Source organism: Lepus europaeus, chromosome X, assembly GCF_033115175.1.
Source record: "Lepus europaeus isolate LE1 chromosome X, mLepTim1.pri, whole genome shotgun sequence".
NCBI lineage: Eukaryota > Metazoa > Chordata > Mammalia > Lagomorpha > Leporidae > Lepus > Lepus europaeus.
In genome coordinates this window covers 131,955,546-132,243,903 of record NC_084850.1, presented here as the reverse complement: position 1 = coordinate 132,243,903, position 288,358 = coordinate 131,955,546, and the positions used below count along the sequence as shown (strand labels likewise).

Below are 288,358 nucleotides of genomic sequence, written 5' to 3'. Positions count from 1 at the left end.
GGGGCAGGTTCAAATCTTCCCAAGAAGAGAGAGGAGGAATGGAAGAAAAGTCTGGAAGGATGAGCAGGGCAGGTGGTGGTGTCCAGGCTGGAACCATGGAATTGAGTGGCTTAGAGAAGAGACTCTAAGACATTTATAGAGACATGGTGTGTTGTAGAAAATACTCAAGGCCCTGGTACAGACTACAGATTTTCCATGCAATGGGAGACAGCAGAAGTGACAATAATTGCCCAAAATATGGGTGATGAGGGCCTAGATAAAGGATGGCAACAGAAAGTATTCTGAAATAAGGTGTTAAAAGTTATTGATTTTTTAATGTAACCGAGGAACAATTCATAAATGTCTCCCACTCTGAAATGATTCTCACCCTCCTTCAAATGTCATTTGCAACTTCCAAGGCTCAGATCAATTTCCATTCCCTCCATGATGCCTTCTCAAAGCTTTTGGCCACAGAGGCACTTCCTCTCTCTCAACTACAGTTCTAATTTGTATTGTCGATCTGCTTTCTTTGGGTTCTCCATCTCCTGTCATCCATTCAATACATTATGGTAGTAATCCTTAACCATCGTTTTTAATCACATCATATCTCAAAAAATTTGACTGACTTCTCTCTGCCAACAGGATTTTAAAAATTAAAGGAAATTAGGCATTTATGATCATAAAATATATTCTGCAGATATTGGCTCAGTACATCTCCTATATAAGCATTTTCCCAGAGCTTGAGTGAATGTGGCAATCCGTCATATCTCATTCCTTTTTATACTATTTTACAGCTTACGATTCTGGTATGTTCACCTATATACATAGCAATCCATTACAGCCATCAAAAATCCAAAGTCATCAGGGACAAAACTCAAGGTTATGTATTACTGTTTTTAAAGCCTAGTATAGGTTAACAAGCAAAGTCATGGCCAGTATCATCCAGGGAAGTACATAACATTATTCAAATGATTCTAAATCCCCTTTGAAAGGAATCATTCTGTAATCCCCATTGTCGGACTATTGTGACTCCCATTTGCATATGCCCAAACTTGACCTAATCTAGTCACACCTCCTCACCACACAGATTCCTGAAAATTTATCCTCAAATTGAAGCTGGAACCAAAATTGCAAGTAATGAAAGCAATGCTTTTGATCCTGCTGGCACATCAGACTCCTAGTGCCCCCTCCAAGCCAGATAACTGAAGAATACAAGAATCCAAGCACTGCCCCCAGAGACCCATCCCAGGAGAAGCAACACAGCTGCAAAAGGAAGGCCCTCAGGCCACACACACTGCTTCACTAAAGCACTAGCCACTTGTCAACAGTGAGACCAACACTCAGAATCTTTCTGATAGCAAGAGAATCACATGGTAACAAGGGAAATTGGTTACAACACTATCTTGCTTCTACAGAAAAATCTATGTGATCTATAATTCTGCAGGAAAGCCCTGTTGTCCTCTGACCTAGTTTAAACCATTATTAAATTACTTCTCAATTGATGTTGGAAACATAAAAGACTTCATTGAAAGTCCACATCTTAATACTGATGCTTACACCTTCCACCCCTGACTTTCAGGCCGAGCTCGCAGCCCGCATTTCCAGGGAGATTCTGGTGAAAGATCAATGAACTAACACCATCCTAAACAGTGAAATTAAACTTTTTGTCATGTTTGCTTTAGCTTGATACTATGGGTGACATTAGGAAGGAGACAAAAGATGATTCCATTCTGGAAATTAAAAAACAATTGCAGGGACTGGGGTTGTGGTGCAGCAGGTTAAGCCACTTCTCCAGAAGAGTGTTGGTTTGAGTCCTGGCTGTTCTGCTTCCAATCCAGCTCCCTGTTAATGCAATTGGGAAAGCAGTGCATGATGGCCCAAGTCCTTGGGCCCCTGCCACCCATGTGGGAGACAAAGATGGAGTTCCTGCCTTCTGGCTTCAGCCTGGCCCAGCCCCTGCTATTGCACCCATCTGTGTATTGAACCAGAAGATGGACAATCTCTATCTCCGTGTATGTGTGTGTGTGTGTGTGTCCCTCCCTATGACTCTACTCTGCCTTTCAAATAAACAAATAAATCTTTTTTTAAAATTATAATTTTCATATAACAGCATATCTTAATCCTATTGTGGTAACTTTCTCTTTTTACAACATTGAGATTTTTACATAATCTAGCTATTTCTAAAACTTGAAACCAATTGTTGACAAAGTCAACAAAGCGTTTACATTCCCTTGGGATATAAATCTTCAAAGTGACAAATACTACACAATTATCAATTCCTCTATAACATAAAACAAAAAATAACTGGGTGATAAAAGTAAGCTTTTTGGGCTCTCTGTGCCTGAGAGAAGAAAAACAGAACTGAACTCCAGGTCCCAAGACCCTCAATCTGTCCTGTTTCCCCAATGACCCAAACTACCTCCCACAAACTCATTGTGCCAGCCAGAAAAGCCTACCTTTCCTGCTGTCCCCAGTTATCATGCCCTCAAATTTAACTCCTTCTCCTGCCCTGTGTGGTATAATGCCTCTAGTTTTTCTCTTAGATCAGTTTGGACATCTGAAAGAAGAGTATGGCACACTTCATGGGGTCATTTTGTCACCACAAAATAGGACGCCTCATTCCAGTACCATGTATCAACCAGCCAGATGTCTTGGAAACCCTAAGACTCCAAGCACACATCATTCAAATTCCTATGACCCCAAACACTAGGCCGTCAACTGCATTGTATGAAATGTGCAGGAGGCACTATACATGAAACACATCCCAGGAACCCAAAGCAGAAGGCAAGCCCTTCCTCTGTTTCTTCTGGCCTTGTCATACAAGAGATGGACACTGTGTCCACAGTGTGATTCATACTCTGTGATTCTCTGGCCTACAACCTCAGCATGAGCAGATCAAACTGTAATCTTCTGACATAGGTTTATTGGATGCCATTATGCACAGCCCACTGTGGAGGAGTGGGACCCTCAAAGAAGTCTAGGTAATGGGGTGGGAGAGGGAATAGGAGGTGGGACAGGAGTGGAGGTGGGAGGGCAGGTATGGGGGAAGAACCGCTATATTCCTAAAGCAGTACCTATGAAATTTGTATTCATTAAATAAAAGCTTTCTTGAAAAAAAGTCTAGGTAATATCTATTTCATTCATCAAAGCCCAACTCTGTCATCTTCCCACATAGTCCTAATTTGTCCACCAAGACAGGTATGAAAGGCCTTAGCAAATGGCTGGCAGAAATTCAAATGAACCTCATCTATAATTTTACGCCAGTAGAGACCCTTGGTTACCTTATCCAAAGGGAAAAAGAAAAGGAGGAGGAGAAAGATGAGGAGGAAGCTGGGGGGAGGGAGAAATGACAGATGGGAAGGTCCAAATACTTAAAAACAACAAACTGATTCCTAGGTTTCTCTAAACATAAAGGCCATGGATTCCCTCCAAACTACAGACCGATGAATTTGACATTGATTCTAAGCCAGAGGTCAGCAAACTTTTCCTCTAAAGTGTCAGATAGTAAGTGTTTGAGGATTTTCAGGGAAAAGAAATGAGGTTAACTTGGCACTACTTCATGACTTCATGCAGTGATTCAAAACCTTGGCTTCACATTAGAATCACTTAGGGATCCTCTAAAAAAAGATGGACTTCAGGGGTCTCAAGCCAGAGATTCTGATTTCACTGGTCTGACACCAGAATTTTTCAAGGCTCCCTCAAATAATTCTAATGTATAACCAGGGCTGAGAGCCACTGCATTCATGCAAACTCCAGGCAATCAACACATCTCTTTCTTAAATTTCAATTCCTATTCTTCACGTACAATAATTCACCTTTTTTAAGTTTGTTATTATTTTCTTTTTATTTGAAAGGCAGAAAGTCAGAGACAGAGAAAGATCTTCCCCCAAATACCCACAACAACTCAGGCTTGGCCAGGGCAAAACCAGGAGCCAGGAACTCAATTCAGGTCACCCACATGGGTGGTAGGGACCCAAGTACTTGAGCCAACACCTGCTGCCTCCCAGGGCACACATTAGCAGGGAGCTGGAAGTAGAGGCAGAGTCAGAACTTGAACCCAGGCACTTTAATCTGGGATGTGGGCATCCCAAGAGACAGCTTAACTGTCGTTCCAAATGTGTGCCTCCAACACATCTCTTTTTTTCTTTTTTTTTTTTTATTAAACTTTTATTTAATGAATATAAATTTCCAAAGTATAGCTTGTGGGTTACAATGGCTTCCCCCCTCCCATAACTTCCCTCCCGCCCGCAACCCTCCCCTTTCCCGCTCCCTCTCCCCTTCCAATCATGTAAAGATTCATTTTCAATTCTCTTTATATACAGAAGATCAGTTTAGTATATATTAGGTAAAGATTTCAACATTTTGCCCACATAGCAGCGTAAAGTGAATAAACTACCATTGGATTACTAATTATAGCATTAAATAGCAATGTACAGCACATTAAAGACAGAGATCCTACATAATTTTTTTTCGAATTGATTAATTTTCTATGCCATTTCCATTTTAACACCCGGTTGTTTTCTTTTTTTTCATTTCCAATTATCTTTATATACAGAAGATCGATTCAGTATATAATTAGTAAAGACCTCATCAGTTTGTACCCACACAGAAACACAAAGTGTAAAAATACTGTTTCAGTACTAGTTATAGCATCACTGCACATTAGACAACACATTAAGGACAGATCCCACATGAGATGTAAGTACACAGTGACTCCTGTTGCTGACTTAACAATTTGACACTCCTGTTCATGGCGTCAGTAATCTCCCTAGGCTCTAGTCATGAGTTGCCAGGGCTATGGAAGCCTTTAGGGTTCGCTGACTTTGATCTTATTCCGATAGGGTCATAGTCAAAGTGGAGGTTCCCTCCTCCCTTCGGAGAAGGGTACCTCCTTCTTTGATGGCCCCGTTCTTTCCACTGGGATCTCACTCACAGAGATCTTTCATTTAGGTCTTTTTTTTTTTTCCGTGATATCTTGGCTTTCCATGCCTGCTATACTCTTATGGGTTCTTCCGCCAGATCCGAATGCCTTGAGGGCTGATTCTGAGGCCAGAGTCCAACACATCTCTTTTTAAGAGCTCACATTCTTTTGTCTTTTGAGCCAACTCCATAATATTGCACCTGTTTTTGAAATGTTTTATTGGCACACAGTCATGTGCACTCATGTGCAGATGGTCTATGGCTGCTTTTGCTTCAACAGCAGTGTGGAATAGTTGTGAGGGAGACCATGTGGCCCATGAAGCCTCAAACAGTTACTCCCTTGCACTTGAAGGAAAAAAAGTTTGTTGACCTTTGGCTGAGACTCAATATTGAATTCACCAGTCAGAAGTCTGGGGAATTCAAGACCTTTCCCTTGAAAAATCAAGGCACCATTGTTTGTTTATGTGCTTGGGATTTTTTTTTTAATATTTGGACCTTTCCACCTGTCATTCTCCTGGACCCTTGTCTCGTCCCCAGGATCACTTAAGAAAATGTGGCAAAATGTTTGCAATATCACCTATGACAATACTAAAGAGGAGAAGTAACAGATTGCATTCTGATGTATTAATGTATGTAGCAGAATGGCTTTGAAGGTTGCCTATAACAGCACTTAATGATTGTCTTGTACCCAAGATTACTGCATAGAATGAGTGTGCATTTTGTGTTTATACATTTCCTACATGAGCATTCCACAGAGTGTGTGCAGCCAAGCTTCACACTCTCTGAATCTGCAAGCTATCAAAACCTGAGAGAATAATATGTAATATGTAATATTCGACATGGAGGGTCTACTATCGAATATACCCTAAGTGGCATATAATAGGCAATAGATGCCTATGAGGCAGATGTCACTGATGCTGCATTGTCTCTTGGACAATTTTGGATTCCACATTGCAAGTGTTTTAAAGTTTATGATCAATGATGCGTGGTTAATGAGCCCGAAAATAAACCTGTGTTTCACTGAACCTTTAGGCAGGAAGAATATATGGGAAAATTCCTGTGAGGATATCTAACGCGCCCTCCCCCCGCCTCTCCCTAGATTGATCTTAGAAATCCAGGTAATGCAATATGGGCTCATTCAGCACGATCTGCTGGTAGAATAAAAGGTTCACATGGACCACACATGGCTCGAGTATTTATAATTGTGTCTAACTCACATGAATGCACCTCCTTCCCAGGCGAGTTAGAACTCGTGCTATCTTTCTCTATCTCCTGCACAATGAATGTGGGCTTTCATAGAGACTCATTTTTGATGGGATATTGATAAGCCCTAGAAATTTCTGTAGCTATAGAAACTGCATCAGAGCATGGACTTCCTTCAGTCACAGGCTTGATCCAGTTCTAAGAGCTTGCAAGTTCAGAGGGCACAGCGCCGAGCTAGACTGCTGGCAGCCCTCACATATTAAGTGTGTAATCATGCCTCCCACATGAAAATCACTCTCATTTCAGTCAATAACCCTTCAAGGAAAATGGAATCATTAACTGGAATAGTAAAGTCTGGGAAAGCATTTAATGCATTTGCTGTATGAAATGCTTTCACCACTAGAAAGCCCTTTGATTGAGGGGAAGAAAATTGCTGAGAATTTACGAAGGCTAAACGATCCTCACAGCCACTCCTAAACCTTTTACTAGCTTGATTTGAATCACAAGTGATGAATAACTGTACTGGATACCTTAACATAACATATGCAGGAGTTATTAATATATTCTTAGACAAGAAGAGATAGGAACCCATTTTGATCACCTTAAAGTCGCAAATATTCAAAATACCCAACAGCACCTGTGGCTGGCCTTGTAGTGGCCAGAAAGTGTCTCTCAAGTCCCACCTCAGCTGCACTGCCATCACACTGCTCACTGGCATCTGGCCCTGTCTGCTGGTCCCTCAAGTTGAGACAGACAACACCAATGTTGATTTCTAGAAATCCACTTCAAAAGATTGCAAAAGGGCTACTGAAGTACTTTCAATGCTTTTTGTGATCAAATTCTTAGCAAACGCAATCGACCCATGGGGGAGGGGGAGTCTCTAGTATTTTTCTCTCAGCCAGAATATGTAACTAACCAGAAGACCCTATTTCCATGTATAGCAAAAGAACACTAGTACATCAAGAAACAATTGTTTCTGATTTCACCCCTGAGCAGGGAAGATTATACACTGTTCATTTCCCCCATCCGAATGCGTCTTATTCCAGCTAAGAATGGTAGGAGAATATTTGACTCTAGCCCATCAACCGCATCTCAGGTTTAAATGGTACACAGAGCTAGAAGCAAGTGTTCAGTACAATAGTTGGGATGCTCACATCCAATATCAGAGTGCCTGGATTCAAATCCCAGCTCTGCTTCCTACTCCAGCATACCTGTTACTGCATATCCTGGAAAATAGCAGGTGATGGCTCAAGTACTTGCCACCCACATGGGAGACCCAGATTGAGTTCCTGGCCTCAACCTGGCCCAGCCTTGGCTGTTGTGAACATCTGCGGGGTGAACTAGTAGATAGAAGATCTTTGCCTTCTCTCTGTATTTCTTTGTCTTTCAAATAAAAATATAAATAAATAATTTTTTAAATGGTGGAGGTGGAATTTTATCCCAGCCTGAGTGCCTCCAAAGTCCATGATATCTGTACTTTGTGATAATATTTATGATTGCTTTAAATGTAGCAAACCATGGGACTGGCGTTATGGTGTAGCAGGTAAAGCCACTGTCTGCTATGCCAGAATTCCGTATGGGTACCAGTTTGTGTCCCAGCTGCTCCACTTTTGATCCAGTTCCCTGCTAATGTGCCTGGGAAAGCAGAAGAGGATAGTCCAAGTGTCTCGGTTCCTGCACCCACATGGAAGACCTGGAAGAAGTTCCTGGCTTTGGCCTGGCCCAGCCCTGGCCGTTTGGGGAGTAAACTAGCAGATGGAAGATTTCTCTCTCTCTCTCTCTTTCTCTCTCTCTCTCTCTCTCTCTCTCTGCTTCTCCTCCCCACCCCAACCCCACCCCCGCGTAACTCTGCCTTTTTTTTTTTTTGACAGGCAGAGTTAGGCAGTGAGAGAGAGAGAGACAGAGAGAAAGCTCTTCCTTTCCGTTGGTTCACCCCGCAATGGCCGCTATGGCCAGCGCGCTGCGCCGATCTGAAGCCAGGTGCTTCTCCTGGTCTCCCATGCAGGTGCAGGGCCCAAGGACTTGGGCCATCCTCCACTGCCTTCCCGGGCCACAGCAGGGAGCTGGATTGAAAGAGGAGCAAGTGGGACAGAATCTGGTGCCCCAACCGGGACTAGAACCCGAGGTGCCGGCACTGCAGGCGGAGGATTAGCCAAGTGAGCCGTGGCACCAGCCTGTAACTCTGCCTTTAATAAATAAATAAATTTACCAAGACTGCTTTCTAATTAAAATAAGACTGGGATAAACTTTAACTTTAATTTATTTATTAAGAGGCTGAGAGACAGAGAGCAGACAGAGAGAGAAGGCTCCTATGCATTAGTTCACTTCCCAAATGCCCGTGGTAGCATAGCCAGGTCTAGGCCAGGCTGATATTAGGAACAGCAAACCAAATGCAGGTCTACGACATGGGTGGCAGTGATCTAAGTCTGCACCATCACCTGCTGCCTCCCAGGGTGCATATTAGCAGGAAGTTAGAATCAGGAGTGGAGCCAGGACTTGAACCCAGCTACTCAAATAGGGAACATGGGTGCCCTGACTAGCATCTCAAGTACTAGACCAAATACTGGCTGCTGGGATAACTTTTTTTAAGATTTGTTTACTTATTTGAAATCCAGAGTTACAGAAATAAGAGGGGAGAGAGAGAGAGAGAGAGAGAGAATGAATCAATCTTCCATCCACTGGTTCACTCCCCAAATGGCCACAACAGGTAAGGGCTGTGCCAGGCCGAAGCCAGGAGCCAGAAACTTCATCCAGGTCCCACGTGGGTGGCAGGAACCCCAATACTTGGGCCATCTTCTGCTGCCTTCCCCAGGCACATTAGCAGGGAGCTGGTTTGGAAGTGGAGCAGCTGGGACTCAAACTGGTGCTCATATAGGATGCCGCCATCACAGGTAGAGGCTTAACCCACTGTGCCACAAAGCCAGCTTGGGATAAATCTTTTAATAAGACAATTAACTAATATTCTCTGTCAGACAAATCCAAAGTTGAACATAGATACCATACGACCCAGAAATTCCACCCCAGGTGGAATGAAAACATATGTCCACACAATAACTTGCACGTGGTTGTTCATATGAGTATTATTCAGTCACCAAAAAGTGGAAACAACCCAAATATCCATCAACTGATGAATGGCTACATAAAATGTGGTATTTCCTACAATGGAGTATTATTCAGTCATAAACAAAAATGAAATTCTAATCTATCTGGCAACACAGATGAACCTTAAAAATATTATGCTAAGTAATACCAAAAATATGTATGACTACATTTATATGAGCTTGGACAAATCTATTGAGATAAAAAGTGAACTTGTGGATGCCAGAAACTGGGCACGGAGGACAGGATGGGGAGTGACTGGGTACAGGAGTCCTTCTTTGAGGTGATAACATCTTGATGGCATCTGGTGGTAGTCACACAGCTCTGTGAGTACACTGCAAACCACTGAATTGTAAACCTCGTATGGGTAAATTTGGTGGTATGTGAATTATATCTCAAATTTATAAAGAAAGAGAAAAGAAAGGGAAGCAGAGAAGTCCTGGGGCTAAGGAGAAACATGTAAGGAAGAAACAGATTTGAACAGGGTGGAGGAAGAAGGTTCTCCAAGGCTGGGATTCAGCCCTCACGGGAGAGGCTATGGCTGCAGCCCAGCTGATGGCAGAGAACCCTGATGGGCTGTCCTGGGGTTGCCCTGGGCCAGAGTTTGGGTCTGCATACTGAGGGCCATGGCTGAGAGCTGTGGGCCAGCACTGTCAAGCTGAAATCCTTCCAGCCTGCCAGGTCAGGATGGGGGTGGGAGTCGGGGTGCTGCGGGCCAAGGGTGGTAGGAGGGAAACTACCCAATGGGGTGCTGATGAAAAAAAGTTTCCCTTGGGGGTGTTGCTGAATCTGCTGGAAGCTGGAAAGGTCACTGGCTGGACTCTCCAGAAAGTCACAAGGGTGCCACATGCAGGCAGTGCTGCCAGACCCATGGGGAGGCCAGTCCGGGCACGCATGGGAGGAGCTGGCCTTGAGCTCACTGCAGCTAGGGCACCTGCCCATGAGAGCGGCCCTGAACCTGGCTGAGGGACTCCACTGGGCATCCCACAGCACAGCCCAGTGCCACGGGAGCTAAAGGTGCAGCACTGAGAAGAGAAACCCCTTCATTCGCCAAGCCTCCGCGGCAGCCCCTGCCAATGAAGCTTCCTGTGGGGCCAGGGGCAAGAGGGAGATGTTCCTGCACACAATCGGGCTCCAGAGCATAGATCTGGCACTAAAAGGAAGAGCTTGATGATGAGCACAGACACTAATGGCTGTTCCTTAAATAGAGAAGGGCTTTGTGTTCGGATAATCTGAACCACACACCACCCTCATAATACACATTATTAGCAGTGCTAAGACGTCCTGCGGGAATGAACCTTAATGAACTCTGCTCAGTGTAGCATTCCCAAAACTCCTTTGGTCACCACAGAGCACTGTTCCTCCTGGAAATGAAGCTCACAGGCTGGGAAAGGAGACTGGCACATAGAGCAGGAGAGCAGGGTGGCCACAGACAGCTCATGGGCCTTCACTGAGCCACATGGAGCCCATCTGGAACAGAATGCACAGCAATAGAGTCAGCTGGCTGGGCTCCCTCATGGCATTCCATCATTTTATTTACTGCACACAAACCATAAGCTGTACAGACACTGTGGAAATATAGTTTGTTTAGGTAGCTAAAAATATTGTCCAAATGGCATGTGGCCATTGCTGCATTTCCCAACTCCTCCTGCACGCCCAAGTCCTGCTCTAAATTACCCCGTGATGGCACAATAGAATGGCGATGGGATTTACAAATTGGGACTGATGCTATGAGGATCAGAGGCCCTGGAATGCCATACCCCGCCTGGCCACTCACTTCATTTTCCCTTTTGTGGTTCCTAGGGGAATCTGAAGCACAAAAAAAATAAAATAAAATAACAGAAAAGATTCAAAAGAGCACTTTACTATCTACCCACCAGAATGGGCAAAATGCAGCTAAGAAAAGGGTGAGCACAGGTATATGGGCTACGTGGGGAGAAGGCCCATGTATCATTCAGTCTTGAATTCAAAACCCAACTCACCCCAGGCCTCAGCAGCTAGGCTCCAGATCCAACTGCTCAATATGAGAAAACACAGCTACAACATTACTCACTGCACATGGGCTTTTAGTAACAAAACCATGGGAACATAACTGTCCATCTGAAGGCCACAGGCTGAGTAAGCCATGGCACAACGTGCAAAGGAAAACTATGCAGCCGCAATAAAGAGAATGGGGAAGCTCTCCACTGACTGCTACAGAGAGAATTGCAGGAAATACCGTTAGGTGAAGAAAACAAAGTGAGCAGCAGTATATATCGCCTGGTCTTTCTGTGTAAGAAGGGGGAAAATAAGGAAACGAATTCATAGTAGCTTGCACTTGGAAAGAGAAACAAAAAACTGATTAAAAAGGGGGGGATGTTTACCATAGAAAGCAATAAGGTACCAGGAAGATGAGATAAAGTTAGTCTTCTGGCTCCTGGCTTGGGGCTGGCCCAGCCCTGGCCACTGTGGCCATTGGAGAGTGAACCAGTGGATGGAAGACCGATGTCTATCTGTCTGTCTCTCTGCCTCTCTCCAACTCTGCCTTTCAAAGAAATAAATCTTATTTTTAAAAAAAAAGTCCACAAATCCTTTGCTGTGTCTCACTGCAAGAGGCAGAGCACAACTCTTCTCTTCAGTGTGGGCTGGGCTTGCTGACTTGCCTTTAACAAAGAGAATATGGCAGAAGTGACTGTGTGTGGCTTTAGAGATTAGGACATAGCAAGGCACCAGGACTTGCATCTTGGTCACTCTACCTCTAGCCCTCTCTTGGGTCATTTTCTCTGGAAGAAGCCAGTTTCCAAGTCATCAGCTTCCCGATGGAGAGACCACGCAGTAAGGCACTGAGGGAGACCTCTGGCCAATAGCCGTGCGAGCACGCTGACTTAGAAGGAAATCCGCCAGCCCAGCAGAGCCTTCAAATGACCGGAGCTCTCACCCACAGGTGGCTGCAACCTCATGAGAGACTCTGAACCAGAATCACCAGATTCCTGGCCCTCAGAAACAAAATAATAAATTGATTCATAAGCCACTATATTTGGGCATGTGTTAAAGAGGTACTTCCGAGTAAATTATTCTGAACTGGAATTACACCCTGTTTCTCCATCAATGAAAAATACTGTCTGGGGAAACCATGAGTAAGATCTCCAAGTCACATCATATCACAACTACATTCCTTGCACCTATTCCCTTGTTCACTCATTCATTCAGCAAACATTATCAGGCACTTAGTCAGTGCCAGGCAATGGGATACAACAGCAAACATGACAGATCAAAATCTTTGATCTCATGGTTATATAGGCAACAAGTATATTAATTTTTGATCCAGGCCCTTGTCTTCTGCAGAAATACTAACCAGAGACAGGTGTTGTATTTATCTGGCAGTGAGAGAATAAACATACATTCACAAGTGAGTATTGAGTGTGGGTTGCCCCACGCAGAGAAATACCCACTACAAGTAGCCCAAAGAATCGCCCATAATCTAGAGAGAAAGAAAAAACTGAAAATGGTACCTCTAATTGGGAAGCGCTATCCAGGAGCAGGTTAACCAAAAAGCGGTACGGCCCGGCCCGGTACATCGGAGTGTGTGCTGCGGTGGGAACGAGGAAACAGGAGCAGCACTTCCGAGCAGGGGAGAGAGTTCTCCCCACTTCCACCTCTTTTTATAAGGAAGGGGGTGGTACTCCAATTGGATATGCAAGTAAGGTGGGAGCTTAGCATGCGCCCTGGTGCCAAAAGCTACAGGAGCATCCTGGCAAAGTGGGCGTATCAAACCAACAGTTAAAGAGACAGCATGATTTTGCAGCCACACAAGCATGCCAGCTCTCTTAAAAATTTTTTTAAGGTTTTATTCCGGAACCGACACTGCCATGGTTCAGTAGGTTAATCCTCTGCCTGGGGCACCAGCATCCCATATGGGTGCCAGCTCTAGTCCCGGCTGCTCCTCTTCCAATCCAGCTCTCTGCTATGGCCTGGGAAAGCAGTAGAAGATGACCCAAGTCCTTGGGCCCCTGCCCCCGTGTGGAAGACCCAGAAGAAGCTCCTGGCTGCTGGCTTCGGATCAGTGCAGCTCTGGCCATTGTGGCCACTTAGGGAGTGAACCTACAGAAGGAAGATCTTTTTCTTCCGTCTGCTGGTTCACTCCCCAGATGGCCACAACAGTCAGAGCTGAGCTGATCTGAAGCCAGAAGCTAGGAACTTCTTCTGGGTCCCCCACATGGTGGTCTCCCATGCAGTACAGAGGCCCAAGCACTTGGGTGATCTTCCACTGCTTTCCCAGGCCATAGCAGAGAGCTGGACTGGAAGTGGAGCAGCCGAGACTTGAACTGGCGCCCATATGGGAGTCCAGCACTGCAGGCAAAGGCTTAGCACAGGGCCGGCCCTATCTCTTAAACTTTAACTAGTTGTACCATATCAATGGGATTTAACACATGAGTAAAAAAGACAAAGAAAAATACGAAGTCTGCTAGATAGTAAGAAGGGCTAAGGAGGTCAAACAGCACAGAGATTCAGATCAATCAAACTTATTCTGGCTCTCCAAATCATGGAGGGCGGCTTCCCTCCTTATGGCGACTGAGAGCCAGGCCCCTTCCATCCTCTGGTTGCACCTTCCCAGAGCCCCGGAGTCCTCTGAAGATGGTCAGTGGACAAGGAACACGAGGGAGGAGAAGGCACACCTGCTTCTCAGTCACCTACAACCAAGAATGCTACACAGCCCCTCCACTCACAAGCCATGGCAACAAAATGTTATGTGACACCCTTCCGCCACCACCACGTAAAGAAATCCAGGAATAGTAACCCCGACAATAGCTCTGTGCTAGAAAGAGGGGGAGACTCTTGGGTAAGCAGCATTTTTTCTGTATTTTAGTCACATTGCATTATTCCAGCTCTGCCTGTTCTCCCTGCTGGGCCAGACTTAAGCCCATGCCTAGCCATGCCAGGAAGAACAAATGTCTCCCACCCTGATATCTAAAATCCCATCACAAAAATTTCAATCATCTTTCTGAGTCATTTCCTGTTTTTTTATTTAGCACCTCAGCCAAAAATGCAGTCACCTATAGGGACAACATATGGAATTCTCAATCCTTCCAGAAGCTTATCAGATTTTCTGTCTCATTCCCTGAAATAAGAAATCCCAGCTTACCTGGTAACTCAAAGAGAGGCTAGAAGGGAGGCAGAGTGGACCCAGAATGCTTTGCTCAGGGGGCATGGCTGGGTGTCTCCATCACACACTTTACATTTCTCCAAGCACCACCATTAACTGCTTCTCCACAGCCACTCTCCCAAGTCAAGGGAACACTCTGCAAAGGCATATTAGCTGCACACAGCCCTTCTCCCGGAGAAAGAACGGCCGCAGTTAATTGAACAAGCAGCTAAATGTCAGGAGCAATCACGCAGATGAGAGCAGCTCACCAGAGCAAGTCTGGAAAGAGGAGTCTATTTAAAAGCTAAATGGGGTTCGAAAGGCAGACCCTGAAAAGAGAGATTTCCGGGCTGATTTTATTTTAATGCAAAGATCCACTCCTGCCCCTCACTGGCTATGATTATTTTATACAAATTGCATTACATCAATCCCTTGGGGAATACAGGTGTAAGCTACATTTCCACTTCCCAGGACTGAAAATGACTTCAGAGCAGCTGAATTGGAATTTTGAAAGTTTTCTTTAAACATTCATCTGTTCTGGAGGCAACAGATGTAAATGCAGAAACACACTGCCTTGGTTGACAGTTTCAGAATCTAACATCAACCTATAACCTCATCTGCTAAAGAAATTTGTCGAAAACAGTTGAACTTCCTCCTTGGAAAGAGAAATCATCAGCATATTTCTAAAAAGTGAACTAATTTGTAAAACCACAAGAAAAAAAAAAAACACTGGGTTTTGTTTTTGTTTTTGTTTTTTACCAGAAATCACATCTGTTTCAGTTCTGTCTTGTAAAGTGAATGAGTAAAATGTCACCACACAGTCACTTTAATCTAGCAGAACATTAAAATCCATGCTCGTTTCATATTTTACATTTATTTATTTTTTTATTTGAAAGGAGGAGAGAGAGAAATTGATTCTCCTGAAGCTGGCTCACTCCCCAAATGCCCGAAACAGCCCAGGATGCACCAGGCCAAAGGCAAGAGCCTGGAACTCCATCCAGGTTTCCCTGGTGGGTAGCATCGACCCAAATACATCATCTGCTGCCTCCAAGCTGAGAATTAGCAGGAAGCTGGATTGGAAGTGGAGGTGGGACACAACCCTAGGCACTGTTAAAAGATGCAGGTGTCCCAGGTAGAACCACAACGCCCTCCCCACATGCTGGTCTCCATGCCTCTGTCTATGATATTAAAATCAGAAACTGTGGGGCCAGTGCTGTGGCATAGCAGGTAAAGCTGCCGCCTATAGCGCTGGAATTCCACATCGGCGCTGGTTCAAGTCCCGGCTGCTTCACTTCCAATCCAGTGCTCTGCTGTGGCCTGGGAAAGCAGTAGAAGGTGGCACAAGTCCTTAGGCCCCTGAACCCATGTGGGAAATTCAGAATGAAGAAGCTCCTGGCTTCTGGCTTTGGATCAGCTCAGCTCCGGCCATTGCGGCCAATTGGGGAGTGAACCAGCAGATAGAAGACCTCTGTCTCTCTCTGCCTCTCTGTAACTCTGCCTTTCAACTAAATAAATAAATCTTTATAAATAAATAAACTGGATACTACAAACACAATATTATCATCCTAATGATTCTCTTTAAATCCTCTTGGAGATTCCTCATTGGAAACCAGCTTGCACCTTGGTCAGAACTATGCTTACCATTGAGAAAGTCTATAGGCAAGTGCCCTGCCATGCCTCTTGCAGTTTCTGGTAGCTACTGGAGTTTCTTGGCTTGTGACTGCATCACTTCAACTTCTGCCCTATTCTTCACATGGCTGTCCTCACCCTGCTGTCTTCTATCTGCACATGGCCTTTCCTCTTCTTATGAGGAATCCAGTGGTATTGGATTAGGGGCCACTGTAATGACCTCATTTTAACCAGATCACATCTACAAGAGCCCGATTTCCAGAACAGCTCCCAGCAACCCGGGGTTAGCACTTCAGTCTATCTTTCAAGGTGACTCAATGCAACTCAGAGTAGAAGTGTCAGCCCCGAAGGGAACGCGAGGCACAGAAGAGTTTGCTCGGGCTTGTTGAAAGCTACAGCTCAGGAAAACACAAAAGCCAAGCTGTCCCGAGCTTGTACTCCAGGGTCTTGAAGATTACAGATAGGTTTGAAAGGCAAAGACTGAGAGGAATCTCATCAGTTGCTGGCCAAGAATTCAGACTAGTGTAGACAGGGTAGCATGCTATCTTGTAAGTAAGGGACTGCATCCCTAAGGAATGCGAGGAAAGCCATCCTCAGGAAGGGAGGGGGAAAGAAACAAGAACAAAGAAATCCCTGGGAAAGGAAGAGGCTAAGGGGCAAGATAACCCTGATGGCATCCAGAGAGTAGGGATATTCCTCTGATGTGAAAAACCTTCGCTCTAAGCATGTAAATAACAAGATGTAATGAATTTGGGGCCTGGCAGGGCCTGAACATCTGCAGGGAAAGGAATAGACATCTGATGTGTAGACGGCTGCACTTGGATGCTATATGCTCTGGTCTAGAGTTTTGGGGGTTGCCTCAGTCTGTTTTTTTTTTCTTTTTTCATTTTAATGATTTTATATAAGGTAATCCAAAGAAAGTGTTCAAGACATTACTGTGAAGAACGTAAGGCCAGCAAGGCTACAATGACTTTATAAAAGTAATATTTGCAGTGCCTGGAGCAAGAATAGAAATAGAGAGCCACATAGCTTAAACCTAACACAATATAGAACTTACAAACCAAGCTACGCCAGCAGCCTGGCACCCGTTCCCACCTAGCATGGGGATTGCACTTACCTTGCATAGGCCCATCCAGGGTTAAGCCCTACCGATTTAGGAGTCTAAGTGATAAGAGGGGTCTCATGGGCCAGGCATGGTGGAAGCCGACCCGAGTCTTGGATGCCTGGGCAGTATCATGATGACTGGATCTGCCTCAAACCCACCAGATCAAACTCCCAACGAGCCAGCGAGGGCACTTCACAGTCAAGATTTCTGGGCAAGTTTAAATATTTCCGAATACTTCACTACACAAGCAGAGTGCCAGGAGAGAATGCAGGTATCTGGGGAACCCCGCTTGCCTGATCAGCTACGCTGGAGGTCTTGGCACAGCTAACTCTCTATGAAAGCAGCCACTCGGCCAGGGCTTCCTGGGGCAGAGGTCCTGCTTCCTCCAGCGCCCACAGATTCACAGGTTCTCAGCCTAGTATCTCAGACCAGGGGCCCCTTTCTGGCTGGGAGGCGGGGGATGTGGTGTCTGGGTCAACCAATGCATATGTCTCTCATAATTCTCAGGAACTTAATCATCACTATACTTTCAAAAGCCTTTTAAAAACTTTAAAAACATATCAACCTTTTAAGACCTTCCAGATCGTGGGAGTTCAAAAACATTCCAAAAGTCATTGTCTTTCCTGGTTCAGTCCTTTGTGTGCAGTCCTTTAAGTTGCAGAGCCCAGGCCATGGGCACCTGTGTCCTGGTCTGAGGGCGGCCCTGATGCCTAGCTGTGATGCATCTGTTCAAAAGAAGAACCCTCTTTCCTTTGTAAGTCCCCCAGGGATTGAGAATTCCTTCAGTGCTCCAAGTTTGGATGAAAATTAACCCACAGGCATCTCACCACTAGGGGGCAGAGGGGCTACTGAAGCAAGTCGTCTTCCCGTCAACTAAAATTGCTGGAGGCAAAGCCACCTACAGGGAAGACACCTGTTCTCCCTTGATTCCTGGACAAGACAACCTAGGCTAAAACACTTTACCGGAGGCAAGAAAGTCCAGGCAGACCAAAAAATCTGTAAGAAGTACTGAATTTCCAACCTAAGAAACAATTCCAGGCTTTAAGTGAAAAGACCAGGTTGAGCTCTTTTCTTATGTCTCCCCTTGCTTAGCCATGTGAAGTTGGGCAAGCCATTTCAACTGAGCCTCAACATCCTCATCTGCAAAATGGTAATAAATCATAACATCTGCCAGCATACTCCGTACAGCATTGCTCTCAGGATCAGACGTGTGATGAGGAGCTGACGCTGCGGCTTACTGGGTAAAGCCAGCATCCCACATGGGCACCAGTTTGAATCCTGGCTGTTCCACTTCCCATCCTACGGCCTATGAAAGCAGTACATGATGGCCCAAGTCCTTGGGCCCCTGTACCCACGTGGGAAGACCCTGAGGAAGCTCTTGGCTCCTGATTGGCACAGCTCCAGCCGTTGCAGCCAACTAGGGAGTAAACCAGTGGATGGAAGACCTCTCTCTCTGCCTCTCCTTCTCTCTGTGTGTATAACTCTGACTTTCAAATAAATAAAGAAATCTTTTAAAAAAATAAAAATAAAATAAACTGGGACTGGCGCTGTGGCTTAGTAAGCTAAGCCTCAGCCTGCAGCACTGGCATCCTATATGGGAGCTGATTTGGGTCCCGGCTGCTCCACTTCCAATCCAGCTCCCTCTAATGGCCTTGGAAAGCAGTGGAAGATGGCCCAAGTGCTTGGGCCCCTGCACCCAAGTGGGAGACCTGGAAGGAGCTCTTGGCTTCGGATTGGCCTATTTCCAGTAGTTGCAGTCATTTGGGGAATGAACCAGCGAGGGAAAATCTCTCTCTCTCTCCCTCTCTCAGCACCCCTCAAATAAATAAATAAATCTTTACTAAAAAAACAATAAACTGGCCAGCACCGCAGCTCACTAGGCTAATCTTCCACCTTGCGGCGCCGGCACACTGGGTTCTAGTCCCGGTCGGGGTGCCAGATTCTGTCCCGGTTGCCCCTCTTCCAGGCCAGCTCTCTGCTGTGGCCCAGGAGTGCAGTGGAGGTGGCCCAAATGCTTGGGCCCTGCACCCCATGGGAGACCAGGAGAAGCACCTGGCTCCTGGCTTCAGATCAGCGCAGTGTGCCGGCCACAGCGCGCCAGCCGTAGCGGCCATTGGAGAGTGAACCAACAGAAAAGGAAGACCTTTCTCTCTGTCTCTCTCACTGTCCACTCTGCCTGTCACAAAAAAACAAAAAACAAAAAAACAATAAACTGTAAAAAAATAATGTGTAAGTGTACTACTAACATGTTACAACAAATGTGTTTATCAGACAGTATACGTTTCTGATAGGAGGTAACAAGCCCAAAAGATGTCTTGGCCAGGAAAGGATGGGGACTTCTGGGAAAAGAAAAGAGTCAGGGAGAAGAAAGCAGATGGGGGACTGATTCAAAGACAGATCAAAGAAAAACTGAAAAACTGAAAGTTCCCCCAAGATCATTTCTACCAACCTTGTTCTTCATGATATCCATATGTATGAGGGAACATCAAAAGTTCATAGAAAATGGAATTAAAAATAATGTGCATGTCCCATGAACTTTGGCAAGACACCTTCCAAGACCCACACAGAGGTAAGCAGCCAGCCCTCCATATCCAACGTCTCAACCAACCTTGAATGGAAAATGTAGTTAGGCCAACCATGGTCGTGTCTGTGCAGAATACTACAGTCATTACTCCCTAAGTAATATAGTACAATAGCTATATACAGTGTATTAAATATTCTGAGTAATCGTGAGATGATATAAATTATACAGGAGGATGTTTGTAGATCCCATGAAAATGCCATGCCATGTTATAAGTGGAACTTGAGAATCTGCAGATTTGAGTTTTCATGGGGGAGGGGGTGTAATGGACAATTGTATACACACACACACACACGTATGCATATCTTAGCATTCTAGGAGATATTAAGGGAGAAATATGATGTTCATAGTTGACCACTAAACAGTGGGCACCACAATGTGGCAATATAAATGGGCTTTTCAGGAAGCCTAATCACAAAGAAATTGAGACACCTCTTGAAATGTATCAAAAAGTCTCTTCAGCTCTAATAAACTTAGTAACAAGAAGAGTCCAAAAAGTTCTCCAGCTTTGTTGGTGAAAATCAACCTGTCTGTAAGTACTATAGGCCCCATCCTTTTCTCTCCTCTCAAATTCCTCCCAGAACATAGGAAACTAATCTGTATCTGATTATTTTTCTTAAAAAAAGGAAGAAAGAAAGAAATGTCCGAGAATCCGCACATCATTCTTTTCAAGTTTATTGGCCTTTAAAGTAGAACATAGAGACCAGCGCCACGGCTCACTAGGCTAATCCTCAGCCTGCGGCGCCGGCACCCCAGGTTCTAGTCCCAGTTGCTCCTCTTTCAGTCCAGCTCTCTGCTGTGGCTGGGGAAGGCAGTGGAGGATGGCCCAGATCCTTGGGCCCTGCACCCGCATGGGAGACCAGGAGGAAGCACCTGGCTCCTGGCTTCGGATCAGCTCAGCGCGCTGGCCATAACAACCATTTGGGGGGTGAACCAATGGAAGGAAGACCTTTCTCTCTGTCTCTCTCTCTCACTAACTCTGCCTGTCAAAAATAAAATAAAGTAGAACATAGAAAGACGGGCAATGCTTAACCCAAAGCAAGAAAAATCTCGTATAATAATTGCCTGGTAGACATCAGCATAGAAGGGATGCCATGCCTAAATTAGGGATTCTCTGAGTCCTTTACAGAGTACTTCCTCTTAGAGATGGAAAATAGGGAGAGTTATGTCATTTGACATTGGTGTATATCAGCTACAAACAAAGCTCCTGCTCTCCTAAAAGAGAGGAATGTGTATCACTTACTGTGCCCTCAGCCGTGCGATTGGAGTCTACAGGAGACTTACTGCATCAATGCTCCTCTTGTCCACATGTCCACAACTTTTACCACGTGATCTTGCAATTCAGCCCACTGAAGGAACAGAGTCTATTTTCTCATCCCTTCAGTCTGAGCTCACTCATGTGCTTTGGCCAATAGACAAGGCCAAGGCCACAGAAGGCCTTGCATGTTCCCACTTGCTCTCTTGTATACCTCTGAAATTGCCATGAGAACACACCCAGGCCAGCCTAGATCAGCCAACAGCAGCTGACCCCCATACAGCAGAGCAAGACCCAGGACACTTGCAGACGTAGGAGCAGGCCCAGCTGAGAACAGCAGAGCTGCCTCAGTAAGGACCAGATGTGTGCGCAATAGATCCCGCTGTGGAAGACTAAGCTTTGTGGTCAGCTGTCACATGGCCTTATTGCAGGAGTTGATACCTGATAGGCACAGAGACCCAGCTTTTTGACTCCACTCTTATGAATATTCAGAAAGGTAAAGACAATCTCATTGTACCTGACCACTGAAGAGTTCTTCATGGGACAACCAACAGTTTCGCTCCTGGGAGCATCTTCCCTTTGTCCTTGAAGGGTAACTCTGAAGTTTACCCATCTTGGCATCTTTCATTGGTAGACCAGCTCTGACCACACCAACCACAGAGACACTAGAAGAATGAGGAAAGTCCCTGTTTAAGATACTTAGTGGTGGCAGAGATGGTTCAACTTATGTAAAACTTTATGAGCCAGCACTGTGGCACAGTGAATTAAAGCCCTGGCCTGCAGTGCCAGCAGCCCACATAGGCACTATTTCAAGTTCCAGCTGCTCCAATTCAGATCCAGCTCTCTGCTATGGCCTGGAAAAGCAGTAGAAGATGGCCCAAGTCCTTGGGCCCCTGCACCCACGTGGGAGACCCAGAAGAAGCTCCTGGCTTCAGATAAGCTCAGCTCTGGCCATTGTGGTCAGTTGGGGAATGAACCAGCAGATGGAAGATTCATTATCTCTTTCTCTGGCTCTACCTCTAACTCTGTCTTTCAAATAAATAAAATATTTTTTAAAAAATACAAAAGCATTATAATATGTATAGAAACGTTCCTCAAAAGTTTCATATGTAGGCTCCAAAAGGGTTTTTTCCCTAGGATGCTAGGTGGAATTACAGGTTAATATTCTTTTCTTATCCATAATATCTCATTTTCTGGAAATCAGCAAGAATTTGTCTTTTGAATTTAAAAATAGAGAAACATAAACCATGAAAGGAACAATACAACTTCAAAAGAACAAATACTGAAATTTTCAGAGGTTGAACAGGTTATTATCATTTGTAGTTTAAGACAAGTATGCAGGATCATTAGATGAAAATTAATTAGCTGACATTTGAAAAGCAGAAATCAAGGGAAAATTTTGAAAAACATACAAATTGTTTGGAGACATTTAAATAGTTGCCAGGCTTATGCAAATTAGCAATGCTTACAAAACAAAGTGGGGGGCTGGCATTGTAGCAGGTTAAGCCACTGACTGCAACACCTGTATCCCATATGAGTGCCAATCATATCCCAGCTGCTCCACTTCGAATCCAGCTCCCTGCTAATGCGCCTGGGAAAGCAGCAGAAGATGGCCCAAGTGCTTGGGCCCCTACACCTACATGGGAGACCCGGAAGAAGCTCCTGGCTTCTGGCTTCAGCCTGGTCCGGCCCTGCCCATTGAAGCCACCTGGGGAAATAACCAGTGGATGGAAGATCTCTGTCTCTCCCTCTTCTTTGTAACTCTTTCAAATAAATAAATCAATCTTGGGGGGAAAAAGAAGCAAGCATTTGGTGCAGTTAGGAAGTCATTTGGGAGCCCATGTCCCATATCAAAGCACCTGGTTCAAGCCCTAGATCACCCTCTTCCTATCCAGCTTCCTGCTAATATGCACCATGGTTGGCAGCAGGTGATGGCTCAAGTACTTGGGTCCCTGCCACCTACATCAGAGACCCGGATTGGGTTCTGAGCTCCTGGCTTCAGCCTGGCCCAGCTCTGGCTGCTGTGGGTCTTTGGTGAGTGAACCAGCAGATGGAAGCTCCCTCTGTTTCTCAGTCTTTGAAAAAAAAATGAAAATAAATTAATGTTTAAAAATTGAAACTGGCCGGTGCCATGGCTCACTAGGCTAATCCTCCGCCTTGCGGCGCCAGCATACCGGGTTCTAGTCCCGGTCGGGGTGCCGGATTCTGTCCCAGTTGCCCCTCTTCAGGCCAGCTCTCTGCTGTGGCCAGGGAGTGCAGTGGAGGATGGCCCAAGTGCTTGGGCCCTGCACCCCATGGGAGACCAGGAGAAGCACTTGGCTCCTGCCTTCAGATCAGCGTGGTGCACCGGCCGCAGCGGCCATTGGAGGGTGAACCAACGGCAAAAGGAAGACCTTTCTCTCTCTCTCTCCCTGTCCACTCTGCCTGTCAAAAAAAAAAAATTGAAACTGAATCTTGTCAGTTCAAGCAAACAGTATAAAAAAAAGGGGGAGGAGCGGGGGGAGGGGGATTAAGTGTAAACATTTTGCTAGAAATTGTTGCCTGAAGCAAGGATCAGCAAACTTTCTGTAAAGGGCCTGATATTTAAGGCTTTTCAGGCCAGACAGTGTCTGTTGCAACTATTCCCTTCTGTCATTGTAGCATAAAAGTGGCCAAATGTAAATGAATGGACATGTATGTGTTCTAATAAAAGTTTATCTACAAAAGCAAGTGGCGAGCCAGATTTGGCCCACAGCAATAATTTACCCACCACTGGCATAGACAAATTGCTATAATAGCAATAATAGTTAATGATGGTATTGACAATAACTTACTTATATCATTGTGATGTAGCATTCTCTCCACCAGCAGACCCTATCCACCTTTGCTTACTGTCAAAATTCTTTTCCCTCTTTGTGTCTCAGCCTCCCTCTTCAAGAAGCCCAAGACTGCTTAAGTTAAAAGGGTGTTCTAGGGTTGGCTCTGTGGCTCACTAGGCTAATCCTCCGCCTGTGGTGCCAGCACCCCGGGTTCTAGTCCCGATTGGGGCGCCAGGTACTAGTCCTGGTTGCTCCTCTTCCAGTCCAGCTCTCTGCTGTGGCCCGGGAGGGCAGCAGAGGATGGCCCAGGTGCTTGGGTCCCTGTACCCACATGGGAGACCGGGAGAAAGCACCTGGCTCCTAGCTTCGGATCGGCGCAGCACGCCGGCCGTAGCAGCCATTTGGGGGGTGAACCAACGGAAGGAAGACCTTTCTTTCTGTCTCTCTCTGTCTATAACTCTACCTGTCAAAAAAAAAAAAAAACACATCATAGAAACAAATTCTTAAAGTTATTGGATAACAGAGAAGCAAAAAAATCAATACAAATAGGTATAATCAAGAAGAAGGAGATTTGGGAGGAATGAGAGGAGCCAAGGATATTCAAGGTTTAATAAATAGGATGAGGAAGGAAAAGGATGAGTTTGAGAACAGAAGCTGCAGGCTTACTTTTATTGTTTATTTATTTGGTTTCATTTTATCAAAGACTCCATTTCTTTCAGGTTGTAGTTTCATCATGTATGGTTCTCTTAGGTGGATAAATTAGAAGACAGGAAAAGAACACCCAAATATGGCTCAGATAAACAAATTCATTATGGTGGGCTAGAGAATGATTCTACTTCGTTGAAGCTTGCTATACCATTCATCTTTTCTCAATGATCATATACTATTTTATAATTATATATACTATTTATATGGAAAGAAATTGCATTTATCTCATGGGTTTCAAATTGAAATGATGGTAGACAAGGAGATATACCCAACCACCCCAGTACGATCCTTTGATGTTTCAAATACTAGAACAAGGCCGGCGCCATGGCTTAACAGGCTAATCCTCCTCCTTGCAGCGCCGGTACACTGGGTTCTAGTCCCAGTTGGGGCGCCGGATTCTATCCCGGTTGCCCCCCTTCCAGGCCAGCTCTCTGCTGTGGCCCGGGAAGGCAGTGGAGGATGGCCCAAGTCCTTGGGCCCTGCACCCACATGGGAGACTGGGAGAAGCGCCTGGCTTTGGATCAGCGAGATGCGCCGGCCACAGCGGCCATTGGAGGGTGAACCAACGGCAAAAGGAAGACCTTTCTCTCTGTCTCTCTCTCTCTCACTATCCACTCTGCCTGTCAAAAAAAAGAAATTCAAATACTAGAACAAGAGTCAAGGACGCTTTATATCATTTATTCCAGAGCCACAGACTGTTGGACTGATAAACTATGGAATATGCTTTCACCTATTTTCTGTTAATTTTGTCTTGCAATTGTGAGAAGAGTTAAGTATTGCTCAAGGTACTAAGTGGCCAACTTGGATGGATTTTACTTTTGAAAAAACAGCTTGCTGAAGGAAGCTTCGTGGTTAATGGTTTTGATAAGAATAGCTGTTCAGCTGCCCAGGTGGTTTATTTGGTCATGCAGCTTCTCCTGGTCATGTAGCTGATGGGAATTTTAAACACAACTTTCATCTTTGACCTTTGCCTTCATGATTTAGCTCACAGAGCACACTGTTGCCCTGTTTTCCAATTAAGTTGACCAAGCAACTCTTTAAAAATAATTGGATCCTATACTTTCACTTTGCCCACCCTACCTCTAGCGTAATTAGGCATGTCTTATCCTTATTTGCTTTTGATATTTACTAATTACTATTAACCATTGCCCTTTGTCTACTTTATTCTCTCATTTCAGACTCTTTCCACATACTCAGCTGTTTTTTGTCCTTCCCACACCTTCTGATTTAGTCCAGTAGTTTCAAGTTGATGTCTTGTAATAAGCCTGGCACAGTTTCAAAATGCTGGAACATTCAGTAGATTTATAATGAGATGGCTGTGTAAATGTGATAACTCTTTATCAATCAATAAAGTTAGTAATTTTTGTTGATCAACCACTGTACATATGGATGTATAAAGCTCTGAGAGTTTCCTAAGCAGATGTGGACTTAAAGAAGTCCCAAGTTGCTTGTTCATATTCATGGAGTCAGACACTGAGAACAAAGCTATAGAAAAGAGCATTCAAATACATATGAGTAAGGATGTTCACCACAGTGTTCCGGATGCTAATGAAACCATTAGAAACAATCAAAAGATCCACTGGGGGGATGATGGGGGGAAATTATAGTATATTTAAACTGAAATATCATGCAACTATGTGAATACTTGTTATGACATCATTTGAGCAAAGATTCAGTAAGAATAGCCTCTTAACTTTACTTGCTCTGTTATATATGTGCTCCTACTCACTTTCCTGTCTCTGAGTCCTTGAGGGCTCTGTTATTTGGATGAGATACCTTCTCTCCCCTCCCAGTTCCCAATCAATTGTCATCATTTTCAAGTTTAAAAAACTATTCTCTTAATGATTTTCAAGTGTATCTCATCTCATTGAATCACTTGTTGGTTGTGGTGGCCATTTGGTCAATTTGCACATTTCCTTCATAAACAAACTTCAAAACATTGTGGTAGGATAGGAGCAAGGAGATTTCAGAAGCTCTCTGGGGAAAGAGCTGTTTGTACTGCTAGGAACACATTGATGTCATTAGACTAGCTCAACTATAGGAAGTTGTCAAGTGGTTTCCATATAAATGATCTGATTGTTTCTGTATGTTGACAACCTCATCTCCCCACTGCCGACCCGCTTAACTCAAATTTCAGAAACAAGGCTCAGGGAACATGGGATCCATCATTTCTGGAAGGCTCCATAAAATAAGAAAGACCTAAGTGAGGCCTTGAAGCTGTAGTAGACAGGCAGATGAAGAAGAGCACAGCACACAGCACTAAGTAGTGGGGCTGAGCAGGAATATGAAGTGACCGGAGATCTGAAAGACTTGGGCCTAGCCATAGTAACAGGTTCAACTGGGAGGCAAGTAGGAGGTATAGTCTAGGGGGGCCACACTGATATTGTACTTGAATGCTTAATGCAAGAGTTTAAATATTATTCCAGGGGCCGGTGCTGTGGCATAGTGGGTAAAGCCACTGCCTGCAGGGCTGGAATCCCATACATGTGCCAGTTTGAGTCCCGGCTGCTTCACTTCCAATCCAGCTCTCTGCTGTGGCCTGGGAAAGCAGTGGAAGATGGCCCAAGTCCTTGGGCCCCTGCACCCACATGGGACACCCAGAAGAAGCTCCTGTCTCCTGGCTTTGGATCAGCACAGCTCTGGCCATTGTGGCCATCTGGGGAGTGAACCAGAGAATGGAGGACCTCTCTCTCTCTCTCTGACACTCTCTGCTTCTTTGTAACTCTGCCTTTCAAATAAATAAATCTTTAAAAAAATTATTCCATAGTTGATGCTGATGAACAATGGGCATCATCCTTTATTAGTCAGTTTTCTTTACCACAATGAAACACCTGAGAAGGTTTATTTAGCTCAAAGTTTAAGAGGTTCAAATCCACGATGGGGCAGCCCCATTGGTTTGGCCTGTGAAGGTAGCAGATGGCAATGGCAGAGCACATGTGGGGGAGAATCACACGGTCAGCCAGGAAGCAGAGGGGTGCTGCGTCCACAGTCAGGCTTTATAAATCACCCTTTCACAAGAATTACTGTCTGGGGCCAATGCCGTGGTGCAGTACATTAAGCTGCCACCTGCAGCACCAACATCCCATATGGGCACAGGTTCAACTCTTGGCTGCTCCACTTCTGATCCAGCTCCTTGCTAATATGTCTGGGAAAGCCCAGAAGATGGCCCAAGTGTTTGTGTCCTTGCCACCCATGTGGGAGACTTGGAAGAAGCTCCTGGCTTCAGCCTGGCCCATTCCCAACCATTGGGACCATTTGGGGAGTGGACCAGCAAGTGGAACATCTCTCTCTCGGCCTCCCTCTCCCCCAGCTCTGCCTTTCAAATAAAAAATTACTAGATCTTAGCCAAAAGGCCGAGAAGCGATTCAAATAAAAAATTACTTTCTGAGGGCATGCCCCCGTGACCTCAGCACTTCTCACTAGGGTCTACATCTTGTACACCATAATTAGATTAGGTTTCCACTCTCTTAGCACCATCAGCTTATAACTCTGGGATTTAAAGATCTGCATGGATTTGGGAGCCAAATGACGTTCACACCACAGCACCTGCTCAGTCGTGTATGAAGGGAGAGGGGAAGAACAGAATGCCAGATTGCACCTGGAACTCTTCCAAACTACACATGCCCTCCCCTCTTGCAGCTGAGAACCACCGCTGTAAGAAAACAGCACTCAGGCTCAACGTCAAAGGTAGAGAAAAGCTCTTGACTGGAATTTAACAGCAGCAGAGTGAGAACTATGGGAAGAAACCAACTCTCTCCCTTCAGCTTGGTATTTGCCTTTCTGGTCTCTCATTTTGATGGCCTCTGTGCTCTCGCCCCAGAACATCCTTTCCCTCACACTCCACCTGAAGAAAAACTCAAACTTTGTTTGTGTTTCCATGATCGAGTCAAGGCAGACTGACACTTTTCAAAATTACAGCATGAACTACCAAGAGAAGTAGAACAAAAGGCTAAAAATAGCACAGAAAGAATTCATTTTTCCCAAGTAACGACTTGAGGCCCAAAATTCTTTAAGATAGATAATGGCTATGGAAGCCGGAGCCTGAGAGTGTTCTGTTAAAGAACCACCATCCAGGGCCAGCGCTGTGGCGCAGCAGGTTAACGCCCTGGCCTGAGGCGCTGGCATCCCATATGGGCGACGGTTCTAGTCCCGGCTGCTCCTCTTCCGATCCAGCTCTCTGCTATGGCCTCGGAGAGCAGTGGAAGATGGCCCAACTACTTGGGTCCCTGCACCCATGTGGGAGACCTGGAAGAAGCTCCTGGCTCCTGGCTTTGGATCGGCACAGCTCCGGCCGTTGCAGCCATCTGGGGAGTGAACCAGCAGATGGAGGACCTCTCTCTCTGTCTCTACCTCTCTATGTAACACTGTCTTTCAAATAAAGTAAATCTTTAAAAAAATTTTTTAAAAAAGGACCACCATCCAAACAGGAGCCCCAATCCCTACATAAACTTACGTGGTGACAGCACACACAACTCTACTAAAATTCTTTTCTTCTCCAATTTTCAGATATCCCAAATTCCCAGGAAATTTTCCCTATCCTACCTAAGAAGTTATTCTCTCATTCCTGCTGTACAACCCCACCCCTTGATCCCTTGATTATTTCTGCCTTAATTTTCAGTTTTCATGTTTGAACAGTTGTTTTATTACTTGAGTGTTGTATATTGCTCTCAGACATGCATTCCAGATGGTTTCAATTTTAAGCATTATACCTCATCATTCCTATTAAAATAGTTATTAGAGCTTATTTGGGGTTCTGAAAGTCTGACCGACCACTTTATCTATATTATTCCCTTAATACAGTTAGTGCCTGAGTTCCTTTGACTCTGAAGATACATTGGTTTTTATTACCGGCCCAAGTTTTGAACGCTCACTTTCAACATGTCCTGGGTCTATATTTGCTGTGATAATTTCCTCTTGAATGTGTTCTGCAAGTTTATTCAAGCTTTTCAAATGTAAATTCACTGACGGGAGAGCAATGTGTATTCAGACAATAGCATTCATCAGATGTCACTGCTAAACTGGAAGGCTTCTCCAGGGTTTCAGCTCTAAGCCTTCTCTCTTTCTTACTCTATAGAATCTCTGTGTCAATGGTTTCAATTAGCATCTAGACAATGATGACTCCCAAATCAATACTTCCCATTTGGATCCCCCTCCTCCAGTGTGAGATTCAAAGACATACCAATTGCCTACTAGGTATCTCCAATTAGAGGCTCTACAGGCTTCACAAACTCAATATCCCCAAAATGGAATTCATCGTCCTCCAAAACTTGCTCATTTTCCCTTAATCTTTGGTTTAAAGATTGGTAGCAGCATCCACCGAAGAATCTGACATGTCATCTCCCCACCAGATCAAAAGCCCTAGGGCCCATTCAAGTCCTAGCACAGGACATAACATAGTAGTCCTCACAAAGTGCTTTTTTGATTAGCAATGGGATTAATATCGAGGTCTGGTTATCCTAATAAGAAATATAAGCTCCTGTCTAGCAATGTGCCAATACTTTCAGTACCACCTGGTCTTGTCCAAGGCAAAACTTCATGAGAAACCTTGTCATCACCCACAAGAGGAGAAAGCACCACCACAGACCACCAGAGCTTGTGAAGATCTTGGCCTAAACCTGCCTATCAAAAACAGGCTTCCTTACCACAACCAATGCCCATTTGAACAGGTTGCAGGATGGACCAGTTGCCTCAGCTCCTAAGCCCATGCTGGACCTGAGCCAGGACCTGAACTGAGCATCTTACCTTTCTGATTTCAAGAATGAGATCTCTTCTTGATCATTCAAGCTGCCATGTCCACAAGGTATTCTTATATTTCATAGCTGCACATGTCAAATGGCTCTACTGGGAAATAAGATTTTATTTTATTTTATTACCAGTTACAAAATTCTAACCAAGTTCAAATAGTTAGTGCCGACTCAGTGGAAATCAGTGGTTTCTTTAAGACCTTGTATTACAGATATTAATTCCTCTAAGTTATTGGGCCACATACGCAAACTCAAGTCCTGCCTAGTTCATTGTGCCCCATTTCTTCTCTAGATAGCTCTAGACCTGCTTCAAAGCCAGACTAGTCTGTGTCATGGGTATTTTGATTTTGTCCTGGAAGGCTGTCTTTCATTCTCTTGGTAGAATCATGACTGACAGTTTTGTGAACAATATGTTTAAGACTTAGGTCTTCAGTACTGCATTTGTATCTTGAATTAATTTATAGCATCATTAAAAATAAACTATTTGATCTGGTAACTTCATGAAAGATACCCTCTGGGTTTATAATTGTAGACTCTTAAAAGTAACTATAAATTCTACTTTTTTCAACCAAATACATTTGCTTTTCTGGAGTTTGGGGTGATTATAACAGTTCATTCAAAATACTTTATTAAAATAGTACTTCTCAATTTCATAACAACTGAATAAAAGAGCAATTTAATCTCCCTGAAAACATTTTTGGCATTAAAATTCATTATATCTATTTACATGATGAGGAAAGCTCAATGAAACTACCAATCTATTTAACATCTTGTGCTTGATGAAGCACATTAGAACAAGAATACACAGTCAAGAGAGGTCCCTTCATTACCAGGCTGTGTTATACTGCTTCTCTAACACATTCTTACCACCCTCTTCCTATCCTTTGCCTTCTTATACACATGACTATACTATTACAAGTTCAATTGACAGGGCAGGGGAGAGGAGGAAGAGATTTAACACATTAGTGAAATGCGTTTATAAACAAATCCATGCCAATGTACTATCAGCAAAGTCTTAACAGATCTACTTTATTTATAAGGTAAAATAGACATATTAACAGTTTATGAGAGGATGAATAAAGCTCAAGTACCTGAAAAAAATTCAGTTTAGCAAATCCTTTTATTAAAGTCTAAAAGTGGGGCCGGCGCTGTGGGGTAGTGGGTGAAGCTGCCACCTGCAGTGCAGGCATCCCATATGGGCGCCAGTTCCGGTCCCGGCTGCTCCACTTCTGATCCAGCTCTCTGCTAGGGCCTGGGAAAGCAGTGGAAGACGGCCCAAGTTCATGGGCCCCTCCACCCACGTAGGAGACCTGGAGGAAGCTCCTGGCTTTGGATAGGCACAGTTCCGGCCATTGTGGCCAACTGGGGAGTGAACAAGTGGATGGAAGATCCCTCTTTCTCTCTCTGCCTCTCCATCTCTCTCTGTATAACTCTGACTTTCAAATAAATAAATCTTTTAAAAAGAAAAGTCTAAAAGTAATCTTTAGATCTGTAGAGTCAATACAATCCTTATCAAAATTCCAGCTGCCAGTTTTTTTTTTCCCAGAAATTGCAAAGCTGATCCTAAAACTCATATGGAAACACAAGAGACTCATACTATTCAAAACAATGTGGAAAAGAACAAGGGTGGAGAGAACTCACAGTTTCCAATTTCAAAACTTACTACAAAGTTACAGTAATCGAGGGGGGTACAGGGATAAGGATAGATCTATAGATCAAAGGAACAAAACTGAGAGTCCTGAAATAAACCCTTACATTTATGATCAATTGATTTGTGACAAGAGTGCAAAGAAAATTCAAAGGGGAAACTGTTGAAATCGTTACATAATATATACTAAACTGATCTTCCTTATATAAAGAGAATTGAAAATGAATCATGATGTGATTGGAAGCGGAGAGGGAACAGGAAAGGGGAGGGTTGCGGGTGGGAGGGAAGTTTTGGGAGGGGGAAGCCATTGTAACCCATAAGCAGTACTTTGGAAATTTATATTCATTAAATAAAAGTTTAATTAAAAAAAAAGAAAATTCAAAGGGGAAAGTAGTCTTTCCAAAAAATGGTACCAAGACAACTGCAACAAGCAAAAATAAATAAATAATAATAATAAAGATGGACCTCTACCTCACACTACACAGAAAAACTAACTTGTTTCAGAAAAACCTAGTACATTAGAACAGGCCACCAAAGGCAGAATGGACCAAGAGACAAAAGAGGCAGCTAAATCCAGGATTACGCAGGAGACACAAGAATATCTTCGACATGCACAAGAAAAAAGGATTCTCATACCATGAGGCAAGAGAGGAGTTTTATATGCTAAACTACACAAACATTGCCCACAACCAACCAGAATGTACCTGGACTTTCAGACATTCCAGGTACCAGATAGAGACATTACAAGCATTGGGTAAGAGCATCAGATTATCTTAATGACTTCACTTTTCCCATATGGTTTGGGATGACTTCTAAGGTCACCTAGAGAACAAGATGGCAGTTATGACTGTTAGGTAGGAAGACAGAAATTGAGCCTATGTGTGTGTGAGAAAGACCTGAAGACCAGCACCCACTGTGGAAGCTCCAGAAGCCCAGCATCTTGCACTTCAAAGTCCTGCCCAGACCCTGATGGCCTCCCAGGTGGTCCCAGCCCTTCCCCCAAGGAAAGCTCCCAGGACAATTCTCTCTCTTCAGGACCAAATGGGCTACCTAACAACATGGGGCACTAAAACCTTCTCAGATGCCCTAAGGAAAGCCCCCCTACTCTGCTAGGACTCTCCATCCTTAGTCCTGGAGGAGCGGGGGAGGTGGGTAAACAGACTCCCTTAAAAGCCTAGGGAGTCCAAACAGACTGCATGCTCAGCCCTCTGTCTCTCTGCTGAGCCTGGCCTGCCCAGGTGTATTCCCTCCACTCAACCATGTAACCTCGTTCTCCCCCAGTCCGAGCAACTGGGTGCTCTCTCTCTCTGTCCCTTCTGTCCTGATGGACACCCTGTCCCCAATAAAGCCTTATCACTCCACTCTCTGTGTCCTGCCTGAATTTTCTTGCGTGAAGACAAGAACCCCACAGCTTCCATGGCCTTCCCTCTGGTAACATGACCAAGATGGCTGCAGTCATGTCAAGCTGGGTCTCTGCAATTCAATATGGATCATAGACCTAAATATAAGAGTTGAAATTATAAAACATTTTGAGTTAGACAATAATTTCTCGATAACATCAAAAATACAAGTAGCAAAAAAAACAGATAAATTGGACTTTATCAAGTTTAGAAACTTTTGTGCTTCACAAAGGGCTACAACAAGAAAATGAAAAGACATTGAAAAATGGGAGAAAATTTTTAGAAATTTGAATGGATCCAGCATATTTTTAAAAAGCCCTTATAATTCAATAATAAAAAGACTAATAACTCAATTTCAAAAGAGGCAAGAGATCTGAATAGATACTTCTCCAAAAAAGATACACAAAAAGCCAATAAGCACATGGAAGGGAATTCAACATCATTAGTCATCAGGGAAAAGCAAGACAAAACCACAATGAGATAGCACTTCATAGCCACCAGGATGGCTATAATCAAAAAGACAATAACAAGTGTTGGTGAAGAATTAGAAAAATTGGAACCCTTATACACTGCTGTTGGGAATATAAAATGTTGCAGCTGCTTTGGGAAACAGTTTGGCAGTTCTCCAAAATGTTAAATATAGTGTTACTATATGACCTAGCAATTCTATTCCTAGGTATATACCCAAGAGAAGTGAAAACATAGGTCTATACAAAAACTTCTATACAAATGTTCATAACAGAGCCTGGCACTGTGGCATGGTGGTTAAAGCTGCCACCTGCAGTGCCAGCATCCCATATGGGTGCTGGTTCGTGTCCTGGCTGCTCCACTTCTGATCCAGCTCTCTGCTATGGCCTGGGAAAGCAGAAGATGTCCCAAGTCCTTGAGCCTCTATACCCACATAGGAGACCCAGATGATGCTCCCAGCTCCTGGCTTTGTATCAGCTCAGCTCTGGCTGTTGCAGCCAATTGGGAAGTAAACCTCTCCCTCTCTCTCTTTGCCTCTCCTCTCTCTAACTCTGACTTTCAAATAAATAAATAAATCTTTAAAAAATGTTCATAACAACACTATTCCTAATGGTCAAAAAGAGGAAACAAATGTCCAGCAACTGATGACTGGTTAAATAAAAAGTGGTGTATTCAGATAGTAGAATATTATTCGTCAATAAAATGTAATGAAGTAATGATAGAGGAATCTTGAAAGCATTGTGCTAAGTGTGAAGTGAAAGAACCCGATCAAAAAACACCACATACTATATGATTCCATTTATATGAAATATTTAGAATAGACAAATCCATGGAGTGTAGATTAGTGATTTCTTATGGCTGGCAGATGAGGTAGATGGAGAATGAGAGTGATTGCTAATGGGTATCAAGTTTATTTTAAAAGGAATGAAAGCATTCTCAAACTAGATTGTGATTATGGTTGTATAATCTATGAAAATATTAAAAAACCTAATATATATTTTATTTTTAATCTTTGCCATTTAAACTTTATTTACTTATTTATTCGAATTGAAAGGCAGAGAGAAAGACAGAATCAGATTTTTCCATCTGCTGGCTCTCTCCTTCAAATGCCTGTAATTCCAGGGCTGGGCCAGGCTGAAGCAGGAGCCCAGAACTCAGTCTATATTTCTCATATGGATGGTAATGACCCAACTACTCGAGCCATCATCTACTGCCTCCAAGGTACCCATTAACAAGAAGCTGGAATCAGAAGTTGAGCCAGAACTCAAACCTAGGCACTCCATCATGGGATGCAGAGGTCTCAAGTGGTGTCTCTTAAACACTGTGCCGAATCTCCACTCCTAACTACACATGTTCAATGAATCTCACGGTATACGAATTGTAGCTCAATACAGCTGTTAAAAAATAAAAACAATCTTCCTCTCACTTCATGTCAAAATTCATTGTGAAATCTCAATTAGGGAGCCTGAATTAAGATTTTCTGAACTTCCTGTTTTTCCCTCAATAGTTTTGATCTGTGGCTGAACATTTTGTAACTGAAGTGCCTACTGACTTGATCCTATTCCTCTCCCAAGGGCAAATTTCAGCAAATTTTGCTTCAATTGTTCTTTTACCAGTAAAGATCAGTACTCTTGTACTTCAAAATGCATTCCCAAATGACTCTTCACTTATCTCCTGGGTAGCAAGCAATGTTGCCACAAGAAACCATTTTTCTTCCGATTCAAAGTCTTGGCTAATCTACAATCTGCATTCTGCTTCCTAATAGACTATGCAGAAAACATTTCTTTTCTTTTGTCGGAAAAACTTGTAAAAGACTTTGAAATGGACCCCAGAGAAGTATTTATCTGATTCTATAGCGGCTTGTGACTTTCAGTGCCTGAAAGTTATTTTACAACTCCGGAAATTGTAGGAAAAAACTTACATGATGATTCATGTTCATGGAAATGCAAATGAACTGTGTTGGTGGAGTGGGATGGATTATACTTTGTGGCTATTGACCAGTTTTGCATCTAGTTCTAAAATCACAGAAGCATTTCTGATGTGTTCTTTGAATTATCCTTTGAACTGGTTGTAACCTCTTCCTGGTTCTCTCGGTAATTAATGAGATAAATAAGATATATACTGTCCCTGGCTTACAGTAGTTAGTGATTTTTTAACTTCATGATGGTATGAAAATCACACACATTCAGTAGAAATCACACTTTGAATTTTCAATCTTGATCTTTTCTGAGCTAGTAATATGTGGTCTTATCCATCTCTGCTGGGGAGTGGTACCTCCATGAGCTACACAATCATGAGGAGAAAGAACCAGTATTGTACAGGGTACTGTATTCAATAAATCACATGAGATGGCCAACATTTTGTCACACAACAAGCTTTGCGTTGGATGACTTTCCCAACTGCAGTCTTCTGAGCACATGTACAATAGACTAGGTTGAGCTGTGACATTCTGCAGGTTACATGTAGTAAATGCAATTCCAACTAACCCCATCACAGGTCAAGGAGCATCTGTGTTCTATGTGATTTTTCTCATATTTATATAAAAGTCCTGATTGTAATGGTTTTTCGAATAGCTCTCTTAGTTCAGGTTGCTATAACAAAAACACCATAGACCAGGTGGTTTAAATAACAGACATTCATTTCTAGAAGCTGAGAAATTCAAGATCAAAGTGCAGGCAAATATGTTGTCTGGTGAGAGCTCTCCTGGTTTGCAAATAGACATTGTTCTCCCTGTATCTTCCTGTTGTGAGAGGCAAGAGGCAGAGCAAGCTCTCCAGCCACTTCTTACACAGGCACTCCTGCTGGTGAGCTCCCATCCCTAATGATCTCCATCACACTGGGATTTGAGGTTCTAATATATGGATGTGAGTAGGAGGGGTACATGAACCCTCAGTAAATAACAGGATCCTCTAACACTTCTACTTTACATAGTATAGGGAGATTTCGTTTCTCCCCAAAATTAGTCCCGACAGAAGTGACAGATAATAAACAGTAAGTAAACTAACGAATGGCCCCTAGTTGAGTACCAATGTAGTTTTATTGTGTTGTGTAGCACAGTACCTACCATAAGGCTGGTGCTTGATCAATTCTGGACTGTTAAACAGTCTTTTTCTGATATGCTGCATGCAAGGCAGTCTTACTTCTGGTCAGAGGAGCTCCCTTGCATGGTTCACATGTTTTAAATTGGCTCTCTGTGGAGTTGGCACTGTACTATGCCCAGGTCTTCACTTGCTGCAGATCCGGCCTGTAGTTGTGTGATTTGAGGAATGGCAGCCAACTTCCTTACCCCAACTTGTTCCAAGTTAAGCCTCCTTGCCATCCACAGGCTTGCTGCCACCCCTGACCTTCCCACCAAGATAACCATCATTTGGATTAAGACGTCATTTTCGAAGTAAAAATGAACCCAAACCAGGGGCAAGTGATGTCAAGACAAATCTGTCATTGAAGAATACATCTGCCAGCCCATCGGGGATGAGAGGAGGCAGTCTTTCCTGCCTAAGGACTTCATTATGCCTTCTCAAGTTCATTTCCCATCTCGATGGCTGCTCTTCCTGAAGCTAACAGAATTGCTGTTAAGAGAATAGTGATTCACACTTTCATTATCCTAGGTAGGTCAAAGGGGGAAGAGAGGGCAAAGGAGGCAAATGCACAGTATCATGAGGGGTTAGCACCGTTAGGAGAGGACCAGCCTCACAATTAAAGAAGGGCAGTTAAAGAAAAACCTACCTGCCTCATCACCAAGCGGAGGATATAGTCTGAGACACAAGCTTGTCCTTCTGTGAAAAGTGTGGATTCATTCATCCAATAAATATGCATCAAGCACCTGCTGTGGGTCTGGCATTGTACTAGACTGCATAGCGCATGGCTGAGTTGCCCTGCCTAGATCCCTGCGGCCCTCCCAGAAGCCCACCTACACAGAATTCCTTTACAGGCTGTTAACTATAATCAGGGTATGGTCAAGAAATCAAAGTTAAAGTTTATTCAGCTAGTCATACTGAAGATTTAAACCCCAAAACAACCAGTCAGTTGCTTGAGTTGACTGTTCCACAAGCCTGAGTTTGGTCACAGGTTTTATACTTTCCTTACAGGGTAAGTACATGCATACAGGTTTCAACCAATATGGATTTATGTGTGGTTATCAATCATATTGAAAAATCAAAGAGGGGCCGGCACTGTGGCGCAGCAGGTTAATGCCCTTGCCTGAAGTGCTGGCATCCTATATGGGTGCCAGTTCGAGACCTGGATGCTCCATTTCTGATTCAGCTCTCTGCTATGGCCTGGGATAGCAGAAGATGGCCCAAGTCCTTGGGCCCCTGCACCCACATGGGAGACACAGAAGAACCTCCTGGCTCCTGGCTTCAGATTGGCGCAGCTCCAGCCATTGTGGCCCAATTGGAGAGTGAACCATCAGATGGAAGAACTCTCTCTCTCTCTCTCTCTCTCTCTCTCGCTCTCTCTCTCTCTCTGTGTCTCTGCCTCTCCTATCTCTCCAACTCTGACTTTCAAATAAATAAATAAATCTTTAAAAAAAATATAATCAAAGAGTACCCAGTAATAGAATTACATTCCCACACTGGATGTTATTTCTTTTCAGGGAAATGTAAACAACAGGGTCATTTATCATTCTTTCTACAGTGGTCCTAAGATGGAAAGCTCACTCCTCCTTAAGTTACAGCAGATGTTTCCTAGGTGACAGCTGAGGCTCCTTGAAAGGTCCTGTCACCTGGGAATCAGCTGCAGGGTGTCTTCACGGCACAGACAGCATCCTGGCTGACTTGGTGCTCCGCAGGATTGAAGGTCACAAGGCTAATGGACTCCCCCTGCAAGTGTTCGCTGGCCACTAAAGGAGTGTATTCCCACAGCCTGGGACAGGCTGCAAGTGAGGAGATAATGATTCCAACGCCTACCCCTTAAAGGGGGTGTTCCACAGTCTGAGAGGGTCCCCGAGGGATCAAGGCCTTGTTACCCACAGTGGGAGCCTACTCATTCATGCATCTTTTTTTTTATTTGACAGGTAGAGTTATAGACAGTGAGAGACAGAAAGGTTGTCCTTCCAGTGGTTCACTCCCCAAATGGCCGCTACGGCCAGCGCTGCGCTGATCCGAAGCCAAGAGCAGAGAGCTGGACTGGAAGAGGAGCAACCGGGACTAGAACCCAGTGCCCATATGGGATGCCGGCACCGCAGGTGGAGGATTAACCAATTGAGCCACGGCACCGGCCCCCCTCATTCATGCATTCTTGATTGACTTTCTACTTTCCCTGCCTCTCCCCCTGCAACCACCTCCTAATTACACTGCCTGCACCCAAATCCTTTCCTTAGAGTCTGTTTGGGAGACATCCAAGCCAAGAGAAACAAGGGCCATGTGGATGTGTGTTGAGCTGATGCGCACTCCACTGCTCTGTAGACACAGCGGCCAGTACTGCCCTTCTGGAGCCCTGTAAGCTAACCAGCTCAGACCAGGGGCGTGTCCGGCTGTGGCTGACAATGGCACCATGTAGAACCCCACAGCTTCCTCTCTACATTAACATGGTGCTATGGTTTCAACAAGATTTGGCTCCTAAACTCGATACACGGTTCAAGGGTCCTTCCTTCATAGCTAGTAACTCCCTTTGGTATTCCTCAACCCTTCCACAGGGCTTAAATCACCTCAAAAACTTCAGGAGGGAGGTCTGCGAAAGGAAGGGAGGGACAAGGTTGCGGGGTGGGGGGGTGTGTCCTGATCATGTCCCCTGCTTCCCTCAGAGTGAAAGTAATTTTAATTACATATTTTATATCATTTCAAAATGTAATCGACATTCAAAATATTAATGAGATATTTTCTTTAATTTTTACTATCCTTGAAATCCAGTGTATATTGGGCACTTGTAGCACATTTCTATCTAACCTAGTCACATGGCAAGTGCTCCATAGCCACATGCAGTTCAGGGCTACAGTATTATATGGGGCAGGACTGAGGGAAGGTGACCTTGAAAGGAAACAGCCCCTTGAATAACAACCTCTCATTCACGGTTTCATTTAGCAGCTGGACTAGTGCTGTAGAAACCATAGACTAAGGCCAGCAGGCGTGAGCTGTAATAAGAAATGAGCCGGAAGCCAGCCCTCTTCTTAGAGATAATTGTGTGTGTAGCCAGCCCTACCGTCTGGGCCACATTTGCTGTGTCAAAACCCAATTTGGATTCTTACTTTCCACCACGTCAGGAACAAGTTGTACTTCCTGATCTCTTTATTTTCCCCTATTATTCCTTCTATAAAATTTCTTTTCAAAACAAGAAAAAAAATTCTGGCTCATTCTGCTTGCAGTTCTGTACTGTGAGCAATAAAGTCCTCTGTCTCGGGTCCAGGGGTCTTATGTCTTCCGCTAGTGTCCATGAAACCACGGCCAGCTAAGTTGGTGGCCTGCAGATAGGGCCGAATCTCAGACCCTTCACAATTCCTGTTGTCGTCATCCCATCCTTCAATGACTGACCAAGGTCTAACTCCAAGACAACTTCATTAACCTCTCAAAATTCATAATGCTTCTAATTTCTACTTAGCCTTTAGGATTTATCATATTGAACATTTTGTTAGAATTTTATAGTTGTCTATGTTTTAATGACTCCAACCCCCGCATTGCTGCATGCAGAATATTCATTAAAATGATTGCTGATTGACTCACTGATGTTTGCCCCATACACCTGGAACATCAGAGAACATTCACACCACAGGAAGACAGGGTCCTAGCTGCCTTCCTTCCCAGATTCAGATGCAGATGATGGTGGTGCATGCCCTGCCTGCTTCCCCATGCACCGTCCCCTTCCTCCGCCAGCCCCACAGTCCTTTAGCAGCCCTGTGTCCCATGGTCACTTCCTACCCTTTCACCTTCATAGCACCAGTGCCTACCCTATTGGAAAGTGAATTCTCTAACATATTCAAGTTAACAGGTTTTCTGTTCTTTTCCTCATAGGAAAAATAATCATGGCATGAGTTCACCAACAGATACTGGCTATTTACCACCCTATTCACCCTATTGCAAGGAACGACACCAGAAAATCCCAATTATTTTAACCAACCACTACATAACATTTGAATAGACAACCAAAATAATCTTTTATTCCCTCAATAAGAGTTACTATTTCTTATCTCTTTCTTTTTCCCTTCCTTTATTCTTCTTTCTTGTTTATTTTGTGCTTTCAAGTCTATAATACTAAACACATTTTCCCCAGCTTTTCTAGCTGGGGTGCATAAGAAGCAGCTCATATTAATTTAGGATCTCAAAACACCACAGGTTATCACAGATGTGTCTGTCACCTGACCAGAGGTTAATCTAGCTAGGAGAATTAAAGGTTTTATTCAGGTACAGAGATACTAGATGAGGATAAGGTAAGTTGAACTAAACCTTCTCACCCTCCTTCCCTTCCTCCATAATCAGAATTGTAAGCAGGAAGAACACTGAATTTTAGAGAATGGCAGCTTCGCTGTGGTGCCATTGTCCATCACGTGGGGAAGATGCATACTGAAACTCAAGATGCATAAGCAATGGATGCAGTATTCTCATAACAAGGAATAGCTCCAAAGCCATTCTGTTAGTACTGTGCAATTTTCAAGAAGTCTTTGGAAGGTAATTAATCCCCTAGAAGCTGAGTAATGCTCTATTGTGTGGAATCTAATCAGAAAATCTTCTGCAGCCCATCATCTTTTCCCTGCCTCATTTACAGGATCAGAGCTTCCTAGACTATAGCACCAGCTCAAGCAGAAGGCTAAGCTATTCATATCCAGCAGTCTACAGGGGAGTTTACACTGAACAGTCACAAAAAGATTTTATTATGCTATAGGGAAAATTTAGCAGTCCCTCAGAGGTACTGGAATGGGACACTCAATGGGAGAAGATCTTAGAGAGGACTGAGGGAGAAGTGGAAGAGTTAGAAAACAAAGGAACATCCACGTGAGATGCACATCGATAGCTTAGACGGTGGATATTTTGGATATTTGCCAAGTGGCCAAACCAGGTTCACAGTGCTTGATTTTAATCGCTTCCCTTCTCGTATCATCCCCAACTTGCCACAGTCCGGTGCTGCATTTCCTAAATAGCTCACATCTTTATCAGGATGTGAAGAGTGTTTGCATTGTGGAAGACAGAAAGGGCAGGACACAGAACGGCCAATGACCTCACTCCAAGGCCATTTAAGGATCATTGGCCCATCATCATAGTAAAGAGTCTCAACCATCCAACTTATTTGAACATAAAACTGTCTTCACCACATTTCCCTCATCAAGAGGGTAGCTAGAGATCTGTCTGCTCTTTAGAAAAGCAAGTAGCAAGAGAATTAAGATATCATGCCCAACCCAGCACCAGCCAGGTAAGAGTATGTCCAGATCCACATGATTCCACATTCCTGATGGTAGGTATGTCTCTAAGGTAAAGTAGGAAGCATCAGACTTGCTTAGCTTGGTGTCATTTGTGGTGGGTATTTGTTGATTTTTGCTACACAGCTTCCAAATGCTCTTCCTTTTGTGGGAAGCCTCCTGCCCTCCCAGCATGAAAAACCTACAGAAGTAGCATGCTACTAACAGTTGAGGACATGGTTCCTCAGGAGTCCACAGGAGCATCAACAGTTGAGAGGTAGGGCAGCAGTAGTACACTACAAACTGTATCATGCCTTTCCATTCATAGCTTCCCTTGGTTCCCACTTGGTTCTTCTGATCCTGGTTTCTCAGCCTGCCCATCCTTTCTGTGAGAGCTGCCTAAGAACTTCTACTGAGTTCCTTTTCTACTCAGGTGAGTCAGCACAGAATTATTTTGTTGCCTACAACCAAGGTACTTCAGTGACATACAGTTTAACTTTCCAGTCAGATGACTGATGATGGCTATTTGGATTTAAAACTCACTAAGCAATTTTCTGATTATTACTTGTCTTCTCATATGTTAACTAGAAAATCTGGGCTTTTGAGTAACTGTTTCTCATAGAAAATTAGTTATCCTAAATAAATCTTAAGTGAGGGGCAGCACTGTGGCACAACGGGTTAAAGCCCCAGCCTGTAGCACCGGCATCCCATATGGGCACCAGTTCGAATCTCAGCTGCTCCACTTTCAATCCAGCTCCCTACTAATGTGCCTGAGAAAGCAGCAGAGGATGACCCAGATCCTTGGGCCTCTGCACCCATGTGGGAAACCCAGAAGAAGCTCCTGGCTCCTGGCTTCAAATTGGCTCAGCTCTGGCCATTGCAGCCATTTGGGAGTGAACCAGTGGATGGAAGACTCTCTCTCTCTCTCTCTCTCTCTCTCTCTCTCTTTCTCCTTCTCTCTCTGTATAACTTTTTCAAATAAATAAATCACTAAAAAAGAAAGAAAATTAGTTATGCTTTAGATATTCAATTTTAGGTGATGAATAGGGACAATGTGAATCGCCTCCAGAAATAAAGATCTGCTATCTATTGACAAAACTGGACTTCATATACAACCCTACCAATACCCAGAACATAGGTTGTGTCAAATTCACTGCACTAGGGAATCCTACAAAGACCTTGCCTGAATAACGGACAGGTCCTGCCCAGGTGAGCCCTCCTGCAGAGTTAGAACTCTGACACCAGCCTTCAACATGTGCAGTCGCTTAACCCTATGGCTTTCTTTAGAGTTATTGGAGGCTGAATCAAACTACTTACAGTCTTCTAAGTCTGAAATAAGCAATGGACTGAGCAGGTTCAAATGAAGCTCTTAAGAAGTTTGTGGCTTGCCAGCAAGGCAAGCTATGAATCTTGAAATAAATTCATGCATATGCATCACATTTACATAGTTCCCCATCTATCATCCATAAGCATCTCTTACCAAAGCCATATGGGAAGAAAACACGATCAAAAAGCAATCTGCGTCTCCTTACTGACTATACTTCATTGATTTCTGACTTGATTCTCTCTAAATTGTGTCATTGAATATGTGCTCACTGGTTTCATTTCTTTAAACATGAGTAATGATGATAATTATAACACCTTATATTTATGGAGTTGCTTATAAGCATAACTATAGTTTTCAGAGTATTTCTCACTGAACATCTCATTCAACCCTCAACTATCTCTAGAACTTTAAGCCTTTTATATTCATGAAGGAACACCATAGTTAGCTCTAGGTCACGCAGCTACTATGTAGCTAAATATGGACTTGAATCTGGATCTTACAAAATCCAATAACCTAACGCAATGGAGGTTACTGCCATGATGGGGCAAGTTCATGACAATTCTAAATTGCATAAGCATTACTTTGCATCATTGTGACACAGTGGGTTAAGCACCTGCAGTGCCAACATCCCATATGAATGCGGGTTTGAATCCCAGCTGCTCCATTTCCCATCTAGCTCCCTGCTAATGTAGCTGGGAAAGCAGCAGAAGATGGCTCAAGTGCTTAGACCCATGTGGGAGACCTAGAAGCTCTTGACTCCTGGCTTCAGATCAGCATGGGTCCAGTTGTTGCAGCCATTTAGGGAATGAACCAGCAGATGGAAGACCTCTCTGTTTCTCTTCCTCTCTCTCTGTAACTCTACCTTTCAAATAAATAATTTAAAAAAATTAGAAGTACTTAAGTAAAGGTATCTAGATAAATCAGTATTGCCCTCTTGTAAAACCAAATAAATCATCATGGGGTGTTTGGTACAGTGATTAAGTTTGCTACTGGGGATGCCCACATGCCACACTGGAGTGCCTAGTTTAAGTCCCAACCACTCCAATTCCGATCCAGCTTCCTGTGCATGGGCACCCTGGGAGGCAATAGATGGCTCAAGTACTTAGAGATCCCCGACAGCCATGTGGGAGACCTGGATTGAGTTCTAGGGTCTTAGCTTTGGCCTGGTCCAGCCATGACTGTTGTGGGCATTTGAGGAGTGCCTTTCAAAATAAGTATTTTTATTTTTTTATTTATTTATTTTTTTACTTTTTGACAGGCAGAGTGGCTAGTGAGAGAGAGAGGCAGAGAGAAAGGTCTTCCTTTTGCCGTTGGTTCACCCTCCAATGACCGCCGCAGCTGGTGTGCTGCGGCCGGCGCACGGCGCTGTTCCGAAGGCAGGAGCCAGTTGCTTATCCTGGTCTCCCATGGGGTGCAGGACCCAACCACTTGGGCCGTCCTCCACTGCACTCCTGGGCCACAGCAGAGAGCTGGCCTGGAAGAGTGGCAACTGGGACAGAATCCGGCGCCCCAACCGGGACTAGAACCCGGTGTGCCGGCGCCACTAGGCAGAGGATTAGCCTGTTGAGCCACGGCGCTGGCCTAAATAAGTATTTTTAATTAAAAAAAAAATCAATCTCATGCTAGGCAAACCTTAAATTACCAAAATAAACAAACTTGGAATTCCAACAACACAGTTAAGAAGTCAATTCTTAGTTTGCTATTTTACATTTTGCTGATTCTACATAATTATTCATTATTGGTAAGGAATCAGTACATAGTATCATGTACAGTAGTTTACAGTTTGCACAGTGCTTTCACACTTTTTTTTGTTGCTGCTGTTGACAGGCAGAGTGGACAGTAAGAGAGAGAGAGAGAAAGGTCTTCCTTTTCTGTTGGTTCACCCCCCAGTGGCCGCTACGGCTGGCGCACTGCAACCGGCGCACCACGCTGATCCGAAGCCAGGAGCCAGGTGCTTCTCCTGGTCTCCCATGCGGGTGCAGGGCCCAAGCACTTGGGCCATCCTGCACTGCACTCCCAAATTCTTACAGCCACCCCAAGTGGTGGTCTAGCATGCAAGTTTTCAATGTCCATTTTGCAGCTGAGTAAACTAGGGATCACGGCGATGAGAGATCTTTCTCAAAAGGACTCATCCCAGAACTGCCAGAGCCCAGACTGTACACTAGGCCAGCATAAAAGACAACGGACTCCTCCACAGAAACCCCTGGGTACATTCTTTCTTCCCTAAGCAGACAGAAGGTGGTACCTTCACCACCTTGGTGTACCATATCCATTTTCTTCTCTGCATCTCCTTTTCTCCACAGTTGCTTCCTCCAAAGGATTAGTGCAAACCTGTTCTTGATGGACTCTTCTTCCTGCTCATGTGAGGGGACAGTCATGAGGACGCCATTCTTAAAGGTAAGTAAAGGGATTTTGCAATCATGTACAAGAAAGCTTATCTAGGAAGGTGTCATTATAATAATTACAGGGTATTCAGAAGTCAACAACAGCAGCTCTCCTGCCTCCTCCCTCTCCCCCTCCCTCCAGCATAAATAATTCAGAGCAAAAAGCAGTAATCCCTGGAATCAAAGCCAACATAGACACCACAGGACATAAAAGTCAGGAATACAAATGACTACAGTCTCTTGAGGCACATAAATGACCCCGAGGTTGGCCCAACCTCAAAGCAGAGCCAGGGATGCGGCTTCTTGAAACTCAGCTCCCAACTCCTACTCTAATTATTTGTGAGAGAAGCCAAGTGATGAAAGGCAGCAAAAGAAATGCAATGTGCTGAGCTAGCAATGAAGTATATTTTGCATTGTTCCACTAAATACCAAAAACAAACATGGGATCAATTTAACTCAGCAAATGTTAGACAAATAATGAAAAACAGCCTTCATCTACATATCTCAGATTTTGGGGGAGAGGTCCCAGGAAGATAAAGTTCCCAAGTTTTTGATGACTTTTGCAAGGGAGAAACAAATATAGCAAGAGAAAGAGAACGAGTCTTTCTCAAACACAGGTTGTAACATATGCTTTTCCATGCATTAATTCATCCTCACCACATACAGTACTAAAAAGATATTATTCTTACCTTGAGATTAGAAAAAATGAGGGGCAGAAAAGGAAGTAATTTTTTACAAATCCTTGATGCCAAAGTCAAGGCAAAATGATGAATGCAGTGACGTGGAAAGACAGAGGAAGGGTAACACAGAATGCAAGCTGGAGCAAAGGAGGCATTAGCAGTTCCCAAGCGTCCATTAACAGGCAAATCCATTACATGACCAAGAGAGCGTTAGAGAAGAACGACGCTGCAGGAAGGCCCTCCATGTCACTGCGCGCCGTTCGTGCGCACACACTTAGCCTTTTCCGTACACACCAGCCTGGTTGCCAACTGTCAGCACCTGCAATCTCTCTTGGGCCTCCTGTCCGCTGGAGCAGCCCCCTGTGCTGCAAGGTGTTGGGAGATGAACATCCTCCTGGGACTAGCCCTCAGTGACTGACTTGGGGCTACGTGGCCCAGCTCCCTTGCCTCTCAGATAGGATGACACCAAGCTGTGTGTTCTATTTTGTTTCTCAGGGTTTCCCCTGCTATTGCACCCTGGTTGCAGGAACTGCCTTTTTATCCTGTCTCACCTTCCCCACTCTGCTCCCAGAGTTTCTTGGGACAATTTTGTCAGTTAGGAAGTTAGAAAGTAGCCTATGTGTGGAGAGGGGCCAGAGGAAAACAAAGCATCTGCAGAAGCTCACCTTGCAAGTAGCCCAGGATTTTACACTTCAAAGTCCTGCCCGCACCCCGATAGCTTTCCCGGGGTCTCAGCCTTCGTCTCAAGGAAAGCTCCCCAGGAAAATCCTCTCCTCAGCACCAGAGGGATTTCCTGGCCGGTAACATTGAGCAATAAAACCTCACATCCCTCCTCCAGGGCCGGCGTCCTAGGGGAAGCGCCTCTGCCGGCACCAGGTGGGCTCCCCAGTCTGATAGCACCGAGTAGTGAAACTTGGGGAGGAGTTTCACCCAATTCACACTCAGCAAGCCCTTTGTCCTGGAGAAGAGCAAGGGGGAAGGAGAAACAGCTTGCCTCCCCAAGTCTGAGTGACTGGGCACTCTAATTCTATCTGGAGAGGTACCCACCCGTTCTGACAGATAACCTACTCCATTAAGCCTTGCTACCTTGCTTACCGCTGTTCTGTCTCATGTCTGAATTCTTTCTTACAGACAAGAACCTTATGCCACCCCTTGCTGCTACCAATTTCACCAATGAACTATTTGCATAGAATCTTGTCACAAGGTCTTCTTGGATGGAGTGGACTCACCATAAGAAAACAACCTCTGCTATAAATTTAGAACAGTGGCAAATCTGTGTTGCAGTCATGTAACTCCAATGAACTCATCCAATAGAAGTTATGTAAAACCTGGGCTAGACTGCTTTTCTGGCTCCCATCTTCGGCCCTGGCCCAGTCCTGATGGTTGAAGCATTTGGGGAGTGAACCAGAGGATGGTTCACTCAGCAAGCCTCAAAATTCAAAGCCAAAGAGATTTTGGACACTGAAGTCAACTGGATATAGTGATGGATTGGTTTGATAATTCCCATCACAAAATCAACTCCCAAATGAGTGGTCATCGACTTAGTGATTTTCATTCTGTCCTGTCTGAAACCCTGTAACCTTTTCTAAAGAACATGGTGTACCTTCACTGTGCCCTGAAACTTTTGCAAAAGCTTTTGGCACACAGTCAAAGTTCTGACCTGATTAGACCTGCATAGCTAACGGGCAAAATCGGAGAGCCCAGAGTTTTGAAGAGTTGCAAATAGAGCATAGTGGAGATGTTAAGTACACATCAAGAAGTAACAACCTGAACTCAGAAGCACATGAAACGAGAAAGATGTTCAAATGCCATGTTCTGATTCAAATCCCATTCTGCCAGGGATGGCAACCTGTTTTCTTCCAAGAGTTATCTGGATATTTATAACATCATTCGCGAGCCATACAAAATGATCGACTTAAAAATCAGCCTTGGGCCAGCGCTGTGGCGTAGTGGGTAAAGCCACTGCCTGCAGTGCCGGCATCCCATATGAGCGCCGGTTCAAGACCCAGCTGGTCCACTTCCAATCTACTTCTCTCTCTCTCTCTCTCTCTCTCTCTCTCTCTCTCTGCCTCTCCTTCTCTTGCTCTCTCTCTCTCTGCCTCTCCTTCTCTTGCTCTCTCTCTCTCTCGCTCTCTCTGCCTCTCCTTCTCTCTCTAAGTGTAACTGTGACTTTAATTTATTTTATTTAATATAAAATAAATTTTTTTTAAAAAATCAGCCTGCTATAGATTTATCGAATTTTGAGTCCCTTGATGTGGTTGCCTTGGCAGGGCCAGACCAAATGATTCCACTGGCCTTATATGGTCTGTGGGCCAGACATTCCCGCCCCTGATACACACACATCTATGTGCACTCATACAGGAACACACAGAATCCCCACCCATTTGAATAGGCATATAAAACTTGGCTTAATCTAGGAAAGGAATAATGGCAATTATGGAACTTGACTCTGCACCAAATGGATCAATCCCATGCCCACTGCCTACTACTTTTGTATTGAAAAAATTACTCAACCTCCACGTGCCTCATTATCCCATATGGAAAAGGAAGATCATGATACTTAAAGTTTTAATGAATGAACCACTGTTAAAGCACTAAAGACAGCGACTAGCACAGAGTACACACTTTGTATAATGGCATGGATTTTCCTATCTTCTGCCTCATTTTAGTCACCTCTGCATTTTGTCTTATCTTTTCTACTACATTGTAGACACCAGAGGACAGGGATTCCCTTTGTTGTTGTTAAAGATTTATTTTATTTATTTGAAAGAGTTACAGAGAGAGGTAGAAAAAGAGAAAGAGAGAGGTCTTCCATCCTCTGGTTCACTCCCCAGATGGCCACAATGGCTGGAGCTACGCCCATCCAAAGTCGGGAGTCAGAAGCTGCTGCTGGTCTCCCACATGGGTGCAGGGGCCCAAGGACTTGGGCCATCTTCTACTGCTTTCCCAGGCCAGAGCAGAGAGCTGGATGGGAAGAGGAGCAGCCAGAACTCGAACCGGCACCCATATGGGATACTGGTGCTGCAAGCCAGGGCTTTAACCTGCTGCGCCACAGCGCCGGCCCTAGGGATTCCCTATTCATACAATGTCTCTCCTGGACTGGCTTGTAATTACAAGATGCATCAAAATAACAAGCTGAAGATTTTGATATGATTTGGTGTCCTCCAAAACTGGGGCTTCGTCTAGCCCCATGGGAAATATTTTTATCATGACATGAAGCCACAGCAGTGAAATTAATTCAGTAAAACAAAGATAGCAAATTGTATACAACCAAGATAAAGGTTTTATGACACCAAGCATAAGGATCCCCCTAAAAATCTCAACAATGATTGATGAGGTCCTGTTTCATTATATTTATGCCAATAGAAATTTAGAATTACAAAATTAGGGGCCAGAGCTGTGGCATAGCATGTTAAGCCGCCGCCTTGAGCACCGGCATCCCACATGGGCACCAGTTCAATTCCTGGTTGCTCTACTTCCTATCCAGCTCCCTGGTATGGCCTGGGAAAGTATCAAAGGTTGGCCCAAGTGCTTTGGGCCCCTGTACCCACATGGGAGACCCAGAAGAAGCTCCTGGCTTGTGGCTTTGGTCTGGCCCACCTCAGGGCACTGTGGTCATTTGGGGAGTGAACCAGCAGATAAAAGTTTCTTTTTGTAACTCTGCCTTTCCAATAAAATAAACCTTCAAAAAAAATAAACTACAGTGAACTAAGAGAAAATAAAATAATAGTCATTAAAACATAAGTGGTTTTTTTTTAACCCACTGGTTCACTCCACAATTGGCCACAATGGCTGGAGCTGTGCTGATCTGAAGCCAGGAGCCAGGAGCTTCTTCCAGGTCTCCCATGTAGCTGCAGGGGCCAAAGGACTTGGGTCATCTTCTACAGCTTTCCCAGGCCACAGAAGAGAGCTGGATCAGAAGTGGAACAGCCGGGCCTCGAACCAGTGCCCATATGGGATGCCAGCACTTCAGGCCAGAGCGTTAACTCACTGCGCCACAGTGCTGACCCCAATAAGTGGGGTTTTTAAAAAAATTTATTTGTTTGAAAGAGTTACAGAAAGAGGAAGAGACAGAGACAGAGACTCTATCCATTAGTTCACACCCCAAGTGGCTGCAATGGCCAGGGCTGCACCAGGCTGAAACCAGGAACTGGGAGCTTCATCGGGTCTCCCATGTGGTTGGCAGGGGTCCAAGCACTTGAGCCATCCTCTGATGCTTTTCCCAAGCCATTTGCAGAGAGCTGGATTAGAAGTGGAGCAGCTGGGACATGAGCTGTCACCCATGTGGAATGCTGGCTTTGCACAATGCTAGCCCTAGCAGGTGTTTTTTTTTTCTTCATTTATATGAAAGGTAGAGAGAGGCAGTCAGACCTGCCCTGGAGTCGAAGGATGCCCAGGTCAGAGCCACAGATCTTCTTGGCTCTAAGCTGAAAAGCCTTTCACTCAGCCCAACTTCCAAAGTGACCACTGCAGCTGAGGGTATGGTCAAGTAGGGTCAGCAACATTGCAGGCAAAACTGTAAATTTCTTGTTAGAGATGCCCCCTGCCTTTACCTGGCCAGCTCTCCTCCCAGGCCAGCCAAGTAATGAAAGTCAACAGAGTGCCTTCCCCTAGGAGGTTCACACCTCCCTCAGGATATACCCCATGTGAAGAGATAGATAGGTCTGGGCCTCTGAATTTACAAGGCCTAAAGCCCACCAGATTATTATCAAGCCCCTTCTATCAGGTTCTATTTGCCTCTCAATCAGAAAAATTACTTGTAGCTTAGACAGCACCTTTCTTAGCTCCTCTAATAATGACTCTGTCCTTTGTTCTAGGCCCTGTCTAGTGCACTTGGGCCTCATTCTTTGGAATCATAACCTCTACTCTACCACCAATGGCTCTACTCCCAACCTGTGTGTACTGATGGTCCTCTTCCCCACTTAATGCTGTATAATTGTTCAGACCTGGTAAATGCCACTCTTAGGATCATTGGTTACTATCCTCACTCTGTCTTTTATGACCTTGTCTAAATATGATCAGAGTCGGCAAACTTGGAAGGCTTCCATAGCCTTGGCAACTCATGACGACAGCCTAGGATGGTTACTGGCGCCATAAACTAGAGTGTCAATTTGTTGGGTCAACAACAGGAGCCAATGTGCACTTGCTCCTCATGTGGGATCTCTGTCCTTAATGTGCTGTACATTGTGATTTAATGCTATAACTAGTACTCAAACAGTATGTTTCACTTTGTGTTTCTATGTGGGTGCAAACTGTTGAAATCTTTATACTAAATTGATCTTCTGTATATAAAGAGAATTGAAAATGAATCTTGATGCAAATGGAAGGGGAGAGGGAGCGGGAGAGGGGAGGGTTGCGGGTGGGAGGGAAGTTATGGGAGGGGGAAGCCATTGTAATCCATAAGCTGTACACTGGAAATTTATATTCATTAAATAAAAGTTAAAAAAAAATTAAAAAAAAAGAGAGAGGCAGTCAGAGATCTCCTATCCCCTGGTTCTCTCCAAATGCCTGCAACAGTCATGGCTGAGCTAGGCTGAAGCAAGGAGCCCAAAACTGAATGTGGGTCTCCCAAATAAGTGGCAGGGACCCAGGCCCTTAAGCCAGCATCTAGCTGCCTCCCCAGGGTACACAGTAGCAGGAAGCTGGAATTGGGAGACAGCCAAGCACTCCAATATGAGATGTAGGTGTTCCAAGTGGAATCTTTGTTTTTTTCTTAAAGGCAGACTTACACAGAGAGAGGAAGAGATGGCGAAAGAGAAATATCTTCTGTCTGTTGATCATTTCCCAAATGGCTGTGATGACCAGCACTGGGCCATTTTTTAAAATATTTTTTAAATACTTATTTATTTGTGAGGGAGAGTTAAAGAAAGGAAATGGTGACTCAGTCTTCCATCAAGGAAAAGTCTAGGACCGGATGGCTTTACTACTGAATTCTACAAAACAAAGAGGAAGTAATTCCAATAATTTTCAAACTATTCCAAAGTATTGAACAGGATGGAACCCCGCCAAACTTTTTATGAAGCCAGCATCTCTTTGGTACCACAAGCAAAGACACAACACAAAAAGGAAACTATAGACCTATATCCTTAATGAACATAGATGCAAAGACTTTCAACCAAATACTAGCAAATCTAATCCAAATCCAAAAGATCATAAATCACAATCAAGTGGGATTTATCCCAGAAATACAAGGGTGGTTTAACAGTCTCAAATCAATAAAAAGGCATAAATCACATCAATAGAATTAGGAACAAAAACTATATGGTCATTTCAATAGATGCAGAGAAAGATTCAGCACTCCTTCATGATAAAAACCCTCCACAAATTAGGTATAGGAAGCATATTCCTCAAAATCCTAGAGGCTATATATGACAAACCAACAGCCAGTATCATATTGAATGGGGAAAAGCTGAAAGCATTTTCCCTCAGATCTGGAACAAGACAAAGATGTCCACTTTTGCCACTCTTATTCCATATAGTACTAGAAGTTTTAGCAAGAGCAATTAAGGAGGAGAAAGAAGTAAACAACGTCAAAATTAGATAAGAGGACATCAAATTATCCATGTTTGAAGATAATATGATGTACATGAAAAAACCTAAACATTCCACAAAGCTGTTAAAATTGATAAACCAATTCAGTAAAGTTGCAGGTTACAAAATAAACATTAAAAAGTAGCTCTTTTATATGCTAATGATGAACTCATTTGAAAGAGAAATCAAGAAAGAAATCCCATTCACAATAGCTGGAAAAAGAAAAAAGCAAATGTTTAGGAATAAATTTGACCAAAGAAGTGAAAGATCTCTACAATGAAAATTACCAAACATTGTTGAAAGAAATCAAGGGGCTGGTGCTGTGGCATAGTGGGTAAAGCTGCAGCCTGCAGTGCTGGCATCCCATATGGGTGCTGGTTTGAGTCCCAGCTGCTTCACTTCCGATCCAGGTCTCTGCTATGGCCTGGAAGGCAGTGGAGGATGGCCCAAGTCCTTGGGCCCCTGAACCCATGTAGGAGACCAGCAGAAGCTCCTGGCTCCTGGCTCCAGATCGGCACAGCTCCGGTCATTGTGGCCAATTGGGGAGTGAACCAGCAGATGGAAGACCTCTCTCTCTGCCTCTCCTTCTCTCTGTGTAATTGACTTTCAAGTGAAATAAATAAACCTTAAAAAAGTAATCATCAAGAACACATACACACACACAAAAAGGAAAGATATTCCTTGCTCATAGATTGAAAGAATCAATATTAATGAAATGTCTATACTACCTAAAGCAATCTACAGATTCAATACAATCCCTATCAAAATACCAATGGCATTCTTTACAGAATTAGAAAAACAATCCTAAAATTCAAATGGAATTAAAAAAGACCCAGAATAGCCAAAGAGATACTGAACAAGAAAAATCATGCTGGAGGCATCACAATACCTGACCCCAAAGCATACAACAAAGCTATAGTAATTAAAAAAGCTTAGAATTGTCATAAAAACTTGATACATAAATCAATGGAATAGAATAGAGATCCCAGAAATTAATCCATGGAAATACAGCTATTTTTTTTACAAAAGTACTCAGACCTTGGGGCCGGCGCCATGGCTCACTTGGTTAATCCTCCGCCTGTGGCGCCAGCATCCCATATGGGCCCAGTTCTAGTCCTGGTTGCTCCTCTTCCAGTCCAGCTCTCTGCTGTGGCCTGGGAGGGCAGGGGAGGATGGCCCAAGTGCTTGGGTCCTGCACCTGCCTGGGAGACCAGGAGAAGCACATGGTTCCTGGCTTCAGATCGGCACAGTTCTGGCCTTAGCAGCCATTTGGGGAATGAACCAATGGAGGGAGGGCCTTTCTCTCTGTCTCTCTCTCTCTCTCACTGTCTAACTCTGCCTGTCAAAAAAAAGTACTCAGACCATGCAGTGGAGTAAGTGATGGTACAAGAACATAAGCCTCAGCCATTCTCCCTCATTGCCCAAAAAAGATAAACATTGGAATGTATTCCTTGCCCTTGAATCTCAACTGGGTCCCACACCCTATTGCCTTCATACCCCACCCCCCACAGCCACCTGAAAGACCAGTTCCAGGAATTCCCCTCTGCCTGCTGCCCTCTACCCCACCCCCATCCCCAGCCCACCTAAAATATAAAAAGGCCCGGCCACTAGGGATCAGGTTCTTCTGCCACGTGCTCCATCAATGTGCACACTACGGCCTAATTTTCTCTGAATCAGTTCAGTCTGGCTATAAATTCGTACACTGCCACCTCTCTGTTCTGCACCTCTTTTCCTAACATTTTGGTGCCCCATGTGAGGAGGCACCAATCTGCAACTCTTCCTAACAGTAACCATAATCTCTTTGACAAATGGTACTGGCAAAACTGGATATATATAAGTAGAAGAATGAAATTAGATCCATACCTCTTACCATATACAAAAAGCAATCAAGATGGATCAAAGACCTAAATTTAATACCTGAGACTATGAGGTTGCTGGAAGAAAATGTAGGGGGAACACTCCAAAACATTGGCATAGGAGACAATTTTCTTGGACAAGACCCCCAAAGCACAGGCAACAAAAACAAAAGTAAACAAATGGCACTATAAGAACCTCAGAAGATTATGCACAGCAAAGGAAACAATTGATAGAATGAAAAGACATCCAACAGAATGGGAAAAAGTATTTGCAAGCTACTTGACAAAGAATTAATACACTGAATATATCAGCAACTTTACAAACTCAACAACTGGGGCTGGCGCTGTGGAGTGGCAGGTGAAGCTGTTAGGTAGGAAGTCAGAAATGAGCTTATGTGTGTCTGACAAGGAATTGACATCTAGTCCAGCATCCACATCTCAGTCATCCCAATAACCTTCCAGGTGCAGCCCAGTATCTGCACTTCAAACATTCTGCCCCTTCTACCCGATAACCATCTTTCCTCTAACTGGGAGGGGAGTGGGGGACACCAGCCAGGCTTCCCCTGTCCCGCTGGGGGGGGGGGATGGGATGGGGTGGGGGGTGGCGGGGGACTCAAAAAGGAATTTTTTGTATTTATACCTAACAAGTCCTTTGTTTGGGGGAAGGGGAAGGAGAGGAGGGAAGGCAGGCAGGACCCATCCCCTTAAAAACCCCAGCCTAAATGTAAACTGCACTCTCTCCCAGGTCCCTTCTGGAGAGGTACCCATCTGTTCTTACGGATGTCCCTACCCTAATAAACCTTGCTATTTTGCTTTCCACTATTCTGTCTCACGCCTGAATTCTTTCTTGCGCGAAGACAAGAACCCTTGCTTCTCCAGCAACAAAGCTGCTGCCTGCAGTGCCGGCATCCCATGTAGGCACTGGTTCAGGTCCTGGCTGTTCTACTTCCAATCCAGCTCTCTGCTATGGCCTGGGAAGGCTGTAGAGGATGGCCCAAGTCCTTGGGCACAGACACCCATGTAGGAGACCTGGAGGAAGCTCCTAGCTCTTGGCTTCAGATCAGCACAGCTCCAGTGGATGAGGCCAGTTGGGCAGTGAACCATCAGATGGAAGATCGATCGATCTCTCTCTCTCTGTGCCTCTCCTCTCTCTGTAACTCTGACTTTCAAATAAATAAATCTTTAAAAAAAACTCAACCAAAAAATATCCAATCAATAAATAGCCTCAATAGACAAATGACCTCAATAGACAGTTCTCAAAAGAAAAAATACAAATGGCCAACAAATATATGAAAAAATGCACATCATCACTAGCCATCAGGGAAATGAAAATCAAAACCACAATGAAATACCACCTCACCCCTGTCAAAACGGCTAAAATCGAAAAGCCACAAGAGGAGCAAATGCTGGGGAGAGTGTGGAGAAAGGGGAACACTTATACACTGTTGGTGGGAATGCAAATTAGTGCAACTACTGTGGAAAACAGTGTGGAGATTTCTTTAAAAACTAGAAATAGACCTGCCATATGATCCAGCAATCCCACAACTGGGTATATACCCAAAGGACATGAACATATATCAGAAAGATACCTGCACCATCATGTTCATGGCAGCACTGGTCACAATCGCCAAGATTTGCAACCAACAGAGTGTCCATCATCAGATGAATGGATAAAGAAAATGTGGCATGTATGTACAATGGAATATTATTTGTCTATAAAAAAGAACAAAATTCTACCATTTGCAGTAAAATGAATGCAACTGGAGGACATCATGTTGAGTGAAATAAGCCAGACCAAGAAAGACAAATATCTCATGCTCTCCCTCTTGTGCCTCTTGTGAGAGCTAAAATTAAAAAAAAAAAAGTCTGTCTGTATCAGTATTGCTGTAAATATAGTTTTGTGAAAGTTCCTTTTTTTATTAAACTTTTATTTAATGAATATAAATTTCCAAAGTACAGCTTATGGATTACAATGGCTTCCCCCCTCCCATAACTTCCCTCCCACCCGCAACCCTCCCCTTTCCCACTCCCTCTCCCCTTCCATTCACATCAAGATTCATTTTCAATTCTCTTTATATACAGAAGATCAGTTTAGTATATATTAGGTAAAGATTTCAACAGTTTGCCCCCACATAGCAACACAAAGTGAAAAAATACTGTTGCAGTACTAGTTATAGCATTAAATCACAGTGTACAGCACATTAAAGACAGATATCCTGCATGATATTTTTTTAAAAATTAATTTTCTATGCCATTTCCGATTTAACACCAGGTTTTTTTTTTCATTTCCAATTATCTTTATATACAGAAGATCAATTCAGTATATACTAAGTAAAGATTTCATCAGTTTGCACCCACACAGAAACACAAAGTGTAAAAATACTGTTTCAGTACTAGTTATAGTATCCCTTCACATTAGACAACACATTAAAGACAGATCCCACATGAGATGTAAGTGCACAGTGAGTCCTGTTGTTGACTTAACAATTTGACACTCTTGTTTATGGCGTCAGTAATCTCCCTAGGCTCTAGTCATGAGTTGCCAAGGCTATGGAAGCCTTTAGAGTTTGCCGACTTTGATCTTATTCCAATAGGGTCATAGTCAAAGTGGAAGTTCTCTCCTCCCTTCAGAGAAAGGTGCCTCCTTCTTTGATGGCCCTGTTCTTTCCACTGGGATCTCACTCACAGAGATCTTTCATTTAGGTCTTCTTTTTTTTCTCTTCCATGGTGTCTTGGCTTTCCATGCCTACAATACTCTCATGGGCTCTTCAGCCAGATCCGAATGCCTTAAGGGCTGATTCTCACACAAGACTACTGTCTGCTAATAATAACTGATAGAATAAAAAAGGGAGAGAACAATCCAACATGGGAAGCGGGATACACAGCAGACTCATAGAATGGCAGATGTCCTAAACAACACTCTGGCCTCAGAATCAGCCCTTAAGGCATTCGGAAAGTTCCTTTTATATCTTTATCAAATCAATGGTTAAGAATGCTATACTACTACAGTTTTAATGATCTGTTATGACTTTAAAATTTATATGGGGAAAATGGTCATTTTTCTATTCAATTATTATGGATAGCCATTTCTAAATAAATTTCCAGTAAACTAGGGTCTTTTTGCTTTCTACTTGTTGAACTTCTTATTCAGTGAAGTATTAAGCCTTTTTACTGTATTATAAATTTAAAATATGTTGTCTCAAAAGCCAAAAAAGACAGGAAGAGAGAAGAAAGAAGGGTGAGATGGAGAAAGGGAGCAGGAAGGAGGGAGGAAGGAGGGAATATCATTATGTCCTTAGAGTTGTGTCTACAAACCATATTGAATCTGTTAAAAACTAGTTAAAATTTTTAAAAGGGCTTAAAAATGTTTTAAAAATAAGAAGTTGTGACTTGGGGCCAGCATCATGGTGCAGCAGGTTCAGTATTTGCTCCTGGCTTTGGCCTGCCCCAGCCCTGGCTGTGCAGCAATTTGGGTAGCAAACCAGTGAATGGAAGATCTCTGTCTCTCCCTCTTTCTCTGTCACGCTGCCTTTCCAATGAATAAATAAATCTTTAATACATTAAAAAAAAGAAATGATGACTCATCTGACTACACACAGGATTCATGAGCAAGAGGTAGAGAAACTGCAATTATAGCCACGTGGTGGGGGATCTGGGGAGTCTGAGACCTCCTGTATAGGTAAAACAGAGCCAGTGACAATAGACCTGAAAAGCCTGGTTTCTGGGAAGCATAAGATACTATGGTAGTTTTAAACATATGTCCACAAATCCACTGGTACATGTTTTGCACACAAGAGGAAGATAAAGGATTTTTGCTGCCTAGAGGATGGACAGTGGTGGTTTTAAATCTATGCTCATATGCTCACTTCGACATGCACATACAAAAACCAGAAGGACACAGAGAAGATGAGTGTGGCCCTTGTATAAAGATGACACAAATTCATACAGCATTCTACATATATTTTTAAGTTGCATTTATTTATTTGAAAGTCAGAGTTAGAGAGAGAGAGAGAAAGAGAGAGAGAGATCTTCCTTCTACTAGTTCACTCTCCAGATGGCCAGAATAGCCAGTGCTGGGCCAGGCTGAAGCTAGGAGCCAGGAGTTTCTTCCAGGCCTTCCACGTGGGTGCAGGGGCCCAAATACTTGGGCCACCTTCTGCTGCTTTTTCCTATGCCATTAGCAGGGAGCAGCTGGGATTTGAACCTGTGCCCATCAGGCATGCTGGCATCACAGGCAGCAGCTTTACCCACTACTCCACAATGCTGGGCCCCAGCATTATATAGTTAAAAAAAAAATTCACAAATCCTTCCATACTCTCTCCTTAAGAGAAGGAACTTGAGGCCAGCATTGTTGCACAACAGATTGAGGGATCACTTGGGACACCAGCATCCCATACCCAAGTGCCATTCAAGTCCTGGCTACTCTGTGCTTCCCATCCAGCTTCCTGCTAATGCACACCCTGGGAGGCAACAGATGATGGCTCAAGTACTTGGGTCCCTGCCACCCATGTGGGAGACCCAGATGGGGTTCCTGACTAGTGGCTTCAGCCAGGCCTACCTTGGCTGTTGCGGGTTCTTGGTGCATGACCAGCAGATAGAAACACATACACACACACACACACTCTCTCTCTCTCTCTCTATCTGCCCTTCAAATAAATAAATCTTTTAAAAAGAGATTGAACTCTCATTTAAAAAAATATTTATTTATTTTAAAGGCAGAGATAGAGAGAGAAGGAGAGAGAGAGAAAGAGATCTTTCATCCACTGGTTCACTCCTCAAATGGCTGCAACAGCCAAAGCTGGGCCAGGCTGAAGCAGGACTCAAACCAGCACCCATATGTGATGCCGGGGCTGCAGGTGGAGGCTTAACCCACTGAGTCACAGCACCAGCCCCTGGAATATCACTTTCAATATTAGGTTATAAAAAAGACTGCAACTTCATCCAGGAGGCATTCCCGCTCCCCCTCCCCCTCCCCCTCTGTTGGGTGGCTCTAGAAGAAGTCCGCTTCCACGTGCTAAGGCAGCCCCATGCAGAGGCTCATGTGATGAGAAACTGAAGCCTGCTGAAAATCATGAGTGAGTTTGGAAGCAGATCTCTCCCCAGCCAAGCTCAGATGTCTGCAGCCCTGGATAATCCCTTCACTGAGACCCCATGAGAGAACCTGATGCAGGACCACCCAGTTAAGCTGACTCCAGGCTTCTGGCCTATGCAAACTCAATTTGTCATGTTAAGCTGTTAAATTTGGGGATAATTTGTTATGCAGCAATAGCTAATACAAACGGCTTGAAGAGAAGAAAGACTGGAGAAGGCATGAGATAAATTAAGGCAATTGGCATTAGGCAAGGTAAGAGACAATGAAAATGTAAATCAGAACAGTAACAAGGAGTAGGGGAGAGCTCTATGCCCAAGGCTTGATAGGAATTTAATTCACAGGATGTGATTAAGTTGGGAGTAATACTGAGAGAGTGAGAGATGTTATAATGCACTTTTCATGTTCAGTTGAGATGACCAAAGCAGGTAATGGCATCAGGCAACACAGAATCTAAAGAGGAAGCACCTGAAGAGCATAATGGTGGTTGATCGTGTGTTATTTCTGTTTTGGTTTTAAGTATATTGACTGCAATACACTAGCTGACATCCATACAGAGATATCCAAAAAGCTATTGCAAATCATATCAGGCATACTGAGGGCACATTTGATTAAGAATTGAGATTGAGATTCAGTCATTAACAGAACTGGAATACAAAGCTCCACGATTTGAATAGTGAGACTGTTAAAGTAACGTCTAGAGTTTCACATCTTTGATTTCCTGAAGGTAATGGAAATAAATGTTCAGCGTGTCCAGAGGAAGGGGATTTGGACAGCAAAAATTGAAACGGGTAGAATGGAAGTAAAGAAGAGGATCTTTTCTCACTGACATTAATTAGGGCTGGAGAAATGCTTCCTATTTTACAACAACAGTGCTTTCTTTTTAAAATTTGTATGTGATACAGAGGATGAAGAAAATTAAAAAAAGGAATGCTGTGAGACATTTAGTCTCACTATAGCAAGATAATGATATAAAGAAACAATTTAACAATAATGTAATCAATAAGCCTGAACTCTGAGTGTCAATAAATATACATGACCTTCCCATAACACCTTGTATCATGAATGTCTTCCTATGGAAATTTGTCTTACTTGCACAAAAGTATGCATTTGTATGTGAAATAGGATACATCTAGACGGCCAATTTATTCACTTAAATAAACTAAAAACCTGCAGTGCTTTAAGCCAGTATCTGGAAACACAGCAAAGATTCGAAGTTAATATAGAGAACTCCAAGGAAAGAATTTAAAAACCTCAGGGAAAATCATGCTGCCAAAACCAGAGCGATAATGAGCTGAAGTCTCAAATTTTGTTCTTCTGTTAGTCAATGCATTTGGGCAGAATTATTGCTTAGAATAAATTTGTTTCAGTGCTTCTAATAGCCAAATGTGTTTCTTTTTCTGCCTCTGCTTTTGCAAAATCCCAAGACCTTCAAGAGCCCTTCTTCAGGTCAAATAACCCTACCAGTTCACCCGCTCTCCACAATGACCTTTACCTGTCTGTTTGCGCTGCAGTCCGAAGTCCCTCCATCTTGGAAATCTGGTGCATCAGAGCGTTCCTGCTTCGACAGCTGAGCGTCCCTCCCATAAGTGCCAAACTCTGGGAGCTACATAATTATCCCCCATGTTGAAAGCTGCTATTTATTGGACACTGAATAAGAAACAGGTGTATATCTCCGCTAACGAACTTAACTGCAAGAAGAGCCATAGTTAAGTTCGTTGTTCTCTAGTCAACCTAAATTGAACTCCAAACCCTAGTACCTCTTGATTGGCAGGGTATCCAATTTTAACTAATTGTGCTCTCTTGTCCTTCCTCCCCACCAGCTGTAAAATATCCCAACACCAAGCCAGTCATCAATCATTGGTCTATAGTGTTTATAGCTGTGAAGTCCAGTAACCCATGTATTAAAATTACTTCCTGCCTCCTTGGATGCATACATTCATCGGGAAGCAAAACATATGCAATAGAAAACTTTCTTCACCCCCAGGAAACTGTCTCAATAACAATGCCAGGATCTTATTCTAACCTATATGTTAGCTCTCAGACTTTTGCCTTCTCAGGATCCATACTCTCAGAAAAATATCCAGGTTCCTAGGCCTTTGTTGCTGTGTGTAGGAATGTAGGAATATAGACAACAGTAGGCTAGGACCATATGATAGGACCTGAAGTAAGACTGAAGATAAAGGACAGAGTCAATGAACGAGCTAGGCCTTATACAAGGACCCAGCAGTTCAGAGTCAAGGTGTATGCAGGGGTCCATGAGCTAGATGTTCAATCCCAGGTAGGTGCCAGAAGATTGAAAAGAGTCCATTGGGTTGAAGCAGTTAAAGAGGTTATTGGTCACTTGGATGAAAGCCATTTCAGAGTGACAGGAAGGGAGATGTGACTCGAGTGGGCTTAAGAATCTGTAAGAAGTGGGAAATAGATCCAGCACGTTTAGTTTGTTCTATTGGAAATGTGATTGCTAGAGATGATTTAGGGATCTGCCAAGGTTTGTGCTAGTTTTTGTCAGTTTTTTTTTTAATTCATAGGCTTTTATTGGGGTTCCTCTCCCGGGCGAGGTTCCCCGGTCCCAAGAAAGCAACAGAGCGAGGGCCAGGGAAGTCGCACGTCAGAGATTGGGAGGGCTCCTTTTATAGATTCAGGGCGTGGGGGTTAAAGGTTGAGGCGGGTCTGATCCTCATTGGTTGACCTTTAGGCACCCGCAGGGACCTTGACAAGGACTTTCTTCCCCCCAAGTACAGGTAGGGACTTCTCCATTCCCGGAAGTGTAGGCCTTCCCTCCTTGCGGATCCCAAATTTTGATGATAGGAAAGGGGGCGACAATGAGTCTCCCTGGCTACTTCCTGCTGACTGGGGACGTCGTCTACAGGGCCCGCTGGGGGTATCTTGGGGTTCTGCAGGGACAGGCATGTATGGATGGAGAAGCATCTGGTTGACTGCCTGGTTGCTGAAGGCCTTGGTTCCTTCCATTATCACCTGCTATAAACACTTAAACAGACACTGTAGTATACAAGTCAGGGTGAGAATAGCAACCAATGATTCTAAGAGTGGCATTAACCAGGTAATGAAAGGATTTCATAGAGGAGAGGAAATGAGGGGGGTCTCTGGACCCTTGTGAGGATTGATGGACGTGGTTTAAATCTTATCCCAGCCAAGACCAGGAGAAAGGCCACTCAACTTTTGCAGGTATCAGGGTTTGTCTGTAGAGAAATTTTGAATAATCATACAAACTAAGTGGAGGAGAGGACCATCAGTACACACAGGTTGGGAGTAGAGCCGTTGATGTTAGATTAGAGGGTATGATTACAAAGGAATGAGACCCAAGTGGGCTAGACAGGGTCTAGAACAAAGGACAGAGTCATTACTAGAGGACCCAAGAAAGGTGCTGTCTCAGCCACAACTAAGTTTGCTGGTTGAGAGGCAAACAGAACCTGACAGGAGGGGCTTGATAATAATCTGGTGGGCTTTAGGCCTTGTAAGTTAAGAGGCCCAGACTTATCTATTTCTTCACATAGGGTACATCCTAAGGGAGGTGTGAACCTTCTTGGGGAAGGCACCCTGTTGACTTCCACTACCTAGCTGGTCTGGGAGGAGAGCTGGCCAGTTGAAGGCAGGTGGGATCTCTAACAGGAAATTTACAGTTCTGCCTACAGTGTTGCTGACCCTACTTGGCCATATCCTCTCAGCCACTTCTATTGTATTCAGTACTTTGGGATGGTGCTGTAAACAGATGAAGCCAATAATGTATTACAGGTACCAACTGAGAGAAAGTAAGGTTAGCTGAGGTTACTAAGAGCAGAAAGTAATTTGAATCAATTGGTAAATTAAAAAAAAAAAACAGTTAAAGAGTTTAAAAAGCTAGTATTGAAACTGCTATATTTGTTATCTAATGATTTAAACTGTTTTCTAAGTTTTCATTTGGTATTGCTATTGTCAGTAAGTGATCTGGGATTGGCACCCCCATTTCTCTATTCTAAGTCCAACTTGTTCTCTCATTTCTCTATTCTCTTCGAGGTAGGAAACTAATTCTATTCTGAAGGACTCTCCAAGGTGCACAATTTGATTTTTAGATTAGAGATGGGACTTGAGCACCCCCTTGACTTGCATCCTCTGGTCTGCTTTAACAAAAACCGGGAGGAAAAGAAAGCTAGGCATCAGAAGCAATGGGTGGCAGGCCTATTAATGGCTGCTCTGTACAGTGATCTGCCACCAGGGAGACCCAACTGGCCAGTCCACTGCAGTGGCTTTCAATGTGGTAAGCCTGGGCTTCAGCAGAAGTCAGCTTGTGAAGAGCCCTGGTGGCTCTGCCAGCCTAGAGTTGAATCACTGGAAATGGACCTGCCCTGGAGTCGAAAGACTTCAGGTCAGAGCCACGGATCTTATTGGTTCTAAGCTGAAAAGCCCTTCACTCAGCCCAGCTTCCAAGGTGACCACTGCTGGTTCTTTTTTTTTTTTTTAACACAACAGCAACCTGAATATCTTTAAAGGCTACAGTGAAGAAGCCAGGTTGAACACATAAGAAAAAAAATCAGAGGAAGCCATTTCTTTATTCTAGTGGAAATAGAAGAAGAGGGACTTACAAGCACAGAGCAAAGTGCTGGTTTTTACAAAAAGAAGGGAAAGGGTATCCCCTATGACTACAGTTAAGGCAACAAGGATGGGGTGACTTAGCTAATTTTGAGTTCACAAAGTCGGAAAGTTGTAGAAGTTCAAACCTCAAAGTCTCATTCTTTGTGCAGTACAAGACAAGATCATGTGCCAAGAGACGGGGTGGACAGTGGGTTTGAGGTCAGAGGCCAAGATTTTAGATCCATTTACTTTTTTTTGTGTTTGCACATAAATATATAGTGACCTCGCTAAACCTAATCATTAATTCTAATAGTTTGAGAATTCTTCTGAATTTTCTAGATACACAATCATGGAACCAAAAAGTAGTGATGCTTTTATTTCTGCCTTTGTGAAGATTATACCTCATTTCTTTTGCTTGCCTTACAGCATTAGCTACGGCTGGGCTGGGGATTCCTACGTCACATGGAAGCTATAAATTGCAGCATCTTGCGTGATGCTGGTTTAGCATTGCGGTATCTCACAGGAGACTTGTATTTCCTCATCCCAAACCACAACTGAGACAAGATGGCTTCTTTCCTAGACATATGGCAGAGTTTCCTAGGCACCCTTACAAAGAGCAGCCTTTCCTAGGTGGCAGCTGTAGCCCGGGATCCCAATTCCAGCTCCTCACCTCCTTTGGAGCCAAGGACAGACACCTGTCTTGGGTGGTTGGTCCTCCCCTCCCCAAGTCCTCCCATGGCCCTTGCTTAGGCTTGTCGGTATTCCTTGTGACGACAACTAGGACTTAATAACCTGGATCTATTTCTACTTTGCGGCCATGAAGCTCTAGCCTATATATCTTGATATTGACAGCCAGTCCTTTGGGCCACTGGGACATCAGCTTGGGTGCTCTGCTTTCCCCCAGTTTTGAAGAATACATGTTTGGGTGCATTAACTGAGTGTCTTGAGCTTGGCAAGATTTTCCATTGCTGTTTTAGCTTTTGTGTTATAGATTACTGTTTAGCTCCATAAACATCAGTTTAAGATGGGGAGAGTTGCCTGCTGAGCTCTGTAGTGGATGGTAAAACATTTGCAACCACAGGATTTGGAGCCCATACATTCCAGTAATGGACACTTAAATTCCTGTCCTTGGACTTTTACCATTCCCTACTACCATCCTGGTCTCTGCAGAGACTGAAAGGAAATTGGCATTTGAAAAGGCTGGCATGTTTGAGATGTGCTGATCTCCCCCACCAACACTGAAGGGCACCTATATGGTGATTTCCTGCACCAAATATTTTGCAGACTTTTAACTTAGGACTCTTACTCTATCTGAATCCAAAAAATCCAGGTGCACAAAGTGCGAAAGGACACTTTGATTTGAAACACAAAGATCACAAACATCCACAGTTTGGGTTTTTGGTGTCAGCTGGTTTCAGAAGTCAAGGTTTGTGGCTCTCAATCTGGTGCACCTTTGAGTGTCCCACCTTTTTGTACGAATCTTGCAACTGAGTTGAACTGTTTTGTCTTGCCAACGTAAACAGGGCTCAGTTGGCAGAAATGTCAAGAGCCAGCAATTCCATACTAAAGAATAAGACTTGGAGATATCAAATCCAAATATATTCTACCGAATAATCTATAAATTAGCTAATTTCACTATGTACAATAAGAAGCACTACTTTTCATTGGCTATCTAAAACTAGGAAATCTTTTGCAGCAGTACATTTTGTTTGGAGCAAAGTATCTTTTACTGAGCACTCTCAAAATCATGATCTCATGTTCCAAAGTGTTAGGTCTGAAAACATAATCAGTTGAAAGGAATGTATCCCTTTACATAAATTAATTTTGCAAACAATTTTTCATGAACACTTTCCTTGAAGGATAACACTAAATGAGTCACACTTAGGTTGAAAACTACAATTTATCTTAGTTAGTGGGCATTTTCGTTCTCTAGAAGGGATTTTTAATCTTCTGTGGAAGCAAAAAGGCTTGGAAGTAAAGCAATATGTCAAATTGTCCATAAAAAAAAAAAACAAAAAAACAAGAAACCAACTCAAACTAATTCAAGGAAAGCAAGACTATGAGAAGCACTGGAGAAAACCGTCATCTATAGGAAATCTTTTGGGGCTCTCCCTCTGTGATTAATCCCCTTGCTGTTTTCCTTTTTTTTTTAAGATTTACTTATTTGGGACCGGCACTGTGGAGTAGCAACTGAAGCCACTGCCTGCAGTGCTGGCCTCCCATATGGGCACCAGTTCAAGTCCCAGCTGTTCCACTTCTGATCCAGCTCTCTGCTATGGCCTGGGAAGGAAGTGGAAGATGACCCAGGTCCTTGGACCCTGCACTCACGTGGGAGACCCAGAGGAAGCTCCTGGCTCCTGGCTTTGGATCCACCCAGCTCTGGCTGTTGCAGCCATTTGGGGAGTAAGCCAGCAGATAGAAGACCTCTCTCTCTGTCTCTTTCTCTCTCTGCCTCTGCCTCTCTGTAACTCTGCCTTTCAAACAGATAAATATATCTTATTTATATTTATTTATTTATTTATTTATTTATTTGAAAGTCAGGGTTAGAGAGAAGGAAAGACAGAGAGAAAGAGATCTTCCATCTGCTGGATCACTCCCCAGATTGGCCACAATAGCCAGGGTTGGGCTAGACTGAAGCCAGGAGCTTCATCTGGGTATCCCATTTGAGAAGAAGAGGCCCAAACACTTGGGCCATCTTCTGCTGCTTTTCCCAGGCCATTAGCAAGGGCTTGGATCAGAAGTGGAACAGCCAGGACACAAAATAGTGCCCATATGGGATGCCAGCATTGCATGTGGCAGCTTTCCCCACTACCCACAAGGCCTGCCCCATCCCCTTGCTATCTACCAATGTCTTTGCTCATTGCTGTGATTGATAGCTCTCTACAAAATCAGGAGTCCCAACAAACAATGAATTTTACCAGCAAGATCTCAAAACCAGGTTGTTAAATGCAGAAATTGCCATGCCAATTGACAAATAGGTGCTAGTCTCAGCTCTTTGAGTGCTCCCTACCACACTAGCCTGACTGTCTCAGTTTGGAGAGCCCCAAATGAGTGCTATCTGGGTACTGGATGCCCATTGGACTTCCAGCTAGTCCACATAACTCCCAAGTACCAGTCCCCATCTTTATGTACCGACTTCAGCCAGAGAAAGCTCAGTTGCCAGTCGGCTTCAGTGGGCAACGATGAACAAATGAACAAATGCCCAGTACCTATCTGGTTTCCAAGGCTGCAGCCAATCACGGCAGGATCACACTCGCTTGGAGTTGTCCCTGTATTAGCACCAGTGAGAATTGTTTCCTCCACAGAATACCAAAAAGATTTCAGTAGGTCTCCCCCTCTCCCCGATCCAGTTTCAATTTCCATAGTTTCAGTTATCAGGGGGTCAACCACAGTCTAAAATATTAAATGAAAATTCCAGAAATAAGCAATTTGTAAGTGTTCAATTGTGTGCCATTTTGAGCGGCATGATGAAATCTCACAGCATTCCACTCCATGCCACCTGGGATGTGACTCATCCCTGTGTCCAGAAAGTCCATCTTGTATACGCCAGCCACCCATTAGTCACTTAAAAGCCATCTCAATCATCAGATCAGCTGTCATGGTGTTGAAATGCTTGTGTAAGAAGGTCCATAGGAGCCTGACACCATGTTCTGATGCCTATGCGAGCCATCTCACTACCGCTCATCACACAGGCATAAGTCCCATCTCTCACCATCACAAGAACAGGGAGTACAGTACAAGAGACCACATTCGCATCACTTTCATTATAGTATGTTATTGTAATTATTCTATTTTATTGTTATTCATTTCTTATTGTACCTAATTTATAAATTAAACTTTAGCCTAGGTATGTGTAGGAAAAAAACACCTGATTTGAACTATCCACGGCTTCAGGCTGACTGTGGGTCTTTTTTTTAAAAAAAAGATTTATTTATTTATTTGAAAGTCAGAATTACACACAGAGAGAGGAGAGGCAGAGAGAGAGAGAGAGAGAGGTCTTCCATCTGATGGTTCACTCCCCAATTCACCGCAATGGCCGGAGCTGCACCGATGCGAAGCCAGGAGCCAGGAGCTTCTTCCGGGTCTCCCATGTGGGTGCAGGGGCCCAAGCACTTGGGCCATCTTCTACTGCTTTCCCAGGCCACAGCAGAGAGCTGGATCAGAAGAGGAGCAGCCGGGACTAGAACCAGCACCCATATGGTATGCTGATGCTTCAGGCCAGGGAGTTAACCTGCTGTGCCACAGCAGCAGCCCCTGACCAGTGGGGTGGGATTGGGGGGGGGGGGTCTTGAAGCATATTCCTCACAGATAAGGGAACACTGCTCTGTGAGGTAGTTTGCATACGACCCCTAACTGAAAACACACTCACTATTTTATTTTCTCTATCATGTTTCCTTTCTCTAAATACAACATTGTGTTGTCTGTTGTCTTTAAGAGAAAATGCAGCTGGCGCCGCAGCTCACTAGGCAGCCTGTGGCGCCAGCACCCCAGGTTCTAGTCCCGGTTGGGGTGCCGGATTCTGTCCCGGTTGCTCCTCTTCCAGTCCAGCTCTCTGCTGTGGCCCGGGAAGGCAGTGGAGGATGGTCCAAGTGCTTGGGTCCTGCACCCCATGGGAGACCAGGAGGAAGCACCTGGCTCCTGGCTTCGGATCGGCGCAGCGCGCCTGCTGTAGCCGCCATTGGAGGGTGAACCAATGGAAGGAAGACCTTTCTCTCTGTCTCTTTCACTAACTGTCAAAAAAGAAAGAAAGAAAATGCACCCTCATTCGCTCAGCTCAACGTGAAAAGTTCACATGAAGTCTCTAAAATGGTTGATTCCACAGAAGAATCTGAAGTCACTTCCAATGCCCCTGCAGTTTTCCCCTACAGTTGCATTTCAAATAAGAACTTGGCAAGTGCCTCCCTAGCTAAAAAGAGAGAGAGAGAGAGACATACACACACAAAAAGACACATAAACAATTGGTTCTTGAGTTTTTTTTTTTAATTTTATTGGCTATAATTCTGTGAAGAAAAAGTCCATTTAGTTAAACATATTGATAGAAGAAACTGGAATGACATAATGTTTAAGCAAGACTAAACTAGTTTTATTAGAGATAATTTGCTACACAGATTTAAGTGTGTGATTACAACAAAAGAAGCCAAAATACAGTGAAATACTTGTCCGGCCGAGAGAAAATTATGATCAATTCAGAATTTTTTCTTTATTCCTTTTTTAATTTGAGAGGCAGAGAGACAGACAAACCTAGAAAAAACTCCCACCTGCCAGCTCACTCCCAAATACCTACAAAGCAGGGGATGGGCCAGTCTGGAACGCAATCTGAGTCTCCCATGTGGGCAACAGGGAGTACATGGGTGCTTGGCCTAGTGATTAAGATGCTGATTGGGGTGCCCACACCCCATATTGTAGTGCTTGGTTTCAACTTCCAGCTCTGTCCCCCATTCCAGCTTCCTGCTAATGCAGACCCTTGGAAGACAGCAGTGACAACTCAAGTAGTTGAGTCCCTGCCACGAGTGTGGGAAACCTTGATTGAGTTCCCAACTCCCAACTTTGGCCAGTGACCACTGGGAGCATTAAGGAGTGAACCATGGAGGGGAGTCCTCGTTCTCTCTCTTTCTCTCTTTCTATCCCATCTCAAATTTTTCTTTTAAAAAAAGGAGCTTTGTGAAACTCAAATATTAGCATAATCATGTTTTTAAACAATATAAACTTTATTACTGAGTAGTTTTTTATTTAATACAACCCCCAAATTATTATTTCTCCTAGAGAATAATTTTGTAATGGCTTCAATTTATTCTTCATCTGCATTTAATAGGCAAATAGCTTTTCAAAAATAGAGTTCTTTTTTTAAAAAAAATATTTATTAGAAAGTCAGAGCTACAGAGAGAGAGGGAGAGACAGAGAGAAAGAGATCTTCCATCTACTGGTTCACTTCCCAAATGGTCCCAACAACTGTGGCTGGGCCAGGCTGAAACCAGGAACCAAGAATTCCATATGGGTCTTTCATGTGGGTGGCAGGGGCCCAAGCACTTAGGCCATCTTTTGTTGCATTCCCAGGCACATTAGTAGGGAACTGGGTGAGACGTGGAGCAGCTGGGTCTCAAACTGGCACTCTGATATAGGATCCAGCATCACAGGTGGTGGCTTAACCTACTATACCACAAGGCTGGCCCAGAAATGAAGTTCTTTATTGCAATCATTGCCCAGACATTCACTAGGACCATGGCATCACATTCACATGTGTGGTATAGGGATTAAGAGCGCTAAATAGCCTCTGAGCCCATGAATGCAGGTAGGCAGTAACGCTGTAAGTAGAAATAGTGATGAGCAGAACAAACAAAAACCTCATAGACACTGAGCTACAAACTATTTTGCTGCAGTGCTCTTTTTCCCACCCATTGTGCTGCATGTAAAAATGTACAGAATTTGGGGACCATTTTCACTGTCTGCATAGGATTTGACATTTCATGGTTTTCCAGCCTCTCTACTCAGACAGCAGTGACGAACTCAAATGATGTCAAACACTTGGGATTCCTTTTCTTCTCTAGAAATATCAACAGTACATTTAATAGCTACTATTGAGCAAATATTAGGTGACAGTATTCTGTGTATAATGCTAAAGACTTGCTACTTAATTTAATGTTCACACAACCCTGTTCTCAGATTTACACAGTAAGCAAAGGGATCAGGAAGGTTAACTTCTCCAATCACTACCCACATTTAGGTTTTCCAAATCTTAACTATTCTGCTATGCTGGCTTGCACCCTGTTGCTATTCAGACACCTGATGCCAATACCATAAGGAACAGATGCTCTGGACAAAGGTTGAAATTAACCTTGATTAGAGTACCAGAAAAAAAAGACTCATTCTTGCTCTTAGAATGAAAATTTCCTTGCAAAAAAGAAGTTCTCATTCACTTGACAAATATTCATTGAATACCTATTATTTGCCAGACTTTCTTCTGATTATTAAATTTAAATTGAAATGAATGCTATTCACTGGATAACTTACATGAAGGAAGGTGAACAGGAGGGAAAATGTAATTTGGAATATTCTCCTTAAGTATAGCAGGGAACTCAGCTTGAACCTAAATTTTGTTCACCACAGAAATCAGGTATATTTAGGAGCTTGGGGGATGAAGTAAGAGTCTTTGAGGATTAATGGAAATGCGCCTTTAAGGAAGATCATCCTAAGGAAAGAGAGTCATAGAGAATAATGGAGGGCAAGATCAGAGCAGGAGGGAGAACTTCTGATCATATGGATTTATGATGCAGTCCCAGAACCAAGCGGCTGAAGCACAACAGCCAGGTGTCAATAGTGATGGTTGCATTCCCAGGCGACAGGACCCCCTGCTCATGACTCTTGCAGCAAAGGGACCAGTGTCCTCTGCATGGGACCTGGGCAGCTTCAAGACAAACACAATTTTGGAAACCACCAACAGTGAACCAGCTGCCACCTTCAGCTTTTGCAATATGAAGAGACATTCGCATGGAGGTCTGCAACAGGAGAGGAGATAAACATGGGTGCCACAGGAGGCCAAGGGAGCTAGTTCATGGAGCCTTCACAAGACGCTTCCTTGAGATTCCCAAGACCATGTGGAAGGAGCCAGAGACTAAGGTTCCAACAAAGTGCTGGATATGGAGGCTGAGCCTGGGAAATTGAGTGTGGACTCATTTTCTACCAATTCATATTAAGTAGATTTGTCATTTTTCAGTATGATTAGATTAATGAAGTCTCACTTTATGTGCAAAATGTGAAATAATTCATAAGTTTGCAAATTTCAGAATCTCATAATTGCAAACCCCATGATCAAGTGAATTTCACGTTGAGTTTATCCACTTGCCATACGGCACAGCTATGTTAGCTATGAAACAGAAATAATGCTCCTATTAGAATATTTACCCGAATTATGTGGGTTGTGAATTACACAAGGTTCACGAGCTGTGTTGCTATTGTTTTCACCTATTCAAACTCCAGGATGCGTGGCTGGGTTGCTTGGCTTATAGAAAATGTAAAACCAAAGAGGTTGATGAGTCAGATATAGCCATCCTAATAAATGGAAAAAAGTGCCTTTTCCTTTCATTCCAATAAATTAATACCTCATTTCTTACAACATGGCATTTTCTCAGAAGACTCCTGAAATAAATTAAGTAGGAGTTGAATTTTCAAACTAGCTCCTACAGAGATTTATCACCTAAGTAGCCATTATACTGGTGTGGCTGTAATATATTTTTATTTTTCAATTCATCAGTGATTACACCAATCTATTTTTCATCTCTCTGTGGGCTTAACTCTGCCCACTAAGAAGTCTCCCCTGGCTGTGAGCAGTTTCATGAGTCTTTTGTAAAGTCTTCTGAAAGAAAGACTGTATGCAATAATGGATTTGAGGTTTTAATTTTTACGGCAAAGGTAAATGTACTCATTGAGATAAGCAGACTCTTACAGAAAATTGTGTATTTAAGAAAAAAAAGGCTTTACCATTATTTTAATAACACAGAGTATGAAGAGTTAGACCTACCCTGTCCAACATGGTAGCCACTAGCCAAATGGGACTACTGGCACTTGAAATGAGGCTAATCTGAGTTGAAATGTGCTTTAAATGTAAAACATACCCTGGCTTTCAGAGATTTAGGATGAAAGCTGTAAAATATCTCATCAATAATATGGTGATTAAATATTGAATGATAGTTTGGGTACATTGGATTAAATAAAATATATTAGTAAAGTTGACCCCACCTATTTCTTTGTACTTTTTTAATGCGACTAATAGGAAATTTAAACCCATACATGTGAGGGTGGACATTTGGTCTAGTGGTTAAGACGTCAGTTGGGATGCACCTTGTTCCACACTGAAACCAAACCCCCATGCCTACTGGTGTGATGTAGACTTTATCCGGCCCTGGTCTCTCTCCCTTTGTGTGAAGTCCCTTTGTCATTGCTGTGGTGATTAGAAGTGAACCCCTGCTAGAGATGAACTCACTATTAATTTATGTAAAGGGCATGCCAAGGCTAGGCAATTTGTCACTTTTCCACCTGTGGAAGACCAGATATCTCCAGAACCTTTCAGGATATTCTCAGGTATTATACACACAAGTGGGTCTGAAAAATGTTCCTGGAGGAATGGGCACTTGGTGTAGGGATGCCAATTGGAACGGCTGCATTGCTTGTCAAATACCTGAGTTCCAGTTCTGGCTCCACTGCCAATTCTAGCTTCCTGCTAATGCTCAGTCTGGGAAGGTACCAGGTGATGAGTCAGTCCTTGGGACCCTGACCCCCACATGGGAGACCCAGATGGAGTTCTGGGCTCCTGGCTTCAGCCCTGGTTGTTGCTGGCATTTGGGGGTGAACCAGTAGACGAAAGGCAGCATTACAGAGAGGAGCAGACAGAGAGAGAGCCACCCATGAACACAGTAGGGGACATTCTTTATTCCTTTGGCTCAGACGGTTTAGCTGAGCCTAGTATGAATGCACACATCTGGAACCCCCATCTGCTTCACACCATTGTCCCGGATCTATCTGTTTTACTGCCCGAGGGGTGTTTCTTGAAGGCTACTCCGTGGATGTGCTTAGGAATGTTGATGGTCTATTCTCAGGTCACCACTTCACGAACAGCAGGACAGCCCTTCTTCTCGACACCCATCTTTGCAGGAGCCACCTTGCAGGAGTCCAGTGGGAAAAGCTTTACATTTTCTATAACACATTTTTTTTAGACAGGCAGAGTGGACAGTGAGAGAGAGAGAGAGACAGACTGAAAGGTCTTCCTTTGCCGTTGGTTCACCCTCCAATGGCCGCCGCGGCTAGCGCGCGGCGGCCAGCGCACCGCGCTGATCCGATGGCAGGAGCCAGGTGCTTCTCCTGGTCTTCCATGGGGTGCAGGGCCCAAGTACTTGGGCCATCCTCCTCTGCACTCCCTGGCCACAGCAGAGAGCTGGCCTGGAAGAGGGGCAACCGGAACAGAATCCGGCGCCCCGACCGGGACTAGAACCCGGTGTGCCGGCGCCACAAGGCGGAGGATTAGCCTGTTGAGCCACGGCACCGGCCTCTATAACACATTTTAATGTAAACACTCTTTCATTAATTTAAACACGTTCTCAGGGAAATTGCCTTTTCCAGGTCTAGAGTAGGAAAAGAACAAGATATTGTGGTGAGCTGGAAAGCAAGGAAGGCATCCAAGATTAATAGGTGAGATTCACAAAACAAAGAAGCCAGTTCCCGCCGTCCCAAGTCACAACATTTGAAAATTAAGAATAATGGAGTTCCAGTTCCACAGAAGATACAGTGAGGACACTCATTCCACTCTCCCTCTCCCTCTGGTTATAAGAGAAAAACTCAACAAGATGCACAAAGCAACCACCAGAAGACTCAGAAAGGTGGAGTTATTCATTTTCTTTTGCTGCTATAACAAATTATCACAATTTTAGTTCTTTAAAACAGCACTAAGGAGGGCCGGCACTGTGGTTTGGCAGGTAAAGCCACCGCCTGCAGTGCCAGCATCCCTTATGGGTGCTGGTTTGAGTCCCGGCTGCTCCACTTCGAATCCAGCTCTCTGATATGGCCTGGGAAAGCAGAAGAAGATGGCCCGAGTCCTTGGGCCCCTGTACCCACATGGGAGACCCGGAAGAAGCTCCTGGCTCCTGGCTTCAGATCAGTGCAGCTCCGGCTGTTGCAGCCATTTGAGGAGTGAACCAGCGGATGGAAGATCTCTCTCTCGACCTCTCTCTGCCGATGCCCCTGTAACTCTGCCTTTCAAATAAATACATTTTAGGCCAGAAGCCTAAAATAGGTCACCTTCCTTCCAGAGGCTATAGAGGAGAATCCATTTCCTACCCTTTGCAGCTTCTAGAGGCTGCCTTGGCTCACGGCTCCTTCCTCGCATCACTACGACTTCTACATCTATCATCGCATCTTCTCTTGCCCTGCTCCTCCCGCCTCTATCTTACATGCACCCTTGTGAGTACAATAGGGCTACTCGGATAATCCAAGATAATGTCCCCATCTCAAGATATTTTATTTTAATTTTTGAAGATTTATTTATTTGAGAGGCAGAGTTACAGACATAGAGAGGGAGAAACAGAGAGAAAGGTCTTCCATGTGCTGGTTCACTCTCCAAATGTCTGCAACGGGCAGAGATGCGCCGACACAAAGCCAGGAGCCAGGAGCTTCCTCCAGGTCTCCCACACAAGTGCAGGGGCCCAAGGACTTAGGCCATCTTCTACTGCTTTCCCAGGTCATAGCAGAGAGCTGGATTGGAAGAGGAACAGCCAGGACTTGAACCATCACCCATATGGGATGCCGGCACCACAAGTAGAGACTTAACCTACTACACCCCAGCACCAGCGCTGGCCCCAGCAAGATCTTTAATGTAGTCAGGTTTGCCCAGCCCCTTTGGCCATGGAAGCTTCTGTATTCACATATTCCAGGGATTGGGACAAGACATCTTTGGGGAGGTGTACAGTTCTGCCTACCCCAGTAGATAAAGAGCAGGCAAAGGTGATTAGGAAGCCAAGTATTGAGGGATGACTTAGAAGTGAGTTCCCTAGGCTTTTTCCTTTCCTTCCTTTTCTCCTTTTGTATATTTCAGCTCACGCTCCAGGGTAAGCACAACACAGAACTGAGAAAATCCGGCACTCTCCAACCATTGAGCTACGATGAAGGGGCCTACAGAATGCAGCATTTGGAACTTTCCCTACCCTATACTAGGAGAGGACCTGCAAGGAAGCAACAAAGAGAAAACTCTAAATTTCTGAATAGACATGCTTTTTCAGGATTATAGAACCAAATCAAGGGGCCAGCGTTGTCCCACAGAGAGGTAAGCCATCATTTGCAGATAATAGCATCCCATATCAGACTGACTATTTGAGTCCCAGCGGTTCTGCTTCCAATCCAGCTTACTGCTAAAATACCTGGGAAAACAGAGGAAGACAGCCCAAGTACTTGGGCTCCTGCCACACATATGGGAGATTAGGATGGATTTCCTGGGTCCCGGCTGTGGTCTGGCCCAGACCTGACTTTTGTAGCCATCTGGGGATGAACCAGTGAATGGAAGATCTCTCTCTGTCTGTCAATCTGCCTTTCAAATAAATGAACAAAATATTTTTTTAAAAAATCAAGTAAAAGTAATACTAAAAAAAAGCATCATTGACTCCTCAAATTCTAAGAAGGCTCTTGGAAAATTAAAAACAAGAAAAAAACGGAAAGACTCTTCAGTCTGAAATAAGGATCAATCATGGAAAATGTAGAAGAAAAGACTATGACTCATGAATTTCAGAGACAGGAAGAAATGATCACTTGGTAATTATATAGAGGATAGAGTTAAGCAGTTGCTGGATCAGATGCTGAAAACAGAACCCCATGTCAGCGAAAGCCTTTTGCCTATTTCCTTAGAAATTTTCAAGAAAAATATTCAAGTACCCAACTACTGCACAGTTTCGGGTTCCTTTCATCCAATCCTAAATCAAGCCAGAGAAAATTCCAAAAACCATTTAAGCCCATGATCTATTATAAGAAGGAGCAACACTTAACTAAATCAAAAGAAATGTTGAAAGCCATTTTGGAGACACTCCTAACACTTCCTTGGTTCCCTTTTCTTATGTTCAGCCCATCTCAGAGATGTTAGCTATGGCTCCTTGGCTGCTGGGAGGCCAGAGCAAAGAGGGCACAGACCCAGCCAATGCCATGGACTTAACAAGTCCTAAATTCTCCCTTTGATTTCTGCTTTTTCCCAGAGTTGCACTCATGAGCTCCAGCTGTGAGGTTCACCTGTTCCATCTCTGGTCTGTTGCACCCTAGATGCAAAACTTAGTGCATTCACTTCTTACAAGAAATCCACTCACTCTAAGTATTTATTTGCAAGGCAAAGTTAGAGAGAGAGGGAAAAGGAGAGGGAGAGAGGGAGAGAGAGAGAGAGAGAGAGAGAGAGAGAGAGAGAGAGAGAGAGAGAGAGGTGTCTTTCATCTGCTGTTCTCTCCCCAAATGGCTGCAATGGCTGAGGCTGGACCAGGCCAAAGCCAGGAGCCAGAAGCTTCTTCTGGGTCTCCCACGTGGGTGATGGGCCATCTTCCACTGCTTTTCCCAGGCACAGTAGCAGGGAACTGGATAGGAAGTGGAGCAGCCAGGACACGAACCAATGCCCCTATGGGATGCTGGTATCACAAGTGGTAGTTTTACCCACTATGCTACAACACGGGCCCCTAAAGTGCTTTTTAATCTACTTAACATTCAGAGACACGGTGACATAGAGAGATGAAGAGACAGAGAGACAGAGAGAGAGAGAGATCTTCCATCCACTGGTTCAATGCCCAAATGCCTGCAATAGCCAGGGCTGGGCCAGGCCAAAGCTAGTGGCCAAGAATTCCACCCAGGTCTTCCACATGGGTGACAAGGGCCCAAGCACTTGAGCCATCATCCACTGCTCCCAGGATGTTCATTAGCAGGAAACTGGACCAGAAGCAGAATAGCCAAGTCTTGAACCAGGCATCCCAATTTGGGATGTGGGTGTCCCAAACTAGGGCTTAACCTGCTGCGCCACAATGCCTGCCCCTTTTGTGAGATTTAATATAGTGTCTTCAAGGTTTAAGAACTTAGAAGAGGTTACGCATGAGATGTAAGGGCCTCTCCCATCTCTCTCTCTCCCCTTTGCACCTGTGTCTGATTTGCTCCTCTTCAATGTGTCTGGATGATCTCCATACACCCCAACTCTATATTTTAATTTATTCATGCAATGTGTCTCTCTCCCTCTCCCCTCTCTTCTTCATGCACAGTAACCCACAGCATCCCACTATCACAGCAGGCAAGACTTCCAAACAACTCTAGTGTCTCTGCAAAGAGGGATTATGATGCATAAAGCTGTCTGTATCTCAGTCCATCTATCGAAGCAGGCCTATTTCTGAACTTAGAGTCAAGATCCCCTAGCATTGTTCTCACAATTCTTTTGTAAAGCTCTTGAGAAAGAGTAAGTTATGTAAAGCCACCACGTGGTTCTAACATGTTGAGGTCCAGTTTCTACCACTGATATGTTGATGTCTTCTTCTGTTTGCTCTTACTTTTACTGCCTGTGTGTCAAGTGGGATTCCTCAAGAAGCAGGCAATGAGACAGGAATCTTCACAAGAGCAGCTAATCTGGGAGGCGATACCAGGAAGCTCTGGAAAGCGAGTGGCAACATGAAACAGAAAGGAGAAGGTTGCCAGTGTACAGCACATTCATGAGCAAGTCAGCATCATAGGCAAGTGGGGTTTAATCCTGTTGGCTGTCTCCAGGAGACAGTGTTGAACAGGCCTCTTGAGGGCTGAGGAAGCTGAAATATTGATCCACTAATGTTTCATTACATGAGGCTAGCTTCCAGGGCTCTTCAGTCCCTGCTGCATCTGCCTTGCCTTCCACAGGGCTGAAACACAAGTGTGCCTCTGTAGCCACAGAAAGCATTCAGCGTCGGCAGCACATCCGGCTAGAAGACAGCAACTTGGTGAGTCCTGGAAGGAGAGCGTCTCAGGTGCTGCACTAGCTTCATCTGCTATGAAGAGCCACTTAGACCTGCGCAGTCTACACTACTCCCCTGTACTAGTCCCTGGTGGAGTTGTTCCTATACGGTATCCAACTGGCATGGCACAACTCATTTGCACTCCAATCATCCAACCTGGTTGCTTTGGTTTCTGCTCTGGAAAGTCTCAGAAAGATCCTTCCAACAGGGAGAACATAAGCAGAGAAGGCAAAGAATAAACACACGAGTGAAATGCAAGTGATATATATCACTGTTTGCTGATTTGGTGGATGACATTTAATTTCCAAACTTCTTCCCACCATTCTGACTTTATCGCTTTCAGTTTGGCCCTACAAGCAAATTTCCATTAATCAGCAGAGTAAAGGAAAAATCTATTAGCAGGAAAGGAAATGTCTGCAAAAGTGATGCTGTATTCATATACCTTGGCTTCGGGTAAAGTAAGAATTTCCAGTAATGTAGTACAGGATTTTTTTTTTTTTTTGTCATAAAGTCTGGATCTTGGAACATGATTTACTCTCATTTGAATTCATATGAATTTTAGATGGTGAAATGATGGTTTCCTCCAAGTACAGTTAAGTAATTGTGTAAGTGTATTTTTTTTAACAGGAGCCTGAAGTGGTGATATTTGTCTCTTTCATGCTGCCATCTCCCTTTCTTTTCACAAACCCTTCAGCATTCCTACCCAGTGTCCTGATATTTCCCTAGAAAGCAGTGGTGTATACTGCAATGGGGGATGCCTGTGGTCCACCCAGGTCTTGCTGTCACGTTCCTAATTCATATTTCCTTTTTTGTCTCATTATCAAAGCGCCTATTCCAGCTACATCTCATGTATGTAATAGAGTCATTTATATTAAGGCAGAAATTGGTAGAAAGACCTTAACACTTTATAGCTTCCCAAGATGCTCTGCATTTTTAAAACAATACGTTATTCATGATGGAATCCTAGGTGATACGTTGAAAGGGCCGCATCTCTCTCATCCCTACACGTGGATGATCACCTGTCCATCTTGTGATTTCTGTCCTAGACGGGTCCCAATAAAGATGTCATGAGACAACTGAATGTTCTATGTGAATAGGGGCTGGGTTAGAATGCAAATACACTTCTCTGCAGAATGTCCCTTTCTGTATTCCTATGGAGTTCGATTTGTTTATCACATAGAGATCTCAGAGAAAAAAAAAACCACACAGAGACAGAATTTTGAAAAGTAATTGCATCATTACTAGTGTGCATGGAGAAATGTCTAATAGAAAACAAGTTTGGGGAGCAAAATTCAACTTCAGAAAAGTAATCTCCCAAAGACTATCCAATCCCTCATAAGCTCACTAAGGCATAGAGCATTGGCTGTTCTGTAACATCCATTCTTTCTCTCTTTTAACCCCTGATCTTCATCAGGGCACATGGCTACCAGCTAAAGACTACATTCCCCAGCCTCCTGTTCAATGAGGTTGGTCATGTGACTGAGTTCCAGCCAATGGGCTGGCAATGTGAAAGCAAGTAACAATGTAACCTGAAGACTTTTCTTAAAAGCAAGAGCTCCCATTTTCCCCTTTTCTCCACTCCACCCCCCTCAGGCTATGCTTGGCATGTTGATGTGATGGTTCTAGCTTCACTGGGATCTCTAGGATGGCACAAGGGAGAACTGGAAGTAGTTTGGGTCCCTGAGGACTCCATGGAGGAGAATCATCACAAAGCCCTGGACATCCCCTCTCCCACGCCCATCAGGCTTCACAGTGAGAAGCACACAGCTTCTATTGTGATTTCTGCTACAGCCAAAGTAATCCTGACACTCCAGCTGTGAGAACCTTGGGCCTGAACCCCCAGGCTTCATGAAACTGGGTGCAGGTAGACAATGTAAAGGCTGGGGGAATGTTTATTGCTCTGCAAAGCCCTGTACCTGGGGACAATCGAAACTGCTAAGACACTGCACTGTAAGAACCTTTCTGGACGTCCCCCACCCACCTTATCCATGTGGCACTCTGTACCTCCCCCAGCGAGCAGCTTAAGATGGGACTGCCTGCTGCTCAAATGCAGTGAAGCCTGTTTTCAAACCCCCTGCTCTCTGTAAGGACAGGCTCAACCTCCACCCCCTGTTCGTTAACCCCTAAAATAAAGTCTTCTCTAACTAGTCACCTCCTCTTTCTTTGAACCCTAACATCTTAAAACCTAACACCAGCCATTCTCTTTCTGCTCAGGTTGCAGAGCTGATTCCCTTACATGTGTCATTATCTCAGTGTTATCCAGCTGGCGCGTTACCATTCTTCTCTCTTGTTGTTTTATTAGCATTGTTGATGCCTAGCTAACTACATCATCAGAACAAGTGACAGGAATGTAGCCAACATAATAACTTAATTAAAAATAATAATAAAGAGTACTCATAATTACAAGTTTAATCTTGGCCCTCTCTGCACACTATTAAAAAGAACTCGTTTGAAAGCTGTGCAAAATGAGAAGCCTACAAAGCACTAGCAATCTCTGTAATCCCCTGTACCCTTGTAAAGAACAAGTGAATGAGCAATTGGAGGAACCCCAAAAGGTTTAAAGACCTTTCTATTCTAATATACATTATAATTTTCAGGCTGAAAAACGATCCTAAAGTTTTTTCTTCATGAAGCAACTAACATGGTCACATAGAAATGAAGACCCCCCAAATGACTATCTTTGATTGTTGAAATCACCTTACAACAACGGCAGTCAGGCATAGCTCCACATGCTATGACTTCAAATAATAATAAGTGAATAAGTGTGAAGGAATGACATTCTTCATTTAGGGAGATACTATTTCTGTATGAAAAGCCAATTTAGAAAAAAAATAGGCCCACAAATTTAACTAGCAGGACACTCACTGGTTGCTAACTAACAAGATAAGACCAAAGAGGTGTCTACCACTTTCTGTTGATACATCATTGTAAAATCTCTTGCCAAATCTTCCTGTGATTTTCTTTTACACATTACTAAAACAAAACAAAACAAAACAAAAAAAAAAACAAACCTTGATCCTCTCAGAACTCTTGGTAATTTCTCCAAAACAATGACGAGGGAGCTTTAAAAAAAAAAATCCATGCTGCCAGCATTGTGGTGCAGCAGGTCAAGTTGCCACTTGTTTCTTGCTAATGCACCCAGGAAGGCAGTGGAAGATGGCTCAAGTCCTTGGGCCCCTGCCACCCATGTGGGAGATCCAGATGGAGTTCCTGGTTCCTGGCTGCAGCCTGGCTCAGCCCTGGCCATTTAGGGAGTGAACCAATGGATAGAAAATCTCTCTCTCTCTCCCACTCTCTCTCTCTGTAACTCTTTTATTTATTTTAAAAATTTACTCATTTATTTGAGAGATAGAATTACAGACAGAGGGACAGACAGAGAGAAAGGTCTTCCATCCACTGGTTCAATCCCTAAATGGCCACAATAGCTGGAACTGGGCTGATCAGAAGCCAGAAGCCAGGAACTACTTCCGGGTCTCCCACATGGGTGCAGGGGCCCAAACACTTGGGTCATCCTCTGCCACTTTCCCAGACCATAGCAGAGAGCTGGATTGGAAGTGCAGCAGCTGGGACACAAACCAGTGCCAATATGGGATGCTGGCTCTGCAGGTGGAGGCTTAGCCCACTATGCCACAGTGCCAGCCCCATAAATATTTTTTTTTTAAGGAAAAAAGGAGCCGGTGCTGTGGCGTAGCAGGTAAAGCCTTCACCTGAAGTGCCAGCACCCTATATGGTTACTGGTTCAGGTCCCGGCTGTTCCACTTCCACTCCAGCTGTCTGCTATGGCCTGGGAAAGCAGTAGAAGATGACCCAAGTCCTTGGACCCCTGCACCCACGTGGAAGACCTGGAAGACATTCCTGGCTCCTTGCTTCATATTGGCGCAGCTCCAGCCATTGCAGCCAATTGGGGAGTGAACCAGCGGATGGAAGACCTCTCTCTCTCTGCCTCTGTCTCTGCCTCTCTGTAACTCTGCCTTTCAAATAAAGAAAGCTTTAATACACACACACACACACACACAACATTAATCATGTCATCCCTTCCCCCTGGACAAACCACATTGAGATTTTCCCCTAACATCCTCATGCCTGCTCCATATTAAATAAAATTACCAAGAAAAATGTTTTCCCAAAATAGCTTCCTTTTACAGATTTAGTTTCTGGTTTGGCTGCAGTCTTCTCTAAATGATTGGATTTGTCCTTGGCAGGAGAGAGGAGAAGTTCAAACAAAGTAAAGGAGCAGCTGACTCTTGGCCCTGACCGGAGCTGAAGAGAACTTAGGCAATCCTTGCTCCTCCCCTCCCACACCCCCCAACCTCAGCCGTCTCCAAGCATCCTCTGCCTCAGGCAAGGATGCCAGCCTGCTGGGGTTTCCAGAATCAGTTTTGCAGGGAAATGCAAGTAATAAATAGGAGCTGCACCTGTGGTCCTACCCTGCCAGGCCAGACTCCCACCAAAACATGAAGGAAAACGAATTCTAAGGTGGAGAACATCTTTCATCTTTCCCACTCCCTGGGAGTATCACTATTTCAAAGTAGTCGCTGAGTAACAAGGTGGTGCTTGTAAGGGAGGGGTGGGTATCAGAAGTCCATGCAGCTTCATTGCTGATTGTTGAGTAATCCTAGATGCATTTCTAATCCTGATTCACTCAAAATATGAAGATAATCCGATCCAAATCCCAGACCTGCTCCCCCATTTCTTTGATGAAATAAAATGCTGGAAAAGAGCCTCCATGTAAGAGACGATGGCACATAACCAACTCAAAAGTTGCACGTCAGTGTCTGTTAAGTCATATAAATGTGATTCACCTCATTTTAGTACTTTTCCTTCTCTTGAGTCTAATCTTGAATCAGACGTTTTCAGTAATCACAGGGCAAAATTTCCATATTCAAAATGATACCCTTGAAACATTGGAAATGTTCAGAATATTAAGTCATTAATTACATATGCACTATTTGCTTGATAAATTGCAAAATGTAAAAAGAATATTACTTTCAGATATCCCCATAAAAAACACAAAACCCTGAACATAATTGTAGTCAAGTTTTGATCATCTATATTCATGGAACAGCAAAGGTAACCCGATAATGAAGAGTTGGAAATTTCTGGAAAGGAAGAAAATGTCAATTCTTGGGGTATGTTGTGTCCTAGTGGGTTAGGCCACCGCTTGATATGTCGACATCCAATATCAGAGCACTACTTCAGGTCCTTGTTCCTCTGTTTCTGATTCAGATTCTTGCTAATGTGCCTGGGAGGCAGCAGGTGACAACTTGAGTGCTTGAGTACCTGTCACTCATGTAGGAGACCTGAATGGAGTTCTTGGCTCCTGGCTTCAGCCTGGCCCAGCCCTGGATATTTGGGGAGTGAATCCGTGGATAGAAGATCTGCAACCCCCCAACTGTCTCCCCATCTCTCTGTAACTCTGCCTTTCAAATAATAAATAAATCTTTAAAAAATTTAAATTCCTAATATGTAATAAATTATGTGGGCTTATTGGTAAAGAAATTTTTCAAACAAAATGCAGTCAGGCCCACCAAATGATTCAGAAGGCCTTCAATGTGTTTCCTCTGTGTGTGTGTGTGTGTGTGTGTCTCCCCCTCCCACTCTCCTTCCTTCCTTCCTTCCCTGCTGTCTCCCTCCCTGCCTGACCCTCCAGTCTGAACTTTAAAGCGAAACCAAGGGGCCAGAGGTAACCTCAAATGCTACACCTTGATAGCACTCACAGCCCGTGGTATCTGACCAGGGTTCTCTGAACTGTGGTTCAGCCTCATCATCTCCTCTAGGACACAGCTGGCCACAGACAGGCAGTCCGACAGAGCATTTAAAATTCAAACTGTGAAATTCGGAATAATAAAGCCATCTGGTCCATATTATGTTGTCCAACAATTATAAGTAATGTGAGCTATAAATACAACAAGCAAAAGGAAGCAAACAAGAGACCATTAATCAATACAGACAATTTGCACGAGATATGATGACTCAAGTATATTTACACAAACACAGAAATTCCTTTTTCAGGAAAATCTTTACACACGGTGGACTGAAACAGGCCCACATCAAGATAAACGACCTGCCAGTGCCCTTCCGTCCTATAACTTCCCTGAAGTCAGAAAAATCGGCATGAGAATTTCACACAAAGACCTTTGATGTTGAGTTTTAACAAAGGAGAATTAGGGGCAAGCTCTGTCTCAGAGGGTGAGGCTGCTGCTTGAGACACCCGCATCTCAGGAGAGAGAGCTGGTTCAAGTCCCAGCTACTCTGCCTCTGAGCCAGCTCCCCGCCAGTGCACCTGGGAAGGCAGCAGATGAGGGGGCAAATATTGGGGTCCCTGTACCCACATGGGAGACCCAGATGGAGTTCCTGGCTCCTGGCTTTGGCCTGGCTGAGCCCCAACTGTTGTAGTCACAAAGGGAATGAATCAGTATCAGTGGGTAGAAGATTTTTAGTTCTCTCTTTCTGTCACTCTGCCTTCAAATAAACAATTTTTTTTAAAATGCACAAAGTCAAATTCTCATATGAGAGGAAACAGGACCAGGTGTGGTTTGGAATCTTGAGTAACTTCACAAGGGTTGCATCGCAAGGACACTCAGTGGAAAGGACCCTAAGAAATGAGTAAAATCTGCCATCAGACCCATGCATAGGACATATAGGTGTTAAAGGAAAAATAAACAGGCAAAATGGTTTGGTTGTGAATTGGTATATTCTGATTATCCATCCCAGTCACTTCGTGCTTGATGTATCTAAAATGGAACAAATACTCCCCCTTGCTAATCCGCACCTTCTCTTGTACCCTAGGCTTCTAACATGAGCAACTCGATGGATAATGATGTAAGCTGCTGAGAGAGGAAACCCATTTAAACCACATGGTTGATTTCTGGGAACAGGAGTGAAGTAGAATGGATTATTGGGACTTAATCCTTTCTACTTCTCCTCCTTTACTAGAGTTTACTGTGGACAGAGAATAAATCCCAACCCTCACTTATTTGGGACTTGGCCTTGTGATTGGCTTTTGCAAATAGAATTAAAGTAGAGGCTTTAATTGTGCTCACAAAGTTTGGCTCGGCCTGTTTTTTGAACTTCTCCCTTTGGCCACAAGAACATGCTGTGCACAGCCACTAGTGATACACAGAGCAGAAAAGAAACAAAATTAATAAGTGAATATCACAGTCTATCTAAAGTAATTCAATGTACACACACGTGTGTATGCCTTTATCCTCATGCACACATTTTTAAAATGCTATCACCTAACATAACGCAGCCATCTCACACACACAGCCAAAACTGGAGAGCACCCACAATCACAACCAGTCCCTCAACCAGCACCCATGTCAACCATCTCTTGGTGATGTTCGTGACTCGGGCAGGAAGAGATGTGCCATCTCATGATCTTGCCATTTGTGAACTGAAAGTCACCCAATATACCCAGTGGGGCAGGGGCTGGGGGAACTAGGGCAAAAATGTTCAAAAAAGGAATAAAGGAAATGATGGGGATGATCAGAACATCTTACACAGAGCTCCTAATCCTTGGAATTTTCTGGGTAAATGGTAAGGTCTTTAGTTCTAGTGAGGAGACTCTCGGTAGGTTCCTGGATAGCTTCAGGGTGGGACTTGGTCACTAGGAAGACCAAGTTGTGATTAGAACCTTGGAATTTCTAGCCCCACACGCCCATCCTCTGGAGAGGAGAGAGGAGTTGGAGATGAGTTAATAATCAACCCCATCTACTTGATGAAGCCTCCATAAAAATTCTGAACTACAAAGTTCAGAGAGCCTCTGAGCTGGCAAACACATCCATGGGAGAGGGTGCCACATCCTAGGTCCATGGGAGCGAAAGGTGCTGAACTCAGAATTCTCTGGACCTTGCCCTGTGTACTTCCTCATCTGGCTGTTCATTTGTATCCTTTATAACAAACTGATCAATACAAGTAAAGCAGAAAAAATACACATGGACAAAGTCAAACACGAATATGATCCTCCTGGACAGTCTACTTGTTGACTCACTTCCCTGGCCACGGAGAAAGGTCCTTCATCAACCTCAGTTATGCCCACTGGGTTTCCTTCACCCAGTGTCCTCCAAGGCCCTACCTCGCCTCGCCTGAGAGAGGCAGTCAGGCACACTGCCCAGCTGGCACCATGTCCCAAGGGAGCACGACTGACAGCTCCTTGACACGTCACATCAGTAGCCAGGGCATATACTTTCTTTTTTTAAGCTTTATTTATTTATCTGAAAGGCAGAGTGACAGAGAAAGAGGGAGGGAAGGAGGAAGGAAGAGACAGACAGTGAGAGGGAGAGAGAGAAAAGGGAGGAGGAGGAGGAACAGGAGAAGGAGGAGAGGAGAGAGACCTTCTACACACTGGCTTATTCCCCAAATGCCCACAACAGCAAGAGCAGGGCAGAGCCAAAGCCAGAAGCCAGTAACTCTATCCAGATCTCCCACATGAGTGGCAGGAACCCAAGCACCTGGGCTATCATCTACTGCCTCTCAGACACACAAGCAGAAAGCTGAATCAGATAATAGGATCTGGGACTCAAATCAGGCACTCTGATATGAGATGTGGGTGTCCTAAGTGTTAGCCCAACCTGCTGTGCCACAACTCCCACCCCGCACACTTTCTTAACAAACTCATATATGTCAGTCTCATTGCCTACATTCACATGGACCATTTTGAACCAAAACTTGGCATGCTCTCTTCTCTTTTATAAAGATTTATTTACTTGAAAAGCAGAGTTACAAAGAGAGGAGGAGATACAGAGAGAGAGTGAGCGAGCGAGTGAGAAGAGATCTTTTATGCACTGCTTCACTCCCCCAAATGGTCGCAAAGACCAGGGCTGGGCCAGGCTGAAGCCAGGAGCCAGGAGCTTCATTTGGGTCTCCTATATGGGTACAGGGGCCCAAGCACTTGGGCCATATTCCATGGCTTTCCCAGGCCATAGCAGGGAGCTGGATCAGAAATGGAGCAGTCAGGACTTGAACCAGTGCCCACATGGGATGCCGGCACTGCAGGCAGAGGCTTACCCTACTATGCCACAATGCTAGGCCCTGGCTCCCTCTCTTGAGACACCTCAAGAAAGGCAGGAAAAAGTAGCCCAGCCTAGCCTAGGAAGCACCCTGACATTTTACAGCCTTGTACACAGTCCCAGAAGGAAACGAACCACAAGCTGGCCAATAGTTTTGCTGCCCTTTGTTACAGCAAAATGAGGGGCCCTGCCATGCGCTACAACTCCATCAGTTCCACATTTGGGGATCTGTTTGTGAAACCTCTCATCTAGGTACAAATGTGAGACTTAACTTGGGTTCTAATTACAAGCAAAGAGAAAACAAGGCTAGCAATAAGCAGAAAGTGAGGGCAAAGGCCACGGAGAGATTCCCTGGAAGGACACTGAAGAGGAGCAAACAACGGAACTGTAGGAGGTGCAAATCAGGGCCTCAGCAAGCAGAGCCGAGGGCCTTTGGGCCAGGGCCGCAGGATCAGTAAGGTCACAGGGAGTGCCCGGCCGGACCCTGTCTCCTGCAGCTCCAATCTCACACTGCAGCGGCAGTAGTGAACGCAAGGAGTCAGACGAGTACGATGTGAGCAAGCACGCTCACCTCCTGAAACAGAAGCAAGAACCAGACCCTGTTCATCCTTTATTTTTCAGACTGATTTTTAATAGATTAAAAGAGACTTAAGGAACTGGCATTTGGCATAGTGGTTAAGATGCCATTCAGGATGCGTGCATCCCATATAAGGAGAATTTGGGTTCCACTTCTGACTCTGCTCCTAATTCCAGCTTCCTGCTAATGAGTACCCTTTGAGGCAGTCACCTTGTGACCCAAGCAGCTGGGTCCCTGCCACCAGTGTGTGGGACCTGGATTGAGTTTCTGGCTCCAGGCTTCAACCTGGGCTGGCCTAGCCAGAACTATCCCAGGCATTTGAAAAGTGAAACAGTGTGAATGGAAACTAACTCTCTCTCTCTCTCTCTCTCTCTCTCTCTCTCTCTCTCTTTCTCTCTCTCTTCTCTCCCTCATCCCTGTGTCCTATCTATTAACAAATATTTTGGATACTGAAAAAAAAAGATTCAAGAGACAGATCAACCAAATGCAAGGCATGAACCTTGAATGAATCCTGATTCAAAAAGCCAATTGTAAAAATAGTATGACACATGGAAATATGAATACTGACTGCATATTTGATTATTTTAAGGAATTTTAAACACATACACTAATGATATGGTGGTTATGGTTTGGTTTGGTTTGATTTTTAAGCATAGAACATATCACAGAATCCCTGCTCATCTTCTCTGTGTCATTCCAATTTTAGCAAACCCTGGTCCTTAAGGTTACTCTTACTGACACGTATTAAACATACAGATAAAAATGGTGTCTAGGATTTGCTTCATATAATACAAGGAATGGTATAAGTGCTGAGAGTATAGATCACTTCTCAGAGTGGAAAGACAGTGGTGGTGGAATCTCCTGGGAACATGTGAGAAATGTAAATTCTTAGATCCCAACTGAGACCGACAGAATCAGAGACTGGCAGTGAGGGGTGGGGGCACCTGCAGCCCATCCTTTAACAAAACCTCCAGGGATTCTGAAGCACATGGAAGTTTGAGAAGCACTGGGATGTAAAACAAAAGTGGACATGAGTTGTGCGTTCATTGCACTATTTTCTGTGTGTGTAATACCAGAAGGTCTGTTGCTTTTAAAGAGAGGTTTTAAGGCTTTTACATTTACATTTCTACTATTTTTTGTCACTTCAGATTCTTTTCTTTATTGCAAAAATACAGGTTAACTGTAGAAAATTTCAGTGCAAGCACAAAATAAAAAAATTACTCAATCTTACCATGCAAATATAAGCACTAACCTTTTCCATTAGTCCTGTTTTACATGCATATGTATATGTATGTCTATGAGTTAATATTGTGCATGCTGTGAGTTAAACTTGTTTTTTTAATATTATAAATATTTTTGACAATTTACAGATTTCCTTTTTCTGTTTTCATTTTTGCCAAGTTGATCATCTAAAAAAGCAATATCTGGTTGTTGTACATATTTACATTTATAGCCTCAGGATCTAGCAATTATAAATGTTTAATAAATGTTAGAATTCCTAGTTCAATTCTGCTCTATCAAAATAATGTATGATTAAGAAACTGGTGTTATTACTTATTTGATTATACATTCTCATTCCACACATGAATAGTAGTTCAAGGAAATTTTAATTTTCTTGGGTGACTTCTCTTTACTGGTGTTACTTCATAAAAAAGGAGTTATGAAGTTAGTCACTTAACTCTTCTAAGATTGCTTCAGTAACTTTTTATTTAAAGTGAGTCGGTATAGGTTTCAGAGTACTTATTGTGCACTGGGAGGATACACCTCAAACTTTTGTGAATCATTTTACTAAAACAAGGATACCCAAGTCCTATCCTAAAAGTTCCAATTCAGTAAGTCTGAGAATTTGCATTTCTAGTAACTCCCAGGTGTGATACACTGCTGGTCCTTGAGTAAAACCATACTCAAGTACTGGAGAAGGATGTCTGAAGAAGACAACTCCTATGTGTATCTCTTAGGCAAATACTTGAGTATCTCCTGGATGGTTCACTGTGCTAAGGCTGGAAAGTCCCTTTAGGAATTGTATGCTGTCCAGGAGGAGGTAGATTCGCTTTCACGCAATATTTATGGAGCATCTACTATGTGTCGAGCCTACTTCTTGGCAACGGGGACATGATTTACAAACAGTATGAACTGCTTTGATGAGATTGTACAATGAATGAAAGAGCAAAGGAAGGGGCCCCTAACTCAGCCTAGACTGAATTTGGGGACTGTCAGGGAAATGTAGAGGAAGAACACAAAGCTTGAGTTTGTATGCAACTTTTTGTGATTATTTTTTGTGACAATTGTTTGTGATGATGGTACTTATATCCTTCTCAATAAGCTCTCCACCCTGTTCCCTCTTAAATAGCTTGATTCCAATTATGCAAGCCCAGCATAAAATGAAGAACCAAAACACAATAATTTCGATCGTGCAGATGGTTCTCTTTCTGGCAACAGGAGTTGAAAATCTGAAAGCCCTCCACCAAATACCGTGAAGTGCTTAGTGAAGTATAACAAACATCCTTTTACATGCATTTCTTGGCTTGCAAGAAAATAAATCTCCAGGGCCCCAAACAGTGTGAACTAAAAAGTCGCACAGTAAGCACGCACTGACACTGTGGCCTCCCTGGTGAGCAGTGGGAGGTGAGAGCAGATGCCTGTGTCTGTAGACCCATATCCAGTCTTCCTAGAAATAGGAAACCAGTGCTGGAGTTGTAACCAACACGAGCCCTTCCCCAACACACACACACACACACACACAAGCAGTGGTGACCTTCACTGAAGGAAAAAAAACTGGAAGAGCCCACTTAGATATATCAAAGATGGAAACAGATCTTTTGCTATTTTTCCATTAAATATAAAGTTTAATTTCCTTCTCCTGGAATCTGGCATGTCTTTAGTGACTGGCTTCATCAACAGAATGTAGTGAGGTAACATCCTGGAACTATGGAGACTGGCTCCTGTCTTGCATCAGGGCTCCCTCGCTGGCACAGCAGGTAAAATGACTGCCTATATTGCCAGCATCCCATATGGGCACCAGTTCAGTTCCCAGCTGCTTCATTTTCCATCCAGCTCCTGCTAATGTGCCTAGGAAAGCAGCAGAAGATGGCCCAAGTGCTTGGGCCCCGGCACCCATGTGGAACACCTAGAAGAAGCTCTTGGCTTCGGCCTGGCCCAGCCCCAGCTGATGCAGCCATCTGGGGAGTGAACCAGCAGATGGAAGATCTCTCTCTTTGTCTCTGCCTCTCTTTCCAGTGCCTGGATTCTCTCTCGGTGCCTGGCTGCTATGTCGTGAGAAGCCTTGGACTGAGCACATAGGAGAGTGAGCCATGAATGGAGACACATGGTGAGCTAAGCTCTCTGAAGGACAGGCATTTTCTGAAGCCAAATAAACGAAGTCAAATGTTTTACGGAGGGGCAAGCACTATGGCGCAGCAGGTTAACGCCCTGGCCTGAAGTGCCAGCATCCCGTATGGGCACCGGTTCAGGACCCGGCTGCCCCTCTTCCAAACCAGCTCTCTGCTATGGCCTGGGATAGCAGTGGAAGATGGCCCAAGTCCTTGGGCCCCTGCACCCACGTGGGAGATCCAGAGGAGGCTCCTGGCTTCAGATCGGCACAGCTCCGGCCGTTGTGGCCAACTGGGGAGTGAACCAGCAGATGGAAGACCTCTCTCTCTGCCTCTCCTCTGTGTGTAATTCTGTCTTTCAAATAAATAAATAAATCTTTAAAAAATTGTTTTATGGACTCATTCTGGAAGAGTCTGAAAAAATAAAAGAATTTAGAAAAACAATCCAGTCATATCCCTTACCCCTCAAAGATAAACCACTGTTAATATTCCCCATATTTTCTCAGTGAAATGCTTATTGACATTATTTCATATAGCTATTTGATATATACTTGATATACATAAATGATTTATACTTCTACCTTTTCTATAGCTACATTTCATAAAAGGGATTTATATATTTACCACTGCGGTCTTGAGTTCTATCATAAAATAGGATTTCTTAAGGTTAAACAAGCTATGGCAAAGGGGCTTAAAAAGTTTTCAGTGGCCAGGTTTTCTCCCTTGCAGTATCAGTTCACTTCCAGGTGTGTCTGTGGGGGGAAAAAAATCTGTCTCACTGAAAAAAAAAAGATATCTCCAGTTATGTCATAAGTATATGCCACCATCTTACCTACTATTTTGTTTGCCCATCAAATGATTTGTAGTGAAAGATAACCTCAGGTGCAGATAATAAATAACTTGCCTTGATGAGGTTGCCAATTTGTAGGCATGCCACATTTGCTCACAGCTGTGGAATCCCACCAGCAGCAGTTTTGCCTACACAATAAACTTTATTCCCAGGGTTTAAAGCCCAAGTAGTTTAACCCCTGAAGTGCTCCCATGGCTGCCTTGCTGAGCTTCTGTGAGTAGCATTAAGAGTGAAGCTGCAACTGACGAAGCAAAGAAAACAAGGCAGAACAAGACAAAGATACCTTAAGAGTTTGCCTGACTTGTGCTGTGCTTCAGTGTGGTGTTCCAGGTTACACGCTGTTCTTTGAGCTCCTTCTAGAACCAGAATTGATTTTAAGCTGGCCTGTTTCTTTAAGATTTGGTAGCTGCCAGGAGCAAATACTTGTAATTGCCATTACAAAACTGGCTGATCCACATTGTATGGCTTCAAATTAAACAAAGACATAATGCACTTGGAAAAATACTACCACACCCCAGTTGGGAAGATGATGTGATATTGGAGACTGCTGCCTTCCATCTAATTTCATTTAGCATTTCTCTGGAGCAGCCACCTGGGCCAGGCAGTTCACCCTTGTCCAGGCCAGGGTACCCTGTCTAAGGATTCAGCCCCCACCTCTCTTAAATAAGAAGGTATAGGGGGACTGGTGCTGTGGCAGAGTGGGTAAAGCTGCCGCCTGCAGTGCTGGCATCCCACATGGGTGCTGTTTTGAGTCCGGCTGCTCCACTTCTGATCCAGCTCTCTGCTATGGCCTGGGAAAGCAGTAGAAGATGGCCCAAGTGCTTGGCCCCCTGCACCCACATGGGGGCCCCAAAAGAAGCTCCTGGCTCCTGGCTTCAGATTGGCCCAGCTCCAGCCTTTGTGGCCATCTGGGGAGTAAACCAGTGGATGGAAGACCTCTCTCTCTCTCTCTTTGCCTCTGCCTCTCTGTAACTCTGCCTTTCAAATAAATAAATCTTAAAAAAAGAAAGTATAGAGGCCGGCACTGTGGCATAGCGGGTTAAGCCACCACCTGCAATGCCGGCATCCCATATGGGCTGCTCCACTTCTGATCCAGCTGTCCTGCTCCCTGATAATGAGCCTAGGAAAGCAGCAGAAGATGGCCCAAGTGCTGGGCCCCTGCACCCATGTGGGAGACCTGGAAGAAGCTCCCGCCTCCTGGTTTCAGATCGGCTCAGATCAGCCCAGCTCCAGCCGTTGCGGCCGTTTGGAGAGTGAACCAGCAGATGGAAGACCTCTCTCGCTGTCTGTCTGTAACTCTGCCTCTAAAATAAATACACTGATCTCTCTTTAAAAAAATTCAACATATGAATTAGAGCAACACAAACATTCAGTCCATAGCAGACACCAAGCTTCCTCCTTCTATAGGACCAGCCTTAAAGGAGAACATTCTCATTTCCTGAGATCAACAGACCCAGGACTGTGTACTAAATGTAAAACAAACTTCCAGTGAACACTAACTGTCACTTCTGAACTAAGCCATGCATCATTTACACAGAAACTTGAAGGACTTTCTGTTCCACGATCGTGGTTTGCCTTAACTGACATTTAAAAACAACCTGGTTTGTATCATTAATATTAGAGACTCCCCACCTGCTACAGGCATCCTAGGTTGCCATTATTCTGTTTCAGATTAGAAAAGAATTATACTACTCCACAATTATTTACTATCAAGCCAGAAATAGACAAGAATCAGGAGCACCATGGACGGTGTTCTAGGGCAATTTACAAGTTCAATAACTTCCCAGCTGCACAGCATGCCTGAATTTCCTACCATTCATTCAACAGCTGAAAGTCCCACTATTGTTATCATAGAATCCTTGCATATAACATGCCACAGTCCCACAAATCGGCCCACCTACATCGGGTTAGGGCAAAGCATTCTTGTGCCTGTCCATGGGTGTGAGAGAAGCACAGTTTCTCTGAGTAACACAGAAAACCTGACAACCACATGATCCCTTCCACAGTAAGATGCCATGCCTTTGTTCTATCCCTCTGTGGATGCACTCTGGAAGATTCTTGCCGTTACTCATGTGGGAATAGCTCCCTATTCACTCCTAACGTAAGACTGCATTCTTTGAACACAGGACTCTAAGTCATCTTTATTTTGTTTTCCCTCCACACAGTACTTTGATTGATTTTTGCCTAAATCTTGCACACACGGCCAAGGGGAGGAGTGCTGGCCGTGGCACAAGCCCATTTCCCAGATGTAAATGCTCCCACCACAGCCAGCTGGCCACAGAGGGTGCTGAGCTGCACAGACCAAGTGTGAAAGCACCCCAGAACCAGAACAAGTGCAAAATGCAGAACGTGCTCAGGACCTGGAGGGTCTGGGTAGCCAGGACCTTCTGGTATGTAATGATTCGCGATGCTGCCATGGGAGCTATGGCCATTGGACACCCGTTGCCCTGGCACCTGTGCACCTCCTCCTAAGTCATCTTTATATCCTACTGTCTAGTACCCTACTGGCAAAGTTGACTCAAAAAAAAAGTTTGTTGATAAATTGAATTAGCATGTCTCAACATTTCTTTATTAAAAAGTTCCATTTTATTTAGTTCTAATGATTAGAAGGACCAAATTTGCTGAACAGTAGTAGTTTCTATGTGAAACTTCCCAGGGAGTCTGGCTGTTTTCTACACTGCTCGAATCAGGAATAAAATATACAAGAAAACACTCGCAGTTAGTGTACTTCTGCCTTGTGTTATTCTCCTTTGAATGCATACAGTAGGTATCACTTGCAAATGTTCTTAAGAGAGCTCTAAGAGAAACTGCCAAGCAACTATTCCATGCAATGGTTCTGAGTAGAGATCAGTAGATACCAGAACAAACCCAGCTAGCCTCTGTCTTTTCCCCTTTTCCCCTTTCAAAAATGGTATTCGGCATCTAGAAAGTTCTCGAAAAACAGAGGCAGTGGAGGACCAGGAAACCCGGGTGAGCCATTGAAAGAAACAAGCAAAATGAACAATTACCAAACCCACTACCAGGCCTCATGTGTGGCTATACTGTACTGGTTTAAACCCAAACACGAAAGTATGTACAACCAAAAGTGAGATGCTTTCAGGTTTTATTACATACCGTTGTGCTCTGTGAATTATCTCCTGGGATTCTGGATGCACAAGTGGTGAGTCTGCCGACAAAGACTCACTCCCTGACCTAACTATAGTCAGGCTTCTCTGAGCCAGCTGCTTGGCTCAGCCGAACCTTGGGCTTCCCTCTCTGTCCTTACAGAATCCACTTTGAGCAAGAATGCTCCTAAGTCAGTTTAACGAAAGTCCCACATTCTTGCTATATGACTACCCCCAATACCTTATCACCCTGACCTGCCTTCAGCGAGAATTCTGCTGAGGTGGTCTAGTGAGAATCCCCTTTACTCCTGATGTTACTTCCCCTAAACAAACTCCTTGGGACAACACTCGCCATCAAGGATTTATCTACTGGAGAAACAAATGACTTCTTGAGGCCAGCAATTAGAACCTTTTTGGGAGAGCTGTATTACCCACTCAATAATTCAGTAAATTCTTTTTGATAGAGGACAGGAAAGGTCACCTTGGGCTGAGAAAGAGTGGCTGGGTCCTCCCTTTACATTATAGGGGTTCCGTCTCAATACCGATCATATACTGAAATTATACTTTATATATACTGTATTGAAATCAGTCTCACCTATTCCTTTTTATGTCTTAGTATGACTATTAGAAAATGTCAAGTAATATATGTGGTTCACAGCATCTTTTTTGGAAAGCACAGGTCTAGGGAGCAGCAGGGGTAGAGAAGGGAAGAGGAAGAGGATCCTGGACCGCCTCTGACAGCCGGGATGGGAACCTGGGTTTGTCACCATCAAAGCGTCTCTGCCTGTCGACGCGGAAATCAACAGTCTTCGCAGTGAGTCACAACTTTCAGGCTGCTCCAAATCTGAGCAGCATTATTTGAGGATGTGAGCACACTGTTCCCCAGGAGAATCCGTCTGGGATGCCAGCCAACGACTGCTCTCGCCAGCATTTATACTACAAAGGTGCATCTACTCAACTCCTATGCAGCTGTCAGGATTCAGGTCAAGCACTGGGCCTTTCCCGGGAAGATCACGTCCACTAGGGTGTCCATATTCTCTGCCTTATCAACTTAGGGTGGAGCCCATTAGTGCATGCACAACACTTGTGGCAGGCCAAACCACTCACCGGCCTTTCCTTGTACAGCTTTTCTCACTATCTCCCATAACTATTCTTTTGCCACTAAATAGAAAAATAGGCTCTCTTCTGAAATAAGAATATTTCTTAAACAATATAGGAAAAAAATCATCTTTTCATGTTGTGTCTCTGAAGAGCCCAGGACAATATGATAAAGTGATCTCCAGGGAAAGGAACAAGACAGCTGAGGGCAGAGATCAAAGAGATTTTTTTTATAACCTTTCAGTTTGGAACCTTTTGTCATGCATTCTTTTCAAATCCATTTTAAGAGACTATCTTCAGGGCTGGCACTGTGGCATAGTGGGTTAAGCCGCTGTCTGCAGTGCTGGCATCCCATGTGGGTGATGGTGTGAGTCTCCATTTCTGATCCAGCTCCCTGCTAATGCACCTGGGAAAGCAGCAGAGGATGGCCCAAATGCCTGGGCCCCTGCTGCTACGCGGGAGACCTGGAGGAAGCTCCTGGCTTCTGGCTTCCATCTGACCCAGCCTTGGTCATTGCAGCCATTTGCCATTTGGGGAGTGAATCAGTGGATGAAAGATCGCTCTCCTCTCTCTGTCTCTCCCTCACTCACGTAACTCTTTCAAATAAATAAATAAATCTTGAGAGAGAGAGAGAGAGAGAGACTATCTTTACTATACAGAAAAAACAATGAGCTTTAACTTGTGGCCAGATTGGTGTGTTTGGGGTTGGGCTACTTTAGATAATGCCCCCTTTGAACATTAAAAAAATGTATAACCATGTTCTTTACCTTTTCATTCTTAAACAGGTTAAAAGAAACCTCCTTTCAAACCAAATTAAGAGTTATGCTTTAGGAAGGTTGGTGTTGCAGCAGGATTTATGTCCCCAAGGCACATGCAGATGTTTAAACTCCAGTAGCTCAATGTTAATGGTTGATGGATTAAGGGTGGAGTCTTAAAGTAATCAGGACATCAGAAGAGTGGGCCTGGTGGGAGGTGTTTAGGTCATGGGGAGGGGGTGCCTTCAGTGGGTGGTTTTCAATGAGAGGTTTATTTTGAGTTCGAGTTTGGCCTAGGTTCTCTCTTTCCTCTTCCTGACTCCCCATGCGATCATTCCTCTGTACTCACCATGACCAGCTTCCACCAGACACCATGTGACGGGGCCTCCCAATCCTGAACTAGAACTTCCAAACGTAAGCTGAAATAAAGCTTTTCTTTCAAGAAGCTCCACTAGAGTATTATAGTTAAGGTAACGAGAAGCAGACTAACACAGTTGGAAAAAAAGAAAGTGGGCCAGAAGGAAAAAAAAAAGTTCATAGGATAAAACTATGGAGTTTGTGATACTCAGAAAATCAAATTTTTTAAAAACTATGAAAAAAATTTTATCCTATCAGAAATCATCTTGTGTGAATCAATGAAGACAACAAAAAGCCAGAATCTGGGTTGAAAATAACTTGAATTGTCCTATGTCTCGAGACATTAAAACAATACTTATGCAAATAAACTCAAAAATTGCTACTCCAGAAATGTAGATAACCTAAATTAACTAAATACTGATTTCTTACCATTAAATTCTCTACAGAGGTAACCATTATGTCTCATCATCTTGGCCTGATGCACGCAATGAGGTTTCTCTAGCTAAGAGAATCCCCTGGAGACTCAGTCTGAAAAAGTTTAGTTTCGTGGCTCCAACCTCTAATTTGTGACTTTTATTTTAACTCTACAGAATGATCCCAGCATATTAACTGAAAGTATAGTCTCCCCCAGAGAAAATAAATCAAAGCAATACATCTCTTTTTAAAGCAATTTCTTGTTCAAGAAAGATGGAAAGCTTAAAATTTAATATTCAGGCTCAAAAATGAACTCTATAGTCAAATGGTATCAACCCGATTATCCAGCTTTCCACTGTTCCACTTCTCAGAGGGAACAGGTAATACTAAAGAAGCCACAGGGATGGAAAGGAGGCCCCACTCAGATGAAACTGAATGGCACCCAGACAGTCTTGTTGGAAAATGCCTACTATGAAAACACTATGCTTAGATTTCTGAAGTAGGTGCACCCAAATAAACTTTTCAATTTTCCATGACCTTTTAGAATTATCCTTGCATATTTTCCCCAGCATCTTTTAGATATTCATGGACATGGATCTTAAAAAACCAAAAGGTGCTTATGATGGGATTGAGAACACGCTACCCCAAGATACGGTGCCTTTAGTCATCAGCTTTTCATTTCTTTAACCAAAACCCCGAGAGAAGTCCACTTAGGAAGGAAGGAAGTTTATTTTGGCTTATAGTTCAGGGGATCACAGCTCAAAACTGGGTAGCCCCATTGGTTCAGGCATCTGACAAAGCTGGAGGATAGCAGAGCGAGAAGCACACGGTGAACCAGGAAGTACAGAGCCACAGGAATCACACTGCTTATATAACCATCCTTTCAAGAGTACCATCTCAGGGTGGCACTGCAGCACAGCAGGTTAGGCAGCTGCTTGGGGTACCTACATCCCATATCGGAGTGCTGCTTCAGGTCTCAGCTACTCCACGCTTCAGACCCAGCTTCCTCACATGCCTCCTTGCTCTTGTCCTTGACCTTTGACACTCTCAGAGCCTCTGTAACTGGCTAAATGCCCCAAGCACCTCAAGTCTTTACTGTGACTCATTTCTATTTTGAGAACCTAAAAGCCCCTGGTATCCTCCAAAGTTGTCTTTCAGTCACATTCCAGGGAGAGATGCGATCCCCAGGCACCCTGGACTCAGCCAGACCCTCCTGCAAGAGCAAGGCCAGGCAGCTGGGTCAGAAAGTACCCAGAGGTCACCCTTTGCTGCTTATTTTAATTTTTTAAAACTTATTTCCCCCCAAAGAAACCTTTCATTTAAGGAATACAGACTTCATGCATTTCATAAGTACAAATTTACAAATATAGTAATGCTTCCCACCATACCCACTCTCCCATCCCTCCTCCTCTTTCCTCTCCCATGCCCAGTCCCATTCTCCAAGATTCATTTTTGATTGACTTTATGCACAGAAGACCAAATCTATACTAAGAAATGAGTTCAACAATTTGCACAAAAAAAAAAAAAAAACCAAAAACCAAAAAACAAAACAAACTGTTCCTCAACAGTCAAGAGTTGTTCAAAGTCATTGCATCTTGAAGTTAATTTCACTTTTTTTAAGAAACTTAATTAACTTTTAAAAAGCACCCAAGAATGATACATCTTTTGCAAGCACTTAGAGGTAATTAAAATACAGCTTTTTGAGGACAGAGGCCCGGCATGGGAAGTTAGTGTACAGTGACTCCTATTGTTAACAAATTGACACTCTTATTTATGGCATCAGTAACCACCCGAGGCTCTTGTCATGAGTTGCCAAGGCTATAGAAGCCTCATGAGTCCACAAATTCCAACCTTATTTAACAAGGCCACAACCAAAGTAAAAGTTCTCTCCTCCCTTCAGAGAAAGGTACCTCCTTCTTTGATGGCCCCTTCTTTCCACCAGGGTCTCACTCACAGAGATCCTTCATGTAGGACATTTTTTGCCACAGTGTCTTGGATTTCCATGCCTGAAATGCTCTCATGGGCTTTTCAGACAGACCAGAATGCCTTAAAGGCTGATTCTGAGGTCACAGTCCTTTGCTTCATTTTAATGTTAAGCTCTCTGCCTCTGGAAAAGCTTAAGCCTCATTTCCATGACATGCAACTTAAAATTGGTACATGTTTCTGTCTGCCTGGACTTGGACTTATACCTGCCCCCACATGCAATGACAAGAATGTCCCCTCTTATGTATTAATTTTCCCCTAAAATAAAAGATACCTATTTCCCCTGCTTGGGGAGCCACAACTTTGGAAATGATTTCCCATGGTCTCCTTATTTACTGCAAATACATTCCTTTGCGTGACAACTCCTTCTGGTGTGTTTCTTACAACGTGCCAGGAAGTGGACCCTAAATTTTGGGTGGGTAACAATATCACAATTATAATTAAGTCCTTCTTTCCCTATAGATTTGTTTAAAACCTACCTTCCTCCAAAACAGTGAGTGGCAAGAAGGTAGCTTGCTCCTCCCTCCCCGGAGTACCCCTATTCCTGACACTATGCCCAGCTCATGCTGGGGGGGGGTCCCAAGATCCCTCTGCTGAATTAATGATTTATAGTAACTGTCTAGATGCTCACATCCCATGGTTGCTCCTGAATTCTAAGCAGCCAGGCTGCTACCACCTTGCTGGATTCCAAGTTCAAGGGGAGTTTCCAAAACAGAAAAACCTCAGGTAGCAACAACAAAGAGTCTGGTTTATTGTTTCTTAAGTACTCTTTGTTCTGGTCCTAGTTATGTGCATGTTAGCCAGCAGAAACAGCACTCTGTTAAAAGTGAGCTTAGAAATCTGTTATCATTAAAACTGAAAACTTCCATTTAAGCCAGACTACCCGCTTTGTGATGTTAAAGTATCCCCCTCTGTGCATCCAGCCCTCTCTCTAAGAGACCTACTCCAGCTTTTAACCTACCTTGTGAGCTTTTCATTTGGAGCCTCTTGTGATCTTCAAGCTATAATTTTCACAAGTGGATCCCTGAAGCTCTTTTAATATTTTTGTTTACCAGAATTACTCATTTCATTTCTGCACGTGTTGGGTAGATGAAATTTCTGTAATACCAGTGTTACAGCATCAGAAAAAAAAAAGCTGAAAGGCCAAAACAACTACCAAAAAAAGAGAGAGAGAGAGAGAGAGAGAGAAACTGAGCAGTTAAAATATGTAAATCAGCACTAGAAAGCTTAAATGTTAGCAACAACTCAATCATCTCAAGCATACTTAACAGGGAAAATTAGCAATCCTACCAGGAGAGGATGTTGTATAATGGGGGCCAGGGCTGGGGCAGTGAGGGAGGTGCAGAGCTGGAGACAATCTTTATTTTCAAACTTAATATCTAGTTCATTGTGAATTTTTTCACTAACTTGGATGTTTTAAAATATCATAATAAAGGGTAGGCATTGTGGCTCAGAGGGTTAAGGGTGTATGGTGGAATTCCGGCTCCTCCACTTTTGATCCAGCTTCCTGCTAATGTGCTTGGCAAAGCAATGGAAGATGGCCCAAGTGCTTGTACTCCTGTTATCCATGTGGCACACCTGGATGCAGTTACAGGCTCCTGGCTTGGCCTGGGCATTTGGAGAGTACCAGAGTAGGTAGATTCATTCATTCATTCATTCATTCATTCTCTCCCCTCCCCGCCCCCATCAGGCAGTCTGCCTTTCAAATACATACATCTCTTTTTTAACTGCATTAAATGACTGTGAACCCTCTCTTGAAAGCTAAGCAGAATTACCATATGACACAACATTCTACTCTGAAGTATATATAATCCCAAAGGAATGAAAAACAGATACATATATTTGCATGTGAATGTTCACAGCAGCTCTCTCTATTCCTAATAGGTGGAAACAACCCAAATGTCCATCAACAGATGAACAGATCAGCAAAGTGTGGTAGATACATACAATGGAATTTTATTCAGTCATAAAAAGGAATGAAGTTCTGATACATGCTACAACAAGGATGAACCTTGACAACATTACGCCACATGAAAGAAACCAGAAAACAAAAGGGCACACATATTGTATGATTCCATGTATATGAAATATTCAGAATAGGAAAATTCATAGAAATGGAAAGGAGATTGGTGGTTACCAAAGGATAAAGGAACGGGGAATAACAACTAATAGGTACAGGGCTTTATTTCGCAGCGCTGAGAATGTCTGGGAACTAGGTAACGGTGGTGCTTGTACAGCATCATTGAATGCCACTGAACTTTAAAATGGTTAGAAGATGTTACGTGAATTTCACCTCCAAAGAAAAACAGATATATTATTGATCCTGATTCCTGAGTTTTTTTTAAAACCTCCTTAAATTGTATGCCTGAGGTGAAGGCCCTTATTTACTACCCCACATTCTTGGACCTGCTAAGTTTTCTGTTTAACAAGAAATAAACAGGGTGAGAAACTGGAAAAACCATGGGCCACACACAAATCTGTGGTTGAATTCCAGGTAACAGAAAGACTCGTTTTTGACTCAAAATTTGTCCCAGCCACGTACTCTGCCACTCGCCCCATTCAGTGTGGCAAAGGCCCAGTTACCGGGACCCCTGCTCATCATCTCGACATCATGACAGCCTGCACAAAATACAAACACACTTTCTCCCCCGTGAGGTTGTTGGGGAAAATTTAATTGGTTGCAGAAATTTGTGACGACCAAAGACTGCCTCTGGAGGGAAAAGAAAAGTACCCCTTTGGCTCTGGCTCCTGGACGTATGTGTTATTAGATTCCCTTCGAGACTCTACATCCCAAGGCTGGTGCAGATCACACGGAGTCTGTAACAGTGTCATGATTTCTTCACATAGTTCTTTCGTCTTGACTGCAGTTACTTCAGCAGCTTTAAAAAAACACACATACAGACACACAGACACATACAACAGAATGGAAGTATTAGCAGAGTCAGCAACAATAATGCCAGTCTTCAGATTATCTCCTGCTCCTGAAGGTCTCCATGTTTGAGGCAAACCTACATGGATACAGCGTGGCTTCCCCCTAATGAACAGGAATATGCTCCCTCTTAGTGAAACATGAAGAGCGCTCACACTGGACCCATGAACTCTGCACACAGCTCCCAGAAGCTGCTGTCCGTGCTCAAGTGCAGCGGATCCAATTGAAGGCATGCCGTAAGCTCTAGGCTGATCCTTGACAGCACCTGCCACTGAATAGGACTTGAACAAGTTACTCAGGCTGCTGTTCTCCCTCATAATGCACAACAGAGCCACGGGGAAAATAAGCTGCTCTTGAACACCAAGTTGGCTCTTGCACCTCTCTACAAAGAAACAAAATATTACTTTATTTTATACAAATCCAAGCAAACTTGCTTTTCTGTGAGTGACCAAGAGGTGAAGATCTTCCATCTCCTGGTTCACTCCCCAAATGGCCACAACAGCCAGGGTTTGGCCAGGCTGAAGCCAAGAACTTGGAACGCCATCCTGGTCTCCCATGTGGGTGGCAGGGAGACTTGGGTCTTGGGTCTTCATCTATTGTTTTCCCAGGCATACTAGCAGGAAGCCAGATAGGAAGCAGAGCAACTGGGCCTGAAACTAGCACTCTGGTACATAATGCCAGCATTGCAAGTAGCAGCTTAAATTGCTGTACCACAACACCAGTCCTAGCAAGTACTTTTCCTTAATAAAGTATTATTGGAACTTAGCCAAGCCTGTTCATGTGCATATGACTTGTGATTGCTTTCCCACTACAGTGGCAGGGTTGAGTAGCTGTGACAGAGGACATGGCCCCAAGAATAAAATATCTATTATTCGGCCTTACAGAAAAAGTTTGCCAACCTCTGGCCTAGACTATTACAACCCTGATCACTAAAGCCTTCAGGTATATATATTTACAGGCGTACTTTTAGATTCATCCCCGGCCTCAGGTGCGTTCCCACTTTCCCCAAACAAGAACTCTCGACAGTGCCATGATTGTCAAGTTGGTCATCCTAACGGTGCCAGTCCAATGGGAGTATCCAGAGGGAGCAGGGTCCTGCAAGACAAGTCCTGGAATGCTTTCTCCCACACGGAGACCGCTTGCCTGTCTATAAGACAAAGCATACTCAAAGAGCTCACCTTACCTGCTCAGGGAGCCGCCATTCTTCTGAGTCACACACCCATTTCAGCTCATTTCCAAGTCTGCTGTCCTCGGCTCTGAAAAGCTGTCATCGCTGGCATCACTGTATCTGTCACTAGATCAGAAGAAGATTTGATTTAGGAAGACATAAGTCTACTTGCGGTCCCAAACACTTTCTATCTTAGTCCCCACTCAGAGAAAATACTGAGGCATATTCTAGTATCACAGTCACTAGAAAGAGGTCTGTCCAACCACAAACAATAACGTCCTTCTTTGGTCAGAAAAATGGGTCACTTGCTCTCAGGGTAAACTGAAGTTACTCATTGAGAAATGTTCAAAATGCATCTCAATGTGAACAAAGATTTGTATCTTCCAAAGACCACTGATGGTTTCTAAACTTAAAAGCAGCAGCAGCCTTGAATTCATAGTGCTCTTCTGCTTTGCTTATTGCTTGCTTTCTACTAGAGATACTATATTAATAAACTGATTTAAAATGAATATTGAGGTAACAACTTATTTCTCTTCTATGAATCTGCTCTTGTCCTACTAGGGCCAATATCTCACTGCATCTGGATTTGAACATTACTGAGTCCTATACCTTACTGGTCTCAATTTGTTCTCAAGTGCAGTAACATCACAGAAAATATTCCCGGGATGCTCAGTCTTCATTTCTCACCCTTCGGATGACTACTGCTTCCTTTGGCAATGACAAGGTTCGGGACATACTACCCCAAGCGAGGGCACCTTGAGAGGGTCACTCTTTTAAGCTGAAGAAACTGGAGAGGCTATTCAGGAAGGTCCCTCTCACTTTCCCGTGCGCTTCTTCCACAAAGCAGAGCCTTAGAACCTCTGGTGAGAGGCGCCCTCCCTCTACCTGGAGGAAGAAGCATCCTTGTTTCCACAGAAATAGGGACACGGAGAAGTTCCCCAAGTTTATTACCATGAGATCACGCTCCTTCTGCCCTATCACCTATCTCCATGACTGCACACTCCTCATCAGAGTGCATACTGTCCTCTCGTTAGTCTTTCGTTGCAGGGGCCTCAGCCTGGAACCTTAACACAGATGAGGAAAAGACATTATTCCTCCCCCCGGCAACACGGAAGGCCTCAGGACAGTGAAGACAGCCGCATACCCGATTCCCCAGTCAAATGCTATTCTTGTCTTCTAGCTACACTTTGGGTTTTGACTTTAAGGACCGCAGCAGCTCCCCAGATACTCAGCTCTGTCTGCCTCTGTGTTTGAGGATCATGGCAGCTCCTCATTATGGCCAGCAAGTTCTACAGGAAGCTGGAACTGGGTGCTCCTGAGGACTAAGACATGCCTGTTGGCTCAAGACCCGGGAAGCACGCAGTGGTACACACAGGAAATGATAATGTACTCTCTAAACTCACCTTGAAATTCTATCCCCTTCAGATCATATTTTCACTAAGATTTCTATGTCAGCAACATGAAAGCTTTCCATTCCAATCAGCATTTTCATAGGCCCAAGGTTTGAGAAATAACTTGTGAGATTACGCAATTTTTAAATTAGAAATATGTGCACTGCAGCGTAGTAGGCTAAGCCTCCACCTGCAGTGCCAGCATCCCATATGGGCGCCAGTTCGTGTCCCTGCTGCTCCACTTCCAATCCAGCTCTCTGCTATGGCCTGGGAAAGCAGAAGAAGATGGCCCAAGTGCTTGGGCCCCTGCATCCTTGTGGGAGACCTGGAAAAAGCTCCTGGCTTCAGATCGGCACAGCTCTGCTTGCTGCAGCCATTTGGGGAATGAACCAGCAGATGGAAGACTTTCTCTCTCTCTCTCTCTCTCTCTCTCTCTCTCTCTCTCTCTGCCTCTGTGTAACTTTTCTTTTCAAACAAATAAAATAAATCTTGAAAGAAAGAAAGGAAGGGAGGAAGGAAGGAAAGGAGGGAGGGAAAGAGAGAGAGAAAGAGATAAATAAATAAATAAATGGGATGCTCTGATTACCTTGAGTTACACGTAGTGCTTAAAATAGGGGAGCCGGCGCTGTGGCACAGGTTAAATAAAGCCCTGGTCTGCAGCACCGGCATCCTATATGGGTACTGGTTCGAGTCCTGGCTGCTCCACTTCTTTTTGTTTGTTTTTAAAGATTTATTTATTTACTTGAAAGTCAGAGTTACACAGAGAGAGAGGAGAGTCAGAGAGAGAGAGAGGTCGCCCATCCACTGGTTCACTCCCCAGATGGCTGCAATGGCTGGAGCTGTGCCAATCTGAAGCCAGGAGCCAGGAGCTTCTTCCGGGTCTCCCACGTGGGTGCAGGGGCCCAAGGGCTTGGGCCATCTTCTACTGTTTCCCCAGGCCATAGCAGAGAGCTGGACCAGAAGTGGAGCAGCCAGGACTCGAACCAGCACCCATATGGGATGCCAGCACTGCAGGTGGTGGCTTTACCCACTACGCCACAGCGCCGGCCCCAGCTCCACTTCTGATCCAACTCTCTGCTGTGGCCTGGGAAAACAGTAGAAGATGGCCTAAGCCCTTGGGCCCCTGCACCCACGTGGGAGACCCGGAAGGAAGCTCCTGGCTTCTGTCTGTTGCAGTCATCTGAGGAATGAAGCAGTGGAGGGAAGACCTCTCTCTCTCTCTCTCTCTCTCTCTCTCTCTCTCTCTGCCTCTCCTCTCTCTGTGTAACTCTGACTTTCAAAGAAATAAATCTTTAAAAAAAGACAAAATAAAATAGGGCCAATTATTGACATACATGTCACCATGCTAGATTCTCTTAGAACTAGGCCTTCTAGCGAGTAGGCATTTAGCCTAATGGTTAAGAGGCCAGCATAAGAATTCGCAGTACCTGGGTTTGATTCCCATCCCCAGCTCCTGACTCCAGCTTCCTGCCAATACACTCCCTGGGAGGCAGCAGGGTTCCTGTCAACCACGTGAGAAACCTGGATTGCATTCCTAGCTCCCAGTTTTGGCCTCTACCCAGCCCCAGATGTTAATTAGATGCATTTGGGGGAATAAACCAGAGAATGGGAACACTTGCTCACTCACTCTAATATTTTTTTGTAAATAATAATAAATGCATCTCCATGTGGTAATTCTGTAATTGAGTGTTCAGTCTAAGCCATGGTTTCGTTTGATGTTGCTCTTGCTCAGTTCCAAATAAATCAGCACATTCATCATCTCCACTTGAAATCTACTTATCTGTGGAGACAACGCTGCCGGGAAGTGTTTCAGGCCTGACCCATCCCTAGCCTTGGCCAAGCTTTCAATGAATTGTAGCAATAAAAATCTGAATTCCTTAGCAGGTGAAATTCCACCTTTTTTAAGGGAATAAAGAACACTTGGAAAAACACAATGCTGACAGGCTAGAAAACAAAGGTTTCACTTTACACATACTGAGTGTGAATGAAAAACATCAAGACAATCTGGCTTTTTGTTCATGTGCTCACTCTCCTCCCTGACTTGTGGACAAAACAGCAGAGGTAGATGGTGGGCAGTAGAGTACGGAGAGGAGATACAAGAAAATTAAGAATTGGCAAAAGCAGTGTGCATTTAGCCCAGAGGTTAAGACACCACTTACAGGGCCAGCACCGTGGTGTAGCAGGTAAAGCTGCTGCCTGCAGTGCCGGCATCCTATATGGACGCCGGTTTGAGTCCCGGCTGCTCCACTTCCAGTCCAGCTGCCTGCTATGGCCTGGGAAAGCAGTAGAGGATGGCCAAATCTGTGGGCCCCTGCACCTGCGTGGGAGACCCGGAAGAAGTTCCAGGCTCCTGGCTTTGGTTCGGCCCAGCGCCAGCCGAACTGCAGCCATCTGGGGAGTGAACCAGTGGATAGAAGACCTCTCTCTCTCTCTCTCTCTCTTTGCCTCTGCCTCTCTGTAACTCTGCCTTTCAAATAAATAAATAAATAAATAAATAAATAAATAAAATCTTTAAAACACCACCAGCACCATTTATGACACCTGCTTCCCACATCAGCATGCCCGAGTTCGAGTCTCGGCTTCATTTTAATTTCACCTTCCTGCTACTGGACACCTTGAGAGGCAGATCCCTGCCGCCCATGTGGGGGACTCAGATTGAGTTTTGGGCTCCTGGCTTTGGCCTGGCCCAGGCTTGACTGTTGTGGACATCTGAGTAGTAAGCCAGCAGATGGAAGCTCTCTCTCTCTCTGTCTGCCTTTCAAATAAATGAAAACCAACATTTTAAAAATAGAATTGGCTGAAAAGACAAGGTATGTTAGAAATATAACTGGTCCTCGAGAAGTTCATGGAAATAGCATATTATGAAAAAACTATGCAAGGATTTTAAATTGTTCGGTACAAAAATAAATTTATCTTTTAACTCCATTTTCCATGAACTTTTTGAAGTATGCGTATATACATAGAACAACATATCCTGAAAATTCATCAAGTACAAAAAAGTTCCTATTTAGATTTTAGTTCAGGAAGATCACTTCTGTAACTTAGAAAGAACCAAAGAGTGTTATTAAAAAATAAATAAAAACGGCCGGCGCCGTGGCTCACTAGGCTAATCCTCCGCCTTGCGGCGCCGGCACACCGGGTTCTAGTCCCGGTCGGGGCACCGGTCCTGTCCCGGTTGCCCCTCTTCCAGGCCAGCTCTCTGCTGTGGCCAGGGAGTGCAGTGGAGGATGGCCCAAGTGTTTGGGCTCTGCACCCCATGGGAGACCAGGAGAAGCACCTGGCTCCTGCCATCGGAACAGCGCGGTGCGCCGGCCGCAGCGCGCTACCGCGGCGGCCATTAGAGGGTGAACCAACGGCAAAGGAAGACCTTTCTCTCTGTCTCTCTCTCTCACTGTCCACTCTGCCTGTCAAAAAAATAAATAAATAAATAAATAAATAAATAAAAACTGCCCTCAAAATGGATATATCCTTATCTATGGGCTCTGACTACTCAAATGTAGACTCTGGTTGGGGTCTGTGCAACAACATTTCATGTCAGAGAATTAGTACGGCTGGAAGCTGCACTCAGGAAATGGAGGTCAAGGGCATTAGGTGACTCATATGGCTCATCTGCTGAAGATGCGGCAGAGTTCCCATGGTACTGAGCAGGTCACAAGTCCAGGAAGAGTAAGGTAGCTCACATCTTCCCCTACACACTCTGGCTTATACTACGTATTAGCCATGTACCTTTGGACAGGTCACCTGACTCCTGAAAGTCTAGAAAAACTTAGCAATAACAACTACAAACTCACCAAAAATGCTACTAAGGACAAAAGAGGATGCATGAACTCACTCTGAAAACTATCTAAAAATATAAGCTGTTGCTATTTATGATGTTATGTTTATTCAGAACTTAGCATCTGCTCCCAAAAGTCACGGAAATATAAAGAATCAATGAAAACTGCTAAGTGCATGCTTTTCAGAATAATTTCTTGCATCACGTGGAATTCCCTATCCATATTGGCAAGGGGACCTGGGTAAGTCTGCTTCTAACCTAGTGCTGCTCATTTCCTATCTGGAGGTTATCTGCCCCAAACTCTGCCAACACATCAAAATGGCAGGGCTGAGCCTAAAAAAATGAGGCTCAGCTTGTTATTCAGCTCCAAGGTTAATGGCCATGTTCACTAATTTTATTTCATATGTGTTCAGAGACCCACGGTAGGACAAGAAAATAAACCAGGGCACTCAAGAACAGAATTATCAAAATAGGCATTACTGCTACACTTGCTGATTTTAGGGCATTTGTTTGCCAGCAAAAAAACAAATGCAAGAAATGAAATGTGGGTCATCAAGTGAATGCAGAATAACAATGGCTCCTGTGCCACACATGACTTAGGGATTCATTTTTGTTTCACACAGAACAAACTAAAAACAAGTCATGAGAGGTAGACATTTGGCTTAGTGGTTAGGATGCCTGCATCCCACACTGGAGTGCCTGGGTTCTAGTCGTAGCTCCAATTCCTGGCCCCAGCTTCCTGGTAACGCAGACTCTGGGAGACAGCAGAGGCGACTGCCACCCACTTGGGAGACCAAGACTGAGTTCTTGGCTCCCAGCTCTGGCAGCATCCCAGCCCGGGTTTTGTGGGCATTTGGGGAGTGAATCAGTAAACTGGAGATTTCTTCTCTTTCTCTGCCTCTTAAAAAAATATTTTTATTTTTAATAATAAAAAGTCATAAGCTAGAATTATCTGGGTATATTTTCACTTAATTAGGAGACATTGCAGCTCCGTCTTAAGACAAACCTGTCTTTTTGAATAATCCTCTCTGTATATTCACATAGCATCCACAAGTCTATCACTGGGGAGAATGATCACATATTAGGGTCTTGGGTGTTAAATTTTATGAAGCGTCACAAAATACAGACACATTCATAAATTCTTATGTGTGTTGTGACATTTGAGGAAGAAGTTTTAAAGCTGCAGTGTCCAATATGGTAGCCACAAGCCACAATGGCTGTCTACATTTAAAACAATTAAAATCAAACAGAATGTAAAATTCCTTTCCTCACTTTTGTGGTCACATCTCAAATGCTCGAGAGCCATATGTGGCAAAGGGCTGCCACATTTTATAGTGCAGATTATGGAACATATCTATCATTGCAGAACATTCTATTTGACACTGCAGATTTTAAAACAAATGAAAAAATAAAAAAAAACTATAACACCATGCAGAAGTCTTCATGGTTATTTCCTTAAAAAGTTTTTTTGAAAGGTATGGCTATCCATAGTTAATCAAATAAAAACAAGTTATCTCTCTGGCACGCTTGTGGCCCCTAAAGAGCTGAAACTCTCTTTTTAAAAAAATACTTCATGGTACCATTCTTACAAGACAAAATCAAAAATCACTAGCAACAACACGTGGGAATTGCTATCCTTAAAACACTGACTTAGGTTACAAAATTTGAACACAATACTACATAAGTGATTCTTGACAAACAAAAGACTTGTCATAGTCAAGTTTGTTTGCCAAACACTCCTACTGCTTAATAAATTCCCCAAATAAGAAAACCTATTTCCCAAGGCACTATGGAAAGGGTAGAGCAATACCTTGCATATCCCACCTTTTATGCTATCCCCAGGCAGCTGTTAAATAATTTCTTCTCCATTAACAGAAAGAGGTGGTTGGAATCTTAAAAACTGTAATGGCACAGTTAGGATTCCCAGCATGCATGAATTCCTACAATACTTTACATCAAAACTCATTTCTTGTGAAAAAACATGTCTTAAAAACAGGTTGCCATGCATACAGTTTTCCCCCTGGAAGCCATAAAACATAAGAGCAATGGAATAAAAACTAAGTAAGCTCTGAATGAGTTTTGCATTTCATAGTAAACAGTAGAATTCAACCCAGGCGGGGCGTGAAAAGCACAGCAGTGTGCAGCACCGTTAGCTCCCTCTCCGGCTGGCACTGCCTCAACGCCGCAGTGCACCGTAAGCAGTAAAGAGTGCCTTTCAACCAACATTTAATCCCCAAGGGAAGGTGGACTCAAAGGTGGCTTATTAACAATAATTTTCCAGGAAAAAAAAGAATCTCAAGGTATGGATTGAAGTCAAACAATCACAGAGGAACTGCTTTAAAAGATGTTTAAAAGAATTGTTCAAACAGAAAACAAGAAAGAATTGGAGTTTTTCCCCAGTTCACTTTTGCTTGAAATGTCACCAAGGGGGGAAAGTAGTGTTTTGACAGCAGTTTAAAGTTTACAAAGCACATCTCAACTGTTCCTCACAGTGGCCCTAAGGAGAGGATCAAGAGGCTTAGGAGTAGTGACTAGGACAAAATTATCCGGCAAGTGGCAGACCCAGAAGTCAAAGCCACAGCACATGCTCTACTCATCCATACTGTCCCCCACAGAAATAGAATATTCGCATTATCTATTACAAGAGCAGCCCCAGGCAACATCAACACTGTCCAACAGTCAAAAGCCAAGATGATCCCAAGTTCGAAACAGCGCTGGAAACTAAACATCAGATTCACATGGGGAAAAAAGAGTATCTTGCTAAGTCGAAGAGAAAGCAGAGACACCACTGTGGGCTAAGCACACCTTCAAGGGAGACTCGCACACTCTGAAAGCAAGGCAGGGGCTGCTCTCACCTCTGATGCCCATTGTGAGCATTCCGTGAACCAGCATCCTAATAGGATAGAGATCAGAAGGGCCCTCTTGCTAAGCAATTCTGGAAGGTACACCAAGAGCCAAGAGGAACAGCCGTGGAAACCTCTAGGGAGTTCAGGAACCTGCAAGCTGTTCTGCAGGATTTGTAAGCATTTCATGCCATAAGCCAAGAGAAGTCACCGAGGGTTTTCAGTTCCCAAATAAGGTGGGAAGATCACTCTGACAGCAGGAGACGGATGAGGAGGAGGAAAGGGGGAGGCCCAGAGATTAAGTAGGAGGCTTTGCAGAAGGCAAGAGATGAAAGAGATGAGAACTACGGCAAAATGAATGATGATAGCATAACAATCCTAACAATTCAAGCTCTTCCCATAGACCAGGCACTGAGCTAAATGCTTCACAATCAGTGTGAAACCTAAGTGCCCAGGCCACCTTGTGAAGTGGGAGCTGTTAGCATCCCCTTTGTATAAAGAAACTGATATATAGAAGGGTGAGCTCACAGTCGCCACCTGGGAAAGAAAAGTTGGAGTTGAACTTGGTGAGTCCTGACTTGCACTGTCCCTCAGAGCACAGCAGAAAATTCAGGGAAGGGGGAGTGGATGTCAAAAGTGGAATCTCCGGCCGGCACCGCGGCTCAACAGGCTAATCCTCCGCCTTGCGGTGCCGGCACACCGGGTTCTAGTCCCAGTCGGGGCGCCGGATTCTGTCCCGGTTGCCCCTCTTCCAGGCCAGCTCTCTGCTATGGCCCGGGAAGGCAGTGGAGGATGGCCCAAGTCCTTGGGTCCTGCACCCCATGGGAGACCAGGATAAGCACCTGGCTCCTGGCTTCGGATCAGCGCGATGCGCAGGCTGCAGTGGCCATTGGAGGGTGAACCAACGGCAAAAGGAAGACCTTTCTCTCTGTCTCTCTCTCTCTCACTGTCAACTCTGCCTGTCAAAAAAAAAAAAAGTGGAATCTCCAGCACATGCTGGCCATGGGACAGGGGAGGAATCCACGCAGCCAGGTCACCGTGGATAAGGGCGCCATTTGCAGCAAAATGTTTATCTGATGGTAGCACAGCCTGGCAGCCTCGGAGCACCCTGTGGGTGCAACAATGGAGGAAGGAACAAGCTCTCGTGCCAGGGGGACTGCGTGCCAGCAGGTCTGGGGCTGCCGCTGAAGAGCCCCTAGAAGAAAGGCTCTGGGGTGGGGCACCAGGGCTCTGAACACCAGGAGAGCACTGATTCCAACCAGAATCTTTCATCGTTTTCCAGGAAGTGGGTGCCAACTTCCCTTGCCGTCTCAGAAGGTTGTCTGTCCCCAGAACATTTAGAGAACTGTTATCCTACCTGCTGAGTCCCCCAGACTGGGGAATAGCCCCCTATTCGGCTAGCGTTGATTCTCTAGCACCCAGCACGGCGGTGGGGACAGAGTAAGCTCCAATGCGTATGGTGTGTTGTGTGAATGCTAAACTATGCAGCTGTTAAATATCGTGCCCCTCATGCAACTAGGAAAAATGTGCTGTGAGGTGTTCAGCGTGTAATGCCGGCCTCCAATTACTGAACAATCTATGTGGCACCCTGTGAATCTGGCGCGGTTCTCTCCCCTAGAACCTTCACCCAGAGGTTGTGGCATTGACTGAACGTCCTCAGATAAGTCTGTTATTGCATGGGAAGTTGCGTCTCCATTTTTAATCGCCTTTCTTTTCCTTTTTTTCCTTTTGGGTTTTCTGAATATGGACTCATGGAATTTCAAAACCTGCAACGTGTTATAATCCAATATTGACATTGTTCTTTTTGACATTCAAAGTGTCTAAAATGAGGCCAGCAGGTGGCCTTTCAAGCTGGTTTCTTTGACCTTGTGAAACACATAGCCCATTCATTTTTACACGTTCCCTGCTTTAAATACAGCATGTTCAGGCTCATCTTGTACTTTGCTGTCCCAGCCCTGAAATCAACTACTTCGTCCAGGAGCCCTAGTTCATTTCAGTGGGGGATGCTATTTTAGAAATGGAGAATACTCTGTTGCGAAAGACATCTCCAAACAATAACTACCTTAATCAGATGGTAAACTTAGCATCATCCACACTGAGACAACCGGCCTTACATACCTCCTGGTGTGTACTTACAAAGTACACAACAGGGCCGGCGCCGTGGCTCAACAGGCTAATCCTCCGCCTTGCAGCGCCAGCACACCGGGTTCTAGTCCCGGTCGGGGCTCTGGATTCTGTCCCGGTTGCCCCTCTTCCAGGCCAGCTCTCTGCTGTGGCCCGGGAGTGCAGAGGAGGATGGCCCAAGTACTTGGGCCCTGCACCCCATGGGAGACCAGGAGAAGCACCGGGCTCCTGCCATCGGATCAGCGCGGTGCGCTGGCCGCAGCGTGCCAGCTGTGGCGGCCATTGGAGGGTGAACCAACGGCAAAGGAAGACCTTTCTCTCTGTCTCTCTCTCACTGTCCACTCTGCCTGTCTAAAAAAAAAAAAAAAAAAAGTACACAACAGCCCCAGTGACCTATTCTTTTAAAAACAATTAACATTCACTGGAATCATGAAAAAACAACTAGATAATTCCAGATTCTGGTCATTTCTACAGGACACTTTGCAGAAGTCAACATTATAAAAAACTAAAACAGCAGATCAAAAGAAACCAAGGAAACATAACCAGGTGAATCTTTAATGGATTGTTGATTAATTTTCTTAATTAAAAAAAAAAGATCTAAAAAGACATTTGGGGATAAATGGAAAAATTTAAATGAGATGTCACTGAGTTAATGCTAATTTTCCTGGGTGTGAGGATATTACAGTTGTGTGAGAAAATAGCTGTAATTTTAAGAAACGCCTGATAAAGTATTTTGCTGTGAAGTGTTATGATATTTGCAACTTGCTTCTAAGTGATTCAGAAATAAGTCTATAGGCACGGGGAAGAGGGAGCAAATGTGCTGACACAGTAACAGCTGATGAACCTCCATGAAGGGGATACCAGTGTTCACTATACTATTGTTTCATCTTTTCTGTAGGTTTGATAGTTTTTAAAACGAAAGAGTTGGGGGAAAATACATACATATGTAGTGTAATGGAAACATATATGTACACTCACACACACGGTGGGGGGGGTCTTCAAAAAGTTCATGAAAACTGATGATGAAAAAACTGTGCAAAGACTTCAAAAATTTTGCTTAAAAATAAACTTACACTTTAAGTCCATATTCCCACAAACTTTCTGAAGTACCTTCATACACTCAGTATCATGCTTACAATGGGGAAAAAAGCAATATATAGGCATAAAGACTGAAAGATAATATTTCAAAATGAGTACAATGATTATATTAGGCTGAGTGCTTTTATTCCTTTTTTAAGATTTATTTATTTACTTGAAAGGCAGAGTTAGAGAGAGAGAAGGGGGGAGGGAGGGAGGGAGGGAGGGAGAGAGAGAGAGAGAGAGAGAATCATCCATCCACTGTTTCACTCCCCAAATGGCCACAATGGCCAAGGCTGTGCCAGGCCAAAGCCAGGAGCTAGGAGCTTCATCTAGGTCTCCTACCTCAGGGCAGGGGCCCAAGGACTTGAACCATCTTCTGTTACTTTCCCAGGTGCACTAGCAGGGAGCTGGATCAGACTGGTGCCCATATGAGATGCCAGCATCACAGGTGGCAGCTTAACCCATTATGCCACAACAGCAGCCCCTGGGTGCTTTTTATCTATTTTTCAAATTTTCTAGATCTAAAAGTCACCAGAAAATGAAATCTTTCCAGGCTGGAAGGCAGCATGCTCCCTAGAAGGAAAGAGACCAGAGACAATGGCAACAGGAAAAGGCTCCTCCTTTCCCTGAGTGCTGCCAGAGTTCAAAGGTAAAAGTAGGGTGGGAGCAAGCCTTTGGCACAGCAGTTAAAATGCTGTTTGGGACACCTGCAGCCCACCTTGGAGTGCCCAGGTTGGAGGCCTGGCTCCGCTTCCAATTGCAGCTTCCTGCTGATGTGCACCCTGGGAGGCAGCTCAAGTGCTGGGGACCCTGCCACCCATGTGAGACACAGATCGAGTTCCAGCCTCCTGGCTTTGGTCTGGCCCAGTCTTGGCTTCTGCGGGCATTTGAGGAGTGAACCAGCAGATGAGAGCTCTCTTTCTGCCTTTCAGATAAAATATAAGTGAATACATAAGTAATTTTTTAAAAGTATGGAGGGAAGGGTAACCATGAAGGAGGGAATGAACTTCGATCCTAGCAGCACAAGAAAGATTCAGGAACTGGAGGGAACTGGCTCCAGGGCCACCACTGCGTTAAAGACTGTCTCACTCTGAAACAGCCTCAACTGTCGGGCTGGGTCTGAAACAGCCAAGCCAAGATAGCAAAATAGCAAATACTTTCCCTCCTCTTGTGCTTGTACCACCTTGCCTCCTATTGTGCCACAAAAAGATGGACCTATGCGCTCAAGAGATAATAATGTTGGGCTTTATTTTGTTCTAATGAACAGAGGTCTCCTCAAATTTTCTTCTTAGAATTACATGAAGCAATCGCTTTCTTTTACACTATATGCCAACAAGACCAAGAAAATTTGCAGCTATATGTTATATGTGGGGTAAATTATGTTTAACTCTTAGAGGAAATATATCAGCAAAGAAATGCAATGATATGCTTAATGGACCATAATTCCCCATTGTATTTATTCTAAAAATGCTTTATTAGTTGGGCTTGTGAATAAAAGAGTTAAACAGAGCAAGCCTGAGGTCACTGTTCTCAGGAGAGCCGTCTTGCAGCATTGGTCCTTGGCAGGTATCTGGGAACATGGATTTTGCAATGGGTGCTCCATTACTAACTGATAAGGTCCTTCCCCTTGGCCTAAATCATTGGTGCAAACAATATGATTTATGGTGGACATCTGGAATTTTGGTGGTTGCTAGGCAGAGAATGCTTATGCGACCAGACCACAATAAAATCCCCAAACTCTGAGTGCCAAATGGAGTTCTCTGGGCAGAAACATCACATATGCATTGTACATTTTCGTTGCTGGAAGGAGGGTAGGTTCTATATGATTTATTATACAGGAGAGAGAGCACAGGAAAACTGTAATGGAATGTCTCCAGACTCTACTAGATCTCTCCCCTTACTGACCTCTCTTGTGCATGCTTACTGTATCACTGTAATAAATATGAGCCATGAGGTCAACCATTCTGGCTTCTTCTAGCCAATCACCAAAAGTGAGCACAGTCTTGGAGGACTCCCAAACTAGTACTTTTAGCCTGAGTTTGCATGTACTTTTGAATAACTCATAAAAGCCTAAAAAATACTATTATTTTCTTTGGGGCCTGCACTGTGCCATAGCGGGTAAAGCTCCTGTTTGCAGTGCTGGCATCCCATATGGGCGCTGGTTCGAGACCCGGCTGCACCTCTTCTGATCCAGCTCTCTGCTACGGCCTGGGAAAGCAGTAGAAGATGGCCCAAGTCCTTGGGACACTGCACCCATGTGGAAGACCTGGAAGAAGTTCTTGGCTCCTGGCTTCCGATCAGCACAGCTCCAGCCATTGTGGCCATGTGGGGGGTGAACCAGCGGATGGAAGACCTCTCTGTCTCTGCCTCTGCCTCTCTACAACTCTGCCTTTCAAATAAACAAATAAATCTTTAAGAAACAAACTATTATGCCCTTAAACAGATGACTACCAGCCTAAAACCAGGCAGAATTGTCCTTTATAACTGCTGCCATTCTACAGACAATGCAGAAACTGAGAATTCAGCTTATCAGCACTACATTCCCCAAATACTCTTACTGCAACTTCCCAGCTGCTGAAAGACAAATGCTGTCCGCTGGCTGGAATGCAGCGGTCACAGCTCAGGTGCGCTGACGCAAAGCCAAGGCTCTTTGCAGCCTGTGTTTTAAAGGCACTGGCTCTGTATGTGCTCTACAGTTGAATCTCATCAGCCAATTTCTGGGAAAGGAAGCCATTATTCCAGAGCTCATCGTCCTTGCCACATGTTTTAGGGCTCATTACAAGCAGCAATCTTGCTTGACAGAAATACAGCCCCAACTGGGCTCACGTTAGAGCCCGGCTATCAGAGCCATCATTTGCTTTGCAAAGCTCTACTGTTCTCAGAGACGAGTGCAGGTGCCAGGCTCCTCTGGAGTCCTGGTATCAGTCTCTGGATTAATTCAAGGTCTCTATTCTTAGTTGGAAAACCCCTGCAATGTGTTAAGCTGTAGACTAGACTAAATCCATAATCCCCTGATACCTGAATTTATTACAGGGGTTGTTTACTACCCCTAGGGAGCCAGGAAGACAAAGATAAATAAGATGCCCACTGCCCTTAAGGTAAGGAACACACCAGTTTGTTGTGATACAAAAGAATTGTCTCACAGACACATCAGAACACCAAATTTTGTTAAGTCTAGCCTAGTGGTTAAGATGTCCGTATCCTACATAACAGTATACGGTTTGATTCCTGGCTCCCACTCATGACTCCAGCTTCCTACTAATGTGGACCCTGGGGAGTGAACCAGCAAATAGAAAATTTCTCTCTCAAATAAACAAAATTTGGGAAAAATTTTAGAAAAAGAACTCTTTTCTTCTCTTGGAGACAGAGAAGAATATACTTCAGAAAATTACATTGGTGCCAGTAACTTTGGAAATCTACGCACAGTTTTTCATAAATCTCATTTCTCATGAACTTCTGTACACATGAACACACTGTACCCTGCTTGGGAGTCTCGAGCAAACAACCACTTTTCTTAGGAACCACTGGGAAGCTTTTCCTAGAGACCAGTAGTCCCCGTGTGGGAATCAGCAGGCCATATAGTCCAGATGTGGCAGGCCACACACAAATGCTTGCAAATAGCCAGAGAGTGATAAGCAAATTATTCCTCCCAGCCTGGCTCCACTATCATAATCCTGAAATCAAGGTGACATATAGTGGCTGCAAAGGATCGCAGCATCCACTCAATGGCACATTAGCATTTCAATCTGCTGCATTAGCCATGGAGCCTCAGAACAGAGAGCCTCCCTCCGCCTGCTCCCCAGGGACGGCTTGAAAGCCAGTGCGCTGGTTTAATATGGCAAGCAATGATCACTGGTTCAGTAAGGCGTTCAACATGCAAGATATGTAAACTTGTTTGCATGTGAACACAGTTAAAGGAAGTGCTAGAGAGCTGTGAGCTTCGCATAGCAGGTAACCACCAAGAAGCAAGCTTTAATGACACAGATACACAAGTTTTCAAAAACTCCGCAGAAATGTATAACATTAAAAAAAAGTATGCATGGATTTCAACATTTTTTTCCACCAAAATCATCTTATCTTTTAATTCCATTCTCCCACACAAATTTTTGAGTACCTTGCACACCCCATAGCACAGATTCTGGCAGTGCTCCACTGCAATGTTGTAAGAGTTTTTAGCTAGGATGAGGTCAGCAATGGCAAAAATTTTCTAAGCAACATATACCCAGTTATTATGATATTTACCCTAAGTTTATGCTATTCTGGCCAGTTCCTTCTGCCTTCACAATTATCACATACAACACTCTTAAATGAGAAGTAAAGATATAAATTCTCCCTCAAACTAATGTTTAATTGTAAAGAAACTGTAATTTTTTACTTGAACCTGATTTTAAAAAATCATCATACTGGGCCTATGCTATGGCTCATTTGGCTCATCCTCCGCCTGCGGCATCAGCACCCTGAGTTCTAGACCCAGTTGGGGCGCCAGATTCTGTCCCGGTTGCTCCTCTTCCAGTCCAGCTCTCTGCTGTGGCCAGGGAAGGCAGTGGAGGATGGCCCAGGTCTTTGGGTCCCTGTACCTGCATGGGAGACCAGGAGGAAGTACCCGGCTCCTGGCTTTGGATCGGCACAGCGCCAGCCGTAGTGGCCAGTAGGGGAGTGAACCAACGGAAGGAAGACCTTTCTCTCTGTCTCTCTCTCACTGTCTATAACTCTGTCAAATAAAAATTTTTTAAAAATTTAAAAAATAAAAAAAAATTTTTTAAATCATCATACTGTTAATATGGAAGGCTAGAAAAGTACATTGTAGATAACAATAGGAGTAGAGTAGAGTAAGGCTTCATTTACAGTGATGCTATGATAAAAAAAAAAAAGGAAAGGCAAGGCTCAGGTATAAGAGGTAAAATACGACCAGTACTGTAGCGTAGCGGGTAAAGCCGCCGCCTGCAGTACCAACATCCTATTATGGGCGCCGGTTCTAATCCCGGCTGCTCCACTTCTGATCCAGCTCTCTGCTACGGCCTGGGAAAGCGAAGATAGCTGAAGTGCTTGGGCTCTTGAACCTGCATCGGAGACCTGGCTCCTGATGAACGGCAGCTCCTGATTGGCCAATTGCAGCCAACTGGGGAATGAACCAGCAGATGGAAGACCTCTCTCTCTCTGCCTCTCCTCTCTTTGTGTAACTCTTTCAAATAAATAAATCTTTAAAAAAAAAAAAAGAGGTAAAACCATCAATCACACAAAATAAGAATCCCTGAAACAAATCCAAATTACTCAATTGACTAACAATTTTCAGCGAGTTGAGAGGGAGTAAGATATCCACCCCACACATTCACTAAAAACGACACCCATACAGATTATAGATTCAAACCATAAATGTGCTAGAGGAAAATATCTGGAATATTATTTATGTAATTTCCCCATAGAGGAAGACTTGAGGCATGATACTAAAGGCAGAATCCAGAAAAGTAAATTATTTGACTACATCATTTTTTAAAAAACATAAATAATGAAGGACATACTCTTTAGGAATAATGAAAATGACTAACAACTGAGAAGAAAAACAAAATGACTGACAAAATATTTGCCAGCTAACATAGTATTAAAAGGGCAAAGAATATGAACAGGCTGTTCATAAGACAAAGAGCCAATAAATATATAAAATATTCACAGTATGTTTACTAATCAAACAACAAAAGAAAATCTCATTGTCAGCCTGATTTGGAATGCTGACCCTTTACTGCTGTAGATTTGATTATTTTAATGAAGAGAAAAACAGCATGTTTTTGAAGAGGAAAGAAATGAGTCTTCACTTAAAAGAAGAACTCTATAATGATAGTAAATCTCGGGAGAAACCTAAGGCGTTGATAACCGTGCACCTTGGGTCACTGCTAAGGGCAGCTAGCTGGTTACCTGGAGGACAGTTTGCATCCCTGTTGCAGGTAGGCATTCAGGTTCCCAGTTGCCGCAAGTAATAGCCCCAGGTATGGAGGGGAAGGCTTCATCGGCCTAGAAGAAAACTCAGGATGGAATTGGACACCAACAAAATAGGGATGATCTGAAATGAGAACAATCACGATGCAAGTGAAGCAGACAAACATGAAAACTGCCTGAAAGGTACTGTTATTTTTGAACAAGAAAGTTCATTAAATGGTAAGACGGTTATTTAACTTATCACAGTCATTTACTTTCATCATCAATATTTGGAGTACAATTTCAAATTGTAAAACACATCTCACTTAATAAGAGACCCAGAATTTTATTGGCAGAAGGTGTTAGAGTGAGCAAAGTAAGTAAAAATGTTTGAATGGCACACTGAAATCTGCTTTCCCAAAATCTGCTTGCTTCTTAAAGGCCCTTCACAGACTTGAGTTGGCTCTATTTTCCATGCTATCCTTTCGACTTTTTAGGCTAACCCTGGGACGTTCCTTGTCTTAGAAGTCTTCATGTCATTTCCTACAAGGTCTTCTTTCCCAAGGAAAGTGTGCCGGGAATAAACCAATACAATACTGATCATGTGTGTTGCCCCTGGGAGTACAGGAAGGACGACTGCTTGTCCAGTCACAGCTTTCCACTGGATAGTCATAGCACCATAAAAGTGAACTGGTACTCATATCTCAGTCGACGCCAACTTACCCCTTATGAGCAAGAGTTACTGAGTAATCAGTGGATGGTCTTTCAACATGGAAACAGTGATTATGTCTCAAGGCAATGAGAGTTCAAGCTATTCTTTCCTTCCTTAATACTTTTCTGTATTGGTGTGAACTTTTACAATCAGCATATATTACTTACATTATCATGGAGGAGGGATTAAGCTATTTTCATATTGAGGTTGTACAAAGCCCATATATGAGCAATTCAAATTCTCCCAGAGGTCACAGGAACAGAGAAGCAACTTTCAGCTACCTGCAATCTCCTGCTTCAGAATTAAATGCATAACATTTCCAAATATGAATAGAAAATTTTGAGGATTCCAAATTCCTTCCAATCAGAACTTTAAAAAAACATGTTTATTCCCAGATTAGAAAGCACACAGTTTGAGCAACTCTCTAATCCCATAGTTACTACTGTACAGAGCATGGTCAGTATGCTGTGTTCCCAACTTTGCAAAATAATTGTAATTGCTATATCAAACTAAGGTAACAAAATATAATGTTTCAAAGGGCGAAGCAAAGATAACTTCAAAGTTTTCGAAGAGATGCTTTATCAAGTGACCTGAAAATCTAGTATGGAATTCAAATTCACCAATTCCATCACTTACCACTGGACACCCAAAGCTACTACTTCAGTAACAAGGAAGTGATGATTGAACAGAAATGTCTACTCTCCTAAGACTATTATTTAAAGTTCTGCTATAACAAAGCGGTAGTCTCTAGCTGCATGTGGCCACTTAAATTCAATAAACTTCACTGAGTACATTCTAAGCACTCAGTAGGCACCTGTGGCTAGGGGCCACCACACTGAACAGAGAACAGTCCCAGGATTTCAGCAAGTTCTATCGTATGGCTCTGATCCCAGAAAAATCTAGTATAGAAATCCTCTATGTCTACATAAGAAGGCGGCTTCTTGAATGAGAGGAACATGTTGGGATGCAAACTTGGTGAGAGCAGTGCCACCTTCTTACAGGAAGGTGTGCCCACAAGAAGAGAAGAGAAATCAGCCATATTTAGAAGAGTAAACAATGTGGTTTTACATCTAAGATGCGCTCAATCTTACAGCAAAGGATCTTGGGATGTCTCTGAAAGAAAGCAGACAACAGTTGTGTTTTTATGCTGCTACGGGCAGGAGCAGAGCAAGGGATCATGTTATAGCCAAGGACAGAGTATTCAATTTCATTATGCTGAATCACTTTATCCAAAAACTCAATATGCCAACAGGAGGAGGAGAGACTAAAAAGTGTTCACTGCCTGTCACATAAGATACCTTTAAAATTATGTTTTTAATTGCCTCGGACCCAATTCTGCTGTTATACTAATCTCAAGCTTTGCTGTTCCTCTCAGAACCCTTTAGGAGCCACAGAGATTCATGGATATGCTTCTCAGGGCTACTTAAGATCAAACTCTTCTGGGGAATTTTCCTTCATAAAATGAATTCCCTTGCAGTCAGCTTTTAAAATTTGCAAGGTTTTACAACAGCTTTTATTTCCTTTCCCAACCACATGAAATCGGACAGTGTCGATGGGAATGTAAATCCTTGTGATGAAAGAGGCTTCCAAGTATTGGCTCACAATAAGATGAACCAGGAGAATTAAAAAGGGAACGAGTATTTGAACAAAGTAAACAACTAGCAATTTGCTTATGAAATTCTCTGCCATGTCACGCACTGGAAAGACTTAGGCGGCTTCAACACCAGTGATCCATGCTTTAATTCTAAACGATGGGTACTTCCAGCAGGAAGACTCCTGGAAATATGTCCTCAACGACTCTAATTCACAACGCTAGGCATGGATTGCTCATCTTAGGCAGAGTGTCCAATGAAAACAAGAGGAACAATAAAATCCCACAGGGTGGTGGCAGGAGGAGACCACCAGAGCTTGCTCCGGTCCCACCAGTGACTGGATGGCCCTGCACAAGCTACTTATGCTCTTTGCACTCCAACCTCTTTCTCTATAAAGTGGGAATGGCATCACCTGCCTTGTACGTTACACAGGCTGGCAGAGTCCCAAGCAAGGGGTCTAGTGACAAGCAACTAGATAGTGTGCACTAAATATCCATTGCTTTCCTTCATTTGGGATCCAGGTAAAATGCTACTGTGTTCAAGGAGCCTCCTCCAACGTCAGTTCTCCTCCCTGGTCGGGACTCCTGAAGCACTTGAACAGAGTAGAGGTAGAAAGGGAAAGGGACAAGAGAAAAGTCATTTGATGCAGGGAATAGTAGCACTGGCATGGAAAAAGAAGTGAGAAGGTTAGAAGAGCAGTAAGTAGTCCAGTTTATCAGGAGCCTGGAGTGCATAGGTAGGTTCTCAGATATCATGCACCATTTTTAGAGTATCTTACACATAGTACTCAATAAATGCGAGTGGCTTCTCCAGCATACTCTACATGATCAGAGCCCTGGCCTTGTTTGGAAGTGCTGAGAGGAGAAAAGCAGGAGACAAGGAGGGGCTTAAGAACAAGTCTGGGGCCAGCACCATGGCGCAGTAGGTTACACCTCCGTCTGTGGCGCCAGTTCTAGTCCCGGCTGCTCCTCTTCCAATCCAGCTCTCTGCTGTGGCCTGGGAAAGCAGTAGAAGATGGCCCAAGTCCTTGGGCCCCTGCACCCACATGGGCCATCTCCGTGTGGAGACCTGGAAGAAGCACCTGGCTCCTGGCTTCGGATCAGCATAGTTCCGGCAGTAGCAGCCATTTGGGGGGTGAACCAACGAAGGAAGATCTTTCTGTCTCTCTCTCTAACTCTGTCAAAAAAAAATCTATTAAAAAAAAAAGAAAAAGAACAAGTCTGAATTGGAGTAACCATGTGCTAGGACCAGTGTAGCTGGGATGGGAATGTAATCTAAAACAAAGTCTTTATTTCCAGAGATGGAGAAAGCAGGCCCTGACAATCGATTATAAGCAGAGGCTATGAAAGAAAAGGAAGACTAACAAGTCCAATGTCAAGCTTGCTGGTGTAGCAGAGTGGTCCCCAACCAAAGGTGAATATGCTCCCCTAGAAATACCCAATAATGTTCAGAGACATTTATGGTTGGCACAACTAGGGGGAGGGGGTGCCCCTGGTATCCAATGAATAGAGGCCAGGGATGTCGCCAAACTCTACAGTACAGAGGACAAGGCCCGTGACAAAGCATGATCCTGCTCCAAGTGTCAATGGCAGCAAAGGTGAGAAATCAGGGAGAAGGAAACTGATGATACCTTAACAGGAGAAATAGCTAGGAGGAAGAGGGAGTTTGGAAAGCACGCACATTTTGTTTGAAATAAGTTGAGATGGAAGTGTCAAGAGAACATCTGGATAGACAGGTCAAACAGGCACCTGAAACTGTTCCATTTCAGTTAGTTCCATGTGGGTGTAGACCAGGGGTTGGCAAACATTTCTGTAAAGGGCCAAGCAGTAAATATTTTAGGCCTTGTGGGCCATAAGGTCTCCTTCCCCACTATTCACCTCTGCTACTGTAGCACAAAAAGCAGCCTTAAATATGACATAATGAAGGAGAGTGGCTGTGGCCGGGGCTCAGAAAATACTACCCTGATGTACTTTGAACTGAAGGAAATTGGGAGGACCTCCGAGGCCAGATGGTCACTCTGAGCTTCCTCTGCCTTTCTGTGCGAGAGCTGGCCATAAAGAAATGCTGACATTCTCCGAGACTAGGTCATGAGACCCGCGGTTCAGAGGTGTCCTGCCCTGTACCCGGAGGGAGGAATGCTGCATAGAGAGGCCAAGAAGAACCTGAACAGAGGCCTTGCTGGGTTCCCCCCTCAGTCTATTTCCATTCGATCAGACTCCTTTATCCAATCACATGTCCACATGGATGTCCATTCTTCATTGAACCTAAGCATAGAAGCAGCCAATTTTCCCTGGGCCTTTGGGTCTTCATTCCTGAAGTCTTCCATGTCACATAAAGCTTTGATTAAGAGTGGCCATTTGGCAACTTAGATGTCACGTGAGAAGCCTGTGTCCGGACTAGAGTGCCTGGGATCAAGTCCTGACTTTGCTTCCAATTCCGGCTTCCTGTTAACACTCACCCCGGGAGGCAGCAGGTGATGGCTCAATTACTTGCCACCTGCGTTAGAGACCCAGATTGGGTTCCAGGCTCCTGGTTTTTGCCTGGCCCAGCCCTGGCTATTACAGGGGTTTGGGGAATGAATAGGCAGATGGAAGCTCTCTCTGTCTGTCTTTTCCTCCATCTGCCTGCCTTTCAAGTAAGCAAAAATAAATAAATTTAAAACCTTTTAAAAACTTTGATTAAATAAACCTGCTATGTTTTTCTCTTGTTAACTTATCTTTTGTTATAGAAGCAGCAGCCATGACCCTTATGATGGGTGAGGGAAAGGTAACAAGTTTCCACCCCACGACTATGTTCAATAAAACTACTTACAGACATTGAAATTCTGATGTCATAAAACTTTCACATGTCACAAGTATTTTTTAACCATTTAAAAATGTAAAGAAAAAAATTCCAGTTCATGAGTTATACAAAAAGATCATGGATTTAGGCCATAGGTAGTAGTTTGTGAACCCCTGCGCTAGAACATCAAGACAAAGAGCTGCGACCAGCAATGACCATGGACTTATCATGTCCTTGCAGATCTGAATCAGAAGAACCCAGCCTTCTGCCTTGCTAGTATTGAACCTAAGATGTGGGCCTGTGTGCTCAGGGTTGTGCCAGCCCAGCCACAAGCAACTCCCTTGGTGCTTTTCCTCAAGAGAGGTGCAGTCCCTTGTTTGTGTTCTGCTTGGTCTCATAAAGAACTGTAAGTACGGTGATTAGTGTTCTGAAGTTAAGTAACTGGCCCCCGGCTTGACTAGTGAGCACAAGCAACAGGGAAAGCAGGAGAGGAGCCAGGTCCCTTACACAACAGACATCAACCCCAGTTGCCAGTAGCAAGGCAAGCACTTGGTCATTCCTCCTCCAAGGAGAACAGCGAGCAGAGTACCATTCAACGTTGAGCTGCCTGCCTTCCCCAGAGTGCCTACATGACAGGACAAACCCCAGAAGAGGGGGTGGTGTATGGTAAGGAAACAGTATTTGTATAACTTGTAGACCCAGAATAATACATCATTTTAAGGTACAGTCAGACTAATAGACCCCAAAATGATCAGGACTATAAGTACTCTGTTTCGCATGCACTCTGTAGCTGCATATTTAATTCAAAGGAGAGAGGAAAAGAAAGAGAACAAACTGGATCTCCACCGAGTCTGCAGGCATCACAAAGATGTTAGATCATCACAAAGCTTTGCAAAAATGAAGAGCTCACTTACTTGCCAGTTCAATGATTTCCATTCTCTCCCCATCAACATCCTGACCTACAAAATTGAAGCCTTTCTGCTCAAATTGGCTGATCAGGTTAGGGTTCACCTGGAAATATAAGAAATTAAGTGTCTTTGAGCCACAGTGTAAAAATACAGACATATCAGCATAAGAAAAATCCTTCATCAATTGTTTGGGTTTTCCATTCCAAGGACCCTGTAACTAGTAGTTAATTTCTATACTAAACATTCAAAGCCTAATGTTAAACTCTCTAATGAACCTGAGATATAAAGTCTCAGGTAGAATTCTGGGAGGCTCATTTTCTGTCACTCAAAAAACACACAAAATGGAAAACTGTGATGCAGATATTCTGACTCAAGACCTTGCAACTAGATCTAGCTGTCCCCATATTGTGTCCTCCCTAAGTTGTATGTGCTTTCTCTCTCCCCAAATTGTAAATTTGCTTGAAGATTGAAACTCTATTTCTCATGACCTCAACACGTACTTTACATAGGTATGTAACAGCTCTAGAGAGGAGCTTGAAGTAACTTTTGTACTAGAGTATTAGGTACTGATGAGTGTGCCCATGGCCACTATCCTCACTGAACTCATGCCTCCCCAACCCTTTACTAAACGTTATACTTCCTTTTCAACCTTTCCTTCACTGAAAATGCTCCCCCATCGAAAATCAAAGTGGGGTCTCATCCGTCACATGCAATCTAAGCCCCATATGCTGTTCTTTTACTTTTAAAAATTATACCACTTTTCATCATTTGTAATTATTTTTCCTTTTCAACAGCTCTATTGAGATATAATTGACATATCATACAATTCACTCTTTTATGGTTTTTTTTTTTTTTTTTTTGACAGGCAGAGTGGACAGTGAGAGAGAGAGACAGAGACAAAGGTCTTCCTTTTTGCCGTTGGTTCACCCTCCAATGGCCGCTGTGGCCGGCGCATCGCACTGATCCGAAGCCAGGAGCCAGGTGCTTCTCCTGGTCTCCCATGCGGGTGCAGGGCCCAAGCACTTGGGCAATCCACCACTGCCTTCCCGGGCCATAGCAGAGAGCTGGCCTGGAAGAGGGGCAACCGGGATAGAATCCGGCGCCCCAACCGGGACTAGAACCTGGTGTGCCGGCGCCGCAAGGCGGAGGATTAGCCTGTTAAGCCACGGCGCCAGCCCACAATTCACTCATTTAAAGTGTACAATTTAATGGCTTTTAGTATATTCACAGAAGTGTGAAACATAATCGGTGAAAAAAATAAGCCCTGTACACTTATCATTCCCTAATCCCATCCTCCTGTACCTGCCCCAGTCCTTGTCAAACACTAATGTTCATCTATGGTACAGGATGTATCAAGTACTTCATTCCTTTTTATGGTTGAATACTATTCCATTGTGTGGATGTAAGAGCATTAGCTTTTCTACTCATCAGACAATGGACATTTGAGTTGTTTCCACTTTTTTAGCCACTATGAATAATGCTGCTATGACCATTCACGTACTAGTTTTTGTATAGATATTTGTTTTCATTTTTTTGGGTACATACCCAGAAGTAGAATTGTTGAGTGTTAAGGCAACTCTAAGCTAAACCTTCTGAAGAAATTCCAGAGGACTTCCCTCAATGGCTGCACTACAGTATATTTCCACCAGCAATGGATGAGGGTTCCAATTCTCAATGTCCTTGTCAACGGTTGTTCATCTTATGCTTATAGCCATCCTAGTTGGTGTGCAATGGTATCTTTCTGTTATTTTGCATTTTCCTCATGACTAATGATATTGACCATCTTTTCATGTGTTTATTGGCCATTTGTATATCTTTTTTGGGAAAATGTCTACTGAGATCCTTGCTACTCATTATTTTGAGTTGTAAGAGTTCTTTTATATATTCTAGTTACAGGTCCCTTACTCAATGTATAATTTAATATGTAATTACTACGTTATTGAACTTTTTGCCCTCTCCATTTAGAATGCAAGCTCCCTGACAGGAGAGAGGCCACCTCTGCCTTTCCCCCTTCCATCTCAAGGTGTGCACTATGTATTGATACTTAAAAGGTTTTTGCCTTCAGAAAGCCAAGAGGAAGAATCTCCTCCCAACTCCCACCCCTCTGTTCTGGAACTGAAAGACCATGGGAAATTTGGTATACCTTCCCTGAGCCCCACAGATACCAGCAGGTTGGACAGTATTCCAGAGGGCCCACTTATCATCCCTAGGCTTCCTGGCACTAAGCTTCCACACTCTGCAGTAATGCTGCGTGGGAATCATACCTCATACCGATGTCTGTGTCTTTCTTCTATAAAAGGAACATCACCGTAAAGTTTTCCTGTAAAGATAAAGAGTGAAATTAATATTGGAACAATCTGCTCTAGAATCCTAACTGTGGTAAAAGCATAGAGGAAGGCTATTTGAGCTCCACCTGTCTATCAAGGCCTAAAAATGACCAGTCTCCAGGTAGTAATCTAGATTTTCTCCTCTTACATTAGAGGGTGGTGATAACTTCTTCAAAGCCCTGAAGTTTTCAAGTAAGTCATCTCCACTGCAGAGCAGGAAGCTCACTGGTATACAAGTCTATCGAGGAACCCAGCAGATCTGTGCTCTATTTTATGCACCTGCCCATGGGACTAAGAGACCAAGTAATGTCCATGAATGATGTCACTTTGATGAAGACTCACAATGGGGCTCATTTTACAAAAGAAGAAAATGAAACCAAAGGAAAGGAAATCAAAGCAAAGGATTTGCACCAAACACTACCCTGGTGGGCAGCACATGTCTCTCGCCTGGCCCAGTGCTTTTTCCATGGCACCAATGCCTCCTATTTCCACACAATACTGGGCATATTAGTTTATGTACCTCCTTAAAAATATACCTCTTCACTGACTCCAACATTTGACTTCTAAAAATTTACTCCAGAAAATAGAAGTGAGAACAAAGATCTAACCATGAAGTTGAGCATTGTAGCATTACCTAGTAGCTTACAATTGCAAACAAACTGGGTAGGAAGAATATTAGACCTGGGCTGGCACTGTGGAGTAGCAGGTAAAGCAACCACCTATAGTGCCAGCATCCCATATGGGTGCCAGTTTGAGTCCCAGCTGCTCCGCTTCTGATCCAGCTCTCTGCTATAGCCTGGGAAAGCAGCAGAGGATGGCCCAAGTCCTTGGGCCCCTGCACCCATATGGGAGATCCGGAAGAAGCTCCTGGCTTCAGATCAGAGCTCCGGCAGTTGTGGCCAACTGGGGAGTGAACCAGCAGATGGAAGACCTCTCTCTCTCTCTGCCTCTCTGTAACTCTGCCTTTCAAATAAATAAAATAAATCTTTAAAACAATTAGACTGGTAGAATAAATGATAGGACCTCTAATACCAGCATTATGTGGCTCAGAATCATCTGTGGAGTTAGCTCAACACATTCATGTGCCGAGAAGCTGCAGCTCAGGGCAGTGTCATGGGCATAACCCGTGTGGCAATAGGCACAGCGGTCAGTGAGATGCTCGGTGACTGCAGTGTCAGGTGAAAAGGCATTGCACCATCACCAGATACCTCTCAAGAAAAGGGGCTGAAAAGGGGCTGGTGCTGTGGTGTAGCAGGTAGAGGCACTGCCTGCAGTGCCGGTTCAAGTCTCGGCTGTTCCACTTCCAACCAGCTCTCTGCTGTAGCCTGGGAGAACAGTGGAAGATGGCAAAACTCCTTGGGCCCCTGCATCTGCACCCATGTGGTTGACCTGGAGGAGGCTCCTGGCTCCTGGCTCCGGGTCAGCGCAGCTCCAGCCATTGCAGCCAATTGGGGAGTGGACCAGCGGATGGAAGATCTCTCTCTCTCTCTTGCTCGCTCGCTGTGTAGCTGACTTCCAAATAGATAAATCTTAAAAAAAAAATGGGGCCAGCGCTGTGGCACAGTGCATTAAAGCCCCACCCTGCAGCACCAGCATCCCACATGGGCACTGGTTTGAGTCCCAGCTGCTCCACTTTCGATCCAGCTCTCTGCTATGGCCTGGGAAAGCAGTAGAAGATGGCCTAGGTCCTTGGGACCCTGCACCCACGTGGGAGACCTGGAAAAAGCTCCTGGCTTCGGATCAGCTCAGCTCTGGCTGTTGCAATCATTTGGGGAGTGAAGCAGTAGAATGAAAGACCTCTCTCTCTCTCTGAAACAAGAAAGAGAAAGAGAGAGAGAGAGAGAGAGAGAGAGAGAGAGAGAGAAGGCAGGCAGAAACAGAATGACTCCATTGGAGAAGGTTACAGCACTGGAAGAGTTTGAGGGGTCAGTGACTATCCCTGCAGTGTCAGCTTTCAAGATTCAGACTAGGGGCTGGCGATGTGGCATAGCAGAAAAAGCTGCAGCCTGCAGCACCAGCATCCCATTCGGGAGCGGGTTTGAGTCCTGGGTGCTCTACTTCTGATCCAGCTCCCTACTAATGTGCCTAGGAAAGAAGTGGAAGATGTCCAAAGTGCTTGGGCCCCTGCCACCCACATGGGAGACCTGAAAGAAGTTCCTGGCTCCTGGCTTCAGTCTGGTCCAGCCCTCGCCTTTGCATTCATTTGGGGAGTGAACCAGTGGATGGAAAAATCTCTCCCTCTGCCTCTCCCCTTCTGTCTCTGTGGCTCTTTCAAATAAACAAAATAAATCTTAAAAAACAACCCAAGATGCAGAGTTAGGAACACAGCCAGTGGACGAGACAACATCAGTAGGGGAAGTCATAATACACCTGAACAGAATCAGGAGCTGGGCTCCGTTCAACAGGCAGGAGATCAGTCTCAAGGAAATCATGAGACCGAAGCAGGAGGTTTCTCATGCCAAAGAGGCCAAATAAATGCCTTGTAACTCATTTGAGCTTCTTACTCTCTCTCTCTCCCCTCTATCACTCTTTCACAGAAATAAATCATTTAAGAGGGCTGGCGCCGTGGCTCAACAGGCTAATCCTCCGCCTAGCGGCGCCAGCACACCGGGTTCTAGTCCCGGTCAGGGTGGTGGTTCTGTCCCAGTTGCCCCTCTTCCAGGCCAGCTCTCTGCTGTGGCCCAGGAAGGCAGTGGAGGATGGCCCAAGTGCTTGGGCCCTGCACCCGCATGGGAGACCAGGAGAAGCACCTGGCTCCTGCCTTCGGATCAGCGCGGTGCGCCAGCCACAGCGGCCATTGGAGGGTGAACCAACGGTAAAGGAAGACCTTTCTCTCTGTCTCTCTCTCTCATTAACTCTGCCTGTCAAAAAAATAATCATTTAAGAAAAAAGAAAATGCAATTGGTTGTACTTTCTTTTTTTTTAAAGATTTATTTACTTATTTGAAAGTCAGAGTTACAGAGAGAGAAGGAGAGGTAGAGAGAGAGGAAGTCCTCCATCCGCTGGTTCTCTCCCCAATTGGCTGCAATGACTGGAACTGCACCGTTCTGAAGCAAGGAGCCAGGAGCTTCTTCTGGGTCTCCCAGGTGGGTGCAGGGGCCCAAGGACTTGGGCCATCTTCTGCTGCTTTCCCAGGCCATAGCAGAGAGCTGGATTGGAAGTGGAGCAGGAAAATGGGAAATAAAGTACAACATAGAAATCAATCAGTCTCTCTCTCTCTCTCTCTCTCTCTCTCTCTCTCTCTCTCTCTCCACACACACACACACACACACACACCATCAGGAAGTTACAGAAAAAAGGAAAAAAGGAGTTGAATAATCTGGACCTAACCTTCAGAGGATCCTACGTGTTCTACGACCTCTGATTTTGTCATTTTTTTCCTCCTATGGCCCAATTTCTTCTCTGCTTCCTTCAATGCAACAGAGGACTTAATAAATCCAGTAACACGGCCTGCCAACATTACCAGAGATGGTGAGAAAAATGGCATGAATGTCCAAATTGTGTCTGAGGGTTCAGGACCAGCAGGCGATCGTGAGAACTTCTGAAACTGTATGGTGTTTCTAAAATAGCTCAGAGGTGCCAGGAAGGGAGGGAGCAATGTAGTGACTCTGGGCCACACTACCTGCCTTTAAATTCTACTACACCATTTAATGGATGTGTGGCTCAGATAAATTACTAATGTCTCTGCCTCCGTTTCCTCATCTGCAAAAGGGAATGATAGCCCCTACTTTCTAGGGTTATCGTGGAGGTTAAATAAACCAAAATGTGTGAAGCACTTAGAACAGTAAGCAAACCATGAAAGTGATTGCTATTGTTAGCTCCAGATAATAAGATCCAAATAGAACGAATGGAACAAGAACATAAGCTCTACAATTTACCAGACTACATAGGTATTCTTCTCTCAATTCTTTTTTTTAAGATTTTGTTTATTTATTTGAGAGGTAGAGTTACAGACAGTGAGAGGGAGACAGAGAGAAAGGTCTTCCTTCCATTGGTTCACTCCCCAAATGGCTGCAACGGCTGGAGCTGCACCAATCCGAAGCCAGGAGCTTCTTCCCGGTCTCCTACACGGGTCCAGGGACCCAAGGACTTGGATCATTTTCCACTGCTTCTCCCAGGCCACAATAGAGAGCTGGATTGGAAGTAGAGCAGACGGGACTAGAACCAGTGCCCATATGGGATGCCGATGCCACAGACGGGGCATTAACCTACTGCACCATGGTGCTGGGACATAACCTAGTACATAAGGAAGTATTCAGGAAATATCTGTTGATTAAATGAAACAGATCTATGTATAATGTATATAGGATATGAGTTAACTTGTTTCTAGAATGTTGGAAATTTTACTTTGTGCTTCAAAATCTTTGATTGCTTATAAATATTTCAAAAATGAATTTACAAAACTAAAAAGTTGCTATACTAGCTAAAAATATTAAAGTTTTCTTTAAAACTCTATGTTAAGAATCAGTTCAAAATGGCATCAGTTAAATTCTGAGACCACCTTGAAAACAAAATAAAACTAAGAATGCTCATTCCAGGGCATGGAGACTCTCATTAGATAACTCTCAGTGAGGTGTGCAGGCACGTGCGTTTTTAAAAAGCACCTTGATGGGAGTCGGCACTGTGGCGTGGTGGGCTAAGCCTCTGCCTGTGACACCAGCATTCTATATGGGCACTAGTTCAAGACCCAGCTGCTCCTCTTCTGATCCAGCTCTTTGCTATGGCCTGGGAAAGCAGTGGATGATGCCCAAGTCCTCGGGCCCCTGCACCCACGTGGGAGACCAAGCAGCAGCTCCTGGCTCCTGGCTTCACATCAGCCCAGTTCTAGCTGTTGCAGCTATTTGGGGAGTGAACCAGTGGATGGAAGACCTTTCTCTCTATCTCTCCCTCTCTCCATCTGTAACTCTACCTCTCCAATAAATAAATAAAATCTTAAAAAAAAAAAAAGCAAGCAACTTGAGTCACTCCCACATGAGCTTTCAGTTGGGACCAACCAACCCATGCTGTCACTGAAACTACAGAGGTACATTCACTGACGGGGCAAAAAGCTCTTAGGTGCTGCTGAATGGAAAACGTAGCCGGAAGAGGCAGATCCGCAACGCTGTTATCAGTGGTCCTCCGGACTGACGTCCTGAGCACAGAAGCCATGTGGTGGTCTAGGCACAGGGAAAAATCTCAACACAAAATGGCATTCTGCTTTTCCATCCTAGTCTTTGTGGAGACAAAATAAAATGCAACAGGAATTACGGGCTGGGCATTGTGGCACAGTGGGTTAAGCTACTGCCTGGGACACCCATTTCCCATTTCAGAATGCCAGTTCCAGCTCCAGCTCCTCCAGTTAGAGTCCTGGCTCCCTTCCTAATAATGCATCTGGGAAAGTAGTGGATAATGTACCAAGTACTTAGACCCCTGACACCCATGTGGGAGACCCGGATGGAGCTCCTGGCTCCTGCCTCTGGCCTGTCCCAGCCCTGGCTATTGTGGCTATTTGGGGAGTGAATCAGCAGAAGGAAGACTGACTCTCTCTCTCTCTCTCTCTGTCACTCTACCTTTCAAATAAAAAAAAAATTTAAATGCAACAGAGATTAACTGTATATAAGCCTAATGTTCAGCAAATGTCTCCTAATGTCAGCAAACCTTTGGAGAAAGACAACTGACATCTTAGGACCTATAAAATACTCGCAATGTAGGCAGTAAGACACCCACCACGTGTCTAAGGTGCTATCAGAAACAAAGCACTCTGCCAAATTACACCATTTCTTTCTCTACTTTGCAACTGGGTAATTCTGTCTGATATATTTTAACCCATTAAAGGTCTTGCCCATCCCCACTCTCATGGTAGTTAATCTAAAAAAAAAAGAAAAAAGAAAGTACAGAGTCGAGGCCAGCTGCCAGCTTTCTCCTTTTTTCTTTATTGGTTTTGGATTGCAAACATCATTCCTCAAATTTTGATTTTCTTAAATTTATGTATTTATTCGAAAGGCAGAGATAGAGAGGGAGAGACAGAGAGAGATCTTAATATTTGAAAGACAGACTTACAGAGAGAGAGAGACAGACAGACACACACACACACAGAGAGAGAGAGAGAGAGAGAGAGAGAGAGAGAGAGAGAGAACGAGTCTTCCATCCCCTGGTTCACTCTCCAATGGCTACAAATGGCAGGAGCTGGGCTGATCCAAAGCCAGGAGCCAGGAGCTTCTTCCAGGTCTCCCACGTGGGAGCAGGGGCTCAAGGACTTGGGACATTCTCCCGCTGCTTTCCCAGACACATGAGCAAGGAGCTGGATCAGAAGTGGAGCAGCCGGGACTCAGCGCCCATATAGGAAGCCAGAATTTCTTTCTTTCTTTCTTCTTCTTCTTCTTCTTCTTCTTCTTTTTTTTGACAGGCAGAGTGGACAGTGAGAGAGAGAGAGAGAAAGGTCTTCCTTTTTGCCGTTGGTTCACCCTCCAATGGCTGCTGCTGCTGGCGCACCGTGCTAATCCGAAGCCAGGAGCCAGGTGCTTCTCCTGGCCTCCCATGCGGGTGCAGGGCCCAAGCACTTGGGCCATCCTCCACTGCACTCCCAGGCCATAGCAGAGAGCTGACCTGGAAGAGGGGCAACCAGGACAGAACCCGGCACCCCGACCAGGACTAGAACCTGGTGTGCCGGTGCCGCAGGCAGAGGATTAGCCTATAGAGCCGCGGCGCCGGCCGGGAAGCCAGCATTTCAGGTGGAAGTTTTACCAACTACACCACAACAGGGACCCCTCCTCCAATTTTTTTTAAATGGAGGGGGGGTTGATATTATGAATTTTTTAAAGATTTATTTTATTTATTTGAAAGACAGAGTTAGAGAGAAAGGTAGAAACAGAGAGAGAGGCCTTCCATCTGCTGGTTCACTCCCCAAATGGCCACAATGGCTGGAGCTGAGCTGATCCAAAGCCAGGAGCCAGGAGCTTCTTCTGGGTCTCCCAGGTGGGTGTAGGACTTGGGCCATGTTCCTCTGCTTTACCAGGCACATTAACAGGGCACTGGATCAGAAGTAGAGCAGCCAGGACTCAAATTGGCACCCAAATGGGATGTTGGTGCTGTGGCCCAGGGCTTTAAACCACTGCACCATAGCACTGGCCCCCCAATTTTGAGGAAACATCTCATTTCTCTTAAGTACCTAGACTCATCCTCTTTCCTTAATTTTGATTTTGTGTTCAGTTTTTATCTTGATTTTCTAGTATAAACTACCTTAGTTTAAAAATGCTAACCATTGCTTTTAACTCCACATTGCAGTGTCACATTTTTCTCATCATTTTATGTCATTTCCATTCTATGTAGTGTTCTTATCTCATCCTTAGCACCTCTTTTCTTAGATGTTATGTGTTCCTCTGCTAGTCCATATTGGCAGGTAGGGAGCAAGGAAGCAGGAGTAGAGGACCTCAATAGAACCTGCAAGATATAGGGACATCTGCTCCCCTCTCCTCAATGCCCCTCCCACTGCTACCCTAGCGGACGCTCCATTCTGAATGCCAGCTTTGAGACGCTCACAGGGCCATCTACAATGAGCCTGTGCCAGGCGCAGTCTCCTAAGGGGGTGGGGCACAAATGCCATCTGTTGTTAGGATCAAAGAGCTACGTTGCACACCTACGAATATGCATATTAAGAAATACACCTGAGCGAGTGGTTTCCCCGGGAAAGGGCAAGAAGCTGCAAGGAAAGGAGCCACCTGTTCGGAGTGGACCTGGAGGCTGTGGGTGCGGCGGCCACCTGGCAGATTCCTCTCCTGAGGCCCCAGCTTGCTCCTCTGCACACTGGCAAATAAGCACAGCATGGACTTCCAGGCTCCCTAGATCCCTGGCAATCTCTCTTGTAAACTGTTTTGGTAAACCACCTCACTTACCCAGACAAGGTTTTGCTTGTGGTGTATTGTTAAAAACTCCCTAAGAATCCTGTATCGCTGCTTTGCTATGACATGAGAAAGCACAAGCAATCTTTCTAGTGCTGAAAAAGGTGTCCCGCCGTGCTCCCATTTCTCTGTGTGCTTCCGGATTCTGCTGTAAGCACTCTGCACTTGCAGTTCCGTGAGTTCTGCCCAGACCTTCACCACTGGGGCACACTCAGGATCTTCCCAATCGGCCTCCTGCCTGTGTTCTTCCTTTTTTTTTCTCTTGCAGCGAGGCAGAGGAACCATTACAGTGAAATGCTTCTCCTCAGTACAAGGAAGGAAATGCAGAGGAGGCCGCTGCAAGGCATAGGATCTTTCCTTAAGGCATTCCATCTTCACCTGCTACATCCGGATGGCATCACTGCCCCCCCCACCTGACTTCCTGTCACCATCACCCCTAGCAGGGCTCTGCGGCCGCCTCTGCCAGCTGTCATCACCTATCCTGAGGATATTCTCAGAACTCTGGTCTCCAGTTGTGGAAACGGCACTGTCCCCAGCTAATCCCTTCCAACAGGTCCCACGGCGTTCTCAACGGCATGGATGCTGGAGAGCATTGTTAAAAACGAAGGCTGAGCTCTGTGATATTCGGAGACACTCAAACTGCCAGCCGGCACCTAAGGGAGCGCTGAGCCCTGCCTGAATGTCTTCGTGGTCACTGTGTTCTCATCTCTTGTGCTCACTTGACAGCCACAAGCAAACTAATAGCTTCTTTTTAGTCTTCAAATCCTCAAATAGCAAAGCCCCTCTGTGAGCCCGTGGCTGGCCTCTCACCTGAGCCTGCCCTGCTGCATCTCTAGCCACACCCCCTCCAGCGTTTCTCACTCTTCCAAGCAGCCCACTGCACACGTCCCTGCTCTGAGCCACTTACCCTGCTTTTCAAATGCCTTTTCAGGAGTTAATCAATCAATTAATGGTATCACAGAAGGAGAGACAAGTCTATTGTCCCAAAGAAAATGAGGGGTTTTTTTGTGTGTTTTAAAGATTTATTTTATTTGAAAGAGTTACAGAGAGAGGTAGAGACACAGAGAGAGAGGTCTTCTATCCGCTGGTTCACTCCCCAGATGGCCGCAATGGCCAGAGCTGCACTGATCCGAAGCCAGGAGCCAGGAGCTTCCTCCAGGTCTCCCACGCGGGTGCAGGGGCCCAAGGACTTGAGCCATCTTCTACTGCTTTCCCAGGTCATAGCAGAGAGCTGGATCAGAAGAGGAGCAGCCAGGATTAGAACCGGTGCTCATATGGGATGCCGGCACTTCAGGCCAGCACTTTAACCCACAGTGCCACAGCAGAAAATGAGGTTTTTAAATTGAGATATACAGGGGCCAGCACTGTGGCATAGCAGGTAAAGCCACACAGAGAGAGAGGTCTTCTATCCGCTGGTTCACTCCCCAGATGGCCGCAATGGCCAGAGCTGCACTGATCCGAAGCCAGGAGCCAGGAGCTTCCTCCGGGTCTCCCACGCGGGTGCAGGGGCCCAAGGACTTGAGCCATCTTCTACTGCTTTCCCAGATCATAGCAGAGAGCTGGATCAGAAGAGGAGCAGCCAGGATTAGAACCGGTGCTCATATGGGATGCCGGCACTTCAGGCCAGCACTTTAACCCACAGTGCCACAGCAGAAAATGAGGTTTTTAAATTGAGATATACAGGGGCCAGCACTGTGGCATAGCAGGTAAAGCCACAGCCTGCAGTGCCAGCATTCCATCTGGGCGCTGGTTCAAATCGCAGCTGCTCCACTTCCAGTCCAGCTCCCTGCTATAGCCTGGGAAAGCAGTGGAACATACCCCAAGTGCTTGGGCCCCTGCACTCATGTAGGAAGACCCAGAGGAAGGTCCTGGCTCCTGGCTTCAGATCAGCATAGCTCCAGCTGTTGTGGCCAACTGGGGAGTGAACCAGCAAATGGAAGACCTCTCTCTCTTTCTCCTTCTCTCTGTGTTCTCTATGTGTAACTCTGATTTTCAAATAAATAAATAAATCTTAACAGAATTATATTTTGGGGGCCAGCGCTGTGGCATAGTGCGTAAAGCCTCCGCCTGTGGCTCCAGCATCTCATACGGGTGCTGGTTCACATTCTAGCTGCTCCACTTCCAATCCAGCTCCCTGTTAATGGCCTGGGAAATCAGTAGAGGGCAGCCTAAGTGCCTGAGCCCCTGCACCCATATAGGAGATCTGAAAGAAGCTCCTGGCTCCTGGCTTCAGATTGGCACAGCTACAGCCCAACTACCTGGGCTCTTGCCACCGATGTGGGAAACCTGGATGGAGCTCCTGGCTCCTAGCTTCAGCCTGGCCCAGTCCCAGCTATTGCAGCCATGGGGGCGGGGGGAGGATTGGACCAGCAGATAGAAGATCTTTCTCTCTTTTCTTCCCTTGCTGTTTCAGTAACTCTTAACTTCCAAATAAATAAAGCTTTAGAAAAATTATCATTCATGAAAGCATTCCTATACTCTGACCTAATATTCTGACTCCTGGAAATCTAGCCTAAGGAAACATTCAAAAGAACAAAAATGCTAGAACCAACTTGAAACGTTTATCAACAGGAAATGAATCAGCAGATCATGCTTCCTGAAAAAGTTAGACTACAAGAAAAGCTATGTAAAAACTAAGCCCGGTAGATGAAGTTTGGAAAACACCATGAATCTGCAATTTATACATAGGCATAGGGTTATAGACATGATTTAGAAATATATCTCAGGGGCCGGTGCTGTGGTATAGTAGGTAAAGCCGCTGCCTGCAGTGCCGGCATCCCATGTGGACACCAGTTCAAGTCCCAGCTGCTCCACTTCTGATCCAGCTCTCTGCTATGGCCTGGGAAAGCAGTGAAAGATGGCCCAAGTCCTAGGGCCCCTGCACCCATGTGGGAGAACCGGAGGAAGCTCCTGGCTCCTGGCTTTGGATCCGTACAGCTCTGGCCACTGCAGCCTGTTGGGAAGAGGACCAGCGGATAGAAGACCTCTCTCTCTCTTTCTCTCTCTGCCTCTCCTTCTCTGTGTAACTCTGACTTTCAAATAGATAAGTAAATCTTTTTTTAAAAGAAATATATCTCGGCCGGCGCCACGGCTCAGTAGGCTAATCCTCCCCTTGCGGCGCCGGCACACCGGGTTCTAGTCCCGGTCGGAGCACCGATCCTGTCCCGGTTGCCCCTCTTCCAGGCCAGCTCTCTGCTGTGGCCAGGGAGTGCAGTGGAGGATGGCCCAAGTGCTTGGGCCCTGCACCCCATGGGAGACCAGGAGAAGCACCTGGCTCCTGCCATCGGATCAGCGCGGTGCGCCGGCCGCAGCGCGCCTACCGCGGCAGCCATTGGAGGGTGAACCAACGGCAAAAGGAAGACCTTTCTCTCTGTCTCTCTCTCACTGTCCACTCTGCCTGTCAAAAAAAAAAAAGAAGAAAGAAATATATCTCGTTTCTAAAGACCCTTGAAATAACTTTGACAATTCCCCCCACGCTGCCGTTTTATAAGAAAACACTTTTGCAGACAAAGACAACACACACAGAATGCAGGACAGGAGTGATCCTCAGGGAACACATTTCTTATAAATAGAGCAAATGTTCCCCTCTAGCACTTCTGTCCAAATCAATTTACACCTGCAATCGCCACTTTGGGAAAAGGGAAGTCACAGTTCTCATAACCCTTAAGGGCTGACTAAAGGAAAAAGAGGAATTGTTTTGAATATAAAAATTAGAATCGGAGCTGGCGCTGTGGCGCAGCGGGTTAAAGCTCTGGCCTGAAGCACTGGCATCCCATATGGGCGCCGGTTCTAGTCCTGGCTGCTCCTCTTCCGATCCAGCTCTTTGCTATGGCCTGGGATAGCAGTGGAGGATGGCCCAAGTCCTTGGGCCCCTGCACCCATGAGGGAGACCCAGAAAAAGCACCTAGCTCTTGGCTTCGGATCGGCGCAGCTCCAGCCGTTGCAGCCATCTGGGGAGTGAATCTGCGGATGGAAGATTTCTCTCTACCTCTCTCTATAACTCTGTCTTTCAAATAAATAAAATAAATCTTTAAAAAAAATAGAATCACTAGTAATCTGGCCATTGTATCTATCAATAATGGTAGGCTTCAATCTTATTTCAAGCTATGCTCTCTCTTTTTTAAAAGATTTGTTTATTTATTTATTTGAAAGGCAGAGTTATAGACAGAAAGAGGGAAAGACAGAGAGAGAAGTCTTCCATCTGCTGATTCACTCCCCAAATGGCCACAATGGCCAGGGCTAGGCCAGCTTGAAGCCAGGAGCTTCATCTGGGTCTCCCATGTGGGTGGCAAGGGCCCAAACACTTGGGCCATCTTCCACTGCTTTCCCAGGCCATTAGCAGGGAGCTGGATCAGAACTGGAGCAGCTGGGACTCAAACCAATGCCCATCTGGGGCGCTGACATCACAGGCAGCAGCTTAACCTTGCTACACCATGATGCTGGCCCTGAAACCATTCTGTTTGACTAAGGAAGTCTTTACTTCTTTGGTTTGCCCATTTAATCCAAAGTATTGTAAGCATTTGACTATAAATCAAATTTAAAGAAAAAATGAATAGCATCAAACGGTTTCTAGCAATTTTTCATATGCAATATAGGCAAATTTATTTCGTTCATACCATTCTTGCAAAAATGTGCTGACTGGGGAATGTACAACTGGGGGCAGGGAGTGGGGTGGAATCCTAGAACAGAAATGTTCCAGCTTGTAAAAGAATAACTAGGGGCCCAGTGCTGTGGCACCAAAAGTTAAGCTACCATCTGCAGTGCCAGTATCCCATATGGGCACTGGTGCAAGTACTGGCTGCTCCACTTCTGATCCAGCTCCCTGCTAATGTGTCTGAGAAAGCAGTGGAAGATGGCCTAAGTCCTTGGCCCCCTGCACCCACATGGGAGACCTGGATGAAGCTCCTGGCTCCTGGGTTCAGTCTGGCCCAGCCCCAGTCAGTGTGGCCATTTGGGGAGTGAACCAGAGGATGGAAAATCTCCCTGTCACTCTTTTAACCAAATAAATAAATCTTAAAAAAAAAGAAAGAAAGAAAGAAAGAAAAAGCTAAGGGGGGCCAGCTAGTCCTGGCTGCTCCCATTGCAATCCAGTTCCTTGCTGATGTGCCTGGGAAAACAGTGCTTGGGCCCATGCATCCACTGGCTTCTGGCTTTGGCCTGGCCCGGCCTCAGCCATTGCTGCCATTTTGGGAGTGAACCAGCAATTGGAAGATTCCCTCTCTCTGTTGACTCTGCCTTTAAATTAAATAAATCTTTTTTTAAAAAAAATAAGTAAGATCCTACAAAATAAATATACAAACTGGGGGAAAAAAGCTTACAGAACACTGTGGAACTCTTCTTATGACACCCAACAGAGTCAAGCAAAGTGGAGACCACTGGAAGATGAGCTCACATGGGTGGGAGGGCCAAACCCTATGTTTCTTGAGGACCACAGGTCTATACACCACATACCTTTTGCAAACTATGAAACAGAACTCAGATTTAAGGCAACAGAATTCAACAAATTATTGCCCGGAAACAACTCAAATGTCCATCAGCTGATGAATGGATAAACCAAATGGGATACACACATACAATGTAATATTATTTAACCGTTAAAACAGAATGAAGAAGTATTGAGACATGCTAACCATAGACACACTTTGGAAATATTATGCTAAGTGAAAGAAGGCAGACTCAAAAGACTACCTTTTCATAAGTACCTCCAATTACCTAAATGTCCAGAGTAGACAAATCTACAGACAGGAGATAGGTGAGTAGTTGCTTAGGGGCTAAGGAGAGTGGGGGTAAAGATATAAGGGGTACAGAATTTCTATGTAAAGTGATGAAAGTGCTCTAAAATTGACTGTGGTGATGGTTACAGAACACTAGGAGTACCAAAAAAAAAACCAATAATTTTTATACTACTAGCAGATAAATTGTATGGTATGTGAATTATATCTCAATAAAGCTATTTAAATTTTTTTCAAAACAAGGTTTGATGCTATACTTAAGATTCATAAAAACCATCAACCTTATTTTCTGCCTATTGCAAAGAAAATACATCTTAGATCAGTCTTATTCCCATCAAGTCTCTAAATATATTGAGCATTATGCTCTTTTCAAAAAGCTTAGTACGATTACCATCGACTCTTTTACAGCAGGTACAATTTTAAAACATTTTTTTTCACTCACCACTTTCCGTCAGGCAATTATTTGAACAAAGTTTCAAAGTATCTGAAAACATCTGAAAGCCAAAGGATTGCTAACATCCCCAAAGAGGAAAAAAAAAGTCTATTTGTAAAGAAAAATGTTAGTCACTTAGGGCACAATGACTTCTTATCCTCACACAGGAGGGAAATGGATTCACTTTGAAACTTTTTCTTTTTGAATTTTATCTTTGCTAGGAAGCTTTATATTCCTTAGAAGCTTTGTATTCATCCACAAAAGAGAAATTCAAATTTCTGGTCTTATTCTTCCTTAAGAAGATAATTGTCTAAGGTGTTCTTTTAACTTCCTGGGAGTGACACTGGCTCCCTGAGATCCCTGGCCTTCGCTCCCTGTCTGGCCTCTTTAGCTCCATGCTCTTACCCTTTGATCACACTTTTTCCACTTGTTTTGCGGGCCCTAGGAGAGCAGGGCTGGTATCTGTCCTGGTCACTGCTGTACATGCAGAAACTAGCATAGTGCATATAGCATGAGGAAGGCACTTTTTTTTTTTAGTTTGAAAAGCAAAGCAACAGAGACAGAGTCGGGGATAGAGATAGGCAAAGAGAGATCTTCTACCTGCTGGTTCATTCCCCATATGCCTGTACCAGCCAGGTTGGGCCAGGCCGAAGCCAGGACCCCAGAACACAATCCTGCTCTTCCACACGGGTGGCAGAGACCTAAGTACTTGAGCCATCACTGGCTGAATCCGAGGGATCAGAAGTGGAGGAGCCAGGATTTGAACTCAGGCACTCTGATGTGGGATGCAGGCATCCCAAGCAGCATCTTAACCACTTTACCAAACACCTGCCCCAAGACATATTTATCAAATTAATCTAAGGCATTGGGATTATTCCATAGTAAATGATTCTCATATGCATGCTAATCTATGAAAACGGTTCCACAGAAATTAGAATTAGCCTTATTAGGAGTAAAATGCCAGGTGGCAAACCACATCACCCTTTCCTCTCCACATGCTAAGGCATGTGGGGGAATAGAGATACACACCGCTGAAAGACCTAACTGCCCTGCCCCTCAGGAAGTTCACAAATGAGTTGCTAAGACCAAACAGACTGGGAACAATGAAACGGGGAGCCTGGGGCTGCCACTGGGTGCAGCAGTGCCAGTACCCTGTATCAGAACTCCAGTTTGAGTCCCAGCTGCTCCACTTCCAATCCAGCTTCCTGCTAATGCACCTGGGAAAGCAGAAGATGGTCCAAGTACTTGGGTTCCTGGCAACCCATGTGGGAGACCAGGAAGGATTTCCTGGTTCCTGAAGTCAGCCTGGCCTAGACATGGCTGTTGTGGCCATTTGGGGAGGGAACCAGCAGATGGAAGATCTCTCCCTCTCTCTCTGTCTAACCTCACCCTGTCACTCTGCCCAGCAAATATAAATAAATCTTTTTTTTTTTCTAACGAAATAGTCTGTTTCCAAATAATGGAGAGCTAAGGATTCAAAATACTGAGGATGAATCAGGCTTGTCTCTCCCAGTCCAAGTTCAACTCCAAAAGCACCTGTAACTCACAAAGCAGCCTGCTGAACAGGGTGTCACATAGATCAGAAGAGAAGGGGCATTCAGTTGCGTCCTTCTGAGGCCCACTCTTGAGAGAACTTTTCCAGGGACAGGAATGCCCCACGTGGAAGGTCGGCAAAGGCAGGGGAGATAGGTTAGAGAGGGAGTTGGAACTTCTGACAGTGCTGGGAGACCCGGAGTGAGCCTCTTCCAGGAAGGCTGGGCTCCCGTGTGCTCCCATGAACAACGTCCAACATCTTAAGAAATAAACAATCTGGGAAACTTACTCAATATTGAATTTTCAGTTCTGAAGACAGTTCTTCTGATTCCCAGCCTCATCGTTCCTCCCAGATCTCCCGGGTTGTGTTCCGGCATATCAATCACCTTCGAAAACAGAACACGGCTGGTTTGGCAGCTTGTCAAAATGCAATTTCCCAAACCTCGAGCTTTCCTTTGAGGGGAACAATCTTTGGCTCGGCGTGTTCCGTACGCAAGACCACCTGACGGGCCTTCTCGTGTTCCTGCTCAAACACGGGCACACTTCACATACCCGCCCCCCATCACGCTTCCTTCTCCTCTCGGCTTCCCAGCTTTCGTTCAAATCGTTTGGAAAAAAAAATGTAATGAGGCATCTTGATGACCTTCCTCCTGCCATTACTCAGACCGCCAGTTCCAGGCCAAGTTCTAGACTCCCGAGGCTTCCCACGTCAGTATTTGGCTCTCCCGCAACCAGCCTCTTCTCACTGCTCACTGCTTTTCCTAATGATTTTCTGTAAGTGAATCTGTCAGTCCTTGTGGCAAGTTACACCAAAACTACCTATTTACAGAAAACCATGAGAGACACTCCTTTAAAATCCAAAGCGGAATATCATCCGTTCTCTCAAGTACTATGGGTCAGAAGTCCAAGTGGCGCCCTTCGGCTCTGCCTGTGCATCACATCCAGTCTGTCAAGTCCCGTCGATTGGCCCCTCCCAGACTCCCCCACTTCAGACTTCCCGCAGCCGGCCCTCTCCCCAGCCACAGCCTACAGCCGAACCTCAGCCCCTCACCTGGGCTATGGCACTGGCACACTGACTGGCTGCTGAACCTGCGGCTGGCCCCAGTCCACCCTGCACACCGCAGGCAGTGGTTCTACAAGTGGCCAATCCTAGCGCGCCGTCTCTCCTGCTTGAAATCCTTCATGACGTGGTGCGGGTCGAGCCTGAGCCACCAGCCTCATCTCACAGAACTTTCTTTCCTTGTCACCCTGACTGCTGTGCCCACGGCTGCCTTTCCCTTCCTCAAATGCATCTCCTTTCTTCCCATCACGGGGACTTGGCACTTGCGGTGCCCTCTGCCAAGAACACCGCCCTCCCCCACTCTCCTTGGCTCTTGTCCTCAAAGAAACAGTCCTTCACCCTGGGATGTCAGCTCAGCTACCTTGATATCAGCTGGTGTTTCCAGGAGCCGTAGCCAGGCAGGGCCCTCTCTCTGTGCCCTCACACAGCCAGTTTCTTCCCCACCGCTGCCCTTCTTCATTTGCACCTTTCACTGTGAGAATGCATCAGCCTTTTGAAGCTGGGACAGGGATGCTTTCCAAGCCTCTGGTATATATGGACCTGGCACCTGATGTGCCCTGAATGAATGAATGGATTCAGACTAAATTATCTCAGATTCATCTTTATGATCACTCCCCAGAAATTTAGAAACAAGTGATTTTTATGAAAAGCCTATTCCCATTCATTTTGTAATTCATTTGTTTATTATGATTTCATGGCTTTGTTTCATCTTTTTTAAATATGTGTTTATTTATTATTTATTTGAAAGGCAGGATGATAGAGAAAGAAGGACAAACAGAGAGAGATCTTCCATCCAGTAGTTCATTCCCGAAATGGTCCCAACAGCCAGGTCTGCACCAGGCTGTAGCCAGGAGCTTAGAACTCCTGCCAGGTCTCCCACAGAAATGGCAGGGGTCCAAGCACTTGGGCCATCTTCCGTTGCCTTGCCAGGTGCATTAGTAGGGAGTTGGATAGAAGAAGAGCAACCAGGACTCAAACTGGCATTCCCATATGGGACAACGGCATCACAAGCAGCAGCTTAACCTGCTGTCCTGCTGTGCCACAACGCTGGCCCCATCATCTTTCTTTTTTTTTTTTTTTTTTTAATTTGTTAGAACAGACTCCGGTTTGGTGAGTCAACCTGTTCTAATGGAATTGCTCAGACTTTCCTCTCCTCAAACTTTCCCTTGATTGGTATTTCCTCCTATACCTACCTACTGCATATTGCTCTATGGGAATCTTTGCCAGCTGGAATTTCCTATGGTAGAATTTTCCAAGAAAATGTCTGAGCTTATCAGTGCCACAGAACCTTCAGAGCTCTCTGAACACTGTACCCCAAGGATGCCTCGAGAGCCACTGAGGTGAAGGATGGAGAAAACTCTTCATTGTATGTCTTGTTGGATGGAATACTCAATTGTGAAGTACTCCTGGCCTTGGCTTCTCTTCCCTATCTGCTTTGGTTGGCTACCTGCCACTGGATTAAGTATTACTGGAGTAAAGTGACAGAGGGCATTGGTTCCCAGTTCAAGATGCAAAGCCATTTGTAAATGCCTGGCCCCTCTATGCATTTTCCAGGAAAGGCAGATAAGCTGTGCTACCTGCCATAGATTCAAAGAAGTCCAAGTCTCTTCACAGCCTCCACTTGCACTTAAGACAAGTGTAACTTCTAGGCAGACCCCAGTGACAAACCGGCTTCCTGTGTACTGTGACTCACTGACTTACCCTGCGGCACCCGACAGCCCAAGAAGAGACTTTGAATGTAGCTTCTATACTATACTAGTGTGTTTGGTATTCAAGAGAAAACTGAGTAAATTAACCAACTCAGAAAAGGAAACCTGCCTTACTCCTCCCTAGGGATAGACTTGGCAAACACCTCAAAACCGGAAAACATTTCCAAAATTAAAGTGTGGGGGTGGGAAGAGAGGGAAATGTAATGGGCACAAGGACGTCAAAGGGAGTTTTGGGGAGGATGCTGCGGAGCAGCAATTACCGTGCTGTTTGCTACGCTCACACCCCATATCAGAACGCCTGCTTCGAGTCCCAGTCACTCCACTTCCAATCCAGCAGCCTGCTAATGCACATCATGAGAGCAGGTGATGGCCCAGGTACCTGATTCCCTGCAACCCATGTGGGAGACCAAGATGGAGTTCCAGGCTCCTGGCTTTAGCTTACCCAGTGCCAGCCGCTGTGGGCATTTGGAGAATGAACCAGTGGCTCTCGGTCTCTCTCTTTCTCTCTCTCTCTTTCAAATACAATGAAAATAAATAAAAATCTAAAATACGCCCATATAGAGGAAAGTCTGAAAGTTCCTGAAAGAACCATGTGAGGAAAAAAAAAAGAAACATGGAAGTAAACAGCAGGAGAAACAGCTGGAAGGGCCAAAGGTGGCAGAGAGCGGGTGAGGATTAGGGATGTTCTCAGTCTATGCCTTTCAGAACTGCTAGCATCTTAAACCTTGTACATGGTATAATCTTAATGAAAATACGAATATAAGCACAAAGAATGGAATGTTATTTAGGCTTTACACTAGGGTATTAGCTCACATTATCACTGCCATTTTCAGAAGTAATAAACACACCTTTCTCCTGGAATGAAAGTGCAGAAAGAAATCCCAAGATATAACAGCTTCGGTGATCCTTTGATTAAAATGTGCTAGCATAGGGACCAGTGGAGCAGGCAAAACATGTAGAAGGGAGCAGTTGGCAGGCAGGGGAATAGGTCTCTGACTCCAGATGATGCCCAGAATGGCAGGGAAGGGGGAAACTTGGCAGGAAAGTTGGAGCTGGAGGGAAGGAACAGGAGGGCTCTGGGCGAGCCTGGCTGAGTGCTTGGATGCCACCGGGAATTGCTCTTGGCCCCATCCTTCTTCACTGCAGTGTTAGTAGCAAAACCTGATTCAGCCACGAAAGGACAATGAAAACATCTTTGCATTCCTTCTACAAAAAGCCTGAGAGACAGAACACCACAGCTTCAAAACATACCTGTTTTACCATCACTGGGGTGCTCAAAAAAAAAAAAATAGCCTCGAATGTGCTTTTGATTTAATTGCAACATTTCCAAGATATCCTAGATATTGCACTGGGAGGAAAATGCTTCATCCAGGGCCAGCGCTGTGGTATAGTACATAAAGCTGCCACCTGCAGTGCCAGCATCCCATATGGGTGTCAGTTAAAGTCCCAGCAGCTCCACTTCTTTTTTTTTTTTTTAATTTTTTTTTTTTTGGACAGGCAGAGTTAGACAGAGAGAGAGAAAGAGAGAGAGAGAGAGAGAGAAAGGTCTTCCTTCCATTGGTTCACCCCCCAAATGGCCGCTATGGCCGGTGCTGCGCCGATCCGAAGCCAGGAACCAAGTGCTTCTCCTGGTCTCCCATGGGGTGCAGGGCCCAAGCACTTGGGCCATCCTCCACTGCACTCCCGGGCCACAGCAGAGAGCTGGCCTGGAAGAGGGGCAACCGGGACTAGAACCCGGGATGCTGGCGCCACAGGCAGAGGATTAGCCTAGTGAGCCGCGGCTCCACTTCTGATACAGCTCTTTGCTAATGGCCTGGAAAAGCAGTAGAAGATGGTCCAAGTCCTTGGGCTCCTGCACCCATGTGGGAGACCCAGAAATAACTCCAGGCTCCTGGCTTCAGATCAGTCCAGCTCCAGCCGTTGCGGCCATTTGGGGAGTGAACCAGTCGATGGATGAAAGACACACCTCTTTTTCTCTCTTTCTCTCTTTCTCTCTGTCTGTCTGTCTCTCTCTCTCTCTCTCTCTCTCTGCCTCTGTTGCTCTGCCTTTCAAATAAATCTTAAAAAAAAAAAAGAAAAAAATGCTTCTTCTATTGCAAAAGTATTGCCTTAGAGCCCTCTAATTTTATCTGACTACTGGGCTCTTGTTTGATCCCGACACTGCCGTTTCTTAGAACTCAGCCACAGGGCCAGTGCTGTGGTTCAAGGTTAAATCGCCAGCTACAACGCAGGCATCCCATATGGGCACCAGTTCGAGTCTTCTGAACCAGATCCCTGCTAATGCACCTGGGAAAGCAGAAGAAGATGGCCCAAATCTTTGGGCTCTTACACCCACACAGGAGACCCAGATGAAGCTCCTGGCCCCCGCCTTCAGATCAGCTCAGTTCCAGCCATTGCAGCCATCTGGTGAGTGAACCAGTGGATGGAAGACCTCTGTCTCCACTGCCCACCTCCCCATAACTCTGCCTTTCAAGTAAATCTTTAAAAAAAGAAGAATTGAGCCACATGGATTAAGGGGAATAAAGGATTGGTAAGTGATAAAGCTTTAGGAAATGTAGAACACCACAGGGTGATAAATGTGGCACTAATTAACCTTTGCTGACGCTTTCTGTGCCCAAGTCAAAAGTGTAATGGGATCAACACTAACTATATCCCTGTTGCCTTAGACAACGAAGCTGAAGTTCAGTTCTCTTCCCAAGGACAAAATTGCTCAGCAGTGCAGGGAGGAGACCTACCTGACCAAGTTCTGGGAACATGGCTTCCCTCCTGCTCCTTGCCTTTGGATTTTTCACCTGGGGCAATACAGAGTGATTCTCTACAAGGATTTCCCAAACCTGCTCTTTTCCTATTGTCCATTGGGTTTTTCTGTTCATCTCTTTTCAAGGCTGACTCTTTGGTGCATCATAGGTCACGTGCATGCGGTATGAACCAGCTTTTTACTAATGTTACAGCACCCAATGCTGCATCTACCGCTAGCTCCAGCAGCCTCCAGTGTGGCAGACCAAATCTAAACTCTTCTGGATGGCTCTCAGGTCCCACTTCACGCTATGGTCCCACACGCGCTATGCCCTCCCCTTGGAGTCTAAACCGTGCCTTCTGCCGCACCTCCATAGGTCCATTCCTGAGGGCTCCTCTACTCCTCCCCCTGCCACCCCTCTACACCTCTTCATTACTTTTCCAAAGATGCGATCCCCACGTCATTCCACACAAGCTCATGTTTTCGGGCACCCCCCATTCTCCTTACTGCCCCATAATTAATACCATTGTTATGCTTACTCTACCAAAGCAATGAGCGCATTTTTAGTTAATCCACATAGGAAGCTGAGTAATGAGCCCCATACAAAGATACCTAGTATCTAAATCTAAGAATCTGTGACCTTACGTGACAAAAAAAAAATTGCAGATGCAGTTATGGCTCGGGAGATGGGAGAACTGCTGTGGGTTATCAGGGTGGGCTCAATTTAACAGCAAGGCCCTTTAAAAACCAGAGGGAAGCAGGGGAACTGGAGTCGGTGAAGGAGCTGGGACAACGAAGCAGGAATCGGAGAGAGAATGGACGATGTTATGTGGCTGCCTTTGAAGAGGGAGACCGGCTCTGAGCAGGAAAATGCAAGCAAATGGGTTCTCCCCTAGAGTTTCCAGAGGGAACACAGCTGTGACAAGCCACCTGACATGTCTGACCTCCAGGACTGTGAGAGAGTAGATTTGTGTTGTTTTGCGGGGCTTCTGGTCATCTGTTACAGCAGCCAATGGGAAACTCACACAGCCCCTTGCTTTAGCCTCCTCTGCTATTTCACAAATGCAGCTCCTCTCATAACCTCAAGTGTCGACTCAGAGCACAGGAATTTGGCACAGTGTCAAATTTAGATCAAGTACTCAATGCAATCTCCCTGTGTATGATTTTAAGTCTATCAGAAACTAACAGAGGTGACTAAGGGACTTGGTCGGTAGGCCTGAGAATGGCACAGGGGTCTCTGAGACAACCACAGATTGTCCAAACTGCAGGTGGGTGACTCAGCAACAGGGACAGTGCCCTGCTCGGAGGCTAAGCACGTGCTGTGGGTCATCCTGCCTGTACCCTGAAACAGTTCCCATTTCTGATTTCCCAACCTGCCCTGCTGTGTGACAGAGCAGCGTGAGAATGGAATCTATGGTGAGGAAAGCATTTCACCATCCTAAATATATGGACATATTTTCTGACCTTTTAAATCTGTTTTTTCCCACAAGTAAAAGAAAGCTGCTACAGTTAGAATGTGACTGCAAAGTTGATATGCAGCAGTGTTGAGAGTGGAACCTTTAAGAGGTGATTAGGTCAGGATGAATTCAGCCCCTTTCTCTCCCTCTCTCCCTCTGCCCCCATAGGATGCCTTCTGCTATGTCAGTGCAGTAAGAAAGCCCCTACCAGATGCTACCACCTTGATCTTGGACTTCCCCAGCCTCCAGAACTGAAAGGAAATACATTTCCTCCTCTTTTTCTCTCTAATAAACTATCCAATCTCAGGTATTCTATTACAGCAGCATAAAACTCACTAAATCATATTCTATCAGGAAAAGAATATGCCTTTTAAAAAAAGATTTGTATATTCATTTGAAAGGCAGAGAGAGAGAGAGAGAGATCAATCGATCGATCGATTGATCTTCCATCCACTGGTTCACTTCCCAAATGGTCATGACAGCCAGGGCTGGGCCAGGTTGTAGCCAAGGAACCAGGAACTCCATCCACATTTCCCACATGGGTGGCAGGAACTCGAGTACTTGAGCCATCAGCTGCTGCTTCCCAGGTACATTAGTAGGGAGCCAATCAGAAGCTGAGGAGTCAGGGCTTAAAACAGCATCCAGATATGGGTGCTGGTGTCCCAAGCAGGGGTTTAACCTGCTATGCTACGATGCCCACTCCAGGAAAAAAATGTTCTTAGAGGTGAGTATTCGGCTGCAGCAGGTTAACCCACCACTTGGGATGCCCACATCCCATACTATAGTACCTGGGATGGAATCCCACCTCCACCTCTGATCCAGCTTCCTGCTAATGTGCACGCCGGGAGGCAGCAGATGATGGCCCAAGCAATTGGTTCCTGCCACCCATGTGGGAGACTCAGAGGGAGTTCTGGGCTCCTGGCTTTAGTCTGGCCCATCTCTGACTGTTGTGGGCATTGGAGTAGTGAACCAAAGGATGGCAGATCCCTGTGTGGCTCTGCACTTCAGATAAATAAAAATAATAAACTTTTTAAGAAAGAATATTCTTTGAACTCCAGATGTAAATATAGCACTGAAATATAAGTCCTACCTCTGAGGCTAACACTAGCATAGAATAGTTCTCTCAGAAAAGCCCTACTTATAACCATACAGAATATATATATATATATTTTTTTTTTTACAGGCAGAGTGGATAGTGAGAGAGAGAGACAGAGAGAAAGGTCTTCCTTTCTGCCGTTGGTTCACCCTCCAATGGCCGCTGCGGCCGGCGCATTGCGCTGACCGGAAGCCAGGAGCCAGGTGCTTCTCCTGGTCTCCCATGCGGGTGCAGGGCCCAAGCACTTGGGCCATCCTCCACTGTCTTCCCGGGCCACAGCAGAGAGCTGGCCTGGAAGAGGGGCAACCGGGATAGAATCCGGTGCCCCAACCGGGACTAGAACCCGGTGTGCCGGCGCCACAAGGCGGAAGATTAGCCAGTTAAGCCATGGCGTCGGCCAGAATATATTTTCTTTTAAAAAAAAGATTTATTTGAGGCAGAGTTACAGAGAGAGAAAGAAGGGGAGACAGGGACATCTTGCATCTGCTGGTTCACTCCCCAAATGGCCACAACAATCTATGTTGGGCCAGGTGGAAGTCAGGAGCTTCTTCCTGGTGTTCCATATGAGTGCAGGGGTCTAAACAATTGGGTCATCCTCTACTGCTTTCCCAGGCATGTTAGCAGGGAGCTGGATTGAGAGTGGAGCAGCCAGGACTCGAACTTGCACCCATACAGGATGCCAGAGCTGTAGGCTGAAGCCTTAACCCACTGCTGCTGAGGCCAGATGTTCTTTTCACATTCAGATTAAGAAAAGCTAATTGCTGATCTTGAGCTACCCTGAATTTTTGTTTAATTCAAAAATTAATGCCTGCTTAAAAATTCCAGGGATTGACTACAGCGAAATGACTTGAATCATAAGGAGGGGCCCAGGAACTGTGACCACCTACTGCCAAGCTTTGGATCAAAGGGACCACTGCCCAGCAGTTTCAAGGCCACCTTGGAAATTTGCTTGACCATCAGCTGAACCCATTATCTCCCCTAACTTTCCCCCAACGCCCATTCATCCTTTGACAATGTTCCTGCTAACTAGCAAGGACAGCAAAGCACTTCTGAGACTGAAAGTACCGGCTTATCTAGTCTCTGGAATGCACCTGCTTCCTTGCAGCAGCTCTGATTTTCTGGTGAACTGGCTGTCCAGCGTGGAGCAGCACAGGCCTCATTTTTCCTATGTGACCTCTCCTGGGAAGGGCATGTGGCACAGTGACTGGGGGTGCAGGCTGGACCTGTTCGTGAATCCCAGCTGTATCTTGGGAGTGGTGTGACCTGAACAGGTCCTTGGTCTCTGTAGACTGGGCAAAACAACGGCATCCACTTCATAGGGTTGTTGCAAGGATTTCATGAGGTCATGGGGGTCAAGCGCTCTCAGTGAGTGCGAGTTATGGTCAGGAGGTCTCTGGGAACTCAACCACTGAGCGTGAGCACAGGAAAACTCAAAAGACAGCGAGCCTGACAGCCCAAGGTATGGGTCAAGAGTAGAAAAGAGAGACCTTTGTCTGAGGAAAGTGGGCAGGGAGGGGAACAGGTAAGCTGATCCTTATAGGGGTAGCTACAATTTACTAATCAGGGTCTCTTAAATCTCAAGAACAAATATAATAAGAATCTACAGGCAGCATCTCCCACCCACGTTGTTCTGCGATGACCAGGTCCTCATACCCTACCCTGTTGCTGAAGGTGCTTTTCAAATCCCTCTGTGCTGTCAAGCAGAATAACATGGCCATGGAAGCCTGTGGTGCCCAGAGCTTTTCACATGTCACTCTTGGTTTTCTGAAGGAAAAAAAAGCCTGTCTGTCCAAAGATCAAGCAGTTGACCGGCAAGATGATAAAATAACCTTTGCCTCTTTCCATTTTTCCATTACCAATCTTGGGCTTGTCATATTTTCCCCTTTCTCGGGTTTCAAAAGTTACTCTCGTAAACACACCCTGTGTTTTTTATCACTTTTTTCCATACGTTTTTAGTTAATGTTTCATGACAATATCAATTAGTGGATTTTGTGTTTCCGACTGCGGGTTGACTCATGATTTTGAGTCAGTGGGTAAGACAAAAAGAGAAGATGGGAGTTGTGATGAGGGAGGCGAGCACACAGAAGCTGGAGAAGAACCATGGGTTGCTTTTCAAGTTCTGTTGGCACCTGCTTCGAGCATAAATTCTGACAACATGCAGCATTGGGCTATTTTAATCAGAGGTCTTCCCTTGAAACGAGACTTATAGCCTAAAAAACTGTTAACCAATACTGCTCCAAAAGTTCTTAGAATTTAGGTATTTTTATATAGAGACATACACATACCATATACATTATCTGTGACATGTGTTATCTGTGTGTTATACAGAACATGTTATTTGTCATATACCCCATAGTTGTTAGTACTATGTACAGTAATTAAAATAATTTCTTCAATACAAGCACAAGAAACAATATAACAACCCCATCAGTTTTGGTCCACAAATGGTAATTTAAGACCACAGATGAGTTAATAAGATGCTATTTCAACAATCAGAGAGATCTGAATATAGGCTGTGATAATGACATTGTAGTTAGGTAGGAGAATGTCTTTATTACTAGAAGACAGACACTGAGTTGTATAAGGGGAAAGCCTCTGGATGGCTACAACTGATTCTCAGATGGCTCAAAGAGGGAAGAAAGTGTCCCCAGAAAGAGGAAGCAAAAGTGGAAATATTAGTGACTATTGAATCTAGCTGAAAGATGTGTTAGTGTCTAGTGCACTATTCTTGCTATTTTTCTATAGGTCTGAAATATTTTTAAAAGATTGTTCTCATCATGATTATTCACAGAAACCTACTTCGCCCAGCAAAACAGAACCTACATGTAAAAACACTAAATTTTCTAAAATCTTGATTAAAAAGCATTGCCAAAATCAGAATATTTTTCTACAAAATCTTACAATTGGGAGCAAGAATTGTGGCACAGTGGATTAAGCCACCACCTGTGACACCAGCATCCCATAGGAATACCAGTTTGAGTCCTGGCTGCTCCATTTCCAATGCAGCTCCCGGCTAATGCTCCTGGGAAAGCAATGGAAGATGATGCAAGTGCTTAGGTCCCTGCTACACACTGAGACCCAGATGGAGTTTCAGGCTCCTGGCTTTGGCCTAGCACAGCCTAGGCCATTGAGGCTATCTGGAGAGTGAACCACTGGATGAGCTCTTTCTATCTGTCTTTCTCTCTCTGTAACTCTGCCTTTCAAATATGTGTATGTGGGGGCCGGTGCCGTGGCTCATCCTCCACCTGCAGTGCCACCATCCCATATGGGCACTGGGTTCCAGTTCAGGTTGCTCCTCTTCCAGTCCAGCTCTCTGCTGTGGCCCGGGAAGGCAGTGGAGGATGGCCCAAGTGCTTGGGCCCTGCACCCGCATGAGAGACCAGGAGGAAGCACCTGGCTCCTGGCTTCAGATTGTCACAGTGCCAGCTGTAGCGGCCATTTGAGGAGTGAACCAACAGAAAAGGAAGACCTTTTTCTCTGTCTCTGTCTCTCTGTCTCTGTCTCTCTCTGTGTGTGTGTGTCTATAACTCTACCTGTCAAATAAAAAAAAAGTGTGTGTGTGTGTGTGTGTGGATTAAACCTTACAACTGAAAACAAAATTCCTATCTTTTCTCCACCAGACAGTTAATACATATTCTATATTGGTACACACCAAAGTCAAATAAACTATAAGAAAAACAAGAATAACATACACAAGACAGCAAAGATACACAGAATGACAATCATGAGTTGGGGGAAGCTTTTAAGGAATTGTAAGTTTACACATTTTTTCCCAATATGCATAAAGCCCTAGAATTTGAGAGCTGAAAAGCATCAGGGAGAAATACAGTCTGACATATGAATCCTCAATTTGTAGGAAATACAATGCAAGCTCAGAGAAAATGATGTGACTGTGGAAGTGTACAAGTGTTTAAAAGCTGGTAAGTGCTTTTCACGTTGATCTGGAACTCCTTCCTGTAAGTTACAATCAGTATTGGATCAATGTCCCCTGGAAATGTCCTAAGTATTTCATGGAACTCTTTCCAAAATAGCTTAGTCTCCAAATTTAAATCCTGGCAGTTTCCAAAAATCCGAAGTGTCTCTAACTATAAATAAGAGTAAACTTGTAGAATGATAAACAAAATATAATTGATAAGGAAAAGCATAATGAGAAATTAAAAAGCAGACATGAGAATAACAAATAATGAAAAAGTTGAACTACGATCACATTACTCAGTAACCTTGCTTTGCCAAATAAAACCCCAAATGATTGTGTATCTTCTTTCCACTTCTTACACCTGCTTCTGAAGCAATATTTCCATTCACTCATTCATGTATTCAAATACTTAAGCACTTAGTCCATACATCAGAAGGATTTCAGTGGCCATCATGCAAATGTTAAAATGCTGTAATAATGTTCTTCTATGACAGTATTTTTACAAAAGATTTATTTATCTATTTGAAAAGCAGAGCAACAAAGAGAGAGGAAGAGAGATTATCCATCTGTCAGTGGAGAGAGGTTTTCCATCTGCCAGTTCACTCCACAAATAGGTACAACAGTCAGTCCTGGCCAAAGCCAGGAGTCAGGAACTTCATCCAGGTCTCCCACATAGGTGGCAGAGGCCCAAGTACCTGCGGCCATCTTGCCCTGCCTTCCCAGGTGTGTTAGCAGGAAGCTGGATCAGAAGCAGAGCAGCCAGGACTCAACCAGCACTCCTGATCTGGAATGCAGGGTGTCCCAAGAGGTACCCTAAACCACTGCACCACAACAGATGGCTTCTGCAACAGCATTTTTTTGGTATGGATTTGAAGAAAGTTATTTTTTTCAAACCTAATTATGGAACTAAATTGAAAAGTACCCTTCATCTTTAGGTTTCCAAAAGCATGAACTGTGAGCAAATACCATAATTCTACATTGGGGGAAGAATAGGATGGGTGGAGGGGGGCAATCCACGTTTACTCTTGGGACTCTGAACTATGAGCTAACTAACTGTTAAGGTGGCCATTTATTGGATCTTGCCCTTAATTATAAGGGTCACTTGGATTTCCAAAACCATTAAATGAAACACAAAAGGGAAATTTCATAATCAGGGTGTGTCGGTGAAGAGTATAAAAGTCGCTGCTGCTGCTCCGCTCTTCACACACCTATTGGATTGATTCCTCCAGCTGCGCCACTGTTGGAGACCAGGTCAGTGTGATTTCAGGACTGCCTACAGCTCCTTCTGCCGGTACGAGCGCAGGAGCTCTGCTTCCTTCTGGGGAGAAGGAGGGTGTTTGTGCCATCTAACCGCGTTACCTTAACCTAGAAGCTGTGGCCAGGTATTCTTCAAGAGTGCAGATCATGTACAGAATAAGTGAAAGATGTCATTAATTGCTCACAAAAATGTTTCGCTCTAGGGACAGACGCACTTGAAGAACAGACATTTAATGTATTGTCGAAGATGATTATTTTTCAAGCAACACGTGGTGCCCATCCTAAATCTCCTTTCCCCTATTCTCCCTTTTCCTTATTCCCTTGCATCTACATCAAGGAAACAGCCCAATGGCACTAAAATAAAACAGCACTTTAGCTTTTCGGTAAGCCATTTTCTTCCAAATTTACAGGACAACAGAATGACTGCTAAAAAGTCTCCTGAAGAACTCAAGAAAATTTTTGAAAAGTACGCAGCCAAAGAAGGGGATCCAGACCAGCTGTCAAAGGATGAGCTGAAGCTCCTGATTCAGGCCGAGTTCCCCACACTGCTCAAAGTGAGTGCCCACCTGCAGAGCCCTAACCCCATTCTGATGACTGGGGGGGGGGGGTGCGCAGAGCAGAGGGCTCCAGTAGAGGCTGAGGGCTGCCTCTGATCCTGCACCTCCCACAGCCTCAGCACAGAACTCTCCAGGACTAGCCATGGTAATTGGAAGCAATGACCACAGGGCCTGTCTCACTCACCCATTCACCCCAGATTCACTGAATCTGATTCTGGCTCTGTTCCCTTCTCATAGGTAGCATCCCTTAACAAGAAAAACACTTAGTTGGGAGTGTTTAAAAAAGAAATCCTTAGAGAAAACAGTTGCCCTACTGGGCACCCATTCATGTGTCAAAAGCATGTAAAGCTGTGTTTATTTGTGCTAAGCACTTAAATGTATATTAATGAGGCAACCTTGAAAAACTTTCGCATCAAAATCATCCTAGAGATGGCTTGCTCCTCTTTGCTTCAATACACTGTCTTTCCTTAAAGGAAAAAAGGAATTTTGACATTTGATAAAGATGGCAAGGGGGAGGGGAGACATGGCCATAGATATAGGAACTATGGCAATGGCGTCTCCCAGTAGGGAAGAGTCTGGTCTCAGCTCCAACATAAGCCAGTGAGGGTTATAACCAAGGAGCTGGGTGGAATAAGCGGATGGAAAATTATGATGGAAACAGGAAGGCGCAGGGGCTGCTACCTAACGACTTGGTGGGATTCTTGCTGAAGGGAGGCCAACACTGAGGGTGGTCAGATGCCAAGGGAGGGGAATTTTTGCTTATCTGCCATAGCAGGAATCTCGCTCAGACTGAATTCCACAAGGACAGAGGGGGAAGTCCAAGGTCAGGCCTAGTCAAGCAGCAGACTCATGGAAAGAGTCTTTGCCACTTTGCAACTAAAGGAGATCTTCACCAGCTGCACACATAGGACATGTTATTTCGTTGCAACTTTGGAAGAAAGCCTCCGTTCTAAGAAGCTCTGCTCTGCAGAGTTTAACCAGAAATGTGCATTCTGTTAACATGGCAGTTGCAAAGACTTGCAACTGCTTTTAATATTAGAAAGAAAACAGCTGAAGCCAGTGACCTTATAATCTGATATGTCCTCATTTTATCGCTGAAGCATAAATTTTAAAAACAAGGGAACAAGCAGAAAAAGATATTTTTAAATTTAAAACAAAAACAAAAGTTATTGAAATGTTAAATTTTTAAAACTTTAATTTTTCCAAAAAGAAAAATAATAATCTAACAGGAAATCCTAGGCAAACTATTCAAACAAGTTGTTTTAAAAGGTAATACTGGCAAATTTTTTTAATTTTTCTTTATATATTTCCTACAAAAAGCCCTTAAGGCTTTTATAATTTGGAAAAAAGGGAAACTTTTTGGTAAATTGAAAAATCTACCTGATTATCTTACCATAAGGATGACAAGGCTTTCTAACTCCGTCATCACCTTGTATAATTTAGAAGGTACTAAACACTTCAGGAAAACAATGGTTTGTATTTATAAAACAAATGCTGAGTAAGTAACTTACAGTTTGGTCTTGTGATTTCAGCAAAGTGCCAAGAGTCTTTGCAGGAGTCTTAGGGGTTAAAATATACTGTGGCATAGAAATCTGTTACACAACAATGTGAATGTGCTTAGCACTACTGAACCACACACTTTAAAATGTTTAAAAGAGTAATTTTAATGCTATGTGTTTTTACAACTGTATCCTCAGTCTAGTTTGAAGACGACATAAAGTAACTGTATTTCAAGAGGTTTCCTAAGCACTCTTTTGCTGCAGATAGACTGCTGCATGGAAGTCTAAGCAGTACTAGCTTTAAGATTTGAGTTTTGTGGCAGAGATAAAAATCCAGGCTGCTTAAGACACCACAGGAATACCAGTAATCAAAAAACTTGAACATTAGTTCATGTGATACCTCAAGTAAGGGCTCTCCTGGAATGGCCTGGCCCGGCAGCATCAGCAACCACTGGGAACCACTGGAACTACAGATTCTCAAGCCCTGCTCCAAGCCTAGAGAATCAGAAATCCTGGGGGTGGGACCAGCCACCTATATTCACTAAGGTCAGCCAGCCCATGGGACAATTCTGATGCATGCTACAGTGTGGAAACCATTGATCCCAAGTTATCTTGTATAGCCCATAGTTGATCCATAGCCCAAGGTTTGGGAGAAACTGGAATGGTAGCTAGTTATGGGCCTGGGCTCTGGAGTCAGTGTTTGAACCCAAAGCCCTCTGCGAAGTAGCTGTGGGCCCTGAAGCAAGTCAGTGGCTGTCAGTGAGCCTCAGCTCCCTAAGTGCTCCTAAGTGGCGGCTGGGAGGATGACAAAGGCTGCCTCAAAGCCTTGGCACAGTGCTGGCTGGCAGAAACCCTCTCTGGCTGCCTCATGTGATATGCTAGCCTCAGACCCACAGCCAAAGACAAAACTAGCTTCCAGGGAAACCTTGCGACAGGGGCCCTCAACTTTTTGTGGGGCCCTTCAGTGGGTTCAGTGAAGTCCAGAGACCCCCCCTTCTCAGAAGTCTTCTTTGCTAATTTTGAGGTGGAAAGACAGAAATAGAGATTCATTCTACAAAAGCCTACAAGGGCAGGGCCTGGGCTAGGCTGCAGGCAGCAGCAGGAACTGAATCTAGTTCTACCAGGTGGATGGCAGGGACCTAACTAGTAAGGCATGCTGCCTGCCAAGGTCTGCATTAGCAGGAAGATGAGTCAGGAGCCGAAGCCAGGACTCGAAGCCAGGCGTTACTACCTGGGATGCGGGCATCCTAACAGGCATCTTAACTGCCAGGCCAAATGCCCACCCCTCAGGGGCAGAAAGCAAAAGATCTAAGATTACATAAGAAACCAATTATATTAGAATACAAGTATTAGAAAAAGCGCTTGGCCTAATAGTCAAGATGTCCATATCAGAGTGCCTGGATTCGACACCCAGCAATAGCTCTGGGCTCCAGTTTCCTGCTAATGTAGACCCTGGGAGGCAGGGACGATGGCTCAAGTAGTAGATTCCAGCCACTCACATGAGAAACCTGGACTGAGTTCCTAGTTTCCAGCTTCAGTCTCATTGGGGGCCGCTGGAGACATTTGGAGAGTGATCCAGTGGGTGGGAGCTGTGTCTCTCAAACAAGTAAGTTTTTTAAATGTACATTATCAATATTAAAATAGTAAATGTGTGATACAGGCAAAAAGGCAGCCAGTTCTGGGGCATGGAAGAATACTGCAGCTAATGCATGTTTAGCCAGCTCTAAGTCTGAGTAGCTCATGCCTGGAAACTTGGCTGCCTTCTTGGAAGCGTAGACGTGATGCCTCTAATTTTTCAAAATGCACAGCTGTAATTGATTCACTTTTTCTCCCATCCCCTATTCCATTCTTTTTGTCTTCAATCAGGGCCCGAGCACCCTAGATGAGCTCTTTAAAGAACTGGACAAGAATGGAGATGGAGAAGTCAGTTTCGACGAATTCCAAGTGTTAATAAAGAAGATAGCCCAGTGAAGCAGAGAACAAAACAGTATCCTGACCCCAAAGAAGAGCACCTGGGAGGGAGCCTCAGCCCGTGGAGATCCCCAGTGTGTCTGCTGGAATTCCTGGCAATTATAATGATCTGGCTGTCAAGTTCAATCACGGTTGATAAATAAACTCATAACATGTCTCCCCTTGGAAAGTACTGAGTCTCATAACTTAATAGATTTGAGAGTGACATTAGTCTGAATCATCTTATTTTATAGATTACCAAAAAAAAGAGGGCCCAGGTTAGTTTAAGACTACAATGATGGTGTCAGAGACTTAGAATTCCAAAGAACCAAAGCAACTCCCTCATCCCTCTTTTCCAATTTAACCCTGTACCTTGCTCTCCCCGGTCAGTACTCAGCGCACACAACAGTCTCAACTTCCTTTCACATTATTTGCTAACCAGTAAGAAAGACACTTCAAAACCCAGACACTCAGGGGTAAGTCACCTCCCAGCACTCACTGTACTTTTCCAATGAATGACCATGGAGGGCGTAGAAGGACCGAGCGGGTGGCCTAACATCTCAGTTCTGGTACGCAATGTGTATAATGAAAGGTGACGGGAAGACAGCGGACCTTCCTGGCGCCGGTATCCTGTGCTGTGCACTCTTGGGATGTGAGGAGACAGGCTCTCCAGTTTCCCCCATGGAATTCAGCTGGAGATTGGCGGTAGGGGATGCAGCAGGGCGGGCAGGGCGCAGAGCAAGGAAGGTAACTTTCCTCTACCCCTGATCAGCTAGAGTTAGAATATGAACGTTCAAGTCAGTCCAAGCTGGTACAAACAGCCTGTCACAGAAGGGTCCTGGGAGTACTGACTTCCCCTTTATCCTCACCACTGTTCTCCCCTAAGAAACACCCCCAAGTTTCACTACTGGGTCCCATTCCCTCTGAACCTTCTCTCTCAACCTCATCTTTTCATCATCACCCTCCTAAGGAGCCTTGTTAAACATGTTTGCTCTAGGGGGCTCGTGCTGTGCCCTAGAAGGTCAAGGCACCACCTGTGGTACCGGCATCCCATGAGGGCGCCAGTTTGAGTCCTGACTGCTCCATTTCTGATACAGCTCTCTGCTAATGTGCCTGGAAGGGCGGCAGAGGAAGGTCCAAGTGCTTGGGCTCCAGCCACCCATGTGGGAGACCAGCAGGAAGCTCCGTCTCCTGGTTCCTGGCTTTAGATTGGCCTAGCTTCGGCTATTGTGGACATTTGGGAAGTGAATCAGCAGATGGAAGATATCTCTCTCTCTCTCTCTCTCTCTCTCTCTCTCTCTCTGTGTGTGTGTGTGTGTGTGTCCCCCTCTCTATACAGCTCTGCTTTTTTCATATAAATAAATAAATCTAAAAAAAATGTTTGCTCTAATCCTTCCCCCAGTGAGGGTTTACTGTCACAGATGAGTGTATGAGTGTGTGTGTGTGTGTACGTTGATGTGCATCTGGACTTTACACAGGGAGTAACACAAGGTTTTTGTCCCACAATTGCCCTCACCATCCAAAAACCAACTGAAAACCCATGAATATGATGTCACCTGGCTTGGAACAATGTTCTTCCGTCTTCATTTCTAACTTAAGCTCCACAGCCAAAACATTCTGTCTTCTGTAGTTGACTTCATAAATGACCATTTCCATTTTAAAATGCAGGAAATGATAATACTGAATGTTTTCCAGACTATTCAAGCCCTCCAAAGATTCGTTACGTGACCCTACCCTCAAGCTGAGAATCACTACCTGCAACATACTACCTGTGACTCCATTTGTTTAAATCCAATGATCCTTTTTTTATTATTATTGACAGGCAGAGTTAGATAGTGAGAGAGAGAGACAGAGAGAAGGCTCTTCCTTCCATTGGTTCACTCCCAAAATGGCCGATACGGCCGGTGTGCTGTGCCGATCTGAAGCCAGGAGCCAGGGGCTTCCTCCTGGTCTCCCATGCGGGTGCAGGGCCCAAGCACTTGGGCCATCCTCCACTGCACCCCCGGGCCACAGCAGAGAGCTGGCCTGGAAGAGGGGCAACTAGAACAGAATCCGGCGCCCTGACCAGGACTAGAACCTGGGATGCCGGCGCCGCAGGCAGAGGATTAGTCTAGTGAGCCGTGGCGCCGGCCTAATTCCGATGATCTTAACAGTACGCTGGGGCCTGCGCTAGGGCATAGCGGGTAAGGCCGCCACCTACAGTGCCGGCATCCTGTATGGGTGCAGGTTTGTGTCCCGGTTGCTCCACTTCTGATCCAGCTCTCTGCTGTAGCCTGGGAAAGCAGAAGATGGAGCAAGTCTTTGGGCCCCTGTACCCGCATGGGAGACCTGGAAGAAGTTCCTGGCTCCAGATCGGTGCAGCTCTGGCCGTTGCAGCCATTTGAGGAGTGAATGAGTGGATAGAAGACCCCCCCCACCCCGTGTCTCCTTCTCTCTGTGCAATTCTTTCAAATAAATAATATTTTTTAAAAAAGTACACATGGGGAGTGTCACCCAAGTTGGCTGCGGTCATTTCCCCTATTCCTCTGAAGGTCCTCCGAGGTGGGCAGCAGTGTGCACAAAAATACTCCCACTTTGCCAGCCTCTAGGGTAGGCAGGTGGCCACCTGACAGGAAGAGGTCTCTTGTGCCCAGGCTGGATGAGGCCAGGCTCATCTCTGTGAGCCTGATCTCAGAGAGAGGAAAGGCCTCATTTGGGTAGGGACCTGTGCCATGGTGGGGTCCCAGGGGCACAGGGGAGGGAGGGAGGCAGGAATGGAGGAGGATATACATCAAATTGGCTTGTATATGTGCTAAAAAGTCTCGGCAAGTACATGTTAGAAAATCACACATTAGGATAACACTAGGCAGATGGAAAGGGGCAGGGATGGGAAAGCCATTTTTCACTTGATATCTTATTGTACACTTTAATTTAAAAAAAAATATGGGCATGCATCCTACTAAAAAGAAGAAATGAAAACATTCAAATAAAGGAGAGCATTTAAAAAAATTCCACGCTGTGGCTTTCTGTGAGAAGTTTCTCTGCATTTTCTTATTTGGAGTCATCTGAAAATATAACTATCTAAATTTTGGGATGAGACTTGTGGGCCTTTTGGGAAGAAAAGATACAATTACAGAAATTTCCAATAATAAAATGAAATTGATTGAAACATTTGGAAACTTAACCAGAACAATGACTTCTAACCCTTCCACCAAAAAAGAGGAGATTTTCTAAAAAATTTTAATTAATTAATTAATTAATTAATTTGAAGGCAGACAGAGACAGGCAGAGAGTTCCCATCTCCTAGTTCACTCCCCAAATGCCTACAATGCCAGGAGTAGGCCAGGCTAAAGCTGGGAGCTAGGAATACAATCCAGGTCCCCCACATGGGTAGCAGGAACTCAACTAGTTGAGCTGTTAGCTGCTGCCTCCCAGGGTGTGTGTTAGCAGGAAACTAGAATCAGGAGTGGAACCCAGGACTCAAACCTAGGCATTCCAATATGGGATGCAGCTGTCCTAACCAGTATCTTACCACGAGGACAAACACCCACCCTCACAGAGAAGATTTTTATACACAGTTGAAGGGATGTTTAGATAAAATTTATATCACACTAATTCAACACAAGAACATTCTCATGGTATCAAAAGCCTTAAACATTTCTAATAAATAATTATGTTCCACTGGAATACTCTTCAGTATTTCCCCATTGTGGGGCACTGAGACTTTCAGAATCTTCTAAATGTTATAATGAAAACTTATTGCTATCTCTGCCAACATTTCTTATTCCCTTAGAACTTCTGAGAAGTCCAAGTCAGTGTTTGAGTCAGAGGGGATGGCTATTTGTAGAGTTTTGGATTTCCCAAAAGGTGGCCTGGATTCCTATCTCTATAAGCAAACAGGAGAGCTTTACCACCCAGACAGCACTAGCTGGCCTCTTTTAACAACTTCACTAGTCACAACAGTGCACATCTTTATTTATTGATGGTTTTAATAGGAATCCTCTATTATCTCACCATTGAGTTTACTGTTGGCTACTGGTTTGTAGAATATACCCTTTTTCTTGCTTAAAAACTACCAGTCTTTCCTCAGTTTGCTATGAGATAGTGAACACCAGGGTATGAATACTGCAAATGGGCTACTGAACATCTATGATGATATGAGATTTCTTTCCTTTAGTCAATCAATATCACATGTTAATTATTTAGTTCCTTAAATATCTTATCCAGTCATGAATGATTATCCTTTAATACCATTAAATTACACAACCTAGTATTTTATTGAAGATTTTCATATCTTTAGTCCTAACCAACATTAGTCTAAAATTTGGGTTTTTATTTTTTTTAAAAGTAATTTATTTTTATTCATTTGAAAGGCAGAGTGACAGAAAAATATCTTTCATCTGGGCAGGCAGTAAATTATGGCCCCAATACTTGGGTCCCTTCCACCTATGTGGGAGACCCGGATGGAGTTCCTGGCTCCTGGCTGTTGCAGGCATTTGGAGAATGAACCAGTGAATGGAAGATCTGCGTGTGCATGTGCGTGCATGTGTGTGCGTGCATGTGTGTGTGTCCATCTCTGTCATTCTGCCTTTTGAATAAATAAATAAAAATACCATTTCAATCGGGATTTGTAGGAAGTGGTTTGAGGGGAGCAAGGCACAGGAGGGGCAGCAGTGGGCACTCAAAGGAGAGAAGACAGCCCAAGTCAACTTGGCAGGTCTAAGCACAAGGCGGTTCGGGGAACACACACACTGCTGTGGGCTGAAATCCAGGTCAGAGGGCTACTGAAGTTACACTGGCTTCTGATCATGAGAGGCCTTGACTGCCACAGTAAAGAGTCTGCCCAACCTCAGAAAGGGAGCAGGAAAGTGTAGGAATTTCACAGTGATATAAATGTGCTTTAAGAAGATGAGGTGGGCAGCAAGAAACAGTCTGCAAGGGTATAGGAGACACAGCGTAAAAGCCAGGGTCATGCAGGAGGCCCCCATGGCATAAGAAGCAAGAACAGGGGCCACACTAGAAATGTGAGGGATGAGGCTGGCATAGCGGCATAGCAGGTACACTTGACATGTACAACGCCGCTATCCCATATGAATGCCTGATTGGTGTCCCAGCTGTTCCACTTCTGATCCAACTCCCTGCTGATAGCCTGGGAAAAGCAGCAGAAGATGCCCCAAGTGTTTGGGCCCCTGCCACTCACATGGGAGACTTAGATGAACCACCTGGTTCCTGGCTTTGGCCTGGTCCAGCCCTGGCCATTGCAGCCATCTGGAGAGTGAACCAGCAGACAGAATATCTCTCTTTCTATCTCTCTCTCTCTCTCTCTCTCTCTCTCTCTCTGTGTGTGTGTGTGTGTGTGTATCTCTTCCTTTTTCTCTGTAACTCTGATTTTCAAATAAATAAATAAAAAGAAGAAGAAGAAAAGGAGGAGGAAGAGGAGGAGGGAAGGAAGGAAGGGGGGAGGGAGGAGAGGGAAATACCTTCCTGAAACAACTGAGAGTCACCTGCATGGAAAAATTATACTCAGGCCTCAAAAAGGCACCCATTTGTTCCATATTTCCTTTGGGATTAATTTTGTCACTGACATCCCTGGCCTTCTGCAAATCTGCACCCAGCTCCCTTCTTTCCCTATAACCCTACAATACATTTCATGACCAAATCTCAGACATTCCAACCTAGCACAGACCTCCTTCCTTGCCATGATGCCCTGAACCTGACCATCACCCCTTCTTCTTACTCTAACCCACAGTACTTTTTTTCTTTGACTCTGGATTTTTAGGGTCTACCTACACTAGCCAATTCTGTGGCCCCCTAGATACATGTGGCTGTTGACATTTAAAGTCATTAAAATTAAGTAACATTGAAAATTCAGTTCCTTGGTTGTACTAGCTACATTTCAAATGCTCCACGGCCCTGTGCGGCTAGCGGCTCCATTCTTCTTGAACATTTCATCATGGCAGAAACTGCCAGTTGACACCACTTAATGAGGCCGTACTCACTTACTGTCCACATATTTGGTAACCTGTTTCACCAATCTATGTCTTCAATCCCCAACTACACAATAAGTCAGAGTTGTGGTGGCAGCTCAATTAGAATATACTATATTTAGGACTGGCCGGCGCCGTGGCTCAACAGGCTAATCCTCCGCCTTGCGGCGCCGGCACACCGGGTTCTAGTCCCGGTCGGGGCACCGATCCTGTCCCGGTTGCCCCTCTTCCAGGCCAGCTCTCTGCTGTGGCCAGGGAGTGCAGTGGAGGATGGCCCAAGTGTTTGGGCTCTGCACCCCATGGGAGACCAGGATAAGCACCTGGCTCCTGCCATCGGAACAGCGCGGTGCGCCGGCCGCAGCGCGCTACCGCGGCGGCCATTAGAGGGTGAACCAACGGCAAAGGAAGACCTTTCTCTCTGTCTCTCTCTCTCTCACTATCCACTCTGCCTGTCAAAAAAAAAAAAAAAAAAGAATATACTATATTTAGGACTGCAATGAAGTGGACAACATCCAAATGCAGGGCCTTTATTCTTTTTAATAATCTCATTCTACTAACATTCAATTATTTCTCCTGCAAGAAAAAAAAATATCTCAAGCGGTGGAAATACCTATTCCTAAGACATTTTCCATTGAGCTCAAGGTACAAATGCATTAAAATACATCAGTTTTGAACTGTTCATTTAGTCACTCATTTATTGATAACATTAGGGAGTACCCTGATGATTCACTAATGAGAGTTTACTCCAAGCTGCACTTTCTTCTTTCAAAATGTAGACTCATGGGGCTGTTGCTGCGGCACAGCGGGTTAAAGCCCTGCCTTTCACCACCAGCATCCTAAATGGGTGCCAGTTCGAGTCCTGGCTGTTCTACTTCCGATGCCGCTCCCTGCTAATGCGTCTGGGAAAGCAGTAGAAAATGGCACACGTGTTTGAGTCCCTGCATCCAGATGAAGCTCCTGGCTCCTGGCTTCAGCCTGGTCCAGCTCTGGCTGTTGCAGCCATGTGGGAAGTGAACCAGCAGATGGAAGATCTTTCTGCCTCTGCCGCTGCTTCTCTCTGTAACTCTTTCAAATATATAAAATAAAGTTTAAAAAAAAGGAAAATTCTAAAATAAAAATGTAGACTCAGAGGCAGGAATTGTGGCATAGCAAGTTAAAATGCCTGTTGGGACACACATCCCATATCGGAGTGCCTGGTTCAAGTCCTAGCTATTCCACTTCTGATTCAGCTTCCTGCTAGAGCATACCCAGGAGGCAGCAGGTGATGGCTCAAGTAGTGGGGTCCCTGCCACCCATGTGGGAGACCCAGAAGGAATTCCAGGCTCCTGGCCCAGCCCCTGCTGTTGTAGGCATTGGGAGAGCAAACCAGCAGATAGAAGCTCTCTCTCTCCCTCCCTCTGTCACTCTGCCTTTCAAATAAATAATTTTTTTTAAGTAGACTTGGCTAAAGGGCAAGGGTAGGAAAAAAACATGCCCTACACATTAAGCAGTGGTCATTGTGCCTGGGAGGAGAATATTTTTCTTTTTCATCAAGGTATAACTGACAAATAAAAGTCATACCTAGTCATGGTGCACAGCATAATATTTTATATACATTCTGAAATGATCTCCACAAACAAGCTTACATATTCATCACCTCACATAAGTTATCTTTTTAAAATGTGTACAGGGTACCTCAAAAAGCTCATGGAGGGGCCGGCATTGTGGCGAAGTGGGTTAAAGCCCCGGTCTACAGCACCAGCATCCCATGTGGACACTGATTCGAGTCCCGGCTGCTCCATTTCTTTTTTTTTTTTTTTTTTGACAAGCAGAGTGGACAGTGAGAGAGAGAGACAGAGAGAAAGGTCTTCCTTTGCCGTTGGTTCACCCTCCAATGGCCGCTGCGGCCGGTGCATCTCGCTGATCCGAAGGCAGGAGCCAGGTGCTTCTCCTGGTCTCCCATGCGGGTGCAGAGCCCAAGCACTTGGGCCATCCTCCACTGCCTTCCCGGGCCATAGCAGAGAGCTGGCCTGGAAGAGGGGCAACCGGGACAGAATCCGGTGCCCCAACCGGGACTAGAACCTGGTGTGCCGGCGCCGCAAGGTGGAGGATTAGCCTGTTAAGCCACGGTGCCGGCCTCCATTTCTAATCCAGCTCTCAGCTGGTGGCCTGGGAAATCAGCGGAGGATGACCCAAGTGCTTGGGCCCCTGCACCTGCGTGGGAGACCTGGAAGAAACTCCTGGCTTCAGATTGGCTCAGCTCCAGCTGTTGTGGCCATTTGGGGAGTGAACCAGTAGATGGAAGACCTACTTCTGCCTCTCTCTCTGCCTCTCTATCTCCCCCACCCCATAACTCTGTCTTCCAAATAAAATAAATCTTTTGTTTAAAAAAAAGCTCATAGAAAATGGAATTTAAAGATAAGCTTATTTTGGTGTAAAAATTTTCAAATATGTACATACATGTCATCTTCAAAATGTCTGTGGAAAACTTACACTGTTTTGTAACAAAATGAAAAGTTTTTTTCTAAACTTTTCTTAAAGATTTATTTTTTTTTATTTGAAAGGCAGAGTAGTAGCAAGTGTGAGAGAGATCTTCTATCTGGTGGTTCACTCCTAAAAACAGGAGCCAGGAACTCCATCTGGATCTAACACATGGGTAGCAGGGGCCTAAGTACCTGGGCCTCCCTCTGCTGCCTTCCCAGGCACATTAGCTGGGAACTGAATCGGAACCACAGTAGCCAGGACTTGAACTCGCAGATGCTGCGCTGTCCCAAGCAGTGGCTTAACCTGCTGTACCACAACATTAGTCCCTTTTTCAATGAATTTTTAAGTACCCTCATATGTGATGAGAATAATTGAAACCTATTCTCCCAGCAAATTTCAAGGGTTTAAAAGATTTATTTATTTATTTAAAAGTTAGAGTTACAGACAGAGAGGGAGAGACAGAAAGAGATCTTCCATCCACTGATTCACTCTTTTTTTTTTTTTTTTTGACAGGCAGAGTTAGACAGAGAGAAAGGTCTTCCTTCTTCCATTGTTTCACCCTCCAAGTGGCTGCTACAGCCGGCGCGTTGCGGCCGGCACGCTGCGCTGATCTGAAGCCAGGAGCCAGGGGCTTCCTCCTGGTCTCCCATGCAGGTGCAGGGCCCAAGCACCTGGGCCAACCTCCACTGCACTCCCGGACCACAGCAGAGCTGGACTGGAAGAGGAGCAACTGGGACAGAATCCGGCGCCCCAAATGGGACTAGAACCCGGGATGCCGGCGCCGCAGGCGGAGGATTAGCCTAGTGAGCCGCAGCACCAGCCTGATTCACTCTTGAAATGGCCATAACAGCCGGAGCTGAGCCAATCCGAAGCCAGGAGCTTCTTCTGGGTTTCCCACGCATGTGCAGGGGCCCAAGCACTTGGGCCATCTTCTGCTGCTTTCCCAGGCACATTATCAGGGAGCTGGATCAGAAGCGGAGCAGCTGGGACATGACCCAGTACCGATACAGAATGCTGGCACTGCAGGCAGCAACTTTACCCACTACGCCACAATGCTGGCCACAAATTTCAAGTACTTAATACAGCTGCCGGCACTGTGGCATAGCCGATAAAGCCACCACCTGCAGGGCTGGCATCCCATATGGGCACCAGTTTGAGTCCTGCCTGCATCCTATTTCGAGCCCACTCTCTGCTATGGCCTGAAAACAGTGGAAGATGGCCCAAGTCCTTGGGCCCCTGCACCCGCATGGGAGACCTGGAAGAAGCTCCTGGCTCCTGGCTTTGGATCAGTGCAGCTCTGGCCGTTGTAGCCAACTGGCGAGTGAACTGGCGGATTGAAGACTTCTCTCTGCCTCTCCTTCTCTGTGTAACTCTGACTTTCAAATAAATAAGTGAATACTTTTTTAAAAAATAATTTAATACAGTATTGTTAACTATAACCACCACGCTGCACAGTCTCCAGTATTTGCCTACTTTATAAATGAAAGTCTGGGCCGGTGCCGCAGGTCAATAGCCAATCCTCCGCCTAGCGGCACCGGCACACCAGGTTCTAGTCTCAGTTAGAGAACCGGATTCTGTCCCGGTTGCCCCTCTTCCAGGCCAGCTCTCTGCTGTGGCCCGGGAGTGCAGTGGAGGATGGCCCAAGTGCTTGGGCCCTGCACCCCATGGGAGACCAGGAAAAGCACCTGGCTCCTGGCTTCGGATCAGCGCAGTGCGCCAGCCACAGCGGCCATTGGAGGGTGAACCAACGGAAAGGAAGACCTTTCTCTCTGTCTCTCTCTCTGTCCACTCTGTCAAAAATAAAATAAAATTAAAAATAAATAAATGAAAGTCTGTACCCTCTAACACCTCCCTAACCTCCATCCTTGCCTCCCCATTCTTCTGTTTTTATGAGTTCAACTTTGTTAGATTCCACACCTCAGTGAGATCATGCAGTATTTGTCTTTCTACGCCTGGCTCACTTCACTTGTCTTCCAGTTTCATCCATGTTGTTGCAATGGACAGGCTTTCTTCACCATGGCTGAATGGTATTCCACTGTGTGTATACCATGTTTTCTTTATCCCATCATCTGTCCACAACCCTTGGGCTGATTCCCCCTCTTGGTTATTGTGAAAAATGAACTGCAATGAACACAGAAGTGCAGCTATCTCTTAGGCACACTAATGTCACAGCTTCGGACTGTGCAGCAACCCAGAAGTGGGATTGCTTGATCATATGTAGTTCCTTCTTTAATTTGTTGAGGAACCTCTATACTGTGGCCCATAATGGCTGTATCGATCTACATTCCCACTAAGAGATCCGAGACTTCCCTTTCAGGAAAATTATCCTTTCCCCAGGCAGCTTAGAACCAAACATGTCCAAAGCGACAGCACCAAGCGACTGTTGGGCTACCAGACTGGGCCAGAAACGGCCATTTTACCCACATTGTAGCTTTGCTCTTGATGACTGCTTTTATTGGGGAAAAAATTCTTAGCATGAACTAACCTCCAAGTGATTTATTTATTTTTGACAGTTCGGAAATGCTTTCTTCAACGTTCTAAAGGAAATCCAGTCTCCGAAGTAATAAAAGCTTCCTAAAAAGTTACTCTAAGTGGGCCATCTGGTTTAAAAAAAACACTTTGTAATTTGCATTCCATATGAAGTTGTATAAAAAAATAAAGAGGAAAATACTTCAAACAGGGTTTCAACTAAAGGCAGGAAAATTTAATATATGCATGCATTACGTTTACTGTATAACACAAATTACCTTTACCTAAATTGACTTCTAACGAAAAGTCACTATTACACAAATCTACTGTGAGATATAAAATTAATTTTAACTTTGAAAATTCCCGGTGAGGTCCATGCTGTGGCACAGCAGGTAAAGCCACCACCTGTGATGCTGGCATTCCATATGGGTGCTGGTCTGAGTCCTGGCTGCTATACTTTCAATCCAACTCCCTGCTAATGTGCCTGGGAAAGCAGTGGAAGATGGCCCAAATCCTTAGGCCCCTGCACCCATGTGGGAGACCAGGATGAAGCTCCTGGCTCCTGGCTTTGGCCTGGTCTGGCCAGGCCCTGGCTGTTGCAGCCATTTGGGGAGTGAACCAGCAGATGGTAGACTTTCTTTCTTCTCTCTCTCTCTCTCTCTCTCTCTGCCTCTGCCTCTCTGTAACTCTTTCAAATAAAAAAATGTTTTTTCTAAAAAAAAAAAAAAGAAAAATTCCTGGATGAAAAAGGTATAAATGAAGTCACACCTAGGGTAAATAACCAAAATTGAAATAATGTCAAATATTGTGACCTCAAGTATCCATTTGCACCTTGTTAAAATTCTTCAGATTTCTCACTTTTCCTTACCAGCACCACCATCCAAGGATGCATGTGTGTTGATGTGTTTTGGAGGTGGAACATGGATTCTGTTTTCAGGGTGTCCTATCTTATGGAAATTCAGATTTCTTCTTCAAGAAAACAAAAGAAAGGCTGGACATTAAACAGATCCACCTGCCTGGAGATTAGACTGAGGTCATCATTCCTATATATGCCTCAAAAGTCAAACATGTTTTACATATAAAGTCCACGATAATGTGAACCACACTCCAGGTGAACCAGAGATAGGCAAGCCAACTTCAAGGTCAAGGATGTCTGCAGATGCCATGTGATTGATACAGGGTGAGACTATAAGTCAGCTACAGCTGTGTTCCTGATAAACATTGTCTACAAAGAAGCTGAGACTACTTTGAAGCAGGACAAAAAAACAGAGCTGCTTGTAGAAACCTGGAAGACTGTGCCAAGTCCCAGAGCCACCTATTACACCTTGTGGATTAAGCAGAGAAATGACACAATAAAATAAATTTTATTCACTGTCTCCTGAGTACTCTGAACCTCATAAAGAGTCTACTTTAACCCTAAGAGAAAAATCAATTTCTCCTTTTATGTATGTAAGAGACACCCCCACTTAGATCTGTTCCGGATACTAACATCTCTATTGATTTCATAAGCAAACAGAATGCTAATGCATCCCCAAAGAAGGCCATGATGGCCCACAAAACAAATATGAGCAGCTAATACACCCTACTGGAGGAGGTTCCTGGTATCCAACTTGGTTACTTTTTAACTAGAGGGGCCGGAGTGCCCAGCACGCACTGAGTAATTGTTACTTGCTCAAGCACAGTGATCCCAGGCTTCCTGGTGTTTGCTGCCTGACAATGCCATCACCTTCATCTTTTCCTCTAATAAGACTTCTCACCATCAACACAAATGCTGACTCTTATGGCTATTTTTCTCCAACAAACTGATTGCAGGCCATAAAGATGTTCAATAGCAATTAGGTTTTATTGTTCTCATCTCACTCACATGTGTAAAAGCCATCAAAATGTAAAATGCACATATCCTCTGGCTTAGCAATTCCCCTTGTAGAAATTTATCCTATAGATGTGCTTAAGAGTGGGTACGAGAACATATGTACATGATACTAATTGGCAGCATGATTTAAAGTAGCAAAATAATGGGTACAACCTAAATACGAGGGTGGTTAAACAAATAATGGTGCATCCATATAGCAGACAACAGGGCAAGTATATGGAAGACCCTGTGTACTGATGTGGAATGCTCTGTACAAAAAGCAAGGTGGGAACAGTGTCTCAAGCATGCTACCATATGTGGTTTATATCCCAAAATGTGTGAGTAGGTAGGCATGCAAACACACACACAGTATCTCTAGACAGTAACAAAAGAAATGGATAAAGAGAGCTAGTTGTCTCTGGAGAAGGGAACTGAGGCGAAGTGGTGGCAAATGACAGGTAGTTGTATACCTTTCTACAGGGCTTATTTTTTTTACCCCACGTATAAATTTTTTAAAACGCATGTGTGTGTGCGCATGCGCGCGTACACACACACACACACACACACACAGTAAACAGTCCTCAGAGGTGGGCATTGTGGTGCAGAGGGTTAAGCTGCCACATGGGATAGCAGAGTGCTCATTCAAGTTCTGGCTATTCTGCTTCCAATCCAGCTTTCTGCCAATGTGTCTGGAAAGGTAATGGAAGATGGCCCAAGTGCTTGGGCTGCTGCATCCACAGGGGGAATCCGCATGGAGTTCCGAACCCCTGGTCTCAGCCTGGCCCAGCCCTGGTTGTTGCGGCCATTTGGAGGAATGAACCAAGGGATGGAAGAGATCTGTCTCTGTGTGTCTGTGTTTACATGTGCGTGTCTTTCTCTGTCTCCTCCTCCCCACACCTCTGCCTTTCAAGTAGATGAAAATAAAAAAGCAAACATTTAAAAAAAGAATAAGCATGAAAGAATTAGCTTGCCAGCACGATCTAACAGTGGCACCTACTGGTAAAGTCACTTCTTATCCCAAAGTATATCTTAGAAAAGAAAATCCACATTTTCCTGGCATAGCCACTTCAGTTATTAGTAAGGAAATATGTTTATATTAAAGCCTCATCAGAAACTCTTCACTGGTCCTAGGCCTTCTGAGCATGACTTAAAAGTACCATCTGGCTGGGAACTTATGGTTCATTATGGTTGAATTGCAAGCTATAAAAAGGAGTGAAGGATATTTCTAGATCCTTCCATGGGGTAATCTCCAGCATATGGTGTTAAGTGGAAAAAGCAAGGCAGGAAAAAAATGTGCAGAGTATGCTACCATTCATCTAAGGAGGGGGGCTATGAACAGACACACAGGTTACTTACATTTTAACAATGAGAAGATGGCGGAATAGGGAGGGCGCTCACTGCCCTAGTCTAGAGGAGGATAGTTAAAAAAAAAAAAAGTGGAGGGGCTGGCGCGGTGGCACAGCAGGTGAAATCCCTGACCTGCAGTGCCAGTATCCCATATGGGCACCAGTTCGAGTCCCAGCTGCTCCTCTTCCAATCCTTCTCTCTGCTATGGCCTGGCATAGCAGTGGAAGATGGCCCAAGTCCTTGGGCCCCTGCACCCACGTGCAGAAGAAGCTCCTGGGTCCTGGCTTCAGATCGGCACAGCTCCAGCCGTCACGGCCATCTGGGGAGTGAACCAGTGGATGGAAGACCTCTCTCTGTCTCTACCTCTCTCTGTAACTCTTTCAAATAAATAAAAATTAAAAAAAAGAACTGTGAAGTTTAAAAAAAGACAATAAAAATTTTATTAAAAAGTGGAGAGAGTGCAATTTCAGGAAAGAGTTAGGGATAACATGGCAAAGGAAACTCCATGCAAATTAGGACACTGTAGATCTATGTGGAGGGTGTGGATGCATACAACTCAGGACCTCAGCACCAGCTTAGGAAAGTGAGGTGAGACCAGACTGCAGCAGCCCAAGGCACTGGTGATAAAGCCATGGGAGGAGCCTGGTGTGACTCTGGCTTGGAGCCCTGTGGGGGACAGTGTACCTGCCAACCTAGACGAGAAAAAAGGGACCATGTTTCTCTCTCCCCAACCACCCAGCACCAACATCCTCTAACTAGCTGAGAGGGGGTGGGTGTTATTTTGGACATACATAACAGCTGCGTCAGCTCGTTTCCACACACCCAGCTGAAAGGAGATGCCTGAGTCTGGCTGGGAGAACTTTTAGGAGAGGAGGAGAGTATGGGACTATGCCAACAGAGCTGAACAAACCGCCTTTCCGAGGAAAAACAGAGAAGAAGAGGGAGAGGGAGAGGGAAAGGGGGAGGGGGAGGGAAGATGGAGGGGAGGGGAGGGGGAGGGAGAGAGAGAGGAAGAGGGAGGGAGGGAGAGGGAGGGAGAGAGAGAGAGAGAGAGGAAGAGAGAGGGAGAGGGAGGGAGATTGATTGATTTACCACGCCTAACTTGGGTTTCACCTTAGACACTCCCCTCACCCTGGAGCACTGAACAGAGCTCCCTGACCACACCCACTGAAAGAGCAGACATTCCAGTAATCCACAAAGGCATAGTCCAAAGATAAAAGCCATCACAGGGGAAAAAAAAAACAAGTATCTCCACAAATGCCAATAAACACAGCCATTCAAGAAAAAATGAATAAGGAAGACAACATGACACATCCAATACAACACTTCAATACTAGAATGTGAAGATAAAGAGACTGAAGAATTGCCAGAAACAGAAGTAATCATATGCAAATCCACAAACTAATGAAATCCATACATGACATAAAAGAAAATTTCTCCCATGAAATTGAAATCTTAAAGAGAAATAAAAACAAAATATTGGAAATGAAGAATTTACTAGAGCAAACAAAAAATGCAGTGGAAAGCCTTAACAATAGACTCAGTGAAGCAGAAGAAAGAATATCCAAGTTAGAAGACAAATCTCTGGAAATTTTAGTCAGACCAAAAAAAAAAAAAAGAAGAAGAAGAAGAAGAAATTAGAAAACAATTAGAAAACTAAAAGACATTGTTGGAGATCTATGGGATACTATCAAACAAACCAACATACGGGTCTTGGGAGTTCCTGAAGGCATGGAAAGAGAGAATGGGTTAGAAGTCCTTTTTAGTAAAATAATTACAGAAAACTTTCTTAATTTGTAGAAAGAAATGGATATCCAAGTACAAAAAGCACACAGAACTCATAATAGACATGACCAGAAAAGATCTTCACCATGACACACTGTAGTCAAACTCTCCACAATAAAATATAAAGATTCTAAAATGTACACAAGAGAAATGCCAGATTATTTTCAGAGGATTTCCAATTAGACTCACAGCTGACTTCTCATTAGAAACCCTACAGGCTAGGAGAGAATGGCGAGATATACTCTAAGTCTTAGGAGAAAAAAATTGTCAACTCAGAATACCGTACCCTGCAAAGCTCTGATTTATGAATGAAAGTGAAATAAAAACCTTCCATAACAAACAGAAATTGATAGAATTTGTCATCACTCGTCCAGCCCTACAAAAGATGCTTAAGGATGTGCTACACACAGAGACAATGCTAGCAAAATGGTGCAGCCTTATCTATGGCAGGATCTATGCTCCGGACACCATCCTAGGCTCTGGCCCCCTTTGCCACTGCTAGAAGCCAGGTGAGCAAAGCCCCAATCCCAAGTGTCAGCTCCACTTCCACCCTAACGGATTTGCTGCTCCCACTTTCCTACCCCTGTAAGAGTATAACAGGACCTGCTTCTTGCACACGTGCGCTCTCTCTCTCTCTCTCTCTCTCTGCCTTTCAAATAAAAAATAATTTTTAAAACTAAAAAAAAATACAAATGAAATACAAATGAACAAAGGTTGTGAAAAGGCATTTTTTTCAAAGGAGACATATAGTGGCCACAAACACAAGAAAAGATACTCAACATCCTTAGCCATCAGGGAAATGCAAATCCAAGCCAATGAGATACTACTTCACATCACCTAAGATGGCTATAATAAAAAAGACAATAACAAGTGTTCACAAGGGTGTGGAAAAATTGGGCCCCTAATACATTACTGGTGGGAAGGTTAAATGTGGTAGCCACTTTGGAAACAGGCTGGAAATTCCTCAAAAGGTTAGAATTAGCATATAATCCAGCACTTCCACTGCTAAATGAAGTGAAAACATGTGTCCACACAAAAACTTGTACTTGAATGTTGATAGCAGCATTGCTCATAACGGAAACAGCCCAAATATCTATCAATGGGTCAATGGATAAATAAAATGTGCTATGTCCTTCCAAGGGAACACTAATCAGCCATAAAAAGAAATGAAGAACTGATACATTGTGCAATATACACAGACCTAGAGAACATAACACTAAGTAAAAGCCACAAAGGGCCACAAATTGTTTGATTCCAATTATATGAAATGATGAGAATATCCAAATCTATAGACAAAGAACAGATTAATGGTTCCTGGGGCTGGGGGCATAGGGGGCTTGGGAGTGTCAGCTAAAGGGTGTGGGTCTTCTTTTTGGAGTAATGAAAATGTTTTTTAAAAAAATCACAAGTGTGAGATGTATGCTTGTTCGAGGTGGGTGCTTGGCCACAACTACACAGCTGGGCAAGCAGGGGGGGCTGGAGACCAGGCAGATGGAAGGCCAATCACATCCATGTGAGCAGAAGGCAGAGGCAGGGAATGAAAAGAGGTCAGGAAAGGCTTCCCAGGAAGAACTGAATAGTTGCTTGTAACCAAGTTGCTATTGTATTTAATTAAATTCTTCACTTGTTTCATTAAGATTCTGGGGTGCAGGCAGGGAGACTGTAAATATGGGGAACACCTCAGGTGTGAGAATTCTCAGGCAACATCAGGTCATCCAAACACAAAATGCAAAGCATGGGAGGAATTGAGACGCCATGGGATGAATTAAGAAAGCAGCAGGTGACACAACACAATGGCCTGGGGGCCCAGCCAAGAATCCTGGACTAAAGATGTTAAGGGAAAAGGAATTGGTGGAAGATGAGAACCAGCAGCAAAGTGATTGCCACTTGTGTTTTAGAAAGATAGATGACCACCAATGTGGAAAATAGACGGACTGGGGACAAGTCTAAAGAGAGGACAGCTCATTTATTTATATTAGCTGTTATAAATTGTTGTCACAGTCAATTTAATCCTTTCCTAAACATTAAGCTTGAAAGCTGCTGTGAAGAGAAATCAGTCCAGGATTGTGTCTGTCTTCAAGGCACAGCTGACAAGATGGAACACTGAGAACAAAGCCGTTTCATGTAAAACTAATGATGATAATAAATCCATATACAATTCAAATTGTTTTGATGCTGTAAGAAAAAAATAACAATAGAGGCCAGTGTTGTGGTGCAGTGGGTTAAGCCACCATCTGTAGCACCAGCATCCCATAAGAGGGCTGGTTAAAGTACCAGTTGCTCCACTTCCAATCCAGCTCCCTGCTAATGGACCTGAGAAAGCAGCAGAAAATGGCCCAAGCGCTTGGACTCCTGCCTCCTGTACCCACATGGGAGACCCAGATGGAGCTCCAGGTTTCAGCCTGGCCCAGCCCTGGCCACTGCAGCTATTTGGTGAGTAAGTAGCAAATAGACGATTTCACTCTCTTAGGGTGTGTGTGTGTGTGTGTGTGTGTCCCCATCTCCCTCTCTGTAGTTCAGCCTTTCAAGCAAATAAATAAATTTTTAAAATAACAACAACAACAACAACAACAATAGCTTAATATGAGTATAAGTAAGAGCCAGAAACAAAATGTCAATGACTGGACCCAGAAAAACAAACAAGTCACTTACTTACCAGAGGAACAGCGGCATTTGGTTCAAATTCTGTGGAGTCAGCATCTGAAGATTAAGACAAGAGTGAGTAGCTCACCAATACTTCTGAAAAATAGCTGAACTGTAGGTTTTTCTTTTACCACACGAGTATTAGCGAACCTCGCTCTTACCTTTCAAGTTAAGGCAGTTCCTTGCAAACTCTATCACTGCTAGTTGCATCCCAAGGCAAATTCCTATTTTCAAAAACAGAGAAACAAAGCAAATGAACACATTTTGTGTTTATTCATATTTTCTGCTCCCTTGTTTGCTGTCTGTCTCCTCTGCCTGGAATACAAGTCCCAGAGAGCAAGGCTCGGCCTAAGTGGTGCGCTCTGCTGTCCCCTTGGCACTGAGACGGTGGGTCCCTGGCAGAGAGCAGCAAGGGTCCAACAGGCAGATCTGCAGCCACCCAGATCTGCCCCTACATCGAGGCAAAGGTGTGGGCTGCAGGGCTGTCCCAGGGCCCTTGCTTCCTGCAGGGAGTTTCTTACCCAACCTAAGAGGGATTCTTCTTGGGCTGAGACTTTACACTCCTTCTCAAGGTGATTGCACTGCCAAAGTGTGGCCTTGGCCTGAGGGCAGTCTTGGGCTGGCTAGGGGGCTAGCATCTAAAGAGCATCCTGCTGGGCCGCCACTGTGCTGTAGCAGGTAAGGCTGCTGCCTACAGTGCCAGCATCCCATGTGGGCATTGGTTCATGTCCCAGCTGCTCCACTTCCAATCCAGTTCTCTGCTATGGCCTGGGAAAGCAGTGGAAGATGGCCCAAGTGCTTGGGCCCCTGCACCCACATGGCAGACCCGGAAGAAGCTCCTGGCTTCGGATCGGCACAGCTCCAGCCATTATAGCCATCTGAGGAGTGAGCCAGTGGATGGAAGACCTCTCTCTTATGTCTTCTGCCTCTGCCTCTCTGTAACTCTGCCTTCCAAATAAATAAAATCTTTAAAAAAAAAAAAAAAAAAAAAAGAACATCCTGCTGCTAATCCACAGAACAGCCCCATGGACTTCACTGCAGGAAAAAAGCCAGGAAGGCTGGCACCTCCATCATGGCTTGACTGTGGGGGACAGCAGGAAAGGAGACACAAAATGGAACTGAAAGAGCCAGCACTGTGGCTCAGGGGGTTAAGCTGCCGCCTGTGACAACAGCATTCCATGAGCACCAGTTCAAGTCCCAGCTGCTCCACTTCCGATCCAGCTCCCTGCTAATGCATCTGGAAAAGCAGTGGATGACAGGTCAAGTGCTTGGGCCCTGCCACCCACATGGGAGACCTGGATGGAGCTCCAGGCTCCTAGCTTCAGCCTTACCCATCTCTGGCCATTGCAGCCATTTGAGGAGTGAACCAGCATATGGAAAATCTCTCTCTGTTATTCTGCCTTTCAAGTAAAGAAAATAAATCTAATAAAGGGAGAGTGAGAATGCTAAAGACTTGCAAAGGATTCTATACAGTGAAAACTGTATGAGGTTTAGGCAAAACAAAACAGTGACCTAGATGGGCTCAGACCAGTAAAACAAAACAATGTATCAAGGAAGTTACTCTTGGCTTTTGGGTATGGGTCCCAAAAGGACAGAGTCTAGGAGGCCAATCAAAGAGCAGGCAGTGGGGAAAATAAAGTCCACTGACAGTAAAAGGCAGCAAAGCTTACCCACTCGGTTCATAAACCCAGCAATCTGTGCAAAGCCCAGTGCGAAGCTTGGCTCTCCGCACGGCCGCTCCTGCTAACTCTCAGCTGCAGGCCTGCCTGTCCACCTCAAGTCCCACTCCAGCTGCTTTCACTGCTACAGAAGCCACACTCTGCAATTTGGACGAAAGCTTTCAAAAGCCCACATTCTACCAACTTTTCATGGAGCTACTCCTGTGACACTGGGTGGTCTTTTTGCATTATCTTTCCTAGAATGAACTATACATTTCAACTGAAACATTTTTTTTTCTGATCAGAAAGCCAACTGTGGCAGTCTCTTGAATGGTTCTTCGCTTGAAGTGGTAAGTTGGGAATGGAATCGGAGCAGGTTAAGAGCAGGTGCAGGCAGAGACCTCTCCCAGCCTCTTACTACCCAGAACTTGCCAGATCAGTGGCAAGCTCTCCGAGGAAGACACAATTTTTCTGTAAAAGCTCACATTCTAAGCTTTGCAAGCCATAGGGTCTCCTTTACTGTTACACCATAGGACTAGTCATAGACAATAGAAGCATACTTCTAAAACTTCACGGGAAATGGAATTAAAAGATAAGTTCAGTTTGGTGAAAAAAAAATGAAATCCATGCAGTTCTTTTCATGATATGCATTTTCCTTTAACTTTTTGAAGACTCCACATAAACAAATTGGTGTGTGTCCCAATAAAACTTTATTTACAAAAACAGGATGTCCGCCATATTTGGCCTGCAGGATATAGTTTGCTGATACCTGTAACAGACTATTTGGTGGCTGAAGTTTCAAATCTGAGTTCATACTCTCATAATAAGAAACAGTTCAAAGTTTTATCTCTTATAGCTAATATCAAGAAACATGTGTTTTACCCAGAAAAGGAATCTTCTTTGCCCTTGCCCAAGAAATTGCCTGGAGTTTTCCCAATGTTCCTCTGATTCCGAAGCCCCCGGGCACAAGAATACCACTGAAATCAACACAAGACAAGCGTAGATTTGATCATCCATTATTGTCATCTGTAAAACTTTTTTTTCACAGTTACTGATCCCAAATCCAAAGCTTCCGATGTATTTTTAGAACTGATTACACAGTTTCACATCTTGGACTTCTTGAAATTCTCTGTTTTGAAAAAGTTGTGACAAATGCACAAACCTGACCTTGGTGTATATTTTCTGTGGCATCTGAGCATAGTTACTGGGAAACTCAATTCTGTTAAGAAAGCCACTGGGAGAAGAATCCGAATAAAAATAGGTTAGGGCCTCTTTCCAAAGCACTGTTATAAAAATGTTACGTTCTCTTACTTCATCAGAAAGAGTTAAAGTGGCAAAATCAGCCTCAGATTTCAATTGCTAACTAAGGAGAAGTAATGAAAATTTCTGGCTAGAAGACCCTAGGCAACACTCCCAGTTGAAAAAACTAGAAGAGTTCAAGAGAAAAACCAGCTGGGTCATGACCCTTACAATACAACGCTGCCCCCAAGAGTTCTATCAGTCCCTTTAAAAATAAAGCCTAGAATCAAAACACATGTAAAAGAAAATACAATCAAGAGAGGAAGGTTGTCATTCTTGTACTTTCACTTGGTATGGGTAATCGCTATCCGCATCTTTCAGTAGAATGAACACACTTCCCCATCTTCCCCGGATAAAACTATCTCCACTGCACATACCACCAATGTTGACATGCACATTTCAAGCAATGCAGTATGAATGTGGCTCAACTACCTGCAAAATCCACAAGTCCTCCAAACTACCTTTCAAAATGCATGACAATTAGTAATTGGTCCAAGTGGGAATAATTATGGAAACAAGCACACAGGCATTGTCCTAAGTGCTGTGGACAGTCCCTAGTACTCACTCAGCTTTGCACAGCTTCTGCCAAGCTTCATGGAATTTCACTGGGTCTTCCGTTTTGGTGATCTGCTCCAGGTCGAGGGAGTCTATGTACTAAAAAACAGTCAATAGATTAAAGGGGCAGTTAAGAAAAATATACACTCAGAAATAGTAGCACCATCTAACACTATGACACGTTCATTCAAATAATAATTATGCAAAGCTTCCGCGGGATAGAAAAATACAATCCCTATTTTGTAGCTCTTATTCAGGAAGATTATGGAAAAATCACAATAAACAGGCACCCACATAATAGTGTAGCTATGATGGGCAAAGAAGAGAATGCCGTGGAAGTAGCTCAGAGCCATATCTACTTTCTAGCACAACACTGCAGGAAAGAAAAGGAGGGGCATCAGGAAAGATCTCTAGGAATATGATAGGCAAGAAGCTAAGCCCCCAGGAGAGGCACTTGGCACACAGTTAAGAGGTTGCGTAGGATGCCCGCATCCCATGACAGACTGCCTGTGTTTGAGTCCTGGCTCTGCTCCCTATTCCAGCTTCCTGCTAATGCGCATCCTGGGTAGCAAAGTTGATGGCTTAAGTGGTTGGGTCCCTGCCATGCACGTGGGAGATGCAGATTAATTTCTAGGCTTCTGGCTTCAGTCTAGTTCACCTCTAGCTGCTGTTGTGCGCATCTGGGGAATGAACCCAGCAGATGGTAGAGCTTTCTGTGTGTGTGGCACAGTGGGGGAGGGGAAAAGGAGGAAGTGATGTATGTGTATCTGTTTTTCAAATTAAATAAATAAATAAAACTGTTAAAGAAGCTAAATCTTCCATCAATGGTTGACTGGAAAAAGAAACTATGGTATATATACACTATGGAGTACTACTCAGCTGTAAAAAAAAAAAATGAAATCCTGTCTTGCAACTAGATGGACATAACTGGAACCCATTATACTTAGTGAAATAAGCCAGTTCCAAAAAGACAGACATCATGTTTTTCCTGATCCAAGGTAACCAATAGAGTACCTGAAATGTAAAGTATTGGAGTGAAATGGACATTTTGAGATTGGATGATTGTTTACAGCCCTTGTGCCTTCCACTGAGGAACAGTGTGGGTTTGTTTTTTTCCTTCATACTATTTGTTGGACTCTTTTACTTAGTGTATGGTTAACTATATGATCATTAAATAAACTGAAAATAGATCTTCGTAAAAATCAGGAGTGAGAATGTGAGGGAGGAGCAGGAAGGGTTGGAGTGTGGGTGGGAGGAAGGGTAGGGTAAGTATTTCTATGTTCCTAAATCTATATATATGAAATACATGAAACTTGTATAACTTAAATAAAATTTAAAAAGAAAAAGAAAACTGGAAAGGCAACAAAAAAGAAGCTAAATCTTGGGGGCAGCATTGTGGTGTAGCAGGTAAAGCTGCCGCCTGTCATGCCGGCATTTCATATAGGCATGTGCCGGATGTTCCACGTTGGATCCAGCTCCCTGCTAATGGCCTGAGTGCTTGGGTCTCTGTCTCCTGGCTCTTGGCTTCAGCCTTGTTTGGCTCTGGTCATTACAGCCACTTGGGGAGTGAACCAGTGGATGGAAGATCTCTATTTCTGTCTCTGTCTCTCTGTAACTCTACCTTTCAAATTAATAGATAAATCTTTTAAAACAAGAAAAGGATGAGGCTGAGATTTCACGACACAGAGTTTACATTTGAAACCACTTGGAATAGACTGCACATTCTTCTGTACTTTTGTTTCTGAGATGCGGAGAGACAGAGAGCGCACCCATCCACTGGCTCACTCCCCAAATGTCCACAACAGCTGGAGCCGGGCTGGGACTGAAGCTGAGTGCTGGAAACTCAATCCAGGTCTCCCACGTGGGTGGCAGGAACCCAACTACTTAAGCCATGAAGGTCTGAATTTACAGGAAGCTGGAGTCAAAAGATGGAACTGGGAATGGAAGTCAGGCACACCAGTGTGGGACACGGGTGTCTTAGCTGGCATCTCAACTACTGAGGTGAATACCTGCTTCCTTCTGAACACTTTAAATCATCTCTAGATGACTTACAATACTTAATCCAACGTAAGTGCTATGTAAATAGTTTCTACACTCTATTGCTTAGGAAATAAAGACAAGAAAAAAATTGCAATCAGTTGAAACCTCAGATGTAGAACCCATGAATACGAAAGGCCAGCTGTTCAGCATTTTAAAAACCTGGATTCTGGGGTGGGTGTATGGCACATTGGCTATGCCATCACTTGGGACTCCTGCATTCCACAGCAGAGTGCTGGGTTTGAGGCGCAGCTCTGCTTCTGATTCCAGCTTCCTGCTAATGTGCACCCAGGGAAGCCACAGGTTATGGTTCAAGCATTTGGATCCCTGCTGCCCACATCGGATTGAGTTCTTGGCCCCCCGGCTTCAGCCTGGCCCAGTCTCACCAATTGCAGGTATTTGGGGAGCAAACCAGCAGATGAGATATCTCTCTCTCTCTTTCTCTCCCTGCATGCGTGTGCGTTTCTTTCAAATACAGAAATAAAATTATTTCTAGAAATAAAAATCTGGATTCTATTTTAATACTAAAGAGAAAACTGTTCTATTATTTTCTTGTTAGGCAAATACTATGCACTTAAATGAGCATGAAGCACAGTATAACTTACCCAGATACACAAAACCTAATTTCAGAAATGTGCCTTAAATCTGAGTGCCACAAAGGTTAACACAGAAGTCCTGACTGCTGTCCTTGGCAAGGTCTGCTTACAAGATTGGCCGCTGGCTGACATTTGGAAACTTGAATTTCAAAAAGTTCCCTACCATTCCAAGAACTGAGTAGAGGGGCTCACTGTGCCTACAGTGTCTGTGCAAGCCCACATGACCTGTGCTTGAGCACCACTTTCCTTCGGGAAGTCTGGGATTTTGGTGCATGCTATGGCTAGGATACTCACGTAACCAGTCCAGGTGAAATCGCTGGGTGCTGAGTCTCCAAAGAGCGTCCGTGGCAGGCAGCACTTTACCCATATTACCAATACTCCTCGCCAAAGGGATGATGCTGAAGCCAGGGGACTTCGCTAGGGGGCTACTCTTGGAAGCACACAGGTTTCCCCAGACTTCACCCCAGGCAACTTTTCCCTTTCCTAATTTAGCTTTGTAATCTCTGGCTAGAATAAATCTTAGCCATAAGTGTGACTATCTGCTGAGCCCCGCAGGTCTTCCTAATGAATCAGCAATTCTAGGGGTGGTCTCAGACACCCGCAGCACAACGTGCCTCTTTGGCACATGAGCTATTCGAGCGAATGACTACATTATCCAGCAGAGCACCTGGGACTCACCATCAGATTCAGCTTGTGGTTGATGGCCAAGGCTGAATGCTCCAGGGCTTTGAACACAGAGGCATAGCAATCCCTGAGCTTAGTGTATTTGCCAACCAGAGCTATGGAGCACGTTTTCTGTAACCGTTCATATCTTGGAAAGAAGACAAGGTCAAAGGTTATCCTCCTATGCAAGGAACAGGCTGTCACCACTAGCCATGGCAGCAGCCATACCATTGCTCCTAGTCTTACTCTTTTTAAATCTTTCAAAACAGACAAGCCACCCACTTGATGTACCTGATGCAAATTCTGCTTTCCCTCCACAAAGAACCAGAATCTGCTCACCAAACAGATTTCAAAATCATAAGAAATCCCAACGTTGCCTTACATAAACAAGTACAAATATAAATATGAGTATATCAGAGAAAAAACTGAAAGCATTAAAAATTAAAAACTTAAAAAGCTACCCCCATCTTACAAACATGAGCTGTTTATAAATTAGTTTATAAGGTGACATTGTATAAGAAAATGCATTCTGCTTGTCAACAGGAAGCATTCCAATATTAACTTCATAAGGTGACATTGTACAAAAAAATGCATTCAAAGTGTCTACATTTAAAATTGTTACAATCCCAGCTGGCCCACAAAAGTCTGGTTATTCACCACGTGCCTGAAGAATGGTGCAGAGAACTGTTTAAAATATTACAAGCCATTTCGATCATTTTTATGAGAAAATTCCATTCTACAGAAGACACTCAATCACATTTCACCATTAAAGACACAGTCTTTAGTGTTGCTTTTGTCAGGAAATCTGTTCAAGGAACGTGAAAAATATCTGGTCTCGTATTAAGCATGCAGAAATGTCATCTTGCACGGAAGAGGTTTTAGGGTTTGAAGCAAGCTCTTCCCCAAACACCTTAGCAAAAAAGCTACTGCCACGCGGCGTATCCTCCTTTCATCTCAGCATCATCAAAGGGTGCAAGGGAAACATGATTGCCACCAAGCTGGCTCGAGAATGCACAAGAAGCTACGTCAAAAGTGACAGGAAAGGTGGCTTTCTAGGAAGCAGGCTAAAGCACCTGAGATGCTGCTCTGGAGGCTCGGTAGCTGCTTGTGCCTCCTACCACCTCTCCATAAAGGGCACAGGCAAGAGAGAGCAAGTGGAAGTGAGCGGAACATGAGACAACAGGAGATGCAGGTGCTTCCCGGCGTCGACCCATCGGTCCTGGCCCTCACAGCTGCCTTTGAGCACAGCAGGTGCTACAATAAAGCCTCACCAATTTCTCCCTTCTCCTCAAACAGGAGAGATGTCAGCTCTGCCCCTAGAAGGGAGCAGCGCTGGAGTCAACAGGGTCTCTCCTGTGGCTCATGCATGTCTGGACTTCGGGGGCAGGAAGTCTCACTTAAGGGCAGTTGGAACAGGTGAGTCTCCAGGTCACATCTAGTCTGGAGGCGGTGCTGTGCAGGAAGGTTCCCAGGGCTGATCCCTCCTGCCGTCTCAATCTGCACTTCCCAGAGAAGCCGAGCAGCACTTTCATGCCCTCCACTTGGTCATTGCCCATCCCTGGGGTGTGCAAGGCCAGGCCTCTCACACCACAGTGATCCGCTACGGGAGGGGGAGGTAGAGTCTGTTTTGCAGCCCCACCCAGCACAGGCAGGTCCCAAGATGGGGCATGAGTGTCCCACTTTGGCCTTAGACCCCTGGCAAACTCTCCCACCCCTGGCCTCTGAGCAGCTCTAGGCCTCCATGACCGAGGCTGCTCCTGTGGCCTCTGTTTGCCTCCTTGTTTCTCTCTGGAGATGTGCTAAGGGGACAGCTGCTCAAGAAAAGACACTGCATATCACCATTACCAGGGAAGCAGCATTATTGCAAACATGGTGCACAGACACCAGTGCACGTCCCGTTTGTTTGAAGACTGCAGTGAGTTGAATAGTGCTGCCCCCCCCCCCAAAAAAAATGCATGTTCTCCAGAAGCTGTGAAAGTGACCTTGTTTGGAAAAAGTGTTTGCTGATACAATTAATTTAGGGATCTCCACATGGAGTCATCCTGGATTAGGGTAGGCTCTAAATCCAACAGCATCCTTATAAAAGAATAGAAGGGTTAGAAACACAAGGGAGCAGGTGAAGATGGAGTGATGCGGCCACAAGCCAAGGACAGCTGACAGTCACAAGAATGGATTGTCCTTCAGAGCTTCCAGAAGGGACAAACCCTGCTGACACCTTGACTTTAGACTTCCGACTTCCAGGACTGAGAGAGAATAAATTTGTCTTGTTTTAAGCCACCCAGTTTGTGGCAATGTGTTATGGCAGCCACAGGAAATAATACAAAAATGAAACACCTAGTTTGAAACATACAGACGCCTAGAGGATGCTACAGTTTGGATGTGGTTTACCCCAAAGGTTCATGTGCTAAAAACTTGGGACCCAGTATGGTGGTATTGAGGTGATGGGACCTGGGACCTTTAAGAAGTGGGACCTACTGAAAGGTATTGAGGTCATAGGGCCTGGACCCTCCTGAGTGGATTAATACTGTCTCCTGGGAGTAGACCAAGTTCCCAGGAGAAGGGGCCACTGTAAACAAGCAAGCCCAGCCCCCTCCTGCTCCTTTGTTCACACACGTGCCGTGCCACCTTTGCACGCAGCAGTTTCCTTTCCCTGTCACCTCCAGGATGTGACACAGCCAGGGGCCATTGCCAGAACTCTGGCACCATGCTGCCTGGACCCTCAGGCCACTAGAATAACCTCTTTATAAAGGACCCAGCCTCAGGGATTTTTATATAGCAACACCAAATGGATTTAAGCATAATTTAGCACTATTTTCAATGAAAAGGGTTAAAATATTAAAACTTCTAGTGCTTAAAGAGCATCAGCCCTGAACTAGTGAGAAAATCCCTGTAAAATGACTGATTCCTCCGGCACACCAGAGGGCGGGGCTTAATTGTATTGTCACTCACAAGAGCACCTCAGTTCAGGAGCTGCCCTTTATGCCTGATCCCATTCGCCCCAGAAAGTTGAAGCGAAAGGGCAAGGGATTGTCAGTCGGGTTAGTCATCTACCAAAGGCAGGGATTCCGTCAAATCATTTTAATGACTGTTATCAACATCGACAGCCAATCCCTAGTGCCCAGCTCCACATGAAGGCTTTATATATTTTGTGCCCTAATTACCACAAGGTGGGTCCTGGTATCCCCTGTGATATCAGGATGGGAGAGTAAGTCCAGTGAGGTGAAGCAATCCACGCAGACTCATGTGGCTTTAAGAGCGACAGCCAAAGTCTGAATCCAGAACTCACAGCCGCGGGAGGCATTGCTGGTATAGTGGTGAGCACAGCTGCCGGCCAGAACCTACATCGCTGTCTGCTGCACCCACTACCCGTGCCCTGAGCCACACAAGCAGCAGCCTATGAGCTTGTGGAGTCAAGCCTCAGTGGCACTTAGTAAAGAACACAGGGGACAGGGATTCAATTTCCACACAACTTCAACTTAGACAAACTGCTTAAACCAATATGGTTAGCTCAGGGCTAAAAGCTACCAGCAGTTTTAATAATGATACTGAATAGTAATAAGGACAGGATGGAACAACAGCACAGCTGACACTTGCCATTCAAAAGGATGTTCTTTAGGAAATTTAGCTGAATGTCAAAAACAAACATGATAAAGCAAACACTTGCAACATTTAAAACTGCTGAAAACACCCAGAAACTAAGAAATTAATAAAATCTTTCCAAATTTTAAAAAGTTTCTTCCAGAACTCAAAAAACTTCAATTTCCTTTGGTTTAAGTATAGTAAAATCAAAGACTTCCAACATCTTTAAAAAATGCAGCAAAACTCCATAACAATGCGATGTGGCTTTAGCTATAAGACCAAAACATGTACATACAGAATGCCCAGTATGACATCCTTACTCATTGAAATAGGTCTTAGCTTAGTCCCACACCCAAGCCCAAGAAGTAGTAAAGATTACATCAGTAATTCCTGGCATGTACCTGTCAGCCATATTTCTCCATTTGAAAAGCAAATGACTTGCAGAATCTCCAATGGGCAGGTTCAATCTCTCTTTAAAATATTTGACAATGCCTTGTCCCTCCAGAAGCACAGGCACTCGGTATGTAGAAGAAACATCATGGATGCAGATGACCTGATCAGTGATGATAGAACACCACACTTACATGGGTCAATTCAAATATTACTCACCAAGGAAAGAAATCTCAAAAGACAGTGGCAGTTTATACTGTTTCAAGAAAACCAATGAAACCCAGTAACCCAAACAAGAATCAGAATTAAAATCTGGTTAGGTTCAGTATGGAACTCTTTTAATTCATTCTTCTGCTGCTGGAGCCATGGATGTGGTGGTATCATAAAAAATATATACAATCACCCCTTGGTCCTCATGGGGGATTGGGTTCCAGGACCCACTTTAACGTCCTCTAACCATGGATACCAAAATCTGAAGATGCTCAAGTCTCTTATACAAAATGGCACAGTATTTGCATCTAAGTTAGGCACATCCTCCTGTATAATTTTTAAATCATCTCTAGATTACTTATCATACCTAACACAATATAAATGCCATGTAAGTAGATGTTCCACTATATTGTTTGGGGGATAACGACAATGAAAAAAATCTGAACAAGCTCAGTATGGCTGCAAATTTTAAAAATCTGTTCAAGCCATGGTTGGTGGAATCTACAGATGCTGAACCTGCAGATGCCAAGGGCCAACTGTATAACTGGTCTTGTCCCTAGTTCCTGGAACAGAGCTTCAAAAGCCCTTAAAATTTCCAGAGGGATAAAATTCTCCTTGTTATGCAAATTCAGCAAGTCCAAGTGGTCTGCAGACAGTTTCAGAATGGAGCTGCTCAGTAGAAAAACCAACCAAGAGATTGGAACTTTCAGCCAGCAGATCTGACCTTTGGGAAGGGAATGGGGGCTGGAGTTGAGTTCAAACATATGGCCAATGATTCAATCAATTGTGCCTACATAATAAGATTCCAATAAAAACACTGGAGACTGAGGGGCCAGCGATGTGGCACAGCAGGTTAAACCTCCGCACACGATACTCCCAGAAACCCAGCTGCTCCACCTCCAACCCAGCTCCCTGCTCATGCGCCTGAGAAAGCAGCAGCAGATGGCCCAAGTCCTTGGGCCCCTGTCCCCACATGGGAGACTTGGAGGAAGCCCCTGGCACCTGGCTTCTGTCTGGCACAGCCCTGGCTGTTGTGGCCATCTGGGGAGTGAACCAGGGGATGGAAGAGCACTCTCTCCTCTCTGTAATTCTGCCTTTCAAGTAAATTTAAAAATAAATTTTAAAAAATCTAAAAAAACAAATGCTGGAGACCGAGACTCAGAGGTGCTTGTTGGTGAATATACTGAGATTCCAGGACGGTGGGGAACCCTGATTTAGCAAGGACAAGAGCTCCTGGGCTCAGGACCTTTCTAGATCTTCCCCTCGTGGCTCTTCACTTCAACCCGTTTATGGTGCTTTACTGAGTTTTGAATTATCGAACCTGAGGGGATAATGGGAAATTAGTAGTCAGTTGGCAGAAGCATTGGTGGTCTGAGAGTACTGGAGACTTATGGCGGGGTATAAAGCAGGGGGCTCTCTTGCAAGGGACTGAACCTTTAAGTATGTGGAGTTTGATGTTCTCTAGGGGTAGCTAGTGTCAGAATTGATGCGTGGGATTCCCAGCTGGTGTCAGAAAATTGGTGTTGATACATAGGTGCTTTTTAGAAATATGTGTGTGTGTGTGTGTGTATATATTTTTTCATCTACCTGAAAGGCACAGCAAGAGAGAGAGAGAGAATGTTCCAGCAGCTGCTTCACTCTAAATGCCTGCAAAAGCCAGAGCTGATACAGAGCAAACCTAGAAGCCTAGAACTCCATGCAAGTCTCCGACATGGGTGGCAAGGGCCCATGCACTTGAGCTATCATCCACTGCTCCCCAGGATGTGTTAGCAGCAAGCTGGTTTGAAAGCAGAGTAGCTGGGACTTGAACCTGCAACTGTGATATGAGATGCGGTTGAGAACCAGGCAGTGGATTAAGCTGCTGCCCCACAATGGCTGCCCGCATGGATGCTTTACATCTCAATACCCCAGACATATGGCCCAGTGCACCAAATCCTAAGTCTGAGTTCAAGCAGTAGCAATGGATACATACACCGTGTCTTCTAAGTATTTTCCTTCATTTGTTTGCTGCTGCTACTACAGTCACTTTTGTCTGTGGCCTTGTTCCCTGCTCCCTTCATAGGGGTAAATTTACAAGCACAGGTTGAGCACAGTAAAATTAATTACACCCATTAGAGGAGACGAGCGCCTTCAAATACCAAGTGTTGCGCAGCTGGGCTGTTTTTCACTCTCTCTCTAATGGCCTTTCAATACCCTCCCAAGTATATCCAAGGGGCTACCTGGAGGCGTTTAAGGATCTGCCACATCCTCAATGAATGCCAAGAAATGTCCTGCCAACTCTATGTCCAGCCTTCCCAAGCCCATGGCCAGAGAATTGAGGGTTCTTAAGTTGTTTCAGCATCAGCAGCGTGATCCTCGGACTGCTGTGCCTCGCTGTGCACTCCCCAATGCGATTCAAAGTCCTGACACATCACTAAGACAGGGCTCCATCCGGATTACTAGCTAAAGCTCAATCTCAGAGCCACCTCAAATCCTACAAGTGGAATTCATGCAGTGGGGAGTCATTTGCTCATTTATCCTCCAAGCCAGAGAGAGGTTTATCCTTTTTTTTTTCCAAATATCTTGATAATGGACCCAGAGAGATGCCTGTGACCCTTTTCATGTCCTTCTCAGTGATCCACAAGAGAAGAGCTTCAAATGCAAGTTCACTAGGACTTATGAATATCATAGAACTAAGTGGGAGAATTAACACACATCAAAAAAAAAGTTATGAAAAATGACTAATGAACTACCCCAAGGACTGATGGGAATGTACATTCTTCAGAATCCATAGTCATATAGACTACAGGTTCTGTGTGGTCTAAACTTGGGAAAACAGCTTCAGTTCTCAGAGTTCGCAGCACTCCAACTCAAAAATCTTTGTCCTCCTATATCAGAAACTGAGTTAATTTGCTTAATTAACAAAGTTTGGGGCCAGTGTAGTGGTGCAGTGGGTTAAGCTGTGGCCTGCAATGCTGGCATCCCATATAAACACCGGCTTGAATCCCAGCTACTCCACTTCTGATCCAGCTCCCTGTTAAAGCGCCTGGGAAAAGCAGCAGACGATGGCCCCAAGTGCTTGAGACCCAGATGAAGCTCCTGGCTTCGGCCTGACCTGAACCGACCTGCTCTGACCCAGCCCTAGCTGTTGTAGCCATCTGGACAGTGAACCAGTAGATAGAAGATTTCTCTCTGTCTCTCCTCCTCCTCCTCCTCCTCCTCCTCCTCCTTCTCTCTGTCTCTCTAACTCTGCCTTTCAAATAAATAAATTTTTTAAGAACTAAACAAACTTCTATTCACCAACAGAAAGACTACACATTTTTAGAAAACCAAAATGGCATGACAACACACAAATACAGGAAAATCCTTCAATCTGCTGTCACAGTTCTCAAAGTAGTTCAGACTTAGCACTGACTGAAGGGCAGGCATGGGGCAAGGGGTTCTGATCAGCCTCCTGAGCCACAGACATCCCAGAGAGCCATGAGCCACCGTGAAGAAACACAAGGTTTCTGCAACCCTTACCCTTTTCCTGAGTGCTACTCAAATCACTTGTAAACGACAGCCAACCCCAATTCCTTGTGCCCAGCCTTACTGGGAACAAGGGAGAGAGAAGGCAAAAGGAAAGCAAAGCTAACTAACTGAATACCCAGACAGAGGTCCTGCATACCAGGGGACCTGAGCCCAAATCCCAGTAATGTTTCTGTAACAATGAATTGCTTCCTGAGGCCATGGAAGCAATCAGAAGATAGTGCAGGGCGGGCCTTTGGTGCAATGGTGAACATGGCACTGGGGATGCTGGCATCCCATATCCAGATGTATGCATTTGAGTCTTGGCTCTGCTTCCAATTCCAGCTTGCTGCTAATGTGCACCCTGGGAGGCAGCAGATGATGGCTTAAGTGCTTGAGTTCCTGGCCAGCCCTGGCTGTTGCAGTCATTAGGAGGATTAACTGAACCATGCAAAAACTCTGTGTGTGTGTGTGTGTGTCTCTGCCTTTCAATGAAAATAGATGCTTTTTAAAATTTTTTTAAAAGAAAAGATAGTGCAAATGTCAGTGTACCCATATGGCTTGAGTGAGTTTAGATATAACAGGTACACAAGAAATGAATGCAAGCAATAGAAAATCCTGTATAAAGAGAAGATAAAGTCTTTAAAAAAAAAAAAGGTGAGGGGTGGCAACATTGTGGCACAGCAGATTAAGCTGCAGCCTACAATACCAGCATGCTATATGCATATCAGTTGGAGACCTGGCTGCTCCACTTCTGAGCCAGCTCACTGTTATTGTGCCTGGGAAAGCAGCAGCAGATGATCCAAGTGCTTGGGCCCCCGCCACCCATGTGGGAGACCCAGATGGAATTCCAGACTCCTGGCTTCAGCCTGGCCCAGTTCCAGCCATTGTAGCCATTTGGGGAGTGAACCAGCAGATGGAAGATGTGTGTCTCTCTGCCTCTCTCTGTAACTCTGCCTTCCAAATAAATAAATAAATAATTTTACAGAGAGACAGACAATAAGGCAGCTTCATGTGGTTTTCTCTCTAGTAATTTGACTATGAGTTAAAAAGCCTACTCTGGCATTGTGCATATAAGGGAAGGAGTAATCATGCAAAGAAACCAGCATCCTATCTAAAGAATCCAGAGTCTCAGGGGCCAGCACTGTGGCGTAGCGGGTAAAGCCTCCACTTGTGGCTCCAGCATCTCATTTGGGTGTCAGTTCGTATCCCACCTGCTCCCCTTCCAATCCAGCTCTCTGCTGTGGCCTGGGGAAGCAGTAGCAGATGGCCCAAGTCCTTGGGCCCCTGCACCCATGTGGGAGACCCAGAAAAAGCTCCTGGCTCCTGGGTTTGGATTGGCGCAGCTCCGGCCATTGAGGCCATCTAGAGAGTGAACCAGCGGATGGAAGACCTCTTTCTCTGTCTCTCTGCCTCTCCTTCTCTGTGTGTGTGTAACTGTGACTTTCAAGTAAAATAAATAAATCTTTTTTTTTTTTTTGACAGGCAGAGTAGATAGTGAGAGAGAGAGAGAAAGGTCTTCCTTTTTGCCGCTGGTTCACCCTCCAATGGCCGCTGCGGCCAGTGCATCATGCTGATCCGAAGCCAGGAGCCAGGTGCTTCTCCTGGTCTCCCATGCGGGTGCAGGGCCCAAGCACTTGGGCCATCCTCCACTGCACTCCCTGGCCACAGCAGAGAGCTGGCCTGGAAGAGGGGCAACCAGGATAGAATCCGCTGCCCAGACCGGTACTAGAACCCGGTGTGCCGGCGCCGCAAGGCGGAGGATTAGCCTGTTAAGCCACAGCACCGGCCAAAATAAATAAATCTTAAAAAAAAACCAATCAAATCTCCTAAAGAGCAGCACCAACCTGTTCGGGCTTCACGTGACAAAACATAGAAATCTTCTCCTTTACTGGCATCTCAATGGGCGTTGAACTTCGGCAGACGATCTGTCAAAGCCAGTTTTGCACAGGTCAGCGAGCAGGCACCAGGCTGCTCAAGTGGCCATTTGTTTTCAGAAAGACGCTATATTCATTTCTTTTTACTACGAGAATCTTGTCCAAGTACGTGCTTGTTCACTCTGGGCATTCTGCTGGACTCTCAGAAACGGGGCTGAGCAACTATAATCAAACTCAATGCAAATGTACCAGTAAGAACTCAAAATGTCAAGCTGTCTCTGGTGAAGAGGCAAGCTCACAAGTGTCACTTTGTTAAACACAAGAAAAGAGCTAGCATAGGGGTTGACAAATAGTTTCTCTACAAAGCCAAGTGGGAAACAGTCCAGGTTTGCGAGGCATGCAGTCACTGCCCAGATACTCAACAGTGCTACTGCAGTGCGAAAGCAGCTATAGACAAATAGGTGTGACTGTGTGCCAATAAAATTTTATTTCCAAAATCAGGCAGCTGACCCCTGGTCTAGCAATTGGCAATAAGTGGATAACATGCTACAAGGCATCTAACTGTGTAGACTAAAAAGAGAGCAATGACAGCCCACCCTAGCAGGATCACGGGAAAATCCCAAGGCTCCATGTTCACTCTAAAGAATCCAGAACCACATAAATGACAGGACCTCACACTTGCCCAGCTGTCAACGTGGCCAATCCAATGAGAGCCTGGGGAGGAACAGATGGCCAATTTATGCACCAGTTGGGATAAAGATAAGCCTTTCCTGGCTCCCAAACACAAAAGGCTCATTGTCATAGGAACCATTTAAGAGCCACAAAGGGTTCAAACAATGTTATAGACCAACAAGGGAAGTTTCTCCTCCTAGAGACCTCAGGGGTGAACTTACCCACTGGGTTTAACTCACCAGATCCGGAGACAGGCCTAACCCCCTCAGTGCGCGGACACTGTTCTGGGTGGGTTTGGTTTTTTGTTCTCCAGTAGCACTGGGCTAAAAAGAAAAGGGTCTCTTTCAGTACAGCCAGCTCTTCTGGATAACCGTGCCCCCCACCCCCCCAGTTTCAAATGGGGACACGCAGAATATCACAGGCAAACAGAACAAAGTTGCCATCCACATACTTATCCGGAAAGCCCACCTGAGGGACAAGGCTAACATGGATATTACAGAAATTCTCTCTTTTTGCTTTAAACTGGAATTGTCTGAATGCTTCCACAAATGGCATTCCTTCAATGTCTCCAATGGTACCTCCCAGCTATGAATGGAAAACAAAAAAGACACAAGTGACCAAACAGCTTCCATGGTAAACAAACTAACAGAAAAATTCTTAATGAATCAACTATAAGAACTAAAGACTGATGCTTGCACAGGAAGAGAAGTATACTCAAAATCACTGAATTATACACTGGAAATTGGTCAAATTTATGATCTATAAATTAAACTTCGATGAAACTGTTAAAAATGAAAAAATATATATTGTACATTTAAGAGGGTGATGAGGTAAAGACAAGAGACAATGGTGACTAGAAAGTGAAATAAGAAGGCGGGAGCGGGCTGGCATGTGGCATAGCAGGTAAAGCTGCCACCTGCAGTGCCGGCATCCCATATGGGCACCGCTTCAAGTCCCAGCTGCTCCACTTCCAATCCAGCTCTCTGCTATGGCCTGGGAAAGCAGTAGAAGATGGCCCAAGTCCTTGGGCCCCTGCACCTGCCTGGGAGACCAAGAAGAAGCTCCTGGCTTCAGATCGGTACAGCTCCGGCCATTGCAGCCATCTAAGGAGTAAACCAGCGTATGGAAGACCTCTCTCTCTCTGCCTCTGCCTCCTCTCTCTGTGTAACTCTAACTTTCAAATAAATAAATAAATCTTTAAAAAAAAGACTATTCATTTTATCCAGTATCCTTCTGGAAAACATTTCAAGTTTTAAATGAACTTCTAATATATAAAACAAAATTACCATGCACAAATTGCAGATCAAAATACAACACTCTGTTCCTGTTTTCTGACACTTATAAAACCCAATCGATACAAACTACATAAAAAAGAGAAAACACTTTCACTCATCCTTGGTACAAGAGAACAGCACAATGGCACAGGTCCCGGGGCACAGGAGCTGTGCCGGGGGAGGGGGAAGGGAAAGGGAAAGGTTCGACCCGTGGTTACCCACAATCTACTGAAGTATGTATATGATATGCATGCATGGAATTTAGGAAAGGTAACAGACCCTTTGTGCATTTGTATTACTTGTGAACCAGAAAGCAAGTGTGTGAGAAAGGTTACTTACTAACAGTGGTTTCTGACTGTGCTACATCTCATGTCCGCAAAGGAACAGAAAATGACTCCACAGAACACACCGCTACATGTGGACCACAGAATGCGAGACACCAGGTCAGTACAATTCCTCTGCTAGCCTACGGTGTCTGGGGAGTAATTTCACAAGTTGCATCCTTCCAGGACTTCCGGTATTTTGAACTCTGCTTAGCTTGTGTGTCTCCCTGTTTTCTAGCAGCAGGGCGCTGTGGACAGACAGGATGACTTGACCACACCCAATAAAGCCTCCTGTGCACCCACAGTGGGGCAGATTCCTCGGCATGGGGTTTCCTAGGTCACAAAGGCTGCAGGGTTTGAGTTCATGCCACTCTGCGTGGAGCCGGGTCAGAAGGCGCAGGTGAGCTACAGAGGTGCATGTCTACCAGGAGGAAGGCTGGTACGGAATTCTCCCTCTGGTGCTCAAAGCATCCAAGTGCCATATGGAGAGTGTGCTCAGGACCGGTTCCTGGCCAGGGTGCCAGTCACCTGTAAGTGCCGTGCGCACCCCACACAGGCTGAGCCAGTAGGAGCAGAGAGCAGCCCTGGCTGGGAGTCAAATTGCGTCCACAACCTTGTTTGCAGTGATTTCCTTGAGAGCCTTCTCTCCTGGCAGAGGCTTACACCAGCAGGAGAAAACCAAACCAAGCCCGCTACGTGCGATGCGCTATGGTCCCCATGACCCCGTGTGCCCAAGCCCGCCTGCCCCTCTGTTCAATCCGCTGCTCGCCCCCGTGTGGGCGATGCGCTGCCGGGCCTCCACTTAGGCTGCGTCCACTGACGCTGCCCTTTCCCACGAAGGTCACAGGTCCCAAGTGGCATGGCTTAAACAAAAGGGCTATCACTAGGTCCCTAGCGACCGGAAGGGGTACAGGAGGGAGGAGCTGACACAAGCCGGGTCACAGCGCGCCCACAAGAAAGAACGCCAGGAGCAGAAAAGGCCCGGATTACCGAGCCAACGGCAAGCTGTGCTCAGGAGCCTGCGTCTTCTCACAGACGGGCCCCTGACTTGCCCCAGGGAGACAGGACTCCCCTGCGCACTCGGGGGTGACTTGAGCTCTGCGGCTGAGCAGACCCCACGTGATTATTCCTTATAAAGGGCCAGCGTCAATTCAAAGAACAGATGCTAGATTGATACATAATGATAAATGCGTTTTCTCGGGTTTCTTTTGAGGCAAACTGCCTTCTGACAAACACTTGCACAGATGGCCTGTCACTGTCCCCTGGCCCGGTATAGCCCAGAGACTGTTTTTGGTAGGAGCTAAGAGAGAAGCCAGTGGTCACCTAGGCCCACTCTACCCAGCGCCCCAGAATGCATGGAACACAATATACACAGGGCCTGCCCAGGGCATTCCCCAGGGGCCCCAGGCACATATCACTGGACAGTGGGCCACACAGCACTGCCTTAGGTGCTGGCGCCTGTCCCCCCCTCCCCTGGCGCACAGAGGAGCCCGGCTGGCCTCCAACCGGGAGCAGGAGGTCTTTTCTAGTTTCAGCTGCTCTTTTTTTTTTTTTTTTTTTTTTGACAGGCAGAGTGGACAGTGAGAGAGGGAGACAGAGAGAAAGGTCTTCCTTTTTGCCGTTGGTTCACCCTCCAATGGCCGCTGCGGCCGGCGCATCGCGCTGATCCAAAGCCAGGAGCCAGGTGCTTCTCCTGGTCTCCCATGCGGGTGCAGGGCCCAAGTACTTGGGCCATCCTCCACTGCCTTCCTGGGCCATAGCAGAGAGCTGGACTGGAAGAGGGGCATCTGGGACAGAATCCGGCACCCCGACCGGGACTAGAACCTGGGGTGCCGGCGCCGCAAGGCGGAGAATTAGCCTGTTAAGCCACGGCGCCGGCCCCAACATCTACTCTTAACCCTGCCCTTTCTTCCCAGTGCTCTTGAGCTTTGAAGCCCCTGTCCTTGACATCTTGGATGACTCAATAACTGCGCAGACTTCAAGTGTCCCACGCTGCACTGAGGTCCCCCACCCCCAGGGCCTGGTTCTCTCAGTACTTCCTCGTGTCAGCATATCATCTCTTCCCACCACCGGTTCAAGGTCGGAGACCCCCCAAACACGCTCTCCTCCTCACGCAGCCCAGGCCCAGAGCCGTACCTCCCAAGCTCTTGCAAATCTCTCCGCTACTGTCTCATTCCAGGGCTGCTGCTCTCTGTCCACAGACAGCCTCAGCTTCTGCAGGCACCACTGCAATCATCTCAACCAAGAGCCTCCAAATTCTGGCCCAGGGCGTTTTATTTGTTTCATGATTACTTGTTTATTCGCATTTCTATTTAAAAGGCAGGGGAGACAGAGAGACTTCGCGTTCTTCTATCTACTAGTTCACTCCCCAAGTGTGGGATGGGGCTCTTGCGTGAGTCCCTAATTGCAGCGGCACCCTGCTCTGTGCTTCAGCCCCACGGGGCTTTCAGGCCCTCTGATGCGCCACACTCTGCCTTCCTGCCTTCCCTCCTGCTTCATCTACATCTGTCTCTCCCTGTCCTCCGGAGCGGGTGGGTCCTCTCCACAAAGACTGCCCCAACCCCTCCCCTACGGCAGCCTGCATCCCTCCATCACAGCACCTGTCTGTGCCCTTGCTAGCAACTCAGCACAAGCGGTCACTATCTCGTCTGTGCCCATCTCCTGTCTCTCTGCGCCACTCGCCCATAAGTCCCATGAGGCCACAAGCCCTACACACAGCATTTGAGGTTTAAGTTAGTGATCAAGAAAGGACAGAGAGGTCCGGAAGTTCAATATAAGCCCTAGGTGACAGTGTACTAAGTCTCAGGATCACCTTGCTATGCACAAAATTATTCTTCACACTCACTTTAATTCAGATAGCAAAACATTAAAGTTCAAGGTTCCTGGGCATGGAATAAGTAGAAATAAGTGATTTTTCTGTAAGAAAGACAAAAACTATGAAACTATAAGAAGCAAAAACATGGGGCCAGTGCAGTGGCATGGTAGGTTAAGTCTCCACCTGCGGCACCAGCATCCCATATGGGTGCCAGTTTGAGACCTGGCTGCTCTACTTCCATCCAACTCTCTGCTATGGCCTGGGAAAGCAGTAGAAGATGGCCCAGGTCCTTGGGCCCCTACACCTGTGTGGGAGACCCGGAAGAAGCTCCTGGGTCCTGGCTTCAGATCAGCACAGCTCAGGCCATTATGGCCATTTGAGGATGAACCAGCAGATCGGAGTCCTTTCTCTCTCTCCCCCTCTCTGTAACTCTGCCTCTCAAATAAATCTTAAGTCTTAAAAAAAAAAAAAAGCAAAAATGTATCACATGCAGTGGGGAATTTGGAGAGGGTGGAGGTAAAAGCTCTCAGTAACTACAATGCGCCAGAATCTAATGGGAAAAAATCCTTTTTTTAAGGGAGAAAACAAGCTGCATTTAAACTAAGCCAGTGGGAGTCAACGGCGAATTCAGAAAGGAGGCCAACTTTAAACATTGTCCGCTTCTGCCCTCACATGGCAAAAAGTGGTACTGCAGTCTCTCGGTCCATTTAGAATCTCCCTTTCCCATACCTCTGGGTCACCATTACCATTATGTTCACAATCTTTGAGTTGCCCACCTCCCCATTTCCAGCCTTGTCAATGGTTTTGCTTTTCGTGGCTTCAGTTATCCATGATCAATCACAGTCCAAAATTATTAAATAAAAAATTCCATAAATAATTCATAAGTTTTCAATAACTTTTATTATGCTATATTATACTTATTCCATTTTTTATTAATCTTTTACTTTTTAATTTTTTTAAAAGATTTTATTTGTTTACTTGAAAGCATGTAGGGCTCAGTACTACCGCAGTTTTCAGACCTCCTGGAATTCTTTGAAAACATCACCGTCTCTCACCTCAGATATGGAGGGACATCCAATTAAAAGCTGAAGTAGGGCCGGCGCCATGGCTCAGTAGGCTAATCCTCCGCCTTGCGGCGCCGGCACACCGGGTTCTAGTCCCGGTCGGGGCACCGATCCTGTCCCGGTTGCCCCTCTTCCAGGCCAGCTCTCTGCTGTGGCCAGGGAGTGCAGTGGAGGATGGCCCAAGTTCTGGGGTCCTGCACCCCATGGGAGACCAGGAGAAGCACCTGGCTCCTGCCATCGGAACGGCGCGGTGCGCCAGCCGCAGCGCGCCTACCGCGGCGGCCATTGGAGGGTGAACCAACGGCAAAAGGAAGACCTTTCTCTCTGTCTCTCTCTCACTGTCCACTCTGCCTGTAAAAAAATAATAATAATAATAATAGGCAGGTGCCGTGGCTCAATAGGCTAATCCTCCGCCTTACGGCGCCAGCACACCGGGTTCTAGTCCCGGTCGGGGCACTGGATTCTGTCCCGGTTGCCCCTCTTCCAGGCCAGCTCTCTGCTGTGGCCAGGGAGTGCAGTGGAGGATGGCCCAAGTGCTTGGGCCCTGCACCCCATGGGAGACCAGGAGAAGCACCTGGCTCCTGCCATCGGATCAGCGCGGTGCGCCGGCCGCAGCGCGCCTACCGCGGCGGCCATTGGAGGGTGAACCAACGGCAAAAAGGAAGACCTTTCTCTCTCTCTCTCTCACTATCCACTCTGCCTGTCAAAAAAAAAAAAAAAAAAAGCTGAAGTAGCACGCCAGCACCATGGCTTAACAGGCTAATCCTCCTCCTTGCGGCGCCGGCACACGGGTTCTAGTCCCGGTCGGGGTGCCGGATTCTATCCCGGTTGCCCCTCTTCCAGGCCAGCTCTCTGCTATGGCCCGGGAAGGCAGTGGAGGATGGCCCAAGTGCTTGGGCCCTGCACCCCATGGGAGACCAGGAGAAGCTCCTGGCTCCTGGCTTCGGATCAGCGCGATGCGCCGGCCGCAGTGGCCATTGGAGGGTAAACCAACGGCAAAAAGGAAGACCTTTCTCTCTGTCTCTCTCTCTCACTATCCATTCTGCCTGTCCAAAAAAAAAAAAAAAAAAAAAGCTGAAGTAGCAGCAAACTTATGAGACATGAAAAGTTGGCTTTCGGGGCCAGCACCATAGAATAGAAGGCTAAACTGCCACCTGTGACTCCAGCATCCCCTACGACCACCGGTTCATGTCCCAGCTGCTCCACTTGTGATCCAGCTCCCTGCTAATGCACCTAGGAAACCAGCAGCAGCAGACCTGCTTCAGCCTGGCCCAGCACAGGCTGTTTGCAGCCATCTGGGGAATGAGCCAGTGATGGAAGGTCTCCCCCACTCACTTTCTCTGCCTTTCAAATAAATAAATCTTTTTGTAAAAAGTTGGTTTTGCCATTAATGAAGACTCTTCTTTCTTAGGAAAAAAAAATTTAAGCCAGCTATAAATTATTTCAAGTATCTGCTTAAATGACCTGTCCTAAAATGAATAATGCCTGTGAGTGCCACAGGGGACGTGTCCACAGCTCCTATATGCTTACAACTACCAATCTGATTTGGCAGTCCTGCTAAAGCTTAAAGGATGCGCAGACGCAACTGCTGAAGCCAACTTCCAGAGAGCCCGAGAGGATGACCGAGCTAGCATCCAACAAGCCAACGGAACACCCCTCCCCACACCCTGAACAGCTGTCATCAGGGCGAGCACACAGTACGCTCACCGGTGGTTGTTTAGCCACACACGTCAATTCAAGCGCACAATAATTAACAAATAAGAAGAAAGGAAGAGGGAACCCAAAGGCCCATGTACTAAAGGCGTGGTTCCCCAAGTCTTCCGTCAATGGCTAACGGATTGACGTCAGCAGTCAATGGATTAGTGGTGGAAAATTACTCCAATTCTGGTGTCTGAAGGTGGGGAAGTGCAAGTGAGTACAGTGAGGTAGGTGACTGGGGTGGGATCACGGCGGCTTCCTAAGGCGAGACCACAGGGTCACAGTGGTGCTGCTCCCTGTCCCTCTGCCTCCCACCCCCGTCCCACCACCTACCTCGCTCATCAGATGGCCAGACCAGATGGAAGCAAGCCTCCTTCCTTCCCAAGAGCCTGTGTTAGGTACTACGTTCTAGTAACGAAAAGCAGACTAACACCGACAGTCAGCTGCACTGGCACCAGAATGAAGCTTACAACTTCTGTTCAAAACAGTAGCTAGCAAAGCTGGGAACATAATAAAGTGCTAAGAAATCTCATCTCAAGGTCAAATTGGGCTTGTACTTAATTTTAATGAAGTCAAAGGGCATCCCTAGTACATTCAAAAATATATTTCCTCCTTTTTGTGGTTATTAAAAATGTAAATTTTTTCAGACAGTAGAATCAGAGAATAAAAGGCAAAAACATTCATATACATGACCATTTGGAACTTACCCTGTGATTAAGGTTAATATTTTTACCAAAAGGCTATTTTTTTACCTTCAACAACTAAAAGAAAGGGGGAAAAAAAATCTTCTCAAAATGTTATAAACATTTTGAGCTTTAGAAAATGAGTCATTACTTTTAGGCCAGAAACCAATTCCTCTTCCAGGAAAATGGACATATTTTGGAAGCCCTAACTTTTTTCTTTTTCTTTTTTTTTTTTTGACAGGCAGAGTGGATAGTGAGAGAGACAGAGAGAAAGGTCTTCCTTTTTGCCGTTGGTTCACCCTCCAATGGCCACTGCGGCCGGTGCACCGCGCTGATCCGAAGCCAGGAGCCAGGTGCTTCTCCTGGTCTCCCATGCGGGTGCAGGGCCCAAGCACTTGGGCCATCCTCCACTGCCTTCTCGGGCCACAGCAGAGAGCTAGCCTGGAAGAGGGGCAACCGGGATAGAATCCGGCGCCCCAACCGGGACTAGAACCCAGTGTGCTGGCGCCGCAAGGCGGAGGATTAGCCAGTTGAGCCACGGCGCCGGCCGGAAGCCTTAACTTCTGTTGCTCAAACGGAAAGGACTGAGTGAGAAAAACAGTGAAAGTACTAGCCCAGTACAAACCAGTAAAAATATAACGTGAGGGGCCAGTGCCGTGGTGCAGGTTAATCCTCTGCCTGCAGCGCCAAAATCCCATATGGGCGCTGGTTCTAGTCCCGGCTGCTCCACTTCCAATCCAGCTCTCTGCTATGGACTGGGAAAGCAGAAGATGGCCCAAGTGCTTGGGCCCCTGCACCTGAATGGGAGACCGGGAGGAAGCTCCTGGCTCCTGGCTTCAGATCGGTGCAGCTCCAGCCATTGTGGCTATTAGGGGAGTGAACTAGCGGAAGGAAGACCTTGCTCTCTGTCTCTCCCTCTCACTGTCTGTAACTCTACCTCTCAAATAAATAAATAAAATCTTTAAAAAAAGAGAGAGAGAGAGATAACCTGGAAAAAAATTAATAATCCATTCCCCCACTTCAACGTGGCCAGCGGCTACCATACTGGACAAGACAGCACCAAACAACAAAAAACCAGCATAAACCAAAGGGAAGATGGCTGGTCCTACCCTCAGCAGAGTTTGAAATAAGCCACTCTTGAGCTGAACTTTAAGACACTGAAACGGCTAAATGGTATCTTCAAGTTGGCATTAACAATATTTTTAAAAATCAAGATAATGGGGGGGGGGGCGCGTGGATGTTTAGTCTAGTGGTTAAAACGTCTTTTCCTTGCATCAGAGTATCTGGATTCAATACCTGGTTTCAACTCCTCTGGTTCCAGCTTCCTGCTAATGCAATCTCTGGGAGGCAGCAGTGATGGCTCAAGTAATTGGGTTTCTGCCACTCACCTGGAGATCTGGATTCAGTCCCTGGCTCCTGGCTTTAACCTAAGCTCAGCCCTGGCTGTTATAGGCACTTAGGGAGTAAACCCAGTGGTTACGAGTATGTGCTCTCTGCCTCTGTAACAATTTTTTTCAAAGATGTGTTTATTTGAAAAGCAGAATTACAGAGACTGGGAGAGGTCTTCCTTCTGTCCACTGGTTCATTCTCCAAAAATGGCCTGAACAGCCAATGCCGGGCCGGGCCAGGCCAAAGCCAGGAGAGAAGAACTCCATCCAGGTCTCCTATGTGGGTGGCAGGGGCCCAAGCTCGAGTCATCTTCCCCTGCATTCCCAAGTGCATTAGCAGGGAGCTGCATTGGAAGTGGAGCAGCCACAACTTGAACCGGCACCTATATGGGATACTAGCATCACAGGTAGGAGCTTAACCCATTGCACCACACCATCAGCCCCCCAAAAAACAATTTATTTTTGGTAAATTTTAAATCAAAAATAATGTACACTCTTTTTGTTAAAAGTCAAATTGTACAGAAAGGTTAAATTTTACAATAAGAAAGCAAGAGCCCTTGCCTTGTCTCTTCCCTCTTCCATATGCCAAATCCCCAGAAACCACCTGACATTGTTTGCCATTTCTTCTGGTAGTTATCATATCTCTGAGTACCATCCAACTCTGGCCTCTTGACTTCAGCATTTTAGACACCCTGTCAAGAATACAAGTTGGTTTCCCACTGTGCCAGATGAAGATACAGCTGTCTAGTGCCCCATCCCCAAACCCCAATTGTGGCCACGAGTTCTGCTATAGGTTACTTCCTAACCTTGAGACACTTTCGATTTCTATGCTGCCAACCACTAGGCTCTGTCGCCATCTTGGTGTAAAATGAGGCTCTTGTCCTCCTGCCTCCAGCACTGCTCCGTGCCCTCCACCTCACCAATCTTATCTGTAAAGCCGATGCCATTTCCATCTGGTTCCCTACTTTTAAAGCCGCCTTTTGCTGCGTGCTGGAGATTGGTTCTACAATCTGAAAATCCATCAGGAAAGGGACTGTGTGAGTTTCCTCCAGCGCAGAGTCAAGCTGAACACCGAGTCCACACCTGTTCTTGCATGGCTGCTATCCTTCCTGGCGCTCGGACCTGCCTTTCTTCTTTGTTGAACAGTCTTTATCACTGGCTCAAGTTGTTTGCAAACTATTCACTAAATTAGATGTCAAATATTTTTCAAAGGAAGTCAGCCTAGTTATACAAGTGGCTTGTTTGTAAAACTTTATCAAGCCCTCCATCTAGAACGGTGCACTATCCTGTTTGTTATGCTCTAATTACAAAAATTATAAAAGCAGAATTTCTTAAATTATGAAGGAAGAAATACCAAGGGGGAGAAAATTTTGTGTAGCATGTCACATTATACATTGTTGTTTATATTTTTTTTTTGACAGGCAGAGTGGACAGTAGAGAGAGACAGAGAGAAAGGTCTTCCTTTTTGCCGTTGGTTCACCCTCCAATGGCCGCCGCGGTAGGTGCGCTGCGGCCGGCACACCGCGCTGTTCCGATGGCAGGAGCCAGGTGCTTATCCTGGTCTCCCATGGGGTGCAGGGCGCAAGAACTTGGGCCATCCTCCACTGCATTCCCTGGCCACAGCAGAGAGCTGACCTGGAAGAGGGGCAACCGAGACAGCATCGGTGCCCCGACCGGGACTAGAACCCGGTGTGCCGGCGCCACAAGGTGGAGGATTAGCCTATTGAGCTGCGGCGCCGGCCACACTGTTGTTTATATTAACCATACTATTAAAATAATACAAAACACAATTAATATGACAGTATTTATATTGTTAGTGCTACTGTTAAGAGTAGGCAGACAGCTAGATATGAGTGAAGTCCAGATGTCCTGGAAAGTCCCTAGGACTTTTCATATCATAACAGCTCAAAAACTACTGGGTTAGCAAATGTCCCAGAAAAGGCAGCCACAGGGGCCAACGGTGTGGTACAGCAGATTAAGCTGCTGCCTGGGTTGCGTGCATCCCATTCTGGAGTGCCGATTCGAGTCCTGGCTATTCTGCTTCTGATCCAGGTGCCTGCTAATGTGCCTGGAAGGCAGCAGATGATCGTCCAAGTACTCTGCTTCCTGTCACCCATGTGGGAGACTCGGATGCAATCCCTGGCTCCTGGCTTTGGCCTAGCCCACCCCAGGCTGCTGCAAGCATTTGGGAGTGAACCAGCAGATGGAAAATCGATCTGTCTCTCTCTCTCTGGCTCTTGGCTTTGGCCTAGCCCACCCCTGGCTGTTGTAAGTATTTGGGAGTTGAACCAGCAGATGGAAGATTTCTCTCTCTCTCTGTCAAATAAATAATTAAAAATAAAAAACGTAGTCAACACTGCCAGCCATAACATCACCTTAATTAAGCCAAGCTCATTTTGGTATCAATAGCATTGTGGCTGTGGTTATGACCTACCCCCAAAATCTCTCAGAACTAAAAAGCCGTTACTGGGAAAGAAAACAGGTGGCACCCTGCCTTATTCCTAAAACTCTCCTCCCTATCTCATGAGCATTCCCACCCCATCATCACAGAATACAGATGAAAGAGAACCTTCCTCAGACCCCGTGGGCCAATGCTCTCTCGCCCTGAGCGTGTGCACTCTCCCTCTCCGGAGACTGTCCTCGCACTGACAAGAAACTCCGCTTGTTTGCTCCATTCAGCCGTGACACAGCCTACAATGCTTTCTTGTGGTGGCATCAAGAACCTGGCCACACTTCGTGCTGACACTACTAGAAACAAAATGGATTTTCTACACAGCATGAAATCTATCTGCTAACATTTATAATGATAATAGGAAAAGCCAGCATACATGTATTGAGCACTTCCTAAATGCCAGACATTGCCAAGTGCTTTACATTATTGCATTTAACCCTCACGACAACCCTGCCATTTTCATTTTGTTCTTATTACAATATTACATTATTAACATATTGCTACAAATGAGTACATTGAAGCTGTGAGAAGTAATTCACCAAAAGGTATACAGGCATCTTTATACTAAATAATAACATTTGAGCACCTACCATGAGTCTAAACCTTTCTATGCACTAAGTATAGTAACTCTTTAGTCCTTAAAACAGTAAGTTAGGGGCCAGCACTGTGGTGCAGCAGGTTGGGCCACTGCCTGCGACAACAGCATTGGAATCCCAGCTGCTCTGCTTCTGATCCAGCTCCCTGCTAACGTGCCTGAAAAAGCAGTGGAGGATGGCCCAAGTGCTTGGTCCTCTGCACCCATGTGGGAGACCCAGATAAAGTTCCTAGCTTCTGGCTTCAGCCTGACTCAGACCCAGCCCCAGCCATTGTAGCCATTTGGTGAGTGAATCAGCATATGGAATATTTCTCTCTCTGTCTCCCTCTCTCTCACTCTCATTCTAAGTCTACCTTTCAGATAAATAAATCTTTAAAAACAAAGTTAAATATGATTATCCCCATTTAGCAGATGCATAAACTGAGGCACAGAGACGTTAAGTAAACTTGCCCAAAGTCTCCTAGCTGATACTTCATACTTCTACCATCTGACATCCCTTTCTCGCTCTACTTCCAAAACACTTGCAAATACTTCTCAAATAGCATGCCTTAGAATGCATTCTGTGTTGAGAGGCTTGGCAGGGGCTGGGGAAGGACCATCTGTAAGTTCCCCAAGGACAGAGGCTGTGCCCATGGCAGGTCCTTGCAGAGGAGGCCCTACCACTAGCTTTTTTCTGAGTGACTGATCTGTCACTCAAGTCGCTGACTCCTGACTAGCAAGGGCAGGGACCATCTATATCGTTCCCTTGTGGAACCCCACCTCCTAGTCAGTGTCCAGCACCCAGGAGGCTACGTGTATGTATCTGTTGAATGGATGAAGATTAGATGCTTAAAGACCCAGCAGGACATAGTTTATAAAGAAAAATTCCATGCTTGCCTCAATAACACATATCTGGGGCTCTTCCTTATGACCGTCCACAGGCACCTTGGCTTGATTCATAACCCATTCCTGGACAGCATCCGTAATGTGCGGAACAACTGCAGAGAGAAGTCATCATTAGCACAAAAGTGCGCTTCATCTTTCCAAGAAAAGAATGGACTTTGTACCTCCCTGAAAGTCACCGGGCAAATTAGACAAACCACGGTCCTCACGCTACGATCTTCCCTCACTGCGGTCGAGATGAACTAATGTGACGTAGGTTTAGTCATTTAAATGTTTGGCCATAGCTCTTGATACCAACCAGTCACAGAACTCAAGACACAGAAAGCAGAAGTGCCCTGTTTGTTGAAATTATAAAACATCTCTAACATTAACTGAAAACCATGCTGGTAGGGCAGCCCGGATGCTGGACTCCACCAGGCAGAGGCAGGCAGCATGACCCTCCAGGGGAGCCCACCCAACCCGCATCTGGACACAGCACCAGCCACTAGGGAGGGCCACTGGAGGGCACAAACGAGGCCTCTGTGCTACACAGGGGCCCAGCAGGGGGTAGGCAGGCTCTTGGCTGCTAACATCGGCAGAAGAGACCAGAGTGGCACAAATGCCAAGGCACGTGAGACCCAGGAGTCCCTCGGGTGGTGGAGCATGACCAGGCTCGCAGCCACTGAGCTCAGTTGGAGACAGAAGAGTGACATGCCCATGGGCTCCTAGGGACTCACCACAGACCCCTAACTTGATGCATCATGTAGAACGCATGACAGCTGAGATAAAAGAGCTGCTCTGGGGGGAGAAGAAGCCGCCTGCGATTGGTGAATTTGGAACTGCCCACTGTGTATGCACAGTCACAGTGCGGTCTCCATGGGAGCAGCTCAGGGGACCAAGGTCAGGACCCAGCTCTGGTGCCTTGCTCTTCCCTCATCACCAGAATAGGGCAGGTTTGAGGCTGCAACTCTCTCTCAGGTAGGTCCTCCCAAGATCTACACTCAGGGCCAAATAATTCGAAAGCACAGCTGGAGCTGTGAACGAAGCGCACAGCCCAGGCCCAGTTTTAGCTGTAACAGAACTTGTCTCTTGGATCACCAGCTGTCTGACTGCTATGTCTCCTTCTCAGCTGGTTCCAACTTGCAAGTGATTTAAAGGGGGTGGGGAAGCATCACCTTTGCCCACCACATAAGATCGTGTGGATACAACACTCCAGAGCTGTGGGGAGCCAGGGAAGGCTCTGCTCTTCTAAGACAAAATGAATCACTGGAGCCAGCCAGTGCTATGGTGTAACGAGCTAAGCCACTGCCTGCGACATGGGCACCCCATATGGGCATCAGTTTGACTCCCAGGTGCTCCACTTCCAACCCAGCTGTCAGCTAATGGTCACGGGGATGCAGAAGAAGATGGCTCAAGCTCCTGGGCCTCTGCATCCATGTGGGAGACCCGGAGGAAGCTCCTGGCTTCAGTCTGGCCCAGCCCTGGCCATTGTGGCCATTTGGAGAGTGAACCAGTGGATGGATGGAAGATATCCTTCTCTCTCTGTAACTCTGATAAATAATGAAAAAAAAATCTATTAAAAAAAAAGAATCATCCCACCCAGGAAGGGGTGACTAAGAAACTCAGGAGTCCACAGACTTCAGTACAGTCTCCTGTCCATCCCCAGAGCTGGCTGTCTCGAAGAAGAGTTATCATTATCCTTGCATAGGTTTGGAGGAAAAGTGAAAAAAAGACTAAGTTAAAAGACAGACCGAGGGACCGGCATTGTAACATAGCAGGTAAAGCTGCCAATGCCACATCTCATAGGAGCAATAGTTCAAGTCCTGGCTTCTCCACTTCCAATCCAGCTCCCTGATAATGTATCTGGGAAAGCAGCAGATGATGGATCAAGTGCTTGGGCCCCTGCACACACATGAGAGACTCAGGAGGCTCCAGGCTTCTGGCTTCAGCCTGTCCCAACTCTGGCCATTGCAGCCATTTGGAGAGTGAACCAGCAGATGGAATATCTCTGTCTCTCCCTCTCTCTAATTCTGCCTTTCAAATAAATAAATCTTAAAAAAAAGACAAAAAAGCAAAAAAAAATCTGTATTCCAATTAGGAAAGATTATGAAAAAATTATTCTCTGAATTTTCTAAACCAAAAGTTAAGGGCAGGGAGGCAGTGAGGGAGAGGAGCTAAAGAAAACCCTGACATTAATAAAACAGGAAAAAAGACTGCTGAAAAGATAATCAGGAATATGGAGGACACACCTGAGATTTTTGAGGAAAAGAACACAGAGCTTTTCAAAGGATTAAAACTTGTGGCCTGCAGAGACAGAGACATTTTCACTTTAGCTAGCGCCCAGCACACGGGGCTCTGTAATGTCTGTGGGATATAATACCTTGCACTGTTTTCCCCAGGTAGTCACCACGCCTCTCTTTATTGATCACATGCTGATAGATCTTCCCAGTGGTGATGTTGTTGTCTTTATACAGGTTAATATCCAAGAATCTTTCATAATTCCCAAGGTCTAAATCAACTTCCCCACCATCGTTCAAGACAAACACTTCACCTAAGATAAAAAGACAATGTAAAAATTAAAAATTGGCTTCCAGTGAATTAGTTTTCACAGATAGATGTCTATTTATTTATTAGCAAATGACTTTTTTTAAGATTTATTTATTTATTTGAAGGGCAGAGTTACAGAGAGGCAGAAGCAGAGAGAGGGAAGTCTTCCATCTACTGGTTTTCTCCCCTAATGGCTGCAATGGCCAGAGCTGGGCTGACCTAAAGTCAGGAGCCAGAAACTTCTACCAGGTCTCCAATGCAGGTGCAGGGGCCTAGGCTATAGCAGAAAGCTGGATTGGAAGTGGAGCATCCAGGACTTGAGCCAGCACCCATATGGGATGCTGACGCCGCAGATGGAAGCTTAGCCCACTGCGCTACTGCGTCAGCCCCAAACATTTTTTTAAAGAGCTCGTAAGAGGTATTAATAAGCCAGTTTCCATCACTGTCTCCTTATTTTTATGGGGGAAATGTAATGGCTTGATTATATCCATAAAAATGTATCAAAAGGGGCTGGTACTGTGGCATAGCAGGCTAAGCCTCTGTCTGGGGCACTGGCATCCCTATGGGTGCTGGCTCACGTCTCAGCTGCTCCTCTTCAGATTGACCTCTCTGCTATGGCCTGAGAAGGTGGTCGAAGATGGCTTAAGTGCTTGGGCCCCTGCAGCCACGTGGGAGACTCAGAGGAAGCTCCCGGCTCCTGGCTTCAGATTGGCTCAGCTCTGACCGTGTGGCCATTTGGGGAGTGAACCAGTGGATGGAAGACCTGTCTTTCTGTCTCTCCCTCTTTCTCTCCCTCTGTCTGTAATTCTGCCTCTCAAATAAATAAAATCATTAAAAATGCACCAGAAAAATTCTAATATCCTATTATAATATTTTTAAAATCCAAATGAAAGTCTACCTTCAAGACTTACCTTTTCAAGTGGGTGTTTGGCACAGAGGTTGAGACATTGCTTGGAATGCCCTTATTCCTTATCACAGTACCTGAGTTCAAGTCCCAGTTGTGCTCCCAATTCCAGCTTCCTGCTAATGCACACCCTGGGAGGCAGCAGGCGACAGCTCAAGTGCTTTGGTCCTTGTCTGCCACATGGGTGACCCTCTTTGAGTTCCTGGCTCCTGGTCCTACCCTCGTCCAGCCCTGGCTATTGCAGGCACTTAGAGAGTGAACCAGCGGATGGGAGTGCTCTCTGCCTCTCAAATAAATTTTAAAAATTTTTAGTGATAAACAGGAATAAACAAGGAGAATAATAGAACAGAACAGAGTATACAAACAGACCAAGGGGATGGCCTTGTGGCACAGCAGGTAAAGCCGCTGTCTGAGATGCTGGCATCCCATATGGGCACTGGTTTGTGTTCTGGCTGTTCCACTTCTGATCCAGTTCCCTGTTAATTAATGGCCTGGGAAAAGCAGCAGTAGATGACCCAGATGTTTGGGGCCCTGCCACCCATGTGGGAGACCCAGATGAAATTCCTAGCTCCTGGCTTCAGCCTGGCCCAGTACAGGCCATTGGGACCATCTAGGGAGTGAACCAACAGATGGAAGATCTCTCTGTCTCTCTCTCTCTCTCTCTCTCTCTCTGTAACTCTGCCTTTTAAAAAATTACTTATTTTGAAAGAGTTAGAGAGAGAGACAGAGAAACATAGAGAGATTTTCCATCTGCTGGTTCATTCCCCAAATGGCCTCAACAGCTGGAGCTGGGCCGATCCAAAGCCAGTACCAGGAGCTTCTTCTGGGTCGCCCATGTGGGTGCAGGGGCCCAAGCACTTGGGCTGTCCTCTGCTGCTTTCCCAGGTTCAACAGCAGGGAGCTGGATCAGAAGTGGAACAGCCAGGACTCTAACTGGCATCAATGTAGGATGCTGGTGCTGCAGATGGTGGCTTCACCCACTCTGTAACAGGGCCGGCCCCAAAATAAATCTTAAAAAAAAAAAAAAAAACAGACCTAGATGCATACTAGGGCACTTCAAAAACTTCAAGGAAATGAAATTAAAAGATGTTTATTTTTGTGCAAAACAATGTTTAAATCCATAGTTTTTTCATAATATTCATTTTCCAAGAACTTTTTGAAGACCCCCATATATATAATAAAGGGTGATTTTTCATGTCAGTGGAAAAAGAATCAAAGCTTTTTTAAAAAAAAAAAACCCGCTGTGGCGCAGCAGGTTAATGCCCTGGTCTGAAGCACCAGCATCCCATATGGGCGCCGGTTCAAGTCCTGGCTTCTTGGGTGCTCCTCTTCCCATCCAGCTCTCTGCTATGGCCTGGAAAGCAGTAGAAGATGGCCCAAGTCCTTGGGCCCCTGCACCCGCATGGGAGACCCTGAAGAAGCTTCTGGCTCCGGCTTCGGATTAGTGCAGCTCTGGCCATTGCGGCCAATTGGGGAGTGAACCATCGGATGAAGACCTCTCTCTCTCTCTCTCTCTCTCTCTCTCTAACTCTGACTTTCAAATAAAAATAAATAAATCTTTTAAAAAAAAGAAATAGCTTTTTTTTTTAATTTTTTTTTTTATTTTTGACAGGCAGAGTGGACAGTGAGAGAGAGACAGAGAGAAAGGTCTTCCTTTTGCCGTTGGTTCACCCTCCAATGGCCGCCGCGGTAGGCGCGCTGCGGCCGGTGCACCGCGCTGTTCCGATGGCAGGAGCCAGGTGCTTCTCCTGGTCTCCCATGGGGTGCAGGGCCCCAGAACTTGGGCCATCCTCCACTGCACTCCCTGGCCACAGCAGAGAGCTGGCCTGGAAGAGGGGCAACCGGGACAGGATCGGTGCCCCGACCGGGACTAGAACCCGGTGTGCTGGCGCCGCAAGGCGGAGGATTAGCCTGTTGAGCCACGGCGCCGGCCAAGAAATAGCTTTTAAAAAGACATTTATTTATTTATTTGAAAGACAGAGTGAGAGAGAGGTCTTCCATGTTTTGATTCACTCCCCACAAATGCCTACCACAGCCAGGCAGGTCTGAGCCAGGCCAAAACCAGGAACTCCATCCTAGTCTCCTACATGGGTGGCAGGGACTCAAGTACTTGATCAATTGTCTGCTGCCTCCTAAGTTCATTAGCAAGGAACTAGATTGGAAGTAGAATACCCAGGACTAGACTCATCAGTCTGCATTATAACATCTGCCCCAGAATGAATTCTTTAATAAATGCTATCAGGAATAGCTAATCAATCAGAAAAAATATCTAGGAAAAATTACATTACGTACTTAACTTTACACAAAATTACATTCCAAATATGTTAATCATTAAAGAAAAGCACCAGAAGGCATTGTGGCACAACAGGTTAAGCAATTCCTATTCTGATCTACCTCCCTGCCAATGCACCTGGGAAGGCAGCTAAAGATGGTCCCGTGCCACCAACATGGGAGATCCAGATGGGGTTCCTGGTTCCTGGCATTGGCTTGGCCCAGCCCCGGCTGTTGTGGTCATTTGGGGAGTGAACCAGCAAATATAAGATCTCTCTCTCTCTCTCTCTCTTTCTCTGTAACTCTTTCAAATAAAATAAATCTTTTTTAAAAAAAATCCAAAGAAAAATTGTTGTAACACAAAGCATTAGTAAATTCTGTTGCATAATAAACAACCTCAAAATCTCAGTGATTCATAAACCATTTCTCCCTCATGTGACATGGGGACTGTGTGTCTTTTTATTCCAGGACCCAAGATGAAGAAGTCTTCACATTGAGCAGGCTGTTCCCATGGCACATGACAGAAGCACAAGAGAGACTAAGTCAAACTATGCACTTGCAGGTAATTTTTGCGCAATTATCACATGGGCTACAATGCATGGGGCAAAACACATCACATGACCAACCTCCTTGATTTGCCTAGAACTCAGTACTGTCAATTTTAAAACCAGGAAAGTTCTAGACAAACCAGGATAAGTTAACTACCCTAAGTGGGCAAAGTTCAATGTCAAGGGGCGGGAGAAATATACTCCACAGGAGGAAGTTGGGTGATATTTTGAAATAAAAATATAATGTACCACAGTCTTGAATTCTTACTCACAAATAAAATCAATATCCAAGAAATATAAATGAAAACAATGAGATACTTACTCTTTTTTTTTTACTCTCAGGTTAGTAAACTTTAAAAATACTATTCAGCAAGGAAAGAATAAAATAGTCCTTCTCATACACTGTTTGATGAGGATATAAACTGGTGTATACTCACAATCCTCATCAGAACTTCTCAGACTACAGAGAAGTGATATAGAACATGTTCCATTTATTAGAAAAAGTACATGCTAAGTAATCAGTACACCCCATAACCACTATATTCCAAGTGGAACAATGTGAAATAACGATTATAAATAGCCACAGCAATATAAAGAATTTTCAATTTTCAGAAATTTTGAAAAAGACTGTAAATATTCACAAAATTATGAAAAATTTAAAATTTTCAGAACTTTCTGGATTTCAGAGTAGAAAACAGGGACGGTAAACAAAGCCCTTCGACAATACATATGCAATTATGTATCAAAAGCCTAAAAGCATCCTTACTGTTTAATCAAAAATTCTGTAAAGAATTGATGCTTACAAAATTAAATCTTAAAGATTTCCATCTCAAAAAAAAAGATTTCCATCACAGCTTTTTTATAGTATTAATAAATTAGAATTTTCTATTAGTGTACAGGTTCTATACAATATCAAATATATAAATACATCCTCAGTATATCAAGTTTTAAAAATTAGATTAAGAAGACTCATCTCAATTCAAAATTAAAAATGAAAGTTCAAAAGCAAGCAAAACTAATATAGTTAGTTTCCTGGTAGAAGACAGGACAGCTGTAATCCTGGGGGTTGTGGGTAGAGAGAAAAGGACAAGGGACAAAAAGAGGGGTTCTGCCCCCTTGATCAGGCGTAGGTTCCACAATATGCTCACTTAGTGAAAATTCATCATACTGCACACTTAAAACTCATGCACTTTTCTGTATGTAAAAAAGTTTTTTCAAAAGTACTACACAGGAGTGGGCATTTGGCACAATGGTTAAGACCCACTTGGCATGCCTGCATCCCACATTGGAGTCCCTGGGTTTGAGTCCCAACTCCTCCACTTCCAATCCAGCTTTCTGCTAATGAGCACTCTGGGAAGCAATGGTGATGGCTCAAGTCCTTGGGTCCCTGCCACCCACACGGGAGACTCAGATTGAGTTCTTAGCTCCTGACTTCAGCTTGGCCCACCACCAGCCAAGCTGCTTTAATATACACTCTATGTAGGCAGTGCCATTGTAGACAATGGGGAGTGAATCAGTAGATGGAAGATGTGTGTGTGTGTGTGTCCACCTGCTTTTCAAATAAAGTGAAAATAAATTAAAATATTATAAATAATATGTAAAGGCTAATGCCTTTTTAAAAATTATCAGTATATACATCAAAATGCCAACATTAATAATAGTTACCCCAGGCAGTGGGAACCATTAAAAGAAACACATGATTTTATGATAAAATAACATAAAATATAAGCCATACTACAAAAGATGCCATGTTCCCAAAAAGGTTGACTCATTGGAATATCATCAATCTGAAAAATGTATCAATGACTATGACAACACCCACATTTTCGTAAGATATGACCCAGCAACTGTACTTCTGGAACTCTATCCTAAAAACATTACCCAAAATACAAGAAAGAACTCCAAGTTTGCCTAGTACTTTCGAAGTGAAAAAGTGGTTCTGTTTCATACCATGTTCATACGGTGAAAAAGTACCCGCATCAATGTTAATATAAGGGTCAATCTTGATAGCAGTGACTCGGAGTCCACATGATTTTAGAATCATCCCAATGCTGCTGGCAATGATCCCTTTACCAATGCCAGAGATGACCCCACCAGTGACCAGGATGTACTTCATTGGCAGAGAAGTGGCTAGGTGTCAACACCCAGATATAAACCTGAAAGGCAACAAAATCAAGGGTCAGGGAACAGAAACATTTTTTCAAACCAGTAGAGAATATGTTAAACCAAAATCTCTAAAGTATATAGCAATTTTCTACCTAAACAGAATACTAGAATATTTTAAAACAAAAACGTGTTCTAGGCTTTTAATTGTTGTTACACAGAAAGCCATGGATGCTTTCAGCAAGCAAAGTGGCTGGTTCTGTTTCCCTGGCTCTCCACTTATCCTAACTTTTCCATGACAAACTGCATTGTGAGAAATCAAATTTCTCTGGGATTCAGGCTCATGGTAAAAGGTTTAAAAATTCAGACTTTTAGGGCTGGCACCGCAGTACAGCAGGTTAAAGCCCTGGCCTGAAATGCCAGCATCCTGTATGGGCACCAGTTCTAGTCCAGCTGCCCCTCTTCTGACCCAGCTCTCTGCTACGGCCTGGGGAAGCAGTGGAAGATGGCCCAAGTCCTTGGGCCCCTGCACCCATGTGGGAGACCCAGAAGAAGCACCTGGCTCCTGGCTTCGGAATGGCACAGCTCCAGCCGTTGTGGCCAATTGGGGAGTGAACCAGCGGATGGAAGACCTCTCTGTCTCTACTTCTCTCTGTAACTCTTTCAAATAAATAAATGGTCTGGGAAAGCAGTAGAAGATGGCCCAAGTCCTTGGGTCCCTGCACCCTCATGAGAGACCCGGAGAAAGCTCCTGGCTCCAGATCGGCACAGCTCCGGCCGTTGCAGCCAATCGGGGATTGAACCAGCGGATGGAAGACCTTTCTCTCTCTGCCTCTCCTTCTCTCTCTGTGTAACTCTTTCAAATAAATAAATCTTTAAAAAAAAAAAAACAGAACTCAGACTGTCAAGTCAGACAAGTCTATACAAGCTGTACTGGGCAAGTTATTTATTATTCCTGTGCCTGTTAAATGAAATAAAAATACCAATCCCATGGAATATTATTCAGCACTAAATAGAAAGGAGCTATTAAGCGGTTTAGACCTGGAGGAATCTTTAATGCATATCACTAAGCAAAAGAAGTCTATCTGAAACAGCTACATACCGTGTGCCACCGACTATGTGACATTCTGAAAAAGGCAAAACTACAGAGACAATAAAAAGATCAGTGGTGACCTGGGCAGAGGAGGGAAGAGAGGGATGAAGAGGCGGAATACAAGGGATTTTTAGGGCACCAACACGACTATTCTGTACAACACTGTCATGGCGAGTACACATCATGACAAACATTCTTTGCTTGGCCAAAGTTTAGTCAGGCTTCTGATCCTCCTCCTAGGCCACCTGTGCCCTTCCTTTTGAAATGCAGTTTTAGCCACCCTGCTAAGTCACTTTAGCAAAATTCCCTCATCCTTGATATCTGAGAACAGGCTCCTCATCCTCAACCACCTCCCCCCCAACTCCCAGGTGATGTCTGCTCTCCCTGGGAGACAGCCATTCCACTTCTGATCCAGCTCCCTACCAATGCGCCTGGGAAACCAGAGGAAGATGGCCCCGTGCTTGGGCCCCTGCACCCACCAGGGGGACCCGGAAGAATCTCCTGGCTCCAGAATGGCCCAGCCCCGGCCATTACGGCCATTTGGGGAATGAACTAGCAGGTGAAGGATCTCTCTCACAAGCGCGCTCTCACTTGCTCTCTGTCTCTGTCTCTTCCTCTGTGTAACTCTTTCAAATAAATAAATCCTTCTTTTAAAAAAAGAATCTTGTTAGATATAGATAGTTTTAGCAACAATCCCTGTTCTCTCCACCCCCTATGTCTCCTCTTAGTAATTTCCCATCTACTGTTCCTTGGCTATAAATTCCCAAAGGCCATTTTAGCCAAAGTTGAGCCCAATTTCTCTCCCTTACTACAAGGCTCTGTTGCAGTGGTCTCTACACTTACCGTGACGGTTCTAAGTCAAGTCATTATTGCCATGTCTTAACAAGTATCAAGGGACTAGCACTTTGGCACAACAGGTTAAGCCTCTGCCTATGACACTGGCATCCCATATGGGTGCCGCTTCAAACCGTGGCTGCTCCACTTCCAATTCAGTTCCCTGCTAATGCGCCTGGGAAAGCCACAGAGGATGGTCCAAATGGTTGGGCCCCTGCACCCATGTGGGAGACCCAGAAGAAGCTCCTGGCTCCTGGCTTCTGCCTGGCCTAATCCTGACCATTGCAACTATTTTGGGAGTGAACCAGCAGATGGAACACTGGTCTCTCTCTCTCTCTGATTCTCCCTAACTCTGCCTTTCAAATAAATAAAAAATAAATTTAAAATAAAAACTAGTATCAAATGATTTGTTTTCTTTAACAGTTAGGTTGCCGGGTACTGGCACTGTGGCGCAGTGGGTTAAGCCTCTGCCTGCAGCACCAGCATCCCATATGGGCGCCAGAGGATGGCCACAGTGCCCATGTGGGAGACCTGGAAGGGGGTTCCTGGCTCTTGGCTTTGTATCAGCCGAGCTCTAGCCACTGCAGCCATTTGGGAAGTGAACCAGCAGATGGAGGACCTCTCTACCTCTCTCTGTCTCTCCCGATCTCTGTGACTCTGCCTCTCAAATACAAAAACAAATAAATCTTTTTAAAAAACACAGGTTGCTCCCCCACCCCCAGGTCTTCACTACTGACTGGCATCTGAGTGCAATCCTGAACTGCTGACATTCTGTCTATGATTACGTTCATGCTACAATGGCAGACTCCTAGCCTACAAAGTCTGAAAAATTTACCATCTGGCCTTTTATAGAAACTATTTTCTAATGCCTGGAATAAAGGTGGGCATAGAGTAAAGCCTTAATCAAAATTGGCTGTTAACATCATTATTAACATAGCCTTCTTAACTAAGTCTGCCAAACACTGAATCTTTTCCATTACCCATCAATTTTACCATTTAATAACACTAAAGCAGAAAGAAGAAAACACCATGACAGGGAAATTTTGGTTTTTTACAAGATTGATTTATTCAATTTTCTTTTTTTTATCTTTTATTTAATGAATATAAATTTCCAAAGTACAGCTTATGGATTACAATGGCTCCCCCCCATAACTTCCCTCCCACCCGCAACCCTCCCCTTTCCCACTCCCTCTCCCCTTCCATTCACATCAAGATTCATTTTCAATTCTCTTTATATACAGAAAATCAGTTTAGTATATATAAAGATTTCAACAGTTTGCCCTCACATAGCAACACAAAGTGAAAAAATACTGTTGGAGTACTAGTTATAGCATTAAATAAGAGTGTACAGCACATTAAAGACAGAGATCCTACATAATATTTTAAAAAATTGATTAATTTTCTATGTAATTTCCAATTTAACAACAAGGTTTTTTTTTTTCATTTAAGATTGATTTATTCAAAAGGTAGAGTTACAGAGAGGGAGAGACAGTGAGAGGGAGATCTTCCATCTGAAGTAGGCAGGCATACAGGTGACTTCACACCCTACCAGATACCTTCACCAGGCCTCTGTGTGACCTTACACTCTACCTGATACCCCACCACACCCCCATGTGACATCAGGCTCTACCTGACCATACCTGAGCGCCCACCTGGCCACAAGCCACTCCCCTATGGAAAATATATATAAAGGCAGGGAGTGTCGCAAAAGCTCTCTCTGCCTCTGTGGTGCTGCTGGTGATAAGCGGTGGATAGCAGCTCGAGGTGCTTGCTGCACGTGGCTTTGGCTTGCTCTCTGAGTGGTATGGACGCTATTCCAGTTTCCAGACCTTCCCCTCTCTCTTACCTGAACTAAAGCCTTTACTTTCCTAGATACTTCTTGCACTAAATAAAAGCTTAAAACGTACCATGCTGCCTCGTTTATCTGTGCCGGTATTTAGAATTCTCCTCTAAATATTAGGCAAGAACCCTCTCGGACTTATTAATATCAGGGATTTAGTAATAAGCCCATGGTGAAATCGTAAGGCACCCCGAATTCTGGTAGCACATGTGGCATCCCGGATAGCATTTCTAGGGAACTTTAAGGGGCCACATTTTAGTGTGAATTTTAGGGGGTCTCTTCCGATTTCACATCCACTGGTTCACTCCCCAAATGGCCACAACATTCAGGGCTGTGCCAGGCCAAAACCAGGAGCTTGGAACTCCATCTAGGTTTCCCACATGGGGGCAGGGATCCAACTACTTGGGCCATCTTCTGCTGCTTTCCCAACAGCAGCATTAGCAGGGAGCTGGATCAGAAGTGGAGCAGTTAGCACTCAAACCAGCACCCATACAGGATGATGGCATTGCAAGAGGCGACTTAACCCACTGCAGCACAACGCCAGCCTCCATGAAATTTTATTTGGCTTTGCTGCTGCTGATTCAAACCCTTTTATTTTACAGGAAGCCCAATACTTCTTGATTTTTTTTCCTTTGGGTGCTATGTTTTTTTTTTTCTTCTTCCTTGAATGTGTGCAGAAACCATCTGCTCCTAAAATTTCACCATCTGCATGAAAACAGTCCCTTAACAGTATTATGTGTGTAGTCAGGCATACAGGTTAAAATGGATTAGGTTTGTGAGCTGGAAAACCACACCTTCACCATGCCCCTGTGTGACCTCATGCCCCTACCTGGCCACACCTGGGTGCCCACCAGGGGGTCATCTCCGATTTCAACATGACGAGCCAATGGGCAACTGCATAAGACTACTAACAAAAAAAACTACCAAGAGGTAATAACCACAAATTCCACTTTCTATTGTAATTCACAAAAATGTTTTAAGTGGGGCTGGTTTTGTAGCACAGCAGGTTAAACTGCTGCTTGTTGCACTGGCATCCCATATCAGAGTAGGGGGGTTCAAGTCCTGGCTGTTCCAATCCCAACCCCCACCCTGCTAATGCACCTGGGAAGGCAGAAGATGGCCCAAGTGCTTGGGCCCCTGCACCCACGTGGGAGACCTGGATGAAGTTCCTGGCTCCCGGCCTTGAACTGGCCCAGCCCTGGCTGTTGTCATTTTGGGAGTAAACCAGAGGATGAAAGGCGTCTTTCTCTCTCTGACACACTCACACACACATACACACACACACAGACACAAATGCTATCAAGTAGGAAAGATTTCAGTTACCCATTTCTTATCTGTCCTCAAAGGAATACTCATTCTGATTTTTTAACTTCCTCTGCTTATCTTTTAAAACAAACTATCTGGACAGAAAGGTGTAAAGGTATCTCACTGCAGAGATGTGGTTCAGTTTGAACTAGTTCCCTAGGATCACAGCCAGTAAACCAAAGCTATCCAAAATGTATCCTGTCCTGAAGCAAATGGCTTCACTAAGTTCCTGGGCCTTTCTCTACACAATATAGTTGATCACATTTCTTCCCCAAAAGGCCATCCACTTTGCCCAGCTACAAGAGAGTGCTTCAAAAAGTTTGTGGAAAATAGAATTGAAAGATCAGTGTAGGGGCCAGGCGTGGCACAGCGAGCTAAGCTGCCACTTGGGATGCCTGGTCTAAGTCCAGGCTACTCTGCTTCTAGATGTCTCTGATCCAGCTCCCTGGGAAGAGGTCTCAGCCACCCATGTGGGAGAAGGTTTGGCCTAGCCTAGCCCTAGCTTGTGTGCAGGAGGCATCTGAGAAGTGAAAAAGCAGATGCCAAGATCTCTCAGTATTTTTTTTTTAAAGTTGTTTATTTTGGTGCAAAATATTTGAAATCCACATAGTTTTTTCATAACACACATTTGAACTTTTTGGAAACCCTTCATTATTTCCACCCTAAAAAACTTCTCAGTTCTATCTCAGAATGCTTCTCCTGCAGACCCAAAATGTATCTGAATACTCATCTCTTTCCATCCTACTGCCCCAGGTACTCATGATGGTGATCATTTCTTCCCAGCCTTATCTTATTCAGACAACTGCATTCACTTAAACAGCTACATCCTTAGGCAAATTCTTCCACTTCTCAAAACCTCCATTTTCTCAAGGTATGCAGTACACCGAGTTCATGGTAATACCTACACTGGAAGGATGTGCAAGGATTTTACAAAGAGAGTGCCTAATGCTACATTAAGGTTAGCTGTTATCTCTCCAGAGCCACCTACTTGCTCATTCAATCAATTCACCTGTTCCCAGGTCCTGGGGTTAGGGAAATAAACAAGAAGTCAAGGACCTTGCCCCGTTGCACTTCACCTTTCCAGTGGGATTAAGAGGCAAATAAATTGTGCTCTAGCTGTACCTTATTCTGGAAGCACCCTGCTTTCCAAACAAGTCCGCATTGGTAAAATCAGCAAAATCCAAAAATTCCACAAAAGTATTGTCAAGAAAACTGGAGTACATTCGCGTAAAGTCACATTCTGCCTTAAGAATTTTTCCTATCAGAAAATGCTTGTTATAGGAAAGAAGAGCCAGGTGTAACATTGACTGTGTTATCTCAACTTAATTAAAACCAAAATCTTAATTGTTAAGATCTAGATTTTGCTCTTCATTTGGTCAGAAATACAACATGTTGGATTTTAATATATTTAGGTGACTGGGGTTCAGGCAGTGATTAGTTTTCTGAGCTTTCAAAAAGACAAGATGCCTTTTTAAAGCACATTAAATATTTTTGAAAATATTTTTTGAAAAATGTAACTTAATGCCAAGGAGACACCTAATTGCTTTTACCCCTTGTAAGCAAACAATTAAGTTTGCAAGAAAGTTTTCAAAACCCAGGGAAAGGCAGGCTCTGTTTTAAACCACGTCCTGGAATCAGGATGCTTTCCACTGTGAGGACTGACGTTAGTGAGCAGAATCAAGTGTTTATAAAATGGGGCAGTGCAGAGCTGTGCTAATAAAATTATTACATGAGCCAAGTACGTAATGTTGAAGTTTCTAGTAGTCACTTTTCTAAGTTAAAAAAAAGGCCTTCACTTCAGTAATACATCTTATTTAACCCCAATGTATTCAAATTGTAATAGCTATTATTAAGGAAATCAGGCGCATACACTCAGGGCACACCTCAATTCGAACTTGCCACTTTTCAACAGCCACGTGTGGCTGGCTACTGGCAGGCAGGCAGGCATAAAGGCAACTAAACACACCAGAAGCACCAAGAGACACGTTCTCAATGACGGCCATTTAAAAACTAACATTAGTCCGACACAACAGAGAACTTAACCGAACGACCCCATCTTACGAAGTTTTAAAAGGCGCCCAACAGCTGTGAAGGCAATCAGAGCAGTGCGATGGGGGTTAGGAGGGAAACGTGCGGAGCCCCCTGGCAAGGCGCCAGAGGAAACTTCGCCAAGTGGTGGAAATGGCCTAATGTCCACGTCTGGGATAGGTGGCTACAATTTGCCAAATCCCGTCGATCTGCACACACTGAAAATGGGGCATTTTCCTGAGTGTAAACTATACATCAGTTTTTTTTAAAATGCCCAATAACATACTCCGTAGCAGCGGCACAGTTCGGCACTGGGCCCCTCCAAGCAGCTCACACGGGCGAAACGCTAGGTCGTCGTTTAACCAGTGCACCGTGGCGGGGGACAGGACAGAAAGGGCACGTCACCCACACTAACGGCCAGCCTCGCTCGACCCTCGAGTCGGGCTTCACTTCCGCCAACGCCATCTCAGCGCTCTGCTCCAGGCTCCCGAGGGCTGGGCGTGGGGGCGGCTGCGGGGAAACGCGCGCTCCGGTAACCCGGCCCTGGACGCTGCTAGACCAGCTCCGACGGCGCCGGGCGCGGGCGGCCGTCCCCCAGTCCCCGCGGCCCGCCAGCCCACCGAGGTCTGCGAGCGCCGGGTGCGGGACGCGCTCCGCTGGCCGCGGGTCTCAGACTCCGCGCCGAAGAGGAACCAGACGCCATCCGGGAGGGGACAAAGGCTCCGGGCCCCACGTGTGCGCAGGGGCTGGGGGCGCCGGGCGGGGGCGGGGAGGCCGCGGCGCCGAGGCCCCGGGGTTCGGGGGGAGGCCGGGTCGGGCGGTTACCTGTGCGTTGGTGGAGGCGCGGTGCAGGATGGCTTCTGGGGACGTCAGGCTCCGCCCCGCGGCCGGCCAGGCGCTCACCTGTCTGGCTGGGGAGGGGGCCACCGCTGGGGCTGTGCGGAGTCGCCCCGGGCTCCTTCCCGCCGACCGCGCGGGCCTCGGGAGGCGCGGCGCGCTCCCCGCCTACCTTCCCCGGTCCGCCTCGCTGCGGGCCCAGCTGACTCACGCTGGCGAGCAGGAGCTGTGCGGCGGGTGAGTGCAGTGCGCCCAAACAAGCGCTAAAAAGTGACTCCTCGGGCACGGGCAGCTCCCGTCACCCTCCGCTCAGGACGCCCTGGGCCCCAGGCCGCGCTCTCGGCCCAGACACTGCGCCTCCCTCCTCTGGCTCACTTTGCAAAGGCTCTTGGGGTGCGCTGCTGCACTCCGCGACTCCCCCACCCGCGCCGGCCCCCAGGCCAGCAGAGTCCCGTTCTGGCCCTCGCAAAGCGCTTCTCACGTCACAGCTGTTGTGAGTTCCCTGCTGAGCGCCGGGAACTGCCGGCGCTGGGGTGGGGGCAGGAAAGCCATTAGAGCTTCACAGAGTGGTTGGGGCTGGAAAAGGACACAGGCGACTCTTCAGACCCAGAGAGGAACACAAGCAAACCACTAAAGGAGAGACGGCCAAACTCTGCCCAAGAGAAGAGTTTGAAATTAGCCGGAAGGTTTAGGAAAGTGGTGACAATTTTGAATAATCAGTGTGAAACACTACAGCGACAAGTTACACAAGTGTCTTGGAAGACCTAGGGGAGTTTAAAGACCCCCATTGTGTAGTGCTGTCCAGCTGTAATTTTGCAGGAGAGCGATTGAAATATAGATATATTACTGCTAAAACTCGAGTTGGCTGGTTGAGTGCAGAGTGTGATGCTGCCTTCAGAAGGAGCTAAAACAGTTACCCTGGTAGGAGCAGAAGAGGAGTTGAGAGGCTAGGAAGTGGAGGGGAGGGGCACAGAGGGCGGTCTGATAACAGGGACCAAATAGGGTGACAAGGAAGGATAACGTTCTAGTGTTCCACAGCCCAGCAAGCTTACAACAGTTCTTGATCCCTGTGGCACAGCAAGTTAAACCCCGGCCTGCAGCCCCCGAATCCCAGATATATGCTGGTTCAAGTCCCAGCTGCTCCACTTCCGATCCAGCTCTCTGCTATGGCCTGAGAAAGCAGTAGAAGATGGCCCAAAAACCTGCGTGGGAGACCCAGAAGTTCCTGGCTCCTGGCTTCAGATAGGCCCAGCTCCGGCTGGTGCGGCCATTTGGGGATAGAAGACCCCTCCCTCTCTCTACCTCTGCCTTTCTCTGTAACTCTTTCAAATAAATAAAATAAATCTTAAAAAAAAATAAAAACTAGAAGAAAGGAGTTTAGATAAATGATAAATGTTTGAGCAGATGGAAACAGTAATTGCCCTGCTTTGATCATTACACATTGTATACATATTTCAACTGATCACACTACACCCCATAAATATTATATGTCAATTAAAGAAGAAAAAGACTTCAGGGGCTGGCGTTGTGACCCAGCACATTAAACAGCCACTTGTGATGCCAGCATCCCATATGAGCACCAGTTTGAGTCCCAGTTGCTCCACTTCCAATCCAGTTCCCTACTAATGCACCTGGGGAGGCAGTGGAGGATGGTCCAAATGCTTGGGCCCCTGCCACCCACGCGGAAGACCCCTATGGAGCTCTGTGCTCCTAGCTTCTGCCTGGAGCAGCCTTGGCTGTTGCAGCCATTTCGGAAGTGAACTAGCAGATGGAACATCTCTCTCTCTCTCTCTCTCTAGCTCTCAAATAAAAAAAAATAAAGAAATCTTTAAAAAAGACTTCAAATAGGGAGTATTTCCAGATGAGACAGTTAAGGGTTTAGCCACTGAAATCAGATAGAAAAGTGAAATAGGCTAAGGTATTGGATAACCAATAACATTTGAGTGTCCCCAAATGATGACCCTCGACAGATGGTAGAAACTGGAGTCAGTTGAGGCCAAGGAACTTCAGGGAAGGTTGAGGAGTGGTCCTGAAACTCATCATGACTGCCGCAGCATGTGGAGAACTTTGTATAGCAAAATTCAATGACTTCTGAAACAAAAGAGAGTTTCTCCCCAGTAAGGATGAATGAGCACTGTCGTGGAAGAAGCAGTAAACAGCTTGGGATACTGATGCCAACTTCTTAGAAAATAAACAGAGGCTTCACTCAGCAGGGCATCCTTGGGGTGGACCTAGGTCTCCATTCGAAAACAATACATAGAAGAAACACCTTGTAAAAGCACAGGAAGCATGGAGGAGTTTGTTAACGAAACAAATCTTCCAGAGGATCCAGTGCAAAGAGTGTGAAACAGGTTGGTGTACACTTTTTGTTAGTAAAATGGCACAGTCTTATCTGTGGCATGATCTACACCCCAGACACTATCCTGGGCTCCAGCCCCTGCAGCCATTGCTGGAAGCCAGGTGACCACATGGCCCATCCACAGGTGTCAGCTCCACCCCCACCCTAATAGGATTCACTGCTCCTACTTCCCTTTCCGTCCTTCTGCAAAGCTTTAAGAGGACTTGTTCCAGGGGCCGGCACTGTGGCACAGTGGGTTAAAGCCCTAGCCTGAAGCACCAGCATCCCATATGGGCTCTGGTTCTAGCCCTGGCTGCTCCTCTTCCAATCCAGCTCTCTTCTGTGGCCTGGGAAAGCAGTGAAAGATGGCCTAAGTGCTTGGGCCCCTGCACCTGCATGGGAAACCAGGAGGAAGCTCCTGGCTCCTGCCTTCAGATCGGCGCAGCTCCGGCCATTGCGGCCAAATGGGGAGTGAACCAGCGAATGGAAGACCTTTCTCTGTCTCTCCTCTCTCTGTGTAACTCTTTCAAATAAATGAAAATAAATATTTTTTAAAAAAAGAAAGAGGGCTTGGCCGGCGCTGTGGCTTAACAGGCTAATCCTCCGCCTTGTGGCGCCAGCACACCGGGTTCTAGTCCCGGTTGGGGCGCTGGATTCTATCCCGGTTGCCCCTCTTCCAGGCCAGCTCTCTGCTATGGCCCGGGAAGGCAGTGGAGGATGGCCCAAGTCCTTGGGCCCTGCACCCGTGTGGGAGACCGGGAGAAGCACCTGGCTCCTGGCTTCGGATCAGCACGATGCGCCGGCCGCAGCAGCCATTGGAGGGTGAACCAATGGCAAAAAGGAAGACCTTTCTCTCTGTCTCTCTCTCACTGTCCACTCTGCCTGTCAAAAAAAAAAAAAAAAGAGAGGACTTGTTCTTGAACACATGCTGTCTCTTATGCTCTCCTCCTCTCTCTCACCCTCGCAGAGTTACAGAGAGAGCGAGAGAGAGGATCTTCCAAGTGCTGCTTCATTCCCCAAATGGCCACAATGGCCTAAGCTGGGCCCATTTGAAGCCAGGAGCTTCTTCCAGGTCTCCCACGTGGGTGCAGGGAACCAAGGGCTTGGGACATCCTTCACTGCCTTCCCAGGATCATTAGCAAGGAGCAGGATCAGAAGTAGGGTAGCTAGGACTCACACTGGTACCCATATGGGATTGCAGTGCCACAGCACTGGCCTGTGGTGTATACTTAATACCTGCCATGTGTAATGCTTCCTTCCAAATTTCAGTGCTTCATTCCCTTCTTACAACCAGGAAAGCACTTGTGACTCCCTCTTTCATATGAGGAACCTGAGGCTCAGCAACATGAAATGTCATGACCAAAGCTATATTAGTTAATATGAGTGGCAAAGCCAGGACAACAACGCAAAACATCTCCCCACAGCCAGACTTTTTAACCACAGGAAACAGAAGAAATTGTGTTAATCTATTAAGCTACAAGGCTGCTGGATAAAAGATATTTGATAAATACATAAGAGTTATTATGATAACTATTGTGCTATTAATGCGAAGTGAAAAAAAGTGAGCAGAAAAACAAACATGGTACCAGGGTAAAGATTAACTGAATTGTGTAGGAGAAGGGTGTGTCTTATGCAATAAATGTTTGCTCATAGCCTAATACCACATAGACCTTGTGCTGGCCCCTCAAGATGATTGTTTTAAATAAAAAAGAGGCTCATTATTAAGTTCATCTCCCAAATTCTTTTATAATACTCTATTGTGAAAAATTTCACCTTTCAGAACAATTTTAAAGCTGTCTGCTCCGTGGGTGAATTGGGATGGCCCTGGAGAAGAAGCAAAGCAAGGCTTTGTGGGCTGGGTCCCTGATCCCCTACAGGCAGGACCACACCTATATTCCTTTTGGAGAGGAGGAAATTTGAAGGGCGAAAATGCAAGGTTATTCATTTTAGATAGGAGAGTTAGAACCCTCATCCTCAGCTATTGAGTCAAATTCCAGGCTCTTTCCAATCCTGCTTGAAACAAATATTCTTATCTGGAAAGTGTCAAGCCCTTTTAGGTTCTGAGTTAGTAAAACCTAGAAAGGCGTCAGTCCTCAGACATCTCCTAATTGTTAAAGCTGAATCAATACTCGGGCTCTAGAAACAGATGGGATTATTACTAATGCCACTGAATTATACACTTAAAAATGGTTAAAATGGAAAAACTTATATTTTCCCACAATTTTGAAATGTGATAATGCGATATAAAAATGTATATACCATCGAATTTTATACTCATTTCATTGTTTAAAAGATTTATGTTTTTATTTATTTGTAAGGCAGAGTGACAGAGAGAGAAACATACAGACTCAGAGAGATCTTCCATCTGCTGGTTCACTCCCCAAATGGCCACAACAGCTAGGGCTGGGATCCAGGATCTCCATCCAGGTCTCCCACATAGGTGGCAGGGGCCCAAGTACTTGGGCCATCATCTGCTGCCTCCCCAGATGCATTAGCAGGGAGCTGGGTCAGAAGCGGAGTAACTGGTACTCAAACTGGTGCTCCAATATGGAATGCTGGGATTGCAAGCAGTGGCTTTATCAGCTGTGGCATGTGCCCACCCTGAATTGTTTGCTTTATACAGGTGAATTATAAGGTATGTGAACTATATCTCCATAAAGCTGTTTGAAGGGGGAAAAAAAACCAGATTGGGCTTGTTATATTAAAGACATGGATCTGAGTAGGATATAAATAGAAGTCAGGCTGCAAAACTGGGCAGCAGGGAAATCAGAACTCTGTACTCGGAGGCAGCTCACTGCAATTGCCCTACTCTTCTGGAAATGGGCAAGGCAGCAAGAAGCCTGGCTGGCCTTCCACAACAGCTCACTGGAGGCTGTGCCTGGAAAACATGTTCATGAACTTCCTACTCTAAAAGGGTAGTTAGTTGTTCACATAGCCAGTTGTTTGTTTGTTTTACATGTTCATGTGGAAGAAGGTTCCAAATATAGAAATGTAATCACTTGGCTTCCACAATTGGCAACTGATAGTCTAGGTTGTTTCATCTATATCCCCACCCACTTCTCCCATTCTATTAATTTGAAGTAAATTCCAGACATGGCTCTCTGAAAGATAAGAACTTCTTTAAAAACATACTCCTTAAAAACATACAACAATACCATTACCACAATTAAAAATGCACATTTGACATGTTCATCCACGCGTGAATGGATAAATAAGATGTGGTACATTCGTACAGTGCTATAGTGTTGGGCCTTTAAGAAAGAAGGAAATGGATATATGCTACAAGAAAGAGCCTTGTGGACATTCGAGCGAAACCGAAGGAGCCCGTGGCAGAAAGACAAATGCTGTAGGATTGCACTTAAGAGACGCACCTACAGCAGTCAGATTCTGAGACTGAAAGCAGAAGGGTAGTCGCCTGCAGCCCATGCAGCCAAGGGCAGGGAAGATGGGGACTGGTTTAATAAGTAGAGTTTGTTTTGCAAGATGAAAAGAGGTTCGGAAATTGATTTCACAACAATGTGAATTACTTAAAATTACAAAATTCTACACTTAAAATGGTTAAGATGGTAAGTTTTGTGGTTTACCACTAGTTTTTTTAATTTCAGAATTCCTTAGTTTCATCAATTATTCTATCCAGTGCCTGAATTTCCAATTCTTACACGTTTTAAAAAATGTGTTTGCTGAATTAGAATTCAAATAAAATGCACGAGTGGCCGTGGGTTATTGTGTCTGAAATCTTTTTTAACCTATGTGTTCCCCCGTCTTACCCCACCCTCTTTCTTGCAACTTATTTAAGCAACATCGTTTTTCCTGTGGTTTCTCATAGTGTACATTCTTCTGACTGCATCCTATGATGGTGTTTAACACCTTCCTCTGTCTTCTGTGTTACTAAGTTGCCAGGCCCTAGTTTGGTTTTCATTCGGGCTCAGGAGGAGGCTACAGACATCTATTTCCGTCCAACCTAGCTGGACTTCCAAAGGGAAAGCTAAGGCACCAGCCAAGCAGCTTAGAGGCAATCCTAACGACAGACTGGGAAGGGCTGTGACAAAGACGCCGCCCACACGGCCAGGTCAGTTACCCGCAAAGCTGGGGTGAGAGCTAAGCGGACGAGGCGGGGCTACACTGGGAAAGCCCTTTGTCTCCTTTCCACTGGCACAACGAGGTTGCCAAGACCGACGCAGGCAGGGGCGGAGCCTTTGGCCGGAAATGACGCGCGCGCGGCCGGCGGCGGTGTCGTCACAGAGGCTGGGAGACGCGCACAGAGGGAGCGCTGCGACGTCGCTTTGACTTCCGGCTGTCTTCCCAGTAGACCGGCAGAGCGCAGTCGGGAGCGGGCGGCGCTCAGGGGGGCTCTCCGGTGACCGCGACCGCGACGGCGGCCTCGCCGGCGGGATGTTCCGGGGGTTAAGTAGTTGGTTTGGGTTGCGCCAGCCGGCGGCGAACGACGACGAGCAGCCGGTGGGAGATGGGCAGCCCGCGGGAGACGCTCCGCCCCAACCGCGCCTCGAAGCGGAGGCAGAGTCCCCTGTGCAGGAGGAGCAGCAGCCGGCGGGGGACCAGGAGCTCCTCCACCAGGCCAAAGGCTTTGGCAGTGAGTCTCTCCCGGCCCCTGGGACAGAGGGCTAGGGGTGGGGGCTGCTGGCGTTCCTCCTGCGCGTCACGGGCGGGGCTGGCCTGACTGGCTCCGGCGGAGGGGAGGTGTGTCTGTCGGTCAGTCCTCTCCGGGAGAGCCCTGGGGAGGATCTGGGCAAGGTTGCAGCTTCACCTGGAAGTCAAGTTCTACCTTTGAAGTGCCTGAGGAAGGACGTGTCGCTCTGCAAAGTTTGTATCCATCGGAAGCGTGGCCGAAGTAAAGCGGTCCGCGCCCGACGCCTTGAGGTTTGATGAGATGGTCGTCCATCTCGCCAACGTTCCCCTCGTCCGCATTCAGGAAGGGGGACGCGGCGAGCTTGAATTGGTTTTAAAAGTGCCGTTTTGCTCTTAGAACGTGTTGTTTCAAAGACACTGACCGTGACTGACGGTGTCTGCTCTTTAGGTGTAATGGGATCTTTATCCTTAACACGTGCAAGTTACAGTACCACATACTTTATACGTGATACGTTACACATCTCCATTGAGTTGGGAGACAAACCCAGAGTTGTGGAGCCAAAGGTACACGGATAGAAGTGGAATTTGAACCTATATTTGACTAATTTCAAAGCCCATGCTGTTTCCAAGTGTACAGTCTAGTGAGGGGGCAGGTGTGGGGAGGGAAGGACAAAGAAAGCATCTTTGAGGAGGTGAGTCTTAAAGCAGAACTGCAGCCAAGGTAGATAACAAATTCTTATAGTGGTTTATTTATTTTATTCTAATTGTGCTTTCTTTTAATTTGAAAGGTGGAGTTAGGAAGATCTTCCGTTGCCGGTTCATTCCCCAAATGGCTGCAATAACCAGGACTGGGTCAGGCTGAAGCCAGGAGCCAGGAGCTTCTTCCCGGTCTCCCGTATGGGTGCAAGAGCCCAAGCACCTGGGCTACCCTCCACTGTTTTCCCAGGTGCATTAAGAGGAAACTGAGCCACCACTTTTAACACCAGCATCCCATACTGGAGCACAAATTCAAATCCTGGCTTTTCCTCTTCGATCCAGTTCCCTGCTAATGCATCTGGGAATACAGGGGAAGATGGCCCAAGCACCTGGGCTCCTACCACCCATGTGGATTACCAGGATACAGTTCCTGGCTCCTGGCTTGGAACTGGACCAACTCCAGTCATTGCAGCCATTTGTGAAGTGAACTAGCAGATTGGAGATCTTTTTATCTCTGCATCTTTCTCTGTTATTCTGCCTGTCAAATAAATAAATCTGGGGGTGGCATTGCGGTGGACTGCGTATAGCCACTGTATATGATGCCAGCATCCCATGTGGGCACCATTTCGAGCCCCAGCTACTCCCTGCTAATGTGCCTGGGGAAGGCAGCAGACAATGGCCCAAGTGCTTGGTCTCCTACACCTACATGGGAGACCCAGAAGCTCCTGGCTCATAGCTTCGGACTGGCCCCCATCTGGCCATCTCAGCCATTTGGGGGAGTGAACCAACAGATGGAAGATTTCTCCTCCCCCCCCCCCCGCTCTTAACTCCTCTCCCTCCCTATTTCTCTCTGTAATTCTGTTTTTCATATAAATAAATCTGTAAATAAATCCTTTTATTAAAAAAGAATCTACTAAAAGAGGTAGGACCGATGGGGAAAGAGAAGCCTTAGAGTGGGGAAACACACTTTTTATAGTCTTTTGAATAAGACTATAATGTTCAAAAAGTTTACTGTAGGGTAGGGGATCAGGGAAAACAAGTAGTGCATAATCATGTGCTCAGTGTATATGATTATGATGTCAAATCATGACACCGCATAATCTTAGCCCAAGGCTCCCAAGTAGCACACAAGTGAATGCAACTAAGTGCTGTGCTAAAAGGGAAATTGTTAAAAAGAGGATGACTTTCCTGTGTAGAAAATTGGGAAAGAATGAGCTTGGAATATTAAAGAGATGTGAGGGGGTGATCTTCCATCCACTAGTTCACTCCCCGAATGAACAGCTAGGGCTAGGCCAGGCAAAGGCAGGAGCGGGAAGCTCAGTCTAGGCCTCCCACGTGGGTGTCAGAGGCCCAACTATTCGAGCCATCAATCACCGGTCACTCTTGGTGCCGGCCCAAAACATGTCACTTCCTGTGATGTCACCACCTCCAGTGCCATGCATATTGGGTTTTGGTGGGAAAATCTCATGTGCTTTTTTGAATTACATCACTTCTGGTGCATCGCTTCCAGAGTTAGGGTTAGGGTTGAACTCATGGTATTCATGTCAAAACTAGCATCACCTGCTGCTTCTCAGCACATTAGCAGGAAGCCAGAATTGGGAGTGGAGCTGGGACTCAAACTCAAGCACACAGACACAGGATGTAGGCGTCCCAATCAGAATCTAATGCCAAATGCCCACTCTTAAGGAAGTGAGTCTAGCTAGATCAGGGAGACGATATAGGGTGGTTGGGATAGATAAAAGTGGGACTCAGGAGCAGCATGATATAAATGTCTGTTCAGTTTCACAGAACATAGAGAGCCGTTTTCATTTAGCATCAAGGGAGTATCAAGCTTCCTCAAACTTAGGGCTTTACTGTCAACTTGAAATTTTATATTTGTATTTAGTAATAGATTCCTGAATGTTTTCTAATTGTGTTTTTGATATTATGTCTACTTTGAAACTGATGCTGCCATCTTTCTTTCCTCACCAGATTCTCTTTTGATGTTTGCTGAGACAGAGGTTAGATGGAAGTACCAACCTACACATAAATTGTGAACTTAAGTCTTAGAATACATGAGAACTCTTGTTTTTGAAATGTATGTGATTTTAGAAAGGTATAAAAGATTCCAGTTTATACACAAACTTGAAGATAAGAGTTACTCAGATTTTTTTATTTCTACATTATTTATTTGAAAGGCAGAGTTACAGAAAAGAGATCTTCCATCCGCTGGGTCACTCCCCAAATGGCTGCAGTGACCTAAGTTGGGCCAGGCCGAAGCCAGAAGCTGGTTCTAGCTCTGCCACATGGTTGCAGGGGCCCCAGCCCTTGGGCCATCCTCTGCTGCCTCCCCAAGCCATCAGCAGGGAGCTAGAAAGGAAGTGGAGCATCCAGGACTCAAAATAACACCCATATGGGATGCCGGCGCAGCAGGCCGTGGCTTTAGCCCACTGTGCCACATGACAGGCCCCATACTTGTACTATATTTAAGAAGACTCATTTGTGTTTAGAGAAATGAAATTAAACTTTTCTGAGCCTCACTCCTAATGATCTTTTTTTAAGGTTTGCATATTTGTTTGTTTTGGCTTTTTAATTTATTTGAGTGGCAGAGTTACAGAGAGGAGGAGAGACAGACAGGTCTTCCATCTGCTGGTTCACTCCCAAAATGGCTGCAATGGCCTGAGCTGGACCCATCCAAAGCCAGGAGCCAGGAGCTTCTTCTGGGTCTCCCACATGGGTGCAGGGGCCCAAGCACGTGGACCATCTTCCACTGCTTTCCCAGGCCATAAGCAGAGAGCTGGATTGGAAGAGGAGCAGCCAGGACACAAACTGCTGCCCATATGGGATGCTGGCACTGCAGGCAGAGGCTTAGGCTTCTGCACCACAGTGCTGACCCATTTATTTGAAAAATTTACATAGAGTGTAAGAGAGAGAAAGAGAGATCTTGCATCTGCTGGTTCACTCCCCAAATGGCCTTAATGGCCATGCTGGGCCAGACTGAAGCCAGGAGCCAGGAGGTTCATCCAGGACTACCACATGGGTGGCAGGGTTCCAAACACATGGGCCATCTTCCACTGCTTTCCAGGACATTAGCAGGGAGCTGGATCAGAAGTGGAGCAGCCCAGAAATAAACCTGTGGCTGTATGGGATGGCGGCCCTGGCAGCAACTTTACTTAATACAAATTGATTGGCTGGGGGCTGCCCTGTGGCATAATAGGTTAAGCTGGCATCCCATATGGGCTCGGGTTTGAGTCTTGGCTGCTCCACTTCCCATCCAGCGCCCTGCTAGTGGCCTGGGAAAGCAGTGGAAGATGGCCCAAGTGCTTGGGCCCCTGTACCTAAGAAGGAGACCCAGAAGAAACTCCTGGCTTGAAGCTGGCACTGTGGTGTAGTGGGTAAAGCCGTCGCCTGCAGTGCCTGAATTCCATATGGGCACTGGCTCTAGACTCTGCTGCTCCACTTCCAATCCAGCTCTCTGCTATGGCCTGGGAGAGCAGTAGAAGATGGCCCAAGTGAGTGCTTGGCTCCTGGCTTCATATTGGCGCAGCTCCAGCCTTTGCGGCCAATTGGGGAGTGAACCAACAGATGGAAGACCTCTCTCCCTCTCCCTCTCCCTCTCCTCTCTCTGTATAACTCTGACTTTCAAATAAATAAATGAATCTTTAAAAAAAAAAAAAGCTCCTGGCTTTGGATCTTCGGATCTGCCCAGTTGCAGCTGTTGCAGACATCTGGAGAGAGAACCAGTGGATGGAACATACCACCACCACTTATCTCTCTCTTCCTCTCTGTATCTAACTCTACCTCTCAGATAAAATAAATAAATTTTAGGAACAAAAACCAAATTGGTTGGTGGGATTTGTTCAAGTCAACCAAATTAGTGCTTTATTGGTATCCTTTATTTTTAATTTTTTTGAAAGATTTTATTTTTATTTATTTGAGAGGTAGATTTACAGACAGTGAGAGGGAGAGACAGAAAGTTCTTCCACCTGCGGTTTACTCCCCAAATGGCCACAACAGCCGGAGCTGCACCAATCTAAAGCCAGGAGCTTTTTCCAAGTCTCCCACATGGGTGCAGGGGCCCAAGTGTCCAGGCCATCTTCTACTGCGTTCCCGGGCTATAGTGGGGAGTTGGATTAGAAGTGGAGCAGCCAGGACTACAACCAGTGCCCATATGGGATGCTGGCACCGCAGGCGGAGGATTTAAGTGACTATGCCACAGCGCCGGCCCTGGTATCCTTTATTTTAAAAAAGCACGTCTGCCTCTGGGAGTGTTAAAATATTTCAGTCGTTGCTACAGTTTACCTTGGTGAGAGGGTTACCAAAGATGAGCTTTGGATTTGTCAATCCCTAAGGCAAGTACATAGTCAGGAATGGAGGAAGAGCTACTTACTCTTTCTCCTCCTTTGAATATGTTAGTATTGCAATGGAACTTTTAGGCTGTCTTCCTTTTTATCTCTAAGAAAAGTTCATTCAAGTTCCAGGTGCCTAACTTCCTAACTAAGAAGGCTCCAAAAGTTATTGTGTATGTAGGAAAGTATGTGTCTGCTTTGATACAGAAGTAAAATATCTAATTGAATTCTGATGACAAACTCAGGTTTGCAGTACAAATGGTCAAGAGCTTATATCCTGTGGCTTCTGAATAATGCTTTTTAGAACTGGGGATTTTAATTTGAAGAAGTAACTTAGAGACATTGCTTAAGTATCTGAAAGACTTTTGTAGAGAAGTCATTTATATTCCTTAAGACTACTGAAGTAAGGCTAAGAGGTCAAGATGACAAGAGAAGTGAACAGAATTTTCTAAATAGAGAAAGCCTTTATCACACTATACTCTTATTCTTTTCCTATTCTAGCAGCAGGCCTTAACCTCTACCTTCTTGTTTACTTTGACAAACCAATGGCTTTGCTGGCCTTTGAGAATCTTGCCTGCCTTCATCTTGACGTTCCTTTCAATTCTGCAAACCCTGGTCACTTGCCTATCTGACACAAGGCAGTACGGGGTTGGGGCAGGAGCTTGGGCTTTACAGGCACATGGCTTGTGTTTGAGTTCCCCCCACTTGCTGTCTTTATTATTACATCATTTGCAAGTTACAGATAGTCCAGCAACGCGAGGCTTCACTAGAGTTTCATTGTGTCAGGAGGTCCCCAAGACCACCCCAAATTTGATGATTCGCTCAAAGGACTCATGGCCATGATTTTATTACAGTAAAAGGCTACCAAGCAAAGGGAAACATACATAGAGTGAAATGTGAGAGAAAAAGGCACAGTAGAGTCACACAGGACATACAGAATTGCTCAAGCAAGGAGTTGTGACAACACAGTGCAATGGGACCTGCCAGGGCAGCTCATTAGGACTCCGCAGCCAGAGTTTCTGTTGTGGGCTGGTCATTTAGTCACCCTCTGCCTACCACACCAGAATCCCAGACTCCCAGAGGGAAAGCAGGTATCCAACATAAACTGCATTGTTCACATAAACAGTTGAAACACAGTGGGGGATGGTGCTGTGGCGTAGCAGGTAAAGCTGCCACCTGCAGTGCTGGCATCCCATATGGGCTCCAGTTCAAGTCCCAGTTGTTCCACTTCCAATCCAGCTCTCTGCTATGGCCTGGGAAAGCGGTAGAAGATGGCCCAAGTCCTTGGGCCCTTGCACCTGCATGGGAGACCCAGGAGAAGTTCCTGGCTCCTGGCTTTGGATTGGCCCAGCTCTGGCTGTTGGTCCATTTGGGGAGTGAACTAGCAGATGGAAGACCTCTCTCTCTGCCTCTGCCTCTCTGTAACCCTGTCAAATAAATAAATTTATTTTTTAAAAAAGGTAATACAATGAGTCAGTCTTCCCAGTTCCCAGGGTTAGTTGCGAGGTTCAGTGTAGTGCTCAGGGAAGCTGCCCCTTCGCACACTTTCCTTCATTCACAGTTGGTTTCTGTCCTCAGGTGGGTCACTTGAGGCGCACAAGACATCAACTATAGCAGAAAGGGAGGAAGGGAACTCTCCCAACAGCTCCCTTTTATTAGAAAATCTCTCCAAGATGCTACCTTACAAATGTCCCCTCCAGTCTCTGGCCAGAGCTGCCCCATGGCTTTTCTGAAGCTTCAAAGGACTTTCAAAGCAAGTATCTGGCAGACTCTGGAGGAGGCAGTGCCGGTCTTGATTGGTACACACTTATCGAAGTTATTCTCTAGTGCTGGCCACATAGGCACCCATCAAAATTGAGGTGCTTTTGGCTAGGAGGAAGGAGATGGGCTATTGCGTAGCCAGTCAGCGTAGTCACTCAAAAAGATTTGGATTTGACTTTGCTTTGGTCACTGCCTCATTTCAGACCTTCTCTTTGTACCTGAGTTCCTCAAGTGGACCTTGTACTCCTTTTATTCCCTGTTAACTCTTGTAGTCTCATTTTTTCCCTAGGCTTTTAATAATAAACTCTTTTACTAGGTACCTGCTGGTGTCTGTAAAATGAATAAACCAGGTCTTGTCTTTCTGTCTTTTTTTTTAAAAAAATGATTGATTTATTTATCTAAAAGGCAGAGTTGCAGAGGCAGAGAGAGAGAAGAAGGAGGAACAGATCTTCCATCTGTTGGTTTACTCCCCAGATGGCCGCAGTGGCCAGAGCTGCGCCAATCCAAAGCCAGGAGCAGGAGCCAGGAGCTTCTTCCAGGTCTCCAACACAGGTGCAGGGGCCCAAGGACTTGGGTCATCTGCTACCTTCCCAGGCTATAGCAGAGAGCTGGATCTGAAGTGGAGCAGCCAGCACTCCAGCTGGTGCCCATATGGGATGCCAGCACTGCAGGCTGTGGCTTGGTGGCTCTACCCCCTACGCCACAGCGCTGGCCCCTTTGTGGCTTTTTTACCTGAAAATCTTGCCTCGTGCTATCCTGCTTCTCACTCCCACTGTCTTCAGAATCCAGGGCACTCAACTCTCAGGAGATACTTTGTCATCCTCCTCTGAGTGCTAACAGGCTGGCTTAATTAATAATCTTGCTTTTCTTGTCTTTGGCTTATTCATTCACTCATTTATTTAGGTTTACAATTGGACATATCTTGAAGACAAGAACTGTGCTTTCTTGAATGTTCAGTGTGTTCACTAAATGCTACCCAGAGTCATTAAAATCTGAGAGTTGAGGATATTATGCTAAAATGCCAGTTTTGAAATGATAGTTCTCAAGAGGATAAAAATGAGAAAATATTAAAGAATCTTATTCTTTTATAACTTTAGACTTCTTTATCTTCAAAGAATAATTTTAAGAATTAGTATACATATCTACCCATTTTGCTCATTGTGTAAATAGTCGTTTATTATGTCACTCCCCATTTATCCGTTAGCATGTACTTAGGTGGTGAATTAGCTTCCGTTCCTGCCCTGATAGGGCTTAGGATGGGCTTTCAGTGTAGGTGTGATGACGGATATTGTTGACGGGGCAAAACAAGATGCTGAGGGATATGAGTACATCTCAAGGTCATCTACCTTGGTCAAGAACCAGGAAACATTTCCCAAGGAGAAATGACATTTAAAGTGGAGACCACAGAATGCGTGGAGTCAGCCAGATAAAGGGATAGCAGATAAAAAGTTTTACAAACCAAGGAATAACACATTTGAGACCTTCTTGGAGGTACTAAAGAATTTCTGTGTGGTCGTTGGAGCGTAGACTAGGAGGGTGACGATAGTGAGAATAAGACCAAAGATAAAGGAGGGCATTTAGCCTAATGGTTAAGACACCTGCCTCCCACATGGCAGTATCTGAGTCCAAAACCCGGCTCCTGCTTCTGACTCCGGCTTCCTGTTAATGCAAACCCTGTTAGGCAAGTGGTGATGACCCGAGTGATTAGGTTCCTGGCTCCTGTCTTTGGCCCAGCCCTCTCCCCCAACAACCACCATTGAGGGCATTTGGGGAGTGAACCAATGAATGGGGGAGTGCTCTCTCTCTCTCTTCCCCCTCCTCTGAAATAAGTAAATTAAAAACAAATTTTAAGATCAAAGATAAGTAGCAAATAGTATACTTTTCTAAAGGGTATATTTATGTAAAAGAGAGGGGACTGTCTTCTATCCACTGGTTCACTCCCCAAAGCACCAGAGCTGGGCCAGGCCAAAGCCCAGAGCCTAGTAACTCCATCATGGTCTCCAATGTGGGTGGCAAAGGACCAAGCACTTGGGCCATTCTGCACTGCCTTCTCAGGCACAATAGTAGGGAGCTGGACCAGAAGTGGAGTAGTTGCAACTCAAACTAGTACTCTAGTCTCAGATGGTGGCATCATAAGCTGCTGTTTAACCTGCTGTGCCATAAAGCTGGCCCTTCAAGTAGTATCTTGTAGTATAGTTGTAATGGCATATTGATGTGACTTACATAAATACGGGAAGTTGGAGAGAGGGTGATTCAGACTGGGAGAAGATACTGCCCACTCAGATATCCACAGGACTATTGCCTGGAAGTGAGTGATGCCACTCAGAGAGTCAGGATGTAATCAGGTGTGCTGAGTTCCCTCATTAGGGTCTTCTCCCTGCACAAGTATTGTGCAAGTCCACCGGCCCGCCCCCTCAATAAGTGCAAGTAACAGGGGCATGACTGCCCTAACATGCAAAGTATTTCCTGGAAGCATCCCCAGTAGCTCCGGCTTCCCTGCCTGCCTCATGTCTGTTCCTGTAGCTGGGGTTCTACAAACTGTGGACTTTGAAGTAATGTTCATCTATAAATGGGCCTTTATATGAGCCTTTAAAGATTTATTTATCAGTCCAGCACTGTGGCGTAGTACATACAGCTGCCACCTGCAGTGCTGGCATCCTATATCAGAGCACCAGTTCAAGTCCCAAGAGCTCCACTTCCAATCCAGCTCTCTGCTATGGCCTGGGAAAGCAGTGGAAGATGGCCCAAGTCCTTAGGCCCCTGCGCCCATGTGGAAGACCCAGAAGAAGCTCCTGGCTCCTGGTTTCAGATCAGCTTAGCTCTCTCTTCTCTGCCTCTGCCTGTCTATAACTCTGCCTTTCAAATTAATAAATATTTGAAAGGCAGAGATACAGAGAAGGAGAGAGAGATCTTCCATCTGCTGGTTCACTCCCCAAATGGCCACCATGGCTGGGGCTGGGCTGGGCTGGAGCCAGGAGCTTCTTCCTGGTCTCCCACATGGTTGCAGGGGCCCAAGGGCCTGGGCCATCTCCCACTGCTTTTCCAGACACATTAGCAGGGAGCTGGATTGGAAATGAGCAGCCAAGACTTGAACCAGTGCCCATATGAGATGCAGGCAGAAGCCCAGCCTTTTACACCACTGTGCCAGCCCCAGGACCTTTGTATTATAGTACGTTAGAACCTTGATACGTGTTTTGGGTCTCCAGGAAAGCTGATTTCAAGGTTTATTTCGTAAACGGGAAAGTTTGTGTTTTCCAATTTTAATCTTTTACATATTTGTTCATTCTTAAGAGAATTTTATGTTTCTGTTAGGGCGTGCCAAGATTTCTGTTTATTAAAAAAATCACCCAGATTTATCATGGGGTGGGTTAATCTGGGAAAAGAGGAACATTATTTTTTGAACAGGAGGGGAGGAGGAAAAAAAGGTAGTATCCTTGGAGTCTAAAAGACAAAGAGCATAAAGGAGCCTTGTTCCTGTTGGTAAGTAAGAGGGGAGATTACTGAGACAAGGTAAAACTAGAGACTTGAGAAGGACAAGAAAAGTTTGAAATGGCTGGTAGGGGAGGGAGTATGCCGCCTGTCTTTACAAGAGTCTGGATGACCAGTAAGTACTCTGAGCAAGTGGGGCCTTTTCACCCTAGCAGCGCTTGGCACTCCTTGTTTCAAGCCCCAATTAACAAGGAACACCCCTATCATTTTCCATTCACCTACCCTCCAAATCTGAGGGTTCAACTAACTGCAGTTCAAAAATAGCTGAAAGAAACAGTGTACCTGTACTGAACACTTAAGATTTTTTTCTTCTCATTGTAACAACTGTTTTTACATAGCATTTGCGTAGTATTAGCTATTATAAGGAATCTAGAGTTTACTAAAGTATATGGCAGGATGTGTGTGGACTATATGCAAACCTATCATTTTTTTCTAAGGGACTTGAGTATCCCTAGAGTTTAGTATCCTTGGGGCCCCTGGAAGCAATCCCCCTTGGATACCGAGGTCCAGCTGTACAATAACCATTGTATTTGAATGAAACAGCAACCCTTTTTATTCTTTACAGATTACCTATTTAACTTTGCAACGACTGCAACGAAAAAAATAACCGAATCAGTTACTGAAACTGCACAAACCATAAAGAAATCTGTAGAAGAAGGAAAAATTGATGACATCATTGATAAGGTATGGAATTCATTAGCAGCTGATATAATGTCCCTTCTTAAGAACTTTTTAAAATCCAAGTAGGTTATCATTATTCTAATAAAACCATTAGTTGTTGAGGAGCCCAGCATGTGGAACAACACGTTAAGCCACTGCCTACAACTCCAACATCCCATATCAGAGCACCAGTTCAAGTCCCAAGTGCTCTAATTCTCATCCAGCTCTCTGCTAATGTGCCTGGGAAAGCAGTGGGGAAGATGGCCCAAGTGCTTGAGCTCCTGCGCCCATGTGGGAGACCAAGATGGAGTTCTTGACTCCTGGCTTCAGCCTGGCCCAGCCCTGGCTGTTACAGCCATTTGGGAAGGGAACCAGTAGATGGAAGATCTCTTTCTGTCTCTTCTTTCTCTGTCTCTGCCTTTCAAATAATAATCTTAGAAAAATTAGTTGAGATTCGTTTTTTCTCTCTCTTTGTATAACAAGTGACTACAATATAAATTACTTGATTTAAATAACTTTGGTTTTTATTTTAATATACTCTTAAAATATTGATATTTTTCATTAAATTATGTCAATTAAATGTTGAGCTAGATTTCAGGATATATGAAGTATTATAGGACAGAGAGATAGACAAAGATATCCCACCCACTGGTTCACTCCCCAAATGCGTACAACAGCCGAGACTAGGCCAGGCCAAAGCCTGGAGCCAGGAACTCAGTCCAGGTCTTCCACATAGGTGGCAGGGATCCAGGTATTTGAGCTATCGCCTTCTATGATGTGCATTAGCAGGAAGCTGGAATTGGGAGCAGGAGCTGGAACTTGAACACAGGTACTATGATAAGGGATGTGGGCATCCCAAGGAACATTTTAATCATTATGCCTTTAAAACTCTAAGAACTGGATTTGTTAATTTTTTGCAGTGTTAAAGTATAGAGTTAGGTAATTTCATTTATGTTGGTAATTACTTTAAGGAGGTCATGAATTAAACCTTAGGTATATTGTTACTTAGATTTTTTATTATATGTACTATTTGTTGGAATGAGACATGAAAGATTTATTTGTTAGAAAGGCAGTTAGAGGGAGAGACAGACAAGTATCTTCCATCTGTTGATTCATTCCCCAAATGGCTGCAATGGCTGAGGCTGGGCCAGGTTGAAGCCAGGAGCCAGGAGGTTTATCAGGATCTCCCACGTGGGTAGCAGGAGCGCAAGCACTTGGCCATCTTCTGCTGCTGTCCTAGGTATGTTAGCAGGGAGCTGGATCAGAAGCAGAGCAGCTGGGACTCGAACTGGTACCCACATAAGATGCCAGCATCCCAGGCAGTGGCTTAACCTACTGCACCACAACACCAGCCCCGGAAATTTAGTTTTTAATTCCTTTTATTTTTGCAGTTGAAGAACTGATGTGTCATAAAGGAGGCTGTATACTTAAAATTCAAAAACATTGGGGCTGCAATTGTGTTGTGTCAAGTAAAGCTGCCACCTGTGACTCTGGCACCCCGTATGGGTGCCAGTTCATGTCCCAGCTGCTCCACTTCTGATCTAGCTCCCTGCTAATGGCCTGGGAAAAGCAGCAGAAATGGCCCAAGTGTTTGGGTCCCTGCCACCCACATGGAAGACCCAGAAGATACTCCTGGCTTTGGCCTGGCCCAGCCCTGACCACTGCAGCAGCAATCTGGGGAGTGACCCAGCGGATGGAAGAAATGTTTCTCTCTCCCTCTCTAACTCTGACTAGCTCTTTAAAAAAAATTTCAAAAACGTTGAAGATCCTCTGTTGTTGGGAAAATGGGGAAGTATCACTTATTAGCCTTTTTATTCAAAGAAAATGAATGGAATGTCTCAAATAGAGTTCAAAAATCTTGAGTGTAATTCTTATCTAATAATAAATTTTTCAGAGTAATTTAACTATGTATTTTTTCTAACAGACAATAATAGGAGATTTTCAGAAGGAGCAGAAAAAATTTGTTGAGGAACAACATACAAAAAAGTCTGGTATGGTATAGGTTTATCCTATTTAATATGCCAAGTTTTATTTATTTTTTACAGATTCATTTATTTATTTGAAAGAGTGGCAGAGAAAGAGGGAGAGACAGAGAGAGGTTTTTCCATCTGTTGGTTCACTCCCCAAATGGTTCACTCGGGAGCCAGGAGCCAGAAACTCCATCCTGGTCTCCTACATTGGTAGCAGGGACCCATGTATTTGGGGCATCATCTGCTTCCTAGGCCCAATAGCAGGGAGTTAGTTCAGAAGTAGAGTAGCCAGAACTAGAACCAGTACTCCAGCATGGGATGTGGGTGTCCCCTGAGGTGGCTTTAACTGTTGTACCACAACATTGGCCCCAACCTGCCAAGTTTTTTTGAGCACCTACTCTGTGCCAGATATCACACTAGTTCTGTTGGTCAGCACTACTCTAAATTAAACGGATGGGCTCCCAGAGCAGTTTGTTTCTGTTTGAAGCATGGAGGAGACTTCTGGCTAGTGATACAGATTAATAGTCAAGTCATATAAGAACCACCAGAGTAGGTGAATGCTTTTTTGTTTATAGATTTATTTTATTTATTTGAAAGGCAGAGTTACAGAGATGTGGGAGATGAGGAAGGAGAGGGAGAGAGAGAGAGAGAGGGGGAGTTCTTCCATCTGCTGGTTCACTCCCCAAGTGGCTACAACAGCCGAGGCTAAGCTAGGCCAAAACCAGGAGCCAGGAGCTTCATCTGGATCAACAATGTGGGTGCAGGGGCCCAAGCACTTGGGTCATCTTCCATTGCTTTCCCAAGAGCATTAGCAGGGAGCTGGATTGGAAGTGGAGCAGCCAGGATTTGAACTGGTGCCCACATGGGATGCTGGCATTGTAGGTGACGGCTTAACCTGCTGCACCACAACACCGGCCCCAAGTGAACTCCTTTATGAAATGTGTCACACATGAGCAGAAGATACACAGTGTTTAGGGAGGGGAAGAGGGAAGACAGTTACTGAGTGGCATCTCCTTTAATGAAAGGAAGAAGCAACAGTCAGCAAGGTTTAGTGATTTGCTGAAGATCACTCAATTGGTGAGTGATGAAATTGAAACCTGCCTTCAGAACCAATGGCCATCTACCCCAGAGAGAGGACAACTGGGGAGAGAAGCAATGGAATTCCAGAGAGTGGAGAATTTCAAGGAGTGTGCAGTCAGCTATGTGGGATAGGGCTAAGAGGTCCAGATAGATGCCCAGGAGGGAAGGCACCACAGAAATGTTTCAGGTGCACATGTTCACAGTTGCCGTAACCGTACCACTTACCCTTATCTCCAGTTTTCCAGATAAAGAAACTGATCTAGAGGGAGGAGAACTAAGAGATGTCCTTGAGATTTGACAACTGGGAGGTTATTGATCACCCTAAAAAGAGCAATTTCAGAGGATCTGGGGCTGGGGGTGTCTTATCCATACCAGAAGTGGGGCCTTATTTATTTGAGAGGCAGGGTTACAGAGAGAGGGAGAGACAGAGAGAAAGGTCTGCCATCCACTAGTTCGCTCCCCAAATGGCTGCAAGGGCTGGAGCTGGGCCAATCTGAAGCCAGGAGCCAGGAGCTTCTTCTGGGTCTCCCACATGGGTGTGGGGGCCCAAGGACTTGGGCCATCTTCCAGTGCTTTCCCAGACTATAAGCAGTGAGCTGGATGGAAAGAGGAGCAGCCAGGACACAAACCAGTACCCACATGAGATACCAGCACTGCAGGCAGAGGCTTAGCTGACATTAATGTTTTCCTTAGAATGTGATAGTGTGGTTATATTACTTTACAATTAACAATTTGGATATTAATTGCCATCATTTGCTGGCTTAGGACAAACTATGGAATGCACCAGTCTGTCTGTCCTTTTGTCCATCCACACATCTTGAAAGATTGACCTTTTCACCATGAAACGAGTTTCCCTTCAGTCTGCCTTGTGTTGTGTTACTGGTAGGACTAGCATCTAGCGTTGAGGCACCACCGCCTACAATTCTGGCATCACATATGGGCACTGGTTCGTGTCCTGGCTGCTCCACTTCCAATCTCTGTTGATGACCTAGGAAAAGCAGCAGAAGATGGCCCAAGTGCTTGGGTCCCTGCCACCAACTTGGGATACCCAAAAGAAGCTCCTGGCTCCTGGGTTTGGCCTGACTTGGCCTAGCTCTGGCCATTGTGGCCATCTGGGGGGGTGAACCAACCAATGGAAGACTGTGTGTGTGTGTGTGTGTGTGTTTGTGTGTCTCCGTCTCCTTTCTCTGTAGCTCTTTCAAAAAATTTTGCTGTTTTAAATGGTCATATAGAAAGTTTATCATTATTTTAAATCATAGATTGCATTATAACCTATTTTTTTGTCTTTGCCATTAAAAACCGTAGAAGCTGCTGTGCCCCCATGGGTTGATAGCAATGATGAAGAAACAATTCAGCAACAAATTTTGGCCTTATCAGCTGTAAGTATCTGTAATACCCTGGATAAAAGGTAGTTTTTTCCTTATCATGGTACATCTCTGTTAATATGACTTTATCCTTAGCAGAATTTTTTTTCTATATAGTTGTTTTAACATTTCAGTATGTTAGGAACTGTATTAGCTTATCATTATTACAACAAAATACCTGAGACAACTAACTTTATAAAGAGAACAGGTTTATTTTGGCTCACAATTTTAGAGGTTTAAGTCCAAGATTGGGTGGCCCCATTGGTTTGGTGTCTGGTGAGGGTAGTGGATGGCAGTGGTGGAGTTCGTGTGGAGGTAGTTTCACATGGCAAGCTAGGAAGCAGAGAGAGTGGGTGGGCCCAGACTCAGGCTTTTATAGCAACCCTCATGTGAGAATTGAAGAGATCACACAAGAAGAACCCTTCTAGGACAGTCCCCAGTGACGTAAGGACCTCCAGCTAGGCCCTACCACCTAAAGGTTTTACTGCCTCCCACTAGCTAGCACCACCCTGGGGACCAAGCCTTTAACATATTCAAACCATAGTAAGAATTCAACTTCCTCCCTCCCTCCCTCCCTTCCTTCCTTTCCTCAGAAAGTGACAGAAAGAGGGAGAGAGATCTTCCATCCACTGGTTCACTCCTTAAATGGCCACAACAGCTGGAGCTAGACCAGGCTGCAGCCAGGAGCCAGGAACTCTATCTCTGTCCCCCATGTGGGTGGCAGGGACTCAAGTACTTGAGCCATCACTGGCTGCCTCCCAGGCACATTAGCAGGGAGCTGGATCAGAAGTGGAGTAGCCAGGACTCAAACTGGTACTCCTATATGGAATGAGGACACCCCATGCAGCAGGTTAACTGGCAGTGTCACAGCACCTGCCTCTTTATTTACTTTTAATTTGTTTATCCTTAAGTTCTGTTTTAGCCTTTTGTATGAAAGAATTATTTTAGCCTTAAAATGATTCTTTTATAATATTTTAAAATATTTTATATATAATCCTTCGAGATATGTGAACATATTGAGTTTTTAGGCAGCATTCTATTTCTTGTAAATTAAATGATTGTGTTCCATATTTTGGCTTTACTCTATGTGTTTGTTGGAAAGTGAAATTGATAGAGCTAAAACTCCATGTGCGCCCACAGACATTTACCTCTGGATTTTATCTTTTTGGAACCTGCAGAGTTGAGGGTTTGTATCCTCATTGGACAGGTGAGGAGCTTGAGACTCTGAAATGTCATACTCATTTCTTTTTTTTTAAAGATTTTATTTATTTATTTGCAAGACAGATAGAAAGGTCTTCCATCTGCTAGTTCATTCCACAAATGGTTGCAACGGCTAGAGCTGGGCTGGATCCGAAGCCAGAAGCCAGGAGTTTCTTCTGGGTCTCCCACTTCGGTGCAAAGGCCCAAACAGTTGGGCCATCCTCTGCTGCTTTCCAATGCCATAACAGAGAGTTGGATCGGAAGAGGAGCACCTGGGACACAAACCACCGCCAATATGGGATGCCGGCACTGCAGGTGGAAGCTTAGCCTACTATGCCATGGCTCCAGCCCCATACTCATTTCTTAGCCATATTTTCCACCTGGCTGTGAGCTCTTTGAAAGCAACAGCCAGCACTGATCTCTTTATCTTCCACACCCAGCATGCTGCGTGACACACTACTTCATGGATAGATCTTTTTGCTCTTGTCAGTTCTTTTCAAGCTTTTTTTTTTAAAAACAGACAAAATTATCAATGCAATCTCAGTTTATAAAACATAGACCCAAGCTCCTGTCCATTGTTATCCCCAGGGAATTTTAAGTTTTTCTTTCCATTTAGTAAACTCTTTAAAAGGACTGAGCATCCATTACTAGTTGAGTGTGACTGCTGTGTGTTTTACTTACGATTGCTATAGCCTACCTTGACACCCAGGGCACATAACTGCTTTTCCTGAGTAGAGAACTAGGACTAGAGTCAGTGTTATTATCAGGTCAAATATCAGAGCCCCACCAGTCAAATCCCCATAGCTCCTCTGTCCCATAGACCTGTTCCTGTCCTCTTCTTCTCCATTGCAGAATAAGCCAGCCATGTTTCTAGTAAAACCCTGTGCTACCTCCTGGTGCTGCACCTCTCCCCCACTGCCAGTGCCTAATCCATCCTGTCAGCACTGTATTTGGAATGTGACTCTAGTCCACTTCTTCACTGCCACCCCCTTGGCCCTGGCCCTGTCACCTCCTGTCTCCCTTTTCAGTACCATTTCATCTCCACAGCCAGAGGGATCCATCTGGGGTGTAAATCACTTCGCACATCTCCTCTACTTAGGCCCTTCCAGTGGTGTCTCATCACTTGTAGACTCCAAGCTAAACTCCTAAGCTAGCTCAGGCCTTGGCTCTGCCCACCTCTCCTCCTCCTTGCCTGCTCCCCTGACTCCCAGCATTCCAGCTATGCTGTTGCATTGTCCTGCTTTAGGGCCTTTGTGTTTTGGGTGCCCTCTTCCTGGAACCCTTCCTCTACATTGTTCTACAAGATCCCAGCACAGATGTCACTTCATCCTGAGACCTTTCTTCACCACTGATTCAGCCCTCCATCCCTGGTCACCCTGTCTTCTGGCCATACCAGTCTGAATCGTTGTCCCTCTCTCCCTTCCTGTGCCTCCTACCCTGCCCCTACCATGTGTCTAAGTGCTATGAAGGCAGGGGCTGCACTTGTCCTCTTCCCTGGTGAGCAGGCTACATGACTAAAAAGTTCCCAAGCTTTCTATGTCAGCCAGAGGCTTTGAAACCTCTCCACTGTGTCCTTTATCATGGCTGCTGAATCTGTTAAGGAATACACTGAATTGCTTGAGAGAGAGATCCAAAAATGCAGTAGCCAGGCTGGCACTGTGGCGTAGTGGGTAGAGCCGCCGACTACATCCCATATGGATGCTGGTTTGAGTCCCGGCTGCTCCACTTCCGATCCAGTTCTCTGTTGTGGCCTGAGAAAGCAGTGGAAGATGGTTCAAGTCCTTGGGCCCCTGCACCCACGTGGGAGACCTGGAAGAAACTCCTGGCTCCTGGCTTCGGATCGGCGCGGCTCTGGCTGTTGCAGCCATCCGGGGAGTGAACCAGCGGATGGAAGACCTCTCTCTTTCTCTCTCTCTCTCTCTCTCTCTCTCTCTCTCCCTCCCTCCCTCCCTCCCTCCCTCCCTCCCTCCCTCTCTGCCTCTCCTTCTCTCTCTGTGTAACTCTTTCAAGTAAAAAATAAATAAATATCTTTTTAAAAAAAAGTATGTTCTCCTTTTTAAAAAAATGCAGTAGCTTAAAAAAGCTATGGGTTTCTTTCTCTCTTCTCTTCCTGTCTCTTCCCTTGCCTTCCTCCATCTTCCCCTGTCATGTGACAATCCTGAAGTAGATGGTCCAAGTAGTTGTGCTTTGGCCCATGAGGTCATCTAAGGACCTGACTGTTATCTGACCTTATCTGTGTTGTGGAAGCCAATTCCCCATGGCCATGACTATGTTCCAACCTGTGGTTGAGAAAGAGGTAGGAGTGCCAAACCATTGCAGACGGAGACCCAGAAACTGCACCTATCAGTTAGGCCTACAGCCTTTTGGCAGCTTAGACACATAGCCAGCCCTGGGTACAAGGAAGCCTGGGAAATCTGGTCTGGCTAAGTGACTGGATGCCCCATCTAGAATGCAGAGCTGTGATCCTGAGAGGAAGGAAGGAGGAAATGGATACTGGGAGACAATGAGCAATCTCTCCAGAGTTGCCTTACATTCTCTGACTTAGCCAGGCACTAGCTTGGGGCAATTTGGAGTCAGTTGAATAGTACTTGAATCTTCCTGAAGTGAGGAGCCACTTAGGACCACGTAATACATGAGAACAAGTTGATAGAAGAGGGGCCAGCATTGTGGTGCAGCAGGTTAAGCAAATAAGCCAGGGTCTTGGATGGGAGCTCCTGGCCCCAGTAGTGCTCAGAGGGTTTGGCGAGGAAATCGATGAGCTTCTTCCCAGCATGGACCCACTCAGAGAAGAGCATGTGTCGCTCTTTGTCACCATTGAGGTCCCAGGTCCCTGATACAGGGACTGAGGCAGCAAAGCTCAGTATACATTTGTTAGTAGCAGAGCCCAGGGGCAAAAGCCTAGTCGGTGCGTAATTAAGAAATGTGTGTTGCTGGGGCTAACCTTGTGTTACAGCAGGTTAAGCCACTGCTTGCAATGCTGGCATCCCATATGGGTTCTGGTTCAAGTCCCAGCTGCTTTGCTTCCAATCCAGATCCCTGCTAATGTGCTAGGGAAAGCAGCAAAAGATGGTCCAAGTCCTTGAGCCCCTGCCACACATGTGGGAGACTCATTGGAGTTCCAAGTTCTTTTTTTTTATTTATTTATTTTTGACAGGCAGAGTGGACAGTAGAGGGAGACAGAGAGAAAGGTCTTCCTTTTTGCCGGTGGTTCACCCTCCAATGGCCGCCGCGGTAGCGCGCTGCGGCCGGCGCACCGCGCTGATCCGATGGCAGGAGCCAGATGCTTCTCCTGGTCTCCCATGGGGTGCAGGGCCCAAGTGCTTGGGCCATCCTCCACTGCACTCCCTGGCCACAGCAGAGAGCTGGCCTGGAAGAGGGGCAACCGGGACAGGATCGGTGCCCCGACCGGGACTAGAACCCGGTGTGCCAGCGCCGCAAGGTGGAGGATTAGCCTACTGAGCCGCGGCGCAGGCTGAGTTCCAAGTGCTTGGCTTTGGCCTGGACCAGCCATTGTGACCATTTCAGAAGTGAATCAGCCCCTATATCAGAGGGACAGTTCCAGTTCCAGCTGCTCTGATCCAGCTTCCTGCTAAAGCACCTGGGAAGGCAGCTGAAGCTGGTCCAAGTCCTTGGGCCTTGATACACATGTGGAGACGAGGATAGAGTTCCTGACTCCTAGCCTCCTAGCTTTGGCTGGGCCCAGATCTGGTTGCTGTGGCCATTTGGAGAGTGAGCCAGGGCGTGGAAGATCTCTCTCTCTTCTCTCTTTCTCTCGTCACTCTGCCTTTCAAATAAATAAATACATATACAATTTTTTAAAATTTTTTTGTTTATTTGAAAAGCAGAGTTAGATTTTCCATCCACTGGTTCATTCCCCAAATGGCTGCAGTGACCAGGGCTGTGCCATTTCCAGTTCTCCCCTGTTGGTGGCAGGGACCCAAGCACTTAGGCCATCTTCTGCTTTGCAGCCATTAGCAGGAAGTTGGATCAGAAGCAAAGCAGGGGCCGGCGCTGTGGCATAGCAGGTAAAGCCGCTTGCAGTACTGGCATCCCATATGGGTGCTGGTTCAAGTCCCGGCTGCTCCACTTCTGATCCAGCTCTCTGGTATGGCCTGGGAAAGCAGTAGAAGATGGCCCAGGTCCTTGGGTCTCTGCACCTGTGTGGGAGACCTGGGGGAAGCTCCTGGCTCCTAGCTTGGGATTGGCACGGCTCTGGCCATTGCAGCCAACTGGGGAGTGAACCAGCAGATGGAAGACCTCGCTCTCTTTCTGCCTCTTAATTTTTTAAAAGTAGCAGCAAAGCAGCCAGAACTTGAACTAGTGTCCATATGGCATGCAGGCGGCAGCTTGACCCATTATGCCACAACACTGGCCCCCATACATAAATCTTTATTAAAAATAAAAATAAGGGGCCAGCATTGTGGTTTAGTAGGTTAAGCCACCATCTGTGGCACCGGTTTGAGTCCCGGCTGCTCCACTTCCCATCCAGCTCCCTGCTAATGTATCTGGGAAAGCACCAGAGGATGACCCAAGTGCTTGGACCCTTGCACCTGTGTGAAGGAAGCTCCTGGCTTCAGCCTGACCCAACCCCAGCTGTTGCAGCCATTTGGGGAGTGAACCAGTGGATGGAAGACCTCTGTGTGTCTCTCTCTCTTTCTCCGTAACTCTGCCTTTCAAATAAATCCTTGTTGTGTTGTTAAATTGGACAGAGTCATTTATTTTTGAAGATTTTATTTTATTTGTTTGAAAGGCAAAGTTACAGAGAGAGAGGCAGAGAGGGAGAGACATCTTCCATCTGCTTGGGCCATCCTCCACTGCTTTCCCAGGTGCATTAACAGGGAAACTGGATGGGAAGTGGAGCAGCCGGGACTCAAACTGGTACCAGTATGGAATGTGGGTGTTGCAGGCAATGGCTTTACCCACTGTAGCACAATGCCAGCAACTAAAATACATCTCTTTTAAAAAAAAATTAATTGGGGTGTGCAGTTGTACATCTCTGGGAGGTAACAGGTGATGGCCCAACTGCTTAGACCCCTGGTACCCATGTGGTAGACCCAGGTTGAGTTACAGGTTCCTGACCTCGGTATGGCCCAGCCCTGGCTGTTGTGGGCATTTGGAGCATGAACTAGCTAATGGAATGTCTCTTTCTTTCTCTCCCTACCGCCTTTCAAAAAAAAAAAAGTGAAAATAAATAAAATTTTTTCAAAAAGAAATGTTGTGTCATATATTTCCCTTTGCTCACATGACTTGCTGACTTTTCAACTTGTTTCTAAAAGGATTTACAGTAGCTTGCACATAACTAAAGGTACCCATCAAAACAGACATGTATGTACGATTTCAAAATGTGATTTCAGCCAGCTGCATGCTGGCGTTTCCTGGCCTCCCAAGTGGTCTGTCCAGATGAGAGTGTTAGGAAATAGAAGGAAGCACCAGTTCACCAGTCTGTCTTCAATGATAGGTTAAGGGTAGCCCATCAGAGGCTTTACGGGGAATTCAGTAGGTGGCCAGCCCACCATATGCTGTTACTTATTCATTGCCTTTTGTGGTTTTCCCCCATGTTTGTCTCCTTTCTCATCAAAGGACAAGAGGAATTTCCTTCGTGACCCGCCAGCCGGTGTGCAGTTTAATTTCGACTTTGATCAGATGTACCCTGTTGCCCTGGTCATGCTGCAAGAGGACGAGCTGCTGAGCAAGATGAGATTTGCCCTTGTCCCCAAACTGTGAGCACTGTTTTCTCAAGCTGCAGTGGCGCTGCTTATGTAGTGCGCGCTCCCCTTCCTGGTGGCCTCAGCCAGGTGCACGGTGTCAGAGAAGACTCGTGGGGGGGGGGCCCGAGTGCTCTCAGAACATCTGTCTGCTCATAAAAGCAGCCCCTAGACTTTGAGGTGGAGATGGGAAATTCTCTTTTGTCCCAGTTATAAGGTAGAACACACTTTCCTCCTAAAACAACAAACATGCCGTGTGTCTCCCCAAATTAAAATTCAGGTCGACAAGGCCCATTAGGACCTTTGTCTTTCTGGAAAGAGACAGGACCGTTTTTCCAAGCTGATGGCCCTGCCCTTCCAGCAGGTGGTTTTTCCTCTGCAAAAGTTCCCCTCTGTCCAGCACACACCTAATGTCTCCTGTGGCTTTTTGTAATGGCTTTGCCAACAGAGGGCGCCCTTCCTCTGGCTGCATGCTTGACTTTGGGTTGTGTCCCCCTCCCTCCACTTTCCCTAATCTTTTCCAGTCTAGTCCCTTGTATTGAAAATTTGTCTCATTTTTGCAATCAGCATTCTTATCCTGGGAATATTCCCTTTTTCTTAGCACTCTTAACCTTTGTTACACAGAGACAGGGTGTTAGGGTTCCCCAAGGACGTGAGTTTTCGTGACCTATTTTCTTCTCTGCCATTTTTCTGGAATGTTCGTATGGGTTTTGGGCTCTTATGGTTCGTAGGCTGTCTGTACCTGTCCTGGTACATTAATAGCATTGTCTTGAAAGGATGCTTGGCCACTCTCTATTGGAACAGGCCTTTGAGATTGGGGAGACTGTATGCAAGTAGCTTCTCCTGAGAGGACTCCTCAACTTCCTGGCAGGCTGTAGGCAGGACAGTGGCAAGAGCTTGGCTTGTCAACAGGGAACATGCAAACTTTCCCCTGACCCCTGTGGCTTCAGTACAATGTTGCCCCCTCAGCCTCAGCTGCACCTGCTGTCCCAATTAGTGAGCTGTCTCTGCTTCATGGGAAGGACAGGATAGAGTCCAGGGCTGGCTCCACTCCTCCTATGTGCAGCCCAGCCTGTAGCAGTCCTGACCTCCAGAGGATCTGGCTGCATCCCACTCCACGGTCTCTCTGCACTTCCACCGGAAAAGTAGGTCTGCTTCTTGCCAGCTGCCCCTCCTACAGATAGCTCAAGGCCCCTGTCTCTGATCAATAAAGTGCATTCCTATTTGTCTCTCCCGAGCTCAGTCTTTTTGTCCTTACAGGATTTATCTTTGTAATTCCTTCTCTGTTATTTCCAAAGCATTTTCAGAGGGAGCACAGACATGTGTGTGTCTGCCCTGCTGTGTGTAGCTGGCTACATAGGGATCTTAGCAAACATTTCTTGGCTCTTTGGTTCACACCCACAACAGCACAAGTCTTCTGTCTGTGTGAGGACACCACTTTGGAAATGTTCTTCCAGACTTGGAGAAACGGCTATATAGAATCTTTTCTTTATTTTTATTCTTTGTAGTGCAACTCTGCTCCCTGTTAGTGATGAATTTTTTTTAAGATTTATTTATTTATTTGAGAGGCAGAGTCAAAAAGAGAGAGCAGTCTTCCATCCGCTGGTTCACTCCCCAAATGACCTCAACGGCCAGAGCTGGGCCAATCTGAAGCCAGGAGCAGGAGCTTCCTCCAGATCTCCCAGGCGGGTGCAGGGGCCCAAGGACTTGGGCCATCTTCTACTGCTTTTCCAGGCCACAGCAGAGAGCTGGATCGGAAGTGGAGCAGCCAGGACTTGAACTGGCACATATATGGGATGCTGGCACTTCAGGCAGCAACTTTACCCACTTCGCCACAGTGCTGGCCCCTAATGATGAATTTCTACAACCCTCCCTAACTCTCCCAAAAGAAGAGTATACGTTTTATGACTAAAATATTATTTACATATTTCTTTTTAGATTGTGTCTAAAATACCTATTTTTCATTAAGGATACATAAGAAGAACCATCTAATCTGTTTCTGCATATGCTCACAAAATCCTAGTAATGGACTTTTTAAAAAAGATTTGTTTATTTATATACTTGTTTGAAAAGCAGAGTGACAGAAAGAGAGGAAAAGACCCAGAAAGAAATCTTCCATCCACTGAGTCACTCCCCAAATGGCCACAACAATCAGGTCTGGACCAGGCTGAAACCAGGAGCCTGGAGCTCCATCCCAGTCTCCCACATGGGTAGCAGAGGCCCAAGCACTTAGGCCATTTTCTACTGCTTTCCCAGGTTCATTACCAGGGAGATAAATGAGAAGCAGGGTAGCCAGGACTCCAACTTGTGCTCTAACATTGGAAACAGCACCTAAACCTGGTACACCACCATGCCAACATGAACAGTTTATGTATTTGTGTGTGTGTGTGTGTGTATATATGTACGCACAAAACTTTTTGAAGCTCTTTCATCTCAGACTTAGAGGTTGTGCCTATTTTGAGTAATGGGTTCTAAAGGAAGAATGCCACAGCTCTGCGGTCCAGGTGGCCTTCATACCTGCAGGCTCCATTGACTTGGAGACCCTGCCAGTAACACTGGGCTACATGCTGAGGCTGAGCTCCTGTTCTGACTGCCACCCGAAGGACCATCTTGAGGCCCTGAATTGCTGGGGCCTGCGGCCTGGGGTGACCATAGCAGTCAGGTAAAATCCATAGTTTTGGTTCTTGACAGTTCTAGACCTACCTCCCCTCCCCTATGCTGACAGAAAGTTTAGGTTTTGGAAAGCTTTTGAGAATTGCTATTTAGTGCTTAGTGTTTATAATTTGTCACAGGCTAAGTAAGCTTCCCGTCAAGTACTTTAATTCCAGTTTCCTATTGCTAATTTTGTTGAGGATAATTTAGAAATTATGGAGGTTTTTGTTTGTTTGTTTGTTTGTTTTTCAAAAAAAAATTGCGAGGCAGAGAGAGACAGAGCTCCAAAGCCTGAGCTGGACCAGAACCAGGAAGTAAACCCAGACACGCCATTGTGGGATGTGGGTATCTTTGCTGGGCTAAATGCCTGCTGCTCGTTTTTATCCTCTATAAGCCCTTCTGTGTTGCCAGTGTTTCCTGAAGGGGTTGAGGGTTTGGCCCAGTGAGCCAAGCTGCCTCCTGGGACACCTGTATCCCATATCAGAGTGCTAGTTGGAGTCCTATCCAGCTTCCTACTAATGTGCCTGGGGAAGCAGTGAAAGATGGCCCAAGTGCTTAGGTCCCCGTCACCCATATGGGAGACCCGGATCAATTGCCTTGTTCTTGGCTTCAGCCTGGCCCATCGCTAGCTTTTGGAACCATTTGGGGAGAGAACAGCAGATGGAAGATCGAGGTTGCTTGCTTGTTCTCTGTGTCTCTGTCACTTCACCTTTCAAAAATTAAATAAATCTTAAAAAAAAAAGCTTCCTGAAGTATTTATGGATGAAAGGATATGATGTCTGGCATTTGCCTTAAATTACTCAAAGTCCAACCAAGGAAAGTATGTGAGAGAGGGGAGTACACAGAACATGATATGAAATGCAGATAATTGTGGAAGCTAGGTCACTGGTATATGGAGTATATTGTTCTACTCTCTCCACTTTTGTTGTGTTGAAAATTTCCATAATAAAAACCTAAAGCAAGCCATCACATGCAAATTATAGCACTTCTGGACTTCTCCTCACTGACAGACATACAGTTTTGATCATTTGAGATACTTCAGAACAGAAGCCATCATTAATTGAGAACGCTTTAGAACGGTAGCACTTCCCCCTGACAGCCTGATGTCAGGACCAAGAAAGGCCCTGCTGGTGTGTCACAGGCATCCTCAGGCCCCTTGGTCTGCCAGCACTAGGGAAGATCACACATCCTTTCCAGCCTCAGGCTATAACTGAGCTCAGTGTTTCTCAGAGGGTTTTCGCAGGATACCAGTGCCTTAAAGCAGTCTGTTAATGTGTAAATGTTGGAGTCCATGTGCTCCAGGGATTTCTTCATCAAAGGACTTCTCAGAACCTTTATTGTTTTTTAAAAGATTTATTTATTTTTATTTAAAAGCAGAGTGACAGAGATAGTGCAAGAGACAGAAATGGATCTTTCATCTGCTGGTTCACTCCCCAAATGGCTGCAATAGCCAAGGCTGTTCCAAGCTGAAGCCAGAAGCCTGGAACTCCATGCAGGTCTCCCATGTGGGTGGCAGGAGCCCAAGTACTTGAGCCATTTCCCACTGCTTTAACAGCGAGCTGGATCTGAAGCAGACCAGCCAGGACTTGAACCAGCACGCCGGTATGGGATGCCAGCATCCCGAGCGGCAGCCTAACCTACCCGCCCCTCTCAGAGCCTTTAGTTGTCATCTGAGCTGTGGTTCTTCTCCAGAGTTGCCCAAGCACCTAGGTTAGTACCGTTGTACGTGGCACTCAGGAAATGAGAGTGGAAGTAATAAAAGAACAGATGAGTGATATCTAGCAGCAAATTCCTTCTTGTTACATGGCCTAGCTTATGCAGATGATCTTAGATTTTGCCTTTGTCACATGAAAGGCTAGCTCCCTGGCCTCGCTTCACCATTCACAAATGTGTTCTCACATTTCCTGTAAGGCAAGCCCTGTCCTGATTCACAATCCTGTGTGTTTTGTTAGTTTTCACTGATTTGCTTCTAACCCCTTTGAAGTGTGTTTTTCTGGCATACTTTCTTCCTCGATTTTCTACCCATGTTAAAAAACTTGGATCCCTTCTCATATACCAGGAAGGAAAGAGGCATTCCTCCAGCCTGTGGTCATTTCTACTTGCAGAAAAATGTTTTTAAAGATGAACAAGTTGAGGCTGGTATTGTGGTGTGGTGGTTTAAGCCTCTGCTTGGGATACCCGCATCCCATGTTGGAGTGCCTATGAGCAAGTCCTATCTCCACTTCCAATCCAGCTTCCTGCTAATCAACATCCTAGGAGGCAGCATATGATGGCTCAAGTACTTGGGCCCCTGCCACCCAGCTGGAGCTCCTGGCTCCCCACTTCAGCTTGGCCCAGCCCCCATTGTTGCAGGCATTGAGTAAAACAGTAGATGGAAGTAATTTTCTCTGTCCTTTTCTCTCTGTCACTCTGTGTTTCAAATAAATAAGTGTGAACTTTAAAAAGAAACAAAGGAATGATCCTCCAGGCAAATAAGCAAAAATGAAAAGCAAGCAAAATCCTAACCACACACCCTGCAGCTCACCAGAGCCATTGCTTGGATACCCTTGGTTTGGAGGATATGTTTTTATGTACTTGTATACCTTTTATGTTTGTGCTAACTCTTATTTCATCTTCCATCCTAGAGGTTTTAATTTAGTTGCTGTGAGGTGAGCACAGTCATCAATTTTTTTTCCCATTGTAATTGTTTTGAAACAATCACAAACTTACAGAAATGTTGGAAGTACAACATAAGGAACTCCCTTCTGAATCCTTTGAGACCTGATTCCCCATCACCACCAGTGCTCGCGTATATATTCTCTACTTAGCTACAGCATGACCGACCACACGTGGAAGCGTCTTTCACACAGTGTTGCCCGCCAATTCTTAGGCCCTAGGCAGATTTTTCCGTGTGTCCCAACATCTTTTTCGGCAAAAGAGTGTAGTCAGACTCACAGCTTGCACTTAGTTTTTGTCTCATCGGCTTCCCTCAGTCCATTGCATCCTCTCAGGTGACACACGCTACTACTTGTTCCATTCCTGTTCACAGTGTGCTCACTTGATGCTGGTATCTGTGAACTTATTCTTTTCCTCTTTGAAAATAAGCAGCATTTTGTAGGGAGGCACTTTGACACTGTACATATTCTATTCCTCATCAAACCTTTAATGTATTCATGAATTTCTTATCTGTATGGACTCATGGTCCTGTGTTATACAGTGAGCTATAATCTGTTGCTATTGTTATTTATTTTGATGCTCAAATTGTCACCAATGTGGCCGGTACAGAGCCTGTGGAAGCTGACTCCTGCGTCCTTTTAACTCATTCCCATCATTCTTTGGGTGTTTTCTTGCTTTCTGGCACAAGATAAACCAGGCTCATTTTGTTCTTTCTCTGCTCTAGCCCCAGAATTGGCTATTTACCCAGGAAGCTGGGCAGTGCTATTTAGGAAGCAAGATCTGGGTGCCATGTGTGCTCATTGCTATTGGAGTGTCACTACTACTCACCTTGTCCAAGGATGCAGCTAGGGAATGGGCATGTGTCCGTTTATAACTGAACGGAATGAAAACCATGGTTCACAGTGATACCCCTGGGAGGGTCCTTCTAATTTTCCCCCATCCGTGATTTTTTTTCAACGATTTATTTATTTGAAAGTCAGAATTACAGTGAGAGGAGAGACAGATCTTCTATCCACTAGTTCACTCCCCAAGTGGCTGCAGCAGCCAGAGCTGGGCCAGGCCAAAGCCAAGAGCCAGGAGCTTCATCCGGGTCTCCCATGTAGGTGGCAGAGGACCAAACACTTGGGCCATCTTTTGCTGTTTTACCAGGCACATTAGCAGGGAGCTGGACCAGAAGTGGAGCAGCTGGGACGCGAACCAGCAGCCACATGCATGCCAGCATCACAGGTGGCAGCTTTACCCGCTATGCCACAATGCAGGCCTTCCCTTTCCATGATTTCAACTCCTTTCTCTCATAGTGAGAAACCTTATGCAATCAAGCCCCCTGCATGTAACCAGTCTTCCACTTTTGTCACTACCCACCCCTCTGCTCAGATACCCTTTTCTCCCTGCTCAATTCTCACTATCCATTCCAGGCTACCCACTGTGTGGACACTTCCGTTACCCCAGGTGGGCACCAGCACCACACACCAGGCGATTCTAACATGCAGCCACATTTAGGAACCCCAAACAGTTCTCTCAGGCTGAACTGCACTTTGGTCTTTTTCCTCAACTGTCTCCCACCTCATGGCTAACTCTTACCAGTTGCTAACTGTCTCCCACCTCATGGCTAACTCTTACCAGTTGCTAACTTTCTCCCACCTCATGGCTAACTCTTACCAGTTGCTAACTGTCTCCCACCTCATTGCTAACTCTTACCAGTTGCTAACTGTCTCCCACCTCATTGCTAACTCTTACCAGTTGCTAACTGTCTCCCACCTCATTGCTAACTCTTACCAGTTGCTAACTGTCTCCCACCTCATTGCTAACTCTTACCAGTTGCTACTTATTAGTAGGCTGCCAACTATTTCCTTTCACAAGGAACAACACCCACGATGCTTCCTTCTCGCTGCTTGAAAGCATTTAATCCTCTAGGTAACAGCGGATGGTGGGTGGAGTCCTGCCTCTGCTTGCAGTCCCCCAGGGTAGTTTTTCACAACAGTGCCACGGGCAGTGTTGTTAACCATCGAGATCCCAAGCAAGGCTGGGCTTTCTTCTGCCTTCAGGGACTTGTCTGTCGCCACTGTTGTTCAGCAGTGGGCATCTCCTTTGCCCCTTGCTTGGGTTTGAAAGTTTGAACTATCTGTGCTGGTTGTCCCCTCTGACAAGTGGGCTCTGGGTGGACTTGTATGCACGCACTCTTACGTGGGTGCTTCTGTCTGTGTTACAGCCTGAAGGAAGAGGTGTTTTGGAGAAACTACTTCTACCGTGTGTCCCTGATTAAGCAGTCGGCCCAGCTCACTGCCCTGGCTGCCCAGCAGCAGGCCGTGGCAAAGGAGGGGAAGAACAGTGGTGCCAACGCTGATTTGCCTCTGACAGGTACTTTTGGGGCTGGATACATCACTCTGGGAAATACAAGAAATAAGTTTAAAATATTCTTTTAAAAATGTGTATCTTAGTGATTTTAATGAGCTTGTCATCTTGTATGTACCAGAAATGTACAAGAAATGTCATCATCTTCTGGCAAAATGATTTTCTTTTCAGAAAATACCTGACCCAGGTCATGGATGCCTTCCCCAAGCTTGCCTTTCCTTTGCTATCTCATTTCCTTTCCTCTTTCCTTTGGCATTTTTTCCTCTTTTTTCTCCCTCAAAGCAGCCACCTTGCCCACATCTCTTCCTTTCCCTTTCCCATGAGCCTCTTTACACCTCCTGTGCTCCACTCTGGGTCAGTCCACCTTGTTCTCTTTGTGTCTTGGTCTTTCATGCAGCAGAATGATGCTGCCTTCTGTTCAAGGGAGCAGCAGCCAGCTCGGGGCTAGTATCTAACCCTTTCCAGTGACACTGCACCCTAGTTGTGGGACAGGGTTTCTATAATATTAGCAGCTATTTGATTCCTGTGATAGTCATTAAAAAAAGAAGTGTATTTAGTGTCACAGTTGTAATTTTGAGTGTGTACCTGCTGTGTATGTAATGACAGTTGCACAATTATCCCACAAGAAATGAGTGCATTGAGTTCATGGCAAACTTTTGTAATGGAATTTATAATGATTGAGCCAAACAGCATGGCCTCAATCAAGTACAGGTTGTACAGACAACTTGGAAAGTATCCGACACTGCATTTAAGATCAGGGCAACTGAATGAAATTGATCTACGTTAAGATGTACCCTTTTGTATATACAAGGGATCTTATTACAGTTCATGAAAAATGTGTATTATGAAAAAACTATGCATGGATTTTAAAACAATTTTTATGCTAAAATAAACTTATCTTTTAATTCTGTTTTTTCTATAAACTTTAAAACCTTTTTTGCTTGTTTACTTGAGAGAAAGATGAGAGACATATACACACAAACATACACATACACAGGTGTCCTGTGCACTGGTTTACCCCCCAAATACCCACAAATGACTGGGACTGAACTGAGCCAGAGCTGGGATCCGGGAATTGAATCCAGGTACTAAATCCAGGTCTCCTGCACGGGTGCAGGAACACAATCAGTGGAACCATCAACTCTGCCTCCAAGGGTCTGCTGTGAAGGCAGCAGGAATCAGAAAGTGGTGCCAGCTTTCAAGCCTAGGTATTCTTGTATGGGATGCAGGCATCTTCACTGGCATCCTGATCCTGATCACTAGGCTAAACATCTACCCTGCAAACTTGTAGATATTAATATTCATCCCAATTGCCTATCATTCTTTAGAAAATCTTTATATTGATTTTACTGTAAAATGCCCTTTTACCAAATACAACCTATTTAACAAAATGGACTTCAGAGACTGACTATTCAGTTAAGCCTGTCTATTTAGGAAGGTTACTAAGATGAAAAGGAGGCCCTTGAGAAAAGAGGTGGCGGCTGTGACTGGGCATTGCATCTTTTGTGCTTGTTAGCATTCATGACAACAGGGATACTTGAGGAATAATTTAATTCTTATTATCCTGAAAGAGCAGAACTGTTCAGTGAGTTTTGCTGGCACTGAAGTCGAATATGTTTTCCTGCTGGACGTTTTATATAAGGAGCATTCAACAGGATGATAGGTTAAAAATATCCCCAAAAGTAAGAGGTTGAGATAGTTTGACATGACTGTTTCTTGCATTAACGTGAGAAAAGCTGAAAGCATAACCTAAAAGCTCATTTCTGAAAATTATTTAGCATCATCATTTTTGTAGCTATCTTAGCTCTTATTATAGTACATATTCAGAACTGACCCAAGCAATTATTTTATTCTGTCTATTTTATTCTCACTTCTTAGAGGCAGTACGGCCCAAAACTCCACCTGTTGTAATCAAATCTCAGCTGAAAACTCAAGAGGTAATGCAGTTTTATATTGTACCTAGTAGTTGGTGTTTGGCAAGGAAGTAACTGTGTTAACCATGATACCTCCTAAAACTACTTAGGAACATGGGTCTTAATCTGTTTTGAGACAAACTGTCTGGTGCTTGTAACTAGCCAAGGACCTTTCCACTGAGCAGATTACTGGCATCGATAATGCTGGATGAGCTCCTTAGGGATGAGAGAGGATGGTTGGAACTATCCAAACTGAGTGAGAATAATAGCCTCAGGTGGTAACGCAGTTAGTTACCAAGCAACTGTGCAAGTTAGAAGGTTGTAGAGCAGTGATCGTTGTCTTGGAGCTAGCAGCAAGAGAAAATGAAAATTAAGCTGCCTTACATTGTGAGACCACTGTAAGCAAGAGTTCTAGCACAAAAATGTTGCTGAGAAAGCCATTTTAAAAGCTCTTTGGTTGCATTTCAGGATGAGGAGGAAATTTCTACTAGCCCAGGAGTTTCTGAATTTGTCAGTGATGCCTTCGATGCCTGTAACTTAAATCAGGAAGATTTAAGGAAAGAAATGGAGCAACTTGTGCTTGACAAAAAGGAAGAGGAGACAGCTGTATTAGAAGGTAAAAAACCAAAACAAACTGTTATTTTCCCTAGTTCCAAAGTTGACTGTACAAACATACAAAATATCTTGTACAGTGTACAAAAATATCTTGTAAATGTTGCACAAAAATTGATCCTCTGTTTTCCACTAGAAGGTAGAGTCTAGAAAACATGACCAGATCTCATGTCTCTCTCTCTGTCTTAAAAACTCACAGAAGCAGGCCAGCACCGCAGCTCAATAGGCTAATCTTCCACCTGCGGCGCTGGCACACCGGGTTCTAGTCCCAGTCGGGGTGCCGGATTCTGTCCCGGTTGCCCCCCTTCCAGGCCAGCTCTCTGCTGTGGCCCGGGAGGGCAGTGGAGGATGGCCCAAGTGCTTGGGCCCTGCACCCCATGGGAGACCAGGAGAAGCACCTGGCTCCTGCCTTCGGATCAGCGCGGTGCACCGGCCGCGGCGGCCATTGGAGGGTGAACCAACGGCAAAGGAAGACCTTTCTCTCTGTCTCTCTCTCTCACTGTTCACTCTGCCTGTCAAAAAAAACACACACACACACACACACACAGAAGCAGCTCAAAGGGCTTGGGAGTCTGTTTTGATCTTCGAGTTCCTCTGGTGAAATGCACTGAGACTCAGAGATGTTAAGTGATTTGCCCAAGGCATCTCAGCATCAAGGTCATGTGGCCAGGAGGGAGGTGCGAGCAGAGATGCTGCCCTCCAGTCTTCTGCTTGAAGCCCTACCTTTCTGTTTAGCTGCACACATGTTTATGGGAGCTTCTTTGCCTGGCTGCTGTGGGCAAAAAGAGCATCACTTCTGAGAAGAGACAAGCTGCCTTTGAAAACTATTTTCTTTTTTTTTTTTTAAGATTTATTTATTTGAAAGTCAGAGTTAGAGACAGAGAGAGAGACATCTTCCATCAGCTCACTCCCTGAATGGCCTCAACAGCTGGAGCTGGGCCAGACTGAAGCCAGGAGCCAGGAACTTCTTCAGGTTTCCCATGTGGGTGGCAGGGTCCCAAATACTTGGAACATCTGCTGCTGCTTTCCCAGGTGCATTAGCAGGAAGGTGAATTAGAAGTAGAGTAGCTGGTATTCGAACTGGTGCCCATATAGGATGCTGGCCTCGCAGGCAGCAGCTTAACCTGCTATGCCACAGCACTGGCCTGAAAAACTAATTTTAAAAAGAACTGGGTGGGTGGAGCACTGTTGGTTTCTTTGCCCCACTGGGACAAGTTACTAGAGTAAAAGCAAAAGATTGGGTTAATCATCTCAGACCTGCATTGCACTCAGGAAGCCACCGTCCCCACAGTTGTGCAGAGTGCCAGCTAGAAAAGTAGCCTCCAAAGGTGAACCTGAACCCTGTTGGCATGCTGTGGAGGAACTCTGGAGGGGGGGATTGAGAAGGAAGCAGGAGGGAGGCAAAGTGAAAACCTGGGCTGTTTAGACCCTGAGACCCCTCCCACCCTGGCTGGTTTCTGAGAAGGCTGCTGGCCACTACGGAGGGAGGGGGGGGGGGAGCGCTAGGGCCAACTTTGCAGTGGTTCCCTTTGGACTAGTGTCAACCCTCGTACAGAGGCCCCACGGGAAACTGGCAGGAGCTCCGGGCTGGGGGAGCTGCTGTCCTTTTCTCTGAATTTCTGGCCGAGCTCTAGTTTGGACCACTTAACATTCTCTTATATGTCTTAGCTCCCCAGCTCAATTATAAGCGCCTCAAGCGCAGTTGCACTTTGTGTCTCTGCGACACCTAACACGGGGCTTAGTACTCACCAAGCACCTGATAAATGCTTGTGAAATCAGTGCTTTCCCGTGCAACACACCGCGCCTTTTCCCTTGACGTCACTGTTGCAGAAAAATGAAAACATCTTATTTTTGCTTTCTTTACAGCTAAGTTTATTTTTAAAAGATTAAAATGAATTTTAGCTCTCCTTTTTTCAGGAGCTAGTTTTGTTTTCTCCCTGTTTTATAACACTACATGGCAGATGCCTTACCCTGTGCATACGCACTCATGCACATGTAAGTTGCACCATTGAGTCTCAGCTTGGAAGACCTGTGCAAGAGCTCCAGGTGGAGCACCATGGGAGAGCCCAGGCTTTGGCTAGGGATTGCCCGACGTCAGATCCTGGTATCTGTTGCCACTCGAGGGAGACAGGCTCTTTCTCAGTGTAGGTGAACACAGGCTGCGGAAGCTGCAGATCTGCTTCCATCTGTGCGTCTGTTGCTGTTAAGAGGTGTAATCTTAGAGCAGGTGTCATGCCACACCATGTTAAGCGAGAGTGCCTGGGATCGATCCTTGCCTCTGCTTCTGATCGAGCTTCGTGCTAATGCCCCTGGGAGGCAGTGGATGATGGCTCAAGTGCTTGGGTTCCTGGCTTCTGGCTCCATCCTCGTTCAGCCCTGGTTGTTGTGGGCATTTGGGTAGTGAACCAGTGAATGGGAACTCCCCCCACCCCACCCACCTCACCCCATCACTCTGCCTCTCAAAGAAATACAACATTGAAAATAAGTATTTTTTTAAAAAGGTGTGATCTTGGGCAACTCACTTAAGCTTGTCATCTGATCTCTCTAAGCCTCCATTTGCCCATCTATAAGATGGGGATCCCAGTGCTGTCTTCTCCATGGCTTGTTCTAAGGATAAAAAGAGTGACACATAGAAAGCAGTTAGGTCAGTGCCCAGCTTGGTAAGAGCCCGATAAACATCCACTGTTTTGGCTGCCATCATCATCCCTGGTGGTGGTAAAAAGTGATTTGCAGCCAGTTATCAACTATCCATATAAATCAAAGGAAAAGCAGAGGCCTAGGTAAAGCAAAATAATAGCCACAATTCACTGATGACAGCTGATACCTTTGCTTCTACATTAACAAGTTCCTCTTTCTAATTCTATTTCTCCTTGGTCACTGTGAAAATTTGTTCCTTTCTGAGCACGCACAGGAATGAAGCCTGGGATTTTAAAAATGATTGTGGTTGTTGAAGTTGACTGAATTGTTGACACCAGCATTATGAGTTCAGGGAGAACCTTTCTTTTCCCTCTCCTTTGTCTCTTTTAGAGGATTCTGCAGACTGGGAAAAGGAGCTACAGCAAGAACTTCAGGAATACGAAGTGGTGACAGAATCAGAGAAGCGAGATGAAAACTGGGATAAGGAGATAGAAAAAATGCTTCAAGAGGAAAACTAATGTTTCCTGAAGTAACTGAGTGATCCTTAACAGTCCACCAACTGACATTAAAATTGTAGATGTTGACACTCACTGAATCAGAAGGCATGGAGTAAAACTTTGTGAAATTCAGAATTATTCTTTCTCAAGTTGAAACTTGCCTCTTCTACTTTTAAAAGCGTATATAGAACAGTTATTCTGGTAATGAAAAAGGAATATCTTATGTCACATTTCTTTAATTATAAATCAAGTAATAGCTGTTCTTTTAGGGTGGTATGAATAGCTTTGCCACAGAAACATAAGTAAAATTTTAGAGTTGTTTTCCATGAGGTCAGTAATCTAATTTATTTTACAGTCCCAGTTTTCTAAACATTTTGTACTCCTCCTTGCATTTTCATTAATTCATGAATGTTAAAGTACTTAAATAGATTGATTATTATGAAAATGACCAAATTATACCAAAGAATTTAAAAGGAAGCACTTTCAGAACTTTTTTTCTTGCTAGGTATTTTGTAAAATTCCATCTGGAAGCCAAAAGATAAAATAAGTTGGTTTTTAATGATATAAACATCTACACAATTTGACATGACGAAATGCTGTGCAAACATACTGAGGCCTTTTCTTTCCTTCCTTCCTCCCTTCCTTCCTCTCTCCTCTCCTCTCCTCTCCTCTCCTCTCCTCTCCTCTCCTCTCCTCTCCTCTCCTCTCCTCTCTTTTCCTTTCCTCTTCTCTTCTCTTCTCTTCTCTTCTCTTCTCTTCTCTTCTCTTCTCTTCTCTTTTCTACTATTCCACAAATAAAGTGTGGGGACCTTCCATCCTTTTTGTACTAATCTTCAGGCTGTCTACCTTAAAGTCTGTTCTTGTTGTAATTGTCACCACATATAAATGTTCTAACTTATCTTAATTAAACTGTCAGTCTTTATAAAATTGCATTCCTTTGAGTACAACTCCTGGGAACCTTATTAATTCTACATGCATTTTGCTACACCAGCAGGCACATATTCAGAGAGTGATTATTTTAGCATTTGCTTCTCAAATTTTTGATTTTCCAAGGAGCCTTTATTTCATAAAGGGGAAAAGAATTAAGATGTTTTAAGATGTTTCATTATAAGAAAAATGTACATATTTGTATTTTTGGCCCCATAAAAATGAGCCTATGGTCCTCTAGCAAAGAGAGAACTGGTCAGGGAGAGAACTGGGCTGGGTCCAAGCGCTACTCTTGTGTCCATGCCCAGGAATGAGCTGGACTGCCTCAGCTGTTGTCACTCAGGTTACATCAGAGCAGCCAACTCCTGTGTTCTGTGAAACTTCTGGCCCCATTATCAAAAGATGCCCACTTGTGTTACCACTATTTGTTATTACTGAGGTGGAGTTCAGGAATAAGTGGCAACTTCTGAAATATGCTTCTGAGGGGAAACTTTTTATGTTTTCTTTTTCATAGTAGAGTTTGCTGGAAGAAAAGAAATGCTTTTAAGCAGCTAAAATATCCAACATGTAAGGAGATCAGGAGGTGACAGTGGCTGGCTCCTAGTGTCTGCACTAAAATGCTTATTAATGTTAAATACAGAAAAGCAAAGTTTTTAGAGAAAGGAGGAAAAAACCCTACAATGGCACTAGAAGTCCGTTATGGTTGTTACTATCAATTTTACATGATACTCTTATTGCATTTCAAAGTAACCTGATTGTGAATTCGTTCATGAAGATAAAGGGTAAAGGGAGATCCCGTACAGAGCAGAATACGGTTGTGCTATACTTGTATGGATTCATCAAGGAGCAGAACGTCGGGGCGGACGTTTGCAGTGCAGCAGGTTATGCTGCTGCTTTGGGTTACCGGTGTCCCCAGTGGGAGGGCCAATTCGAGTCCTGGCTCCACTGCTTCTGTGTCAGCTCCCTGCTAATGTGCCTGGGCAGGAGCAGATGATGGCTTGAGTTCTTGGGCCCCTGCCATCCATGTGGGAGACCAGGATGGAGTTCCAGCCTCCTGCCTTCAGCCTGGCCCAATCCCAGCTGTTCTGGGCATCTGGGGAGTGAACCAGTACATGGAAGAATTCTCTCTTCCTCTCCCTCTTTCTCTGCTACTCTGCCTTTCAAATAAATAAAGAAATCCTTGTTTTTAAAGGAGTAAAATTTTTTTTGCTTTAGTAAATTACACAGGTAGCTGAAGTGTTATTCCTTTAGAGGGCAAAATAACTTATAACCACATTTGGTGGGAAATTTCTCAGTATTTACTATGTGCCTGGGGATTAGCCAACAAGATGCATTAAGCATAAAAGCATGGATTTAAAAAATACTTAAGTACTAGCATATTTTGTCACTCTACAAGGATTAAACCTCACTATTTAGGGTGTGGCCTAGGAACCAGCATTGTGGGCTCTACCCTGAGAGTTTACTAGAAATGCACAGTCTCCACCACCCCCACTCCCACAGGAATGAGAATGAGCCTCACAGGTTGGGCTGTGCTGGTCTAATATTCTTTCCTGGCAGCTAAGGTTTCAGTTGCTTTCCCTTCTCCCCTGCACTCCCCGTCATTGGACAGCAGTGGGTTCAAAGTTGGTGGCTCTGGTGTCTCCTCTCAGGGTATGCTCCTTATCTCCCGCTGGCTCCCTTTTCCCCACTGGCAAAATGAAGAGGACCCAGCTTTCCAGGAGGAGGAGGGAGAATCTTGCTGAACTCGCTTTTCTAATCTCATACATTGCCGACGAGACTGAGCTCATCTTGGGTGGCATGGCGCACAGTTCTAGGGAAAGTGCCCACTGCCATGAGACACAGAGAGAGGCTCTCTGAGAACCACTTGACATCATTGGTACGCTGTCTTCTGGCTACTAGGGGACATGGGAGGGCTGATGTGCCTGGAGGGCCCTGGAGGATGCTGTATTTATATTCATGAGACGAAATAACTGCAATAGTTTAAAAGCTGCTGTGGCATGGGGCCAGAGGAAGCTGTTCTCAGTGCATGGAGTCAGTGTTACCCGAGAAGTAACTATCCGTTTATTTGTGGTGGCAGCAGTTTATGGCAAGCAAGTAAATCCTCAGCTGAGGCCACCATGCTTCCAACTGTAACTTCCACAGTTACAGCATCAGAATCCCCTACTAGAGAAAGTGGTTTTATGCAAACTGAGAAATCAAAATTGATAAAATTTTGAAAAAGTTCAACTAGAGAAGCTTATCTTTCCAGAGATAAGGCAGCAATTGGGCTCGCACTCACAGTGTTTTAAGATGAACCATCTCATCTTGGGGCCAGTGTCGTGGCCCAGCCGGTTAAGCCACTGCTTTGGATGCCCACATCCCATATCAGAGTGCTTGAGATCAAGTCCCACCTCCACTTCCCATCCAGCTTCCTGCCGAAGCACCTGGGAAGCAGCAGATGATGGCCCAAGTACTTGGGTTCCTGACTCCTGCCTTTGGCCTAGCCCAACCTGGCCGTTGCGAGTATTTTGCGAGTGAACCAGCAGATGGAAGATCTTGCATACATGCGCTCTCTCTTTCTCACCTCTTCCTGTCTCGGTATCACTTTGCCTTTCAAATAAATCTTTTTAAAAGTTCATGAAAAATACTTATTATGAAAAAACTTTTCACCAAAGTGAGCTTTTAATTCAATTTCTCCATGAACTTTTGAGCACACTCATATAGTTGTTGCCAAACAGCACCCCAAGCTGGTTGGAGGCATTGCTGTAGAATCCCTAAACTGGGTCCACTCGCCTGACAAGCAGAAAGCCAATCGCTTGACATTGGGGTGGTAGAAAAAAGCAGGCAGAGCAAGGAGCCAAGCAGCTATTGGTTAATTCCCACGATGCAAGCTCCTGGTTGGTCAGGGAGCTCATGACCTTCCTTTGATTGGTCAGTGATGCTGTACTCTTTAGGGAATTTATGATAGCCAGGTGGGCTTCAGTTGATCTGCAGGTTATGTGAAGCTGGCAGTTCCATTGTGCCCAGACCTGGAATTCCCCTACACAAATCACCCCAGGACAACACTGGCCATCAAGGTTCTTAACTATGGGAGAAGCAAATGACTCCTTGAGTCTGGTGATTAGAACCTTGTAAGGCCAGCTGGATCACTCCCTCAAGTCAGTGAATTCCTTTTGATAAGGGGCAGGCAAGGACACCTTGGGCTAAGGGAGAAAGACAAGAGGCTGGGTCCAGCTTTTACATTATGGGGGTTTGGTTTCATAGTGATCTATCTGGTTCTTTCCTGACAACCATGGTGAGCAGGAACTGTGCTTTCTGCTGGCTAGAACTGAAACTCAGTGAGGTTAACCAGCTCCCATGACCTAATAAAGGTAGTAGATCAATTCATTGTAATGGAGGATGTGGGCAACAACTACAGTATCCACACTGGAATAAGGGTAATAGCCAGAATGTGGGTGGTAGTGTCAGTGTTCTTTATTTTGATTAACAGGATGCATGTGAATGAAATTGAAGCATGAGAATAGACACTATTCACACTGGGATAACATATAAAATTACAGAACCAAGCACAAGCACAGCAGTTGATGGACCTCTTTTTTTTTTTTTTTTTTTTTTTTTGACAGGCAGAGTTAGTGAAAGAGAGAGACAGAGAGAAAGGTCTTCCTTCCGTTGGTTCATCCCCCAAATGGTTGCTACGGCCGGCGCGCTGCACCGATCCGAAGCCAGGAGCCAGGTGCTTCCTCCTGGTCTCCCACGCGGGTGCAGGACCCAAGCACCTGGGCCATCCTCCACTGCCTTCCTGGGCCACAGCAGAGAGCTGGACTGGGAGAGGAGCAACCGGGACAGAACTGGCGCCCCAACTGGGACTAGAACCCGGTGTGCTGGCGCCGCAGGCAGAGGATTAGCCAAGTGAGCCATGGCGCCTGCCAACATGGTGGACCTCTTAATGTCCCCATTAGCATGCTTTTAGAAATGGGCTCAGTTGATGAATCTTCTGGCCAGAAGTGGTCATCCTCAACCTCTGTGGCACAATGGAACCACCTGGGGAGCCCAGGTGATGCCCGGGCCTCACCTCATAGATGCTGAGTTAGTGGGCCCTGGTGTAGCTCTGAGGGTCAGGATTGTTAACTCCTTGTATCACCCTAGTGAGCCACCAGGATTAAGAGCTGCAGGGCTTGGGAAAGCCTGAGAGAAAAATCAGGGGACTTTGCAAGACGCTTTTCATTAGTAAAGTGGAAAGAGCTGTAGTACCTGTTTTTTAAGGTCCATCCCTTGTCTAAAACGTTCTCCTATTTTAGAGGGGTCCTTGTAAAAGGGATACTATTTTAGTTCTATTTTCAAATGGGCTTTGTTCTTGAAATGTACACTATCTTGAACTTTCAGATTGAATGCAGCGGATTAAATATATGCATTCATCCCCACTCCCCACTCAATTATGTTAAATTCCTGATGACAAAAACAGGAGAGCAGAAAACAGCTGCCAAGTGATGGCAAGAATATTTTCATGCATCAGAAGCTAGCAAAGGCTCAGGAATTCTGGGCACGGAGGAAAAAGGGTGGGCCACCTCTATCAGAATCTAAAATTTAAAATCCCCAGGGAACGGTGCACAAGTATATTATTATGAGATATAGAAGCAAACAGATGAAATTGCTAAGAGTAGAAAATGACAGTTCCTGGGAAAGGCAGGCCAATGGTCTGTAAGTAATTTGACTTCTAAAATTAGGTGCATGCATCATTTAGATTTTGTTTTAAATACCTACTTTTGACAGCCATTCAGGGAGAACGGCATGCAAACACTGTAGATGGGAATGTCAAATTGTGAAATCTTTCCAAACAGCAGTTGGGTAATATGGATTAAAATTTTAAATGTGGGGAACCCTTAATGTAGCATTTCCACCCTTAGAATTTATTCTAAGGAAGTAATTGGACAAGCATTGCTTTGATTGCAACATAGAAAAATTGGAAATTACCCACATGTCCTACACCAGAATCTTGATTTGAAAGAATGATGGCTTATACATAAAAGAGAATTGTATGCAAATACTTTAAGAGATGGATTTCATACCCAACAGATGGTTAAAAAAATTAAAAATCTAAAAATAGCAAGAGTTAGTAAGCATGTGAAATAACAGGAATGTTGATATGCGCTGACAGGAGTGTACACTGGCATAATCTCTTTGGGAAAAAGCCAAAACTGACATTACTTAAATGAAAACTTGAAAATCTATGTCTCTTTAACCAGCAGTATCTCTCAGGGAGTAGAAAATGGCATAACCAGTGATGAAAGACATACCATTACTTAGTAAGTGGAAGATAAATATATCCTATGGCGTGTGTAACTAAGAACGCAAGAAGGTTCATAAGAGTGGTGTTCCAGTGACCTCCGGCTGCACCCAACTCAAGTGTCCATCAGCAGAATGGAATTACAATTACAACGTGCTTGGTATAAATATCCTGGAGAAGAGTAAGGCTCAGAAACAGGCACACAGAGTGTGAGTTAGTCTAAGAATCTCACCAATATGTTAAGCAGAGAAATCAAGTCCCAAAAGGTCAGAAATCTCACATAACTGTACAAAAGCTTCAAATACATAGTTTGAGAAATTATGAATAGTAAAACTTTAAGAAACAACCAGAAGAAAAAAAAATTGTATCATAGTTCAAAAGAACCAAGATGGGGGAATATAAGAGCTGGGAAAGCTTATGCTCCACTGTTAAGCACACAGATATAAGCACTGTATATACTAAAGCTTCAAAAACTTGGTGAATACTCATATTTACTTCCCTCCACAAAAATCTTTAGTAAAAGGCTTATGTGCTCTGAAAAGAAACATAAGCATATCAGTAACCTTAGTGCAGAAAACAATGGCCATGTAACTACCACTCCGTGAAAAAGGAGGGGGAAGGTAAGCCCAACTTCAGTGCTTGCAGCAATTCTTTCACTCAAATGTGTAAAGAAAAGTCTCTTTCTTCAGAATTAATACATTTAAACAAAACCTAGGACTTTTAACTTGAAAATATATTGCATGCAGTTCACCATGGTTATGCAAATGAGGAGCTGAGTCATAGCTCTTCAGATTAACACTGTAGCTTCTGAGAGTGGCTGAAGCCTGCTTGGCAGGGAAAAGCCAAGTACCAGAGTCCATACCGGAAACTGAATCAATGTGTTCCTCTGGGTTTGAGTGTGATTTCCTTTGGATAAAGGATCTTGTTGATAGCTTAAAAAATGTCAGAGTTCTACTTTAGACATGGGAGAAAGTTCATATAAAAAAGTTAGAAAAATATTTTTTTAGATTATTACATTTTTTTCTTCTAAAAGGCATGGGGGCTGGTGCTGTGGTGTAGCAAGTAAAGCTGCTGCCTGCAGTGCCACCATCCTATATGGGCACTGGTTTGAGTCCCAGCTGCTCCACTCCTGATCCCACTCTCTGCTATGGCCTGGGAAAGCAGTGGAAGATGGCCCAAGTCCTTGGGCCCCTGCACCCACGTGGGAGAACTGGAAGAAGCTCCTGGCTCCTGGCTTCAGATCGGCTCAGCTCCTGCCATTGCGGCCAATTGGGGAGTAACCCAGCGGATGGAAGACTCTGTCTCTCACTGTATCTGAAACTGCCTCTCAAGTAAATAAATCTTTAAAAATAAATAAATAAAATACATGTGTTGTGTATCTATATGCATAGGAAAAAAATTTTCTGTGACTCTGTCATTCAAGTCCATGAAAATAAATAAAGATCTTTTTAAAAAATATTTATTTATTTGAAATGCAGAGTTACAGAGAGGCAGAGGCAGAGAGAGAAAATTCATCCATCTGCTGGTTCACTCCCCAAATGGCCACAGTGGCCGGAGCTGCGCCAACTCAAAGCAAGGAGCCAGGAGCTTCCTCTGCGTCCCCCATGCAAGTGCAGGGGCTCAAGGACTCAGGGCATCTTTTTTTTTAAAGTACCCTCAGATTTTTTTAAAAGATTTATTTTATTTATTTGAAAGGGTTATAGAGAGACAGAGGTCATCCATCCGCTGGCCCATTCCTCCAAATGGCTGCAACAGCCAGAGCTGAGCTGATCTGAAGCCAGGATCCAGGAGCTTCTTCTGGATCTCCAGTGTAGGTACAAGGGCCCAAGCACCTGGGCCATCCTCCCCTGCTTTCTCAAGCGCATTAGCAAGGGAGCTGGATTGGAAGTGGAGCAGCTAGGACTTGAACCAGTGTCCATATGTGATGCTGGCGCTGCAGGCCAGGACTTTAACCCACTGCACCACACCGCTGGCCCCTCGGGCCATCTTCCACTGCTTTCCCAGGCCATAGCAGAGAGCTGGATCGGAAGTGGAGCAGCCAGGACCCGAACCGGTGCCCGTATGGGATGCTGGCACTGCAGGTGGGACTTTACCTGCTAAGCCACAGTGCCAGCTCCAATAAAGATCTTTTTAAAAAGACTTGGCAAGCTTATATCAAAATGTAAATGGAAGTTATACCTTTTTTAAAACACTAGTTTTTTTTTTTTTTTGGCCGCGGCTCAGTAAGCTAATCCTCTGCCTATGGCGCCGGCACACCGGGTTCTAGTCCTAGTCGGGGCGCCGGATTCTGTCCCAGTTGCCCCTCTTCCAGGCCAGCTCTCTGCTGTGGCCTGGGAGTGCAGTGGAGGATGGCCCAAGTGCTTGGGAGACCAGGAGAAGCACCTGGCTCCTGCCTTCGGATCATCGCGGTGCGCCGGCCACGGCAGCCATTGGAGGGTGAACCAATGGCAAAGGAAGACCTTTCTCTCTGTCTCTCCCACTGTCCACTCTGTCAAAAAAAAAAAACCCTAGTTTTTTTTTTAAAGATTTATTTATTTATTCATTTAAACATTCGTGCAGAAGTATAGATCCGTGCAAATGAACTCAAGAGCAGCCATATGACCTGCTTTGACCCATGAAATATGAGAAGAGACCACTTCTTTTTAAATTTTAATTCGTTTCTTTTAAGTTGTTAAATATTTCCTTATTTCAGAGGCAGAGTTACAGAGATGCAGAGGCAGAGAGAAAAAGGTTTTCCCATCCCTGATTCACTTCCTAAATGGCTGCAATGGCCAGAGCTGAGCCGATTCAAAGCCAGGAGCCTGGAGTTTGTTCCAGGTCTCCCATGTGGGTGCAGGGGCCCAAGGATTTGGGCCATCTTCCACTGCTTTCCTAGGCACATTAGCAGGGAGCTGGATCAAAAGTGGAGTAGGGGCCAGCGCAGTGCAGTGCATAGAGGGTAAAGCCGCCACCTGCAGTGCTGGCATCCCATATGGGCGCCGTTTCGAGTCCCGGCTGCTATGGGGAAAGCAGTAGACGATGGATCAAGTCCTTGGGTCCCTGCACCCACATGGGAGATCCGGAAGAAGCTCCTGGCTTCGGATTGGCACCACTCTAGCTGTTGCAGCTGGGGAGTGAACCAGCGAATGGAAGACCTCTCTCTCTCTCTCTCTCTCTCTCTGCCTCTCTTTCTCTCTCTGTGTAACTCTAACTTTAAAATAAATAAGCAAATCTTAAAAAAGAAAGAAAGAGGAGCAGCTGGGACTCAAACTGGCATCCCTTTGGGATGCCAGCATTGCAGGTGGCAGCTTTACACACTATGCCACAGCACTGGCCCCTGATTCACCCTTCAAATACCTACAGTGGCTGGGCCCGGGCTGGGCCAAAGCTTGTAATCAGGAACTCAAGCCAGGTCTCCCAGGTGGGTGGCAAAAGCCCAATTACTTGAGCTATCATCACTGTCTGCATTAACAGGAAACTGGAGTCAGGAGCTAGAACCAGAACTAACCCAGGTATTCCTACATGGGACACAGACCATGGGGCACACCAAGGTCTTGGCCAACATGCTAAATGCCTGTGCTAAGACATGCCATATCTGAACAGAAAGTTAAGTGTCGTCTCTGGTTTGCCACAGAGTTCTCTCTGGCTTGAGACTGACAACATCTCAGACAGGCTGCTCCATCACTTAGGTCCCTGGGAGAAAAAGATGAGGCTTAGAGTTACAGCCTACCCATGGAGAACAATAACATGTTTGAGAAATGTTTTGTTGGAGGTCTGTGAAGTGTTGGAGTTACTGGTTACCACCGGATAATTTCTAAAAATTTTAAATTTTAATTAGTTTTTAACAGATTCAATGTGAAACACCGGATAATTTAACTGGTTGACAAAGGGATGATGCAGAAAAGAGAAAAATAGGAGGCATAGAAAAGGGGGCCTGACACAGCAAAGGGGGAATTGCAGCTGTGCATTGATTGGAGAGAGCCAGGGGTCCAGGCAGGTGCAGGAGAGTGTAGAATTCCTGAAGAGATGTTATCTGAAGCAGATACAACTACTTAGCTACCTCATGTGTTGGAATGTATTGACAGTACCCCTTCTAGCAGAGTCTGGGAAAGAACTAGGTATTTTGATGTATAGAAAAATCAAGCAAATAAAAACAAAGCAATTATCAACTCAGAAAAAGTTTAACAAGAAAAATAATGTATTCATGGTACACTATATTCACATGGAAGTAATGTAGAAAACAAGATTAAATGAGAACGTATGTCTACCAGGAGGATGGTGATGTGGGACGTTGAGTACTTGTGTGTAATACATGGGTGTCATATGGCATGGCTGGCAGAAAAGCATTAGACTCTCTTTCCTTGAAGCAACTCTATATAATATCTTTCTCTGATTTCAGAATAAGTTTGATGGTAGATGACAGGAAATCCAAAATTACAGTGCTCTAATCTGAATGTGTATTTCTTTTCTTAAACTTTTCTTTAAGTGATCCCCTCTGAAAACAAGGATGGGACCTATATTTTAAAAATTTTGTTTATTTATTTTTATTTACTTGAAAGGCACAGAGATGGAGATCTTCTATCTGCAAATTGACTCCCCAAATGCCTGCAATAGCCAGGGCTGTACTAGGTCAAAGCCAGGAGCCTAGAATTCCATCTGGGTTTCCCACAGAGGTGGTAAGCCAAGTACTTGAGCCATCATCTGCTGCCTCCCAGGATGTGCTTTGGCAGGAAGCTGGATAGGAAGCAGAGCCAGGACTCAAACCAGGCTTTCCAATATGGGATGCAGGCATCCCAAGTGGTGACTTAACTGATGCACCAAACGCCCACTTCTTGGATGTTTATTTCTGTGTCACACCAAGGAAATCCAGAGGAAGACAGATCAAGGCTGATATGGCTGCTCCAGTCCTCCAGCAGCAGGGTGCAGCAAAGGGCACCTCATAAGGAGGAAGCAGCCACACTATGCATCCCCTTGGCCAGGCCTTTGCCACTTGGCCACCCTAGCTTTGCACGTCCATGGCTGTAACTAATATTTGGGTTATTTATTATTATTATTATTATTATTATTATTATTTCGGAGAGGAAGAACTGATCTCAGAGTGGGCAGCTAGAAATGTCTGCCGTGATCTAAAAGTGAAAAATCACAAAACAGCTTTTTAAAGAGAATAAAGCTTCTTAGTTCAAAATATAGTGGCAAGTAAAGGAAAGTGTTTTGAGACATGAAATCGGCAGCCTCTGGAGTGGGTGTTGAGGAGGAGGATATTGTGAAGCAAGGAGATTGCTAATTTTTACAAGATCTTTTCATTGGAAAATAAAAGTAGAACACCATACAAATGTGTAGCTTAATAAAATATTTTAAAGCAAACACCCTGGCAATCATAATGCAGGTCAAGAAATAGAACTTTGGTGCCAGCCACCCCCAGGATCCCCTGCGCGGCTGTGCCAATCACTTCTCCCCGACGCCCTCTCCAGACTTCCCCAACTTCTCGACTCATCACTTCCTTGTGTTTCGTTATAGTTCACTCAAATGGGCGTCCCTGCAGCTTCGACGTGCCCATTTAAAAAAAATGCATTTCAAGTATTTTTTTTTTAATCTGTACTTTCCCCTCCAGCCCTTTCTTCACAATTTATCTTCAGAAGAACCTGAACCCAAGTCCTTCAATTAGCCCACAGCTTTCTGGATGTGGCTGATTGCATACTGAAGGTACAGCTCAGGGAGGAACTCCCTCCTCGCTGTTGCTTGCTAACTGACAACTTGATGCTCAGCTTAATCCAACTCCATTTTGGGCACCTTGACACAAGTACAGGTGGTGAGCATTTCCTCATCAGGAGATGGAAAATGACTGCTGGTTTCCCTGTGTGGACATTAGGAACTCAGCACCTAGATTCATTCATACGCAAGTTGTAAAATCATGATATTCTAATTCTAAATGGTTAAAATGGTAAATTTTATGTAAAGATGAAAAACTACACATTCATACATTTGTGCCATACATTCGTATGTATAGAAAACAAAATTGTAAGGCTACAAGACAGAGTGCTAATAATGGCTGTATCTTGGTGGCAAGTGTATAAGTGATTGTTTTTGACTCATATCTGTGTATCTTAAAGTTTTTAACTTAGTATAGGTTACTTTTTGTAACATGACACATCAATAAGGCAATTTCATGAGAGACCAAAAAAAAAAAAAAGAGAGAGAAAAAAGAAAGAAAGAAAGAAGTCAGAAAGAAGAAACTAAAAACAACAGCAGAGGGGCTGGCACTGGTTAACGCCCTGGTCTGAAGCGCCAGCATCCCACATGGACGCCAATTCGAGACCTGGGTGCTCCACTTCCGATCCAGCTCTCTGCTAGGGCCTGGGAAAGCAGTGGAAGATGGCTCAAGTTCTTAGGCCCCTGCACCCACGTGGGAGACCAGGAAGAAGCTCCTGGCTCCTGGCTTTGGATCGGCGCAGCTCCAGCCATTGCGGCCAATTGGCGAGTGAACCAGCGGATGGAAGACCTCTCTCTCTCCCCCTCTCTCTGCCTCTCCTCTCTCTGTGTAACTCTTTCAAATAAATAAATAAATAAATAAATCTTAAAAAAAACAGCAGAAATGAATTCATGAATATAAACTAAAGTTGGGCTCAGTGAAACAAAACCAATCAAGTGAGAAAAGACAGAGAATGTTTAATAATATCAGGAATGATAAAATGTCATAGTCACTGCTGGCTGCCTTTCCAACATCAGTGGTATTGTATGCAAGTATATCTCAAAAGCATTATGCCAAGTGCAAGAAGTCAGACACAAAAGGTCACATTGCATGATTCCATTTTTATGAAATAGAACAGGTAAATCATAGAGACAGAATGAAGATTGGTGGTTGCTAAGGGCTGGGGGAAGGCAGATTGAGGAGAAAGTATTTAATGGATTTTATTTTGGAATAATGGAACTATTTTGAAACTAGAGGTGGTGGTGACATAACATTGTGAATGTACTAAATTCCAATGAATTATTTACCTTAAAATGGTTAATTTTATTTATGGGAATTCCAACTCAAATACATTTAAAAATGGGTATGGTTTTAGATATACTTGCATCCATATATATATAATTAAACCTGTATATACTCTAGATATTCTTGAGTCAATAGAATGAATTTGAAAATTGACTGGATATTGGGTGATACTAAGGAATTGTTAGAAAGGTAGCATTGAGACCGGTGCCGTGGCTCACTAGGCTAATCCTCCACCTGCGGCGCCGGCATCCCAGGTTCTAGTCCTGGTTAGGGCACTGGGTTCTAGTCCCCGTTGCTCCTCTTCCAGTCCAGCTCTCTGCTGTGGCCCGGGAGTGCAGTGGAGGATGGCCCATGTGTTTGGGCCCTGCACCCGCATGGGAGACCAGGAGGAAGCACCTGGCTCCTGGCTTTGGATCGGCCATTAGGGGAGTGAACCAACGGAAGGAAGACCTTTCTCTCTGTCTCTCTCTCTCTCTCTCTCACTGTCTAACTCTGCCTGTCAAAGGAAAAAAAAGTAGCATTGATAATACTGTGAATTTTCACTCTGCCATTTGGGCTACTCAGAATCCCCTCCACAACCCTGTACCCCTGGACTCTCACTAAGATCTTCCCATGATCCAGCCCAGGATACTGTGAAAGCCTGGCCCGACCTGAGCGCCTCACAGATCTTCTCCATCTGGAAGGTGGACATCTGTGCTGGTCATTAAGCTTTTTTTCTCTGAGCCTCAAACCCTGGCTTCCACGCTCTGCCCTGGGATGTGGGGGCTGGGACTCTGGACCTCGGTTCTCCTTTGCGAGCAGGCCTTGCCATTACAAGGCACTAGGGGGAGACTGGAAAGCAGGAGGAAGGAGGGGGTCATTCATTTTGGGGTCTTTGACATCACAAACTCAGCAAGGATCTTCACCTGGCTTTGGCTGTTTGTAGTGGTAGCAGTTGATTCCTACTTGCAGCTTTCCCTCAGAACGAATCTCATGATGCCCTCGGAGCCTGGGCACTGATAGTGCCTCCTTCTCGGAGGACTGGTCCTGAACCCCTAGGGCTTCTCCTTCAAGCTTGTTAGTCTTAATCATTCCCACCTCTTTCTTTTCCCCTCTAGTCCTTCTAGTTACTTCTAGAAATTGCTACTTTAGTGATTATCATTTATCTCTAAACTGCTACTTTAGTGATCTATCTATATCTATCATCTATCTAAATATCTATATCTCTATATGGATCTATCTTTCATCTGGAAGACAGAGCTAGCACCCCATGCTAATGTTGATTCATTCTTTTTTTAAATTATTATTTGAAAGGCGGAGTTACAGAGAGAGGAGGGGAGACAGAGAGAGAGTGAGAGAGAGAGAGAGAGAGAGAGAGAAAGAGACAGAGAAAGAAAGAGAGGTCCTCCATCCGCTGGGATTCATTCTTTGAATGTCCACAACTAGTTGCCTCCTTAGTGCAGTAGGCAGCGTGTCAGTCTCATAAATGTTCACAACAACAGACACTAGGCCAAGCTGAAGCCAGGAAGCAGCTGGAAACTCAATCCAAGTCTCTCATGTGGGTGGCAGAACCTAATTACTCGAGTCATCACCTAATATCTCCCAGGATATTCACTAGCTGGAAACTGGAGTCAGGAGTTGAACCCAAGTACTCCAATATGGGATGGGAGTATCACCACCAGCATCTTAGCTGGTGGGTTAAATGTCTGCTGCTAGTGGTCCTTTTTTGCCTTTTCAGCTCACAGATACATGGCTTAATTCTTGTTGTTAAATGTTAAATGTGTCATTGCTGTCCTTTGACAGAACCTTGGCTGATGCATTCTCAGTAGAAAACTATTCACTTTCATTGCTTTATAGCTTTCTGTATGTCTGGAGTGTTTCGTTCTATTATTTTCATTTTACCATTTTACTTATCACCAAACAAAAAAGGTCCCTAAGGAAAAATCTAACAAATGATGTACATGCAATGAAAAGAGATATTAAAGAATGCCTAAAGAAATGGAAAGATTGGGGTTGGTGCTGTGGCACAGCAGGTAAAGCCATGGCTTACGGTGCCAGCATCCTATATGGGCGCCAGTGCAAGTCCCAGCTGCTCCATTTCTGATCCAGCTCTCTGCTAATGGCCTGGGAAAGCAGTGGAAGATGGCCCAAGTGCTGGGGCCCCTGCACCCACGTGGGAGACCCAGAAGAAGCTCCTGGCTCCTGGCTTTGGATCTACCTAGTTCTGGCTGTTGCCGCCATTTAGGAAGTGAATCAGCAGATGGAATATCTCTATCTCCCCCTCTCCCTCTCTCTAACTCTGCCTCTCAAATAAATAAATAAATAAATAAATGTTAAAAAAAAGAAGAAATGGAAAGATACAATATACTCATGGATAGAGGATTAAACATTCCTAAAAATGCCAGTTTTATCCAAATGAGACCTTGGAGAGGGGCCTGGGATCTATATTTTATCATCTTAGGAGAATTTGAAATTCTGGTTCTCAGACCAACTTTGATAAAGAAATTTAGTGTAAAAGGATAAGATTTCAAGTCAGAGATATTTTCTCAAGGAAAACATGATGTTCTATGAAGTGATTTCCAATAAAGCCAAAACCCTATGAGTAGTTTGTATTTTTCTTTCCCATTGTTTTATAAATTAAAATGGTTTCTGTTTCCTTGAAAGTCTATAATAATACAGCTAAGACCTGGGAAGGGGCCAGCACTGTGGCACAGCGGGTTAAAGCTCTGGCCTGAAGCGCTGGCATCCCATATGGGTGCCGGTTCTAGTCCCGGCTGCACCTTTTCCAATCCAGCTCTCTGCTATGGCCTGGGAAAGCAGTAGAAGATGGTCCAAGTCCTTGGGCCTCTGCACCCACGTGGGAGACCCGGAAGAAGCTCCTGGCTCCTGGCTTCCGATCAGATCAGCTCCAGCTGCTGCGACCATCTGGGGAGTGATCCAGCACATGGAGGACCTCTCTCTCTGTCTCTACCTCTCTCTCTAACTCTGTCTTTCAAATAAATAAAATGAATCTTTAAAAAAAAAGACTTGGGAAAACAAATCAGAACAAAATTATTTATGAATACCAATACCCTGAAATATGTAATACATGTACATGATTTTTTTTCAACATACATGCTCTCTCCTAAGAATCTATACATGAGAAGAGATTTTATGTATCCATTTAGTGCTAGAGCTGGCACCCCCTGTGTGCCAATCTGATAGTACATTCCATCGCCTGCCATCAACATGCCTGAGCAATCTTGGTACAAAGTATAATAATTTTCTAAATCGGTGTCTGCCAAAAATCTGGACATCTATAGTAGATGCAGAATTTGGCCAAATTCCTCTAAGGACTAAAATCAGGGTTAGCTCAGAAAGATTGTATTTGGTAATTGTAAACAATAAAGCCTTTGTTTCATGAAAATGCAAATACTCCTATTCACTACCTACACACCCAATAGCATGCAACCAACATGAAACTCAACTCCTTTGATGAAATTATACTCTTGTCTGATTTAAAAGCTAGTTGGAGGGGCTGGCATTTGGTGCAGTGGTTAAGTCACTGCTTGGAACATCCACATTCCATATCAGAGTGCCTAGTTCACATCAAGCTCCACTGCTTCTTATGCAGCTCCCTGCTAACGCACACCCTGGGAGGCAGCAGGTGATGGCTCAAGTACTTGGGTCTCTGTCATCCACATGGGAGATCTGGATGGAGTTGTTGGCTCTTAGCTTTGGCCTGATGGGCATTGGGGAGTGGATGGAAGATTTCTCTTTCTCTCTCTCTCAGCCTTTCAAATAAAAATGAAAAATACTTTAAAAAAAAGCTAGTGGGAGTTTTTCTTGGTATGAAAATAGTTTTAGATAGACAAGTCAAACTACTATGGTTAATTTAACTCTTGTTGGCTCTGTTATTTTGTATTTATTTTATTAATTTGTAAGAGGAGAGAGAGAGGGGCCAGCGCTGTGGTGTAGCGGGTAAAGCCACCGCCTGCAGTGCCAGCATGCCATATGGGCGCCGGTTCAAGTCCCGGCTGCTCCATTTCCTATCAAGCTCTCTGCTATGCCTGGGAAAGCAATGGAAGATGGCCCAAGTCCTTGGGCCTCTGTGGGAGACCTGGAAGAAGCTCCTGGCTCCTAGCTTCGAATCGGCCCAGCTCCGGCCGCTGTGGCCATCTGGGGAGTGAACCAGCACATGGAAGACCTCTCTCTCTGTCTCTACCTCTCTCTGTAACTCTTTCAAATAAATAAATAAATCTTAAAAAAAAGAGGAGAGAGAGAGAGAGATCTCCCATGTGCTGGTTCACTCCCCAAATGCCTGCAATAGCCAGGAGTGGTCCAGGCTAAAGCCAGGAACCTGTAACTTAATCTGGGTCTCCCACATGGACGGCAGAGACCCAACTATATGAGTCATTATCACTGCCTCCCATAGTGTGCATTAACAGGAAGCTGGAATCAGGAGTGAGGAGTTAGAACCAATAAGTCTTATGTGGGATGCAGGCATCCAAACAGTGTCTTAAACACAGTACCAAGCACTTATTCCACATTTTATTTACTTTAAATTCTTTTATTTATTTCTTTGGGAGGGAGGGAGGGAGAGAGAGAGAAAGAAAACCCACTCCCATCTACTGGTTTACTCTCCAAATGCCAAATGACCAGGACTGGGCCAGGCCAAAGTTTGGAGCTGGGAAACTCAATCCAGGTCCCTCACATGTGTGTCAGGGACCCAAGTATTGGAGCCATCACCTGCTGTCTCCCAAGGTCTGTATTAGCAGGAAGTTGGAGTCAGGAGCCAGAGGTGGGAACTGAACTAAGGCAGTCCAATATGGGATGTGGGCATCTTAACCACTAGGCCAAACATCTGCTCCTGTTGGCCCTTTGAGGCATGGCTCAGATGTCACTTTAAACTTTTATCACGGCCGGCGCAGTGGCTCAACAGGCTAATCCTCCGCCTTGCGGCGCCGGCACACCGGGTCCTAGTCCTGGTTGGGGCGCCGGATTC

The 288,358-nt window shown here is 45.1% G+C and overlaps 3 protein-coding genes and 1 non-coding gene across 6 annotated transcripts; 3 read left to right on the top strand and 1 right to left on the bottom strand.

Moving 5' to 3' along the window:
- The first annotated feature begins 58,620 nt into the window (after window positions 1–58,620).
- Window positions 58,621–58,724, top strand: LOC133753886 (U6 spliceosomal RNA). The gene has a single exon (XR_009865124.1). It is a non-coding gene; the product is annotated as a U6 spliceosomal RNA (small nuclear RNA).
- Window positions 58,725–102,309: 43,585 nt separating this feature from the next.
- On the bottom strand, window positions 102,310–228,195 carry CTPS2 (CTP synthase 2). Of its 3 annotated transcripts, none has more exons than XM_062183898.1 (19): window positions 227,725–228,195; window positions 219,647–219,852; window positions 213,807–213,977; window positions 211,442–211,542; window positions 198,742–198,858; window positions 198,513–198,596; window positions 197,572–197,652; window positions 192,040–192,191; window positions 188,075–188,207; window positions 184,774–184,862; window positions 183,792–183,886; window positions 181,413–181,475; window positions 181,265–181,308; window positions 145,778–145,874; window positions 129,851–129,906; window positions 127,593–127,689; window positions 121,594–121,738; window positions 104,481–104,596; window positions 102,310–103,252 (listed from the first exon to the last, which is right to left on the bottom strand). In XM_062183898.1, the coding sequence occupies exons 2-18, from the start codon at window positions 219,810–219,812 to the stop codon at window positions 104,527–104,529; spliced, it is 1,761 nt and encodes a 586-aa protein (XP_062039882.1). In that variant the 5' UTR covers window positions 219,813–219,852; window positions 227,725–228,195; the 3' UTR covers window positions 102,310–103,252; window positions 104,481–104,526. The 3 variants fall into 3 exon arrangements, with proteins under 3 accessions (XP_062039882.1, XP_062039880.1, XP_062039883.1); XM_062183896.1 differs by having other exon boundaries at window positions 104,486–104,596; window positions 227,725–228,194; XM_062183899.1 differs by lacking the exons at window positions 188,075–188,207; window positions 192,040–192,191 and having other exon boundaries at window positions 104,486–104,596; window positions 227,725–228,194.
- S100G (S100 calcium binding protein G) lies at window positions 159,140–162,747 on the top strand. The gene is made up of 2 exons (XM_062182880.1): window positions 159,140–159,274; window positions 162,643–162,747. The coding sequence occupies exons 1-2, from the start codon at window positions 159,140–159,142 to the stop codon at window positions 162,745–162,747; spliced, it is 240 nt and encodes a 79-aa protein (XP_062038864.1).
- Window positions 228,196–234,351: 6,156 nt separating the features above from the next.
- On the top strand, window positions 234,352–270,930 carry SYAP1 (synapse associated protein 1). The gene is made up of 9 exons (XM_062183202.1): window positions 234,352–234,665; window positions 245,501–245,619; window positions 247,520–247,586; window positions 249,951–250,024; window positions 256,790–256,929; window positions 264,431–264,579; window positions 266,452–266,510; window positions 266,955–267,102; window positions 270,126–270,930. Exons 1-9 carry the CDS (start codon window positions 234,467–234,469, stop codon window positions 270,251–270,253), a joined length of 1,083 nt encoding a protein of 360 aa, XP_062039186.1. The 5' UTR covers window positions 234,352–234,466; the 3' UTR covers window positions 270,254–270,930.
- The last annotated feature ends 17,428 nt before the right edge of the window (window positions 270,931–288,358 follow it).

Excerpts from the sequence above, each read along its gene's own strand:
- S100G (XM_062182880.1), top strand. The coding sequence starts at position 159,140 with ATGACTGCTAAAAAGTCTCCTGAAGAACTCAAGAAAATTTTTGAAAAG. Across the intron at positions 159,275-162,642 it reads AGTTCCCCACACTGCTCAAA|GGCCCGAGCACCCTAGATGA; the intron begins GTGAGTGCCCAC and ends GTCTTCAATCAG.
- CTPS2 (XM_062183898.1), bottom strand. The coding sequence starts at position 219,812 with ATGAAGTACATCCTGGTCACTGGTGGGGTCATCTCTGGCATTGGTAAA. Across the intron at positions 211,543-213,806 it reads CCTGGGGAAAACAGTGCAAG|TTGTTCCGCACATTACGGAT; the intron begins GTATTATATCCC and ends TTCTCTCTGCAG. Across the intron at positions 104,597-121,593 it reads GGATGCAAACTGTCCTCCAG|TGACAGATACAGTGATGCCA; the intron begins GTAACCAGCTAG and ends CTTCTGATCTAG.
- SYAP1 (XM_062183202.1), top strand. The coding sequence starts at position 234,467 with ATGTTCCGGGGGTTAAGTAGTTGGTTTGGGTTGCGCCAGCCGGCGGCG. Across the intron at positions 234,666-245,500 it reads CCAGGCCAAAGGCTTTGGCA|ATTACCTATTTAACTTTGCA; the intron begins GTGAGTCTCTCC and ends TATTCTTTACAG. Across the intron at positions 247,587-249,950 it reads ACAACATACAAAAAAGTCTG|AAGCTGCTGTGCCCCCATGG; the intron begins GTATGGTATAGG and ends TAAAAACCGTAG.